A 288,358-nucleotide genomic window follows, 5' to 3' on the forward strand; every position below is an offset into this window, starting at 1 on the left:
ATGAGCCACTGCGCCCCACCAGGAGCTTGGATTTTATCCTAAGTGCAGTGGGAGGGTGTATAAATAGGGACATATTTTGATACTACATCCTAAAAAGATCACCCGTCCTGTTTGGGGAATGTTCTATAAGAGGACAAGAGCAGAAGCAGGAAGCCCACTGAGGAGGCTTTGGCGACAGTTCAGGAGGTCATGGGAGTTTGAGCGAGGGCAGTGGCAGCTCAGGGGGTGAGAGGTCATCCAGTTCAGCACATATTCCTGAGACAGAACAGACAAGGTCTGCTGGCAGACGGGATGTGGGGTGTGAAAAGAGCAATTAAAAATGACTCCTATGGGTTTGGCCTGATAGCAGGGTGGATTAAAATGCTATTAACTGAGATAGGGGAAAGTTAAGGAGAAGCTGGTGGGGGAAGAGTCAGGAGTTCTTTAGGACATTTTATCTTTGAAATGCCTATTATGGACTAGAGCTATCCAGTAGACAGCCTGATGTATGAGACTGGAACTCAAGGGGGAGGTCAAGACTTGAACTATGAGTTTAGGAGACTTCAAGCTAGACATGCCATTTAAACAGGTAAAACTGGACAAGTTGGAAAAGCTGGTTAGAAGATTGAAGTGTGAAGCCATTTACCAAAAAGGCTGTAGAGTGGAGGAGGAGCTGGGAAGCAGTGCTTAGGCGCACGCGCGCACACACACACACACCCTGCTGAGGAGTGGCCAGTGAGGAAGAAGGAAACCCAGAGCATGTGGAATCTTAGAAGTTATTTCAAGAAGAAAGTTGTGAAGCAGATCAAATGTAGGTTGTTCTAAGATGATAAGGACAGATAATGGATTATTTTCCTTGGTTTCTCTGGCACTAATTTTAAAAATATAACATTTGTAAAAATGGGCTGGGTGTAGTGGCTCACGCCTGTAATCTAGCACTTTAGGAGGCCAAGGCAGGTGGATCACTTGAGGTCAGGAGTTTGAGACCAGCCTGGCCAACATGGTGAAACCCCATCTCTACTAAAAATACAAACATTAGCTGGGCGTGGTGGCGAGATCCTGTAATCCCAGCTAGTCGGGAGGCTGAGGCAGGAGAATCACTTGAACCCAGGAGGCAGAGGTTGCAGTGAGCCGAGATCGTGCCATTGCACTCTGGCCTGGGGGACAAGAGCGAAACTCTGTCTCAAAAAAACAAAAAAATTTGTAAAAATGATCCCACAATTCCCTACATTTGTAACTTTTAAAATTCAGAGGTAATTACATTTTTATTTGAGGAGGAATAATTCTTCAGAGCAAAATAATCTGAATATCACCTGGAATAGAGATTGGACAGAAAAAAATGTGAACAGGAAAAACTAGGACAAGTCATATATGTGAGTGAGAATAAAGAGAATACATGAGAGTGGTCACAGCTCACTGCAGCTTAACTTATCAGATAGTTAAGAAGTTGCAGGCGTAAAGTTAAAAAGCAAGTAATAAATTGAGGAAAATACAAATATTTACAAAATTTTTACAAAAGCTATCCATAAAAGGGCAAGTAGTAATATATAGAAAAGTAATATATAGAAAGTAATATATAGAAAAGATCTACCAGATTAGTAACAAACTACCCCCATTAGAAAAATGAGTAAATGATATGAATAGGAAATTCAAAAAAAGAAGAATTACAGATTTCCATTAAGCATAACTTAAGATATACACTGATATTGTAAGGAAACACAATCACCACAACCTTGCTAATCAAAGAAACTAATGATATTTATTGGAAAATAATGGGAATTTTTAATAGACTGGGTTAGAAGACTAGAAGTGTATGTCCCAAAATATTAATAATAGTTCAGCTGTAGGGTGAGATCACTGATTGATTTTCTCCTTTTATACATTTTTCCAGAATTCTCTACAGCAACTACGTATCATTTTGTAACAAATTTTAATTTTTCGATGCACAAAGCAATTGCCTGGAATTGCAGTTCGATATGAACCCAGGAGTTACGCTTGTAAAATAAACTATTGCTGATGTCACATTTCCATTTCTCAAGCAGATTGTAAATTTCTCAGATGTAGGTCATGTTATAATTAGGGTTCCATTGCTCATGATCTAGATAAAACACTTCTCCCTTTCTTGTGGTCTCTTCATTAATTTGGTCCCTACCGCAAAGGCAGGGGGATTAAAAATAAAATATCTTTTGACACTGGTTGGCAGGTGTACTAACACGTTGTGTGCGGGAGGATTCCGGCATGGTTCACGCCGGGCTCCGGCAGCGCCCTACTACGTAAGGGGCTGCACTGGAGTGTGGACTGCCCGGTATCCTTAGAGAAAGTTTGGACAGTGTGACGCCAGTGTCGCCTCTGACCACGTACAAAACGCGCCATGCATTGGGTCGCTATTACAGTGCACATTTTTGTGCAGGAAGCTACCCAACCAGCCCAAGTATTTCAGAATCAAGATCGCACTCCTGTTTCCCCTTCTAGGGAAAGGATTCCAGATAAACACTGAGAAAACAGATTTAATATCTTAGGTCAAAACTCCAGGTCTTCCCATAGGAAGGCCCCTGGGCTGTCATTCTGAGGTGCCCATTTCCCCCGCGCCGTGTCCACGTCCACGAGTCCACGAACCCTCCGGGTTCTCTCTCCTCACCTGCCGAGGGCTCGCCCCTCTAGCCCCGCCCCGCCCCGCCTTGTCCCGTCCCGCCCCGCCCAGGACGCGTGACGTCACAAGAAGCGCCGTGCGCCCCGCCCCCTGTCGGGGGTAGCCATTGTTCCGCCGGTCGCGCGGGTCGCGCCGGAGCAGGGCTGCTCTTGCGTCGGTCTCCAGGTCCTGGTACCTCCTTCAAGCTGGGAGAGGGCTCTAGTCCCTGGTTCTGAACACTCTGGGGATCTCGGGTGCAGGCCACCATGAGCAAACGGAAGGCGCCGCAGGAGACTCTCAATGGGGGAATCACGGACATGCTCACAGGTTAGCACCGGACCGGGCCCCGCTGGCTTTCTTCTTTCCTTCCAGCCCCTTCCCCTGCCTTCCTTCTCTCCCACCCCGACAGTCCAGTGGGTGGGGTCGGCTCCTTGCAGCGGGTCGTCTTCCATGGGGATCTCCCTCCGGCGCCCCTGGCTGGTTGTCAGTCCTGCCGGCTACACCTGGGCCATCGCTTGGGCTGCTTTTGGTCTGGCCCTTGGAGGAAACGGGTGGTCACTGTCTCTTAGAGGCTGCCACATCCCCTTCCAGAAAACAGTTCTCGTTTGTTTACTCGTGGTTCTTGTTCACCCGAGCCTTCTGTTGCCTTTCAGAACTCGCAAACTTTGAGAAGAACGTGAGCCAAGCTATCCACAAGTACAATGCTTACAGGTGGGACAGTGCAGCATTCTCGGGTAGCATACGCTCTGGGATACCCTGTTTAGTGTGGCAATTAACAGGACTGAGGGCCCAGTGGATATTTGGTCCATCTGCAAGAGCGGGAAAAAAAGCAAGAATCGAGGGTGGTACCTTACTCAGTATTTCTTGAAAAATGTGGGCAGTGCTTTATAGGATCAGTTCAGATAAGTTCCCAGTTCTGATTGCAGATAGCTGTAGCCTGATATATATTTTTCTCATCATCAAACATGAATTACTAGAAATGCAGTGTAATTTTAACCGTAATGAAAGACAGCGGATGAAGTCCATACTGTGAAATATATGTGGTTCAAGGAATCACATTTTTTCTTTTGGTCTGAAGCTGATCCTGTGGGATCCTGATCTCACCTTCATGGGATCCTGTCCTTGTCCTTGTCTATCTCACCAGGGGCCTTATCCTATTCATTCTTTCCACATCCACCTGCTTCTACTCCTTAGCCTATATTTATTTATTTATTTATTTATTTTTATTTGAGACAGGGTCTCGCTGTGGCGTGATCATGGCTCACTGCATCTTCAACCTTCCAGCCTCAAGTGATCTTCCCACCTCAGCCTCTTCAGTGGCTGGGACTACAGGTGGACGCCACCACACCCAGCTAATTTTTTTTTCTTTCTTTCTTTCTTTTTCATTTTTTTTTTTTTTTTTTTTTGTAGAGACAGGGTTTTGCTATGTTGCCCAAGCTGGTCTCCAACTCCTAAGCTCAAATGGTCCACCCACCTCAGTCTCCCAGAGTGCTGGGATTCCAGGCATCAGCCTCGGTGCCAGCTCTCCTTAGCCCATAGATATGCCCAAGTCCCTAAGCTCTTAAAAGCAAAACCAAAACAATCTTAACTTCCCTCTAGCTAGCACCTTACCTCTTTTCTCACTTTACGGTGAATCTTCTTGAAAAATCTTCATTCCTTGCCTGGGCTTCTTAATACCTAATCATTTACTCATTAAGAAGTCCCAGTCCTTGCCTGGACCTAGCACTGCTCTGAAAATCCTCTCACCTACGTCTCATCTTATTGGACTTTCAGTGGCATTCACCCCTAGCTCATGCTGTGAAAATCTCTTGACTTCTGTAATGGCACTCTTTCTGGTCTTTCATCTCCTCTTCTGTCTTACCTTTTTATGTTGGTATAGGTTGAGCATCCTTAATCTGAAAATTTGAAATGCTGTAAAATCTGGATGATTGCCGACATGATGACACAAGTGGAAAATTCCACATCCGATCTCATGTAGTAGGGGGCAGTCAAAATGGTCAAAACTTTGTTTCATGCACAAAATTATTAAAACGACTATATAAGATTACCTTCAGGGTATGTGCATAAGGTGTATGAGAAATATGACTGAATTTTGTGTTTAGACTTGGATCTCACCTATCCCTAGGATATCTTATTATGTATATGCAGATATTCCAAACCCTGAAAAAAATTCAAAATCTGAAACAATGCTGGTCCTGGGCATTTCTGATAAGGGATAGTTAACCTGTGGTTCCGGGAAGTCTGTCTGCCCTTAGCCCTCTTTTCTTACTTCTGTAGTTTCCCTGGCAATCTTGCCATTCGTGACTTTGAAAGGCCACTTATGTCAGTGACTCCAAATCTGTGTATCACTGGACTTTTTTCCACATTTTTAGCCCTATACTGTCTTTATCCCAAGTCAGCTCCCTTCTTCCATTCCCACTCCACACAGTTCAGAGCTGATTGTGCTCCCTCCTTTCCTTACTTCTGTGACTTCCTATGTAAAGTAAAATAATTGTATTATCATCCATACATTTGATGATTCAAAATTATAGAGATATTCAACTTTGTATTCTATTTGGATCACAGCAGGCCTCAGAAAGGAGGTGTTTAGTTTGAAGAAGCTCATCAAGGGATAAGTGAGAGGGCCAGCAGTCTAGACAAATAAAATGTGCCAAAGCATTGAGACATGAAGGGTATAACGTTTTCTAGAAGTCAGATACTCAGTTTGCTTAAGGGGTATGGTATGAGTGGGAAATAAGTCTGGAAAAGCAGGTGATTCCCTACCACTCCTGCATGCTCCTCCCTACCCCAGTAGACATTTCTCTTGATTGTGGCCAAAGTATTCTTTTGAAAATAGTTATCTGATCTTGTCATTCAAATAATTAAATAATATTTTCTCTTTACCTTGATAAAACCCAAATACATCATAGCATACAAAAGGCCTTTGATCTGATTCTTCTTCCCTTTTAGGCTTTGCCTCACAGTGCCAATGACCTGGAACTACTTGCCTTTCCTGAAATGATCCCCTCCATAAACTGTGCTTGCCTGCTCCTTTGCTTACAAATATGTCTTTTCAGATTCATCATCAGTCATGTGCTTAGAGAGAAGTTCGAATCCAAATATAAAGGGTTATTTGTGCTATAACAGAATGAAAATCCAAGGTTCCAAAGACTATCCAGTGTTTATGCTTTTGCCTTAGCTGTACTGTCACTTCTCATCAGCATCAACTCTGAATTACATTTTGCATTGAAATTATAGACAGAATACCATCAGCAAGCTCCCAGAGTGTATCCAGTCTGTCACCAGATTAACAAACTGGATATGTGTGGAGGTGGGCAAGAATTACAGGTCACCGCTTTATGCTGAACTGCAGTGGGAACAATTTTTTTTTTCCTGTCCATAAGTTTATTGTCTTTATCTGAAAAATCCTCATAGAAAATTGTTTGGTTTAGCTCCCAGCAGCCTGCTCCTGAGCCCTGAGGAAGCTTGCCTTCTTTTGAGCTATGTGATCTTTCTTCTGAGCAAGGGACATTTTGGGACGGTTCCACCTCTTCTTTTTAACGTCTTTCTTGGGCTTCTTTTCGTAGACCGGATTCTCTCCTATAGCAGCATGAGCTTTCATCTCCTTCATCATGTCTGAAGTTATGCTATTCTTTATGTATTGACAGAACTGTTTCTTGTAAGCGTCTTTATCTTCTTCCATTAAGTAGTGCATGTAATCTGCAACATTCTGACCTATGATGTGCTTCTGGTGTACTTCTGCATTGAATTCCTTGCTTTCAGAATCATAACCAGGGAATCATTTGGTACTGTGAGGGATAGACAAGCCTCCATCCAGGTCGCCAAAAACTTAATTGCCAGTGGTAGTTCTGGCAAGGCCTGCATCCAAATAGCAGGTGAAGGCACCTGGCTGACCATCAATGCTTTCTACATTGTATTCATCGCCAGTCACCTCCACTTGGCCTTCATAGATCTTGTCCATGCCAAACCTATTGAGAAGCCTGTGAGCTAGCAGCAGGCCAGTACAATATGCTGCAGCATAATTTGTCAGGCCAACCTTCACACCATATTTTGGCAGTTCGTGTGCATATGCTGCGCAGACTGTCATATCCCCCTCTATACGGGCATAAGCAATCTGACAATTGATATCTCTGTTTGTTACATGAACTATCATCCTGTATTTGGGTGTGTTGTATTTATTTTTATCCTGTATTACCAAGCGTTTCTGAGCATAGTAATCAGTTTTACCATCTTGTCATCTTTAAGTTTCATTTGGTATCTCTTAAAGTAGGCCTTATTCTTAACAACTTTAACAAACTCCATCCTGTGGAACAGAGACCTGCAGGCCCAGCAGCACTAGGGGGTGGAAAGGCGGGAACAAGTTTTAAAAACTGATATAGGGGCCAGGCGCAGTGGCTCACGTCTGTAATCCTAACACTTTGGGAGGCCAAGGCGGGTGGATGGCATGAACCCAGGAGTTCAAGACCAACCTGGGCAACATAGCAACACCTCATTTGCATTAAAAAAATAAATAAATTGATATAGGGACATAAGGGAATGCAGTTTGAAACTATGAATTTTAAAATAGCTATCCAAGGGCTGCATGTGGTGGCTCATGCCTGTAATCCTAGCACTTTGGGAGACTGAGGCAGGTGGATCATTTGAGGTCAGGAGTTGGAAACCAGCCTGGCCAGCATGGTGAAGACCTGTCTCTACTAAAAATGCAAAATTGGCTGGGCCCGGTGGCTCATGCCTGTAATCCCAGCACTTTGGTCGGCCAAGGCAGGAAGATCACCAGGTCAGGAAATCGAGACCATCCTGGCTAACATGGTGAAACCCCATCTCTACTAAAAATGCAAAAAATTAGCCAGGCGTGGTGGCGGGTGCCTGTAGTCCCAGCTACTCGGGAGGCTGAGGCAGGAGAGTGGCATGAACCCGGGAGGCAGAGCTTGCAGTGAGCTGAGATTGCGCCACTACACTCCAGTCTGGGTGACAGAGCAAGACTGCGTCTCAAAAAAAAAAAAAAAATATATATATATATATATACACACACACAAAATTAGCCAGGTGTGGTAGCATACACCTGTAATCCCAGCTACTCGGGAGGCTAAGGCAGGATAATCGCTTGAACCTGGGAGGCAGAGGCTACAGTGAGTCAAGATGGTGCCACTGCCCTCCAGCCTGGGTGACTCCATCTCAAAAAGAAAAAATAAAATACGTATCCATAAGCAGATCTGGTGTCTAATAATTCAAATGTGGCACATTTTTATGAGGAAGTTATGAACAATTTCTAAAAACTGGCTATTTTAAAAAAGGGGGCCCAATGATAATTTCCACTTACTCCCAAAGAAAGAAAGACAGCTGGTCTCCCCATCCCTTGAGTATTATGTATATAGTTTAAATCACTTTGTTACTCAGCACAAATCAAAACAAGTCACTTTGTTCCTCAGTACAAATCATACTCTTTGACTTACAGAGTTTAAATTCAGTTATTCTCAAATATGTAGCTTTTCAAGACACTTTAAAAGTTAGACATAGGCCAGGCGTGGTGGCTGACGCCTGTAATCCCAGCACTTTTGGAGGCCAAGGTGGGCAGATCACAAGGTCAGGAGTTTGAGATGAGCCTGGCCAACATGGTGAAACCCTGTCTCTACTAAAAATACAAAAAAAATAGCCAGGCGTGGTGGCGCATGCCTGTAATCCCAGCTACTCAGTAGGCTGAGGTAGGAGAATTGCTTAAACCCGGGAAGTGGAGGTGAGCTGAGATCACGCCACTGCACTCCACACTGGGCGACAGAGTGGGCGAGACTCCGTCTCAGAAAAAAAAAAAAAAAAGTGGCCAGGAGCGGTGGTTCACGCCTATAATCCTAGCTGGTTCACGCCTGTAATCCTAGCCTCCTTTGGGAGGCCGAGGCGGGTGGATCACCTGAGGTCAGAGTTCATGACCAGCCTGGCCAACATGGAGAAACCCCATCTCTACTAAAAATACAAAAAATTAGCCGGGCATGGTGGCGGGCACCTATAATCCCAGCAACTTGGGAAGCTGAGGCGGGAGAATCGCTTGAACCCGGGAGGCGGAGGTTGTGGTGAGCCGAGATCGCACCATTGCACTCCAGCCTGGGCAACAAGAGCAAAACTCCATCTCAAAAAAAAAAAAGTTAGACATATAGTAGGTGGTCTGTCAGCTCATCTGAGTTTTAAGTTCCATATGGAGGTAGAAAATTAGGCCAGGCACAGTGGCTCACTCCTGTAATCCCAGCACTTTGGGAGGCCAAGGCGGGTGGATCACGAGGTCAGGAGATCGAGACCATCCTGGCCAACATGGTGAAACATCGTCTCCACTAAAATACAGGAAGGCGCCAGGCGCGGTGGTTCACGCTTGTAATCCACCGAGCGGACCACGGTGAAACCCCGTCTCTGCTAAAAAAAAAAAATACAAAAAAAAATTAGCCGGGCGTGGTGGCGGGCGCCTGTAGCCCCAGCTATTCGGAGAGGCTGAGGCAGGAAAATGGCATGAACCCGGGAGGCGGAGCTTGCAGTGAGCCGAGATTGCGCCACTGCACTCCAGCCTGGGTGACAGAGTGAGACTCCGTCTCAAAAAAATAAAAAAATAAATAAATAAATAAAAAATACAAGAAGGTCCGGGTGTGGTGGTGCGCTTGTAGTCCCGGCTACTCGGCAGGCTGAGGCAAGGGAATCACTTGAACCCGGGAGGTGGAGGTTCCAGTGAGCTGAGATTGCGCTGCTGCACTGCAGCCTGGCAACAGAGGGAGACTCCGTCTCAAAAAAACAATAAAAAGAAAATTAGTTATCTTGGTGAAAGCATAAGCATAGATATTTGCTTGTATATGTATTCCAGTTTAAGAAAAATTATAAGACCTTGCTGGATTTCTAATTGGTTTTCCTTTTTTTCTTTCCTTACAGAAAAGCAGCATCTGTTATAGCAAAATACCCACACAAAATAAAGAGTGGAGCTGAAGCTAAGAAATTGGTAAGTTTAGTTAGCCTGTTGATCGAAGAGTTCACACGTGTCCAAATTTGGTGGGTTCCCACCAAACCAAACTTGCCGTCTGAAGCAGCCTTGACCCACACAGGCTGATTTCACTACTCCTGATTTCTTGGAATAACATTCATGCTGTTTCATACACACTTTTTCAAGCTCAAAATGTTTTCATTCGGGGGAAGATGGGTTAAAATGTTTAAAAATATATGTAATTATAGTTTTCTTTCTCTCCGTTACAATATATACATGTACTCACGTTGAATTTCAACTTGAGTGTTGTTTTTTAAGAAGAGTGACCAAGTGGCACTAGCATATCTGGTCCCACCTATTTTTCTCTGATCCCCAGGTGTAGGAACCTATGTGAGTTAGTGAGTGCGTGTTCCCCAGAGAGATCTTACTAATAAGCACATGATTAAGACTCTTATTTTATGGCATTTAGCCCTGTTCTCTGTAATTTCCACGAAGCCTTGTGTACTGTGTCACAGTTTCTAGAGGGTCACATCCCTTGTTAATTTGTAATATAATACCCCTTATCTGAAATGCTTGGGAAGAGAAGTATTTTAGATTTTGGATTTTTTTTTTTTGGGAGTACTTGTATTTGGTTGAATATTCCTAACCCGAAAATCCGAAATCCAAAATGCTCCAATGAGCATTTCCTTTGAGTGTCATGTCGGCACTCAAAATGCTTCAGATTTTGGACATTCTGGAATGTGGATTTTTGGATTAGGGTTACTCAACCTGTAATATCACTAAGAATATCCTGAGATGGTCTGTCTATTGATAATCAGATTGTTGTCTCATCTAAATCTTACTAAATGATTCAAAGTTCCTTAAATTTAAGGACCATATCTTATTCATCTTTTGTGAAAGATGTCAAATTATCATGGCTTTTTTGTTTGTTTTGAGACAGAGTCTCACTCTGTTGCTCAGGCTAGAGTGCAGTGGCACAATCTTGGGTCACTGCAGCCTCCGTCTCCAGGGTTCAAGTGATTCTCCTGCCTCAGCCTCCCGAGTAGCTGGGACTACAGGCATGCGCCACCATGCCCAGCTGATTTTTGTATTTTTGGTAGAGACAGGGTTTCACTATGTTGGCCAGGCTGGTCTCAAACTCCTGACTTCAGGTGATGCACCGCCTTGAGCCTCCCAAAGTGCTGGGATTATAGTCGTGAGCCACTGCACCCGGCCTGAGATGCCTTTTGAGTAGTCCAGGTCCTGATAGTTATCACATCCTTTTGTTCTTTACCTGTTAATGTTTCACAAACGTCCTCTGGAATTTAAGAATTAACATTTGATTATCTTTAACCTTCTCAGGAGATGAGCCATAATTGCCCTTTTTTTTTTCTTTTTTTTGAGACAGGATCTTGCCCTGTCACTCAGGCTGGAGTGCAGTGGTGGTATGATCACAGCTCACTGCTTCAGCCTTCACCCCCCAGCCAAGCAGTCCTCCCACCTCAGCCTCCTGAGTAGCTGGGACTACAGGCATGCACCACCACACTCAGATTTTTTTTTTTTAATTTATTTCTTTTGTAGAGATTGGATCTCATTATGTTGCCCAGGCTAGTCTTGAACTCTTGGGCTCAAGTGATCCTCCTGCCTCAGCCTCCCAAAGTGCTGGGATTATAAGTGTGAGCCACCATGCCTGGCCCATAACTGCCATTGTATTTTTGCCTTTCGAAGTCATAACATTACCATAAATCTTGGACATCTTGTGATTTAGTAACAGATTGTCCTCATTCGACATGTGTCACATCTTAACCTTGACTTCATTACTCAGTACAGATCATGCTCTGATATATAGGCTTTAAATCCTTGTGGCATAGACAGTTCTCAGCATCAGTATATATCCTCCTTAAATAGACTAGCCAAGTAAGTTATAAATACATTAGACTTTAATTCTGAGTTTCTGTCTTGGTGAACTGACCCATTGATAGTCTCAGGAACTACTCCTGCTTCCATTCACTTCCTCTTTTATCCCTACAGTACTTCCTTTTTTATGTTTATTGCAAATTGCCTGCTCATTTCTTGGAGAAAAACTGAAAAGCTCTGATACACTTCATCTCAAATCTGCGCTTATGGTATATTCCTAAAAAGAATACAGAGGTATCCAAAATTCCTTTTGCATAAGACTGGATGTAAAAATCTCATCATTATTCCTTTTCACAATTATTTAAGAATCACAGAGCTGCTATCTAGCCTATTTCTAGAATTACTTCTCAGTAATTCTAGAAATTATTCTAGAATTACTTCTCAGTAATTCTAGAAATTATTCTAGAATTACTTCTCAGTAATTCTAGAAATTATTCTAGAATTACTTCTCAGTAATTCTAGAAATTATTCTAGATTTACTTCTCAGTAATTCTAGAAATTATTCTAGATTATCTAATCTACTCCTTCTTAGTAATGGAAGTCATAGATTCTTCTTAGATTATCTAATCTATTACTTCTCAGTAATTCTAGAAATCTGAAATTTCCAGAATGAGTAGTTTGTCTTTTATTCCTTAATGTTTGGTATAGAAAGTAGCTTGGGTCTAAATTGCTTGAGGTCAGTATGTTATTGAGTAAAATTATTGTAGCACTATGTGTAAAGGGAAAAATAATTACCCTTTAAAAAAATCTTCTGATACAGGAAATGAGCCTGAACAGTTTCCTTTTTCTAATCTATTCTGCTTCCTAAATCTTTTGTTCATTTCTATCTGGTAATTGCTATTTGCCAAGCTTGAATATGCTTTCAGTAATTTGGGGACGTTTATTAAACATTAAATAAATCAAGAATATTGATGAGTGAACCTAGGCGTAAGTGGCAGTAGGAAATAACTGGCACACCTGTTATTAAGCATGCTGAATGTTTAACTAAAAAGGACCAATACACATGAAAAAAAGTTCAGTTTTACTGATACCAAAGTTGCAAATTAAACAAGACACTATATTGTGTCCATCAAATACATGCAGTGTGGAGAAAGATGTGAAAAAAAGGACCCTCATTTACTGCCCATGAAAGTGTTGGTTGTTACAGCCTTTCTGAAGGCTGCTTTGTCAGAATGTATATATCCTTTGACCTAGCAATTCCACTTTGATGTATGTTTCCTAAGGAAACTAATGGAGATATGTATCTACTAGGATTCATTAATTCATAATTTTGATCACCTGTATGCCAGTCACTAGGGATAACAAAATGAAAAGACAGGATCTCTGCTCCCCCAAAACTTAGATTCTAGAGAAGTGCTGCCCAATACAACAACCACGAGCCACATTTGGCCATTGAGTTCTTGAAACGTGGATGTTGTGACTGAAGAATGGAATTTTAAATTGTAATTAATCTAAACTTAAATTGTCATATGTGGCTAGTGTACCATGTTGGAATGTGCAGTTCCAGAGCAGCGCTTCTTAGAACAAGGTGTCTAGGCCAGCAGCATCAGCGTCCCCTGAGAACTTAGGCATATTCTTGGCCCTACCCCAGACATGGTGAATGAGAAACTCTAGGGTGGGACTTGGCATTCTGTGTTTTAACTAGTGCCCCTTTGTGATGCTGATGTATGCAGAAGCTTGACAACCTCTGTTCTAAAGGAAGTTTATGAATATTATTATACTGTCAAATAATTGGAAACAATCTACATGTTTACCTGTAGGGTATTTGCTAATTATTATGCATTTATACAGTGATATACTGTGTAGCCATAAAACAAAAGTTAATTTTAAATAAGATATAATTATTTTCTCAGAGTTTCCCTTTTGTCATTCATGTAAGCATTCTGTCTTTGGGAGAATTTATTTTCACTGGGGTTCAATTTTCTGTGCCCTTTATTTCAAACCTTATCACGTGGTATTCATTTGTTTTTCATTTTCTGCTTTTTACTTTATCTTTTAGTGATTTGGTAAGCATTATATTCATATGACTTTTATATTTCTAATTTTCCATGTAGCCTGGAGTAGGAACAAAAATTGCTGAAAAGATTGATGAGTTTTTAGCAACTGGAAAATTACGTAAACTGGAAAAGGTAAAATTTTAACTTGTTTACTTCATTAATTATAGTATCTGCCTTTATGGCCACTGTGTAGCGTCATTGCAGGGTGACCGATGCCATTCACTGTAGTGAGACTCACAGGAAATGAGGTGAGTGGAGTTGATGGCTTTAACTATTCTATCTTTAAAATTTTGAATGTTGTTTCCATAAAATGTTCACTTGTTTTATGTGGCATTTAAGAGACTATTAACACCCGTAATAGAGTTGTCTCATCGTTTTCAGTACTATTCAGAAAAGAGATTATAAACTTTGACTAATAGATCATTATCTTTTAGAATTTCTTTCTTTATTTTTTTGAGATGGAGTCTTGCTCTGTCGCCCAGGCTGGAGTGCAGTGGCGTGATCTCGGCTCACTGCAATCTCCGCCTCCTGGGTTCACACCATTCTCCTGCCTCAGACTCCTGAGTAGCTGGGACTACAGGCGCCCACCACCACACCCAGCTAATTTTTTGCATTTTTAGTAGAGACGGGGTTTCACCGTGTTAGCCAGGATGGTCTCGATCTCCTGACCTTGTGATCTGCCCGCCTCAGCCTCCCAAAGTGCTAGGATTACAGGCATGAGCCACCCCACCCGGCCATCTTTTACAATTGCTATGTTTACACTCTCCCAAGCATTTTTATGGTTTTATTTCACCCCTATGATAGTAATTATATCACTTCTGATCTGTTAAGAATAGACCTTTTAAAAGTATTGGATAACTTAGAGATGAGACATCTTCAGTTACTCTGTTATTCACCTATTACTCCCTAGGTTACTTGTGAATAATTTTGTGTGGGTCACCCAGGCAAATGTAAATAGCTCTTCATGTCTTTTAGCAGACTGGTATGTTTCCAATAAGATCATTTAAGTCCTCAAAGCATTCCTAAATCATTGTTAGACTTTTGTTTTTCTTAAAGATTCGGCAGGATGATACGAGTTCATCCATCAATTTCCTGACTCGAGTTAGTGGCATTGGGTAAGAACTATTTTTTAAGCAGACACAGTCGTCAGTTAGTTTATTTTTCCTGTTAGCCAACGTAAATTACGTGCTGTTTCTCAAAACCTGTACTTCACCACCTCTGTACCTTAGCCATACAGTTCATCCTTCCATAGCTTATGATCTGAGGCCGATTCTTCAGGTAGTGTCTCTACTGTAAGGTCCCCATCCACGGTAGATGTTACCTCCTTCGTGAAACCAGTTTGGTTACCCAGCCAGAAAGAACCTCTCCTTCCTCTGAACTCCACTACCACTTGCTCTGTGTGCATCTATTTCCTGCTCCAGCTTGGCCTCTTTTGTTTCTCTGAGCATGATATTTATCATAGCACCTCATGAATTTGGAACAAGCCCTCAAGCTTTTTTTAAATTATTTTTTATTGAGACAGGGTCGCTATGTTGCCCATGCTGCTCTTGAACTCCTGGGCTCAGGTGATTCTTCCTCCTCAGCCTCCCGAGTAGCTTGGATTATAGGTGCATGCCCCCTTGCCCAGCTTCAAGCATTTTTAAATGAAGGGATTATTATCTTAAAATTTGAGCTAGTACCAAGGGTGGCTTTTTTGACACTGGCTGAAGTAAAGATTAACATTGAAATATTAAGGGTTTAGTGCTCTCATCTTTATGGCATGGGGCATTCCTTTAAATATAATGATTTGTTCTTTAAATGGCAGCATTTTCAGTGAAAGTTATTCTAAAACATATTAAATTCTTAAACCTAGTATATTGAAAATGAAAATGACTCCTTGGGGACTCAAGGCCATTATAAAATTTTCATTAGAAGAATTACAAAAATTTTTTTTTTTAGAGATAGGGTCTTACTCTGCCATCCAGGCTGGAGTGCAGTGGTGCTATTATAGCTCACTGTAACTTTGAACTCTTGGGGTAAAGTGACTCTCCTGCCTTAGTACTCATTTTGAGTAGCTGAGACTACAGGCTTGCGCCACCATGTGTGGCCAATTTTTGTATTTTTTGTAAAGAAGAGGTCTCCCTATGTTGCCTAGGCTGGTCTCGAACTCCTGGCCTCAAGCCTTCCTCCCACTTCAGCCTCCTAGAGTGCTAGGATTATAGGTGTGAACCACAAGGTGTTTTAGAGAGCATCTATTACCCTTTTTTTCTAGGCAAGAGAACTGAAAGTTGAATATAGAACATGAGTAACCATGGCAGAGCCGGATTTGAACCCATATCTTCTGACTCTGAGTTCAGTTCTGTTTCTTCTATGCTGTATTGCCTTCCTAACTAACATCAGTATCAGTTTCTGTATCACAATGTAATGTGATGATATTTGCATAGCTTACTGAATGATACAGGTTTATTTGTCCCGAAACACTGTGGCCCCAGACTATTGTGCTTGTATGTTTATATGTGTGTATGCATTTCTTTCTGTTGCCTGCTCCTGCTTTATTATGCTGTAAACTGGTACGGTGAGAAGAGAGTCAGGAAATCTGGATAATGGTCTAGCTAGCACCAGCTAGATTTGTGACCTTAGCAAATCGCTTCATCTTTCTAGGTTTCAGTGTCCTTCCTTATGAAATAAGAGAGAAGTTGGGTTAATCAGTAAGGTTCCTTCTGTCCCCATCCTATAAGAGCATCTTCAGTCATTTCTGACATTCTGATTTATTTATATGAATAAAGTGATATTTTAGAAACCTAAATCAGATTTTATCATTGCTTTGTGCAGTGTCCTCTAATAGCTTTCCATTGCACTCAGAATAAAATCCAAACCTATCACCATGGCTCTAAACGCACAGTAGAGTGTAATACCTGTGTATTGTTCCATAGCACCTCATACCGTCACTTACATCACTCTATGCATCCTAGTTTTTCTCTTCTCTTGAACAGGCCAAGCTCATGCCAGCCTTAGGGCTTTGCACTAATTGTTTCTTTTCCTGAAACGTTTTTCTCTTTGATCCCCTCAATAGCTGGTTCTTTAGTCATTCAAACCTCAGCTTAGATATCATCTCAGAGACCTTCTACCACTCAGTCTAAAGTAGGACCCAGCCATTCTGTCATATCATTCTATTTTAATTTATCCACCTGATATTTTTCTTGTTTATGTAACTATCTATTGTCTCTATCTACCCACTTATATTCTTATTCCTGCTACATTTGCAGCACCCAGGAGAGTATCTGACACATAATGGCCCTCAGTAAATCTTAGTTCAATGAATGAACAGTTGTCAAGTGCCATCTGTACATGGGCACTATGACAGCAGCTGCTTAGACATCTTTTTTATGTCTGAGTTCATAGTTGTCTTCCCAATGATTGAAGCTTCAATAATTCGTACTTCGGATACAGCTGAACATCACCAAAGTAGCCATGCAACATTTTAGCAGGCCTTGTTTAGCTTAATAGCAACTCTTCTTACTATTAAGACATGGTTGTTACAAGGATCCCAAGTTTCACCCAATATTGAGATAATGCTTTTCTTTTTGTAGTCCATCTGCTGCAAGGAAGTTTGTAGATGAAGGAATTAAAACATTAGAAGGTGAGTATGACTGTAGGTCACTAATTCCAGATTAAATATGGTCCCGAAGGACCAATAGTGCTCTAACAGACTTCAACTTGAAAAACCCATTCTCAATCAGTAGATACGAATGATAAGATTTTCTTTTTAACTCTGTAGTAGAGTAGATATAGGGTATAGTTTGTATTACCATCATAAACATTTTTAGGTTTGTAACTAACTCAGAGAAAACTAAGAAGACCAAGAAGCAGGGCTAGGCGCGGTGGCTCATGCCTGTAGTCCCAGCACTTTGGGAAGCGGGTGGATCACTTGAGGTTAGGGGTTCGAGACCAGTCTGGCCAACATGGTGAAACCCCATCTCTACCAAAAATACAAAATTAGCTGGGTGTGGTGGCAGGCACCTGTAATCCCAGCTACTCAGGAGGCTAAGGCAGGAGAATTGCTTGAACCCAGGAGGCAGAGGTTGCATTGAGCTGAGGTGGTGCCACTGCACTCCAGCCTGGGTGACAGAATGAGACTCTGTCTCAAAAAAAAAAAAAAAAAGAAAAAAAAGAAGACCAAGAACCAACCTCTTGACTTAAAAGCAATGAAATAGTTATCATTTGTAGATTTTTCAAATATCTAAATTGCCTTTATTTATTTCTTTTTTTTTTTTTTTGAGATAGAATCTCGCTGTCACCCAGACTGGAGTGCAGTGGCATGATCTAGGCTCACTGCAAGCTCTGCATCTCGGGTTCACGCCATTCTCCTGCCTCAGCCTCCCAAGTAGCTGGGACTACAGGCTCCCACCATCACACCTGGCTAATTTTTTTTTTGTATTTTTAGTAGAGACAGGGTTTCACTGTGTTAGCCAGGATGGTCTCGATCTGACTTCGTGATCTGCCCACCTCGGCCTCCCAAAGTGCTGGGATTACAGGCGTGAGCCACCGCGCCTGGCCCCCTTTATTTCTTTAATAAAATTTTAGGCAATAAAATCTTAGATTAAAAGCTAAGTTATATATTATTGAAAAAGATTCTGTAAGGGATTTGTAATGGTTATTAAAGGAATTTTTGCTTTCAAAGAAAAGATAAAAATACAGCCTAACAAGTAATTATAAAACGTTTTCCTTAAATATAGTAATCCTTTACATGTAATTTATCTCTTTATACTGTTCATGGGTCTATGTATACATATGGATTATTACAGCATATCCATGGCATTTGGGATTTAGTATTTGTGAGTATTTGCAAGCAGCCCATTGGTTAGGTAGGCAGGTTTTGGAGACTGACCTGGCTTTGAATCCCACCTCCACTACTTTATTAGAGTGGGATGACCTTATTGCTTCCGTTTCACACCTACAAAATGGGTATTTCCGCTTCATACAATTAAATGCAATAATATATGTAAAGCACTTAGCAGAGTGCTTGGTACATAGTAAGTACTACTTAAAAATGGTAACCAACTCTTATGAGGCATGATTAGTAATATTACTAAGTTAAGAATTTGTGTGAGCCACATTGCTAGAGAATGAACTCTGCATGTGCATCTCATACAAGGTTTATGCTTTGATGCTTGTGGTATAGACAGCTTATATGAGAGAAATGATTGGCTAAAGGGGTCAAGAATCTATGGGTTTCTTGGAGGTATTGAATTGCATCTCTTGGGAGTGTCAAGGATCTACTGTTCTGGTTTTTATATTATTTCACAATTCACACATAAGGAATACAATTATTGAGATCTGTAACTATATATATCTATATAACACACTCAATATTGCCACTTCTTCAGTTTTAGTCATATACTTCAGTGTTTTCTGTGTGCACGTAACCATAGGAAATATTAAGTGCTCTATATTTCGTAAAGATGCTTATTTTTCTCCATTTTATATCTCCAGAGGGAATGTGTATATTTGTGACTATAAGGGGGCATGTAGGAATTGCTTTTGAAGCATGCTTATCTTGCTGTTTCTTTAACAAGGCTCACAGCTGGACTCATGCCCAGTAAAGGGACATCTGAATGGAACTGAGTCACTTTTAGACTTAATATGGGATGTTATGACAATTTTTAAGTTAAAAAATGCAGGTACAGTAATAATTTTCCTTTCAATGGAATTTTTTTTTTTTTTTTTTTTTTGAGACATAGTCTTGCTCTGTCTGTCCAGAAGTGCAGTGGTGCAATCTTGGTTCACTGTAACCTCCGCTGCCTGGATTCAAGTGATTCTCCTGCCTCAGCCTCCTGAGTAGCTGGGATTACAGGCGCGCACCACCACGCCTGGCTAATTTTTGAAGTTTTAGTAGAGTTGGGGTTTCACCATGTTGGTCAGGCTGGTCTCGAACTCCTGACCTCATGATCCTCCCACCTCAGCCTCCCAAAGTGCTGGGATTATAGTCATGAGCCACTGCACCCGGCTTAACAGGATTTTTAGCACCATGACTGCCCAAATCTACTACTCAGTACTAATGGAATGAAAGAGTGAAAGAACAAATGAACAATATGAATAAACCTAGTTAATCAGAAAACATTCAGAAGTTATGGTTACTACGGCTGCTCTTAAACGTAAATTAAACCGTATTGATTCTTATAAAGTTGATTTTTGCTGTAGTCAGTAAAATTTGGTGTGATTCTGTTTGTTTTTTTTTTTCCGTGACGGGGTCTTGCTCTGTTGCCCAGGCTGGATTGCAGTGGCGCAATCTCGGCTCACTGCAGCTTCCGCCTCCCAGGTTCAAGCAATTCTCTTGCCTCAGCCTCCCAAGTGGCTGGGATTACAGGGGCACACCACCATGCCTCGCTAATTTTTTGCATTTTTAGTAGAGATGGGGTTTCACCATGTTGGCCAGGCTGGTCTCGAACTCCTGACCTCATGATCCGCCCGCCTCAGCCTCCCAAAGTGCTGGGATTACAGGTGTGAGCCACCGCGCCTGGCCCTGAAGAGTCACTTTTATCTAGCTCTTCATATCTGAAATTTTTATGTCATTTTGTTTTCAGTCATTTCAATGTATTTTTTTCCCCAGGTGGTTCTTTATAAAAAGGGTCATTGAGTTTAGCATTTTCCCCCCAAAAAGCATTTAAATTAACATGTCAACTTTATTTATCTTCTATACAGATCTCAGAAAAAATGAAGATAAATTGAACCATCATCAGCGAATTGGGCTGAAGTAAGATGGCAAATTTTCTTTTGACACTTGAGATGTAAAAGTAAAATTTTTATAGACATTCTTTTATACACCACAAGGACTCTTCAAACTTAGCTAAACCACAACCATTTTCCTATTCAGAAGTGCTAAGATTTGTGGACTCTTACAGAGTATCTGCCTGTGTTCATACAGTGCTTTCACTTTTGCTTTCTAGTTTACTTGTTTTGAGGATTTCCCTTATTCTTTTGACTTTAGCAGGGAACTTCCTCTTAAAATACCTAGGACTGAGTGTATCAGGCAGTCAGCAGGTGTTTATTTCATGCTCACATTGTACAAAGCACTGCACTAGGTCTGGAGTAAAGATACAGAGAGGTTGAGTGTAGCTTTTAACGAGTTTATAGTCTACCCGAGAAGATAGGACATGAATATGAAAAACTAAATTAAAAAAAAGGACAAACCTCATACCTAAATAACCATATAGGAATAACTACTAGGCTCTGTATCAGCATCAGTAATTATTTTGTGTGCCAGATATAGTCTGGGAACCCCTTTTCTAATTATTTACAATTACAGTGCATAAGCACTATATGTATCTCTTCTGGCATTATATAGTGTGAGTGATTCACTCCTAATAACCTTTTGAATTTTCCTGTTGATGCTTTACCATAATATTTTAAACTTATACTCCCATTCCAAAATCTTGAGCCAGTAAGAGACCTGGATGGTATGATTCTTGCTTTCCTGGCATTTCTGTAGTAAATGGAGGTCTTCTGAAGAACTGGTTTGGTGAGAATTGGCTGTGAACAGGTGCTTCATCATGCTGAAGCGTATGCCTAGTTGCTGTTTCACACTGAATTTCCTAACAGCCTTATTGAGATGTAATTCATATGTCCTGTAATTCATCCATTTAAAATATACAATTCAGTGACTTTTAGTGTATTCACAGAGTTGTGCAACCATCACTACAGTCAGTTTTAGGACATTTTTGTTAGAAAGAACCCTGTACCTATTACTAATCATTCCCCAATTGCCTCCCCTTACCCCCACCTCAGACCTAGGCAGCTGCTCATCTACTTTCTGTTTCTACGGATTTGCCTATTCTGGACACTTAATGTAAATGAAGTCATACAGTATGTGGTCTTTTGTGACTGACTTCTTTCACTTAGCATATTGTTGTCGGAGTTTATATTGCAGGATAGTATTTAAAAATATAATTTTGCAGGATATAAGAGCGGTAAACTGTAACCCCTTGCCTTGTCAGTAGACAGCAGTCTACTTTGAAAATATGCCCTAACTTAAATATATTTATTTACTCTTGTTACATGAATATGTAGTTTATTTACAAATAAGTTTAGATGGAGCCTTTGAAATATTACTTAAGGATTTTGATCCAATTTAGGAATAAACCTCCCCCCATTCACCCCACCCCCAATTTTGCTGTTGTCATCTCAATGAATTCATTCTAGCCTTGATTTGTGAGAATGATCTGCTGGTATGGCACGGACAATTGTCATAAAAGGCAATTTAATTTTTAAGGAGATTTAAATTTTACGAAAATATTTTTTCTACTTATTCTGTCTTTATAGATATTTTGGGGACTTTGAAAAAAGAATTCCTCGTGAGGAGATGTTACAAATGCAAGTAAGATGTGTCAAATTATATTATTTGATTAGAATTGAGAGTGTCACTTGGTGAAAAGCCATTTTGGGAATACTGACTTAATTTTTCTTCTATTAGGATATTGTACTAAATGAAGTTAAAAAAGTGGATTCTGAATACATTGCTACGGTCTGTGGCAGTTTCAGAAGAGGTAACATACTTCCTAATCTTGGGTTATTTTTGCCCTGATGTTAAAATTGCCTAATATATGGGAAGAATTTGGATTAAAAAGATGTAATTTGTGGTACTTCATAGACTTACTAAGACCTAGTAGTATTAGTTAAGGGTATTTGTTTATAGATGGGAATATGTAACTAGGGGAAATTCATCCTGATGTTATTATAGGATGATATTTTAATGACTAGTTTTAATGACATATATTAAATGACTTTAAGTGTATTGAAATGCTAGTAATGGTTGTCTTTGGCTGTTTGGCTAGATGGTAGTGAAGTTGTGGGTAGTTTTGTTAATTTACCTTTCTTTTAACTTTTTTTTTTTTTTTTTTGAGACAGAGTCTCACTCTCTCGCCACGCTGGAGTGCAGTGGCACCATCTCGGCTCACTGCAACCTCCACCTCCCGGGTTGAAGTGATTCTCCTGCCTCAGCCTCCTGAGTAGCTGGGACTACAGGCGCGTGCCACCATGCTCAGCTAATTTTTGTATTTTTAGTAGAAACGGGGTTTCACCATGTTTGCCGGGATGGTCTCAATCTCTTGGCCTCGTGATCCATCCGCCTCGACCTCCCAAAGTGCTGGGATTACAGGCGTGAGTCACCGTGCCTGACTGCCCAAGTTTTCTGTAAGAGAGCTAAGAATAATGTCTTAGAAGTACCAGTTGAAAACCAATTCTTACAACAACTGGGTTCATCAGAAGAGTTCTGCTTAGTATGTGAATGTGAGCAAAGTAAGAACCATACAATCCTGGCGTCTTACTGGTTTAAAATTTTGAAAATCTCATACATGCTTAAAAATATTAACTTTTGGCTGGGCGTGGTGGCTCATGCCTATAATCCCAGCAATTTGGAAGGCCGAGCTGGGCGGATCACAAGGTCAGGAGATCGAGACCATCTTGGCTAACACGGTGAAACCCCATCTCTACTGAAAATACAAAAAATTAGCCAGGCATGGTGGTGGGCGCCTGTAGTCCCAGCTACTCAGGAGGCTGAGGCAGGAGAATGGCATGAATCTGGGAGGCGGAGCTTGCAGTGAGCTGAGATCGAGCCACTGCACTCCAGCCTGGGCGACAGAGCGAGACTCCATCTCAAAAAAAAAAATTAACTTTTAAAATTGGAATAGAAAAACCTTATTTAAAACATTTTAGAGTATGTTAGAGTAGATAGATACCTGAACTGAATCTCTGGCCACCTATAGAGTTTTGTCTAGGAAGTAGGTGAAGGCCTGTCAGGAATACTCTGGGTAGCTGCTGTAAGAATCTAGAGTTGGAGAGAGAAAATTAAATCCATACTCACTGATCAGTAGAAAGAACGTTGGACTGAGGTCAAAAGACCTGGGGTCTGAGGCCACATCTACCAGTATTATGGTGTCTCCTGATCTTAGATTCCGTACTCGCAAAATGAGAGAACTGAAGTTAACCAGTTTTTCAAGTATGTCTGCATCAGAAATACCTAGCACTTAAAAAAAAATACATATTGTTGTACCCTCCTACAAATAAGAATCTCCTTAGGTGGGAACTGGGATTCTGTATTTTCAAAATGTAGATTTGGAGGCACAGCAAGCCAAATGCATGCTATGTTGGCTATGACAGCCTTCCTGGATTTATTTATTTCTATTTTATTTTTACTTTTTTGGGGTATGTTGTATGGTTATATGCTTTCACATAAAAAGGTATACTGTAAGACGTCTCACTTCCACAGTCCCTGTGTACTCCTTTCTACTCCTTCCTACTAAGTCCCATTAAGAACCACTTCCCTATGGATTCTTACAATGTTTCTTCATGAAAATACCACTAAATATTAGTATACCATCTGTATTTCTTTCTTCTCCCTTTCTTTCATAAAGTTACATAATATATATACAATACTATACCTTGCTTTCTTCACTTACAAATACATCCTAGAGATTTTTCCATATCAATATATAGAAAACTTCCTTATTTATTTAGTTTTTGAGATGGGGTGCCTCTCTGTCACCCAGGCTGGAGTGTGGTGACGTGATCTTGGCTCACTGCAACCTCCGCCTCCTGGACTGAAGTGCTCCTCCCACTTCAGCCTTCAGAGTAGCTGGGACCACAGGCACGTGCCACCACACCCGGCTAATTTTTTTTTTATTTTTGGTAGAGACATGGTTTTACTATGTTGCCTGGGCTGGTCTCAAACTCTTGGCTCAAGTGATCTACCCACCTTAGCCTCCCAAAGTGCTGATATTACAGGCATGAACCACCGTGCCTGGCCCCTTATTCTTTTTTGTAGCTGCATAACATTCAGTTGTATGCATGTATCATACTTCATTTATTTATCCAGTCCCCTATTAACGGACCCTTGGGTTGTTTCTCTTTCTTTGCTCGTACAGTTTGTTTTTGTTTTCTTTAAATAAAGTGAAACATTTTTGTTGGTAGGCGGACGGTGAAAGACATCCAGCTTTTAGGAGAAGGAAATGAGAAGAAGAGAAGGCAATAGAATTTTCTTGATTAAAATAGCTTCCATGGATGTCCAGTACACATTCAGTCTAGTCTTTTTTTTTTCTTTTTTTTTTTTTTGAGGCAGTCTCGCTGTGTTGCCCAGGCTGGAGTGCAGTAGTGTGATCTCGGCTCACTGCAAGCTCCACTTCCCAGGTTCAAGCAATTCTCCTGCCTCAACTCCCGAGTAGCTGAGGTTACAGGCACACACCACCATGCCCGGCTAATTTTTGTATTTTTTTTTTAGTAGAAAAGGGGTTTCACCATGTTGGACAGGCTGGTCTTGAACTTCTGACCTCAAGTGATCCGCCCACCGTGGCCTCCCAAAGTGCTAGGATTACACGTGTGAGCCACCATGCCCGGCCTGGCCTTCTTTGTATTTAAATATTTGGTTAAGGCACTGTGGCTCATGCTTGTAATCCCAGCACTTGGGGAGGCTGAAGTGGGAGGATCGCAAAGACACTGCAAGATCTTTAGTCACCAAAAGTGTGTTTGGCCTCCATTGTACTTATCAAAATGAAAGGGAGGAGATAGATTGGATTCTTTTATGCTGTATACCAGGCACTGTAGTGGATGCTTTTACATATGTTCTTACTTACTTACACAATAGCATATGAAGTAGTTTTTAGTAGTTTACATATAAGAAAACTGAGGTCTAGAGGAATGAAGAGTCCTCACTTGCAACACTGAAAAAAAAGTAAAATGAAAAAATTCCATGTAAGTGGAGACAGAATTTCATAGAATATAGGAAAAGAAAGGTTTAAATAGCTGTATATAACTTGCCTGAAGCTGTGTGGTTGTAGAGTATAGATCTATTAATTGAGTCCAATCATAAGAATTGAAGTGAGTTTTCTTTTAAAAAAAAAAAAAAAAAAAAGAGCCTGGGTCTCTCTATGTTGACTGGGTTGGTCTCGAACTCCTGGGCTCAGCGATCCTCTGGCCTCAGCCTCTCAAAGTGCTGGGATTACAGGCATGAGCCACCGTGCCTGGCTGAAATGAGTTTTCTGATTAACCTTTATAGAGTTAGAGTATATTGTTTAATTTGAGATTTTTACATATAGAGTTGTTCGTAGGTGTATTTTAAAGCTATTTTAAAATATTGTTTTTATTCATTATTGAGTAGTTACTTAGGTGCATTTTTAATACATTAAATTAACTCGTTGTATGCAATGTATATCTAATGCCGATTACTGTTGTCATCACAGATTCTGCTGTCTACATCAATACACCTGAATAGTTGGACAGAAAATTGAAATCTTTTAACTAATTCTGACTATGAAGCACAGTGAAATAGAAAGTTAGGCTATAAGAAGTAAGGCTCTTCTGTGTGTCATCAGCTTGGTTCCATTTGCCCAACTGATACATTTACGTGAACAATCTCATATGTGTCTTCTGTCATCACAGGTGCAGAGTCCAGTGGTGACATGGATGTTCTTCTGACCCATCCCAGCTTCACTTCAGAATCAACCAAACAGGTGCCTCAGAGTTTATAATCAATGGTGATCAGTCTTACACAACAGTGAATTTCACTTTTTAAGTGATAGTTGGATATTTTCAGAATAAGTTTTGTTTTCACCTTCCTGAAAAGTCTGCTGAAGAGCTTTGTACTGATTGAATTCTGCAAAAGGCAAATTTCTCGAAAGGGATACCTATTATTATTCCATGAGTTGCTGGGAGGACAGTCTACCATTTGAAAGAGATGACATTGAATACAATAGTTTTAGAACGATTTACTGTCTGTGATAAATACTTTAGAAATACTATAATCAGATTTTCATTAAAGGAATATTTTATCTTAAGAAATGAAATATTGAGAAACCTTACTTCTATTAGAAAACCTGTGAAGGCAAAACATTTTTTATTTTAGAATATATGCCTTTGGAAGATGAAACAGCTGACTCTTTGATTGTTTTTTTTCTCATGAGCCATTTCAAGAACAGGAAAACTCTTTGATTTAAGGAAACAGATAAATACAACTGATCATTGTTTTTACAATCATAATACCTTAAACAGTGGTTTCTAAAAATATGTTTCATTTGATAAGATGGATTTTCTATTAGAGGGAAAAAGTACGTACTCAGAACATTAGAAAACATAGAGATGGCCGGGCATGATGGCTCACGCCTGTAATCCCAACTCTTTGGGAGGCCAAGGTGGGTGGATCACGAGGTCAGGAGATCAAGACCATCCTGCCCAACATGGTGAAGCCCTATTTCCACTAAAAATACAAAAATTAACCAGGCATGGTGGTGCGTGCCTGTAGTCCCAGCTACTCGGGAGGCTGAGGCAGGAGAATTGCTTGAACCCGGGAGGCAAAGGTTGCAGTGAGCCGACATCGTGCCCCTGCACTCCAGCCTGGCAACAGAGTGAGACTCCGTCTAAAAAAAAAAACAAAATAGAGATTTCTCCATAAATAATTAGAAAACTCATGTTAAAAATGTTTTCTTCCTGGGCTCGATTCCCTGCCAAAAAAAAAAAAAGTTTTCTTATTCAGGCATGATGTTGTTCCTGGTACTCTGGATGCTGAGGTGTGAGGATCACTTGAGTCCAGGAGTTCAAGGCTATAGTTTGCCATGATTGTACCTGTGAATAGCACAGTCTCCAGCCTGTGCAATATAGCAAGACTCTGTCTCTAAAAATATTGTTAAATATTTTCTTGCCATTATAAAGTAATTACTCTTTTTCTAATTCCCTAATTATGATTCTACAGCCAAAACTGTTACATCAGGTTGTGGAGCAGTTACAAAAGGTTCATTTTATCACAGATACCCTGTCGAAGGGTGAGACAAAGTTCATGGTAAGTACTTGTTAGAGTTAGCACATCTAAAAAAAACTTGGAGACTGTTCAGTAACCATTCTGAGTGTGTGACTTCATGGTAGCTTTGAATTACAGTCAACAAATAGAGTATCCATGAGACTTTAAAGAAAAATAATCAGCAGGGGCCGGGTGCGGTGGCTCACGCCTGTGATCCCAGCCCTTTGGGAGGCCGAGGCAGGCGGATCACCTGAGGTCGGGAGCTCAAGACCATGCTGACCCACATGGAGAAACCCTGTCTGTACTAAAAACACAAAAGTGGCTGGTCGTGGTGGCGCATGCCTGTAATCCCAGCTACTCAGGAGGATGAGGTGGGAAAATCACTTGAACCCAGGAGGCGGAGGTTGCGCTGAGCAACTGCACTTCAGTCTGGGCCACAAGAGAGAAACTCCGCCAAAAAAAAAAAAGAAAGAAAAATAATCAGCAGGTTGCCTGATTCTCATAGTTACTCTCAGAATATTTTAGGAAAGAATTTTCTTTTAAATTCTCCACTTGTAAATAACACGTGTCATCAGAATAGTTAATTAGGCCTGGGCACGGTGGCGTAATCCCAGCTCTTCGGGAGGCCGAGTGGGCGGATTACAAGGTCAGGTGATCAAGACCATCCTGCCTAACACGGTGAAACCCCGTCTCTACTAAAAATACAAAAAATTAGCCGGGCGTGGTGGTGTGCACCTGTAGTCCCAGCTATTCGGGAGGCTGAGGCAGGAGAATCACTTGAACCTGGGAGGCAGAGGTTTCATTGAGCCGAGATCGCACCACTGCACTCCAGCCTGGGTGACAGACCGAGACTCTGTCTCAAAAAAAAAAAAAAAAAAAGGAATAGTTAATCAGGCATAATCTGCTTTTTGAAAATATCAGTAATGACTTTGACACACAGTAAGTTTTTCCCTAAAATAGCAAATGGTTCTCATCTTCTCTGACTCAGAATTCTTCAGTTAAGTAAAGTTAGAATTGATTGAAAAATATTAAGCTATTTCAACACCAAAGAAAGAAAAGTCATCAGGGTCTGTGATAGAACACTCAGGGGAAGAAACGTGTTACATGGAATGATAACGAGGAAAGTTGATGGGGGGGGAATTAAGACTTAATAATTCAAGATGAATGGCTAGTGGATTAAAAGCAGATTAATAAATGATTCTGTATAAACACCAACAGGAAGGCAGATAGAAATCTAGAATTAAGATTTTTTTTTTTTGAAACGGAGTTTCACTCTTGTCACCCAGGCTGGAGTGCAGTGGGGTGATCTTGGCTTACTGTAACCTCCACCTCCCGGGTTCAAGCGGTTCTCCTGCCTCACCCTCCCGAGTAGCTGGGATTTCAGGCGCCTGCCACCACGCCCAGCTAATTTTTGTATTTTAGTAGAGACCGGGTTTCACCATGTTAGCTGGGCTGGTCTCAAACAACTGACCTCAGGTGATCCGCCTGCCTCGGCCTCCCAAAGTACTGGGATTACAGGCATGAGCCACTGTGCCCAGCCTAGAATTAAGATTCTTAGTTCCTTTTTTTTTTTGAAACAGCATCTTGCTCTGTCACCCAGGCTGTAGTGCAGTGGCGAAACATGGCTCACTGCAGCCTCAACCCTCCAGGGTTCAAGCAATCCTCCCACCTAGTAGCTGGGACTACAGGTGTGCACCACCATACCTGGCTAATTTTTGTATTTTTTGTAGAGATGGGGTTTCACCATGTTGCTCAGACTGGTCTCGAACTCCTCAGCTCAAGTGATCCACCCTCCTTGGCCTCCCAAAGTACTGGGATTACATGTATGAGCCACTGTGCCCGGGCCTCTTACTACTTTCTTAAGGTGACGTTTAGTGTTCTGTCACTTATATACATCATTTGAGTCCATTTTCTCCACACCCCACTTTTCCCGGGTGATACAACTGAAAGGAAAGAGACTGTGCTTTTGGAGAGTGGACGTGCTAAAATTAGTAAGAGTCTCAGCGCATAGATTTGACAAGAGTTTTAGCCAAAACTAGAAGATAGTTGAGAAAGATAAATTGTCATATCATTCAGAAAGTAGAGTAGTGTTTGCCAGGGCCTGGAAGGAGGGGGGAATAGGGAGTTGCTGTTAAAATGGCACAGTTTCAGTTGGGGAAGATGAAAACATTCTGGAGATGGATGGTGGTGATGGTTGCACAACAATGTGAATGTACTTAGTACCACAGAGTGGTACACTTAAAAATGGTTAAAATAGTAGTCAGGCACAGTGGCTCATGTCTATAATCCCAGTGACTTGGGAGGCTAAGGTGGGAGAACGGCTTGAGCCCAGGAGTTTGAGGGTATAGTGAGCCATGATCGCACTACTGCACTCCAGCCTGGATGACAGAGCAAGACCCCATCTCAAAAAAGAAAAAAAAAATAGATGGCCAATAGATGGTAAATTGTATGTTGTGTATATTTAACCCACACACATACAAAAAATCATGTCATTAAGTTCAGCATGGTGATATTAGCGGGCTGTGAAAGTGTATTTTCTAAGCTGGTCACATTTTAACAATGCTTCCAAACGAACTTTGGAAAGATAAAAATAAAGGTTCTAGTCAGTCTTGGAAATTAAATCTCTGATTTGTTCTCTTCACTCTGTCAAGTTTTGAAGTCTTACTCTGTTCCCAAAAGTATATACATACATGAGATGGTATTAAAAATAGGGCTTGTGTATGCCCCATGAACAGCCTTTTCAAATTTAGGTGGATTTTAATTCACTCAAAATGAATGTGCATGAATCTTACATTTAAGAATATTCAGTCAGATAAAATCCTAAAAACAGTATCTGCTAGACAAGTTGGATGTTTTGCACAGTAGAAAAGTGTCTTGCTATGTCTGGGCATATTCTGGGGACCTCTCTGGCCTAAATCTCTTCCTCAAGTATCATCCCTGTGAAGGTCACTAGAAATCCTTACTGAGAAGTGTGCCAACTATTTTCAGAGTTAAAGACCAGGAAAGTATTTCCACACTACCAAGGCAGAAGCCGTTTTTTTATAATCTTAATGGTGTTCTGCTGTGCTCGAAGAGAGATCCAGAGGAAAAACCAACAGAAGCTATAGAAATCCAGCTAGCAAGAATACAAGGTAAAAGGGCCAGGCATGGTGGCTCACGCCTGTAATCCCAGCACTTTGGGAGGCTGAGGCAGGTGAATCACCTGAGGTCAAGGAGTTCGAGACCAGCCTGCAACATGGCGAAACTCCATCTCTACTAAAAATACAAAAATTAGCCGGGCGTGGTGGCAGGTGCCTGTAGTCGCAGCTACTGGGGAGGCTGAGGTGGAAGGATCGCTCGAACCCTGAAGGCAGTGGTTGCAGTGAGCTGAGATTGTGCCACTGCATTCCAGCCCTGGCGACAGAGCAAGACTCCCTCCCAAAGAAAAAAAAAAAAAAAGGAAAAAGTATAATCTAGTGGGCTGGATGTAACCTGAAAAGGAAAGGTGGGTAGCCAAGTCTTTCTGATCTTGTTGATAGTGTTGGACTTGGGTTATCCCAGTACATGTGCCACAGGAAAGAATACTAAGGCCAGTCACCCATCCTAGGATAGATCCTATCTCGACTTCCTAGTCTTTCAATCATTCCTCTGGCAGCACATCTAGCGGTATTGCCAGGAAAGGCATCCCCCAGACATATTTCCAGAAGAAAACAGGCTAAAAAACAAGAAGACTGGGTCTGTATAGAAGATTCAGGTGACAATAAGAACAAGAAACTAAGGCCTTTATGTTGCGACATAGGAATCCATCTCAGTGGGTGGTTTTTGACAAAGTTTGGATGTTATACCTGTGGTTCATAGTCCCTGGAACTTAAAAAAATACGATAGTTGAGCATGCTGTTTTGACATTTGTAATCATTGTTAGGAAGAGAAGCACTCGAGGTCAACTTTCAAATCAATTTTAGAGACAGATAAGAGGTGGTTTGTATCTTTCATTATAGAAGAATAGACTTGGATACAGAAGATAGAGGGTCTTATATCTGGCTCCGTTACTAATACTCTGTGTGGCATTGGGAAGGTGGATTTACTTCTAAAAGGCCTGAGTTTTATCTTTAAAATTGATATTTGCCCTACGTCAGAAGACCGTTATGCAGATCAAAATTAAATAATATATGTGGAAACTTTGAAGAGTTTGTACAAATATTTGATGTACAAATAAGAATTTGCACAACTTCAAAGATAATGGATCTTCCAAGAGTTGTACAAAGAGAGCTGCACAAATATAAGATGTCATCTCTGTGGAAATGGGTCAGTAGAGGAAGGTGACCTGGTAAGGGTTAGATTGGGGGAACAAAAGAAGGGATAGAAGGAGAGAGGATGGTGCCATGAAAGGAGAACAGAATGAGGAGAGTGAGCACCCCCAGGGCAGAAGTTGTATTCAGTCAATTCAGCAAATACGTACAAGCATGTCCTCCATTCCAGGCACTGTTCTCGAAGCTTGGGATGTATCCATGAATTTAAGTAAAACTCATATTTGAGGATTGTGGGAAGGGACTGATAGTTAACAATGAACATAATAAATACGTGAATTATATAATAGGTTGGGTAGTAAGTGTTATTTTTTAAAAAGGAAGAACAGGGTGTAGGGGAGAGGAGAGTGCAGGAGGCAGTATTAAATAGTGTGGTTGGAGGCAGCCTCATTGAGAACATGAGACTTAGGGAAAGACATAGGGAGTTAGCTAAGCAGGTATCTGAGGGAAGAGATAGCCAGGCAGGAGTCCGAGCAGCAAGCCTGTGGGAATGAGCATGAGCAAGATATCCGAAGAAGCTAAGAGCTCTAGGCTTCTAAAAGGAAATTGGCTGCAAAATGAATTCAACTTAGGTAGGGAAATAAACCATTCTCATTCCATATCCCCTTTTTTTGCAAAACCTCTTCTTGCTATCACCACTTACTAGTCTTAAAGGTATGCCTCTCCATGTGTTTTCCAAGTTATCTTCAAGACACAAATTCCTTTAAGCTAATAGTAATCAAACCGTAGGAAAGCCATGGTTATTCCAGATCATCTTGTACAATCATAGTCTTCAGATAATTGAGCTGTTCTTCCTGTGAATATAGTAACACTCAGAAGAAAAAGACAGTTTCCTCTGCATTTAACTATTGGTTTTATATAAGGTGAGTGCCATTCAAATTTCAGTATTTTGTGCAAGTTTGGCCTTGGGTGATTTTCTGTGAAATATCTGCAGTAAGAATTCAAGGGACAATAGGAGATACCATGGCTACCCCGAGGAAATGAAAGAGGCTTTATTTCAGACACTCAGTATGAAGCTACCCAAATGAAATGCGAAACAAAGCTAATCCACTCAATCTAATACAGAATTTACAGCAAAACAGAGAAATTCTTTAACATTAGCACTTCAGAAAAAGTGCAGGAAATAAAATTAGCCTTGAGGAAAGGAACAAAGCCATGAGATAAAATCCTATTACTGATGGGACAAACAGCAACATCATTCCCTGTGGCATCTAGACATCCACATCCGCAAGGTAATACCTCCTGGTAATTCCAGGTGGAAATGACTTCTGATCCACTTGAAGGTGGAAGTTGAGTTGGAACTTGTTAGTGTCTAAGAAGGTAGGTTTCATATTTTGAAGGTAAACATGTTTCATTAATCTTTCTTCCATAGGAACAGCTAAAGAACTAGTTTAGATTTTAATTTTTCTATTTTGCTGAGTGAAAAAGTATGGCTTTTAGTGGCATGTGTTAACTTGACCACTCTTGAGGACCAGAAGCTTGTGACTTGTGTATTTTTCTTAGAATGTAGCATTTGATACTTTTTAAGTGGAAATTTGGTGGTGCTTATAGCTTGTTTTACATATGTATGGGTTGTTGACCAGTCCAGATTTTTTGTCCATTTTTCGGGAAAGGGAAAAGATAAAACAGACTTGGATAACTTTTGTTTGGAAGCTGTAAAAGTATAATGAAAAATTATGTGGAGAAGAAAGAAAGTGATCCTCTGATTTTCTGATCTCATGTTTTTCTTATTTTCCGTGTCTTTCTCCCTTCTAGTGTCTGAGAGATTTCTTCAATTCCAAATTCTTTTACTTCTGCTACCTATCATTTTAAATTTTGATTTAAACCTTTCCCTGAGGGTTTTCTGTAGTATTCTGTTCTTACTTCATGGAGAGAAAATCTTCCGTTATTACTGGAAGCTTTTTTGTTTGAGACTATACTGGTAGCTTTTTTCTTTGTTTTCTTCTTCCTGCATAATCATCGTTTCTTCCATGTTGCTCTCTTCTGTTTATTTTGACGTCTGTGTTTCGTGTTCAGTGTTTTCTTTGATTAGTTTCTTGCTTAGAATCACGCAAAGGCCAAATCCTCATAATGAGAACCCTTATTTGCAGTTTCGTGTAGTTCTGTAAGTATCATGAAGTGTAATAGAAAGGTGGGGATAGTGTATTGCTCACAGAAGCTGCCGAGTTAAAAGTGCTCAGAATTCTAGAGCTGCTAACATTAAAAACAAAAATGGCCTTGTGTTTTACTTGATTAAAATTAAGCCTTAAGTTTAGAACAGCTTTAAACTTGGTTTAAAATATTCATTTTAGGGTGTTTGCCAGCTTCCCAGTAAAAATGATGAAAAAGAATATCCACACAGAAGAATTGATATCAGGTATTGTTCAGACTTTGTTGCTGACCTGTTAACTTTTCCAGACTTGTCTCGTTTTCTCCCTCCCTGTTTGTATCTTGGAGTTCACATTCATATCCAGAGCCTCTTTTTACTCCCGAGAGCCATATGTTCTTGCCAAATGCAATGTTTAGCTCCAAAGTGTGTAAAGAATAATGACTGTCTACAGACTCCGATTTATTTTCTCTAGATTTGCACCTCACCATGATGCCTTCCACAGCTCAAAAGTCATTTCCTGCTTGGGCTAAGTTAGTTGTAATAAGTGATAATGCAATTTCATTTCCCCACACCTCTTTCAGAACAAAGTTCACAGAAACCTAAACAAATTACAAGCTTGGGGTGATTTGAGCAGTCTACGTCATGATAGTCTTCTCTTCAAATTATTAGACCACTTAGGCTTATCTTCGGTATTTTGTTCCTTATTGATTTTAGGAGTCCTGTATTTGCTAAACTTGAAATGCATGGTAAATGTATCTACTGTCCATTTTTTTTAGGTTGATACCCAAAGATCAGTATTACTGTGGTGTTCTCTATTTCACTGGGAGTGATATTTTCAATAAGAATATGAGGGCTCATGCCCTAGAAAAGGGTTTCACAATCAATGAATACACCATCCGTCCCTTGGGAGTCACTGGTGAGTGTCCATGTGTGTATTAGAGATCATCTCTCATCTGGAGAGAAGGTTATTTTCAAAGATACTTTGGTTTAGCAAACCTTCTAATAACTATGCCAGTTAGTGTAGTTTCTTTGTATATTTAGTCCTTCAGGCAACGAGAGGATTTAATGCATAACATGCTCCTAGGCTCTCAGTTGAAGGCCATCAAGGCAAGCGTTATTTCCAGCTTTGTTAAAATGGATTAAACACTTGCATGCTCAGTAAAAAAATGTTATTCATCTAAAAGGGTTTTTTTTTGTTTTTTTTTTTTTTTTTTTTTTTTTTTTTGCTATTGTTTAATGTACCTCTAGGACCCCTGAAAAACTCAAATATCATTGTTTTCAGTGCCACATACTTTGCTTTTAGTGCCATGGTATCTTTGGCCCCATGCTTTTAAAGTTTAAAGAATAAGGATTGCTGAATCTATGCTTAGTGGGTCCTGTTAACATTTCACAGTATATTATGTGGTTTACTGTTCTCTACTAGGAGAATGAATTTTTGTCATTTTGTCCTCAAAGTATAAAATAAGGCTTTCATCCCTGGTAGACTAGGGCAGTGCTTCTCACAATTCAGTGTGCATACCAGCAACATGGGGGCCTCACTAAATTCAGATTCTAATTCCTTGGGCTTGCAGTAGGGCTCAGGATTCTGCATTTCTAGTAAGCTTCTAGATCAGAGGTTACCAATCTTTTAGCTTCCCTAGGCCACATTGGAAGAAGAATAATTGTCTTGGGCCACACATAAAATACACTAACACTCACGATAGCTGATGAGCTTTAAAGAAAAAAATCACAAAAACATCTCATGTTTTAAGAAAGTTTACGAATTTGTGCTGGGCCCCATTCAAAGTCGTGCTGGGCCCATGCAGCAGGCGGGCCATGGGTTGGATAAGCTTGTTCTAGATAATGCCAGTGCTGCTAGTCCAAGAACCAAGTTGCAAAGGAACTCACTAGAGTATTTTATATAATACATAGTGGCTTCAGCAGAAAGGACAGTCATGAGTGAGGATGACTTGAGTGGCCCTAGCTGGGATCCGCAGGTTCCCTTTGTGGCACTGATGACTCACAAGATGAAGCTCCAGCACAGGCTCCTGGGAGAGGATAGAGGTGGTCAGTGTCTTTTTTTTTTTTTTTGAAATGAAGTTTCGCTCTTGTTGCCCAGGCTGGAGTGCAATGGCACATTCTCGGCTCACTGCAACCTCTGCCTCCCAGGTTCGAGCGATTCTCCTGCCTCAGCATCCCGAGTAGCTGGGATTACAGGCATGCGCCACCACACCCGGCTAATTTTGTATTCTTAGTAGAGATGGGGTTTCTCCATGTTGGTCAGGCTGGTCTCAAACTCCTGACCTCAGGTGATCTGCCTGTCTCGGCCTCCCAAAGTGCTGGGATTACAGGCGTGAGCTACCGCGTCCGCCGGTGTCTTTTTTTTTTCAGTGACTTGGTTACCATTTTCTTTTTTCTTCTGAAAGCAAGTCCCACACAGCTCTTAATCTTGAACCCTCTATAACTAAACTATAAAACTGGTTCTTACAATAAGTTTTTTCTCTCTGTACTTGCAGGAGTTGCAGGAGAACCCCTGCCAGTGGATAGTGAAAAAGACATCTTTGATTACATCCAGTGGAAATACCGGGAACCCAAGGACCGGAGCGAATGAGGCCTGTATCCTCCCTGGCATACACAACCCAATAGGAGTCTTAATTTATTTCTTAACCTTTGCTATGTAAGGGTCTTTGGTGTTTTTAAATGATTGTTTCTTCTTCATGCTTTTGCTTGCAATGTAGTCAATAAAACCTCATGTACTATTATTGGATGATGATGATCTTATTTTCTTAGCAAATATGTTTTGTTTAAATTTTCATATTATGTTCATGATCATACTTTACTATGGGTTTTGTAGAGAGAAATAGGAGATGATAGCAGATCTTTAATGGGAGTTTTTATTTTCTCATATTCTGCTCTATGCTATAAAACCACATTACCCCTACTTACTGATCACAAATTAGTTAATTAAGGTACACCCAGAGACTAGCCTCTGGAAGACTGTTCAATATTTTCTAGAAACTAGGTGGGGGCGGGCACGGTGGTTCATGCCTGTAATCCCAGTACTTTGGGAGGCTGGGCAGGTGGATCGCCTGAGGTCAGCAGTTGGAGACCAGCCTGGCCAACATGGTGAAACCCCGTCTCTACCAAAAATACAAAAATTAGCTGAGGGTGTTGGCATATGCCTGTAATCCCAGCTTCTTAGGAGGCTGAGGTGGGAAAAATTGCTTGAACCCGGGAGGCGGAGGTTGCTGTGAGCCAAGATCACACAAGTGTGCTCTAGTCTGGGTGACAGAGTGAGACTCCATCTCAAAAAAATAAACTAGGGACCTTCATAAATTTAGTTTTTTGTTGGGCCCATATTTGATAGTGTCAGTCCATTCTTGCATTGCTCTAAAAGAATACTGGAGACTGGGTAGTTTATGAAGGAAAAAGATTTAATTGGCTCATGGTTCTGCAGACTGTATAGGAAGCATGGCACCGGCATCTGCTAAGCTTCTTGGGAGGCCTCAGGAAGGTTTTACTCATGGTGGGAGATGAAGTGGGAGCAGGCACTTCATATGGCGAAAGCAGGAGTGAGAGAGAGAGGAGAGGTGCCACACTTTGAAACAACCAGATCTTGTGTCAACTAACATAACTCACTCATCACCAGGGGGATGGTGCTGAGCCATTCATGAGGAATCCGCCCCCATGGTCCAGTTACTTCCCACCAGGCCCCACCTCCAATACTGGAGGTCACATTTCAGCCATGAGATACGGAGGGGATAAACGTCCAAACCGTATCATTGAATCTTGTAATATATACTTATAACCTGAACAGAAAAACAGGTGTATGATTTATCTCTTAAATCTGTAGCACTTGCTTGAAATCCACTAGAAAGAGCTCCCCTAAGCACAACCACTTCTATGCACAAAATACAGCCCTTTTAAACTTCAAACAAACAAAAATTTCACTTTTTTACCCGAGTTTTCCTCTGGGCTTTTAAGTGCAAGTAGTCAAAATGTGTAAGTAAAAACACTCCTTGAAAGCCCTGCTTTTCAAATATTAAAATTATGTAAATATAAAATATACAAAGTTATCAAATGGTAAGTAAAGCTACTGAAAACGTGAAAATGCTTTATAACTTGCAAAGGACTATACAAACATAAGATATCTTTTGAAACTTCTTTATTAACCAAATTATTTTGTAGCGAAATGCCATTTCCCTTCTAAGAAATGAATGGAAATAAACAATAGAGTTATTAAGGAAAAATATAGTATTTGCTGTGATAATTTTCCCTGGTAAGATGTAAGAATTAATTTACTTTTAACTTCAGATGCTATCATTTTTTACCCCCTAGGATACTGTCAGGCAGCAGCCCTTCACCAGAAATTGTTTAAAGATTTATTTGGAGAGAGAGATGTGGCTCGGTTATAGTATGTGTATTTCAAAACATCACACAGTACACTTTAAATAGATACAATTTTAATTCTTTTTTGTTGTTTTGAGACGGAGTCTCGTACTGTCACCCGGGCTGGACTGCAATGGCGTGATCTTGGCTCATTGCAACCTCCGCCTCCCAGGTTCAAGCAATTCTCCTGCCTCTGCCTCCCGAGTAGCTGGGATTACAGGCATCTGCCACCATGCCCAGCTAATTTTTTGTATTTTTTAGTAGAGACAGGGTTTTACTATGTTGGCCAGTCTGGTCTCAAACTCTTGACCTCGTGATCCACCCGCCGCAGCCTCCCAAAGTGCTGGGATTACAGGCGTGAGCCACCGCTCCTGGCTTCAATTTAGTCCCTAGATTAGAAATATTTTTTTTTGTTACAGAGTCCCATCAGTTTTCTGGAAAAACGGACAAAAGGCTAAAGCTAGTTTCATTCATCACAAGGTCGCCATGTCTTAGTTCGCTAGTTTCAGGCTATTTCACTTGCTACAAGATTTGATTTTAAGAGAGATCTGTATGGAAGCATTTTAAAGTTAATGTCCAAGATTGAGCTCAAATGCAATGTGGATTCTTCTTTATTTTGAAATATTTAGAGCTTTTCTATTTTTTGGCATACTCTTAACCGAGCATGCTGCTGATTGCTGGTCAGTTGGCTTCGACACAGTAGTCCAGGGCCACAGTCGCAACGCTGGAAGATTTCTGGAGCTTGAGCAGTGTCTTTATGCCCTCTCCTGGAGCAGACCTGTCCCTCCAAAAGGACTGGCTTACAAATTTTCGTCCAAAAATGACGAGCACAGCAAAGTCCAGGGCCACAGTCAAAAGTTCTCAGACAACTTTCTCCCTCTTGTCCTGTAACAAGGTTAAATGTGCGCTTTAGTGATAAATAAGGAAAGTGGCCTGCTGGGGGTTTGCTACTGGGATAAGGGAATGGGACCTATGACTGACAGCCACAAAGTAAAAACAGACACAGCACGCGGGTCTCACAGAGCTAGGTCTTAGGCTAAAAGCAGTAATGCCATGGCGACTCCACCCCTACCCATCGGAATTGATTGTTTGTTGTTACTGGCTGCAGACTACCTTAGGCTACTCTCTACATGACCCCCACAGCTTCTTATAGAAAGAGGTAACAAACAGCCCATGCTTTCTAAGTGTTTCTGGGATGGAGAAGAATAAAGTCAGTCTCACCCTATCCTTAAGAGGCTGGGAGGAGAAAATGCATTTCTGAAATAAAATATGCTCCGAATGCTGTTCTTACCCTTCCTGCCTTGTGATTTCTTAATACTTGGCCTCCTCTTGGGTTGGTTTTCCTGGACTGGGTGCCCAGTTGTTCCTTCTGCACGTGTGCCATCTTGCTCATCAAGCTGCCTTTCTAATATTAGGGTTGCATCTTCCATCGTATTACAAACATCTGAGGGACAACCAGGTGTAACTAGAATTATTAACTTCAAGGGGGAGAACCACAGACACACTAATTATCCTACTGTTGCATAGTTTGGCAGCACCTCTGCCTTCAGTTTATATATAACTTTCTAGATTTCTGGAACATGCGCTAAATACTTAACATGCTTGCATATGGCAGAGAAAGTAGCTAAGTGGAAATTGGATTCCATTAAAGGTAGTTAATAGTATCCAAGTGGAAATGGAATTATTTGAATGATTCCAACTTGAGTCTTTCCTTTAAAATCCATTATCTCCAAGTCATTGGCAAGAGCTGTTGCCAGGAAATAAATTATTTTGTTTCATTAAGAAAAAGGCAGGCCAGGCCTGGTGGCTTACGCTTGTAATCCCAGCACTTTGGGAGGCCGAGGTAGGTGGATCACCTGAGGTCAGGAGTTCGAGACTAGCCTGACCAACATGGTGAAACCCTGTCTCCACTAAAAATACAAAAAGTAGCCGGGCGTGGTGGTGCACGCCTGTAGTCCCAGTTACTCCAGAGGCTGAGGCAGGAGAACCGCCTGAACCCGGAAGGCCGAGGCTGCAGTGAGCTGTGGACAACAAGGGCGAAACTCCGTCTCAGGAAAAAAAAAAGGAAAAGAAAAGGCAGCTGCATACATTTACTTCAAGCATGAATCTAGGAAGCACCATTAGAGAGTGCCTACCCTGGAATATTCTAGTCTATGGGTCTTAGACACTACCTTCGGTTTAAAAACCACTGTTGGCATTGTGTCGCTCACCGTTCACACAGAGTGTCCCAGGGCAGCACATGGCATCTCGCTGGCACCTCCTCCGCAACCCACGACACGTAGCACAGAACGGCTTCTCATCGCGGGGCTGGAGGCAGAACTTTCTGGTATTGCAGTCCATGTCAGACAGGCACTGTGAGCCCTGTGGAGGGAATCTGTTATCACAAGGCTAGGAAACCCAACACGATGGACGATGACTTATTGAAGGCAGGAGGCGGAGGGAGCCAAAAGACAGTGGCGCTGTGACAAATCCTGGGTGCATCTTATTTTCCAGTGGAAATGGTTTTCTCCCACAAAGGGAAGCTCAGGTCACCCGGGGAGAGACCTAGGCACTGTAAAGGGTATTTGAGTTTGAAAAATTGACTTAACTCAGAATTTAGTTTTCCTGTGCTCTTTGTGAAAATGGGAAAAAATGTTTTCCTATGTGTGTCTTAACAGGTGAGTATGAGATTTTCAATATATCAACTCTAGAAGCTGGCTGCAGTTTAATTAAATATACTATTGATGTTTGTGGCATTCCTATTTGATTTTTTACTCTAGTGAATCACATTTAGCTTAGAGACCCTTCCCTAAGTGAACTGTCCTTTGATTTTCAATGGTGCCCCATTGACATAGAGAAAGAGATACCGAAGATCAATTGTTCTCATACACAGCTGATGCTTTTACATAGACATGTAACGTAGGTATAGTATATATATGTAATAATATATAAGATATGTAATAACATATACACATATATAAAGCGATTCCTAAAACAACTCTCTCTGTGAAGTTAGACGGTGACAAGGCAATGCATCATGGCCCTCTGTTTAAATTCTCATTCCCATGTTTGCTGGCTGTGTGAGCTTGGGTAAGCTCTTCAACATCTCTGAGTTTTATTTCCTCATCTGGAATTAGGGGATGTTTCACCTATCTCAAATTGTGAGGAAGAGTACAATGAGGTATTACATGTAAAAGCGCTGGCACATAGTAGAGCTTCCAAAGTGTTCGTTTATTCCCTGATTTATAGACAAACGTATGGCCAAATGATGTGAAAAGCCACTGTGTTTATTTCATACATTTCATACGTTTCAGCTAAGGTCACCAATCCTACCAGGATGCCCTCCCAAATCCGAAACCAATTCAATTTACCTGCTAGGTAAGACATTTCACACATGAATCAGAAGGACTTACGAAAGCCTAAACAGAACACCCCAGCTGTCAGCAGTCCCGTACCTCGCCCCCCGCCGAGCAGCCTTACCTTCCAGGCCCCATGCAGGTCGGCAGAGCTCCTGATGTTGTTGAAGTCCAGGACCAGAGCTCCCAGGGGAGAGCAGAGCCAGCTCAGCCCCAGTAGGATGGCCGCCACCATCCTTCAATCCCCGGGCTCCTGGAGGGGTCCCAGCACTGTGCGTCACCGAAGCGAGGCTGCTCTCCACCCAGAGCAGAGCTTCCACTAAGCTGGCAGCTCAGCACGGCGTCTGTCACTGCTTTTTCTGAAAGGGAAGCAAACCTTTGAGTAAGGTGCGTGAAATTGGCTGAGCAAAGTCTGACCAGCAGGTTCCTCCTGAAACTATTTATAACCAGATGTACCTCCTCCCTGCTCTGTTCCTTTCTCCTGCCCCACACAGGCTTCAACAAATCCCTTCAAATCTGTTTGATCAATAGTTCAAAACAAGGACTCAATAGAAGGAGAGAAGAGGCAGGGCCATGCGGCTTCTCCTCCAGGGGTTGAATCCCTCTTAATTATTGCATATCAAAGTTAGTTCAAAGGGCCACAGCAGAGCAGGATGTCTGTATCAAAGGCAAACTCTGATAATCACCTGCATTTCCTACCTTCAGTAATCCTTTGGGGGTAGGGAGGGAGTCTGTCCTAAGATCTGTTTTCACAGCTAATTGTGCTCAAAGAAAGGATGAATCATACTGGCCAATATGCTATAAAGGATGCCAAAAACTAATGAGGTACAAAATACACTGAGAAGCTGTAAACTGGGCTTCAGATAGTGAGGACAGATAGAAAAAAGAGAAAACGCCCCCTGATTAGTTCTGGCATCCAGATGTCAAAATCCCAACCGCTTAAAAGTTGTGAATGTAACAGCACCTGTTCTGACTAAATGCCATTTGGGAAATTACTTTCCTTTAAATGAAAACTGAACTGTTTGAAGTTAGAGTTATTAGGAAAATAATGTAATTTATGAAAATCTCATTTTTCAACGGTGGGAACAATGATAGAAAGCCCATTTTACACAATTCAGTACGAAGCTTTGGGTCCATTTTATCAGCAACATATTTAATTTGTGTTGCGTTATGTAAAACTCACTTAAGCAGAACAAGGATCCAAGTCTCTGGCTGATTTCAGATGAAATTTCATGTATTTCCAATTTTCCTAATATGAATTTTTTAAAACTTCTGCTTCATCCCTTTCCTGTCTGATTTTTCTCCATTTGGACTATTAGGTAATTTAGACATGTGCTTATCACTGTCTTAAATACTTTAAGGGTAGAACAATCTAGATCTGGGTCAAAAAATCATTTTTTCTCTTCATTGTTTCATTGCTCTTAGCATAGAGTCATCTGAAAATGCATTTTTTTCTATACCATAAATGATAATCTTATTATTTACTACATCTTCCTGCAGAACAACCTAACATCAATTCATTGACATGAATCTCGGCATTCTGTGCATGGGAACATTCTCAGTTTTGAGTAATGCAGTGCCATTCCGAAGGTGATGCAGGTGACTCGAGCCTTCCCACTACCTGGCTCTTGTCCTTGGGTTGGTGTCGCTTGTCTACCTCTCGTACGGAAGTTACTTATTTTAATCCCTTAAACTGACAACATCAAACACCCTTTGATAGCATGATAACCCTGGTGACTAGCGGTGTTACAGAATTTATTTTGAAGTTGGACAATTATGACCAAGGATAAAGGAGAGAGCCCCAGGGTTCTGTCTCTGCTGGGTTTCTCTGCTTCCTGCTGCCTCACTGTAAGGGAATTTCAGGTTACCAAAGGCCCCCGGCAATATACACAGGCGAAAGAACTGACGGGAACTCCTGTAACATGGCACAAACAGCCACTGAGCACTTAGAGCACTTAGCATGGAGCAGAGCCTCGGATTACATGTTAGGAATAAAATTTGAAACTCCGGTGGCCAGGCACAGTGGCTCACACCTATAATCCCAGCACTTTGGGAGGCCAAGGTGGGAAGATCTCCTGAGCTCAGGAGTTCAAGACCAGCCTGGGCAACATATTGAGATCCCGTCTCCACAAAAAAAATTAAAAAAAAAAAAAGTAGGCCAGGTGCGGTGGCTGACACCTGTAATCCCACCACTTTGGGAGGCTGAGGTGGGTGGATCACCTGAGGTCAGAAGTTCGAGACCAGCCTGGCCAATATGGTGAAACCCTGTCTCTACTAAAAATATAAAAACTAGCCAGGCGTGGTGGTGGGCACCTGTAATCCCAGCTACTTGGGAGGCTGAGGCAGGAGAATTGATTGAACCCAGGAGACAGAGGTTGCAGTGAGCCAAGATCGCGCCATTGCACTCCAGCCTCAGCAATAGAGTGAGACTCCATCTCAAACAAAAAAAAAAAATTAGCCAGTCATAGTGGTGTCCACCTGTAGTTTCAGCAACTCAGGAAGCTGAGGTGGGAGAATCATTTAAGCCCAGGAGATTGAGGCTATATATATATATATATATATATATATAGAGAGAGAGAGAGAGAGAGAAAGATCCAGACCGAAAACTTGTATGTATGGATGACAGAGCCTGGATGACACAGAGAGAGAGAGATCCAGGTAGAAGACATGTACATATGGATGATTTCAATATATTATGACAAGCACTAAAATAAAGGTATAAATGTAAGGGTGGAGGACTTATAAAGATATAAATACAGAGGAAGGCATGATTTAGACTTTCTAGAGAAATAAAGCAATGTGTTTACAGATGAGGTAATATTTGAGCTGAATTTTGTGGGTTGCATAGGAGCTTCCTAGGTTGGGAAGTCAGAGATGTCCTCACCTGGGCTCAGGTGTGTGCAAGGGGGAGGAGGTGCACTCAGGTGCTAGTGAGAGATTGTGTGGCTGCGGCAGATGATGGAAGGATGAGATGAAGCAAGATGCAGACCCTGATATGCTGTGCTAAGAAAATCAGATTCTATTCTCTGCACAATGTAAAGTCATTGGAGATATATCAGACTGAGAATGGCATGGTCCGCTGGGTGCAGTGGCTCATGCTTGTACCCAGCACTTCGTGAGGAGGATAAGGCAAGAGGACCACTTGCGGCCAGGGAGCAGCCTGAACAACATAGCAAGACCCTGTCTCCACAAAAAATAAAAAACCTGGGCATGCCAGCATGTGCCTGTAGTCTCTGTTACTTGGGAGGCTGAGGTGGGAGGATCACTTGAAGCCAGGAGTTCAAGAGCAGCCTGGGCAACATAACAAGAACCCATCTCTACAAAAAATACAAAAATTACCCTGGTGTGGTGGCACGTGTCTGCAGTCCTAGCTATTCAGGAGGCTGAGGTAAGAGGATTGCTTGAGCCTAGGAGGTCAAGGCTGCATGATCCTATCACTGCACTCAAGCCTGGGTGACAGAGTGAGACCCTGTCTTCCCACCAACAAGAAGGAAGGAAGGAAGGAAGGGAAAGAGAGAGAGAGAGAGAGACAGACAGACAGAAAGAAAGAAAGGAAAGAGAGAGAGAGGGAAAGAGAGAGAGAGAGAAAGAAAGAGAAAAAGGAAGGAAGTTAGGAAGAAAAAAAGAAGACAAAAGAAAGAAGGGAAAGAAAGGAGAGAGAGGAAAGAAGGAAGGAAGGAAGGAAGGGAGTGAAGGAGAGAGGGAGGGAGGGAGAGAGAGAGAAGAAAAGAAAAGAAAAGAAAAAAGAAAAGAGGAAGGAAGGAAGGGTGAAAGGAAGGAAGGAAGAAAAAAATGAAAGGAAGAAAAATGAAAGGAAAGAAGGAGAGTGAAGGGAAGGAGAAAGACAAAGAGAAAGAGGAAAGAAAGTGAGAGAAAGGAAGGAAGGAAGAAAGAAAGAAAAAGAAAAAAGAAGAAAGGAAGGAAGGGAGGGAGGAAGGGAGGAAAAAGGAAGGAAGGAGAAAGAGAGAGAGAGAACGTGAGAGAAAGAAAGGAAGCAAGAAAAAGGAAAGAAATAAAAGAAAAAGGGAAGGAAGGGAGGAAGGGAGGAAAAAATAAATGAAGAAAAAAGGAAGGAAGGAGAGAGAAAGGAAAGAGAAAGAAAGTGAAAGAGAAAGTGAGAAAGAAAGGAAGAAAGAAAAAGAAGGAAAGAAAGAAAGAACGAACAAACGAAAGAAAGAAAGAGGAAGAAAGAGAGAAAGAAAAAGAAAGACACTGGTGTGATCTAATTTGCTTTCAGGGCACAATGCTGGTGGCAGTGTGGTGCTTAGGTTGCACTGGGAGAGAGGGGAGGCTGGGGGCCACTTAGGACTCAGTTGTCATTGCCCCGATGACAATGAAGACGTCCAATTTGAGGCAGTGACACAGTGACAATGGGAACCAAGCAAAGGATGGGAGTCTGAAGTTCAAGCTGCATCACTGGATGTGGGAGTGGGGAGGGAGGGGAGGGAGGAGCCGGGATGATCCTGCCTTCTCCGATTTGGTGCACTGGGTGGGTAGACGTGGGCCTAGAGACAGAGAATTCAGGATGAAATTCAGGTTGGGGGAGCAGGATAAGAGGGTGCCTTGAGAAAAGCTGTCCGCACAATCAACTTTTTGCAGGATATCTACTGTGGAGACATAAGAGTAGCCACCGTGTCTTCCACGAAGCAGGCTCTCCGTTTTGCCTCTGAGAGACAGAGAGGAGTCGGTGCAGGCACCAGATGCCAGAGGATCACCAACAGGGGGTGAACAACACCGAAAAGCGACCTTGTGTCTGTCCATCTCTGTCTCTGTCTCAGCACTGACAGAATGTGGGCTTTGGGGCTGGGCCTGACTCTATTACCAGCTGGGCCTCCCCTCCCCTGTCTGCCCTGATCTGTGCATACGCCAGCCCGTCACAGCGCTTCTAAAACCCCACTGCAATCGCCTACTTCTTTGTCTCTACAACTAGACCATGAGCTCAAGCCAGGCGCAGTGGCTCACGTCTGTAATCCGAGCACTTTGGGAGTCCGAGGATGGTGGATCACTTGAGGTCAGGAGTTCGAGATCAACCTGGCCAACATGGTGAAACTCCATCTCTACTAAAATACAAAAATTAGCTGGGCATGATGGCACACACCTGTAATCCCAGTTACTTAGGAGGCTGAGGCAGGAGAGTTGCTTGAATCCAGCAGGCAGAGGTTGCAGTGAGCCAAGGCTACACTACTGCACTCCAGCCTGGGCGACAGAGCAAGACTCCATCTAGAAAACAAAAACACAACAAAAAAAACCTCTAAACAAATGCCTCTCATCCATTTTCCAGGCCAGAACTTTCCATCTTCCACCGACTTTAGTGCCTAGCATCTCCCATGGCCCTACCTTGGCAGGCTGTCAATGGATATGTGTTCGATACAACTCATCAAAGAAAAACCTCCCTTAATCTGAGGCCTCATTTTGCAATAAGACTAGGGTTACGGTCTCTAAAAAGCCAGAGCAATTTTAGAGGAAAGTAGGTATGTGAAGTAGTTTCGGGAAAATGACTTTCGATATATTTTCAGATTTCCCAAGGCTGCTTGCCTGCTACTAATCAGCAGTGTCCCTCAGTGAGAATGCCAACAACCGAAATGAGATGCCCCCCTGTGGCAGCATCTACTGCCAGGAGCCCGCATCTCCATGATTTGGGGACTAGAGATGATGCGGCAGTGAGGAGAGGATGCACGGAGAAGTAAGTGGGAGAGGAAAACTTAAAAAATGTTTCTGCTTAAAGGGCATCCTCTCTGCTCTTAGGTCAGGCCACAAGCTTCACGGCACAGGCCACAGCAGCAATGACCTCGCAGAATTCATTCCACAAGCCCTCCTGAGCGGTACCTGGAGCCCTGGCTGTCTTTTGAAAAGTGGCACCACAAGACACTCCTTTAGCCACAGAACAAAGGAAGCCATCGTGCGAAGTTCTGGCCAAGGCGCTGCCATACTGATGCCCCCTGGCAAGGATTATGGGTTAACTGAAAAATCTCAGGCTGATGCTTCAAGTTTGGCAGTGAGCACCTAGCCCACAGGAACACTAAAATCGAGTAATACTGACTAAGCTTAGAGGAAATGAAATTTCTCAAAAAGAAATTTCCACAGGTCCCAGTTTCTGCACTGATTCCACTCTTTGGGTAAAAACTGCAGACTCGTGTTTGAGACCTGCCACCTGTGTCCTCCCGCGTGACAGCTGCTGTGGTTCACGTCAAAGGCTGGGTGTCAGAACCGATTATTTATACTCACTTGGGAATGGAAATTTTTATTTGTTATGCCTCCTGTGTCAAAACCAGTTTGATTTCCATAAATTTTGCTTTCCTTAAAACAAAATCAAAGTAACGGAAGCGAGCAGGTCTTTGGCAGAATCTCACAGGAAATGTTCCATCAAATAAAAGATGAGAAGGGGCATGTCGATGGGGCAGGCAGACAGACCGCAGGATGTGATCACAAAGATGACAGAAACGTTGCCATTTGGTTCCCTGAGGTCAGAAGGTAAGGCCCGCTCTCCACAAGGCTGGGGAGTGAAGGGCAGCACCCAGGGACAGCACAGGGGGGACGCCAGGGTGGCTGGTGCCAGCCACTTTTGCAGACGGTATAGCCTGTGGCAGGTCATGTCATGCTCAGCCTCAGTTCCCTCTGGTCTTGAGGGCCTTTTACACACCAGTGTTCTGGGAGATTGGGCTGGCATCTGCCATGGCCCCCAAGTTGCTCAGCTCCAGGAGGTACCTTTGGGCCGTGTTCCATGCACGTGGCCCACGCCTTTGGAGCTGTGCAATGTGCTGGTGCAGGGAACCTCCCTTTCCAGCAGCAACAGCCTTGGAGTTGTCCTGACTCCACATCAGGCATCTGGCTGGGAATAGCACCAGGGTCCCCGGACCCTCCTTCCTCAAAGATAGGCTCTGCCATTGTTTTGTTTTAAAATAAAATCAGGTTGGCCGGGCACGGTGGCTCACACCTGTAATCCCAGCACTTCGCGAGACCGAGGCGGGCAGGTCACTTGAAGTCAGGAGTTCGAGGCCAGACTGGCCAACATGGCGAAACCCCGTCTCTACTAAAAATACAAAAATTAGCCAGGCATGGTGGTGAGCGCCTGTAATCCCTGCTACTCAGGAGGCTGAGGCAGAAGAATCTCTTGAATCTGGGAGGCAGAGGTTGCAGTGAGCCAAGATCACGCCTCTGCACTCCAGCCTGGGGAACAGAGCAAGACTCTGTCTCAAAAAAGAAAAAAAAAAATCAAGTTGTGTCCATTAGTGCCTTCCTAGGTCTTAAGTGCCTCACCCCCCGCACCTCCCCCAACCCTGTTCCTGGGCACTATCCCGCTTTCCTTCCTCTGTGCCATGCTGCGGCTGACATGTTCATGGGACACAAAACATGGTGGGGGAGGTCTGCCATCTCTGGATCTGGGCCCTAAGATGCAGACCAAACTGGGTCTCATTCTTCAATTCTTTATTTTTAGGGACAGGGTCTCATTTTGTCACCTGGGCTGGAGTGCAGTGGTGCAATCACAGCTCACTGTAGCCTCAAACTCCTGGGCTCAGCTCCCCGAGTAGCTGGGACTATAGGTGCATGCCACCACAACAGCTAATTTTTGTATTTTTTGTAGAGATGGGATCTTGCTATGTTGCCCAGGCTGGTCTTGAACTCTTGGGCTCAAGTGATCCTCCCACCTTGGCCTCCCAAATTGCTAGGATTACAGTCATGAGCCACAGTGCCCAGCTACATCTGATTCTTTTCCTTAGATTTAAGTGGTGAATCCTGTTGCATTAGGAAACCCAGTCTTTCTAGGTGTTGAGGTCTATCTGGCTCAGCGGGTGTGATCTTGGCCCCTCTGTCCCAGGCTCCTACCTTGAGTGTCGTCCAGGCCTTCCCAGGACTTTGGCCAAAGAAAGCTGCCTGCAGCTGAAGCCTCCCTCTTGGGCGGCCTTACCCAGCCAGGACTTTCCCTCTGGGCTTCTCCATGTTAAAAATGAAGACACGGAGACTTGGAGGGACCACTAATCCGCCACAGGTCAACAACGAGGGGGCTGCAGACCTGGGATCTGGACATAAGAATTCTGGTTTCAAAGTTCATTCTTTCCTCTATGCCTGCTACACAGCTCACTAACTGACGTCTATTTCCAAACACCAAGTTGATGGAAACAACATAAAATCACAAGAATTACTGCCTGGGCTGTTTTCCAATTACGACTCCTGGTGTATGTCACCTCCTTCTTTCCCAAACGGTCTCTGATTAAATGGAAGCTAGAGCTTCACTAGGAAGTGACTGAGACTAAATGACTTGTAGGTGGTGTCATCAGGGCTGTAACGTAGCTGTGTGTGGTACGGTGACAACATTGGTTTCTCCATAAAACAACTTAGCAATTACTTGCTGCCCTTCTGACATTCAAATGAGACTTGTGGCCAGGCACTCTAATTCCAGCACTTTGGGAGGACAAGGCAGGGGGATTGCTTGAGCCCAGTAGTTTAAGACCAGTCTGGGCAACATAGTGAGACCCCATTTCTACAAAAAATAGAAAAATTAGCCTGGTGTGGTGGTTCACACCTGTAGTCCCAGCTACTCGGGAGGCTGAGGTGGGAGGATCGCTTGAGCCTAGGAGGTTGAGGCTGCAGTGAGCTGAGATGGCGCTGCTGCACTCCAGCCTGGGCAACAGAGTGACACCCCGTCTCAAAAAAAGAGAAAAAAAAAACAAAACTAAAAACAATACACAAATTAGATTCTGACTTTGGTAGAAAGTCCTCAGATATAGCTCTGATCCTAATTCATAGCTGTGTTCATAACCTCATGAAGATCTTGGGTGAGGCTCTGGGGACACAGGGGGAGTGGGAGGGGAGGTTGTCACCTTGGCCCCTCCATACCGCCCCCGCCCCCACAGGTCTGGCTTCTCTTTTACCTTGTCTCCTTGCTCCCCCTTGTGGCAAAGAGTGAGGTGCACATTCAGAAGGCCCAGCACAAAGTCCAGGCTCGTGATTCCAGGAGCATTTCCCAATTTCTGGTGGAAATTTCCCATGGAATAGCACTGTCCTTCTCATACATCCAGGTTCTTCCCCATCTTACGCAAGTGAGCCTCACTTTTTCAATTATAAAAGAAATACATTCCCAAATCTTAGAAATGTTGGAAAATACAGAAAAGTATGAAGAAGAAAATTAAAATCAGATATCTAGAAATTTTGGTAAAATTTTCCCAATTTTTTTCTATGCAGTCATGTATACATATGTACATGCAGCATTTATTTATTTAATATGCAATATAATTAATCTACCATCAGCTCCAAAACTAGCCATTACTAATGCCTACATCTGCTCATGTGCGCCTCTTCTTCCCAATCCCTCTGTCTGCCTCCCCAGATTGGAGGTATACACTGAGGTTGTTGTTTTCAGAGATGAGGTCTCACTATGTTGCCCAGGCTGGAGTGCAGTGCCCATTCACAGGCAGGATCAGAGTGCGCTATAGCCTGGAACTTCTGGGCTCAAGTGATCCTCCCGCCTCAGCCTCCCAAGTAGCTGGGAATATAGGTGTGCACCACTGCACCCAACTTGATGTTTATGTTTATTGCTCCCTTGCTTCTTAAAATTACAACACACACACACACACACACACAATTGGGATTACACTGTACATACACTTTTGTTCCCTCCTTTTTCTTTTTTCATTGAGCCTTTCTTCAAGATCATCAAATATTATCAGAACCCATGGCTATACCATGTATTATAGTTTATTTAATGTCCTCTAGATGTTGGCCATTTGGGTTGTCTTTTGGCTTTGCTTTGTTTTTGTTTTGAGATGGTGTCTCACTGTGTCACCCAGGCTGGAGTGCAGTGGTGCCATCTCGGCTCACTATAGCCTCAACCTCCTGGTCTCAAGCGATCCTCCCAGCCCCTCCTGAGTAGCTGGGAACACAGGCGTGCGCCACCACGCTCAGCTAATTTTTTATTTTTTATAGAGATGGGGGTCTCGCTATGTTTTTCAGGCTGATCTTGAACTCCTGGCCTCAAGCGATCTTCTTGCTTCAACTTCCTAAGGTGCTGGGATTACTGGCGTGAGCCACCATGCCAGGCCAGCCGTTTTTCTTTAAAGAAACGGAATTGAATTACACAGCTGGCTTCAGAATCTTATATCCTACACTCAGGGTAATTGAGCTATGAAATCGTTACAGAATAGCTTCTGTTCTCAGCTGTTTTTTCAATCTTTGAGAGTAAAACTATACTAACCTTCCAAGATTTTTCTCTGAACAAGGCCACAGGGGGAGACCAGCAGGTTACCTTGGCTCAGCGGGTGACCTGTGCTGGGAGCCTGCTCCCTTGGGGACAGCATCTCCCTGGGCCTCTGCACTCAGATGCTCTGGATATTTCCCTGCATGGCAGCTCTGAGCACTGTCATTGTGCCCTGGACATGAAAGGCGCTTAGCAAACATCCCTCAAAGGAAGGCATTGAGAGTCCCTTCCCAGCTCTAAAATTCTGATTCTATTGATTTGACAGGAGAATGCCATGGTATTGGTATCAGGATTCGGACTGAGAAAGCCCTTTCCACACACACTTCCCAAGAGTTTAGATCGCAGCGTGGACGGAGAATGAGAATGTGAGAACGAGTGCATTATTTGGCTGTAGTTCTGAGGTGGTGAAGGCCAGTCGTTTTTTTTTTTTTTTGAGATGGAGTTTCACTCTTGTTGCCCAGGCTGCAGTGCAATGGCACAATCTCTGCTCAATGCAATCACCACCTCCCGGGTTCAAGGGATTCTCCTGCCTCAGCCTCTTGAGTAGCTGGGATTACAGGTGCCCTCCACCATGCCCAGCTAATGTTTTTGTATTTTTAGTAGAGACAGGGTTTCACCATGTTGGCCAGGTTGGTCTCAAACTCCTGACCTCAGGTGATCCACCCGCCTCAGCCTCCCAAAGTGTTGGGATTACAGATGTGAGCCACTGCACCCGGCCAATGAAGGCCAGTCTTGATAAGGACATTAAGTGTGAATTTAGACCTAGCTAACTGGACAAGACTAGAGGGACAGGAAGCAAAGGATGGATCCTTCCTGCGGCAGCTGACTTACTCCACGGTTTTCTCATCACCTTCTTGCTTCAGGTCTTTCTGGATTACCTGGGGCGGGTGTTGTCAGGTCCTTTCAGAAGAAAGACCTTCAGATAACAGAATGTTGTGAAATTTCCATTAAAATTTTTTTTTTTTAACAGACAAGGATCTTGGTCTGTCACTCAGGCTGTGGTACAGTGTATGATCATAGCTCACTATAGCCTTGACCTCCCAGGCTCAAGCCATCCATCCTCCCACCTCTGCCTGCTCAGTGGTCAGGACTACAGGAGGCCACCATCACCCTCAGCTAATTAAAAATGTTTTTTTTAGAGACAGGGTCTCACTATATTGCTCAGCCTACACTTGTACTCCTGGCCTCACAGCATAGGCTGAAGTTGTGGCTCTAATATTCATATGTATATGAATAAATGTGAGTTTTGCCTGTATAGCTTTTAAACTCCTTTCTTTTCTTTCTTCTTTTTGTTTTGTTTTGTTTGAGAGGGAGTTTTGCTCTGTCGCCCAGGCTAGAGTGAAGTGGGGCAATCTCAGCTCACTGCAACCTCCACCTCCCAGGTTCAAGCAATTCTCCTGCCTCAGTCTCCTGAGTAGCTGGTACTACAGGCATGTGCCACCACGCCCGGCTAATTTTTATATTTTTAGTAGAGATGGGTTTTCACCATGTTGGCTAGGCTGGTCTCGAACTCCTTATCTCGGGTGATCCACCCGCCTGAGCCTCCCAAAATGCTAGGATTACAGGTGTGAGCCACCGCACCTGGTCTAAACTCCTTTCTTTTCTTTTCTTCTTTTATTTTATTTTATTTATTTATTTATTTATTTATTTATTTATTTATTTATATTTATTTATTTAGTTTTGAGACGGAGTCTCACTCTGTCGCCAGGCTGGAGTGCAGTGGCATGATCTTGGCTCAGTGCGACCTCCGCCTCCCAGGTTCAAGCGATTCTGTTCCCTCAGCCTCCCGAGTAGCTGGGACTATAGGCATGCACCACCACGCCCAGCTAATTTTTATATTTTTAGTAGAGACGGGGTTTCACCATGTTGGCCAGGATGGTCTCGATCTCTTGGCCTCGTGATCTGCCCGCCTTGACCTCCCAAAGTGCTGGGATTACAGGCGTAAGCCACTGCGCCCAGCCAACTCCTTTAATTTCATGTGTTATTTACTGATGAACATTTTCTATATGCCAGGTAAATTATGCACTGTGGATACATTGTTTGTTTGTTTTTGGAGATGGTGTCTCCCTCTGTTGTCCAGGCTGTAGTGCAGTGCCACAATCACAGCTCACAGCAGCCTTGACCTCCCTGGGCTCAAGTGATCTTCCCACTTCAGCCTCCCAAGTAGCTGGGACTACAGGCACATGCCACCCATGCCTGGCTAATTTTTGTATTTTTTGTAGAGATAGGGTTCAACATATTGCCTAGGCTTGTCTCAAACTCCTGGGCTCAAGCAATCCACTGCCTCAGTCTTCCAAACTGCTAGGATTACAGGAGTGAGCCATGGCACCCGGCCTGGATACATTATTTGATTTAATATCCACTACAATCCTCTGAGTAGATATTAAGTTAGTTCTGTTTCACAGATGTGAAAACTGAGGCAGAGAGAGGTTAATGCTTGCCTAAGACCACAGAGTTGGCAGAGCTGAGGCACAAATTCAGCTCTTTAGACTCCTAAGCTCACTTTATTTCAGCTACTAGGTTATACTACTTTGCTTATGACATTGACCATATTTGGCCTCATTCAGCAGATATTTGTCCAAGTCTTAAATTATGAGTCTCTTGGGGACATGTATCTTACTTATTTCCTATTAACTTCAAATACCTTTCACACAGCGGTCAAATCTGATATTTACCTTTTGATTCAAGCAGCAACTTAGTATTGTGTACTGTGGAGCATCACAGACTTTGTGGGGGCTTTTTTGTCTCTTTTATTTCAAAAAAATTTAAAACTCAGTGGAAAATTTCAAGAATAGTGCAATGAACACACATATACGTTCCACCTCGATTAACCAATTGTTAACATTTTATCATATTTGCTTTTTCTTTTTTCTGGACCATTTGAGGGTTAGTTGCAGATACATATTTCACTTCTAAATACTTCAGCATGCATCTCCTAAAATCAAGGCCATTTCTGCATAACCAACGTACACTATCCTTAGAATTTTTTTTTTTTTTTTTTTTTTTTTTCTAGACGGAGTCTTGCCCTGTCACGCAGGCTGGAGTGCAATGGCAACATCTTGGCTCACTGCAACGTCCACCTCCTGGGTTCAAGTGATTCTCCTGCTTCAGCCTCCCCAGTAGCTGGGATTACAGGCACCCGCCACCATGCCCAGCTAATTTTCTGTATTTTTACTAGAGACAGAGTTTCACCATGTTGGCCAGGCTGGTCTCGAACTCCTGACCTCAAGTGATCCGCCCAACCTCGGCCTCCCAAAGTGCTAGGATTACAGGCGCAAGCCACCGCCCCCGGGGCCCCCTCAGAAAATTTTACATTGTTGCCATACTAATCTACTCTCCATTCAAATTTCCCCGATTGTCCCAATAAAGTTCCTCAGTAGCTGGTTTTGTTTGTTTGGTTTTTATTCAGGGTCTAATTTAGGATCACACATTGCTTTTAGTGTCATATCTTTTGCTTCCTTTAACCTAGAGCAGTTCACTAGCCTTTTTCCTAATCTTTCATGAAACTGACATTTTTGAAGACTGGGCAGTTGTCTTGCAGGTCTCTCAGTTTGGATTTGCCTGATTGTTTTGTCCTGAAGAGACGCAAATTACACACTTTCACAAGAATATCATCTCTGTGTCCCTCTCTGTGCCTCACACCGGGGGCATATGTCAGTCCCTACCATCCCCCGTTTGATCAATCTCTTTGATGTGAAGGTACCCTTTTCTCTTTAGTGCGTAATCTATGGGGGTGATACTTTGAAACCATATGAACATCCTCAACAGTCCATTGATCATTTCGGCCTGAATCAATTATTATTACGGTGGTTCCAAAACGATGATTTTCTATTTCTGTCATCTATTCTACCTTTATTAGTTGGTCTTCTCCTCTACAGAAGAGCTTTTTCTCCTCCACATCCTCTGCCCCTTTGAATTATCATCTCTCACTACTTGTGGGATCTTGAATCAATCACTTACTCCCTGGGGACCCTATGTATTCTCATCCCTAAGACGAGATGACCTAAGAGTGACACTCTTGAAGTCTGGTCAGTCTGAAATGAAATTCCCATAAGGGGCTGGGCGTGGGCTCGGGCCTGTGATCTCAGCACTCTGGGAGGCGCAGGCGGGCGGATCACTTATGCCGTGGAGTTCGAGACCAGCCTGGGAAACATAGGGAGATCCCGTCTTTACCAAAAAAAAAAAAAAAAAAAAAAATTAAATTAGCCGGGCGTGGTGGTGCGCGCCTGTGGACCCTCCTACTCAGGAGGCTGAGGCAAGAGGACGGCTTGAGCCCTGGAGGTCGAGGCTCCAGTGAGCCAAGATCGCACCACTACACTCCGGCCTGCGGCATGCCTCAAACCTGGGGTCCGGCACCCCGCGGCCTTTTCGCGGCCGCGCCCATGGCAACAGTAACTAGCAACCTCGCGCATTCTCGCGAGAATGAATCCCCTCGAGGGCACAGGTGCGGTCCCCGGCCTCTTGGGTCCCCCAGTCAACCCCACTGTGCACACCAAGCCCTCCTGTGCACGCGCGCTGCGGAGCCGGACAGTTGGTGGTGCTGGCTCGGCCCGACTGTTCGTCTCCGCGCCTTGCTCCGAAGCGCGCGACCGTGGCGCAACACGCCGGCGCACAGGCGCTCTCGGGGACGCGCGGCGCGCAGGCGCGGCTGGGGGTGCGAGGCTGCGCAGGCGCGGACGGCGTTGGTTTGAAGACCTTCAGCGTTGCCCTGGCGGAGCGGAGAGAGGCCCTCGGGGTGGAGGTGAGGAGAGCTGAGGCCGCGCGGGCTCCAGGCCCGGAGAGCGGTGGGCCGCGGCCGAGCAGAGCGCCAGGCGGGAGGCAGGCCTAACGGAGGCTCTGTGGGCAGGGAGCAGGCTACCGGGGCGCGGGGGGCCGGGGCCGCTCGCTCCTGCCGGGACCCGCCCGGGCCACTTCAGGCGATGGAGCCGCAGCACGGCGGGGCAAGTGGCCTCCGGGCGCGGGCCGCGACCTGTCCCGCCGGCGTGTGGACCGCACTTTCCTCCCAGGGGTCGGCTAGAAAGGAGATCGGTTCTAGGGAAGTTGGATCCTCGAACCCCACACCCGTCCCCCGTCCGCACCTGCCCCCTCCTTACGGCCGAGGGAGGGTGCCCTGCGTGCAATTCAAAACGGAGAAGCGAGGAACGAAACGGGCTCTGTACTGGCCGTCAAGTTAGTGGCTTTGTAAAGCAGTAGCACCCGGCTAACGCCTTTCCCCGTCTGCGTCTCCTGCAGCCTCTGTGCAGTGTGCACATCTATGGGCAGGTGCATTCTGTAGAGCTGGTGGAGACGTATGGTTGTAGCCTTACTCTCGAGGAACGTGAAGTTTCTGTTGTTCTCGATTTTTGCTTGATCATACTAGCAGTGCATTTCCCATCAGAGTTATAGGCCTGAAAAAGTCAGCTTGAACTAGGCAGAATTGAGGTCAGTTAGTATGTGACTTTTGCGTAGTATCTGGTACTGGTTTTGAAAAATAACAAAACAAAATGATGAAATATTGTAAATAGTCCCTAGATGTATATATGGTGCTTCTAAACATTTAAGTGTATCTTTTCTCGGCAGTGTGAAAAACCAGACTGTAAAGCTTTAACATTTCTATTTCAATATATACTGCCAGCATTTCTATACTTACCTCCCAAATTACAGACTTCTGGCAAAATTTCAACAAATATCAACATCAGTTGCAGTCATAAAGAGTAATAGCAAATTGCAATTGGGATAATATAAAAAGCCTAGAATTGATCACTTTAGTACAAGGGATTGAATTGTAAAATAATCGTTCTGTAAGTGAATTATGAAAACTTGTAGCTTAGAGCAAAGTTTTACTATGGAATGAGTCCGTACATTTATACTACCGTTTCCTCTTTAATTTTTTTTCTTTTTAGTTTTTTATACTAGTCTCTTTATATCATAGTGTCTGTCATATTTGACAGGTTTATGTTAAGGAACAAAACTTAAATGCATTCCCATTTAAGTGCATCATATGTATATGTTTGGTATGATGGGGTAGGCAGAAGCTTAGCAGAAGTCTAGATTAAGAGCTGGGCTATATATAAATAAATATGAGCTTAAGTGTGTAGATCATTCAGGCGTAGCAATTGCAAGGGCTAGCTGATACTCTGGATTTTTCTGACATAGAGGCTAATGGCACTGCTAGAGGTGGCTCTGTAATTGGTTAGACATAGCTTTTGAGTCTGCAAGAGGAATACAGAAGAACCTGCTGCAGGAAGATTTCCCATGATACAAAGAGGGCAAAGGAATGAGATAATCAGCAGTGTTGATAGCTCTGAGAATTTGATGTGAGGGTCATATTACCAGTAGCAAAGCTGGGCAAATTTTTAGTAGGCAAGATGAAAAATCAAGGCACCTGAGGTTTTTGAAGGCTTTAACTTCAGACTTTACACTAACTTTTGGTAAGCAGGTTGCTGCAGGTAGAATCTGTCATATTTCTGGTTAATGGGTAAAATTATAGCACTTTAAGTAGAGCTTTGAGAGAAGATATATTCTAGATGAATACACGTCAATTCGTATGGTAAATTCTTATTTTAAGAACTGAATTTCAGAGGAGAAAAATGTTAACCTTGAGGATTTTGATTGCATCTTTTAACAGTTTCTTTAAAAATTTCCATTGTTGTCTTATACAGGTCTTTGGTTTCATAAAAGCCTGAGGGAGATTTTTCTAAGGTAAATTTTGCATATATTTTTAAAAGAAGTCCAGTTTAACATATAGCATCTTTTTCATCCTGTAAGAACTTACTTTTCTTTGAAATGCAATCAGAAAGATAACCTCTGAATCTCACGGGAAAGCTGTTTTATTCTCAGTATTCTGGAAAGGTCTATTTTTTAAGGAGCAGATTGCTGTCTCATACCTTTGATTGCATTAAAGCATTAATGATACACAGGAAGAGAAAACTGTATACCCCTTCTCACAGGATGAAACAGCAGAAGAACTGTGGGTGAATAAATACTAAATGGTTATTTTTATTCCTTTGCCCTGTTTTTCTTTATAAGATATGTGTAACACACCAACTTACTGTGACCTAGGAAAGGCTGCTAAGGATGTCTTCAACAAAGGGTATGGTAAGTATGCTATTGTAACTTTCCAATTTGGGGTAAACGTTAGTGTTGAATGCCTACTGTGTGTAAATACTGTGTTAGTAAAATAAGGGTAAGTCGGCATTATTCCACTTCACAAGATTTAAGGGGATAACTATTAACAGACTATTAGACTTCATTCTGTAGAGGCAGAACCCCTTACAAGCGTTAAAAGCAATTATATACATATACAGATGCATATACATGTCCATGTTTAATGTTATCTGTAATGTAGAATAATATATATAACATTTATGTCTCTTTGTCTAGCCCTGGGGACAATTAAAGTAGGGGGTAGAAATTTTCCTCCCTCCAAGCAATGGCATTGTTTTTATGAAAGTGACAACATAACTTTTGACTTCTTTGGAGTAATGTATATTCTGATCCTAAATAAACATTTTTTAGGTTTTAAAATTTAACTTAAATTTTTGTGCTGTACATATTTGATTTTTTCTTATTAACTAGTAATGCTAACTGTATATTTTAAGCGATATATACAGCAGCACACTATTTTCAGCAATTTTGATTCTTGGAATAGTGCATATTCCTTTCATTTATTTTTTTCTTTAACTTACATTTTAAAAGTATATCTTTGTTGATTTTGAGTGCTTGAAAATTATACTGAATTTATTTGGTTATAATTCAGTTTCTTGAGGAATTCTCACCCAATGAAAATACTATGCATTTTTCATATAGAAGGTACTATAGGCTATTTCATAATTTCTGAGTTGCAAAAACTAGTGAATGTCACATTTTGTACATTACCGTGTTTTTGTGTGTGTGTGTATAGGCTTTGGCATGGTCAAGATAGACCTGAAAACCAAGTCTTGTAGTGGAGTGGTGAGTATCTAATATATTTTTAATGGATGTAACAATTAACTTAAAGGAATCTGTTTAAAATGATGACAGTCTAGTTACTTGAACCAGCACCATGCCGTCTTCCCCACAGCTTTGTCCTCTCAGATTCTAAACAGCATTCTTGGCCAATTAAACAACCAAGTTGAATTTCTGAAGAGACCTTTTGTGTTTCTCAGAGTATACTACAGCTTTCACTCAGAAGATGTAGAATATATATTTTTTGACCCATGTCATATGTTTATACTTTCATGAATATGTATATGGGCACCAAAAACCTTACTTCCATGATTATGGGTTCATGGAAATTTTATTACCCTTTTACAAAAACAAATTAACTTTACTCTGCCCCTTCATGATTAGTTGAAACAAAATATGTAAATAAAATGTATTTCTGCACGTATGCATGTACATTATTCTACAGTTTTTAACTGATGTTTATAAAGTATTTTTTTATTGGAAGTAAAGACTACAGTGAAGGCTATGTTGGCATATTTTCAAAGTATCATTAACAGTAGCTTTTGGCTGGGCGTGGTGGCTCACACCTGTAATCCCAGCACTTTGGGAGGCCAAGGTGGGCGGGTCACGAGGTCAGGAGTTCGAGACCAGCCTGGCCAACATAGTGAAACCCCATCTCTACTAAATATATAAAAATTAGCTGGGTGTGGTGGCACGCGCATAGTCCCAGCTACTCAGGAGGCTGAGACGGGAGAATCGCTTGAACCTGGGAGGCGGAGGTTGCAGTGAGCCGAGACCAAGCCATTGCATTCCAGCCTGGGTGACAGTGAGACTTTGTCTTAAAAAAAAGGGCCAGGCACGGTGGCTCATGCCTGTGATCCCAGCACTTTGGGAGGCCGAGGCGGGCAGATCACGAGGTCAGGAGATCGAGACCACCCTGGCTAATATGGTGAAACCCCGTCTCTACTAAAAAATACAAAAAAATTAGCTGGACTATATGCCTGTAGTCCTGGCTACTCGGGAGGCTGAGGCAGGAGAATGGCATGAACCCAGAAGGCAGAGGTTGCAGTGAGCAGAGATCGCGCCACTGCACTCCATCCAGCCTGGGCAACAGTGCGAGACTCCGTCTCAAAAAAAAAAAAAAAATTGCTAAATCTCAGCAAGTAGGTTAAGTTTTAATTCACCTTACTCTGATTTCTCCTCATTGGCTGCATCGTTTTTGGTATTTATCCATTCAAACTCATGCAAATTTTATTTCTGGATGTATAATTAGAAGGACAAAGGCATGTGGAATTCTAATGATACTGTGTATAATCATGGTTTGTGACCATCATTCTTTCCCTGGGTTTCTCTAGAGTAAATAAATATATATGCACCTCCCTTACTAAGATGGGCACGCTATGTATATAGTACTGTTAAAATAGAAGAATCATTCTCATTTTGTGTGGGTTCCAGAATTTGCTCATTAGTTTTGTGTTGCAAAAATTATCAACTAAAATTTTATCTCCCTTTCATGCTGCTGTTGTGTGGTAATATTCATTCAGATGGTAAGAAAAAAAAACTTATTCATATGCTTGTTTTTATGGCTGCTTTTGGTTTCTGGTATTGATTTAGGATAAGTTTCAATCATTGTTCCAAATTTCTTATCTTGTGTCTTGATATTTTTCTCATATGCCATCTACTTAACAGTAACATTTTTGTTTGTTTTGTTGCTTACTAAGCATTTAATGTAGAGCTATATGCATGTTATATGCATGTTGTAAATGTGTTTTGCACTTGTTTGACCAAATTATGAAATTAGACACAAACTGAACTGTGAATCGTGAGCCTGAAACTCAACTTAGAACAATTCTAGCCTTTTTTTCTGAGATTTGTACCTGTGGCATTTTAGATTCGTGACAGACATTCGAACTAAGAATTGATGCTGACAAGGGAGAAATGTAGACTACCCCTCTACCTTAATTTTGTGCGTGAAGTTTTTCTAACACCAAAATTAAGATTTGCATTTGTTATACTTGTCAAATTTGTGAAAAGTAAATGTAAAAAATAAAACACTAGATAGTTGGATCTACTAAAAGAAAAATGATTTGTCGCATTAAAATACTTATGTGAACAGTTAAACATGATTAACATGTTATCATTTTTTTACTAAGGCCTTCCCCTAAATGTGCAGCATGATACTCTCTTTGAAACCATTCTGTGTGGTGTTGATAAACAGGACATAGCTTCCCAGTTGTCTCATCTGCCTGTAGAACTAGAGTTAGGGGTCAGGGTATTTGTTAAGGAGAAGATTCATGTTGCAGGCAGTGAAAAAGACTGGTCAGGGTTGGCAGCATCTCATTACTGTTGGCAGGATTTCAGAAATGCTCCCTAAAACAGGACCAATCAGAATGTTTTTTCTTGACAGTTCATAGATTGTCAGTGACAGGTGCTGACTGCTTTCCCCAGAAGGAGGTCTATTTCTAATTGCTTATTGTCATATGACTTAAAGGGCACTAACTAGGGCAAAGGATGTATTTTATTTTATTTTATTTTTTTGAGACAGAGTCTCATTCATAGTAACTGTTTGATAGAAAGCACTCTTAAAGGTAGACAGGATAGAAAGGGGGAAAGAAGGATAAATTATAGCATTCTACTTTATTTTGAAAAATGGGTAGTACTTTCAAATATTGAAATTGTCTAAGCAGAAGTTTTGCAGTTTTGCACACAAAAGCATTAAAGTTTTCACAGCAGTGTGACTGTACTTAATGCCACTTCACTGTACGCTTAAAACATTATTAAAATGGTAAAATGTATGTTAAATGTATTTACTACAATAAAAAAAATACCTGTTTTTAAAAGGAAGTAGTAAAGTGTTGACCCTATTAAAAAGGAGGAGGGCAGTATTTTGGGATTTTTAAGAACCTTGAAATTAACTGATAGTTTGAAACATATAGCAGAGAACTGATAATCTTTTTTTAGGTCATGAAAGTAAAATGTTTAAAATACAATATTTTTGGTCTTTTTAGTAAAGGCATTTGTTTTCAGTAAAGATACTTCTTTTTTAAAGGAGAGAATTTAGGATTCCCATTTAGTAAGAGAGTATATGGAACAAGAAATATCAGTAAGAGAAGTAGAATAATGGAAAGATCTGAAACTGGTATTGAGCTGTCTCACTCTGTTGCCCAGGCTAGGGTTAAGTGGCATGATCTCGGCTCACTGCAACCTCTGCCTCCTGGCCTCAGGCTGGGACTACAGTCGCGTGCCATCATGCCCGGCTAATTTTTTGTATTTTTTGTAGAGATGGGGTTTCGCCATGTTGCGCAGGCTGGTCTTGAGCTCCTGGACTCAAGGGATCCACTCGCCTTGGCCTCCTAACATGCTGGGATTACAGGCATGAGCCACTGCTCCTGGCGGAACTGGTTAAAATATTTAGGGACTGGAAAAGCAAGGGGAAAGGAGGAAAGAAGTTGCTCTAGAGTAGAACTGTGGCAAACAGTAAATGATATTGTTTCTGATGCATTGAACACTGCTTTCCAAAGTGAATATTTTCTATTTGATGAGCTAATTTTAAAGTAATTATTTTTTCTTGCTTACCAGGAATTTTCTACTTCTGGTCATGCTTACACTGATACAGGGAAAGCATCAGGCAACCTAGAAACCAAATATAAGGTCTGTAACTATGGACTTACCTTCACCCAAAAATGGAACACAGACAATACTCTAGGGACAGAAATCTCTTGGGAGAATAAGGTAAGAGAAAGCATTAGAAGTTATTCATAGGTTCAATTTATCTTGTAGATTGAATGATGAACCTACCCCAAATATAATCAAAAGAGATCTTAAAATCTATCTAGTAGCCATATTTTTTCTCTGCATGTGGCCTTTTTTGATGTCTTATGTTTCTAGAAAATAAGGCTTTGTTTGTGAGTACTCTAATTATTATATTACATCTTTGTTCTGACTGGTTCTCTGTTACACAGCTGAGCTTCTCCTGGGTAGAACAAACTATTTGCAGAAATTTGGTTTAGTTTTGTAATTGTTGCAAAATTGGCTTGACAGAAAAATTTTTCTAAAATGTTCTCACGTTTTCAAGGAGAAAATCTATTAGATATTTGTCAAGTGCCCACTGTGTACAGGGCACTGTTTTTGATATAGATACCATGTATAGATAATGTACATGCAAAGCTGAGGAGAATGACTTAGCTTGCTTGTTAAATGTCAGGGTATCTCATTACCGCTCTTTCAAGAGAGTATCAAGATGATTTTGTTGTATGGGAATTCTGTTTGGTTTTGAACTGTATTTTATGTAACTTGCTAAAATAGGATTTGCCCCATTTTTTGGTGGGAGAACCATGATGAAGGCTGGGGTGAGGGGACAGGAGGATGGAGAACTCACTTATTACATAATTTAATATTTCGCTTTCTTGAATGACTTTTTTGTTAAAGAACTTAGAGGAAACTTTAGAATTGGTTTCTTGAGTTGGATAAATGATTGAAAATTACTAATTATTTATTTTAAATCTTTGTTTTTCAGTTGGCTGAAGGGTTGAAACTGACTCTTGATACCATATTTGTACCGAACACAGGGTAATTATTCAAATCCCATTTCCTGAAATGTTTTTGGAGCCTGAAAGGGTAGAGAGCTTTAGAATAAGGAGATACAGTGCAAAGTTCAGAGGCAGGAAGAACTTAGAAGGTTGCTATAAGGAATATTGGAGACCTTGTATATGTAGTACAGATAAAGGAAGATCCCTCCTCACCAAGGCAGGATGAACAATTTGAAAACTGAATAGATGAACAAAAATGTATAAATATATTTCAGAGAGACACATAGTAGAAAGACCATAGATGAATCTTAAGCAATTCTGAAGATTGATGGACCTGGTATTCTGCTGAGAAAGTTCATTCCTTTTGGCTGGGTGTGGTGGCCTATGCCTGTAATCCCAGCACTTTCGGAGGCTGAGATAGGTGGATCATGAGGTCAGGAGATTGAGACCATCCTGGCTAATATGGTGAAACCCCGTCTCTACTAAAAAATAAAAAAAATTAGCCAGGCGTGGTGGTGGGCGCCTGTAGTCCCAGCTACTCAGGAGGCTGAGGCAGGAAATTGGCATGAACCCAGGAGGCGGAGCTTGCAGTGAGGTGAGATGCACTCCAGGCTGGGCAACAGAGCAAGAGTCTGTCTCAAAAAAAAAAAAAAAAAAAAAGAAAGTTAATTCCTTTTTTTTTTCCCCTCACTCTATCTTATGGTGCTGAAAAGTTAATTTCTTAAGCAGGTGATCTTCTGGCTCTCAGATGCTATAATGATTAGTTCTGCTGCCTACTTGATTTCTTAGCCTCCGTAAATCCCCCAACTTCTTGACCTCGATTTCCTCATGTGAAAAAAAGGGGGATTGTGTCATTTCCTATCTGCTTAATGTGGGTCCATGCTATCTGAAGGACGGAGGTTGCTAGATGAATGCAAAGTGACATTTGTCTCAGCGGTAACAACAGCTGTGTTCTTTTTGCCACACACTTCAGTTATCTTTAGGACAAATATTCTTTTCTTTCTTTTTTTTTTTGAGATGGAGTCTTGCTCTGTCGTCCCGGCTGGAGTACAGTGGCACTATCTCAGTTCACTGCAACCTCTGCTTCCTGGGTTCAAGCAGTTCTCCTGCCTCAGCCTAGCCTCCCAAATAGCTGGGACTACAGGCATGCACCACCACGCCCAGCTAATTTTTGTATTTTTAGGAGAGACAGAGTTTTACCGTGTTGGCCAGGATGGTTTCTGTCTTGACCTCGTGTTCCGCCTGGCTCGGCCTCCCAAAGTGCTGGGATTACTGGCGTGAGCCACTGTGCCCGGCCAGGACAAATATTCCTACAAGAGGCTTGATTGAAATAGGGTTATTAAGAACTAATTTCATTTTTTCAGTATTGTCCTTCAAAAAAGCACACTTCTCTCCATAGGTTAATAATGCATATTGGGGGTTAATTCTTCGTGGCATTTGGCATTTGGAAACATTTAAAGAGATTTGGCTTCTTGTACGTCTGTATACATACACCTTCAGATTATTAATTTGGCACAGAAATATCTTATTCCTTCTTTTTTTTTTCTTTTGAGACGAGTCTCGCTCTGTCACCAGGCTGGAGTACAGTGGCATGATCTTGGCTCACTGCAACCTCCGCCTCCCAGGTTCAAGTGATTCTCCTGCCTCAGCCTCGCGAGTAGCTGGGACTACAGGCGTGTGCCACCACGCCCAGCTAATTTTTGTATTTTTAGTAGAGACGGGGTTTCACCATGTTGGCCAGGATGGTCTCAATCTCCTGACCTCGTCATCCGCCCACCTCGGCCTCCGAAAGTGCTGGGATTACAGGTGTGAGCCACCGTGCCCAGCCTCTTATTCATTCTTATACTTGTTCATGCTTTTATGAAATAAATCATGAAGTATCCTATCATTTGAACTTATAATGAGTAATAGATGATAGTAGTCTATACATGTCTAATCCTAACAAAATTATATTTGTAGAACTAGGTCATTTGAAACGTTTTTTACTAAATATGTGGCATGTACCAAAATAATATTTACATTGGGAGATGAGAGACAGGATCTTACTCTAAAAATTCCTAGACAGTAGTAAAAACTCACGTTGTTTTCATCATTTGCTTTTGTTTCTTTGTTGCAGAAAGAAGAGTGGGAAATTGAAGGCCTCCTATAAACGGGATTGTTTTAGTGTTGGCAGTAATGTTGATATAGATTTTTCTGGACCAACCATCTATGGCTGGGCCGTGTTGGCCTTCGAAGGGTGGCTTGCTGGTTATCAGATGAGTTTTGATACAGCCAAATCCAAACTGTCACAGAATAATTTCGCCCTGGGTTACAAGGCTGCGGACTTCCAGCTGCACACACATGTGTGAGTGTTTATAATTTATTCCTTAGTGTCAGTGCAGTTGCCCAAAATATTGTAGCCATTAGCATGCTGAGAAGTGATGGTACTTAGATTTAGCATGCCTTGGTGAATATCCATCTTTGCAGTGCTATCCTCATAGCAAAACCTTGCCAGGAGGCTGGTGCACGTGGTGTGCAGGCTGTGCTGCTGGTGGTCACTGGCCCCTCAGCCTTCACCCCAAACTTTAGGAAGCTCCAGCCTCTGTAGAAGAACCACTGGGATAGAGGGAGCCCAGAGCATGGCTTACCTCATGGTAAGATGACCCTTTGGAGATGTTACTGCTTCCTCTGCTGCCCTCTCATCTTGACAGTATCTGGAAACAGGTCTGTTTGGGTCACCAACAACAACCACCAAATTGATTTGAGCATCCTGGGACATCCTGGTAATTCTGTGGAGGTTTCAGGTATTGGTATTCTCGGTTGGAACCCAGGTACCACTAATGCATTCAGAAGTAACAGGTGCTCTGAAAGAGTCCTGGGATTCAGTTATGTAGGCTGCACCATGTTGGTGGGATGAATTGGAACTTTTACATAGTATTTTATGTTGAGTCTACTGGACACTGCTACTATACCAGGAAGAAAAAGCAAAGGGCAAACTATGTGTTTTTAAACTGTTGCAGATTCCTCTCTGCTAGATGCTCTAATTTACTTATGATGGCTAAAACAAAGGCAAGCAGTGGTATAGACAGTTACTGAAACTGATGAAACAGTATTATCAGGAAAACCATGAAAACCCAAGGTCTCACCTCTGGCATGCTTGGAAGCAATAACTAAGGTGGTTTTCTGGAGCAGTGCACCCTAGGTATCGTAGGAGGGTGCTTTCTAACTGTAGGATTGTGTTTTAAAGGAAATCTAGAATTGGTTTTATTTCTGTACCTCGACCTTTTAATTTTTTTGCAGAATCTTTATTGAACTCTACTTTGAAGTTTCTAAGTTCTATGAACTTCTCAGAGACCTATAGATTATACTTACCCGAGGTGTCTGCCTTTGTGCTTAATTGAATTGTCTTAAGAAACTCACATCATGTGGAGGAGCCAAGTAAATGGATCAAGTGTTAACGTTTTAATTAAGCAGTCATTACTGGCATAGCTGGATTTAGTTCCATGTTTTGTTTAGTAGTCGTTTATGCTAGAAATTTGCTGAAATCTATAGTTACAAAATGGGATCCTTGTTTAGATAGTCTTAGAATTTGTTTTCATACCATAATAACAATGGTACAAACTACATATTTATGACGTTTTCTTATCTATGAAAACAGGAACGATGGCACTGAATTTGGAGGTTCTATCTACCAGAAGGTGAATGAGAAGATTGAAACATCCATAAACCTTGCTTGGACAGCTGGGAGTAACAACACCCGTTTTGGCATTGCTGCTAAGTACAAGCTGGATTGTAGAACTTCTCTCTCTGTAAGAATGTGCTGCCAGATTGGATCTGCTCTTATGTTTGTATCTAAGTTTTCAGTGAATGTTGTGATATGAGCATAGTTTGCTTGTCTTTATTAGCTTTAATAAGCCAGCTCATTGTGTAGTGAAAAGAATATAATGTGGCCAGGCTCACGCCTGTAATCCCAGCACTTTGGGAGGCCGAGGTGCATGGTTCACCTGAGGTCAGGAGTTCAAGACCAGCCTAGCCAACATGGTGAAACCCTGTCTTTACTAAAAATACAAAAATTAGTTGGGCGTGGTAGGTGACACCTGTAGTCCCAGCTACTAGGGAGGCCGAAGCAGGAGAATTGCTTGAACCCGGCAGATGCAGAGGTTGCAGTGAGCCAAGATCACACCATTGCACTCCAGCTGGGCAACAGAGCGAGAGTCTATCTCAAAAAAAAAAAAAAAAAATTATGCTTGAAGTCAGGAAATAGGGATTCTTCTAGTCCTAGCTCTTCCTGTATATCTGTTGTCTGACTTTGTCAAATCACTTTATCACTTTGGCCTCAGAATTTTCTTATTTGGAAATTCATGGGATTAGATGACTATTTCTGTTGCTATAGTAACTCTTATTAAAAATAACACTGAGCTCTTAAATTTCATGTACTGTGCTAAGGGCTTTATGTATATTATGTCATTTAACCCTCACAACCACTCCATGTGGCGAGTAGTGTTATCCTCATCCCTGTTTTACAGATGAGAAAACTGAGCCTTAGAAGGGTCAGCTAACTTGCCTAAGGTCACATAGTAACTGGCAGAGCCACAATTGAACCTAGGTCTGTTTTTCTGTCACCTGAGTTCATGCTGTAACCACTGTGAGAGATTGTCAGCTGGTATCTCAGAGAATTCAGGGTGTTTGGTTGTGTAGTGTTTAAAAATTTTGCTTGAGGCCTTGAAGCATGCATTCTCAAGGTACGTTCCACTCCTACAAGTCCTACTGACTTCTTAAAAGATCAGTAATTACGGCTGGGCATGGTGGGTCACACCTGTAATCCCAGCACTTTGGGAGGCTGAGGCAGGGGATCACCTGAGGTCAGGAGTTTGAGACCAGCCTGGCCAACATGGTGAAACCCCGTCTCTACTAAAAATACAAAATTAGCCGGGCATGGGGGCGCATGCCTGTAATCCCAGCTACTTGGGAGGCTGAGGCAGGAGAATGGCTTGGACCCGGGAAGCGGAGGTTGCAGTGAGCCGAGATCGTGCCATCGCACTCTAGCCTGGGTGACAAGAACGAAACTTCATCTCAAAAAAAAAAAAAAATCAGTAATTCTAGATTGGTCCTAGGGTGCTTTTAGCATTGGAAATATGATGCACAAAGTGATGGTTATATTGGACTGATCTGTAATTCACTGTTTTCTGTTATTATTCTATCTCTTAATCTTAGGCTAAAGTAAATAATGCCAGCCTGATTGGACTGGGTTATACTCAAACCCTTCGACCAGGTAAGTAAAGGAATTAGTAACAGAGGGGTTGAGGTGGAAGGTGATAGAGAAAAAAATGAAAATAACCTGCAGAACAACCTGTAGTCACTGTAAGTTGATTCGGACCATTTTGTAACATTTGGTTGTTCAGACAGAAAACAAAACAGATCAAATACTTTTGCATTAAAAAAGTATGTATTTGTGACTATAATGTGGTCACTTTGGCCTTTGAGTTTGGTTGATCACTCATTGCCCTTAACCCTGAACTTCAGAGAAAGTTTGCCATGATCATACGTTCCTCATTACACATCAGATGGTTATAAATAACCGGTTGAGTAATAGCTGTTTGCTTATAGCTCGTATACCCAGCGACAATCCACACCAATGATTCCATCTGTTGTTTCTAGAAAATTCAGATCTAATTGTAATACTTGTTTCAAGTGATTGTGGTGTTTTCTTCTTCCTAGGAGTCAAATTGACTTTATCAGCTTTAATCGATGGGAAGAACTTCAGTGCAGGAGGTCACAAGGTTGGCTTGGGATTTGAACTGGAAGCTTAATGTGGTTTGAGGAAAGCATCAGATTTGTCCCTGGAAGTGAAGAGAAATGAACCCACTATGTTTTGGCCTTAAAATTCTTCTGTGAAATTTCAAAAGTGTGAACTTTTTATTCTTCCAAAGAATTGTAATCCTCCCCACACTGAAGTCTAGGGGTTGCGAATCCCTCCTGAGGGAGACGCTTGAAGGCATGCCTGGAAGTTGTCATGTTTGTGCCACGTTTCAGTTCAGTTCTGAAGTGTTATTAAATGTGTTCCTCAGCGACAGTGTAGCGTCATGTTAGAGGAGACGATCTGACCCACCAGTTCGTACATCACGTCCTGCATGTCCCACACCATTTTTTCATGACCTTGTAATATATTGATCTCTGTGCTATAGTGGAATCTTTGGTTTTGCATCAGAGTAAAATAAAATAAACCCATCACATTTGGAACATAACTGCTCATCTGACTTGCTGGTGGTGGTTTTCTTACCTTTGATGTGATTTGTTTTAAGAAGCACTTTCACAGCAAGATTTGTGTCTAAGGTGTCAGGGCTGCCGTCTGTCCCTTTCACTTCACTGACCCCTGCTCTTCTCTTGCTCTCACAGGGCAGGCTGAGGAAGGAAGCAGTGAACATGGTTGTGCTGGGGATTGGCACATCTGTTGTGCTTGTGGTGTGATAGGGTCGCATCACCCTGGGAGTTGTGTGCAGCTGCTGAGAAAGTGTGGATGTGAGCAGGTGAAAAGACGGTTGAGGGACGAATGCATTTGGGGAAGCATGGGGAGGAGAGACGGTGGGAGGAGGCCAGAGCTGGGTGGATACTTCTGGGGCTCCTCCTGGGCTTCAGAAACATGATTTTTGATTACTAGTGTAGAAAAATGATAACCAAGGAATGAAGTGCCAGTTTAGAGAAGAAATGAGCAGACTATAATATCCTCAGGGCTCACTGGTAAATCATCTTCCTAAAAGTGGAACTCCTTTTGAAAATCTTTTTTTTTTTTTTTTTTTTTTTTGAGTTTAAGAGCAGAGGTTTAATAGGTGAGAGAAGAGAAAAGCTGTCTCTTGCAGAGAGAGGGGTTCCTGAGTGGGTCTTCGGTTTTGTGATGAAACGCACAGGGTTTTATAGGCTAGCTTGAGGAGGTGGTGTCTGATTTACATCGGGTCTGAGAGATTGATAGGACCAGGTGTGCTGTTTGTACAAAGAAGCTGGCCATCCCACCGTCATCTTTTATTATGCTGATGGGGTCTCTACCTGGCTGGTGCCATGTTGCCTGCCTTTTTACTGTACATATGACAAAAAGGAAGAGGGAGCCTCCATGGTGAACATGCCTGGCCCCCAGATAGCCTTTTCCTATTGGCACAGCTGCTGGCATGCACCCGTGCAAGCTTCCAGCTTGCTTATCTATGCTTGCAGCTTGATTTTTCTCAGGCTGCTTTTTGTTAGAAATGATTTGGGGGCTGCTTTTTATGAAAAGGAAACCTCACCAACGACTCTCTTACCCTCACTATCTGCCTGAATAATTTCTTTCTACCTCTGGTATCATTTCCCCTGTAAGGAGTGGTAGCTCACTGCTGTTAGGGGGTGTTGGATGATGACTCTTTCTGGCTACTTCCTGCTGAAGAGGGGTATCGTGGGGAACAGCAGTTAAGGCTCCTCCTGGGGTTGATTTAAGGGTCCTCGGAAGAAAGGTGTGTCCATGCATGGCTCCATCTGTAGCACCATTTGGATGTTCCATCTTCAACATTCTTTCCGATGAATGTACTTTCCAGTCCTGGACGGGGCCCCAGAATGAAGTGGCATTGTTGTCCGGGGTAAATACCCGAGGTTTGTTGTCTCATGCCAAGGAGATCGAGGACATGGACACGCAAGAAGTGAGTTTAAGAGTGGAGGTTTAATAGGCAAGAGAAAAGAGGAAAGAAAAGCTCTCTCCTGCAGAGAGGGGCTCCTGAGTGGGTCTTCCCTGCATATCTCTTTTTAAAAATTACAGCAATGCAGTTTGCTATTTGAATTTGTTTCTAAACCAGTTCAATTTAGAAGTAAATAAAAGTGAAAATTTAGAAGTAAATAAAAGTGAAAATTCTCATTCTTCTCTCTAATTCCTGTTTCTTCTGCCACTGACAGTTTGATAGATATGTCCTTGAAGATATGTTTCAGTATTACGTAAATATCTATTTATATATACAAAATGTTAAAATGGATACCTTGGCTGGGTGCAGTGGCTCACTCCTGTAATTCCAGCACTTTGGGAGGCCGAGGCGGGTGGATCACCTGAGGTCAGAAGTTCGAGACAAGTCTGGCCACATGGTGAAACCCCATCTCTACTAAAAATACAAAAATTAGCTGGGCGTGGTCGTGGGTGCCTGTAATCCCAGCTACTCAGGAGGCTGAGGCATAAGAATCACTTGAACCCAGGAGACAGAGGTGGCAGGGAGCCGAGATTGCGCCATTGCACTCCAGCCTGGGTGACAAGAGTGAGACTCCATCTAAAAAAAAAAATGGATATCTTGTTTTGCAGTATACTGTTTGTTCACGTCTGCTTCATATTTTTGTTATTTGCATGCTTTAGTATAAATGTGACATTAACTATTCCCCTTTTTTGCTTATATTCAGTTTTTTGCTTTATAGACAGTGCTGCATTGAATGTCCTTGTCTTTTTTTTTTTTTTTTCCTTTCTCTTTTTCGACATTGAGGCTCACTCTGTCTCCCAGGCCGGAGTACAGTGGCACAATCTTGGCTCTCTGCAACCTCTGCCTCCTGGGTTCAGGCAATTATCCTGCCTCAGCCTCCTGAGTAGCTGGGACTACAGGTGTCTGCCATGATGCCTGGCTAATTTTTTTAGTAGAGATGGGGTTTCACCATGTGAAATTTTTTAGTAGAGATGGGGTTTCACCACACCAGGCTGGTCTTGAACTCCTGACCTCAAGGAATCTGCCTGCCTTGGCCTCCCAAAGTGCTGGGACTATAGGTGTGTGCCACCCCGCCCGGCCCCTTGTCTATTTCTGTGACTGTTCCTGTGCCAGCACTGCCCAGCAGAGCTTTCTGGGTGATGAAGGTAATCTGTTTCTGCACTCTCCTGTGTGGGAGGCACTAGCCACATAGGACTATGGAGCACTTGAAATGCAGCTAGGGGAACTGAAGAACTAAAATTTTAATTTAAATTAAGTTTCTGAGACAGTCTTGCTGTGTTGCCTAGGCTGGAATGCAGTGGTGTGATCATGGCTCACTGCAGCCTCAACCTCCCCAGGTTCAGGTGATCCTCCCATCTCAGCCTCCTGAGTAGCTGGGACTACAGGCTCATGCCAGCACACTTGGCTAATTTTTGTATTTTTTTTTTGTAGAGATTGGGTTTCACCATGTTGCCCAGGCTTAATTTAGTTTTAATTAAATTTAAATAACATGTGGCCAGTGGCTACTATATTGGATATTGGACAGTGTAGTTCTGTAGGATAGATTTCTAGAATTGAAATTGCTGAGCCGTAGGGCTTATGCATTTGCTAAGTAGTACAGACTTGCCCTCCAAAAATTTTGTACCAATTTCTATTTATACCAATGGTGTTTGAGTGTCCATTTCCCCACATTCTCAGTTTTTTTTTTAAATTTTAATTTTTATTTATTTTTTGAGATGGAGTCTTGCTCCAGTCACCCAGGTTGGAGTGCAATGGGGTGATCTTGGCTCACTGCAACCTCCGCCTCCCAGGTTCAAGCAATTCTGCCTCAGCCTCCTGAGTAGCTGGGATTATAGACGCGTGCCACCACGCCGGGCTAATTTTTCTATTTTTAGTAGAGATGGGGTTTCAACATGTTGCCCAGGCTGCTCTCGAACTCCTGACCTCATGATCCTCCCGCCTCAGTCTCCTAAAGTGCTGGGATTACAGGCGTGAGCCACAGCGCCCGGCCCATCCTCAGTAATATTTTGACTGTTGCCTAAGTTTGAAGTTTTTACGTTTTATGGGTGAGAATGATAGCTTGTTTTATTTTGCTTTCCCTCCATTGCCAGTGAGATGGAACTGTGTTGACTGGTTATTTACAGTTCTCCTTTGCCCGTTCAGATTCCTTGCTACATTTCCAGATGAGTTGTCTTACAACTAGACACATTTGCTTTTTGAAAAATGTCAGTGCAAGGTATCCCCCCCAAAGATGATCTTAACTAGACAATATCCTTTACCCAAATTAGGGGTAACTGGGTAGGAACTAGATGGCATGTATGTCAGAAAACATCTATGATACCAACCACATGACAGTTTTATTTCTCTGATGTTATCTTTGTGAGTTGAACCACCATTACCAGAGATAAAGTAAAACAAATGGAAAAGGGGTGAGAAGGGGTGAACTGTAACTTAGTATGAGTCCAATTCACCTTGTGTCTTACTGGAAAGCCCTTCCCTGCAGCGCCAGTGTGGAGGAAGCCCCATGGGCTGACCGTGGCTGCAGGCATCCCTCTGGGGTGTGGGGGATGAATGAGGTGCCCAGGACCCCGGCTCTGTGTCAGAGGCAGGACTGTTCCACCTGCACGTAAGGGACAGAGAAGAAGGGGCAGCAGGGGAACCCTGAGGCCTCTTTGTTTCTTGAGCAGAAGTTATTTGTATTGATGGCCTGAAGTGGATGAAAGGGATATGCCTCTAGGTTCGTATTAATATTTTATTTTTAAAAATGTGAGTGCAAATATAGAAGAAAATGCTCCAAAATATTAATATTCATTATCTCAGGAAGGTGGAATTATAAATATCCTTATTTACTGTATTCTTTTCCAGTTTTCTAAAGCAAGTTTCGCATTATTTCTGTAATCAGGAAAAAGCTCTTAGGACTGTTACAGTTTGGAGGAGGCGGAGGCCCAGCGGCTGCACGGGCGGGCGGGCGTCCCACGTGGAGCACGGTTCCGGCCTAGGCGAGACGCCCTGGCTTCCGCTCGCCGCCCTTAGCGAGGCTACCCCGATGGAGGGTGACGCAGGAGGACGAGTGTTTCTTGTGGTAAGAGACTAATAAGCATGGGGTTTTTCTTTTCTTTTCTTTTTTCTTTCTTTTTTTTTTGAGACGGGGTCTCAGTCTCAGTCTGTCACCCAGGCCGCACGATTTCGGTCCCTGCAACCTCTGCCTCCTGTGTTCAAGCGATTCTCCTGCCTCAGCCTCCTGAGTAGCTGGGATTACAGGTGCCTGCCACCACGCCCAGCTTATTTTTTGTATTTTTAGTAGAGGTGGGGGGGGGGGTATCGCCATGCTGGCCAGGCTGGTCTCGAACTCCTGACCTCGGGTGATCCGCCCGCCTCGGCCTCCCAAAGTGCTGGGATTACGGGCGTGAGCCGAATGTTAAGGGAACACATCCTATTTTACATACCAATTTTCCCGAAAGTCACCGGGACGATGTCACGGTGCATCGCTGACCGTCGTCCTATGCCGAGGGTCTGCTCAAGGGACAGAGGAGGACGGTGCTGTCCTGGGGTTCCGTCTGGCTTCCTGTGCCTGTCCTCGCAGGCTCGCTGTTACCGTTCTGAGCCTCAGCTTCTAGCGCGGGGGCTGGGAAGGGAGCTCGGAAGGGGCCGGAGCCGCGCGGCCCCCTGAGCGTTCTCTGTAAACGCTCGGGGTCCCCACGCCAAGCCCGGCCTTCCGCATGCCGCTTCCTCGGCTACCCTTGAAAAGCAAAGCCCCCTTTTCCCTTGCCCACCACGCCAGTGCTGGGTTCAGGTGCTGCCTCCCCTGTGACCCACAGCCCGGTTCTGGGTGCAGGCGTGTGTGTTAGCGCGAGGGGCGTTTTCAGATCCTGCTCGCCCTTAATCGTGGCCTAGCGGCCTCTCAGGTAAGGGTGGTCGGATACTAGCGCCACTGGCCTCGCCCAGCTTTGAACAAATCGTGGCCGCGCGGTGGTTCACGCCGGGAATCCTAAAACTTTCGGAGCCAGAGGAGCCCTTAAGCCTAGGGATTCGAGACCAGCCTGGGCAACATAATGAGAACCCTGTCTCTTAAAAAACAAAACGAATTGTAAATTAGGACAGGTGCCATTGGATAGACCTCCATGAATGTCGCTTTTCCTACTGAGAAAGGCCTGGTGAGGCTGTGGCTTAGGGTGAGTCACCAGCAATGTCGGGCTGGGCAGGCCGAGATTGGGTGGCCCGGAGGAGACGGGGGCGCCTCCCGAGGGGGGCTGACTCCAACACGCCCAGTTCCTTCTTCCCCAACGTAGTTACCAAATACACTCCTTTCCTCTGGCGGAGTGGATTAAAGGGAGTAGGAAGCACAAGTGGATTCCAAATGGGGTCCAGTCACGTGGAAGGAAGGTTAAGGACGGGGCTCAGCATTCCCGTGCAGTGTAGGCACAGTCAGCTCTGCCCCTCTCCGGGATCTGGCGGCCCACCTGGGGTGGGCGTCCAGGCCTGGGGCAGGGGAGTGGAGCGTGTGCTTCCCGCCTTCCGACGGGGCTCATAACCCGCCCTGCTCCGTAAACTGCCACTCCCACCTGCCTCCTGGACGGCTGCCTCCTGAAGCCCTTTCCCGAAGCATTTCTCCATCGCAGAACTCCCTCTTGAACTCCAAACCTTTATTTCAAGCTGCCTGGCAGATGTCTATTCTCGGAGATTCTGCAGGCATCCAGAAGTCACCGTTCCCCAGGCGGAACCTGTGCGCTGGGTGCCCTTCGCACGTGGGGTCTCGGCCACATTGCCGCTTCTGCTCTGACAATTCCTCCCGACCTCTCCCAGCTCCAGTGAACACAGCCTCGGCGGCAAGCGTTGTGGTGCAGCTGCGTGCCTGTCTCCCTTCTGCCCATGAGCGCTGGAGGCCTCTCTGTCTTCATTCCAGCAGCGGCCAGGCCGGCGCGTACCAGGTGATAGGTACTGGTGGATGATGTTTGCTGAACAGGAGCCCTCAGGCAAGGCGGGCCTGGTCGGGCTTCCCAGGCAAGGGGATTTCTGCTTAGGGACCGAGGTTCTCCTTCAGCAGGCGCTCATAGTTCCCTGTGACCACGAAAGAAACACATACCATTCCTGGCACTTCTGAGCATTTCTTGCAACTCTGAATTATGGTATAAATAACACTCAGGTGACTTCACTGCTGCAATTGAAAGGGCCAGAGATAGTCATAGTTGCAATTAAACTCGACCCCACCAGGTGCCGCTGTTGTTGCTGCCAAACAGATGCCCACAGCTTCCTCCTCCGTGCTTTCTGCCTGGAGCCGTTTGAGTCTCTCTTACTTTTGACCTTCTTGCCCCACTCCCTACCACTCATTGCAGTCTCTAATCAGGGTCAGGTTTAACCTCTAAATGGCAAGTCTTGGGAAAAGCAAGGAAATTCTCCATTTTACTCTGGCCCAAATCCCTTTTGCTGTGTAAGTAGATTTTGTTCTAGCCACACGGAGAGCAGATGGTCATCCTCACTGAGTCTGAAACCCTTCACTTAAGATCATATTGAATTCTCGTGTTTCCTTTATAGAAACAGGCGGAATGAGCCCTCACCCTCTCTTCCTAGGCTTCCTTTCCAAGCTCCTAATCACCTCTCGCAGTGCTCCTTCCTGGAACTTCCTCCCGGGCCTACCCACAGTTCCCTTTTATGGAGACCACAGCTGTGGACGGGCCTGGCCGCTGCTGAACCGGAAGACTCCAGATAAGGTCAGGAAGCCTGGGGCCTGCCCTGGCCCCGGACGAGTTGGCCCTGAAACTTTTTCTCATTCTGGGCTTTCGTGCCTGCAGTGGCCGGCCACCTCCACGTGTTTCAAAGATCCAGTAAAATAAGGGAAATGAAAATGTTTCAGAAGGGTGGTGGCAGGATGATGGGATATAGGTGACTTTTTTTTTCTTTCATAATATTAGTCATGCTTTTTTTTTTTTTTTTTTTTTGAGACAGAGTTTCTCTCTTGTTGCCCAGGCTGGAGTGCAATGGCATGATCTCGGCTCACTGCAACCTCTGCCTCCTGGGTTCAAGCGATTCTCCTGCCTCAGCCTCCGGAGTAGCTGGGGTTATAGGTGTGCGCCACCACACCTGGCTAATTTTTTTGTATTTTTAGTAGTTTCACCATTTTGTCCAGGCTGGTCTTGAACTTCTGACCTCAAGTGATCCACCCGCCTCGGCCTCCCAAAGTGTTGGGATGACAGTTGTGAGCCACTGTGGCTGGCCTATTGTTTTTTCAATATAATAAAGGATAAAAATATTTAAGAGGGTGACAGTTAATCCAAGAGCAGAGCTCCACTGCCCGCTTATGTAACCACATTCTATGGGTTTCCCCAGTCTCCCATCATGCAGGGAACTGATTTGCTAGCGTCCTTGTTTCTAGTGGTTTTGTTTAACTGTGGTCTCTTTTCTATTCCTTTTCTTCATCATCCCATTAATGCTCTCCTGAGAGCCGTCCTCCTGAGGGGAATCACCCATAAAAATAAAGGATTCACCCACAAGAGAGGGACAAATGCTTGCCCGGGGAGCCCCTGTTTGGTGCCAGGCCCTGGGGTGATCTCTTTTTCATGCCGATGCCCCGATTCCTTGCACTCCCAGGGAAGGGTCCCTTGGCCCATTTTGTACACAAGAAAACTGGCTCTAATAGGAGCGATGGAAGTGGCCCAGGGTTAGTGAAGCAGGAGCTGAACTCTGAGCCCGGTTCTGCCAGACTCCAGGAGCCTTCAAGGCACCAGCAAGTGTGATCCCCCACAGGCAAGCACAGTCCAGCAACAGCCTCGTCCTGGGACGCCTCAAAACTCACTGCGCCAGCTACACAGAGGGCCTTTTCGCCACCTTACTTTGTCATCAAATAAACCCAGAGGCCAGAGATCTTTACATGTCATCCTGAACGATGCTGATTTTAAATGTTTATTCTGCAGCTTGAGATCTCTACTGCTTAAAAATTCAGCTTCTTTTAAGAAGGCGAGGTGGAGAGGGCTTATTTAAAAAATTGTCTTGTTGAAAATGAATCCGTTGTGTTTAGATATTTGCTCAAAAGTTCATTCCTGGCCTGAAGTGGTGGCTCACACCTGTAATCCCAGCACTTTGGGAGGCTGAGGCGGGTGGATCATGAGGTCAGGAGTTCAAGACCAGCCTGACCAAGACAGTGAAACCCCGCCTCTACTAAAAACACAAAAAATTTAGCCGGGTGCAGTGGCAGGCACCTGTAGTCCCCACTACTCAAGAGGCTGAGGCAGGAGAATTGCTTGAACCTGGGTGGCAGAGGTTGCAGTGAGCCAAAATTGTGCCATTGCACTCCAGCCTGGGCGACAGAGTGAGACTCCGTCTCGAAAACAAAACCAAAAAACAAAAACAAAAAAATACAAAAAAAATTTAGCTGGGTGTCGTGGCAGGTGCCTGTAGTCCCAGCTACTCGGGAGGCTGAGGCACAAGAATCGCTTGAGCACCGGAGGCAGAGGTTGCAGTGAGCTGAGATCATGCCATTGTATTCCAGCGTGGGCTACAGAGACTGTCTCAAAAAACAAAACAAAACAAAAAAAGAAGTTCATTCCCTTTGGAAAAGCAATAATGAAGTAAAAGAGCATTGTCTCAGAACTCAAGCTCCTCTGACAGCATCCAGACTTTCCCCCCTCAGAGGAGCCCAGAGAGCAGGAAAGAGAGGTGTCTCTAGGCCTCCCCACAGTTCTGTCAGGTGGAGTAAAGGGATCCCATGGAAAGAATCGCAGTGAGCAGCAGGCCAGGGTTCCCTCTGTCTGAGGACTCTGCATTATTAGAGGAAGAAGCTGGTGAACTCAGGAAAGATTCTCTGGTTAGAACTGTGGGCTGGTGGCCCAAGACAGGGAGCCTCTGCCAGCGTCCCCTCCAGCTTGGAGATGGTCCATGCTCAGCCTCAGCTGACCAAACCCTCCCAACCACCTCGCTTGCCTCCCTGAGCACTCTGCTTTCCCGCCCTTGGCTGGCAGCACCCCCAGCCACCCACAGGAGCCACCTGGCAGAGGGAGGGTTCCCAGGTGGAGTGACTTCCCTCCCTCACAGGGGATCGGCTGGCCAGGTGGCCCTGTGTGTCAGATGACAGCGAGGCCGGGCAGGGGTGTGGGTAGGCGAGGCTTCTCCCAGAACTGCCACTGAGGCGCCTGTGCTCGGTCAGGAGAATGCTCAACATGGTTGAGTGTGGCCTGTTCCCCTCTCACCCCAAGATGCTGTCCTGCCTGCCAGGCCAGGCCGGGGCTCCCAGGTGGCAGCCTTCATCCCTGGACAGGCGTGGCTAGCGCGTCTCTGCCTGAATCCTGCAGACTGCTTGGACTGCACAAGGTTCACCTGCATTGTGTGGTGCTGTTACTTACATAGATTTGGGAGGTAAATCAGTTTTTCTTGAAGTAGGGAAATGAAGGGCTTAAGGTGCCATTTTAAACACCAGAAAGGGCAGGGCTCTTAGTGGAGATGCATTTTTTTTTTTTTTTTTTTTTGAGATGGAGTCTTTCTCTGTCACCAGGCTAGCGTGCAGTGGCGCGATCTTGGCTCACTGCAACCTCCGCCTCCCGGGTTCAAGCAATTCCCCTGCCTCAGCCTCCCAAGTAGCTGGGACTACCGGTGCACGCCACCACGCCCGGCTAATTTTTTTGTATTTTAGTAGAGACGGGATTTCACAATGTTGGCCAGGAAGGTCTCCATCTCCTGACCTCATGATCCACCCACCTCAGCCTCACAAAGTGCTGGGATTACAGGCGTGAGCTATCGTGTCCGGCCACAAGATACATTTTTTACACCTGCCACTTTGCCTCATCTGTCACCTTCACAGCTCCTAAGGGAGTCGGGGCTTGTGCTGCCACTGCTGCAGAGGATTAAGGGGTTTCCCTCTGGGGGCTCCAGAAACTGCAAGTCAGGGTGTTTTTGGCTGCTTGAGCAAAGGATAAGACCTGCACTTCCCTGCTCGGTCCTCAGCCCTGAACATGGCAACCGACTGCTCCATGAGCTGCTGACTGCGGGATTCTGAATGTAGGGTGGGGACGCCGTGCCTCCCTTTCCTGCTCACCTGTGTTTTCTGTACAAGCCCGTAACAGTAGTCAAATAAGGGAAACCAACAAAGGGTATGTGAAAAATACAAGGACCAAATTATATAGCTTTGGTTTTTGTGGAAACTCTGAAAGAAAAATTGTCAATATTGAGAAAAAGGCTTCAGAGGCAAACTTCTGAGGGGCATTTTTTATTATAAATTTAATATGGTTGATTAATGAAAAATCACAATGAAGTACCAAGAAAATGTTTGTCGATATAAAAATTTTAGCAGCATTTCCATAGTTTCAGGCTCCAACATTAGTCGTACTTCCTCCCTCCTGCTATCAAAAAAGAAGAGACTCCAATGGGATGGAGTAGAGCCTGGGGGTGTCCAGCTTTGTGTGGGCCTCAGAGAAATACTCCATCCAGCGTCCAGGAGTCCCCCTCCCTCTCATCTCTGAACTGCTAGAATGTCAAAGCACAGAAAAACCCTCCTTTGTGCTGACACTGGAGACAAGGATCCGTTCTTCAGGCTGCAGGGAGAATTGGGATGGAAACTGACCTTGGACTTGACAAGCAGTGCTCAGCCGCTCACCCTCACCAACACCTGTGCATTCTCTACTCTGATGACAAGGAAAGGCCACTGCAGGGTGGGCGGGATCTGGGGTGTGGCAGCGGCGGCACTGCTGGTGGGAGCCACGGCGTGGCGCATGCTGGGTGACGGTGTCACCGCCACACGCTGCTCCGGGGCAGGCGTGATCAGCGAGGGTGGGAGACAGACAATGTGAAAATGTAACACTGGCCAATGATTCCCCTGCTTCTTTGGTACTTTCCAAAATTCTCTGATCAAAAAAGTATAAGGGAAGCACACCATTAAAAAATTACATTTTTACGTATTTACAAAAGCAATGATGATATATTACACAAGAATCAATACACAGTATATGAACAAATCTTCAGTGAAAGCACTTGTGAGCTCCCGTCCCGCTGTCATCCCACAGCACGCGACCTCTGCAGGGTCATGTCGCCTGTCCTGAGGCTCATTACCTTATAGTATATTAGAAGGGAAAAACATCATTTGGAAAAAAATCATTTTCCAATCTACGCTTTCCTTTTAAAAGGCTTAACATTTGCCATCGAAATAGTTATGTACAAGATTTATTGAATATTGACTTATAGGCAATGATCTCCACTCCCAATTTGAATATGTTTGAAATAACGCTGCCTATTCTATGGATACAATAGATATTTAATATATAAGTAACTGCACCACATTATATCACCACGATACCAGTTTAATACATATTATTATGTACAGTAGTTAAGTTAGCTCGGGAAGGTGAGTCCCCGCAGCCTGGGTGAACAGTGTGGGATGGAGCCTCCTGGAAGGGAGGCAGAGAGCTGGTCATGAGAGAGCCGTGCACAGCCAGGATGTGTATATGCGGCATGAGGGCACATGTCTCCCACACGCCAACACCAGACCATCCCTTTAGCTGTTTGCAGCTGGAAGAAGACAAATCACACATATGGAAGGATCCCATACATGAGAAGAGCCATGACAGCAGCACTGAACAGCCCAGCCACGGGGACGGTCACGAACCAGGCCACGAAGATGTTCCGAAAGAGGCGCCAGTCCACAGCCTTGCGGGAGCGGATCCAGCCCACGGCCACCACCGAGCCCACCTGTGGGAGCACAGACATTGCAAAGTAAAAAAGGTGAGCCGCAAAGGCTACACTCAACCAATGTACACGGGCTAATCTCAGAAACAAGCTCTAGTACAACATTACCCAGTCCCCTACATTTGTTAAAGCTTTTAAAATAGCTTAGATTTTAGGTAGAATTGTTTGGGGATTCTTCTCTTCAGCATATAGCTCTTTATATAGCTGTTTTATATAGTTGTTTTGAGACAGAGTCTCACTCTGTCGCACGGGCTGGAGTGCAGTGGTGTGATCTCAGCTTACTGCAACCTCCATCTCCCAGGTTGAAGCAATTCTCCTGCCTCAGCCTCCTGAGCAGCTGAGATTACAGGCACGAGCCACTACCCTTGGCTAATTTTCATATTTTTAGTAGAGATGGGGTTTCACCATGTTGGCCAGGCTGATCTCGAACTCCTCACCTCAAGTGACCCTCCCTCCTCGGCCTCCCAAAGTGCTGGAGTGCAGTGGTGCAATCTCAGCTCACTGCAAGCTATGTCTCCCAGGTTCAAGTGATTCTCCTGTCTCAGCCTCCTGAGTAGCTGGGATTACAGGCAAGCGCCACCACATCCAGCTAATTTTCATATTTTTTAGTAGAGATGGGGTTTCACCATGTTGGTCAGGCTGGTCTCAAACTCCTGGCCTCAAGTGATCGGTCTGCCTTGGCCTCCCAAAGTGCTGGGATTACAGGCGTGAGCTACTGTGCCCAGGCTGGATTTTGGCTTTAAAAATAATATTCCCGGCCGGGCGCAGTGGCTCATGCCTGTAATCCCAGCACTTTGGGAGGCTGAGGCGGGTGGATCACGAGGTCAGCAGATGGAGACCATCTTGGCTAACACGGTGAAACCCCGTCTCTACTAAAAATACAAAAAATGAGCTGGGCATGGTGGCGGGCGCCTGTAGTCCCACCTATTCGGGAGGCTGAGGCAGGAGAATGGGGTGAACCCGGGAGGCGGAGCTTGCAGTGAGCGGAGATTGCGCCACTGCACTCCAGCCTGGGTGACAGAGCAAGACTCTGTCTCAAAAAAAAAAAAAAAAAATTCCCTGAAATCGACTGTAGTTAACAGGGAACATTTAAAATGTATCTTGAAATAATTTGAAACTTAGAGAAAAGCTCCAAGAACTCCCGTTTTCTCTTTACCCAAATTCACCAATTTTTGACATTTGCCACAATCTGTGAAGAGACATTTTAATATGATTAAAATATCCTGCATCTTATCAAACCTCACTTTCCCCTTCTGCTAAAGATTTCACAATCCAATGTTTATGATGATGGCTATAAAATGGTGATTTACCAGGCCGGGCGTGGTGGCTTATGCCTGTAATCTCAGCACTTTAGGAGGCCGAGGTGGGTGGATCACCTGAGGTCAGGAGTTCGAGACCAGCCTGACCAACATGGTGAAACCCCGTCTCTACTAAAAATACAAAAATTAGCCAGGTGTGGTGGTGCACACCTGGAATTCCAGCTACTCGCTTGAACCTGGGAGGTGGAGGTTGCAGTGAGCCAAGATCGCGATACTGAACTCCAGCCTGGGCAACAGCATGAGACTCAGTCTCAAAAAATAAATAAATAAATAAATAAATAAATAAATAAATAAATAAAATAAAATGGTGATTTACCAAACTCCATTCCAATTTCTCACATGGAGTTCTACTTTAAGGAAGAGCTCTTTCCTCTCCCAACGTGTTTTAGGACCTTAATACATAATGACAAATAGTTTTATAAACAGCTGTTAATGTAGTGTCATCCATAATCTGTGAATATCAGCACATGATATCATGTAAGTTGCTCTTTTTTTGGCTAATTAACTGGCAAAAAGATGCACTGTGGCTGCTTTAATTTGCGTATCTTTAATTACAATTAAGGCTGAACTTTAAAAAATATATTTACTGAATTTCACTCTCTCTAGCTTTCACATATACAAATTGTCGGCCGGGTGCAGTGGCTCACGCCTGTAATCCCAGCACTTTGGGAGGCCAAGGCGGGCGGATACGAGGTCAGGAGATCGAGACCATGCTGGCTAACATGGCGAAACCCTGTTTCTACTAAAAATACAAAAAATTAGCTGGGCATAGTGGTGCACACCTGTAGTCCCAGCTATCTGGGTGGCTGAGGCAGGAGAATCGCTTGAAACGGGGAGGCAGAGGTTGCAGTGAGCCGAGATCGCACCACTGCACTCCAGCCTGGGCGACAGAGTGAAACTCTGTCTCAAAAAAAAAAAAAAAAAAAAAAAAAAAAAAAAAAAAAAAAAAAAAAATTGTCTCTTCATGTATTTGGTCCATTTACATACTAAAATCTAATGTGTTCCTTATTTATCTGTGTAGTCTTCACTGAATAATATTAACTGTGATATCGAATACACATATTTTCTCGAGGTAGTATTTTGCTTTGTTTCACTTTCAAGTTTCTAACTTCATGCAATAAAATATGCTATAATTTCTTCTGTGATTTATCCTTGGCTTGAATATTTGATAAATATCTAATTTTAGAAAAATGGAATTTTTCTAAAATAAAATTCCATTTTACTCTAAATTTAAGAATATTTTAAAAATATTATTTAAGCCATCAGATTTATGTCCATGTATTTTGAGAGTGGTCTAATTTTGTTTTTCTAGACTGACAGCTATTCAACCTTTCAAACACTTACTGGTTAAATTTTCCCTTTTTTGAAATATATGCTCATATAGAACAGGTTCCATCCATTGCTATCTACTCTGTTCTTGTCCAGGTATCTACTTTTAAAAATTATCGTGGTAAGATATACATAACATAAAACTTACAGTTTTAGTAATTTTTCAGCATACCATTTAGAGGCATTAAGTACAATCACATTGTTTTGCAAACCATCACCACAATCCGTCTCCAGAACTTTTTCATCATCCCACATGGAAACTGCTCCATAAAACACTAACACCCAGTTCCCAACCCCTCCTCCCAGGACCTACTCTTGACTTTTGTTTCCTTATATGACATTATACGTCAGGTAAGGCTAGTTCCTCCTTTCAGTTTTCTTGTTAGATCATTTTATATTGCTGATAATTTATTTCATCAAAATGTATTCTTTAGTCTCATTTTGTAAAATTCCAAGTAAAATCCTGTTTCAGGTTGTATTTAGGGAGAAGTGACTTCATTACAACATTCTGGTTTTCCCATCCAATAGCACATTATGTCTCATATTCAGATTATCTTTTTATACCTCTGAGCAGTTTTATGCCTCTTCCATATCTATCACTCACATTTCTTTTTTAAAAAACTATTTATTTAGTTATTTAGAGATGGGGTCTTACTATGTTGCCTAGACTGGTCTTGAACTCCTGGGTTCAGGCTGTCCTCGTACCTTCAGCCTCCTGAGTAGCTGGGACTATAGGAACACACCATGTGCCTGGTGCCACTCACAGTTCTTATTAGGATTATTCTGAGGTAACTTTTATTTTTGCTGCAATTATGATGGCAGTTCTTTTCCCCTCCCGTTACATTTTCTAATTGGCTATTGCTGATGAACAAGTGCTGGATTTTTCTATTTTTATCTTGGACTTGGTCACTCTTATAAACTCTAGTAGTGTTTTAGAAATACTGAGTATTGGCCGGGCGTGGTGGCTCAGGCCTGTAATCCTAGCACTTTGGGAGGCGGAGGTGGGTGGATCACCTGAGGTCAGGAGTTCGAGACTAGCCTGACCAACATGGAGAACCCCTGTCTCTACTAAAAATACAAAATTAGCTGGGTGTGGTGCCGCACACCTGTAATCCCAGCTACTCGGGAGGCTGAGGCAGGAGAATCGCTTGAACCCGGGAGGTGGAGGTTGCGGTGAGCCGAGATCATGCCATTATGGCACTCCAGCCTGGGCAACAAGAGTGAAACTGTCTCAAAAAAAAGAAAAAAAAAAAAAAAAGAAATACTGAATATCATCAAATGTCTTTTTGGCTTATATCTCAACAGAGATCTTTTTTTTTTGTTTTTAAGTGGATTGCTAAGGCATATTATACTGAAGCTGCCTATATACCCAACTTGAGCCCCTGCAGGGGCCTAGCCCTGCACAGCCTGCTGGTGGTGGGTGATGCAGCCCTGCCCTGTCACAAAGGGAGCCCACTTTCTGGTAATCTTGATCAATTTGGTCCTGCTGAAAGGTTCTTGTATAGTATTGTTTTGTTTTGAGATGGAGTCTTGCTCTGTCACCCAGGCTGGAGTGCAACGGCACGATCTCAGCTCACTGCAACTTCCACCTCCTGGGTTCGAGCGATTCTCCTGCCTCAGCCTCCCGAGTAGCTGGGATTACAGGGGCCCACCACCACACTTGGCTAATTTTTCTATTTTTAGTAGAGATGGGGTTTTGCTATGTTGGCCAGGCTGGTCTCAAACTCCTGATCTCAGATGATCTGCCCACCTCAGCCTCCCAAAGTGCTAGGATTACAGGCATGAGCCACCACGCCCAGCCAAATACTGTAGATATCATTTTTCAGCATCTTGCTTAAAGTTTTTACAATCAATATTCATCGGTAAACATAGATTTCATTGTTTGTGATATTTTAAATTAGGTTTGGTATTAGAGTTATTCAGTGTACGCCACAGCACAAATGGGAGAGGTTTTTTTAGTTTTATTTTTCCTCCTACATTGTGGGAAAGTTGAGATATCGTGAGAGCTGGTTTTTTTTTTGTTTAAACGGAAAAGATTCTAATGAATTCATCTAGTCAGCAGTATCCTCACCTGCCCCACCCCAGCCCCTTTTTGCTTTTTTAGGTGAGAACAATTATTTTTGGAGAACTCCCTTAATTTCATCCTATTGTTCTGGGTCAGATTTTCCACTTTTTTCTACTTCATAGGCCAATATTTCTTTGTCATGTATATTGTTGCAGAAAATAATTCACAGGGGTTTTCAAATTCTTAGCATATAGCTGTGTGGTTTATTTAATAATGGAAACAATTCTCTTCTCTGTCTGTTGTTACAATGTCTTCCTCCTTCCCCAACTTAATTCCCTCCCTCTTTTCCTTGATGTGATCTGATATTTTATTAGTAGCCACTTTCCTCTCCCCTTCTTATTTTGTTTTTAATTAATTTTGCTTCTATATTTCGTACCACCTGTTTCCTCAATGTTTATTGTCCTGGACTTTTTACAAAATCCTAATTTTAATACTTGGTTATTTTATTTTCTCTTTGATCAATTAAACCATTTAAAGATATGAATTTTCATCTTAGCATAACTTGGTTGCCACAGGTTTTGCTATTTGTATCCACCCACGGACACACACATTTGGTTTTTATTATTTTTCAAGAAAGCTATCATTGTATTTTTCTAAACTCCTTAATTCAATTGTTACCTTAAAAAGCATTAAAAAGTCTCCATTGGAGGACGGGCGCGGTGGCTCACGCTTGTAATCCCAGCACTTTGGGAGGCCGAGGCGGGCGGATCACGAGGTCAGGAGATCGAGACCACGGTGAAACCCCGTCTCTACTAAAAATACAAAAAAAAAAAATTAGCCGGGCGTGGTGGCGGGCACCTGTAGTCCCAGCTACTCGGAGAGGCTGAGGCAGGAGAATGGCGTGAACCCGGGAGGCGGAGCTTGCAGTGAGCCGAGATTGCGCCACTGCACTCCAGCCTGGGTGACAGAGCGAGACTCCGTCTCAAAAAAAAAAAAAAGTCTCCATTGGGATACATTCTTATTTCAATATATAATTAATTTCTAGTTTAATTTTATTGTAATTAGAGATCACGGTTAGCACAACTTATGTTTAAAATTTTTTTTAATTTAAATTTTAATTTTTATAAAATAGAGACAGGGTCTCACTATGTTGCCCAGGCTGGTTTCAAACTTCCGGGCTCAAGCGATCCTCCTACCTCAGCCTCCCAAAGTGCTGGGATTACAGGTGTGAGCCACCATGCCAGGTCTGTTTTTAAAATTTTATAGAGATTTTTATCATGGTCTTCTGATTTTAGGATATTTATAAATGTTTCATGATGCTTGACAGGAAGGCATATGATCAGTAGGGTAAAAACTTGTACATATTTATTAATTATGCTGTTCTAAATAAATGTTCAAATTCTTCATAGTCCCACATACTTTTCCTACACTTCATTTATCATAGGCTAAGACAGTAATTTCTGAGTTCTTAACAATTTTATGTATTTAGTTATATGTTATTTGATTCATAAAAGATCCAGAGTACAATGTCTTTGCTACTGATCATGTCTTCTGTGAATGTAAAATGGCATTTTTTTGCTGTGTTCTAACTTCCTTTTTAATAAATCGAGTGTGTTTCCAGTTTAAGGACATCATCAGGTACGTATAGCAAAAAATTGTCGAGAAGAAGGGAGACCAGAGAGCAAGAATTAGAAATTAAACTAGAAATTATAATCCTACATTTGAAATCAGTAGTGTTCCCTATGTGCTGTTCCAAATTGAAATGGTGGTTGAATCATCATCTACGTCATCAGTGAGGAATGACAATGTGGGTGATCCACAAACAGGAATAATCTCAATCCACCCAGTATGGAATTAAAACGTTCTGCAGAACATGACTCCCAAATTCCTATTAAAGAGCACACACACGAGCAACTGTGCTCAGTAGTGGCACTGTGTGTTATCTGCTAGGGCTAAAGACCAAAGGTGATTAAGGGTCACAGAAGGGAAGAACGATGAACGAATTGCTGAAACATAATGTCTTAGGATTCTTTTATTTTCAAAACCGGTTTCTATGTCTTCAATTAAGGCTTTTTTGGGGGGGGGCGGGCGGGGGGGTAGTTTTGCTCTTGTTGCCCAGGCTGGAATGCAATGGTGCAATCTCCACTCACCACAACCTCCGCCTCCTGGGTTCAAGCGATTCTCCGGCCTCAGCCTCCCGAGTAGCTGGGATTACAGGCATGAGCCACCGTGCCTGGCCAATTAAGGCTTTTGATCCTACTCAAAGGTATTATTCCAGGAAAATATCTGATAAACTGAGTCCTCTGATATGAAATACAAAATGTATAAAACCAGAATACATACAGAGGGTGAAACTCATCAAACAGACTGTCTTATATATGCCTTCTGGAATAAAATGTGATAACAGGACTTTTCTAACTGTTTTTTTCCCAAGTTATACATTCAGCTCATGTATCACATAATATAGTATGGTTTCATAAATGTTTTGAAATGGGCTACGACAAAATTTAAACTATGCACTTAGGCTGGGTGCAGTGGCTCATGCCTGTAATTCCAGCACTTTGGGAGGCCGAGGCAGGCGGATCACTTGAGGTCAGGAGTTCAAGACCAGCCTGGCTAACATGGAGAAACCCCATTTCTACTAAAAATACAAAAATTAGCCAAGCATGGTGGTGCATGCCTGTAATCTCAGCTACTGAGGAGGCTGAGGCAGGAAAAATGCTTGAACCCAGGAGGCGGAGGTCGCAGTGAGCCAAGATCAAGCCACTGCACTCCAGTCTGGATGACAAAGCAAGACTCTGTCTCAAACAAAACAAAACAAAATAAAACAAATCTATGCATTTAGCCATGTACACTTAGAAGGAAGCATAAATCAATAACATCTACCTACATACATTAAAAAACTCATTTTAAATAATAGTTTCCGTGGCCGGGCGCAGTGGCTCATGCTTGTAATCCCAGCACTTTGGGAGGCCGAGGCGGGCGGATCACGAGGTCAGGAGATCGAGACCACGGTGAAACCCCGTCTCTACTAAAAAAAATACAAAAAATTAGCTGGGCGTGGTGGCGGGCGCCTGTAGTCCCAGCTACTCGGAGAGGCTGAGGCAGGAGAATGGCGTGAACCCGGGAGGCGGAGCTTGCAGTGAGCCGAGATTGCGCCACTGCACTCCAGCCTGGGTGACAGAGCAAGACTCCGTCTCAAAAAAAAAAAAAAAAAAAAAAAAAAAAAAAAAAAAAAAAAAATAGTTTCCATCTTATTTCCTGCCAAGTCTCCAACTTTTCCCTACTTTCTATTAGATGGCTCTAAGCAAGAAACTTAAAAATCAAACACAGGATAATTATCCTGAAAACTGATGCAATTCAACTATGACTCTATGTGGACATCAATACCCTTTGAATGTTTCCAGATTCACAGCCTCACTCACAGAGGGCCCCATTCTTCACGCCATCCCACGGCTCTCATAGTTCATCCCACATTTGCCATTTGGGGACTGTTGTGTGCAGGGGAAATATGTGATATGAGAGAATAAGTGTTATGGGGTAATGACAACTGTGAACTCTTCTCAGGACTTCTATTATTTGGACTCTGATGAGAACCATTTGCTCTCCAACTACACTGCAAGTTCCTGAGAGCTGAGACTCTGTCCTTAGTGCTCACGGGGAATAGCTCTGGGCTTTGTCCAGAAGTCCACGATCAATGGTATCAGACAAACTGACTCAAATCCAAGTTGTGAGCTGTCTTGTCTATTTTACAGATGGCACCCCGCTGCAGTCCCATTCAGGGAGACCTGCTTTAAGTGCCAACAAGCTATCCTAATACTACTCATCACCAGCTCAAAGGAAACAAAACTGGCTGGGCACGGTGGCTCATGTCTGTAATCCCAGCACTTTGGGAGGCTGAGGCAGGCGCATCACGAGGTCAGGAGATCGGGACCATCCTGGCTAACATGGTGAAACCCCGTCTCTACTAAAAATATAAAAAAGTAGCGTGGTGGTGGGCGCCTGTAGTCCCAGCTACTCAGGAGGCTGAGGCAGGAGAATGGCGTGAACCCAGGAGGCAGAGCTTGCAGTGAGCCGAGATCACGCCACTGCACTCCAGCCTGGGCGACAGAGCGAGACTCCATCTCAAAAAAAAAAACCTTATCATGTACTTTGTACAGGTATTTTAGGATAATGATAACATATACATCTGTTCACTAAGGTCCTGTACAAACTGGATGTAAATCTCTTAGTCACACATCATTATAGTATATATATCGATACAGTATTGGGGAAATCACACATATAGATAATTTAAGAGTTTGGCTTTTTAAATAAGCATTTTATACTTTTCATCTATTCCTATAAACTGTATTCTAGAGTTTAGTGTTATTAGCAAAATCAGTACTATCCGTTCCAACACTGTATACAGTATACATCCAAACGGATTAGACTGCTCATACAGTTAGCTAAGTGGCACCAACCTGGAAGAACCAAACCTGTGCTGGTTTTTTCAAAAGCTCTTGGAGCGGGGTGGAGCCAAGATGGCCGAATAGGAACAGCTCCGGTCTCCAGCTCCCAGCCCCAGCGACACAGAAGACGGGTGATTTCTGCATTTCTGCTTGAGGTACCGGTTTCATCTCACTAGGGAGTGCCTAACAGTGGGTGCAGGACAGTCGGTGAAGCGCACTGTGCGCGAGCCGAAGCAGGGCGAGGCATTGCCTCACTCGGGAAGCGCAAGGGATCAGGGAGTTCCCTTTCCTAGTCAAAGAAAGGGAAAACAGACGGCACCTGGAATATCGGGTCAGTCCCGTCCTAATACTGCGCTTTTCGAACGGGCCTGGAAAACGGCACACTAGGAGATTGTGTCCCGCACCTGGCTCGGAGGGTCCTATGCCCACAGAGTCTCGCTGATTGCTAGCACAGCAGTCTGAGATCACGCTGCAAGGCGGCAACGAGGCTGGGGGAGGGGCGCCCGCCATTGCCCAGGCTTGCTTAGGTAAACAAAGCAGCCAGGAAGCTCTAACTGGGTGGAGCCCACCACAGCTCAAGGAGGCCCGCCTGCCTCTGTAGGCTCCACCTCTGGGGGCAGGGCACAGACAACCAAAAACTCAGCGAGAACCTCCACAGCCTTAAATGTCCCTGTCTGACTGACAGCTTTGAAGAGAGTAGTGGTTCTCCCAGCACGCAGCTGGAGATCTGAGAACGGACAGACTGCCTCCTAAAGTGGGTCCCTCACCCCTGAGCCGCCTAACTGGGAGGCACCCCCCCAGTGGGACAGACTGACACCTCATTCAACCGGGTACTCCTCTGAGACAAAACTTTCAGAGGAACTATCAGACAGCTGAATTTGTGGTCTCACGAAAATCCGCCGTTCTGCAGCCACCAGTGCTGACACCCAGCCAAACAGGGTCTGGAGTGGACCTCTAGTAAACTCCAACAGACCTGCAGCTGAGGGTCTTGTCTGGTAGAAGGAAAATTAACAAACAGAAAGGACATCCACACCAAAAACCCATCTGTACATCATCATCATCGAAGACAAAAAGTAGACAAAACCACAAAGATGGGGAAAAAACAGACCAAAAAAACTGGAAACTCTAAAAAACAGAGCACCTCTCCTCCTCCAAAGGAACGCAGTTCCTCACCAGCAACGGAACAAAGCTGGATGGAGGATGACTTTGATGAGTTGAGAGAAGAAGGCTTCAGACGATCAAACTACTCTGAGCTACGAGAGGAAATTCAGAACAATAGCAAAGAAGTTAAAAACTTTGAAAAAAAATTAGAAGAATGGATAACTAGAATAACCAATGGAGAGAAGGGCTTAAAGGAGATGATGGAGCCGAAAGCCAAGTTTCGAGAACTACGCGAAGAATGCAGAAGCCTCAGTAGCAGATGCGATCAACTGGAAGAAAGGGTATCGCTGATAGAAGATGAAATGAATGAAATGAAGAGAGAAGGGAAGTTTAGAGAAAAAAGAATAAAAAGAAATGAACAAAGCCTCCAAGAAATTTGGGACTATGTGAAAAGACCAAACCTACGTCTGATTGGTGTACCTGAAAATGATGGGGAGAATGGAACCAAGTTGGAAAACACTCTGCAAGATATTATCCAGGAGAACTTCCCCAATCTAGCAAGGCAGGCCAGCATTCAGATTCAGGAAATACAGAGAACGCCACAAAGATACTCCTCGAGAAGGGCAACTCTAAGACACATAATTGTCAGATTCACCAAAGTGGAAATGAAGGAAAAAATGTTAAGGGCAGCCAGAGAGAAAGGTCGGGTTACCCACAAAGGGAAGCCCATCAGACTAACAGCTGATCTCTCAGCAGAAACTCTACAAGCCAGAAGAGAGTGGGGGCCGATATTCAACATTCTTAAAGAAAAGAATTTTCAACCCAGAATTTTCTATCCCGCCAAACTAAGCTTCATAAGTGAAGGAGAAATAAAATACTTTACAGACAAGCAAACGCTGAGAGATTTTGTCACCACCAGGCCTGCCCTAAAAGAGCTCCTGAAGGAAGCACTAAACATGGAAAGGAACAACCGGTACCAGCCCCTGCAAAAACATGCCAAATTGTAAAGACCATCGAGGCTAGGAAGAAACTATAGCAACTAACGAGCAAAATAACCAACTAACATCATAATGACAGGATCAGATTCACACATAACAATATTCACGTTAAATGTAAATGGGCTAAATGCTCCAATCAAAAGACACAGACTGGCAAACTGGATAAGGAGTCAGGACCCATCAGTGTGCTGTATTCAGGAAACTCATCTCACGTGCAGAGACACACATAGACTCAAAATAAAGGGATGGAGGAAGATCTATCAAGCAACTGGAAAACAAAAAAAGGCAGGGGTTGCAATCCTAGTCTCTGATAAAATAGACTTTAAACCAACAAAGATCAAAAGAGACAAAGAAGGCCATTACATAATGGTAAAGGGATCAATTCAACAAGAAGAGCTAACTATCCTAAATATATATGCACCCAACACAGGAGCACCCAGATTCATAAAGCAAGTCCTCAGTGACCTACAAAGGGACTTAAACTCCCACACAATAATAATGGGAGATTTTAACACCCCACTGTCAACATTAGACAGATCAACGAGACAGAAAGTTAACAAGGATATCCAGGAATTGAACTCAGCTCTACACAAAGTGGACCTAATAGACATCTACAGAACTCTCCACCCCAAATCAACAGAATATACATTTTTTTCAGCACCACACCACACCTATTCCAAAATTGACCACATAGTTGGAAGTAAAGCTCTTCTCAGCAAATGTAAAAGAACAGAGATTATAACAAACTGTCTCTCAGACCACAGTGCAATCAAACTAGAACTCAGGATTAAGAAACTCAGTCAAAACCGCTCAACTACATGGAAACTGAACAACCTGCTCCTGAATGACTATTGGGTACATAATGAAATGAAGGCAGAAATAAAGATGTTCTTTGAAACCAACGAGAACAAAGACACAACATACCAGAATCTCTGGGACACATTCAAAGCAGTGTGTAGAGGAAAATTTATAGCACTAAATGCCCACAAGAGAAAGCAGGAAAGATCCAAAATTGACACCCTAACATCACAATTAAAAGAACTAGAAAAGCAAGAGCAAACACATTCAAAAGCTAGCAGAAGGCTAGAAATAACTAAAATCAGAGCAGAACTGAAGGAAATAGAGACACAAAAAACCCTTCAAAAAATTAATGAATCCAGGAGCTGGTTTTTTGAAAAGATCAACAAAATTGATGGACCGCTAGCAAGACTAATAAAGAAGAAAAGAGAGAAGAATCAAATAGATGCAATAAAAAACGAAAAAGGGGATATCACCACCGATCCCACAGAAATACAATCTACCATCAGAGAATACTACAAACACCTCTATGCAAATAAACTAGAAAATCTGGAAGAAATGGATAAATTCCTCGACAAATACACCCTCCCAAGACTAAACCAGGAAGAAGTTGAATCTCTGAATAGACCAATAACAGGTTCTGAAATTGTGGCAATAATCAATAGCTTACCAACCAAAAAGAGTCCAGGACCTGATGGATTCACAGCTGAATTCTACCAGAGGTACAAGGAGGAACTGGTACCATTCCTTCTGAAACTATTCCAATCGATAGAAAAAGAGGGAATCCTCCCTAACACATTTTACGAAGCCAGCATCATCCTGATACCAAAGCCTGGCAGAGACATAACCAAAAAAGAGAATTTCAGACCAATATCCTTGATGAACATTGATGCAAAAATCCTCAATAAAATACTGGCAAACCGAATCCAGCAGCACATCAAAAAGCTTATCCACCATGATCAAGTGGGCTTCATCCCTGGGATGCAAGGCTGGTTCAACATACGCAAATCAATAAATGTAATCCAGCATATAAACAGAACCAAAGACAAAAACCACATGATTATCTCAATAGATGCAGAAAAGGCCTTTGACAAAATTCAACAACCCTTCATGCTAAAAACTCTCAATAAATTAGGTATTGATGGGACGTATCTCAAAATAATAAGAGCTATCTACAACAAACCCACAGCCAATATCATACTGAATGGGCAAAAACTGGAAGCATTCCCTCTGAAAACTGGCACAAGACAGGGATGCCCTCTCTCACCGCTCCTATTCAACATAGTGCTGGAAGTTCTGGCCAGAGCAATCAGGCAGGAGAAGGAAATAAAGGGTATTCAATTAGGAAAAGAGGAAGTCAAATTGTCCCTGTTTGCAGATGACATGATTGTATATCTAGAAAACCCCATTGTCTCAGCCCAAAATCTCCTTAAGCTGATTAGCAACTTCAGCAAAGTCTCAGGATACAAAATTAATGTACAAAAATCACAAGCATTCTTGTACACCAATAACAGACAAACAGAGAGCCAAATCATGAGTGAACTCCCATTCACAATTGCTTCAAAGAGAATAAAATACCTAGGAATCCAACTTACAAGGGATGTGAAGGACCTCTTCAAGGAGAACTACAAACCACTGCTCAATGAAATAAAAGAGGATACAAACAAATGGAAGAACATTCCATGCTCATGGGTTGGAAGAATCAATATCGTGAAAATGGCCATACTGCCCAAGGTAATTTATAGATTCAATGCCATCCCCATCAAGCTACCAATGACGTTCTTCACAGAATTGGAAAAAACTACTTTAAAGTTCATATGGAACCAAAAAAGAGCCCGCATCGCCAAGTCAATCCTAAGCCAAAAGAACAAAGCTGGAGGCATCACGCTACCTGACTTTAAACTATACTACAAGGCTACAGTAACCAAAACAGCATGGTACTGGTACCACAACAGAGACATAGATCAATGGAACAGAACAGAGCCCTCAGAAATGATGCCGCATAGCTACAACTATCTGATCTTTGACAAACCTGACAAAAACAAGAAATGGGGAAAGGATTCCCTATTCAATAAATGGTGCTGGGAAAACTGGCTAGCCATATGTAGAAAGCTGCAACTGGATCCCTTCCTTACACCTTATACAAAAATTAATTCAAGATGGATTAAAGACTTATATGTTAGACCTAAAACCATTAAAATCCTACAAGAAAACCTAGGCAATACCATTCAGGACATAGGCGTGGGCAAGGACTTCATGTCTAAAACACCAAAAGCAATGGCAACCAAAGCCAAAATCGACAAATGGGATCTCATTAAACTAAAGAGCTTCTGCACAGCAAAAGAAACTATCATCAGAGTGAACAGGCAACCTACACAATGGGAGAAAATTTTTGCAACCTACTCATCTGACAAAGGGCTAATATCCAGAATCTACAATGAACTCAAACAAATTTACAAGAAAAAAACAAACAACCCCATCAAAAAGTGGGCAGAGGACATGAACAGACACTTCTCAAAAGAAGACATTTATGCAGCCAAAAAACACATGAAGAAATGCTCCTCATCACTGGCCATCAGAGAAATGCAAATCAAAACCACAGTGAGATACCATCTCACACCAGTTAGAATGGCCATCATTAAAAAATCAGGAAACAACAGGTGCTGGAGAGGATGTGGAGAAATAGGAACACTTTTACACTGTTGGTGGGACTGTAAACTAGTTCAACCATTGTGGAAGTCAGTGTGGCGATTCCTCAGGGATCTAGAACTAGAAATACCATTTGACCCAGCCATCCCATTACTGGGTATATACCCAAAGGACTATAAATCATGCTGCTATAAAGACACATGCACACGTATGTTTATTGCGGCACTATTCACAATAGCAAAGAGTTGGAACCAACCCAAATGTCCAACAACGATAGACTGGATTAAGAAAATGTGGCACATATACACCATGGAATACTATGCAGCCATAAAAAATGATGAGTTCGTGTCCTTTGTAGGGACATGGATGAAACTGGAAAACATCATTCTCAGTAAACTATCGCAAGGACAAAAAACCAAACACCGCATGTTCTCACTCATAGGTGGGAATTGAACAATGAGAACTCATGGACACAGGAAGGGGAACATCACGCTCCGGGGACTGTTGTGGGGTGGGGGGAGGGGGGAGGGACAGCATTAGGAGATACACCTAATGCTAAATGACGAATTAATGGGTGCAGGAAATCAACATGGCACATGGATACATATGTAACAAACCTGCACATTGTGCATATGTACCCTAAAACCCTAAAGTATAATAAAAAAAAATAAATAAATAAAAATAAAAATAAAAATAAAAAAAATAAATAAAAAAAAAAAAAAATAAAAAAAAAAAAAAAAAAATAAAAAAAAAAAAAAAATAAAAAAAAAAAAAGCTCTTTCAGGCCAGGCGCGGTGGTTCACGCCTGTAATCCCAGCACTTTGAGAGGCCAAGGCAGGCAGATCACCTGAGGTCAGGAGTTCGAGACCAGCCTTGCCAACACGGTGAAGCCACGTCTCTACTAAAAATACAAAAATTAGCTGGGTGTGGTGGCGCACGCCTGTAATTTCAGCTACCCGGAGGCTGAGGCAGGAGAACTGCTTGAACTCAGGAGGCGGAGGCTGTGGTGAGCTGGCACCATGCCATTGCACTCCAGCCTGGATGAGAGTGAGACTCCATCTCAAAAAAAAAAAAACAAAAAAAAACAAGAAAAGCTATTTCAACTGGTGTAGAAGAGTCTGCCTTCAGCAGTCTTGCTTAAGTGTAGGTTAATCATTAAAAAGATGGCATTACCTCTGTTTAAAAGCATTCCAAAAGACAACTGATGCCTATAGAAAAGTCACAAGCCCGTGTCCTTGGAAAAGAATGTATTTAGCGACACGCGTCTCCTCCACGCTCCACACACCACAGTGAATGGAAGTGACGTGGAGTCCGGGGAAGATGTCACTTTTCATTCCTTATAGTCTTGCATTGTTTGAAATATTTCAATGAATATGTGCTTCTCTGGTAAGTTTTAAATAACCCACATTAGGAAACTCACAATGAATGGGTGGCGGGCGCACCTGCATCTCTTCCTGCCTTCCTCCCTCATGCTTGCCAGGCGGAGCCGGGGAGGAGGACACTGGCCATGCCGTCCATGTGGGCGCCTCAGCTGGGCTGCTCCCTGGCTGTGTAATCTCGGGCACGTTACTTAACTTTCCTCTGCCTCAGTTTCCTCAGCTATGAAGCTGGGGAAGGTTCTTGGGGAGACTGCCAGTGGAGTGCTTGCCCCAGGCACCTTGGCCATGGTCGGGCACCACGATGGTGCTGATGGGGACCTGAATGAGGTGTGTGGCCTGAGGCGAAGATCTGAATCCTGGATCTATCACATGTGGCCGTGTGCACGTGGGAAGTGGCCCAGCTCTGAGGGAACCCAGTCTCCTCACCTGTGGACTGGGAGTGACATTTCCGCCCCCACAGGCTTGCTGTGGAGAGGGAACGGTGCGCCATGCGTGTGGTGTTGAGCACGGTGATGATCAGTAAGTGGGGGGATTTGTATACAGAAACTTTGTGGAAATTGAAGTATTTCTGTATATGGTAGCAAAAAAGAAAAAAACAAACTCTTTCCACTGAGGCTGATTCTTCATGCGCGGAGCCCCAGCTTTGAAACACGCTGCTGGGCCACTCCAGATACTCTTGTGAGGGCCACCTGACCTGGGTGTTTGAAGCATGAAGCCACTTGCCTTTGCGTGGAGTTTTCTTTTAAACATACTGGCTGGAATCTTAAAATTGTGAGTAAATATGAACGTGGGTGGCTGTGTCTGTTATGAGGGCTCATATATTCCTCCTGGTGCCGAGAGCTCTGCCCCCAAGCAGCAAATGCCAATTAGTTTTTCTTGAATAATACAAATGAATGAACCTAGGAAAAATCTCAAAGTGACTTTTGCTTTGTTGAGACTGGTGAGTTTGTCTGTATACAGAGACTTGCCGGAGCTATTTTAGAAGTATCTGCAGATACTGGGCAGAGTTGGGTGATGAGACGGGGCTCTGGTCCTCCCCACCTGGGTTCTGGTCCTCCCCACCCTGGCCACCTGTGGATCACTCCCTGGAATTCCCGGAGCCTGTTTCCTCTTCACTGGTCTTCAGGGCTCCTCTCTGCAGCTCCAACTTTCCACACCATGACCAGGAGCCCTCTCTTGTCCAGCTGCAGGTTTCAGAGCACTCCGCAGCGGTCAGTATCAGCAATTACCCCTCGTGGGGAATTTATGGCAATATAGTCACTTTGAACATCATATAAGGAACAAAACCAGAAACAACCGTGTCCTACAATTCCACAGAGATGATTTTTGTTAATTTCTAACACTGTCAACCCCCAGTCCCCTCAATGGCTGGACCAAGTGGCAGGCTCCCAAGTGAGCCTGCAGGTATGCTCAGCGCACACAGGACGCCAATCGAACTCCACCATGGAAACAGTGGGAGGATAGCAGGCCAGTCCCAGGCAGGCCATTCCCAGGCAGGCCAGCCCTAGCATTCTGCCTTGGAAAAGCCAGGTCTGAATGACAGATAGTGTCATCCTGCCGAGAGGCGGACGGTGGAGGGGGCAGATGGAGGAATACAAGGTCCCGGATAACCTGGAGCTGCATTTTGCACAACCATCTACAGAGCCCTACAGCTTCCCCTGCATGCGCTCCGGTGGCCCTGGAACCGCCCCAGCGGCCTGGGGAAGGGCTCCCGGCTAGAAGGGGCCTACCTTACAGTGCGTGGTGCTGACTGGAAGCCCGATGTTGGAGGCGATGACCACTGTGAAGGCTGAGGCCAGCTCGATCGTGAAGCCGCTGCAGGGGGAGCATGAGACACGTCACGGGTGCTCTCTGTATCAGCCTCCCTGACACCCCGTGGGTGCTAGAGGCTCGCCAGAACATTCTCTGGGGTGACTGCCGACTGCTGACTGGGCAAGATCAATTTTAACAGAACAAGAGGCCGCTGCTCAACACAGCGATTCCCACCAAGGCTGCATTTTCCTGTGCACGGGCCCCCAGCAGCCTGGCCTTCTGATACGTTTTCAAAGACCACACACTGCAGTAACTGGGCCAGACATTCCTGCTGTGCAATAAGATAGTAAATCAGTCATTTCTAAAATGCAAAGGAAAAACTATGCTCTCATTTAAAAAATATGCACTAATTACAAGAGTGTATTTTTCTCGGATTACGAATTTTTCTTCAAATCAATCTTCTAGACTATCTTTTATTGAAATGAATTTCAAGTGAGAACTTAAAATTAGAAATTTTAAGTCTGTGTGTATATAGGAGGCTCACTGGAGCTATTTTAGCTTTCTCTGCAGATGCGGGGCAGAGCTGCGTGATGAAACCTGGGTTCTGGTCCTCCCCACCCCGGCTGCCTTTGGATCACTTCCTGAAACTCCCAGAGCCTGTAGGAAAAGGAAACCTCCCACATGTTTTAAAAAGACAGATTTCCTACCACAGGTGGCTCCAAATTTTGGTCATGTTCTGAAAGTTCTAGAAGTTCCTTTAACCCCTGATGCAGCTGGAGGCTATGCAGTTGAGAGACCACATTTAAAGCCTTCAGAGCTCACCCACAATGGCAGGGGGTGCCTCCCTGTCTGCAGAGCAAGAGGAAAGTAACCCCAGCAGGGTGGTTGCTGAGAGGTAGGGTGGCCAGAGAACTTTCAGGAAGGGCCAGCCCAGGGACCTGTTTAAGTCTGTGCCCTCCCTGCCCACCTGCCTTTGGTCCCCGTGCTGGCTGAGGGTGAGCTCCTCTCCTCCCTGCCTGCTCTGCTCCACTACCCCTGCTTGTCTGCCCTTCCCACTCCTCATCTCAGGGACCCTGTGGCTGGGGGCCGGGCACAGTGAGGGAGGGCAAGGATAGGTGGCATGCTAGGTGGGGCCATTCTTGCCCACTGTCTCCTCCTCCCTGTGACCCGCTGCCGACTGCTGGTGCTGAGCAGGCCGTTCAGACACAGCCGGGAAGCTCTACCCAGGCCTCGGATGACAAGACCTGCCCTGCCCGTCCACCAGCCCAGGCTTACCTGGACGGCGTGATGGGAGTGAGGTCCTTCCCCATGGTCTGGATCACTCTTCTCCCCCAGACCCAGAGGCCTGTGCAGATTCCAACTCCTCCATAAAACAGCAGCCAGACGGGTGTAGCTGCTTCTTGCATTACCCCGCCTTGTTTGTAAATCAGCCACAAGGCTACCAGGGGACCGATGGCATTACTGGGAAAAATAAAGAGAGAAAAGATTAACTATGTATGCAAGTAGCACTGTACATGATACAGGTGACTTTATTTTATTGTGCTTCACTTTATCACACTCTACAGATATGATGTTTTTTCTTTTTTCTTTTTTTTTTTGAGACGGAGTCTTGCTCTGTTGCCCAGGCTTGAGTGCAGTGGTGTGATCTCGGCTCACTGCAACCTCCGCCTCCCCAGTTCAAGCGATTCTCCTGCCTCAGCCTCCTGAGTAATTGAGACTACAGCCGCGGGCCACCACACCCAGCTAATTTTTATATTTTTAGTAGAGATGGGGTTTCACCATGTTGGCCAGGCTGGTCTCGAACCCCTGACCTTGTGATCTGCCCACCTTGGCCTCCCAAAGTGTTGGGATTACAGGCATGAGCCACTGCACCCGGCCTTCAGATATGATGTTTTTTATGAATTTGAGGCTTGTGGCACCCCCGCACCAAGCAAGTCCGCTGGTGCAATTTTCCAGCAGTATGTGCTCACGTCATGGTCTCTGTGTCACATTTTGGTAATTCTCATAGTATTTCCAAATTTTTCATTATTACCATATCTGTTATGGTGATCTGTGATAAGTGATCTTCTATGTTACTATTATAATTGTTTTGGGGTGCCATGAACTGTTCCCATATGAGACGGTGAGCTTCACTGATAAATGCTGTGTGTGTTCTCCCTGCTCCACTGACCGGCCACTCCCTTGTCTTTCTCCCTCTCCTCCAGCCTATTTCCTGAGATATTGCTATATTGAAATTAAGCCGATAAATTACCCTACAGTACCCTCTAAGTGTTCAACTGAAAGGAAGAGTTGCATGTCTCTCAGTTTAAATCAAAAACTAGAAATGATTAAGCTTAGTGAGGAAGGCAGGTCAAAATTGGAGATAGGCCAAAAACTAGGCCTCTTGGGCCAAACAGTTAGCCAAGCTGTGAATGCAAAGGGAAAACTTCTTGAAGAAAATTTAAAGTGCTACTCCAATGAACACATGAATAATAAAAAGCAAAATAGCCTTAGTGCCGATATGGAGAGTTTGAGTGGTCTGGATAGAAGACCAAACCAGCCACAACATTCCCTTAAGTCAAAGCCTAATCCAGAGCAAGGCCCTAGTTCTCTTCAATTCTGTGAAGGCTGAGAGAAGTCAGGAAGCTAAAGAAGTGCTGGAAGCTAGCAGAGGTTGGTTCTGGAGGTTTAAGAAGCCATCCTCATAGCATACAAGGTGAAGCAGCAAGTGCTGATGGAGAAGCTGCAGCGAGTTCTCCAGAAGATCCAGCTAAGATCATTGATGAAGGTGGCTACACTAACAATAGATCTTCAATGTAGAACAGTCTTCTATTGGAAGGAGATGCCAGCTAGGACTTCCATAGCCAGAGAAAAGGCAATGCCTGGCTTGAAAGCTTCAAAGGACAGGCTGATTCTCTTCTCAGAGGCTAATGCAGCTGGTAACTTTAGCTGAAGCCAATGTTCACTTACCATTCCAAAACTCCTATTGCTCTTAGGAATGATGCTAAATCTACTCTGCCTGTGCTCTAGAAATGGAACAACAAAGCACATCTGTTTACAGCATGGTTTACTGAATATTTTCAGCCCACTGTTGAGACCTACTGCTCAGAAAAAAATGTTAATATTTCAAAATATTACTGCTCATTGACAATGCACTTGGTCACCAGAGAGCTCTGATGGAGATATGCAAGGAGATGAATGTTGTTTTCCTGTCTGCAAACAACAGCATCCGTTCTGCAGCCCATGGATCAAAGAGCAATTTGACTTTCAAGTCTTATTACTTAAGAAATAACTTGTAGGGCTAGAGCTGCTATAGATAGTGATTCCTCTGATGGGTCTAGGGAGTCCACTGAAACCTTCTGGAAAGGATCCCCCATTCTAGATGCCATTAGAACATTTGTGATTCATGGGAGGAAGTGCAAATACCAACATTAACAGGAGTTTGGAAGAAGTTGATACCAACTCTCACAGATGAGGGATTCAAAACTTAAATGAAGGAAGCCACTGCAGATGTGGTGGAAATAGCAAGAGAACTAGAAGTGGAGCCTGGCGATGTGACTGAACTGCTGCAATCTCATGACAGAACTTGGACAGATGAGGAGGTGCTTCTTATGGATGAGCAAAGAAAGTTTCTTGAGATGAAATCTACTTCTGGTGAAGATGTTGTGAACATTGTTGAGATGACAACAAAGGATTTAGAATATTCCACAAACTTAGTTGTCAGAGCAGAGGCTGGGTGTGAGGGGATTGACTCCAATTTTGAAAGAAATTCTACGGTGGGTAAAATGTTATCAAACTGCATTACATGCTACAAAGAAATCTTTTGTGGAAGGAAGAGTTAATTGATGCAGCAAATTTCATTGTTATCTTAATTTAAGAAATGGCCACAGCCACCCCAACCTTTAATCACCACCACCCTGATGAGTCAGCAGACATCAACATCAAGGCCCAGACCTTCCATCAGCAAAATAATGATTGGCTGAATGTTCACAGGGTTGCTAGCATTATTTTTTAGCAATAAAGTTATTTTCAAATTAAGGTATGTACACTGTTTTTTAGACACATTTAATAGACTATGGTATACTATTACAGAAACATAACTTTCTATGTACTGGGACACCAAAAACTTCATGGATATTGTGAAACTTGTTTTATTGTAGTGGTCTGGAACGGAACCCACAGTGCCTCCCAGGTATTCCTGTACATGGTGACTTTTGTCTTGAGCATAGCTCAACTTGGTGTATTTGAGGTTCACCTATATAATCTATTCATGGTCAAAATGATTTTTTAAAAAATTTTGGTAAAAAGCATAACATAAAATTTACCATCGTAATCATTCTTATTTATAGTTCAGCAGTGGTAAGTATATTTACATTGTTGTGAAACAGATCTCCAGAACTTGTTCATCTTGCAAATGTGAAACTCTGCACTCTTTAAACAAATTCCCACTGCCCCGCCCCGCAGCTAATGGCAACCACCATCCTACTTTCTAGTTCTAGGAATTTGACTGCTGTAGACAGCACATAGAAGTGGGATCATAGAGTATTTATCTTTTTTTTTGAGACAGAGTCTTGCTTGGTCACCCAGGCTGAAGTGCAGTGACGTGACCTCGGCTCACTGCAATATCCACCTCCTGGGTTTAAGCGATTCTCCTGCCTCAGCCTCCTGAGTAGCTGGAACTACAGGCACGTGCCACCACGCCTGGCTAATTCTTTGTATTTTTAGTACAGATGGGGTTTCACTGTGTTAGTCAGGATGGTCTCGATCTCCTGACCTCATGATCCACCCGCCTCAGCCTCCCAAAGTGCTGGGATTACAGGCATGAGTAGTATTTATCTTTCTGTGATGGTTTATTTCACTTAGCCTAATGTCCTCCAGGTTCATCCGTGTTACAGCAGGTGACAGGACTTCCTTTTTTAAGGCTAAATAATATTCCACTGTATGCATGGACATAATTTGTTTCCATTCACCTGTCAGTGGACATCTGAATTGCTCTCCCCTTTTGCCTATTGCAAATGGCAGTGCTTTGAACATGGGGTACAAATATCTCTTTGAGACTCTGCTTTCAATTCTTCTGTATGTATACCCAGAAGCAAGAGTGCTGGGTCATAGGGGAGGTCTGTTTAACTTTTTGAGGAGCCTCCATCCTGTTTTCCATAGTGGTTACACCATTTTACACCCCCCATTAACAGTGCACAGGGTTACAATTTCTCTACATCCTTGACAACACGTTACTATTTTTTTTTTAAGTGGTAGCCATCCTAATAGGTGTGTAATTTATTATTATTATTTTTGAGACAGAGTCTCCCTCTGTTGCCCAGGCTGGAGTGCAGTGGCACAATCTCACCAGGCTGGAGTGCAGTGGTACAGTCTCAGCTCACTGCAACCTCTGCCTCCTGGGTTCAAGTGATTCTCGTGCCTCAGCTTCCTGAGTAGCTGGGACCACAAGTGCCCACCACCAGGCCCAGCTAATTTTTGTATTTTTAGTAGAGGTGGGGTTTCACCATGTTGTCCAGGCTGGTCTTGAATGCCCGATCTCAGGTGATCCACCCGCCTCGGCCTCCCGACGTGTTGAGATTATAGGCGTGAGCCACCGCGCCTGGCCTATTAAATTTTTTTTGAGACAGAGTCTCACTCTGTCACCTAGGCTGGAGTGCAGCGGCATGGTCCCAGCTCACTGCAAGCTCTTGTCTCCTCCTTGAGCCAGCTGTGTAGACTGGGTGTCACTGAGTCACTGAAACTGGATTCCAATTTGGCTTTGGTCTCGCTGTGTGACCCTAAGCATCAGATCCCATCTCTGAGAGATACCTGCCCCTGGCTCAGAGGGGTGTTAGAGACAGGGTGGGATAGGCCACGGCAGCTCAGTGCTGAGGCCTCGGGGCTCAACCTCGTGCTGAATGCTGGATGCCTCTTCTCACTCAGATGACTTCTAGAATGGTGCTTTCACCAGACGCCCTCCCTGCTCCGAAGCCCCAGGATAGTCCCCAGGCTGCAAGCAACTGCTCGTAATTCTACGGTCATCCCAAGCAGCCACTGCCTAGATGCTTCCTTTGAAATGAAACACGGTATGTGTGTGTGTGTGAATGTGCATGAGTCCATGTGTGAGTGTGCGTGTGTGAGTGCACATGTAGTGTGTGTGCATGTGTGTGTGTGCATCTGAGTGTGTGAATGTGAGAGAGTGTGTTGTTACTTTTCCATGGATATGTTTTTCTCATCTCCCTAACTGGCGTTTAAACTTCTAATGGACGAGGACCCAGTTCCTAGCGCTCTGCCAGTACCAGGCCTTCCGTAAAGAATGCTTGATGAGGAGGAGGAAGTGGGACGGTGTGGGGGCAGACAAAAAGTTACTAACATAGGACAGAGCATGCTGTCTCCAAGAAAATATCAAATAAAATACCACAGAAACGCCCATGTGATGCTGAGCAGAACATAAGATGCCCAGGTTCGCCTGCAGCGAGACTTCTTTTACGAAGAGCAGAGATGCAGCTGCATGTGGGGAGGCGGTGTGCGTAGCCCACGGGGAGTCACTGACTGTGACAGAAGATGACAACGGCAAAGTCCCCTGAAACGTCAGTGGGCTCACCATGACCGTGATGGCATGAGCAGAAATGGACAGAATCCGAGCGAGTGGGGAGCACCATCCTGAGCACGTTACAGGGGAAGCCTGGGAGGTTGGGACTCATTTTTCCCCATTTTACAGATTGGGAAATGGGGACTTCAGAAAAGCACATGCCTTGTTTAGGGGTTACACAGCTGGACGACGACAGCAGAGACCCAAACTTGGGGCTCCCGGGCCCCAGGAGGCCGCCCTGCTTCCTACACACCAGGCTTGGGCGTGGGGTGGGGCAGGTGGGGTGGGTGGGGTGAAGGTTGGAGGGTCATATCCGCCCGTCCCTACACACTCATTGGCAGGATGCCTGCGACATTACCATGTGAAGTGACCTGCAGGCTCGGGCGGCAGCTCCAGTGGCTGCATCATGCAGTGGGGAGAACTAGGGCCCACGAGTGGGACGGAGCCTTCTCACTGGGGTTGAAGATGTCACTGAAGGATGGCCGGGTGTGGTGGCTCACACCTGTAATCCCAACACTTTGGGAAGCTGAGGTGGGCGGATCACCTGAGGTCAGAAGTTTGAGACCAGCCTGGCCAACATGGGAAACCCCATCTCTACTAGAAATAGAAAAATTAGCCGGGCCGGGTGGCGGGAGCCTGTAGTCCCAGCTGCTTGGGAAGGCTGAGACAAGAGAATCACTTGAACTTGGGAGGAGGAGGTTGCAGTGAGCTGAGATCGCGCCACTGCACTCCAGCCTGGGGAACAGAGTGAGACTCCGTCTTAAAAAAAAATTAAAATTAAATCACCTCCTAGGAAGTTCTCCTAGCGTCCTGGTTCATCACACCTTCTGGCTGTTTCCTCGGTCCGTGCACTCTGCCTCCCACCTGCCTGCCTCGCTGCCCCAGCGCTCCTCCACCCATGTTACCTGCTCTGCACCCAGCCTGGCCTGTCCTGAACTCGGGCGTACACCGCCGCTGCCTGCTCAGCCTGAACAGCAGCATCGCGCCCTGGCTGCATCCAGGGCCTCGGTCATCCCTAACAGACGGCCGCTCCACTCTCGCCTTTGCCAAGCCCACAGCTCCAATCTTGGTAGCTGCCTCTTTCCTTCTTCTCTCACATCTGCATCCAGGCTGTCGTCCAAAGCCAGTGCCCCTGTCAAAAGTGCCCTGTGTGGCCCCTGTCAAATGTGCCCTGTGTGGACCCTGCTCACAGCTCCACGGCTCCCCTCGCGAGGTGAGGCCTTCCTTCCTGTGTCCATTGGACAAGTGCTCTACATCCACGACCTGCAGACCGGCGACCTCCTAGCTCGTCCCGGAGAACACAGGTGCGTGCCCGCCTCAAGACTGCACCCGCCGTTTTCCTTCCTGCTGACGCCACATGGCCGCCCCCGCACCTCCGTCACCGGCCAGCCCTTCCCTGGGCAGCCCAGGTCACACTGCCATCCAGGCGGCTCCTGCCCCGTGTCTATCTGCCTTACTTTCCTGTTAACACTGTTCGCTGTCCCGCACGCAATGCTGACTTATGGGTCTGTCCACTGGCTGCGCACCCCTATCCCAGGCAGGGGCTTCCATCGGTGCCGTTCACTGCTGGATCCCAGCACCCGCACAGCGCTGGCCCCTGGCGGAGCCTCAAGGACCCTTGTTGAATGAATGAATGAAAGCACCCACCTCACGTCATTGCCGCCGTGAGCAAAGGACCCGAAACAGGCAGTGAGGACCTGCAGGAAATGGAACAGGAGGTGAACCTCGGGCGCGTCCTTCTCCTCCTTCTCCTCCTCCGCAGGATCCTCTCGTGGCTGGTCAGGGTCGGCCAGCTCCGATGCCAGCTTCATCTCCACGCCGCCCTCCTCCGCCTCGATCTCCGCCTCTGCCACCGCGTTACAGTAGCTCGAGTAGCTGTCGTAGCGCAGCCTCTTCTTGGAGTAGGACACGGTGTCGCCCACCAGCTTCTCACTGTCCTCTGGGGCCGATGAGTCCGCTGCTCGGAAGGTGGCGTGCACTGGCAGCCCACAGATGGCTGCGGTGTAGCAGGTGTAACTGTTGTTACGGCGCAGCAGCCGGTAGTTGCTTTCCTGGGCCGGCTTCTCCTCGGGGCCCCTGTCGATGTGGATTTTGTGCAGCAAGTCTTTGTAGAGCCCCGAGTCTTTGTGCACGGTGTGGTACACATGACCATCGCTCCTGGTGTGGCCATCGAAGCCGAAGGTGCCGTTGGAGACGGGCGATTTCACGGAGCCATGGGTCATGGACAGTGCTCTTCCTGAAAAGGGTTAGAGAAGGTCTCATTTTCCAGTCTTTTTTTTTGAGACGGAGCCTCGCTCTGTCCTCAGGGTGGAGTACAATGGCGCGATCTCGGCTCACTGCAACCTTCGCCTCCCGGGTTCAAGCGATTCTCCTCCCTCAGCCTCCTGAGTAGCTGGGACTACAAGTGCGACACCATGCCCAGCTAACTTTTTTTGTATTTTTAGTAGAGACGGGGTTTCATCACGTTGGCCAGGATGGTCTCAAGCTCCTAATCTCGTGATCTGCCTGCCTTGGCCTCCTAAAGTGCTCTGATTACAGGTGAGCCAACGTGCCCAGCCCCAGCCTTTCGAATACAAGCGAAGGAAACACTCCCTACTATTTCATGGCACTTATCTCTGGAAGGCTAGGGATGACTTATTAACATATACTTTCTTAAGTTGGCCATAAAGGACATGTAATATGGTTACCACTAAAAAAAAAACAGAAACAAAAAAAAAAACGTGGAAACATACAACAAAAGGGCAAAACTAATAATGTGGTATTTTCAAAACATCTTAAGTTCTGCTAAAAAGTGTCTTCCAGAAATTACTGTGGCACTTGGCACATTTTTTATTTCTAGAAACCAACACAAGGAGAATCTTTTTAAGAAACTCATCTTAGAGAAATTTCATACATGAGACAAAACCCACTTCATGTGAGGTCGATATTCCAAGTGCTTCTGTTTTGTTTTGGTTTTTAGAGACAGGGTCTCAGCTCTGTCACCCAGGCTGGAGTGCAGTGGTGCAATCATAGCTCACTCCACCTCCTGGGCTCAAGTCATTCTCCGGCCTGAGCCTCCCAAGCATCTGGGACTACAGGTGTGCACCATCATCCAGGCTAATTTTTTAGGTGCATCTTAAAAGGTCAGCCATGAATGTCAAAGGCAGTATCTGAGAAAGTCAGGCAAAATGAATTTGCTTTCTCTGGGCCACATCTGAGACTGCACCTGTGGCAGGCAGGTGCCAGAACCCACCTTGCAGAGGTGGCAGCCACCAGGGCAGGCTTCGGTGAAGCTGTGCTCCCCTAGCACTGCCCACAAACATGAGAGTCTAAAGGACACAGAATGGTCTGGATGTTTTCTTTTCTTTTTTGAGATGGAGTCTCGCTCTGTTGCCCAGGCTGGAGTGCAATGGCGCAATCTCGCTCACTGCAATCTCTGCCTCCCAGGTTCAAGTGATTCTCCTGCCTCAGCCTCCTGAGTAGCAGGGATTACAGGCACCCGCCACCATGCCCAGCTAATTTTTGTATTTTTAGTCGAGACAGGGTTTCACCATGTTGGTCAGGCTGGTCTTGAACTCCTGACCTCAGGTGATCCACCCACCTCGGCCTCCCAAAGTGCTGGGATTTATAGGCGTGAGCCACTGCACCTGGCCGGTCTGGACATTTTCTAAGGTTTCTGTGATTCTGTGACCACCTCCTTGGTTACAAATTTAGCTTTCTCTTTGCATCTTCCATAGTAAGCTGGGTTAACCAACGTTCAGCAATTCGGTAACTCCTGGGGCATGGAGATCTGCATATGTAGCTGAGTGGGTGCAGCACAGACATACAGTGAGTGGCCCCAGCACCTCTGGTGAGACTATAAACAGCTCTTAGAAGAAATCACAGGACAAGAGTGAGCCTGCTCTGCTGACTATAGAATGGTTTCCTGAGGCCTCCCTAGCTTCTGGGTTTTCTCAAATTATAAAACCAGGGGATCCTTTTGTGCATTAAAACCAGATTGCCCACAGCCAGGCTCAGCTGGTCCTCCCCAGGGAAATTCTCTGTGCTGCCACGGAACCCAGGCTCTCCAGGCACATCTTACCGTATGCAGCCCGAGGGTGGCTGCCCGCAGAAGTGCCTTCTGAGGTCCCCGATGTCTCCCCTGCCGCTCCCGTGAGCGGGATGGTGCTGTCATCATTAGTTTTGGCACCTGGTAGCTCTTTAAATACTGGGGACTCTGCTTCCTGAACTTTACTGAGGCTTTCGTCAGATACTCGTGATAAAGCACCTTCTTTTTGTAATTTGCCTAAAGAAAACAAAGTCATACTGAACATTCTGGAAGAGAGTTCTTATTATTGAAACATGAATATTAAAAAGTGAATCTATATCTTTATGCTTTAGCACTGATTTTGGAAACAAAAAAAAAAGTTATAGCTAGATAGAGAAAATGAAGTTGAGGCCAGGTGTGGTGCCTCACACCTGTAATCCCAGCACTTTGGGAGGCCGAAGCAGGTGGATCACCAGGTCAGGAGTTTGAGACGAGCCTGGATAATATGGTGAAACCCCGTCTCTACTAAAAATATAAAAATTAGCCGGGTGTGGTGGCGGGCGCCTGTAATTCCAGCTACTCGGGAGGCTGAGGCAGGAGAATCTCTTAAACCCGGGAGGCAGAGTTAGCAGTGAGACAAGATTGTGCCACTGCACTCCAGCCTGGGTGACAGAGTGAAATGCTGTCTCAAAAAAAAAAAAAAAAAAAAAAAGAAAGAAAAGAAAGTCAAAAGTTCAATTAATTACCTGGAAAACTCTAGCTAGAAAATTCAGCAATTGAGGAAAGATGGAAATTTAGGGCCTGAGTTATCATATCCAAAAACAACAACCAAAAAAGGGTTAGCTCCGAATACCACAGTTCCCTCCAGCGCTAACGTTCTGTAAATCTATAGCCATCCAGACTGGCCTTCTGTTTTCTTGAAGCTAACCTCAAAATCAGAAATTTCAATTTCTGAAAAATTGCCTTTTTCAGAAAGTCACATAAATAAAATAATAAAATATGCGATTTTTGAGACTGGCTTTTTCTACTCAGCATAATGCCTTTGAAATCCATCCACATTGTTACATGGATCAATAATTTGTTCCTTTTAATTGCTGAGTAGTATTCAAATGTACAAAGGCACCACAGTTTATTTATTCTGTGGATAATGTGGGTTTTTGGAGATTGCATATAAAGGTGCTATAAACATTCATGTGCAGATTTCTGTGTGAATTTAAGTTTTCATTTTTCTAGGGAAATATCTAGGAGTGGTTAAGAGTATATTTATGGCAAGTGTTAGCCATATAAGAAGCTGCCAGTTTCCCTGTATCATTTGACATTCCCACCAGCAATGTATGAGGTTCCAGTTGCTCTTCATTCTTCTAAATACTGACAACATTTAGTACTGTCAGTATTTTTCTTTCTCTTTCTTTCTCTTTCTTTCTTTCTTCTCTTTCTTTCTTTCTTTCTTTCTTTCTTTCTTTCTTTCTTTCTTTCCTTCCTTTTCTTTTCTTTCTTTTCTTTCTTTCTTTCTTTCTTTTTGAGATGGAATCTCCCTCTGTCGCCCAGGCTGGAGTGCAGTGGTGCTATCTCAGCTCACTGCAACCTCCGCCTCATGCGTTCAAGCGATTCTCCTGCCTCAGCCTCCCAAGTACCTGGGACTACAGGTGCATGCCACCATGCCCGGCTAATTTTTGTATTTTTAGTAGAGATAGGGTTTCACCATGTTGGCCAGGATGGTCTCGATTTCTTGACCTCGTGAACTGCTCGCCTCGGCCTCCCAAAGTGTTGGGATTACAGGCATGAGCCACTGTGTCTGGCCCCATCTATCTTCTTTGGTGAAGTGTCTATTCAAATATTTTGCTCTTTTTTTTTCTTTTGAGATGGAGTTTCACTCTTTTTGCCCAGGCTAGAGTGCGCTGGAGTGCACTAGCGTGATCTCCACTCACTGCAACCTCCGCCTCCCGGGTTCAAGTGATTCACCTGCCTCAGCCTCCCGAGTAGCTGGGATTAGAGGCGCCTGCCACCATACCTGACTAATTTTGTATATTTAGTAGAGATGGGGTTTCGCCATGTTGGCCAGGCTTGTCTCGAAATCCTGACCTCGTGATCCGCCCACCTCGGCCTCCCAAAGTGCTGGGATTACAGGCACGAGCCACCGTGCCCGGCCTATTTTGGTTTTTTGTTTGTTTTTTTTGAGACAGAGTCTTACTCTGTCACCAGGCTGAAGTGCTTCCGCGCAATCTCGAATCACTGCAACCTCTGACTCCACGGTTCAAGCGATTCTCCTGCCTCAGCCTCCTGAGTAGCTGGGATTACAAGCATGTGCCACTGCGTCCAGCTAATTTTTGTATTTTTAGTAGAGACAGCGTTTCACCATGTTGGCCAAGATGGTCTCAATCTCCTGACCTTGTGATCCACCCGCCTCGGCCTCCCATACTGCTGGGATTATAGTTGTGTGCCACTGCGCCTGGCCTATTTGCTCATTTTTTAATTGAGTTATTTGTTTTCTAAAATTTATTTTTATTTTTTGAATACAAGTCCTTTGTAGTTACGGGATTTGCAAACATTTTCTCCCATTCTGTTCCCGGTGCTTCTCACAGAGAGATAGTTTCAAATTTTGATGAAGTACAATTTATCAAGTTGTCCTTTTTTTTTTTTTTTTTGAGATGGAGTTTTGCTCTTGTTGCCCAAGGTAGAGTGCAATGGCACAATCTCGGCTCACCGCAACCTCTGCCACCCAGGTTCAAGCAATTCTCCTGCCTCAGCCTCCCAAGTAGCTGGGATTACAGGCATGAGCCACCACACTTGGCTAATTTTGTATTTTTAATAGAGACAGGGTTTCTCCATGTTGGCCAGGCTGGTCTCGAACTCCTGACCTCAGGTGATCTGCCTGCCTCAGCCTCCCAAAGTTCTGGGATTACAGGCATGAGCCACCATGCCTGGCCCAACTTGTTCTTTTATAGAACATGTTTTTGGTGTCATATCTAAAAACTCTTTCTCAACCCAAGGTCACAAAAGTTTTCCCTTATTTTTTTTTTTTCTAAAAGTCTTATTGTTTTTTAAATTTTATATTTAGATCTTTGATGCATTTTAAGTTAATTTTTAAAATAAGGTTTAGGTTAAGGTTCTCATTTTGGCATATGGATGTCAAGTGTTCCAAAACCATTTGTTGAAAGACTGTCCTTTCTCCATTGAACTGTTTCTGTACCTTTGTTTAAAATCCATTTGCCACATTAGTGTGGGTCTATTTCTAGACTCTATTCTTGTTCCATTAATCTATGTGTCTCTCTCTTCCCTAATTCCACACTGCCTCGTGGCTTCATAATAAGTCGTGAAGTCAGATTAATATGAATCCTCCAACTTTTTTCTTTTCCAAAATTGCTCCAGCTCATCTAGTTTCTTTGACTTTCTACATGAACTTTAAAAGTGGCTTGTCTAAATCTACAAAATATCCCGCTGGGATTTCTATTTAAATGGTCTAAAGTCTAGAGATGAATCTAAGAACTGGCATCTCTACTATACTGTCTTCCAATTCAGGAGCATGCTTTGTCTCATGTATTTTGGTCTTCTTCGAAAAGTGAATTTCCAAATGCAGATATATCCATACCGAAATGTGACCCTATGGTACATGCTGAGACCAAATGTAAATACCTGTTTTTTGAGAGTTCTGTAAAAAGCATGTGGCTTCAAGGCTTGAAATTCAAATATAGGGAATTGGGAATAGGAAAACAGCCCTGGCTGACTTCCTAAGCCATATTCTTCTTCCTTTTAAAAACTGTTTTCCTTTTAATAACATGTGTTTTCTTTTTATTGTTTCGTTTATTTATGTTGTTATAATTACTATAACTATAATAATACAATTATTATAGTACTATAGAGTACTATATTGTATATTACACTATACGGTTATCATATAGTATAATAATTGTATTATACCACAGTATAATTATTACAGTACTATAATAATACAATTATTATTATAGGTTATATATATATATATATAATAAAACGCATACTTTTTTTTTTTTTTTGAGACGGAGTCTCGCTCTGTCGCCCAGGCTGGAGTGCAGTGGTGTGATCTTGGCTCACTGCAACCTCCGCCTTCTGGGTTCAAGCAATTCTCCTGTCTCAGCCTCCTGAGTAGCTGGGACTACAGGCACCTGCCACCAGGGCCCGGCTAATTTTTGTATTTTTAGTAGAGACAGGGTTTTATTTACCTTGTTGGTCAGGCTGGTCTCCTGACCAATGAACTCCTGACCTCAGGTGATCCACCTGCCTCGGCCTCCCAAAGTGCTGGGATTACAGGTGTAAGCCACCATGCCCGGCCAAAAATGCATACATTTTAAGCATCCAGGTGATGACCTGCTGCAAGTGGGCACACCCTAAACCCCTTCCCCGATGAAAACAAAGACATTTCATATCCCTGATAAGTTCCTGAGCTGCCTTCTCCAACCCCCACCCATCCCAGGCGATCAGTGCTTTCTGTTGCTATAGATGAATTTTCCCTATTCTTAAATTTAATGGAAAGATCCATAAAACTTTTAAATGAAAATTTATGGAAATGTTATGAAAAATGCCAGCATGCAGAATAGGTGCTCTTCCGGATCATGGGCTTCTTCTCAGTATCACGGCTGTAGGATGCCTTCGGCCATCAGGTCCCCAGCAGTTCATTCTCTCTATTGCTGTGTGGTCATCCATCACATGAATTTACTCAATTTGGTTACCCATTTGCCTGCTGACCAACACATGGGTTGTTTCCACTTTGGGCTATTATGACGAAAAGATTTGTATACAAGTCTTTTTATGAACACGTTTTCATTTCTTTGGATAAATAGCTAGGAGTGAAATTACTGGCCCACATGGTAAGTGTAAGGTTAACTTTATAAAGAAATTGCAAACCTAACTTCCAAAGTGGTTGCACCATTTTACATTTCAGCATAAACCTGGGAGAGTTCCAATTATTTCACTTCTTCACCCACATATGGAATTGTGGGAACTTTGTACTGTTAGCCATTCTTGTGAGTGGGAAACAAAATCTCCTTGTGGAGTTAATTTGCATTTCTATGAAGGCTAATGTTTTTCCACAGGCTGGCAGAACTGGACTGCACAGTTAACTGCCAGTTACTCATGGCAACTGGGACCTTGCTGCCCACCTGGGTTACAACTTATCAAGAAAACGTCTGAGCCAGAAAGCACTCAGGAATGCAGAGACAGAGGATGGGGTATGTTCTGGAGTCACCCACACTTCTGTTTCCTCCATTAGTAAGGATCATGGCATGTTACATGTGACGTTTTGGGAATCAGGAGCATTTCTGTAAATCAGAAGAATCAAAAAGCCCATACCTGTTATTTTCCTCCGCATCCACGGACACACGAAGAGCCACACAAAAAAAGCGAACAGGAGGGCGACACCAAAGGAAATGAGGGCTATGGCCCACATGGGGAGAACGAGGCCGAGCACTGGGAAGGAAAATGAGAAGCAGTGTCATTACTGGAAACTTCTGCAAAGTCAAGCCTCAGGGCGGTGGACTTCCCACTCTCCAAATCGAGAACGAATCACCTGGATTTTGTAGTGAATAAAACTCTCAACCAAAAAAACATGCTATACTTTTGAGAAAGCTGTATGTCCAAGACGTCTTATATCTTGCGAATATGTGCTTAAACTAGTTAGTAAGCTAATTATTAAAATTTTACCAACTGGGGGCCGGGCATGGCGGCTCACGCCTGTAATCCCAGCACTTTGGGAGGCCAAGGTGGGAGGATCACCTGAGGTCAGGAGTTCAAGATCAGCCTGGCCAATATAGTAAAACCCCATCTCTACTAAAAATTCAAAAATTAGCTGGGCGTGGTGATGCATGCCTGTAATCCCAGCTACTCAGGAGGCTGAGGCGGGAGATTCGTTTGAACCCGGGAGGGGGATGTTGCAGTGAGCTGAGATTGCACCACTGCACTCTAGCCTGGGCAACAGAGCGAGACTCCATCTCAAAAATAAATAAATAAATTAAATAAAATAAATAAGTAAATAAAATCTTTTTTTTTTTTTTTTTTTTTTTTGAGACGGAGTCTCACTCTGTCACCCAGGCTGGAGTGCAGTGGCGCGATTTCAGCTCACTGCTAGCTCCGCCTCCCGGGTTCACGCCATTCTCCTGCCTCAGCCTCTCTGAGTAGCTGGGACTACAGGCGCCCGCCACCATGCCTGGCTAATTTTTTGTATTTTTAGTAGAGACGGGGTTTCACAGTGGTCTTGATCTCCTGACCTCATGATCCGCCCGCCTCAGCCTCCCAAAGTGCTGGGATTACAAGCGTGAGCCACTGCGCCTGGCCAATAAATAAAATTCTAACAACTGGGCACAAACAGCATATTTAAGTTGGGATGAAATCCATGTTACATATTATTTCAATATCTAAATGGCTGCACACACAAATGTGGCTGAGAAGGGAGTCAGCTGAGGTCGGGCACAATGGCTCCCACCTGTAATCCCAGCACTTTGGGAGGCTGAGGTGGGAGGATCACCTGAGGTCAGGAGTTCGACACCAGCCTGCCCAACATGGTGAAACCCTATCTCCACTAAAAATACAAAAAGTTAGCCGGGTGTGGTGACAGGTGCCTGTAATCACAGCTACTCAGGAGGCTGAGGCAGGAGAATCACTTGAACTTGGGAGGTGGAGGTTGCAGTGAGCCGAGATCGCGCCATTGCACTCTAGTCTGGGCAACAAGAGTAAAACTCCATCTCAAAAAAGAAAGGAGTCAGCTGTCTTCCATCCTGATGCCCACCCCAGCCCAGCCCACCTGCGGCAGGAAGCTGCCATCTGGACACTGCCTGGCTCCGCAACTGACGCCTCTCCTAGTTCCTCAGCAGCCAGTAGCCCTACTTTAAATGGACATGCGCCCTAACCACATACACAGAACTTCTTTGAAATCAGTCGAGAAATAAAAGGATTTTTGTTATTTATTTTTATTTTTATTTTTTTAAGAGACAAGGTCTTGCGACGTTGCCTAGGCTGGTCTCAAACTCCTAGCCTCGTGGGATGTTCCTGCTTTGGCCTCCCAAAGAGCTGGGATTACAAGCATGAGCCACCTGGCCCAAGGAATAAGAGTTTTTTAAAAGGACACTAACCTTCAAATTTAACTCTTCTTTGAAGCATCAACTTACAGAATTACAGTGCAGAAAAACTTTTCACTCAAATCCCATAATGCACACTAAGCAATAACAACATTAGCCAATCCAAGGGTGGAAGTGCGCATGGTTTGAGAACATCATCTTTTCATAGCACTGTCATGTCTCCAGCACTCATCACCCTGAATTTTGTCCCATCTGCTGTCAAGGGTGACGATAGGCACATTCACACACATTCATGCATGCACAACTTAAACACTTACGCTCATATTCATACATGCACAACTTAAACACTTACGCTCATATTCATACATGCACAACTTAAACACTTACGCTCATATTCATACATGCACAACTTAAACACTTACACTCACATTCATACATGCACAACTTAAACACTTACGCTCACATTCATACATGCACAACTTAAACACTTACGCTCATATTCATACATGCACAACTTAAACACTTACGCTCATATTCATACATGCACAACTTAAACACTTACGCTCATACATAAACTCACAGGCAGATATGCAAGAATACTCACCACAGCATTATTTGTAACAGTAACAATTTGTAGAACAACTAATATATGCATCATTATGAAAATGTGAAATAATTATTGTAGACAGTCTTATGAATTAGGCAGGCCTATACGTACTGATAAGGAAAGAGGCCCAAGATCCAATGAGTAATGCAGGCTAGTTGTATGATATACACATGGCATGATGCAATTTATGTTTGAAAAATAAAACATCCACCTTTCCACATTCCCGCTATATCTGTGAATTTACAGAAAAAGTTCTGGGAAGATACAGTGGTTTCCAATTTCTTTACAGAGAGATGGGAGACTGGAGTGGGAATTTCACTTTTTATTACACATACCTTTATATTGGTAACTTAAAACATATATACAATAAGAACAGGATCTGGGAGAATTTACTTAAAAAAGTAAAAAAAAAATAAAGAAAAAGAAATAAAAATATATATACAAGAATGTCACTTTTGTAAATTGTTAAAAAATTTAATTCAAAGGGGTTAACTATTTAACACTTTGCTCTTAAATAAATTTGCAGTCTTTGTTTTATTGTTAACCATTTTATACATACAAAGCAGCACAAAGTTACTCAACTGAGGTACTATTAGGCTGGGCAGGGTGCCTCATGCCTGTAATCCCAGCACTTTGGGAAGCTGAGGTGAGAGGATCACTTGAAGCCCGGAGTTCAAGACCATCCTGAGCAACATAGTGAGTACCTGTCTCTACAAAATAAAAATAAAAAGATTAGCTGCGGGTAGTGGTGCACGTCTGTAGTCCCAACTACTTGGGAGGCTGAGGTGGGAAGATTTCTTGAGCCCAGGAGTTTGAGGCTGCAGTGAGCTATGATAGCGCCATTGAACTCCTGCCTGGGCAACAGAGTGAGATCCTGCCTCAAGAAAAAAAAAAAATTAACATACTATTAACATACATTTGGGCTGGGCGCGGTGGCTTATGCCTGTAATCCCAGCACTTTGGGAGGCTGAGGAGGGCGGATCACAAGGTCAGGAGATCGAGATCGTCCTGGCTAACACGGTGAAACCCCGTCTCTACTAAAAATATAAAAAAATTAGCCGGACGTGGTGGTGGGCACCTGTAGTCCCAGCTACTCCAGAGGCTGAGGCAGGAGAACGGCATGAACCTGGGAGGTGGGGTTGCAGTGAGCCAAGATCGCGCCACTGCACTCCAGCCTCAGCGACAGAGCGAGATTCTATCTCAGAAGAAAAAAAAATTTTTTTATAATTGTAAGAGATAGTATTAATAGAATAGGTAGTTAATACTATATATAGTCAGAATTAATGTATATAAGTATTAAAAACAAAAATCCAGAATCACCTAGCTCAGTGATAGCTAAGGTCACTGGGGGAGGACAGGCACTTAACTGCTCAGCTCCCATCCCCCTGACTACATCAGAAGGCTATGGACTCAGCTCTGCCACACGGCTGCACTGACACCAGCAGGCCCCATCCAACTCAGGCTCTGCCCCTGCACCCAAAGCTGAGAGCTGCTTGTGCGACCCCTTGGTTGGTTGCACTGGGCTGTGTCTGGGGCCAAGGCTTCCCAGCGTCTGCTGTCCACCTTCATGTAGGGGTTCATACACGCAGCAAAGGTTGCACCAAAGCTGGTTCTTGCCAACTCGAATGGTACCTGCTCTTCACCAACCTCAAACTAACAACTGACGCCAACACCGATCCCACGCATGGCTTCAAAGCATGGTTCCTGAAGAGGTTTCCCTGCTTCTTCTGTGGTTTTGCTGATGATAAAATTGCTAATTGTGCTACTTTCGGCTTAGTGCTGCTGCGCCAAACTGATGTAAGAGAGGCAAACCCTGCAGACCACAGGGAGAGAGAAACAATCTGGGATACATATTTTAAAAATGAGTGAACACTTTTGCTATCAGGCCCTATTTTTACCATTCATGCTGAGCAGGGCCCGGAAGAGAAGTCAAGAAGGGCTACTTGATGGGCTCCTTCTAGGACCACGCCAGGCTCCCAGCAGGGTCACATGGGGTCCCAGATGGTGTCAGGACCAACACCAAAAGGGTGAACCTGAGGTCAGGGGCAAGACTTCTCACGCTGTGCATAGATTTAAGATAATATCACCTGCCCTTTGCACCTTTGCCGTCACACCTGCCTCTACCACTGATGTGGCCTGGGAAATAGCCAGAAAACTCTGAAATCACCTCCCAGTCATGAGAAACCGGCAGGGGAAGCAGGAGAGAAACGCATCACCCAAGGGGAGTGGTGGGGAGACAAGAGTAACACGTCACGGAGGAGGAAGAAGAGAGAAGGAACCTGGGAAAACAGGGGAAGCTGTTCACAGTAGGTGAGAAGGGGAGCAGAATGGGGAAAGGATCTTACTGAAGTATTCCAGCAGTTTCATGATTTAGCAGAGAATCAGACGAGCACAAGGATTTACTTTTAAGGCCTGCATGTGAAAAAAGTAAACTGACAGTTATCTGTGTCACACAGCTCCAAATTGTACTAAGTATATAAAATCCAGTTTCGTGGATAAAAAACAATTCAATACAAAGATTCAGCACAGGACAGCGCCTGAATCAATGCACACCCAAGGCAAACGGTTTTTCTCCTAAAAACTCAAGACTGGCTTCTACACAACAACATTTTTGACAAAAATACTTTCTATTAAATTGTCTTTCTGGTATGGATCTCAAATTGTTTCCAAACAATTATGGCTACATCAGGCAGTAAGATACGGCCGTCATTTCCCCCTGCGGATGGACATACTGGGGCACAGCCTCAGCGGCTCGTGTTCACTCAGCCAAAAGTAGCTGCCAGGAACCAGCGCAAGGAGCTCTGGGTCTCTGTTCTCGGCTCTAGCCACTAAATGGCCTTTCATGTCAAGCGCCTTTCATTTGCGGAGCAGCAAAGATACGATGAATAGTGATTTAGCTCTAACCTCAAGCATCTTTACAATTCTATTCCAAATTCCCAAAAGATTAGACGAATATTCAAGCCATTTAGGGAGAAATACATAGAACTTTTTATACAAGGGCAGTCTCCGCTGTTACTGTCTTGTTGTACTTCTTGTTTTTCGCATCTAACACTCATGACTAAGGATCTATAAACAAATAAAACTTACACGAGACCAATAAGGCTTTAGTCCATATCAGTTTCCGTATATCATGACCCATCATCTCCTCCCTACAACCTTTCTTCTTATTGACTCAATGCAGATTCTTTGTCTTCATTATATAAATAATCCATGCTCATCGTAAAACTATCAGCAGTACCTACAAAATTGTATAATGTACAAATATGAACCTTCCTCATCATCCTCCCCTCTTCAACTTACTTCCCAGGGAGACAGTAAGAACTATTTGGTGTGTATGTTTCCAGGCATTTTCTAGGTAGACACGGACACCGTGTTGAACATTTATTTTTCTTTTTTCCTTTTATTAAACAGAAGCAGAATTCCACTATATACTATTCTATGCTTTTGTTTGTCACATAACAATATGCTGCAGATATCTTCTCATAGTAAACATTCACACTCATGTGTGCACACACACGCACATACACAGAGATTACCTCCTTTGCAGAATTGCTCTAACATCTTGCCTTATAAATTGAGCTTTGTCTTTTGCTCTACATCAATATGTTCAAAGCATTAGAGGGGCTACGTATGTAACAGGAATTCTGAAACAACTTAGTTGAGAAAATAAAATTTAAAAAAATGTGATTTCCTAATTTGCTCTATAAGTAAAAAATATATATATATTTTTTGCACATGGTACCAAGTATTTTTCTCTTTATTTCTTTCTTTTCTCTCTCTCCCTTCCTTCCTTCCTTCTCTTTCTTTCTTTCTCTCTCTCTCTCTTTCTCTTTCCTTTCTTTCCTTCTTTGCTCTCTCTCTCTCTCCTCTCTCTCTCCCTTCCTTCCTTCTCTTTCTTTCTTCTTTCTTTCTTTCTCTTTCTTTCTTTTCTTTCTTTTTTTTTTTCCTTTTGAGACAGAGTCTCGCTCTGTCGCCCAGGCTGGATTGCGGTGGCGTAATCTCGGCTCACTGCAAGCTCCGCCTCCCGGGTTCACGCCATTCTCCTGCCTCAGCCTCTCCGAGTAGCTGGGACTACAGGCGCCCGCCACCACACCCGGCTAATTTTTTTGTATTTTTAGTAGAAACGGGGTTTCACCATGGTCTTGATCTCCTGACCTCGTGATCCGCCCGCCTTGGCCTCCCAAAGTGCTGGGATTACAAGCGTGAGCCACTGCGCCCGGCCCTTCTTTCTTTCTTTTTTGAGACAGAGTCTTACTGTATTGCCCAGGCTGGAGTAAAGTGGTGCCATCTCGGCTCACTACAACCTCCACCTCCCAGGTTCAAGCGATTCTCCTGCCTCAGCCTCCCAAGTAGCTGGGATTACAGGCACATGCCACCATGCCCAGCTAATTTTTGTATTTTTAGTAGAGATGGGGTTTCACCATGTTGGCCAACCTGGTCTCGAACTCCTGACCTCAGGTGATCCACCCGCCTCAGCTCCCCAAAAGTGCTGGGATTACAGGCATGAGCCACCGTGCCTGGCCTCTTTTTTTTTTTTTTTTTGAGATGGAGTCTCGCTCTGTTGCCCAGGCTGGAATGCAGTGGCTCAATCTCCACTCACTGCAGCCTCTGCCTCCCAGGTTCAAGCAATTCTCCTGCCTCAGCCTCCCAAGTAGCTGGGATTACAGGAACTCACCACCACACCCAGCTAATTTTTGTATTTTTAGTAGAGACACAGTTTCTCCATGTTGGCTAGGCTGGTCTGTAACTCCTGACCTCAGGTGATCTGCCTGCCTCTGCCTCCCATAAGTGCTGGGATTACAGGTGTGAGCCACTGAGCCTGGCTGGTACCAACTTTGTCAAACCAGGGTACATTTGTAATAATTTTGAAAACGAGGTGAATTTAAATGACCCTGTTTTGAATCCAGCTCTTGGTGATAACTGGAGACTCTTCCCACCCCAGGGCTTCCCCAGTCCAAGACTAGGAATCACTGTAACAGCAATTTCTGGCTTCTCCACAGCCTGCACTTCACAATCACAGCATGGAAGAAAAAGGCCCTCTGAGTGCAGGGCTCCTTCTCACAAAGCCAACTGGTGGCCTGAGAGGTTTCTGATGTCCTGGTTTCCTAGAAACTGGATCAGAAGCAGCTGCAACTGGAGGAGGAACAGGGGGAGGAGGAAGAGATGGAAGAAGAGAAGGAGGAGGAAGATGAGAAGGAAGAGGAGAAACCAGAGGAGGGGGATGAGGAGGAGAAAGAGGGGGCAAAGGAGGAGAAACAGGAAGAAGAGGAGGAGGACAGGGAAGAGAAGAGATGGAGGAGGAGGAAGAGATAAGGAGGAGGAGGAAGAGATAAGGAGGAGGAGGAAGAGATGGAGAGGAGGAGGAGGAAGAGATAGAGGAGCAGGAGGAGGAAGAGATGAAAGAGGAGGAGGAAAAGATGGAGGAGGAAGAGATAAAGAGGAGGAGGAAAAGATGGAGTAGGAGAAGGAAGAGATGAGGAGGAGGAGGAAGAGATGAAAGAGGAGGAAAAGATGGAGAAGGAAGAGGAAGAGATGAAGAGGAGGAGGAAGAGATGAAGAGGAGGAGGAGGAAGAGATGAAGAGGAGGAGGAAGAGATGAAAGAGGAGGAGGAAGAGACGGAGGAGGAGGAGGAAGAGATGAAGAGGAGGAGGAAGAGATGAAGAGGAAGAGGAGGAAGAGATAGAGGAAGAGGAGGAAGAGATGAAGAGGAGGAGGAAGAGATGGAGGAGGAGGAAGAGAGAAAGAGAAGGAGGAGGAGGAAGAGAGAAAGAGAAGGAGGAGGAAGAGATAAAGAGGAGGAAGAGGAAGAGATGGAGGAGGGGGAGGAGGAAGAGAGGAGGAAGAGATGAAGAGGAGGAGGACGAGGAGGAAGAAATGAGGAGGAGGAGGAGGGATAAAAAGGAGGAGACAGAGATGGAAGAGCAGAAGGAGGAAAAGATGGAGGAGGGGAGGAAGAGATGAAGAGGAGGAGGAAGAGATGAAGAGGAGGAGGAAGGGGAGGAGGCCGCAGAAGCAGGGGCAGGCATGTCTCAGGTACAGACATGCTCTGGGGAAGTCAGGAACCAGACCTGGTTAAGTTGGGAATTCCTTTGCTAGTGGAAAAGAGTGAGCAAAGGTTGGGTTAGGGTTAGAATTTTTGGGAGTACCCATTACATTAGAACGGTAATGAGGAAGCCATGTTTCTGGTAAGAGACGTGCCTAGAGCAGTGGTTCTCAAACTGTAACGTGCTTCCAAATCACTGAGGCTCCCCTATTAAACCACAGGTCACTGGGCTGCATTCAGTGGGTCCAGGGCTGGGCCTTGGAATCTGCATCTTGACAAGTTCCTGTATGCTATTGCTGGCCAGGGACCACACATTGCCTTAGAAGATGCCTACCAGAGGCTTAACTGGGTGACCTGCTTTGACTGTTCAAATGGGCATGCCATGGACTTTAGCATTCACTGTTTAAACACTGAACAAAAAAAAGGCCCCACACAACTGAAGACTTTTTCATTAAAAATGAAGCTTAGGCTTGTATCCAACCCAAGTAAGCATTTTATTTCCTAAAGTTATTTTTTAGTCCTTGCAAGTCATTTTTTTAAGAACAAAAATGCAAAGACAATTTTTTTAAAGTGCGAACTTAGTCTTTGAAGTATAAGAATGACTTTTGAGAAAAGTCATGTCAAATGTAAAGTAACACAAGTCAAACTAAGCCTAAGAAATAATCAACTTCACAATAATTTAGAGAAGCAGAGGAAATCAAAACAAAACACCAAAAACATGAACTAGGACACCATGGCTATTGATGACACAGCTGGACTCGCAGAGATACCCAATATGAGGAAACAGTATGTAATGAAAGTCTACGTTGAAGGGCCAAAGACCTTCAAGGCTTACATAAAAATAAGATTTTGACTCACTCACTGGACATTCTAGAAACGTTCCCCTGGAATCAAAATATTAGCAAAGTCCTTTTTTGACTCATTGGAGGAACAAAATGGTGGGACCTTCAGAGCCATGACCTTCTTCTCTTCTAGGCAAGCCCCTTGAGAAACTTCAAGTAAGAATTTTTCCACACAAAGACGTGTGGAAAAACAGAAGGACAGGAAGACTCAGGAGTTTCTGGCAAGTTAAGGCCAAAAGACTGGGTTAGGTTAATTATGACTGATGGTAACAAAACAGCCTCTAACAGGCACGGTTGGCCTTCTCCGTCCGTGGTTCAGCAGATACTGGCGGCCAACTTAAGGGACTTGAGTATCCATGGATTTTGGTATCTTTTTGTTTGTTTTTGAGACAGAGTCTCACTCTGTCTCCCAGGCTGGAGTGCAGTGGTGCGATCTCAGGTCACTGCAAGCTTCCCCTCCCAGGTTCATGCCATTCTCCTGCCTCAGCCTCCCGAGTAGCTGGGATTACAGGTGCCTGCCACCACGCTGGGCAAATTTTTTTATTTTTAGTAGAAACAGGGTTTCACCATGTTAGCGAGGATGGTCTCGATCTCCTGACGTCATGATCTGCCCGTCTCGGCCTCCTGAAGTGCTGAGATTACAGGCGTGAGCCACCACGCCTGGCTGAATTTTGGTATCTATGGAGGTCCTAGAGCCAATCTCTGAGGAGAAGGAGGGACCAGTGACTGTATGAAGCATTGATTATGTGCCGGGCACTGTGCCAGGTACCCCGCCTGCATTATCTCAGGGACTATAGTGTCCCTTGAACGGAGATGCTACTCCTGGCCTTACTTTAAAATCAGGAAGAAGACTTAGGGAGGGGAGGCGATGTCCCATTCCTGACAGAACAGCCACCCAACTACAGAACCTAACGCTAACTTCAGGACTGGGAATAAATACTGCTTGTGGTTTGAGGGAATAATGAACTTCAAGATCCTTACACAGATTTTTTTTTTTTTTTTGAGACAGGGCCTCGCTTTGTCATCTGGCTTGAGTGCAGGGCCAGATCATAGTTTACGACAGCCTTTACTCCCTTATACAGATTTTACAATTATTATTATTGTTATTATTGTTATTTTGGTAGAGATGGGGTCTTGCTATGTTGCCAAGGCTGGTCTTGAACACCTGGCCTCAAGTGATGCTCCTCCTCAACCTTCTTAAGTTCTGGGATTACAGGTGTTAACCACCATGAGCAGCCCAAATTTTTTATATTCCTAATTAAGGAGGTGGCTGCTTCTTCACACTAACTAGTATATTAAATATATACAAAAATAGCTGGGCGTGGTGGCTCATGCCTATAATCCCAGCACTTTGGGAGGCCGAGGTGGGCGGATCACCTGAGGTCAGGGGTTTGAGACTAGCTTGGCCAACATGGTGAAACCCTGTCTCTACTAAAAATTAAAAATTAGCCAGGTGTGGTGGCGTGCGTCTGTAGTCCCAGCCACTTGGGAGGCTAAGGCAGGAGAATCCCTGAACCCAGGAGATGGAGCTTGCAGTGAGCTAGTGAGCTGAGATCACACTACTGCACTCCAGCCTAGGAGACAGAGCAAGACTCCGTCTGAAAAAAAAAAAAAAAAAAAAAAAAAAATATATATATATATATATATATAGAGAGAGAGAGAGAGAGAGAGAGAGAGCGCGCATGCACTCCAGGTTCCCAAATATACCAGAAGACATTTTAAAGAGAGTTAAGAGAAGAGAAAGAATTTGTTAAGGTTGGGGCTGGGGGCAGTGGCTCACGCCTGTAATCCCAGCACTTTGGGAAGCCAAGGTGGGCGGATCATGAGGTCAGGAGATCGAGACCACGCCGGCTAACATGGTGAAACCCCCGTCTCTACTAAAAATACAAAAAAATTAGCCGGGCGAGGAGGCGGGCGCCTGTAGTCCCAGCTACTCGGGAGGCTGAGGCAGGAGAATGGCATGAACCCGGGAGGCAGAGCTTGCAGTGAGCCAAGATAGCACCACTGCACTCCAGCCTGGGCAACAGAGAGAGCCTCTGTCTCAAAAATAAAATAAAGAAATAATTTTTAATCCCCTCCATAAAAAACCTCTGAAACTTTATACAAAAGAACAAAAGCGGCCAGGCGCAGTGGCTCACGCCTGTAATCCCAGCACTTTAGGAGGTCGAGGCGGGCGGATCACAAGGTCAGGAGTTCGAGACCAGCCTGGCCAACATAGTGAAACCCTGTAGTGTGCGCCTGTAATCCCAGCTACTAAGGAGGCTAAGGCAGGAGAATCGCTTGAACCTGGGAGGCGGAGGTTGCAGTGTTCCAAGATTGTGCCATTGCACTCCAGCCTGGGTGACAGAGTGAGACTCTGTCTCAAAAAAAAAACAAACAAAAAAAACCATAAAAAACAACAACAAAATCCATGAGAATGACAAGGAAAGGAGTAATTCAGCAAAGAAAATCATCATTGGCTTCAGTATCTAAAAAAACAAAGCATGGCTTCTAGTCTCTGGATTAACTGGTCTGATATTTCCAGGGGTCTGTACTCTGTGCTGTGAACGGTTTTAGAGCTCCGCTGGGCATTGCTGATGTGTGGACTGTCCCACTCACCGGGTGCCAGGCATGGCCCCAGGTGTTCCACACCGTCTCCTGACCCCTGCACAACCCTGTAGGCATGTGGGATTAGATCACGTTCTGAGGCTCAGAGCTATGGTGGCAACACAGCTGCGTAAACGGCAGAGTGGGGATTTAATTTTTTTTTCTAACTTGAAAGTCTGCTGCCTTTGTACTCTACATATCGCTTGGGTATTTAATTAAGACAAATAAATGCATTTACCACTCTTTTTACTATTCTATAATGACCATGAGTAATGCATTTTACTATCAGCCAACAACTCCAGCACCTATTCCATAATGACCATGAGTAATGCTTTTTACTGTCAGCCAACAATACCAGCACCAAATAAACCGATACTGTTAGCATACAATGTACTTTGCCCCTGGAGTATGCTTCCAAGGGATCCTTACCTGGCGCTCCTGTGTACATGATGGAAAAGACATTGATTGCTATGGTAGCAGCATAGAATACTGGGAGTGCCCGGAGGCCATTGGGAACAGGGTCTTCCTGTGGGACAAGGAGACAGAGTGGGAGGTCAGGATCCCAGCAGCATTTGGAGCCAACACAGACAAAATGATACAAAATCCTGTTACAAGAAACTCTTCCCAAACCCCAGTGTGGCCAAATGGATGGGCGTTGTCACTGCCTGTGATCTGCTCCACTTCTACAGAAATGGCATTGGCTGGGGCCATCTCTCCCACACAAATGCAATGTCAAAGAGCCCACTGTTGTGGCCAGCAGACGCATTAAAGCCCTGGAATCACATGAGCTGATGTCAGACTTGGAAGCAGAAAAGAACTGTTGGGTCAAGCCGGTTCTGGAGGACCAAAGCCCAGAGCTCAGCATCTCCTTCCTCAAAACCCGTAGCCTCACTACAGCCAAGTCCAGGTTTGGCCCTAACTGGCTACATTCAAAAATAATTTGAGATTCCAACCTCCAAGCATCCTCTAAGAGAGTCAGATGACTTCAGCATCACTGCATTACCATGAGATTTTATAACATTCTATTACACAATGCATCTTAGCTATGTTACCATGTGCTATGAATTTCTGAATCTTTTCACAAGGTATAGTATTTAACCTTCAACTATTAGAAGTTAAAAAGAACTGCGGTTCCTTGTTGAATAATTTATTTGCCATTCGACATTTATTAACTACTTTAGGCTTCTGCTACAACACTCCCTAAATCTAGTAAGTTCAACAAGAATGGTACTGCACATGTTTTCAGTTAAATAACATCTGAGAGAATATCAGGTATTTAGAGTTTTTAGCAGATCTACAGAGAATTTTGAAGTAAAAATATGGGCCAGGAACTCCCATCAATGTAACACTGGCACACAGATGTGGCTCAAATAATTCAAAAAGGGACCAACTTCTAATAACCACGGAGGCCACATTCACATGAACATGCTATCTGCCATGATAAAAGGAAAATTAGGTCTAAAAATCGATGAGAGCAGCAGAAGTATGGATAAGCATCTCAAAGACTGCTACTGCCAAAGGCAAACGCGCCTGGAAGTCAAGTATGTTTGCAGAACAGTACAGCCCATCAAGGAGCTGTTCTGGAATGTCTCAAGGAGCCAAGAAAACTTGTCAAGAGGCTCGAGTTGAATGCAGTGAGGCGTGATGCAGCAAGAGCAGGGCAGAATGAGACTCAAGTGTGGGAGTGTCACATCAGACCAGGCAGGGGAGGCTGCCATGTGGCAAACACCAAGATTAATGGGCTGGAGCCTGGCATGAGTGACACAGCCAGTTATGATCATCTGTGATGTATCACGTGAAAAGAACCCAGGATGAACTGAAAACAAAATGCTGGGAGGCTCAACACCTATGACCTCTGGTTTCCACAGCATTGTTTTCTTAGGGATAAGAGTTGCTAAAGAGAGATTCCCAACCAATAACTTCTGCAGGTGGACAGTCCCGAGTCTATGTTTTCAATTAAATCACCGTATGTTTTTTCAAATATCTTTTTTTTTTAGACGGAGACCCACTCTGTCGCCCAGGCTGGAGTGTAGTGGTGCAATCTTGGCTCACTGCAACCTCTGCCTCCAGCGTTCAAGCGATTCTTGTGCCTCCGCCTCCAAAGTAGCTGTGACTACAGGCATGCACCACCACGCTGGGCTAACTTTTTGTATTTTTAGTAGAGATGGGGTTTTGCTATGTTTGCCAGGCTGGTCTCGAACTCCTGACCTCAAGTGATCCACCGCGCCTGGCCTAAAATAACTTATTCTTGAAACTCATTGACCGACTTCTTGTTTGACCTGTCTCCTTTCTTCCCTCCACTTCCTTTCTCTCTCTCCCTCCCTCCTTTCCATCTATCCATCCCTCCATCATCTGCCACTCATCCAAGCATCTGTTATTCCCTCCTAAATATTTACCAAGTGTCTTGTAAGTGCTAAGCACAGTGCTGGGCCCTAGAATACAGAAGTGGCCAGGGCAGTCATGGTTTCTGCTCTCACAGATGTTACAGTCAAATAGTGAACAGGCAACTAAGCAAGAAATGCAGCACCATATGACATGCTAAGTGCCGTGATGGCAAGGTGGACTGTGGTCAGACCTCAAAAGAGAGGGGACCAGGCGAACGTGGGGGAGGGGAGGAGAGGAGCAGCTTCCTAGGAAGTGACACCTAAGGGCTGAGTAGGGCTTGCCAGGTGAGCATGGATTCCAGAGACAGGAGGGGAGGGGTGAAGGCTGGCAGGCTAGAGAGGGGTGTGCCTTCCAAGATGTGAATATGAGTGTGCCTGGTCCCAGGAGAAGGAAGGGTGAGAAACGAGGAGGGCAAGTTGGTGCTCTCCGAGAGAATGGACCCTTCAACAGACGGCCAAGCAAGGCTGCAAGAAAAGGGTTGTGCTAGCTTCCAAGCAAGGTACAGCCTGGAGGGTACGTCCCTGCCTGCAGAGGAAGGGTGCACTCGATGTTTATCAAACACTGCAGCAACCCCGTGACCGCCAAACAAAAGAAGATAGCCACGTTTTGTGTCTAGAACACTGATCTTAGTAAGCACTAATTTTTTTTTAGACAAGATGTACCCAATAGGTATATTTCCTTCTTTTTATCCTTTTCTCAAATTGAGTCAGTGTTTCAAGCTTGCTCTCTCCATTAAAAAAAAAAAAAAGGAAAACACCTTCACATTTAGGTAAGGAAATTCTCCAGCTGTTTTTTAATGACAGTTTCAAAATCTTAACACTATCTCATTCTATTCTGCTTAACATTCAGGAAATAATTACCTTTTCTTTTTGAGGTCTCAGCACAACTCCTGGGAGTGCTGATTAATGAACTAAAGTACAGAGCCAAGAAACACTATTTGCAGTGCTTGTTTCTGGGGAATCTCTGGGTGATTTACCTTGGCTCTTTCTGGCTATTTATAATAACATCTGATGCTAACTGCAGGGTGCTGTGCCTCAACAATGTATGAATACAATTATTCCTCCAACCCCTCTCATTATTAATTTCTACTGAGTAGAGCCAAAATTAGTTCTTAAGATTTAATTAAAGGTAGCAGCCCCACTTACCTTTTTTAAGATGAAAATTCTGATGAGTACAAACAGCAGGCCAGACATGAAACCAGACAACAGTGGAGATATAAACCAAGAAGCAACTGAATAATTAAAAAAAAAAATCAAATGAATGTTAAAATTCATTCATAATTATGGTCCTATTTGTAGAACACAATGATAAGCAAAATGTATTACATACATTCATAAGTATTTCCAGAATTATTTACTTTGACTTCAGAACCTAACAGCCGTGTGACTTGGCAGAGCTGACCTTCACACATCTGTGGCCACACTCAGACATTAATACACAGTTACGCACCACTGACCACACTGCCGATGCAGGGTCAAGAAACCCCTGCCCCAAGCTCGGGCCTCAGAAGACAGCATCCTGAGTCCTGCCTCCCACAGAGTCCTTCTGCCTGCCCTTCTTATCAACACATATGGAGACTCGGTCGCTGTTCCAACAGTAAGGGTTATTTAAAAGCTGGGCCAACTTCCATTTCCTTTGCCAAGGCCAGCCGGGTACTTTCATTCCTGCCATCTAACTGTTGGAACTCTGAAACTTTTAGCCTCTAGCCAAGTAGTTCCCGCTTCTGGCTGCACAGTGGAACCATCTGGGGCGTTTTCAAACACTCGTTTGGCCCTGGCTGGACCCCCAGAATTCTGATTTAAAAGGTTGGAAATGGGGTACGAGCATTGGTATTTTTAAATCACTTCCCCGGGTCATTCTAAAGTACAGCCGGAGTTGAGAACCACTGTTCTAGAAGCCTGGGATGGAAGGTGGGTTTCCTTGTGGTTTCTGCCCCTGCCTGGCAGCTCAGGGATCCCGTTTGACCCAGGACTCCTAAGGCCATCATGATTCTTGTAAAAAATTGAGTAACCCAGAATATGGAAATGGAGTGAAAGAGTACCGTTCACGATGGGTGGGTTGGTATTTGTGGAGGTGAATGGATTTACCTCTTGCTAAAAGCAGAGCCAGGCACTAACTTGTTAGACACCTGAGAATGGGTGCAGGCTTACAAGGTAGAGAGGACACTTGGCAGAGTGTTTCTTTCCAAAGGGCAGGCTGGATGACCTTTTTTTTTTTTTTTTTTTTTTTTAAAGACAGAGTCTTGCTCTGTCACCCAGGGGCTGGAGTGCAGTGGCATAATCATGGCTCACTGCAGCCTCAACCTCTGAGGCACAAGTGATCCTCCCACCTCAGCCTCCTCAGTAACTGGGACTACAAGTGCACACCATCACACCAGGCTAATTTTCTTTATTTTATTTTTTTTTGTAAAGATGGGGTCTTGCTATGTTGCTCAGGATGGTCTCGAACTCCTGGGCTAAAGCAATCCTCCTGCCTTGGCCTCCCAAAGTGTTGGAATTATAGGCCTGAGCCACTGTGCCTGGCCTGGATGATCTGTTGAATGCAGGGACATAACACGTGGCTCACTCTGAGGCTTCCCCAAGACTATGAACTCCTGGATTCCAGGCATCTTCCTCACTTGTGCTCAGTCTTTCTCTAACCTACAGACTGACTTCAGTCTAGTACATTTCTTACCTGCCTGGGAATAACAGAGGGTGATTTCCAAAGCTGGATGACAAGGTAACATTTCCAAAGAATAGAGTTAAACAACTGTCTAGCACATAATAGTTCACTATCTCTATTAACAGGAACTTTGGCCAGGCCGGTGGCTCACGCCTGTAATCCTGGCACTTTTGCAGGCTGAGGCAGGCGGATTGCCTGAGGTCAGGAGTTCGAGACCAGCCTGGGCAACATGGTGAAACCCCGTCTGTACTAAAATACAAAAGAAATTAGCTGGGCGTGGTGGCATGTGCCTGTAATCCTAGCTACTCGGGAGGCTGAGGCAAGAGAACTGCTTGAACTCGGGAGGCGGAGGATGCAGTGAGCCGAGATTGCGCCACTGCACTCTAGCACTCCAGCCTGGGTGACAGAGCGAGACTCCATCTCTACAAAACAAAACAACAAAACAAAAAACAGGAATTTTTAAGGGAAAATGCATTACTCATACCATCTACGTCTTTTTTTTGAGACGGAGTCTTGCTTTGTTGCCCAGGCTGGAGTGCACTGACTCAATCCGGGCTCACTGCAAACTCTACCTCCCAGGTTGAAGTGATTCTCCTGCCTCAGCCTCCCGAGTAGCTGGGATTACAGGCACCTGCCATCATGCCTGGCTAATTTTTGTATTTTTGTAGAGACGGGGTTGAACCATGTTGGCCAGGCTGGTCTTGAACTCCTGACCTCAGGTGATCTGACTGCCTTGACCTCCCAAAGTGCTGTGATTACAGGCGTGAGCCACCGCGTCTGGCCCATCTAGGTCTTTTAAACCTTAACATTTGAAGAAAAAGATATAAAATTAACTTGTGGCTGGGCATGGTGGCTCATGCCTCTGATCCCAGCTCTTTGGGAGGCTAAGGCCAGCCGATCATGAGGTCAAGAGATTAAGATCATCCAGGCCAACACGGTGAAACCTCGTCTCTACTAAAAATACAAAAATTAGCAGGCATGGTGGCGTGCGCCTGTAGTCCCAGGTACTCGGGAGGTTGAGGCAGGAGAATGGCTTGAACCCGGGAGGTGGAGGTTGCAGTGAGCCGAGATTGTGCCACTGCACTCCAGCCTGGCAACAGAGTGACACTCTGGGTCAAAAAATAAAAAATAACTTGTAATAAAACTTATTCTAGAAAATGTAAACTTTCCTTCTTATAGGTAAAAGAAAATGCCAATTACCAATCTTGACAAGCTCCATCCACTGCACACCCTTGGTACCGATTGCGACCAGCGAGAATCCTATAGTAGAACCCACAATGCAGTGCGTTCCTGAGATTGGAAGCCTCAGGAAGGAAGCGATCAGCTGCCACACAGCGGAACCTACAGATCGAAGGACAAAAAACCATCAGATACAGAGTACAGAGGTGCAGACACCAAGGGAAGAAATCCAAATGTTTTCCATAACATCTCCCAGAGTTTAATTTTCTGTGAATCGTTTCTTTACAAAGCGCTACAGCCTGGACAAAAATCACTCAATTAACTTCAGTTAAGGGAACGCTTCTGCCTTCCTCAACACAGAGGGGACAGGGATGATGGTTATTTATTTATTTTTTGAAGCCAGTCCCGCTCTGTTGCCAAGGCTGAAGTGCGGTGGCCTGATCTCAGCTCACTGCAACCTCTGCCTCCTGGGTTCAAGCGAGCCCTCTGGCTAATTTTTGTATTTTTAGTAAAGATGGAGTTTCACTATGTTAGCCAGGCTGGTCTCGAACTCCTAACCTCAAGTGATCTACCCGCCTTGGCCTCCCAAATGCTGGGATTACAGGCGTGAGGCATCGTGTCCGGCCAGATTATGCATTTAAAGGAAAGTCTCCTGGTGCTACACACTGACTGCCCTTGTCACTTTTCAGTGAGGGTGCTGTGGATGAACTTGTTCTGGGGTGAAGTTTGGCCAAAACTAAGCAAGAGATTAAAGTCTCGAATGAACACAGAAAAATAAGAAAGGCAATATATTGGGAAAAGATTTTTTTGTAGTTCTGCCTTACAGTCACATAATGAAAAGGACCAGATATTGGCTAGGTCATATTATCTTTATAAGAGAGTATAATACCATGTTGCTTTTTTCTTTGCTTTCCTTTTCTTCTTTTGTAGAGACAGGGTCTCACTCTTGCCCAGGCTGGAGTACAGCGGCACAATCATGGCTCACTGCAGCCTTAAACTCCTGGACTCAAATGATCCTCCTGTCTCAGCCTCCCAAGTAGCTGAGATTACAAGTGTGCACCACCACACCTGGTTAATTTTTAATTTTTTTGGCAGAGACAGGATCTTGCTATGTTACCCAGGCTGGTTTTGAACTGGCCTTAAGCAATCCTCCTGCTTCAGCCTCCCAAAGCCCTGGATTACAGGCATGAGCTGCCACACTCAGCTAATTATTAAAATTTTTTTGCAGAGACGGGGGACTTGCTATGTTGCCCTGGCTGGTCTTGAACTCCCGGGCTCAAGCCATTCTCCCACCACGGCCTCCCAAAGCGCTGGGATGACAGGCTCACTGGGGGCAGTGAGCCACTGACCCAGCCCATACTGCTTTTTGATGGTGCCTCTCCTATGAGAAATAACTATGATATTTAACCCAAATTTGGGCATCTGCTCTCAGATCCTACCCAGAATGTTGGACCTTTCATTTGTGTGTCTGATTCCTCGTTGTTAAGAGGTTCTCATTAGTATTGGCTTTGTGTCCTTTTACCTCAATTTCACCAACTCTTTTCTAGGTTTAATGTTTTTCTAGGCTACAGTTCACTTCAAATATTTTCATAAGCAGATCAGATTTTGTAGTGAGTATTAAAAGCATCAACCGGGAGAGATCACTTTCAGAAGCAGTTGTTGAAAAGCTCCCATGGAACTGTAGGGGAACAAAGGGCCTGGCTGATAAGCTGGGCACGTTATTAATCCCAAACGTTAATTCTGGAAACCTGGTTGCCTGGCAGCAGCAGCACTTTTCAGGGGACCCCTGGCATTTCCTTCAAAGGCATCTGAGTTGCAGGAGTATCATTTATGGCTGTGCAGGACCCAGTCTACGAAGCAACACACACAGCTGCTCCCATGAGTGCTAGGCGTGCTGACCTTTGAGCTGAGGCCGGCTGTGATCCTGTGTCAATCCTTAAGGCGTGTGTTGGGAGGAGAAGGGGCCAGCCTTGTGCTGCCAAACCTGTATCAGGCTCCATGGCAGCGCCAGGCCTACCCGTGGACACGTCCTTAAGCCTCCACATCTGAGCCCTGGGCTCCTCGGGGACTAGTGGTTTTAAAACAAAAGCCAGGGTTTGGAGCACGTTTCCTAGCACGGATTCATAGCTTAGAAAATACATGATATGGTTTATATTCTTTTTTTTTTTTTTTTTTAGACGGAGTCTTGCTCTGTCACCCAGGCGCAATCTCAGCTCACTGCAAGCTCTGCCTCCCGGTTTCACGGCATTCTCCCACCTCAGCCTCCTGAATAGCTGGGACTACAGGTGCCCACTACTACGCCCAGCTAATTTTTTGTATTTTTAGTAGAGATGGGGTTTCACCGCGTCAGCCAAGATGGTCTCAATCTCCTGACCTCATGATCCGCCTGCCTTGGCCTCCCAAAGTGCTGGGATTACAGGCGTGAGCCACTGCTCCCGGCCTATATTCTTACAATGAAAATAATCTCATGATGTGAGACAATGATATCAACCCACCCAACTGAATTCAGACCATAAGATTTGTCCTTCCTGAAAGCTGCTATATTTTCTGTGGCTGACTTTACAAAATACATCCTGGAGGAGGAGAGTTTGTAAAGAAAGGTAGGGGGTAATGGGACCACCTGTGAGAGGGAAGAAGGAGGAGAGAGGATAGCAGGGAGGGGAGGAGAGAGGGGACAGCTGAGGGAGGGCCTGGTGGGGCCAGGAAATACCTGCAAGAGGGCCTGGGAGTAGATGATAGCACCTCAGCCTCAGGGGTGTCTGAAGACAAACGGGATCACATTAGTGTCAGGAAGAACAGAGGGAAAAAGACATACTTTAATGTAAGATAATGGCATCTGACAGAGGGAAGAGATGAAGCATGGGATAAGAGTGCAAGACACGACCTAGGCAAAGTGGGTTGATGGGCATCTCAGAGGCGGCCATTCCTGTGCAGGTGAAAGAAACGGCAGAGCAAAGCTCAGGCTCCAGGGAGGCTGCCGGGCAGGGGTGGGGTGGCAGAGTGTGGCTGGGCAGAGGGAGCTGGAAGGGGGCTGTGCGCTTCTTGAGGGGTTCGAGGAGCTGGCTCGTTTGTGCTAGTGTGGGTCTTTCCACAAAAAAAGATGCAGAGTTTTGAATTCTCAGATTTTTGGAACCATTGGTGGTTTCCTATAAAATGGACAGACTACTGCTTTAGGGCTGAGCCAGTCCCACAAGATGACTTGTTCAGGACGTTTCACTGGCAGCAATAATTTCTACCCAACCACCTTAACTCTAACCAACTCTGTCAGGAAGCACAGACGCCCAGGTGCTTGGGGAGAAGTGACTAACAGAGAAAACAAAAGAAGCAAACAGAATAGAATTAAGGACAGAGGGAGAGAGGGAGAAGAAAAAAGGACTGTTGGATTTAGAAGAGGAAGACTGGAGAATTCAGGCATCTGGACAGAATCAGCTGTGGTTTTCGCCAATGGTAATTACACTACCATCTTAAATTTATAGCTCCCAGGGCAAAGAACCCGATTTTACGAATCTAGGTAACTCATACAAATTCCCAACAAAATAAGCTTTGAGATTCATTTAACCACATACCAAAAAAAAAAAAGTTCAAAAACCAAAGCAAACAAAATCAAGTTATTCAAGCAAAACCCCAAATTGCTTTGGTAAACCCAAATTCTAGTTGAGGTAAGTATCCTTCATTCTTTCAGTAAAGAGCCAAACACCAGGGGTGGGGAACGGAGAAATGAAACAAGTTATCCCGTCTGCAGGAAGAGTGAGCAGATGAGGCCCCTGTTCATGAACCCTCCTGTCACACGGAGGTCTTCAGCGTGGCTTCCCTAACAAATTTCTTTAATAAGCAGAACCATGCCTCTAAAGTTTATCCATCAAAACGAAAAACTTCAGTTAAGATTTAACTTTGTGGTCGGGTGTGGTGGCTCACGCCTATAATCCCAGCACTTTGGGAGGCCAAGATGGGAGGATCACCAGGTCAGGAGTTGGAGACCAGCCTGACTAACATGGTGAAACCCCATCTCTACCAAAAATACAAAAATTAGCTGGGTGTGGTGTTGGTGCCTGTAATCCCAACTACTCAGGAGGCTGAGGCAGGAGAATCGCTTGAACCTGGGAGGCAGAGGTTGCAGTGAGCCAAGATTATGCCACTGCACTCCAGCCTGGGCAACAGAGCGAGATTCTGTCTCAAAAAAAAAAAAAAAAGATTTAATTTTGTCAGTGTTTTTCTTGATTTGTCCCATACTTTCAACACATCTAGTCAGATTTTCCTGACTAGAAAAATCTTAATTTCCACTTGATGGAATTAAATCTTGGATATCTATCACAACTAAAAAGGTGAATTTTACAAAGAACGGTTATTTTTCTAAGGGAAATTTCCATTATCTCTGACTATGCTGAGATATACATATGTTCCATGATTCATTCAATAATGACTATAGTTGTTGGAATAAAAGTGATCTTGAACCTGATTTTTTTTTTTTTTTTTGAGACAGCGTCTGGCTATGTCGCCCACGCTGGAGGGCAGTGGCACAATCACAACTCACTGCAGCCTCAACCTCCTGGGCTCAAGCAATCCTCCCACTTCAGCCTTCCAAGCAGCTAGGACTACAGGCATGTGCCACCATGCCCAGCTAATTTTTAAATTTTTTTGTAGAGACAGGGTCTCCCTATGTTGCCCAGACTGGTCTCAAACTCCTGGGATCAAGTGGTCCGCCCGTCTCGGGGGCCTCCCAAAGTTGAACCTGACATCTTTACAACACAAAGCGTCAAGCTGAGAAGTAGGAGCTCCCTGGTGTGTGTTACTGGCCTGCAGTGCTTGGTGAATATGCAATTCCTTAGTACAACATGCTGCTTCTTATCAGACACCTCGTAACAACATGAGATTGGGCCATTGTGAACTTGGTCAATAATCTCTAAATTCCGGGTGTTTTAGAAATGCAAGTGACAGGCCAGGTGTGGTGGCTCACATCTGTAATCCCAGCACTTTTTGGGAGGCGATGGCGGGTGGATTGCTTGAGGTCAGGAGTTCAAGACTAGCCTGGCCAACATGGTGAAACCCTGTCTCTACTAAAAATACAAAAATTAGCCGGGTGTGGTGGCACATGCCTTTAGTCTCAGCTACTCCGGAGGGTGAGGTGAGAGAATAGCTTGAACCCAGGAGGTGGAGGTTGCAGTGAGTGGAGATCACGCCATTGCACTCTAGCCTGGGCCACAGAGCAAGACTCTGTCTCAAAAAAAAAAAGAAAAGAAAAAATGTAAGTGACAAAATAAAGAACTCGGGGGAATGTGGCTGTATTCTTAGTACACCAGCATCTTACCTCCTGCTGCAGGACTCTTCCTACAAGAGGATATGTCCTGTTGAAAGCAGAAGGTGGTAGAATTCCTCTCTAACCCTCTTCTCCCTAACCAAATTACCCGTATACATCAGCTGTCTGTTGTGTCGTCATCTCTACCTAGAGGCAAGCAGAAAAAGAATCCTGTCAGCTGCACTTAACACACGCCTGCCCGGAAGGTTCTTTTCTGTCGTAGCGAGGGTGGTGATGGGAAGACCCATAGGGCCGGGATCTGTGTCCGCCTAGGCCATGGGGACATCACTGTGTCCAACCAGCCACTCTGCTTATTCACACAGTTCACACACCTCCACACTTCATCTAGACAACTTGAAACTTCAGTAAAAGGTCATGCTATCACCAGGCAACACGCACATTATTTTTTGGCCGGAAAACAAAACAAACATACCAAATGGAGCTCCCAGAGGTAGAACAGAAAATCAAAACAAAAGCCAACAAAAGGATGACAAATAATGTAAGAGACCAGAATTCCTTGAAAGACACGCACTTAAGATTTGGTAACTTCTTTAGAACTTAAACTGTGAATATAAAAGTTAGACTAATAAATATTATTTTTGACATCCAAGTTTTCAAAACATTGTCTCCTAATTGATGAAAAACCTTAAGAAAAAAATCTAAATCAACCTTCCTGGAAATTTCATACGTCAACCTTGAAAACACATTCACTTAGACAACCTTCAAACAACTCTAAAATAATAAAGCGCTGTTCTACAAAGGTCTTTTTCTGTACTTTCTGAAAAGTATTCACTTAGCTGAAATCTATTTTAGCAACCAAGTTTGCTCAAAAGTTCAGAAAATAAATGGTTGCCTGATATTTAAACACTTTAAAAATCATAAATTAATATGCAGAAAGCAAAAATAAGAGAGTAAATATGAAACATCCAACCAGTTTTTGAAAAGCCAAAGCAAAAATCACATTTATGGATATGGGCAAAGTACTGCAGGGAAGCGGGTCCGTGGGTGGATGTCCCATCGGTGTAGAGAAGGGGCTACTCACCAACCATGGCACTAACTTCCCCAGCCATGAGCATCTCCACCGTCTCGTTGTACAGGTTCACGTCAATGATACCTTTGCGAATGGTTTCTCCTACTTTGGCTCCTAATAACACGGAGCCGGTGGTTTCAAATATTGAAGCTAAAATGCAAGCCTGCCTCAAGGTCACCACACCAGAGCCCACGGCTGTACCAAAGGAGTTGGCAACATCGTTTGCACCAACAGAAAAGGCCAAGATGAAAGCTATGATGAAACCCAAAATGACCATCCACAAATACTCATCCATGGCCATTTTGGAAAGTGGGTGCCGAGTACTTTTCTTTTGCAGGAATATTTTAAATAAACAAATCTTGAGGTTATAAACTTCGTAAGGCCAAGAGTTCTTGTAAACAGTGAGTTTGCTCTGGAAAGTGCTGGACAATGTTAGAGGCTGGACAAACTGCTAGCTGCTGGTTTGCAAACTACTGTCAGGACAGTTCATTTGGTTGTGTTCAGTCAGCGGTAAAACACATTCCATATTTTTCCTCCCGATCTGGGAAAGCTGTGATGTCTCCTCCTGTAGCAGAAAGGAAACAAAAGAAATCAATTATACTCAGCAACCTGTTAACAGTTTGTTCTTTCAGAAATAAATGTTTTAAGCCTGCTAATGGGCTCTAACTTTGGCATGTGACAGACCTAACCATAAAGCAATTCAAGGAAGATTATAATTAGGATAACCACCCCCAACCAAAAGCAACAAAAAAACCTGGTTTCTAGAATTGTCAGGAGTTGAAGCATGCTTAATAATTACAGACTAATAGTAATCCTTACTAGGTTACATTTTTCATGCAATCAGAAAAACATATTTGGTCATTATTTTCAGACAGGAACAATTGCCTCAAATGAGCAAAAGATTAAGAAATGAGAAATTTAGTTGCATGGTTTTTCAAATATGGGGAATGTGCCCAGTTTCCTGGAACAGCAATAACCAAATCTGAGTCTGTGACACCGCTGGGTGTGACCAACGACCCACCTCCACATTTACGCATAAGCAATGAGCACAGTATATTATCATGCATGTGTCTGGGAGAGTTTACAGGCCTGGCGAGAGAGGTCACTCATCTGGAGGGTGACCAAGGCAGGAACTGACAGGCCCCAGAGAGGAACAGAGAAGCCTAGAGAATGAGGCAATTCTATCACGACGCCACTATCCCATCTCACTAGGAGGAAAAGCTAGAGGCCCCAGCAGGGTCAGGAAGACCCTTCAGGCCTCCTCACAGCTCACTGGCCTCAGCTCCTCTCCCCTCCCTCACAATGCCCTTGTGTCACTGTCCCCTTGCAATCCCTTGGAAAGACCAGGCACACTCTCACCTCAGGGCTTTTGTACCCAAGGATCCCTCTGCAGGAAGAATCTCCCCCCACAGCTGCACAGCTCCCTCCTCCCTGCATTCAGGTCCCTGCTCAAATGTCACCGTTAAGAGAGGCCTTCCTTGACCCCAGAAGGAGCAGCCCCTCCCCCATGCCACTGTTCCTGCTTCTGGGAGGGAGAGGAGATGCCACCAGATACATCCATGAAATAAAAATGTCACTGCAAGCTTCGTAATTATGGTATTCTATTATTGGAAAGACAAGGCACTGTATATTTTCTTTGAATGGTATCAAGCATATAAATGCTTATTGAGTTGAACTGAATAAATACCACACCATATACAATATAATAATTTGACCCACCAATAAGGTTATTTAAAGGGAAAAATCAGGACACACAATTTTATGTACACTGTGATTATGGCAATGTTGAAAATGCATATAAAAGGCCGGGTGTACTGGCTCATGCCTATAATCTCAGAACTTTGGGAGGCCGAGGTGGGTGAATCACTTGAGGTCAGGAGTTCAAGACCAGCCTGGCCAACATGGTGAACCCCCATCTCTACTAAAACTACAAAAATTAGCTGGGCCTGGTGGCAGATGCTTGTAATCCCAGCCAGAGAATCGCTTGAACCTGGGAGGCAGAGGTTGCAGTGAGCCAAGATCATGCCACTGCACTCTAGCCTGGGTGACACAGCGAGACTCCATCTCAAAAATAAAAAATAATAATGCATATAAAAATACCAAGGGATATATACTAAAATTATAACAGAGGTTGAACAGTAAGGTTATAGACAATTTTTTCCCTTTCTTCCCCAAACTGTATACTGTTACATGCTTTTCAAATGAAAATATTAATAAACAAATCTACAAACATATTGAGCATCGTTGACGTGCAATGCTATAGGCACACAATGAAACAGAAAATATACACTGATAGTTGTTATCATTTCTAAGATTTTTCAGCCTTTGCAATTTTGGAGATTCAGATCTCAAGTGAGACAAATGAAAAGACCACTCTAAGGGCAAAAGACAACATTCCATTGAAAGAGTATTTTATTAATATGACAGGCACACTAAATCAATGCATGAAAATCAAAACTTTAAAAACTTGGGGCCAGTATGATCTATCTCAAGATATAAACAAATTATTGATAAAATCTTGTTTGCTGGGCTACCTTGCCAATAGGGCAAACATGAACAATATTCAATTATTGATTGAGAAATACAGCAATGAACAAAAATGGATGTGGTCCTGGCACATCTGGGAAGTCCAGTGAAGGAAACAGACACTAATCATAGCAACACATAAATGTCTATAAACTGGTGACAAGAACTATGCAGGCAGGAGACGGTGCCACACAGTGTCGTGAGAGCACAGCCGGTAGGACGTGGTGTAGCAGGCAGCAAAGGCTCACCTGAGACCTCACACGGCCAGAGTCACACTGGGCCTGGTGTGGGGGGTGGGGGGGACACTCATTCCAGATGGTTCTCATGGTGGGAAGGAGGGGCCTGGAGGCAGGCCAGGGTGAGGGGAACCAGGATGAAGGTCGGGAGGGTCTGGTTAAAGACTGGCCACCATGTGGACAGTGGGGTGCCACCGAAGGGTTTTAATCAGAGAAGGGTATTGGCATGACCAGACTTGGCTTTTCTTTTTTTTTGCTCTGTCACCCAGGCCGGAATGCAGTGGCACAAGCATGGCTCACTGCAGCCTTAACCTCCCAGGCTCAAGCAATCCTCCTGCCTCAGCCTTCTCAGTAGTTGGGACTACAGGCGTGCACCACCATACCCTACTAATTTTTAAATTTTTTGTAGAGACTGGGTCGCCCTATGCTGCCCAGGCTGGTCTCAAACTCCTGTCCTCAAGTGATTCTCCTACCTCGGCCTCCCAAAGTGCTGGGATCACGGGTGTGAGATACCATGTCTGGCCCAGACTTAGGAATTTTTCTGTTGTGTTTGAGACAAAGTCTCACTCTGTCACCCAGGCTGGAGTGCAGTGGCATGATCTTGGCTCACTACAACCTCTGCCTCCCGGGTTCAAGAGATTCTCCCGCCTCGGCCTCCCGAGTAGCTGGGATTACAGGCACCCGCCTTCATGCCTGGCTAATTTTTTTGTATTTCTGTAGAGATGGGGTTTCACCACGTTGGCCAGGCTGGTCTTGAACTCCTGACCTCAGGTGATCCACTCCACTTGACCTCCCAAAGTGCTGGGATTACAGGCGTGAGCCACCACACCACGGCCCAGAAGATCGTTCTGGCTGCAGTGTGGCGACCACATTGGATAGAAGGCAAGCAAAAACACGGAGGATGAGTCTGCACGGCTTAGGCATGAGATGAGGCATCCGGGACCAGGCTGTGGACAGTGGTGGGTGGGAGAGAATACGATGATTTAAGAGAACTGCAGCGGCAAAATCCAACAGGACCAGATGGTGGATTAAACATGGGGGTGGAGAGAGGATAGATGGTTTATGGAACAGAACTGAAAAATAACCGAGTGGGTTTTTCTTCTCTTTTGCATTGTTTTTAGTTTTACTTTTTGGGGCTAGGATGGGGTCTGACCACAGGTGCGCTTTTGATTGGGTGAACTAGCCGGGTTTACTGTGTCTTTTTTTTTTTTTTTGACACGAAATCTCGCTCTGTCACCCAGGCTGGAGTGCAGTGGCGTGATCTCGGCTCACTGCAAGCTCCGCCTCCTGGGTTCACGCCATTCTCCTGCCTCAGCCTCCCGAGTAGCTGGGACTAAACAGGCGCCCGCCACCATGCCCGGCTATTTTTTTTTTTTTTTTTTTTTAATTTTTAGTAGAGACGGGGTTTCACCGTGTTAGCCAGGATGATCTCAATCTCCTGACCTCGTGATCCGCCCGCCTCAGCCTCCCAAAGTGCTGGGATTACAGGCTTGAGCCACCGTGCCCGGCCGGTTTAGTGTGTCTCAATGGAGGACTCCCTTGCTGTGCACCTTGAATATGGCAGTGGCTGTACTACTGTACATGCTGTCAAAACTCATGAAACTCACAGGTGAACCACAGGAGCGCCTTGGGTGGGAAGAGCGGCTGGCACAAGCCCCGAGCAGCTTCGCCCTAGCCTGGTTTTGCTTGGGGACGTTGTTAATCACCTTGATGTTCCCCTTGGCACTGTGTCAGCCCGGAGATCCCCTCTCCTACTTAAACAGTCTTAGACAACTCATTTCCACAATTGTGCCTATGCTCTTTAACGCGGCTTTTCTTCTTCACACTCACACCCTCAGCCCACCAGCCTAAGCCCAGCAAGCACCTGCCTGAGGAGAAAGGCTTGCCACCTTCTTTCCTCTCTGTGGTTACAAAAGGAACATTCATTTCTCCTGCGTGGAGAAGGGCAATGAGCACAGGACCTGCAGTCGGGGACTCTAGGTCCATTCCCGTCCAGCCAGCTCCTGGCTATGCAACCCCGGGCAAGTCACCTCAATGACTCACCTGAACCGTGGGGACTGTGGCAGATGCCTCGCCACCGGTTACACGCAAACGAGAAGGCCAAAGCTCAATGCCAGCAATCAATATGTGGTGACGATTACCATTCTTAGCAGATAAAGCCCTGGGGCAAAGGTTGGGAAGCATAAGGCCCCGTCGCAGTTCTGTTCCTCTCTAGCGGCTGACCCTGGGTACCTCAACACACTTTTTGAATTGCGGCATCTATAAAACGGGGATAGTGATGGCGCATGCACTTTACAGAATTATTGTGAGGATCAAACTTAATTGGGTAGAAGTGTTTCGCCTCAAGCAACTTGAAATTACTGGCATCACTGTAGTCACAGGAAGAACAACAAACGAGAGGTTCCAGAATCCTTCTGCAAAGATCTTTCTCAGGCAGCCCTGTGCCCCACTCTCTTCCCAGTCCTGTGGGTTTCCCCAGCCTCCTCCCTTAGACCTGCTCTTCTTCCTCAACACGCAGACACTGACCTTGTTTTTGGTTAAAGACTGACACATGTTGTGAGGGACAGGGACTTTTTTTTTTTTTTTTTTTTTGAGACCGAGTCTTGCTCTGTAGCCCAGGCTGGAGTGCAGTGGCGCAATCTCGGCTCACTGCAACCTCTGCCTCCCGGGTTCAAACAATTCTGCCTCAGCCTCTCAAGTAGCTGGCATTAAAGGCACGCACCACCATGCCCAGCTAATTTTTGTATTTTTAGTAGAGATAGGGCTTATCACCATGTTGGCCAGGCTGGTCTTGAACTCCTGACCTTGTGAACTGCCCGCCTTGGCCTCCCAAAGTGCTGCAATTACAGGCATGAGCTACCGCGCCCGGCCTGGACAGGGACTTTTTAAGGGAAGAAGGGAGGCAAAGAGGTAGAGAAGAGAAACACTAAAAAGGGCGCTAAGAAAAAAACCACTCAACATGGTAAAGACACTTTGGAAAACTATTGGCAATTTCTTTTTTTTTTTTTGAGACAGAGCCTCACTCTATCACCAGACTGAAGTGCAGTGGTGTGATCTCGACTCACTGCAACCTCCATCTCCTGGGTTCAAGCGATTCTCCTGCCTCAGCCTCCCGAGTAGCTGGGACTACAGGTGTGCACCACCATGCCCAGATAATTTTTGTATTTTTAGTAGAGACATGGTTTCACTATGCTGGCCAGGATGGTCTCGATCTCGACCTCGTGATCAACCCGCCTCAGCCTCTCAAAGTGCTGGGATCACAGGTGTGAGCCACCGTCCCTGGCCAATTGGCAATTTCTTTTCTTTTCTTTTTTTTTTTGAGATGTAGTCTCACTCTGTCACCCAGGCTAGAGTGCAATGGTTCGATCTCTGCTCACTACAACCTCTGCCTCCCAGGTTCAAGCAATTTTCCTTTCTCAGCCTCCCCAGTAGCCAGCATTACAGGCATGCACTACCTCCTCCAGCTAATTTTTGTATTTTTAGTAGAGACAGGGTTTCACCATGTTGGCCAGGCTGGTCTTGAACTCCTGACCTCAAGTGATCCACCCGCCATGGCTCCCAAAGTGCTGGGATTACAGGCATGAGCCACCGTGCCCAGCCAACTATTGGCAATTTCTTAAAAGTGAAGTGTACACTCGCCACACGACCCAGCAGCCCCAATCTGGAGTGTATTTACCCAAGAGAAACAACAACTCATGTCTATACAGGGAGAGCTCTGCTGTGCACCTTGAGTATGGTGGTGGCTGTATTACTGCACGTGTTGTCAAAACTCACGAAACTGTTCACTCACAACTGCTGAGCTTTATTTATTGAGTTATATACAGTCTACCTCAATAAAAGTGATCAGAAAAAATGCTGGTCATAAAAGGTAATGTTCGCTTTTGATATTTTCCATTATCTATATTGCAAGCATTGCCCCCCACCTCCACCAAGTCCCCTAGGATGGTGTATAGATTACACAGTGAAAAAAAGAAAGAAAGAAAAAAAACAGTTCTCTTTTCAGTGAGAAAGGGAATCTTCCGCTGAGACACAGAAAACCCAGCCAGTTCACTTAGTCGAGCAAGGATTCAGGGGCGGTTGACATCACAGCACATTTAAAACAATGGCAGCGAGGAGACGGATCGAGGAGGGGCTGGGGACGTGACTCTTCGGGGCCAGGGAAGAGAGGAAAGGCCTGCTCCAGGGCCAGCCTACAGACCTCCCTTCAAATTCACAAGGAAAAGAAAAGCCGGCTTTCTGCAGACAAGCCTTCCAGATGGCTTCTAGAGGATCTCACAGTAGAAACCCATTCATTAGTATTAAGTTTACGCAAATATAAACATTTCAGCTGAAAATCATTCCCATGGGGAACCACAGACTGAAGATCCTTTAAATCTGAAGGTCTGGGCACTTCATAGACCAAGAGCTGCAAGGACGTCACTCAGAGAAAGTCTGAGTGTGGGCAAGCTATAATCACAGGGTCACTCTGATCTGTGACCCCAAAGTCAACTCTGAAATCAGTTCTGCAAGGGTAACTGTTATGTATCTGTGATGAAAGTTTCTGTAACGGTATCCACCTAAGTACAGTTAGAAATGGTTTACACAGCTCTTAAAAAAAAAAAAAGTAGTTATCTTCTTATTGAAATGGTTCTTAGCTGGACGCAGTGGCTCATGCCTGTACTCCCAGCACTTTGGGAGGCCCGAGGCGGGACCATCACTTGAGGTCAGGAGTTCAAGACCAGACTGGCCAACATAGCAAAACCCCGTCTCTACTAAAAATACAAAAATTAGCTGGCATGGCAGTGTGCATCTGTAATCCCAGCCACTCAGGAGGCTGAGGCAGGAGCATCACTTGAACCTGGGAGGCAGAGGTTGCAGTGACCTGAGATTGAGCCACTGCACTCCAGCCTGGGTGACGGAGTGAGACCTTGTCTGAAAAAAACGGAAAAGAAAATGGTTCTTGTCAACTCACCAGGCCAGGTCAGATGCACGGCAACTCCAGGGCTCTAGATTGTGAATGAGGAGCACTCAGGGGGTATGGGTGCTCTTTACGACATCAGCCTCAGCCGCTCAAGCAAACAGGCAAAGACTTTGAAATGTGGGCAAATAATGCACAGATGTGGACTGTAGTGTCATTTATTATGATCATAAAAAAGAAGAAACATCTACATGTTCCCAGTCAGGGGTGTCGCTAAGGCAACTTCTTTTAAAAGATGAAATATTAGGTAGCCACTACAATGATGTAACTTGAGAGATTTTCATGACACTGGAACATAGTGATCCTAGGTGAAACATGGGAACACACAATGACATTAGCCATATGACCTCCGCTATATTTAAGAGAGTACCGGCTAAGACTTTCAGGAAATAAGCCCAAAGGTTAATTGCACTTCTCTCTAGGTCTCTTTTTATTTTTTTTGACGTTATCCAAAATTTTCTACGATGTGCAATGACCACTTTTATCACTGGAAGATGCTTCAAAACACTACAAAGTACATTTTTTAAAAAAAGTTAGGAACATATAATAAAAATAGGCTTAGTTTTCTTAAATAAACAAAATGAATTTACCATGAATCTATTTATGTTTTCAGCCGGGGCCTCAATTTTTCTCCAGGCTTACTACCTACGATGTAAAACATAAAACACATTTTATATTTCCTTTATTTATCTTTTTCACTGTCAAGAATATCCTTTTGTCTAGTATTGGAGCGCTTGGTAAAAAGGTCTCTGCATGGTGTGGAGTCTTCTACTATATTCCAGTTATTTATTTATTCCTTTATTTTTATTTTTATTTTTTTTATTTTTTTTATTTTTTTTTGAGACGGAGTCTTGCTCTGTCGCCCAGGCTGGAGTGCAGTGGCGCAGTCTCGGCTCACTGCAAGCTCCGCCTCCCGGGTTCACGCCATTCTCCTGCCTCAGCCTCTCCGAGTAGCTGGGACTACAGGCGCCCGCCACCGCGCCCGGCTTATTTTTTTTTTTATACATTTAGTAGAGACAGGGTTTCACCATGGTCTCGATCTCCTGACCTCGTGATCCGCCCGCCTCGGCCTCCCAAAGTGCTGGGATTACAAGCGTGAGCCACCGCGCCCGGCCCCTTTATTTTTATTTTTGAGACAGAGTCTCAGTCTGTTGCCTAGGCTGGAGTGCGGTGGCGTGATCATGGTTCACTGCAGCCTTAAGCTCCTGGGCTCAAGCCATCCTCCCGTCTCAGCCTCCTGAGTAGCTGGGACTAGAGGCCAGCGCCACCACACCCAGCTAATTTTTATTTTATTTTTTTACAGGTTGGGGAGGGGTCTCCCTATGTTGCCCAGGCTGGTCTCAAACTCCTGGGCTCAAGCGATCCTCCTACCTCAGCCTCTCCAGTAGCTGGGATTATAGGCACACGCCATCATGCTTGGCTAATTTTGTTTTGTTTTTGGTAGAGACAAGTCTCACTATGTTGCCCAGGCTGGTCTCAAACTCCTGGGCTCAACTGATTCTCCCACCTCAGCCTCCCAAAGTGCTGGGATTACAGACGTGAGCCACTGTGCCCAGGCCTATATTCAATTTATATTCCAAAGGGCCCATGCTCAGTCACAAAAAGTCTTTCTCAGTTCTTCCCTCATCTTCCTTATCCTTCTCTTGAGGTTTGGCCCTCCAGACTGAACTGAACAGAAAATATCTCGATGGTGCCAAGGACTCTGCTGGCCTCTTTTCTCCTGAAACTGTTTGAAGCTAATGCTTACAAGAAGCAACCTATAATTAAGCTTTTATTCCTGTTTTGGTTTACAGAGTTAGAAGATCATAGAACATTAGGGTCTGAAGGGACTTTAGCAGTAATCGAGTCCAATTTTGGTCATTTTAAAGATGTGGCTGCGTCACTGAAAGTAGATTTAAACAATGAGTCCCTAAATGCACTGTCTCCTTCCCATGAGTCCACACCACACCACACCAGGGTAGGAGGCACTGAAATGAAAGCAATGCCGAGAAACTAGGAAGTGATGCTCCTGGCTGACACTTGCCAGGCCCTGATGATACGAGGTCCAACTCTGGGCACTGAGGTTCCCTGGGTTCCTGGCTTAAGCTGGGGGTGGGCAGGGAGAGACATGGGAAGGAGGGCGGCTAATAAAGAGAATGGACTCACAAGAATGCTGCCGGGCCCTCACTCTTCAAAATTGTCAAGATCAGATGACATCTTCTGGTCCTGTCCAACTCTATTATTCTACATCAATCAGGGACCACAGGGCCAGGAAGAGGCCGTTTAGCCTGGAACTGTGAGCCACAGGATTGTCCTGTAGGGAGGGGTGGAAAATTCTGACCCTGTCTTGAGCAGTGCAGTCAATGGCCTTCGTGGACTTATGGAACATGAACAGACTTACTTTGGCGTTTGGCTCTCTAGCTAAGATTCCTGCTTCGGACCCTGAGGGTTCAGCCTTCCCTGCCCTTTTTCCTTCCAGGTCTCGTTCCTGCTCTGTTCACGCTCCATCCACATTCTTCTCATTCCCACAGGGAAGTTTCTTCCCAGCCGTAAAGCTTCTGTGATATTTAGATGTTTTCCACACAGCCTCTTACTCTCTGGGAAGGCATTGCATAAATCTACAATAAATAAATCTAAGTGCATATATTTTTAAAGGAAAAGGAAATAAACAGCAAAAAATAATTAAAATGAGAAAAAGTTAGAGGAGTTAGGATGATTTGGCCTGAAGAAGAAAAGATTTCGAAGGTACGACATGACTTACATGGAAAATATTTTTTTAGTGGAAAGGCTGCCTCAGGATATATAAGTGCCATCCTTGGTGACATTCAAATGGAATCTGAATGACCGTATGACAGGTAATTGTAAGATTTTGTTATTTTCCTCTTACATTTACAATTCAATGAGTCCATGAAAAAGTTATTATTAGGAAATATATCAGCCTCTCTTTATCTAATTTGAGGACACAGCACAAGGAAACAGGCTTTCATGTAAGAAAAAAGACTGTTATTTAGGCTGGGCGAGGTGGTTAATGCCTGCAATCCCAGCAGTTTGGACACAGCACAAGGAAACAGTCTTTCATGTAAGAAAAAAGACTATTATTTAGGCTGGGCGAGGTGGTTCATCCCTGCAATCCCGTCAAGGTGGGCGGATCACTTGAGCCCAGGAGTTTGAGACCAGCCTAGGCATCATGGCAAAACCCCATCCCTACTAAAAATACAAAAATTACCCAGCTACCCTGGAGGCTGAGGTGGGAAGATCACCTGAGCCTGGGAGGTCAAGGCTACAGTGAGACTGGAGTGTTACCACTGCACTCCAGCCTATACAACAGAGTAGGACCCTGTCTTAAAAAAAAACAAAACTGTATTTGGCCGGGCACAGTGGCTCATGCCTGTAATCCCAGCACTTTGGGAGGCCAAGGCAGGTGGATCACCTGAGGTCAGGGGTTTCAGACCAGCCTGGCCAACATGGTGAAAACCTCTCTACATGGTGAAAATCCGTCTCTACTAAAAATACAAAAAATTAGCCAGGCGTGGTGGCAGGTCCCTGTAATCCCAGCTACTCAGGGGGCTGAGGCAGGAGAATCGCTTGAACCCGGGAGGCAGAGGTTGCAGTGAACCGAGATTGTGCCATTGCACTCCAGCCTGGGCAACAAGAGCAAAACTCAGTCTCCTGGAAAAAAAAAAAAAAAAAAAACACTGGGCCGGGCGCGGTGGCTCACGCCTGTAATCCCAGCACTTTGGGAGGCCAAGGTGGGTGGATCACTTGAGGTCAGGAGTTCGAGACCACCCTGGCCAACATGGTGAGACTCCGTCTCTACTAAAAATACAAAAATTAGCTGGGCATGGTGGTGGGTGCCTATAATCCCAGCTACCAGGGAGACTGAGGCAGAGGCATTGGTTGAACCCAGGAGGCAGAGGTTGCAGTAAGGCGAGATCGTGCCATTGCACTCCAACCTGGGTGACAGGAGCAAAACTCCGTCTTAAAAACAAACAAACAAACAAACTGTATTTGGATAGGGGAAACACATTTATAACGGAATAGGTTGCAGCCCACCGAAGTGAGCTCCCACTGGAAATGTTGACTCCCCAGCAGTAGAGACTTTTAAAGTAGATCACCGCCTTGCTGGAGAGTCTGAGGCACACTACTGTCTGGAAGCAAGGGACGAGAATAGCCAAGCTTTATGAATTTATTTCCACTCTCTAACATAGAAAAGACTCTTCAACATTTTCTCCTTTCTTCCTTTCTGTATGCACTATAGATGGATTCCCCGCCCTCCCAGATATTCTAGGTATTTTCTTCACTCATAACCAAAAATAGGTAGATATTCGTGAGCAAATCGCTTAACATATGAAACTTCTATCAAATGACAAACCTAGGATCACTTGTTCCAATTCTGTGCCCTGAAATGTTGGACTGTTTGGCTAAGTTCCAAGGGCTATATTAGGAAAATACTTTCCCTTCAGAGACAGTTTAAAATGGAACCATGTATGAAAATAGATATGGCTCTTACATGTTTATTTGCTAACTTTGTTTTGATTCTATTGGCGATTCAATAAAAATATGGATGGTACTTATAAAACTTTTTGTTCCTGGTACAACTGCATATTCTTTCCATTAATGCAACATTAATATAAACAGAGGAGCTGACAAATGAAACTATCTTAACTCCTTTCCATGCTCAACTTACAGCCCCATATTTCTTGTTATCATTCCAGAGATTCTTAAGCAATTGTTCCTACCCAGCAGAAAAAGCAACAGAGGACAAATGATTATTAAGTTGATCTAGGCAGCCTCTTCCTCTTTGCCATGTGGGGGAATCTGTTCAAGTCTCTGAAGTGCTTCATCAGAAATCTGAAAACCTGATTCCACTCCACTAATAACTTGCTAAATTGGCAGTATAAACAGGCTAAACAAGACAATATAGTCCCAAGCGCGTTCATTTGATTGGTAAGTCAGATAGAAATTTAGCAGTTCCTCTCATCTTCTATGAAGACTGACAGTGAAATCTTTTTACTAAATTAAGAAACCATGAGCACTGGCTTGATATTATTAATACCTTCACAAAACCATGGGATGGCAGTAAAAAACACAAAAGAGAAAAGACATTCTATAAGATTTCTTTGAAAACTATTTCCTCACTCTGAGAATGCTTATGGCTCTTAATTCCCTATGCATGATAAAGATCATCTTTCTTGCACTTTGTGCTTTCAAACCTATCTTCAAGCTTTGCAGGAGAGGCCATGGGGGCAGAATGGGGTGCAGCCCCACAGTGTCCCCTGACAGATCCAGTGTGCAGTCTGATGAAGTGTGGGTGGGTGTGCTCTATGGCTGGCAGCCACCATGATCCAAGAGAGCCTGACTTGGGAGGGCAGCCAGGCAGCTAAAGGCTGCTCCCATATCATGCGGGAGCGCCTGGGCCTGGCCTTCCAGACCCCGAGGGCATCCAGCCAGCCGGGTGTTCTGCTTGCTGGTCTACACGCAGCCACTGAGCACCTCGGCCATGCAGCTGGCCCTGAGACAGCAGCAGCACAAAAAGGCCTCCAGGCCAAGACATGGAACAGGGCACACGACTAAGCACAAGGCCTGCATTTGGACCAAAGGGCACCCTGGCAAACCTAAGCCCAGAGTGAGCCCTCGAAACTGCGGGAGGGAGGTGCTAACAGCCCAGCCTCCAGCCCACCTTTCCTCCTTCCCAGAGGTCAGGACAATCACAGCCCTTCCCTTCTCCCACCCACTGTGCCTGTAAAGGGGGGCTGAGATGACCAGGCATCAGAGTCATTCATTTATTTCCTCACCGCTTCTCTCACTGCATGGAATGTTCAGGGAGGTCAGCTGATTTCCCTGGGTACACTCATGGGGTGATGGACACAATGCGTACAAATAAAAGACCCAGAAAGCACCCCCTCCAAAAAAGGGGAGCTTGTTAAGCTCCCCGTACCTGCATTTTTCCTGTAGAAAACTTGGGGCTAGGCCGAATGCGGTGGTTCATGCCTGTAATTCAAGCACTTTGGGAGGTCAAGGCGAGTGAATCGCCTGAGGTCAGGAGTTTGAGACCAGCCTGGCCAACATGGTGAAACCTCATCTCTACTAAAAATAAAAAAATTAGCCGGTGTAGTGGCGGGGGCCTGTAATCCCAGCTACTCAGAAGGCTGAGGCAGGAGAATCGCTTGAACCCAGGAAGCAGAGGTTGCAGTGAGCCGAGACCGTGTTATTGCATTCCAGCCTGGGCGACAAGAACAAAACTCCGTCTCAAAAAAAAAAAAAAAAAAAGCCAGATGCGGTGGCTCACACCTGTAATCCCAGCTCTTTGGGAGGCTGAGGCAGGCGGATCACAAGGTCAAGAGATCAAGACCATCCTGCCCAACATGGTAAAACCCCATCTCTACTAAAAATACAAAAATTGGCTGGGCATGGTGGCACATGCCTGTAATCCCAGCTACTCGAGAGGCTGAGGCAGGAGAATCATTTGAACCCGGGAGGCGGAGCTTGCAGTGAGCCGAGATCGCGCTGCTGCACTCCACCCTGGTGACAGAGCGAGACTCCGTCTCAAAAAAAAAAAAAAGAAAACTTGGGGCTAGAGAGATTGTTTCAAGGTCAGCATAGAGCTTTCTTATAAACTGGAGGGCAACCAGATAGAAGCTGCTCTTTCATATTTTAAATTAGTTAAAAAAGAAAAACAAATATGTAATTATATCATCTTTTATCATTAACTACTTATCTTTAGCAGAGCTGTGTGTGTGTGTGTGTGTGTGTGTGTGGACTCAAATCACTGCCTAGTGTCACTTCCTTTCAGCCTAAAGAATCTCCTTTAGTATTTTTTTATTTAATTTTTTTTGACACCCAGGTTGAAGTGCAGTGGCATGATCATGGCTCACTGCAGCCTTGATCCTCCTGCCTCAGCCTCCCAACTAGCTGGAACTACAGGTGTGCGCCACTGAGCCTGGCTAGCTTTTTTGGTAGAGATGGAGTTTTACTATGTTGCCCAGGCTGGCCTAGAACTCCTGGGCTCAAGTGATCCTCTGGCCTCAGCCTCCCGCAATACTGGGATTCCAGGCGTGAGCTGCTGCATCTGCCTTCCTCTAGTGAGGTAGTTCTGCTAGCAATGGATGGAATCTCTGTTATTTATGTAGCAGTGTTTTTATTTTGTCTTCACTTTTCAAAGACAGCTTTGCTAGATGAAGGATTTTTTCGGCACTTTAATATGCCATCCGCTGCCTCCCAGACTCACTGCCTCTGATGGAAGTCAGCTGTCCATCTTACTTGAGTTCCACTGGACTTGACAGTCACTTCTCTCTTGCGGGTTCCAAGAGTTTCTCTTTGTCTCTTAAACTTCTTGACTGCGGTATGTCTGTGTTTATCCTAACTGAATTTGGCTAAGCTGTCTGGATGTGTACATTAGTGTTCTTTATCAAACTTGGGAAGTTAAAATAAATTACTACAGATTATTTTTATTTTTTATTTTTTTGAGACAGAGTCTCGCTCTGTTGCCCAGGCTGGAATGCAATGGTGTGATCTCAGCCCACCACAACCTCCACCTCCTGGGTTCAAGCGATTCTCCTGTCTCAGCCTCCCAGGTAGCTGGGATTACAGACATGTGCCACAATGCCTGGCTAATTTTTGTATTTCTGTAGAAGCATGGTTTCACTATGTTGGCCAGGCTGGTCTGGAACTCCTGACCTCAAGTGATCCACCCACCTTGGCCTCCCAAAGTGTTGGGATTACAGGTGTGAGCCACCACGCTCGGCCATGACTTTTTTTTTTTTTGAGACGGAGTTTCAAAAAAAGATCGCAGTGGTGCGATCTTGGCTCACTGCAAGCTCCGCCTCCCGGGTTCACGCCATTCTCCTGCCTCAGCCTCCCAAGCAGCTGGGACTACAGGTGCCCGCGACCACACCTGGCTAATTTTTTGTGTTTTTAGTAGAGACGGGGTTTCACCCTGTTAGCCAGGATGGTCTTGATCTCCTGACCTCGTGATCCGCCCGCCTCAGCCTCCCAAAGTGCTGGGATTACAGGCGTGAGCCACTGCGCCTGGCCATAACACTGCTATTAAAATGGGTACACAAATATCTCTCCAAGACCACACTTTCAGTCCTTTTGGAATATATACCCAGAAGTGGGATTGCTAGATGTGGTAATTCTAAGTTTCTGAGGAACTGTCATACTGTTTTTGACAGCAGCCTCACCATTTAGTATTCTCACCAATAGTGCACAAGGGTTCCTATTTCTCATTACCCTCATCAACACCTGTTATCTTCTGTTGGTTTTATATTTTTATATGATAGCCATCCCAATGGGTGGAGGTGGTAGCTCATTGTGGTATAATTTTTCATTTCCTGAATAATTTGTGATATTGGGCATCTTTTTATATGCTTGTTGGCCATGTGTATTGTCTTCTTTGGGGAAATGTCTATTAAAGTCCTGTGCCCATTTAAAAAATCAGGTCATTTGCTTTTTGTTTTTGAGTTATAGGAGTTCTTTTTTTTTTTTTTTTTTTTTTGAGATGGAGTCTTGCTCTGTCTCCCAGGCTGGAATGCAATGGTGCAGTCTCGGCTCACTGCAACCTCCGCCTCCTAGGTTCAAGCGATTCTCCTGCCTCAGCCTCCCCAGTAGCTGGGATTACAGATGCCTGCTACCACGCCCAGCTAACTTTGTATTTTTAGTAGAGACAGGGTTTTGCCATGTTGGCCAGGCTGGTCTCGAACTCCTGACCTCAGGTGATCCACCCACTTCGGCCTCCCAAAGTGCTGGGATTACAGGCATGAGCCACTGCGCTTGGCCAGGTTCTTTTTTTATTTTATAATTTCTATCTCTTCATGAATATTCTCTATTTGATGAGTCTGCCAGCGTACCTTCTTTCCATTATTTAAACACGGTTTCCTTTAGTCTCTGAACGTATGTGTAATAGCTTCTCTGAAGACTGTCTGCTGAGTTCAGTATCTGGGCCCCCTCAAAAGCAGTCTCCACTGTCTGACCCCCACCCCGCCCCATGTGTGTTTCACACGAGCTAGTTTCTTTACATGTCTTATAATTTTTCATTGAAAACTGGATCTTTTAAATAATAAACCGTAACAATTCTGCTCACTGATACTCCCGCTTCCCAGAAGCCTGCAGCTGTCACTTAATTGTGTGGGTACTTGGTTGAACTATTAATGATTCTCTGAAGTCTACTCCCCTACAGTGTACAGCTGCCAGCCCCGCTCAGATTTTCCCCTTGTTTTTATATTTTAGTCTAACTTGCTAGGGATCACTTGTGGGACAGCACAAGCCACTTAGTGGCCAGAGGTTGTGCTTAAGCCCCCGTAGCCTGCGAAGTTTCACCCTTGACGATGGCTGTGTGTGGCTCGAAGACTCCTTCCACAGTTCAGGGAGTAAGGGTTGAAGGCAGGGTCTGAATAAAGGGGCAGCTCAAGAGTGGCCTTGGGGGAGTTGGAGTTATTCTGTTTCTGTTTGTGGTGGTGGTCACAAAAATCTGTGCATGTGTACAAACTCACAAAACTGTATACCAGAAAAAGCAAATTTTACCATATGCAAATAAAAAAATAACCAGGATTTGCTGTTAGAAAAATATACTTTTATATCTGTATTGGTCTTACAAAGCTGGATTCAATCTGATTGCTTGAGTTCTTAGAAGTTCACTGCTTACTAGTTAGTGGGGAGATAGAAAATAAAAGCTTTCTTATACCATTGGTCACTGAGGATAATTTCTTCTCAGAATACAATAAAAATATAAACTTAAAAAAATTATCATTATAATAGTTAATAGTATGATACTGTCAGGCTTTTATATCTGACCAGGAGACATTTCTTCTGGATGAGGCTTTTGAGTCTTTTCAAATAAAAACTCTGGATTTTGGCTGGGTGTGGTGGCTCACGCCTGTAATCCCAACACTTTGAGAGGCCAAGGCGGGTGGGTCACTTGAGGCCAGGAGTTCAAGACCAGCCTGGCCAAAATGGTAAACCCTGTCTCTACTGAAAATACAAAAATTAGCCAGGCATGGTGGCATGCACCTGTAATCCCACCTTCTCAGGAGGCTGAGGCGGGAGAATTGTTTGAACCCAGGAGGTGGAGGTTGCAGTGAGCCAAGATCCTGCCACTGCACTCCACCCTGAGAGACAAGTAAGACTCCGTTTCAAAAACAAAAACAAAAAACCCCCAAACTCTGGATTTATTTAATTGTTGCTGACATGCCTCACAGGCCTGAAGACACTATGACTTAAAGATGAGGTGGAAACCAAACAAATGTAAACAAAAGCAGAGATGGCAAAAATCAGGCCCGAGAGGAGGTGCGTTGCCGGGCACGCTGCCTTCTAAGTCCCTAGGGACACTTAACCGCACAGCAGCGGAGGCAGAAAGTCAGTGATTCCCTCTTCCTGTGACAGCTGCCACTTTAATTTCAAGTCAGGTCTAAGGCAATCACTCTTTTAAAAACCTTTATAACAGATGAGCTCTTTTATAACTCCTAACACCTATGTTAACTACATTCATCTCTCTTACTTTTGCTTTTAGTTTTCAGAGTAAAGATAAAAACAAACAAGCAAACAAAACAACAACAACAACAACAAAAAAGACAGAGGAAAATAAATGCAATTCAAGTTTTTACGCTGAGATCCACTCTCTTCTTCCTCTTATAAAAGTCACCCTCTTTCAGGCCGGTGTGGTGGCTCATGCCTATAATCCCAGCACTTTGGGAGGCCGAGGCAGGCAGATCACCTGAGGTCAGGGGTTAGAGACCAGCCTGGCCAACATGGCAAAACCCTGTCTCTATCAAAAATACAAAAATTGCCCAGGCACGGTGACTCACGCCTGTAATCCTAGAACTTTGGGAGGCTGAGGTGGGCGGATCACGAGGTCAGGAGTTCAAGACCAGCCTGGCCAACAGTGAAACCCCGTTTCTAATAAAAAAAAATTTGCTGGGCATGGTGGCACATGCCTGTAATCCCAGGTACTCAGGAGGCTAAGGCAGGAGAATCGCTTAAACCAGGGAGGTGTAGATTGCAGTGAGCCAAGATCACGCCACTGCACTGCAGCTTGGGCAACAGAGTGAGACTTCGTCTACAAAAAAAAAAAAAAAAAAAAAAATTAGCTGGGCATGGTGGTGGGCACCTGTAATCCCACCTACTTGTGAGGCTGAGGCAAGAGAATCGCTTGAACGTGGAAGGCAGAGGTTGCAGTGAGCCGAGACTGCGCCACTGCACTCCAGCCTGGGTGACAGAGTGAGGCTCCATCTCAAAAAAAAAAAAAAAAAAAAAGTCATTCTATTTCTCTTGATGACCACCAGTTTTCCTGCCTTGTCCAACATAGTCTACAGTCTCAGAAAACCCTTTTTATCTGCTCTATCCCTTCTAAGGAAGTAAAAAGACATTTTCTTTCTTCTTTTAAGGCATTCAACTTGCCAAGTAACCAAATTTTAACACCTACTATTCCATCTTGACGTGGCATTATGCACATCTATACTCACATGGTGTGCAGGAGAGCTTTGGGACTCAACTCAGTTGGAACTACTTGGCAGCCAGGACATGCTGATGTCCTGGGAATTGTCCCCCCACAATCTCACTGGGAACAGTACTCGATTCATTGAATATCTGACTATTGAGTGAAGGTGTTCACCCACACCTCTTTCTTCCCCCCAAAGAAAATGAAGATGCACTGGGCTGGGCGCGGTGGCTCACGCCTGTAATCCCAGCACTTTGGGAGGCCGAGGCGGGCGGATCATGAGGTCAGGAGTTAGAGACCAGCCTGGCCAACATGGTGAAACTCTGTCTCTTCTAAAGATACAAAAAATTAGCTGGGCGTGGTAGTGGGCACCTGTAATCCCAGCTACACAGCAGGCTGAGGCAAGAGAATTGCTTGAACCCAGGAGGCAGAGGTTGCAGTGAGCTGAGATCGTGCCATTGCACTCCAGCCTGGGCAACAGAGCGAGACTGTCTCAAAAAAAAAAAGAAAACGAAGATCCACCCACGCAAGGCGTGTCTTCACTTCCTAAGGAAGTAATACTGCAGAGAGGAATGTCATGACTACTCCTCTCGTATAATTGCAGTAGAAAGACACGAGATGATGAAGAAAGGAAGGTGAGCATAAAAAGAAGAGCATTCCTTATATGGATGACAAATGTAAAGAGGAAACTTGAAAAACCAGCTTTCTCAGTTCTGAGCATTCCAGGAAACACTCTTCTATGAGTAACAAATGTTCTAAACCAAAGGCTAGGCCAAAACATGGTAGCACATGATTCCAGATTCCTTTTAGTTTATCAAGGCACTTGGTTTTCCTTTTTTTTTTTTTTTAAACGGAGTTTCGCTCTGTCACCCAGGCTGGAGTGCAGTGGCGCCATCTCGGCTCACTGCAAGCTCCGCCTCCCATTCTCCTGCCTCAGCCTCCCAAGTAGCTGGAACTACAGGTGCCCGTCACCACGTGCCCAGCTAATTTTTTGTATTTTTAGTAGAGACGGGGTTTCACAGTGTTAGCCAGGATGGCCTGGATCTCCTGACCTCGTGATCCACCCACCTCGGCCTCCCAAAGTGCTGGGATTACAGGCGTGAGCCACCGCGCCTGGCCTTGGTTTTCAATTAAGTTTAAGGTCTTAGTCCTGTTGAAAGCAGATTCAATTCAGTCTGAATTTCAGCCTCAATGCCCAAAGGAAACCTAGTGACAAATGCCATTTTGCTCCAGGCCCAGGCTTAGGAGAGACTCTCTCAATGACCATCAAAAGTACTTATTCTCATGTGGCACCGTATAAAGCAGGTGGAAAGGGGGGCCTGCTTTAGTGGGAAGTCCCACTTTGTTCAAGACTTTCTTAAATCAAGTGCCACAAGCACCAAAACAGTTACCCAAAATAACCTTCTGATTAAGGCCATGAGGACATCCTGGCAGCATCTGGCAGAAGTGACTGAGGGAGCCAGTACTTTCTTAAAGTGCTCTCACATGTAGTGAACACTGGTGAGATACACCGTGATACTACACAGATAAGTGCCCTGGAAACACCGGCTAGGGGATTCGTTCTTTCCACCATCCCTCATCACTGTCACTCAAAATATTACCTGAGGCCTACTGCACATGGTTCCACCGTTCACTGCCTTGACTTTAACATTCTGAACTCCGGGCCCTTCCGAAATTTTAATGGATAATCATAACACCAGAAGTGTTATTTTAATTGACTTAAAAATCTGCTAAAGTCCCCAGCTTGCTGCCATTGCTCTTCAAATAATACTGAGTCTGAGATCCTGGCCAAAAATGAGATCAGATTATAGAGTTTGTTAAGATCCAGTGTGGTAGTGAAAGCAAACACTTCCTGGATACCTCTAATACTCCAGAATTAACAGAATTAACCTTTTTCAATGACCAGTACACATCAGTTTATGTGGGTGTCTTTCCGAAAGCCATGACCCCAAGTCTCTGCCTTAAAAATGAATCAGATTTTTCCAGTGTAAAAATAATATTGGCTGGGCATGGTGGCTCATCTCTGTAATCCCAGCACTTTGGGAAAGCAAGGCAGGACTGCTTTAGTTCAGGAGTTCAAGACCAGCCTGGGCAACATAGTGAGACCCTGTCTCTATAAAACATTTAAAAAATTAGCCAGGTGTGGTGGTGTGTGCCGGTAGTCCCAGCTGCTTGGCAGGCTGAGGTGGGAGGATCGCTCAAGCTGGGGAAGTCAAGGCTGCTGTGAGCCCTGATGGCACCTCTCACTCCAGCCTGGATGACAGAGTGAGACCCTGTCTCAAAACTAATAATAATATGTGCTCATAACAAATTTGATAAATATAGAAAATGAGAAAGTAAAACAAGGAAAAATGCTACTGGCCCAGTACTGCAAAACAACCATAATTAACATATTGGTGTACTAGCTTTATCAACTGGACTAGGCACTACTTATATGAGCCAACTGAGAGTCCACTGCCGAATTAAATACAATATAAAATCAAAATAAAAATGAATTAAAATAGCTATTTTTTAAAAAGAAAGTTTTCTATTATTACATAAGTAATCTATGCTCATTGAAGAAAAAAATTAACATACAGGTAACCAAAAAGAAGGGGTGAAAATCACATATAAGCTCACCTCCTAGAGATACTTATTGCTCATAATAAATGCAGCATTCTTTTCTCAGGTACATACATACGTGTGCCTTGCTTTTGTAAAAATGGGGTCATAAACACACAATGTTTTGTAACCTGCTAGTTTTTACTTGATATACATCTAACGCCATCATTTCAAATGGCTGCAGAGTGTTCTATGCTGTGGAAATATCATATATTATTTAATCAGTAACTTATTAGGTTGTTTCTGGGGATATTTTATTCAATTATTAGGTCCATAAATCTTGTATAGTCTAATAATAAGTAAAATTTTTTACCTTTTCTTCAAGTTTAATTTTTTTTGACTGGACAGCTATAATGAGACAAAGTTTATTCTCAACCACTTAACCACTCTTGTTTTTTTGAGATGGGGTCTCGCTCTGTCACCCAGGCTGGAGTGCAACGGTGCGATCTCGGCTCCCTGCAACCTCTGCCTCCCAGGTTCAAGCAATTCTCCTGCCTCAGCCTCCCGAGTAGCTGGGACTACAGGCATGTGCCACCACACTTGGCTAATTTTTTTGCATTTTTTTTTTTTTAGTAGAGATGGGGTTTCACTGTGTTAGCCAGAATGGTCTCGATCTCCTGACCTCGTGGTCTGCCCACCTTGGCCTCCCGAAGTGCTGGGATTAAAGCCATGAGCCCCTGTGCCCGGCCACCTCTGTTATTTTAAATGGCACATTTGTGAACTAGCTACAGATTGATTTTAGAAACGTGATTTTTCCAAGGAAGAAATACCAAGAAAAGAATGACTATTTAGTAATTCCTCTTTGTACAGAAATGAAAATAGCTTTTTGGCTGCCATTATTAAGAACCAAATTAAACAGACACTCGGAATGTTCCCTACATACTTATTGGAAGTTCATGGGTTTCACAGACTCTACTTATATTGAAAGGCTCATTCAGGGTTAAGATCAGCTCCCTGTGCCCTCTGGAGTGGGGAGACATGTCGATCTTATCTCTGTACAGCCACCATGTTCATTGGGCCTCATATGTTCTGAAAACAGACACAGACGTAGAAAATAATAGTGCACGCAGCCTCATGTCTGAGAGGTCAGTTTTTTGAAACACAATGAGGTTGAAAGATTGAAAGACTGAATAGTAACATCAATATCTTATGACCAGGCAAACTAGAGTTTGACTCAAATGTCCTCACCAGTCTTTTCTCACCTCAAGCAATTTTTAATACTCTGCAAACATGTAATTAACTATGCTATAAAAGCCAAGGATTCTACAGATCCCTCCCCTTTTTTTTTTTTTTCCAAACGGAGTCTTGTTCTGTTGCCTAGGCTGGAGTACAGTGGTGTGATCTTGGCTCACTGCAACCTCCACCTCCCAGGTTCAGGCAATTCTCCTGCCTCAGCCTCCCAAGTAGCTGGGATTACAGGTGTGTGCCACCACACCTGGCTAATTTTTGTATTTTGGGTAGAGAGGGGGTTTCACCATGTTGGTCAGGCTGGTCTCAAACTCCTGATCCCGAGTGATCCACCCGCCTTGGCCTCCCAAAGTGCTGGGAATACAGGCATAAGCCACCGCACCCAGCCAGATCCCATTTTCAAGTGCTGAAATATTAGGGCCACAATTTCCTGGCTAAGGTAGGGTGGGTCTTTTTCAGACATGGCAGTGCATTACTTGTGTGACAGTTTTTATTTTTATCTTTATAATTATTTTTAAAAACCTACCTCCTGCAGGAAGTATGACACTTTTTAAACGGCACTGGCAAAACATGTCCTCAGAGAGCCCTTTCTTCATTATGAGCACAAAAAGGTTTTATTGTCCTAAATGCTATATAAAGTATAACAAATAGACACTCTCAGCAGCCTGTGTTTTCAACCGGAGACACTTCTGTCAAGCGAAAGCACACAGGAAAATATACAAAAGGGCACAGGCATAACTAAATTCAGACGCATTTCTATTATGTGCAAATAAAGGTGGGTGGAAGAGAGAGCACAGAGATGAATAGGGGACTCCTAGGAGTAACTGTTTTGATTGGGAAAGGTGAGAATGGCCACCTTCCTGACTCTAGAGAACTCATTACAGAGGAGAAGGCAGAGCACTTACTTGTGGCCTTAGCCATTCCAATGGAATTAGAATTTATTTGTATTAAGTCCATACTATATGTGCCCCTGGGCTATTTGTTGTAGATACAAAAATGTTGAGATAAAATGTGTCCCTCTCCTCTATCTCTAGTGAGAACTGACACACAGATAATACATTCCACTGTGCTTGGATTCGTTAGAGCCTTCTACATTGCTTCCTGCTCCTAGGGTGTAGTGGGTAGGGTCCAACTTTCCCTGCAGCCCCCTCTCTTCTGAAATGGGCTGTGTGAAGACAGGGACCAACCTGGCCACAGTCTGTGATGTAAAGTGCTCATGAGCCAACATTAAGCTCCCCACCCTCAATATGGGCTACACGCTACCTCTGCCCAGATCCCCTGCAGGTGGCTGTGAGGTCAGATGGGGAGGAGAGTCTGGTAACACTGATAAAATACAGTAGATCCATATGCTAACACAATATTATTCTCACATTATCTCAGGTGAGCCTCATTTGAGAGGAACACTGTCTTAGCTCAGAAAAGTAATTGCAAAATTTTCCTGGTTAATTATTAATCTTCTCTAAGTGACAAAAGGAAATCCAGAGCAAAGTCAGGGCTGGAAGGGACTTTGAGAGGTCATTCATCTCCTGACTTTAGAGAGTACATTGAAAACACTGCAAACAAATATAATCCCATGTTTAGATGACTTCAGGAAAAAGGGTTACATTTTTTGGCATCCAGTCTCCCCATTTTATAATACCCTCCATCTTTCCATCTCATCCAGCAGACCTCAAATGTCAACGTGCACCAGAATCACTTGGGAGATTTTTGTGCACCAGAATCACTTGGGAGATTTTTTAAACACAGGCTGCCGGCCTCACCCCATGGTTTCTGATTCAGCAGGGCCTGGGTGGGGCCTGAGAATCTGCATTTCTCACGTTTCCAGGCAGTGCTGATGCTGAAGAAACAGGGTCCCCACTGTCAGCACCTCCGTTCCAGCCCAGCCCTTGCTGGACCTGACCCTTTTATTCTAGATGGAAATAGGCACCAGTGGGTCACCATTCTTTGCCACTGAGACACACATATACTTGAAGAACAATTCAAGAGTCTCCCAGTCATTTGTTTCCTCTTCCAGGCTAAATAATAGAAGTTCCCTACCCTCTTATCATAGGTATCATTTTCCAACCCTCAATCGGTTTTTTTTTTTTTTTTTTTGAGGTTCTTTGTGGAGCCCTTTCCAAGTCTCTTTTCGTTGTGGAGCCATGAACTAGACCCAGAACCTTAGAGATTGGCTGAGGTTGGGCACGGCGGGGAGGGACTCACAGACTCACAGAACCACACAGACCGCTGATGTTATTACTCTCCAGTACCCAAGCCTGCCTATCAGCCCTTCTTCTGATTCATGTGCTTCTAACTCCTTTACAAGCTGCAGTAATGCTCAGTAGACCTTCATAATGCCTTTCTTCTGAGAAGCTGAAGGCATTTCCCTAACTAATATTACAGTTGACTCAATATCCTAAACCAGTGCAGGGTTAAGTAACTTGTTGAATTGCAAACCAGTTCAGGAAGGGGGAATCTGGAACTCCAGATTTCTATCTAAGTATCATTTTATGGAGAAAGATGCTTTGATATTTATTGGACTTCATAGCAAGTTTACCCCCTCCACATAACAATAATAGTTTCAGGTGCAAGTGAAACTGTGAAGCTTCTCCTCTTTGCAGGAGGATTGCAACGGAGGACTGAGAGTGGGGGGCAAGGCTTCTGGGGTCAGTCTTGTCACTTGTCCCCATCACTTCCCAGCTATGGAAGAGAAAGGGAAGGCACAGCCCAGGTGGCACAGCTGTCTGTCCTAATCGTCTTTGGCAAAAGCTCAGAGGAGCTGAATGCTGAAGTATCCTCAACCCACCCCACTCATCTTGTTTCCCTTTTCTTCATTTTCACATTTTCTTCTGCCAGTGTAGTTACTGAATGTCAGGGGGCCCAGTTTCTGTGTCCTGCCTTGTTGTAGCATGTGGGTTGGAACTATGCTTTCCTTGTGCACTGCATGTGCTGTGGGGTGCTTAATACATGCTAAATAATGACAGCAGTCCCCTGTATGCCCGAGAAATCAGCCTTCCTCTGAGGGCCATATCTTAAACACTTGTGTTTAAGACGGGCGGAAGCTGAAGGCATCCCTCCCGCTCACTGCTCCTTCCACTTTAGATGAACAGCTGGAACTCACATAACAGCGTCTTCCGACAAGATTTCCTTTAGAGAGAGAACATTCTAGGGATGTGATCACTGAGCATCCAGGCTCCAAGCCGAAAGGCAACCTGTTACATAGTGCAGTTCCCATTTAGCCATGCAGGCAAGGGACCCATTAAAACCTCATGTGAGGGAAGGGGTCCCAGAGAAAAGGTTCCTCTCTGCGTCCCTGAGAAACCCCTCAAAGCTTCCAAGCAGAAGGCTATCCCTCTAGGCAGAAAGTAACAGTGAAATAAATCTCCTGCGACCGGCAGCAATTCTGTCAGAGCCTCTGGGTCTGTAACTATTTTAAGACGTGGAGGAGTAGGATGAGAGCACGGGCAGCTGGACAAAGTGGCTCCAACAGGACTGCAGGGGAGACGTGCGGTCACCTGCGGCGTGGGGACAGCAGGGCAAGGGCAGGCGGGCTCGGCTTCTGGACTCCTCCTGCGGCCACAAGGCTGCCCTGTTTCTCGGCACCTGGGCCCCCCGTGTGTGACTCTGCATAGAGCTCATCATGATTTGTCGCCCAAGGTCATAACCAGTCACAGCCAGCATCATTTCACCAGGCACACGGGGTAGAAGCAGCTAAGAGAATCGCAGCACCGGCAAACACGAGGAATTCCGGCACTAACACTTATACAATGAAAACCATCTCCGCTCTCACTCACCGCTGCCACTCTCCCACAGCACGTAAATCATTAAAATGAACACTCTGCAAGTGTTTATGCGCATTTTAGCAACTCATCATAAAGCACATGCTTCCTAGTAGTAGAAAAACCTACAGAAACGTCTGTGAAATTAAACAATGAATAAATTCAAATCAGCTTTTCTCTTTTGCAGGACTAAAAACTACAATAAGTCAAGTGAATACTGGCTTGAAAACTAATACCCAACTACAGTGTACCTTTAAAAATGCTCCACTGAGATTCTGATGGTGCCTTATTAACAATTAGAGGTAAGAAGTAATAGCAATAAGTCAGAATTTTTTGAATAAAAATACATATTATGAAGGATTACTGGAACAAAACCCCTTTTACTGCTGAAGATGACATTAGAGGCTTCTGTTATCGTTACAATTCATCTGGACAGCAAATTTCTCTTCAGCTCAATAAAAAAGAAGTATGAAGTAAGTTTCTTTCTAAAAATAGCCCAAGAACTCAGTACTACTTTCCTTTCTTACATTCTTTTCCTACTAAATGGAACACTGAAGCATTTCCTTTCATTGTTGACACTTTATGTCATTTGCATTTAAAATCAGACAATATAGAATAACAAAGAAGTCTTTAACTAAATCTTTTCAAAATGGGAAAATGGCTTTCACAATACTAACTGAGGACCTGCCTCCTTCCTTGCTCTAGAGATGACAGGCACAGATAGCTGGTAAGCACCTATCCTATCGCCTAGGAGAACTGTTTCATTAACATCAATATTCCTGAAGCTGATACATTTACTTGCTAATTGATAAAGAAATTCCTGCCTGGTTCTCTGCTGTAAGCAAACTGTTTGGCTTGAAGTCAGTCCACACTGAAAACACACTTCTAAATAAGCAAGGTGATTCAAATTTAATTTAAAATATTCAATATTAAAATCTTTTGTTTTCTTTAGTACAAATTTAAGTTGGCAATAACGTGTTAGATGAACTGCAGTTAAGGTTACAGAATCCCATGGCCTTTGGTTACTTTTGATAACTAACTCTGTCTAAAAGAGGATGCTTTAAATTATTCTCTAAAACCTTCTTCCTAAATTAATTTTTTAAAGTGCTTCTCTTTAGGCATATATGGGTTTATTTTTTAAGCACAAAATCCCCCTTAAAAAGATAAAAAACTGTCCATCTATACATTCAAGAAAATTACATTTGACACTCCATTATTTCTACAAAATAAACTTGTAGCACAGAGTATAACAGGAATTAACTTTCAACATCTTTTTCTCAAGAGTTAGGTTAGCATAGTAGAAAATAAAGCTCAGTGACACAATACAATGTTTCTGTATTTACAGAAACCATATCCATTAATCAAATATTTTAACATAAAATAATAATCTACAGATTGCTTTTGCAAAAATAAGAATTGAAAACTTTTTCTTGGGAAAATTGAATAAGGCAGATTTATTGTAGTAGGAGACATTTAAAGAAAAACCTTTTGCCACCTTTCTTAGCTTTCTCTAACTTACCAACCTCAAAGCTTCCAGTTTTCCCGAGAGATAAACATTACTATGATGGTAACATTAGGAAGATTTAAGGAGAAAAGAACAAAGAGAAGTCTTAAAATTCCACCCAGTACTTACAAGTAGTTTCCAAGAAAACTGAGCCACAATTCTTCAGAAGACTGCTCTCCTGATCACAAACACAATCTGAAGTCTAAAATAGATATCCTACCACATTAGGCCGAGAAGTCACATTTCAGCTTGCTAACTTCTACTTTTACAACTCATAGAACTAACCCCGGCTAAAATTAACCGCAGCCAAGCGGCAGGCAGGAACACGCTGATTTGCATCATGTGTGCCGGGATTTATTCACTAGGACAACATCGGTGTCCTCTTAATGGGAAATGCGGCCAAGGGGCGTGCCCTGGTGAACAATACATAGCATCATGATTATGCTAATTACTGAATTCAGTCCAATAATACTAACTTCTTTTAAGTTGTTTTTGCAAGTACTGACAAAGAGAAGGAGTAAGCTTTTTCCCAACAGGCATTCACTTGATTTTTAAGCACATTCAAATCAGACCAAACTTTGGCAACAAGGTGGCAGTGCTGTGTGCTCTTCACAAGCAAAAGCAAAGCAAAAAGACATTCTGTCCGATTATTTAAACAGCGTGATTAGATGCAGCACTACGTGAAATTAAATAGACACAGAATATACATATCAGTATGTCTATCCACCAGAATCCTGAAATAAAAGGTTTTTCTTTCTCTATAATGAACTGATTGCAAGGGACTTGCTTTCTGGCTCTGCCTCCTCCTGCACCTCCCAAGGAGTCGCTATGAAGACACAGATTCAGTAATAAATCACAACTGAGAATAAACATCTCAAATATTTGCAAAGGCATTGTCCTTGGCAAGAAGCATTTTAAGGTGGATTTAACTCCTTGGCTAGAAAAATTGTCCTCTGTAGGTGACTGACCATCTACAAAGCATATTGGAACTCAAGTTAACAGGTAAAGACCCCAAGCATACAGCTGATACTTAAAAGAAAATCAGAACATGAAAAACTTTCTCTCGAAAATATAAGTACAACTTATAACAAAGACACAAAACCACTTAGTATCTACTCGAGATGGTTTGGACTAGTTTGCTTTAGACTAAGTTCTGATGACATATTTTGCTCTTATTGAACACTCTATGAAAGATATCAAAGCACTTTACAAACGTCAATCAAATCTCCAAGCATCTTTGGGAGATGTCATTTTCCTCTTTTTTTTTTCCACAGACAGGTAAAAGACAGGGTAATTCAATTTCAATGACTTCAACCAACCCTGGATCACCCCATCACCTCCTGGGTCCTTTATAACATCTTCCATATTAACCACTTACCTACAATCCTACAGACCTTTTCAGAGCCATTTGTTTTCCTCATTTTAAAATGTCATATGTTAGTTTGGACTTCAGGAGGTTCACTCTACTTAACACCCAGATGCCAGGCCTGAACTCCAGGGGCTTAAAAAGCACTCCTTGACTCTCTCTTGCAGGCAGGTATCCTGCAACACGGATCCCTAAAACATGACGATGCCGTCAGGAGGCAATGTCCATCTGCAGCCTGCTGCCCAAAGCACAAACCGGTTGATCTTCATTGGTGTGAGCTGGACATCACCAGCACAATCTCCCTCCTGTTGTTTACAAACACTGCCGGCCGCTGATATGAGATTGCATCCCCTCGGCCTAACCTGAGGCTCTGTGCCAGCACCTGCCCCACCTCTGCAAGAGGGTGGCTGGTATGCATTCCCCTTCACTCCAACCCAGAGTCATCGGAGGCAGGCATTTCCCGCTTTGTGCTGAAAGGAGAGAAGTCAGCACTCATCAAAGATGGCTAGCTGCTAATGAACAGAATTATTCTCAATAATCCACCGCAAACTCACTCCAGAAGTCTTAATGCCAAAAAGGACCTTGTAAGGCTATTTTTGACAGAATATTCTTATCCTATTATGTCACAGTTCAGGACAAAAGTCTCTAAGCCAAAATATTATTTCTGCCCTAAACCAGAAAGTAAGAAAAAGCAAATACACCAAGTGCATTTCTGCATCAGAGTTTGTATTGGAAAGGAGCAATCTGAAGTATGATGGATCCTACATCCATTCATCGGAAGGCAGTGGCCCCTGAGCAATGCTCCGGTTCCTCACGTCAGATATGCCTAGTATGACTCTGCTGTTTCAACAGCAGCCACACCTGTTCCACAGTGGAATAACCAAAGCATTCCAAATAAAACAGTGTCTCCTCCAATTTACATTAGTCATTCTTCTGCTTCCTTTTCATTAGTGAAACTACTTGAGTCAACAGTGCTTTTGTTCTAGGTATACTTATGACAGTAGAGAAAAATCTGTATCAGAGTACCTTTAAAAGCAGAGTAAATTCTTCCCATTTGTTCTCATTAATTTTTGGTGGTAGAGGAGGGACAGGAAAGGCGGTGACCTATGGGATCTTTAGTTCAACGAATCCATGAAATTAAAGAAAATTACTGTGTTTATGAATCTACACTAATGAATTAACCCGGATACCAACCTTCTATGAGCAGTTACATGTATAATTTAAAATTTTCTAGTAGCTGCTTTTAGAAAAGTAACAATAAAGAGGTAAAATTAATTTAATAATATATTTTATTTAACTCAATATATCCAAGATATGATCATTTCAATGTGTAATAATCATAAAAACTATTAATGAGATATCTTCATTCTTTTGTTTGTACTGCCCCAAGCCTGTGCAATCCAGTGCATATTTTACAATTAGTACATTCCAATCTGGACAATCCACATTTCCAATGCTCAGTACCCACATGTGCCTGGTGACTATCATAGTGGAAAGCCAGAGTGTACAAATATCTTCCTGACAACAGCTTTTCTACAACATGTACTAATATTTACGTGTTTGTGGGCATCTGCACACTTATATACACTCAAGAAACATCGACTAAGATACTGGGCATATAGGATGAAAAACGCCTAGTTTTTGTCCTCAAGGAGGTCAAAGTTTAGACACTTGGCATCCTTTGTTTTTTAGAGCTAGGGTCTCATTCTGTCACCCAGGCGGGAGTGCAGTGGCACAATCATGGCTCACTGCAGCCTTGACCTCCTGAGCTCAAGCAATCCACCCACCTCAGCCTCCTGAGTAGCTGGGACTACAGGCATGTGCCAGCACACCTGGCTAATTTTTAAATTTTTTTTGTAGAGACGAGGTCTCACCATGTTGCCCAGGCCAGCCTCGAACTCCTGGGCTCAGGTGATTCTTCCACCTCAGCATCCCAAAGTGCTGGGATCACAGGCATGAACTACTGCCCCTGGCTTCTTGGCATTCTTTACCTTTGAAATAATATGCAAAATATTCTGTGTTCTCTGTGTGTATTCTTCTGGGGAGGTAACTTTCTTCATCACTTTATTAAAGGAGTCTGTGTCTCAAAAAGGTTAAGAGCCAGGAGACTAGACTAGCAGCAGATGCTGGGAGAAATGGAGAGCTACGGAAAATGAAGGAACTGAGACAGATAGAAGGGGAAAGATCCGAGGAGAAAGAAAGGACTAAAAGGAAGATAAATAAAAAAGAAGAATTTCACTGCTAGACATGAAATTTTAGTTATAAAATCATATAATAAAAATTGGTGGCCAGGCGTGGTGGCTCACGCCTATAATCCCAGCACTCTGGGAGGCCGAGGTGGGTGGATCACAAGGTCAGGAGTTCAAGACCAGCCCGACCAACATGGTGAAACCCTGTCTCTACTAAAAATACAAAAAAAATTAGCCAGGCGTGGTGGCGCACGCCTGCAGTCCCAGCTACTCAGGAGACTGAGGCAGGAGAATCTGCTTGAACCCGGGAGGCAGAGGCTGCAGTGAGCCAAGATCATGCCACTGCCAAGATCACACCAGCCTGGGCAACAAAGTGAGACTCCATCTCAAAAAAAAAAAAAAAAAAAAAAAGGCAGGTTCCAGTTACTATACCAGGCACTGGGGACAGATACAGAGATCAAAGACAAGGTCTCTATGTCCAAGGAGTTCACATTTTAGCGACAGGAACAGACTCACCCAGGCAGATACAATACTTGGGTAAGTATGAAGACGCAGTTTATGTGCAATGTGCTATGGCTGCAGCGGGGAGAGGAGGGAGGGTGCCACACAAGAGGGACGCACTACTCCCCCCGCTTTTTTTAATTGAGATGTCTCACTCTGCCACCCAGGCTGGAGTGCAGTGGCGCGATCTTGGCTCACTGCAACCTCCACCTCCCAGGCTCAAGCGATCCTCCCACCTTAGCCTCCCAAGTAGCTGGGACTGCAGGTGTGCACCACCACACCTGGCTAATTTTTATATTTTTTGTAGAGATGGAGTTTTACTATGTTGCCCCGGCTAGTCTCAAGCTCATAATAGGATAATAAATAAATAGGCTGGGCTCAAATGATCCACCTAACTCGGCCTCCCAAAGTGCTGGGATTACAGGTGTAAGCCACCATGCCTGACCCCTCATTTCTTAAATGAAGGTTATTTTCTGATCAAATTTTAAATCTATGTTCTGGAATAACTCAAGATTCTGCATTTTAGTTTGGAACCTTAGAAAAGCATGGATAGGTCATGGAGAAATCAGGTATTCTAAAATATTTTAAAATGACATCTGGAAATAGCAGTGAAGTTTCTATTCTGAGCTATTTACCATCAAATTGAACCTGGTTATTTGATCCAACTATTTAAGGTTGAGGCAGGCGGATCACTTGAGGTCAGGAGTTTGAGACCAGCCTGGCTAACGTAGCGAAACGCCGTCTATACAAAAAACTTAGCCGGGCACGGTGGCAGGCACCTGTAGTCCCAGCTACTTGGGAGGCTGAGGCATGAGAATCTGTTGAACCTGGGAGGCGAGGGTTGCAGTGAGCTGAGATCATGCCACCACTCCAGCCTGGATGACAGAGTGAGACTCTGTCTCAAAGAAAAAAAAAGCCATCAAAAAATGAACATTGAAGAAAAAAACTCTTCAACTCGTTAGGAATTCTCTGTATTTTATTTATTATTTATTTATTTTGATAAATAAAATATATTTTGTCTCACTCTGTCACAGTAGTGCAATCTCGGCCCACTGCAACCTCTGCCTCCTATGTTCAAGGATTCTCCTGCCTCAGCGTCCTGAGTAGCTGGGATTATAGGTGCGTGCCACCACGACCGGCTGATTTTTGTATTTTTAGTAGAGACACGGGGTTTCGCCATGTTGGCCAGGCTGGTCTCAAACTCCTGACCTCAAGCAATCCATCCACCTTAGCCTCCCAAAGTGCTGGGATAACAGGCGTGAACCACTGTGCCTGGCCCACGTTAGGAATTCTTTGGATTGTAGCTGTGGACTCAGAAAGACCTGGGTTCAAAATGTACCCCACCACCTACTAGCTGTCTGACCTCGAGCAATTGAGCTCACCTCTGTGACTCAGCTTCCTTGCCTGTAAAATGGGAATAATGATGCTGACATCAAGGGTTGGTGTTGGAAGGAAGTGAGATGTATCTAGCACAGGCACACAAAGAGTCTCAATAAACGGCCGGGGCCACTATGCTCACAGCAGGTCTAGCAGCAGTATGGGACTTGCTGAAGGGCAATTTGGGATATTTATTGAGTGCAGATTAAAGGCTCCCTGTTTTTATAGCATGAAGCTTCTTCAAAAAATAAAATGTTGAAAGGAACTTCAAACGGTTGTTAAGTATTTCAGGAAAACCAGGGTCTGTAAACTCCTTTCGAAAACTCTGTAGCCGTACCAGCCTGTTTAATTTTCTCTATGATATGGCCTCATGTCCCCAGCCAGAGGTTAGCACAGGATTCAGGGTCACTGACTGAAGAACACAGGCAAATCATGTGTCTGGGCAGATGGCTGCTGTAAAGTCCCCCTATTCCTTCCTTACCCTAGGGAGTCCCTTCCCGCACTGACTCTGGGCTTGGCCAGTAGGACAACAGCAAACATGCTGGGCCCTGGAAAGTGCTGGGGCATGGGGGCTCACCCTCTCTTGAGACTTCGAAATGCCCCGCCCTGGCTTGCCTACTGCAAATGAGAAGGCCACATGGAGTGGGGATGCGTCATCACCGTTGAGTCCCTGCCGCCGGTCAGCCTGCTGAGTGCCTGATGGGTGGGTCAGGCCATCCTAAACCACATAGCCAGCTAGCTGCCAGCTGACTGCAAAGTCCAGCTAGGCTCGCTCAAGCCAGAACCACTCCAGTGCCCTACAGAACTGTGAGGTACAGAAAGAAATGTTTGTTTTTTTGAGCCACTAGTATCAGGTGGTTTGTTATACAGCAAAAGCTGACTAATACACATTCCTCCAAAAAGGCTGCATGCTCAGGAGGGCTACACCAGTGTGATCCACGGCGATGCAGTCTTCACACTTCAGAAACGGACTCAATTCACATACATATGAACAGAGAGCTCTAACTCTACACAGAAGAAATTGTTATCCTCTTCAGCTAAAAAAAAAAAAAAAAAAAACACGCAAACTCTTCAAGACAGTTCTTTAAAAAACCTTGATAAATAGCTAATTCAGCATAATTTTATGACAGTTTTTATCAGGATTGTGAAAGTAAACGCAGCATTATGACTGCTGTTGTTTGAATACTCATTTTAACATAGTTGATTTTTAAAATTATATTGGCATTCTCTTGGGGCTTTCATATTGCTCTACGTTCAAAACAGCCATCTATTTAACAAACATCTGTTAAAGCACCATCAGGAAACTCCCAAGCATTTGCAAGATTTGTGTAAGTGGCAGGATGCTCATGACCACAGCAGAAAGTGGTGTCAATGACAATTCTGCCTTTAAGAGGCTCATAATGTGATAAGAGTCATGACACTGTCCACAAACTTATCATATAAGGAAGTAATTAGTAAGCATTCCAAAAGTTAAAAGTTCATTCCAACAGGAACATAAGCAAAGAAGAGGCTTCCAGTTGTGTTAATCAAGAAAGGTTGGCCGGGCGCAGTGGCTCACGCCTGTAATCCCAGCACTTTGGGAGGCCGAGGCAGGTGGATCACCTGAGGTCAGGAGTTCGAGACCAGCCTGGCCAACATGGTGAAACCCTGTCTCGACTAAAAATACAAAAAAATTTAGCTAGGCGTGGTGGTGCATGCCTGTAGTCCCAGCTACTCAGGAGACTGAGGCAGGAGAATCTGCTTGAACCCAGGAGGTAGAGGCTGCAGTGAGCCAAGATCATGCCACTGTACTCCACCCTGAGCAACAGAGCAAGGCTCTGTCTCAAAAAAAAAAAAAAAAAGAAAAAAGAAAGAAAGGCATCTTCAGCCAGGTGCAGTGGCTCACACCTGTAATATAATCCCAGCACTTTGGGAGGCTGAGGTGGGAGGATCGCCTGAGGCCAGAAGTCCCAGACCAGCCTCAGCACCATATCGAGACCCCATCTCCATTTTCAAAACAGGGATCTTGGAGGGAGTGGTATTTGTTTTTGTTTGTTTTGAGACGGAGTCTCGCTCTGTAACCCCAGGCTGGAGTGCAGTGGCATGATCTCAGCTCACTGCAGCCTCTGCCTCCCAGGTTCAAGTGATTGTCCTGCCTCAGCCTCCCATGTAGCTGGGATTACAGGCACCTGCCACCACGCCTGGCTAATTTTTGTATTTTTAGTAGAGATGGGGTTTCACCATGTTAGCCAGGCTGGTCTTGAACTCCTGACCTCAGGTGATCCGTCTGCTTCGGCCTCCCAAAGTGCTGGGATTACAGGCGTGAGCCACCACACCCAGCCTGGGAGTGGCATTTGAATGGAGTCTCCTCCTAAGCTCTCAACAGTAGCAGGAGTAGAAAGAACACTATACAGAAGCAACACACAAGCAAAGATGGAGAAAAAGGAAAGCTATAACGTTTGTCTAGGGGACAGCTTGGATTGAGATTCAAGCTCCATCAAGTAATAGCTGCTTTGATGACTAAATTACTTAATTTTTCCAAATCTAGGCTATAAAGTATCCAATGAAAGTGGCATCTGCAGTAAGGCTGCCTGGTTCAAATGCCAGCTTCACCACTTTGTAGTTGTCTTGAGCAATTACTTTCTCACTGTGCCTTCATCACTTTTAAAATGGGAATAATAATTATACGTGCTTCATGGGGTTATTATGAAGACTAAATGAGTTTTTTATTTGTAAAGTATGTAGAATAGTGCCTGGTATAAAGTTTTGTTAAATAAACTTATATGTTTATGCATACACAGCAAACAGATAGCTATATAGATATAGATAGGCATGTATGAATGTAGTTATATAAATACAGCTTTATCACCAAGAACAGTACCTGGTATGTAGAAAATGCTAAACACATTTAAATGTTTCCCTTCCTCCTCCATTGTCTGGAATCCACAGAGATCTAGAGCACAAGGTCAGACACGTTTTATGCACCCCAACATCAGCCTCCACTCAGTTAAAAGAACATAGGCTGTCCTTCCTCTACTTTCACACTGGAAGCTTTCTCCTTTCTTTTGGGGGCAATAATTCTGCACTTGCTGATACAAGATGCTAGGCTTAGCCAGGCAAAGTGTCACGCCTATAATCCCAGTACTTTGGGAGGCCAAGGACATAGCATTGCTTGAACCCAGGAATTTGAAACCAGTCTGGGCAACATAGATTTTGTCTCTAAAAATTAAAAAAAAAAAAAAAAATTAAAAATTAAAAAAAATTAGCGGGTGCAGTGGTACCCGCCTGTAGTCCCAGGCACTTGGGAGGCTGAGGTGGTAGGATGTAGGATATCTTGGGTCCAAGAGTTTGAGGCTGCAGTGAGTTATGATTGTGCCAATGCATTCCAGCCTGGGCAACAGAGTGAGACCTTGTCTCAACAAAACAATACAAAACAAAACAAAACAAAATAAAACAAAACAAAACAAAACAAAAAGATGCTAGGCTTGAAACCACTAGAGACAGATACAACACGGCCACTAGTTTCAAAACACAAAGAGCACTAATACCACCTTATGTGATATATGCACCTCAAGTGGGAAAATAAGCACAGGCTTATTAAGTGCAAACTTCACTTCTATAATTTATTACCATGCAAGCTAATCTAAAACGAGAAACCCTGAATGCAGTAAGATTTGGGGGGAAAAGTCAAAGATTAGATTTAAAGCCACAGTAATTCGAAAGTTAGGTTAACAAAAACCTTACTAATCCCAGACTAATTTGGCTTGAAATAGATATATATCTAAACTGAAAATACTTTTAAATGCAGTTTTATTACTTGAATCAACACAATGTTAAACTGAGTTTCCTCTGTTTTTAAAAGGAAAGTACTAAGGATAGTTACTGGATTATACTAAAAACAAAAACAAAAAACCCACTAAAAGTGCTTGAAAATATTCAACTATGTTGAAATAAGTAACATTTTCCTGCAACCTTATAGTATTTATTTGTTTAGAAACCACTTTTTCATAGGTATCACCAAGGTAAACTCCATCCATCACAAACAAAACCTTATTGTCAATTCTGTATTGGATAGAATGTGAAATAATGAGTTGTGCTCAACTGCTAATCATAAACATCCACTTCTCAGTTTACTCCCTCCAATAATAGGAAAACTATTAAAGTATCAGGCAAGGAACTGCTGATTGCCCAAATCTTTTGATACACAGTATAAAATACTAATTTTTGTGATTTCAATCTATACTGTTTCACAATCATTCAGGTCTGTTTCAAGAGCACTTAGACTTTAGGTAAGGATTACCCTACTTTTAACTTGAAATTTAAGACTTTCTGAGGAAAAGAGGGCTGTAGGAGTCTTTTAATAGAGCCATATTCCTGGGTTCAATCAAACTGAACCAATTGCTAGCTTTGAGACAGTAGGCAAGTTATTTAACAGAGTTCTATCTGCCCACCTGTAAAATGAGGATAAGGATCCATCCACCTTCTAGGAATGTTGCAAAAATGACTTAATGCACATAAAGCACTTACAACAGAGCTTGGCATGGGTTTTTGAAAAAAAAAATTGATACGTGGATTTAAAAAAAAAATATATATATATACGTATATATATTTTATATGTAAGCTATATAAAGTAACAAGGAAGGAGAATTCCTAGTTAAACCACCTGGCCGTGGTAGGTAGAAAATCCGTTCTGGGGCTCCGGGACTTTAGTCCCCTTGCTACCTATTTCAGGGAACTTGCAGCGTATGCCTGAAAGGACCCTCATAATGACAGCGGAGAGCCGCCAGCTTCACTCTAAGTAATTTCAAGTCCATTCTCAAGGCTCCTTCCTTTTCACTATCAGGTCTCTGAGCATCTATGAGGCACTTGAAGGGCAGATGCCCACGTGTGTGGTGGAAGACAACACTTGATACCAATTTTCCAAGAGACATGGAAATCAAGAATTTGTTTTCTAATTTGTCATAGTTTTGCTGTAAATGGGTACGATCTGTTTCCAAACAGATAAACTAAGAAGTGGTCACTTTTGGCCAGGCGCAGTGGCTCACACCTGTAATCCCAGCACTTTGGGAGGCCAAGGCAGGCGGATCACGAGGTCAGAAGTTCAAGACCAGAAGTTTCAACACAGTGAAACCCCATCTCTACTAAAAATACAAAAATTAGCCGGGCGTGGTAGCAGGCGCCTGTAATCCCAGCTACTCAGGAGGCTGAGGCAGGAGAATTGCTTGAACCTGGGAGGCAAAGGCTGCAGTGAGCCGAGATTGCGCCACTGCACTCCAGCCTAGGTGACAGAGCAAGACTCCATCTCAAAAAAAAAAAAAAAAAAAAAAAAAAGAAGTAGTCACCGTTAGGGTAAGCAGTTCAAAGTCAAGCTCAAATTAAGAGATAAAATATTTATAAGAGGATCTAGTTGCACTTGGCTATAAGAATCCAGCAGGTGACTACAGGTCTCTTGATAAACATATGTGATTGTATCCTTAGCTACTAAGTCTTTCATTTAAAAAGTACTAAAAAAAATGAGTGCTGGTTTTCAAAGTAGCTGTGATAAGCAAAAACCAAACATAAAAATCCCACCAAAAAAACCATAAAACCAAACCCAGAAGGACCAACAACTCAGCTCTCAGAACTATAATAGCCCCATAATTATAATAATCCAAGAGACCATTCTGAGAAACACCAGAGACCAGAGACCAGTTCCTTTATAATACAGGGGGATGGTTCATACATAGCAGATCAGAACTATGCATTCCCAAATCACAACATCAGATTAGTAGTCACTGTTCTTTGTACCAGCTTTAAATACACCATCTCTTATTTCTCATAAGAGTTTTGTGGTGGTCAGTGCTCAGGAAAAATAATTAAGATAAGGAATGAATAACACAAAACACCCCTCAAACAACATCCAACAGAGTATCTCTGAGATAATTTACTAAAGTAATCTCTCTCAAAACCACTTTTATGCTTAAACTAATCCTAGGCACTGAAAAAAACAGGAAGAATAAATCACATTTAACTTGCTATTCTTTAGAATGCTGGACAATTCTGAGATGCATGGAGGAAAAAAAGTATTAAAAATAGCCAAGAGAAGGATTAGACAGCAGCTAAAACACAAAGGCCAGGGGTGAGATCAAAATTAGAAACATATAACGTCTGGAGAACTGTCCATATAAGGGCATCTTCTTATCAGTAACTCAGTTGGAATAAGCCACTGGGCAGAATTAACAGCTGCCACCATCACAGTGGCTGCCTCTCCACCTCTCATTCAGAAACCGCTGGAGTCTTGGTAGACACAGATGACATGACTTTATACTGTTACATTCAGACATTCAATGTTTGGGGGTATTTTAAAAGCTGGTCTTAACTTTCCTCGTCCTAGATGATAAACTTCATATATTTTGATCTTGCCTTTTTATACAAGTATGAAAACGCAATAGAAGAGGATAAAACTTTGCTGAGCACTTTTAACCACTCCTATACCACACTGACTTGCATTCCCCAACCCCATAGATTTCCCGACTCCCCTGAGCAGGCGGCTGGTTGTACATTCTCATGTGTTCATTTATCCATCAGGCTCTCAGGGAGCTTCCTAACCTCGTGACAAGTGCTTGAGAAAAGAATAGGATCTTATCTTCCAGGAGTTCAGTGTACCCTGGAAGACAGGTACATAAATAATTATAATACAGGTAAATCCTGTAACGGAAGTAAGGGATGCAATTCTCTCTGGGGCTTGGGGGAGATTTTGCGATGGAAATACCCAGGCAGAGAAACAGTGAAAGGCATTCTAGGAAGAGCAATCAGTACAGGCAAAGGCTCAGGGGTAGGAAACCATGTAGCATGTTCTGGGAATAGCAAGAAGTATGTGTTTTGAATACAAGTGATGGGATATGAATGGGAGAAGAGGTAGAAGATTAGGTTGCAAAAATAGATTGGTGCTAGATTGCTGGGGCCTACAAGCACCATGCTAAGGAGTGGGTCCATTATCCTGTAGCTCTGAGGTTCTCAACTCTGGATACACATTAAAATCTCCTGAGAAGCTTTAAAACAAAATGCTGATGGGCTGTTATTTGTTGGCAATAATAATTGGGTCCAGGCATCAGCAGTTTTTAAAAACTTCCCATGTAGCAATTCTAACCTGTGGGCAAGAATCACTCCTGTGGGCAACAGGGAGTCAACACCACTGCATCAGCTTAGGATAGCAATAGAAAAACATTAAAACAATAGTTAACTGGGGAACAGTGTGAAGAGCAGATTAGAAACAGAGACTAGGGGAGAACTGTCAGTTAGTTTATAGGCTACTGGAAACAGGCAAGACATAAGAGTAATTATTAGCCTTTTTTGGGTTACTGACTTGCATGAATGCCAACGATAAAAGCTAAAAAGCCCACCCCTGGCTGGGCGCGGTGGCTCATGCCTGGAATCCCGGCACTTTGGGAGGCCGAGGCAGGTGGATCAGTTGAGGTCAGGAGTTAGAGACCAGCCTGGCCAACATGGTGAAATCCCATCTCTACTAAAAATACAAGAACTACCCGGACATGGTGGTACACACCTGTAATCCCAGCTACTTGGGAGGCTGAGGCAGGAAAATTGCTTGAACTCAGAAGGTAGAGGTTGCAGTGAGCTGAGACCACACCACTGTACTCCAGACTAGGCAATGGAATAATACTCTGTTTAAAAAAAAAAAAAAGCCCTCTTCCTAAGAAACATGCAGGTGTGTCAAAAAACGTACATGTAATTTCTGGGGCTGATGAAGCTCTGTGAGTGATGGATTCAGCTTAGGGAAGCCTAGTGTAAAGGCAGTGATGGAAAAAGAGAGACTTTGGAGATAGAATCATAGCACTGATGACTTCAGTGGGGAAAAGAAGAGGAATTAAGGATGACATCACTTCTAGTGTGAGAAGTATAAACAATAAACATGTACTGTGCACCTAAGTGTCAGGAACTGTACTAAGCACTTAATATGTATTGATCTCACTGATTTTTCCCAATTCTTTAAGACAGATTGATATCACATCTGTTTCATAGCTGAAGAACCTGAGATTTACAGACATTAAAATTAGCTTGTCCAAGGTCACATGGAGATAAGTAGCAGGGCAGGAATTGAATCCCAGACAGTTTTGACTCCGGAGCTTGTGGTATTAACCTCTCCCCATGCTATCTCTGATGAATGGTACCTGTGCATTAAACAGGGGTGACAGGAGAGTATGGCAGGAGTAGGTTTAGGATGAGCAAGGTGGGGTGGGGATATAAAAAATTAGTTTTAAACATGCTGTGTTCAAGATAATACAACACATACAGATGACAGTATCTGTTAAATCAGAAAAAATAGGAAAGAGATCAAGAGGTGAGAGAAGAAGGTATAGTAACAGAATATAGTATTTCTGAGTTCTCTCTAGGTGCCGGCGCTGTGCTGAGTGCTTACTCACAGTGGCAAAAGTCTATCACTATCTTTCTTTCTTCTGCAAGTGAGAGAACAGACCTGGGAAACCAGGGTCACACAGCCACTAAGTGCTGAAGCCAGATTTGAATCCACGAGGCTACCTTCCTAACCTCTAACCCACCCCCCGCCACTCTAAAAAGTAGAAATCCTGGGGTCATAAGTGGCTGTACCCCCCCCACAACTGTTCAAAGACTGCTAGTGTGTCTTAGAACAGGGGTCTAACATACACGTTTTAAAAAAAGTTTTATATAAAAAATGTTTGACAATATTTATGTATTTCCACAGCCTCAAGGATTTTTATATTGTTTTAATTATCAAAGAGTCATAAGGGATAGCTTAGTCTCAACCAACCAATATTGGCAGTGCACTTCCACAGGTCGGTATGCAAGCTTGGGTGCAAACCATGGGCACGACACAGCATGAGACCAGTGCCACACAGAGCTGCTATGCAAGTTAGATGCCAGGACAACTAGTCTAGTGGAGACTGTGCTTCCTGAAGCCATAGTGAGGGCAGAAGTGATGAAATTTCCCTTTTTAATCATTTTTGTAATTTGGAAAACTGTGATTCTTCTCCTCTCTAAAGTAACCAAAATGAAATCTTAAACACTATCCTACAAATCCAGACTAGTTACTTCAGGTGGAACAGCGGAGTAACTTACGCACTGCAGTTTCAGATAAAAATCGGTTATATTTCAATTCTCAGCACCTTTGAAATATCTGTACTGACAATCACGTAGCCTTTGAGTCAGAAGCACTCCTTCCATAAAAGTCCTTTTAAAGGGAATACAATATTACCCTAGAATTTTTTCCTGTTTTAGAATTAAGGTACCTAAGAGAAGAAATATACAACTCCAGTTAAGAACTTCTGAAGTCCTGTTGTGTAACCTCTGGAGCTCAGACTTGTCCACGGTTGGGCTTGAAGGGTTCCCTGACCTGGGAGGTCATTGCTCTCTAAGGCAGCGCATCCTATTACTGGAGAGCTCTCACCACCACAAGATTCTGTCTTAGACCAAGTCAAAATCCTTTGCCTTATAATCTCCACTCATTCATTCAGTTACTGAGCACAGAAGAGCTACATACCACCCTCTGGTCTTCCTATTCCCTGATCTATAAGGGCTGCTACCACTTTCCTTTTATACCATCCTTCAGATCCAACAACCAAACTCCTTTAGCAGCAGTTCCTGATATGACTTCCTTTCTCCATCCACCACTAGTCCTGCCTCCCTCGTTTGCCAATGTCTCACCTAAACTGTGGTTCAGAGACTTAAACACAATTCATCAACGGTGCTCTAACTAACCCACAAAACAGGACAACAGACTCGATGTAATCTAGGCACGCATCAGTGCAACTTGAGCTTGCTGTTTTTAGCAGCCACATCACAGAGATGCCTCACATAAGCCTGTGCCCCAATAAACTCTGAGCTATTTTTCATCTCGTGCACTTGAGACCGTCCACCACCCCCAAGCATTTCTCAACTCCTGCAGATGATTTATCCTTAGTATCTCATGTTGCTGATTTTAGAACATTATTACAACCTATTCAGATTATTCTGAAACTAGAATCTGCTATCTATAGTATTAGTCATCTCTCCCAATTTTATGTGACCTGGAAATTAGATAAACTAACTTTGATCCAGGTCTTTACAGAAAGAGGATACTGTGATTTAAAATGTGCTATTCAGGCTGGGCGAGGTGGCTCATGCCTGCAATCCCAGCACTTTGGGAGGGCGAGGTGGGAGGACCACCTGAACCTAGGAAGTTGAGGCTGCAGTGGGCCGTGTTCGTGCCACTGCACTCCAGCCTTGGCAACCATAGTGAGATCCTGTCTCAAAAAATAATAATAATAATAATGAAATAAATAAATAAATAATAAATAAAAATGCCCTACTGATGGGAACTTAAGAGTATCTTACAGGTTTTTTAGGCTTAGTAATATTCTCTAATTGACAATATAAATATATTATCAATTTTTAACCATATCTGCAGCAAGAGCCCCTATGAAAATCTGATGAAAGCCATAAAATGTACAAGTGTACACAATTTTGCCATCAATACCATGTGGTTCATGGACCTCCACAAAGCCCATCATGGGCCTTCTGTTGAGGAGTCCCATCCTAGGGATTCTAGGGCCTCTGGAAAACATTCTGGTTGCCAGGATTCATTAGTATCCAAATATTCCTAAAATAGTTGATTATCCTATTAATGCCCAACTTAATATCCAGAAAGAGTCAATTAACTGGAAATCAACTGACACTAATTCATTTATTCTAACAGAGAAGACATCCAGAAACTAAGAAATCCGACCAAAACCAAATCATGGATTATAAGAATACTTTAGGAAAAAAGCACAAGTCCCTAAGGTTGTTATGTACAAAAACATTGTTTGTAGTGGCAAACTTTTTTAAAAGAATTATTTATTTTTGAGACAGAGTCTTGTTCTGTCACCCAGGCTGGAGTGCAGTGGCTCAATCTCAGCTCACCGCAACCTCCGCCTCCTGGGTTCAAGCGATTCTCCTGCCTCAGCCTCCACAGTAGCTGGGACTACAGGTGCATGTCACCATGCCCAGCTAATTTTTGGTATTTTTAGTAGAGATGGGGTTTCACTGTGTTAGCCAGGATGGTCTCGATCTCCTGACCTCATGATCCGTACACCTCAGCCTCCCAAAGTGCTGGGGTTACAGCCATGAGCCACCGTGCCCAGACAAGTTTTTTTAAAGAAAGGAAACATCCTGAATGTCCATTCAATGTCCATTCACAAGGAAATGGTTGACTATATTATTTTACATAAAGCCATACCAAATGGCTATTCATATTTTATTCATAATGGTTATCAAATTTTATTCACATTTTTGAAACAAGAGTTAAATCTATATCTATTGACCTGGAGGCATATCTATGATATATTGAGGAGGAAAATCCGGCTTCAGAATCATGTTCAGAGTTTGAGCCTATTTAAAAAACAAAAATCTCACAAACCCTATGTCATTATACATACTTTGGAGTACAGAAACAGGTGGGGAGGAATTTACATCAGGCTACGAACACGGGTGGGACATTAACTCTGGTTTTTTATTCATCCGTGTATACTTTCACTTGTTACAAGTAAATATTGTTTTACAAAGTAAAGAATTAAGCTAGAAAAAGAGGAGAATGTGGCCCACAATAGGCTCTGCCAGTATTCAGATGGCTCAGCCCCACACTCCACACAGGTTTTCTAAATGCTCAATTTCCCAAAAAGTTTCCCACCCATGGTATATCCTAGATGAAAACCACTTTCCTTTTTGACTACTCAGTGATTCTGAATTTCTCACTGTTTTGGGTATTTGATTCCACTGCATAAGCACTATTCTGCTGTATATATTAAAGCTGTGATCTGAAGTTTAAATGTGTCCACCATTCACAAGTGTGATTTTCCCCACCCTCAGGAAAATACTAATCTCAGCAGAGCCATAAATAAAAGCTATGTGGAACGCACAGTAGTCTAATGCATAGAGGACAGATGCAGGCAGTGTACTCAAACTGTAAGGCGCTGAAATTTGAGCACAGACGCTGTTCCTATTAGTTCAGTTGTTCTCAGTCTGGGCTTAACAGAAGTATCACATTGGCAGCATTTTTAAAAAATACTGGCCAGGTGCGGTGGCTCACACCTGTAATCCCAGCACTCTGGGAGGCCGAGACAGACGGATAACGAGGTCAAGGGATTGAGACCATCCTGGCCAACATGGTGAAACTCTGTCTCTACTAAAAATACAAAAATTAGCTGGGCATGGTGGCATGCGCCTGTAGTCCCAGCTACTCGGGAAGCTGAGGCAGGAGAATCGCTTGAACCCGGGAGGCAGAGGTTGCAGCGAGCCAAGATCGCGCCACTGCACTCCAGCCTGGGCGACAAAGCGAGACTCCATCTTAAAAAAAAAAAAATACAACCAACACCTGGGCGCCACTTTCGGAGATTTTAATTGAATTGGCCCAGCATAGACACTTGCTTTGTTTTTAAAGCTACCTAGATATTTCGAATATGCAGCTGGGGTCAAGAACTACTGATTTTTATATTTCACTCTTTTCCTCCTGTTTTTCTAACTTCTTACAAAGAGCAGTTCCTTTATCAGTTATGTAAAGGCTAGCCAGATACATCTGGGAAGGCCAAAACCTATGGACCAGCCCCTGCCTGTCTCCTATCCATAACCTGGAATGTCCTTATGTTGGCTTTTGATGCCCAACTTAAAGTGACTTAAATTTATGGCTGTCATAGTTAGGAGCCCCTCACATGTCAAAAGAATATTTGTAGTCTCACTCTGATAATTTATCATGTATTATTAGCCTGGAAGACAATGATTTTATAAAACATATTAGGACCCCAAACATTTTGGAAAACAAAAGTGCCAGTGCTGCTCTACCAATCAGTTGAAATGTTGTTGGACATTAGTCAATTAATGAGCTTCCCAATTTCCCAACTCTTTATGCTAATCTTTTTTTTTTTTTTTTTTTTTTTTTTTAAGACAGAGCCTCACTCTGTTGCCCAGGCTGGAGTGTAGTGACATGATCTCGGCTCACTACAACCTCCATCTCCCGAGTTCAAGCAATTCTCCTGCCTCAGCCTCCCAAGCAGCTGGGATTACAGGCACCCACCACCACACCTAGCTAATTTTTATATTTTTAGTAGAAATGGGGTTTCACCATGTTGGCCAGGCTGGTCTCAAACTCCTGACCTCAAGTGACCAGCCCACCTCAGCCTCCCAAAGTGCTGGGATTACAGGCATGAGCCACTGCACCCAGCCTCTTTATGCCAATCTTTATAAGTATTTTAAAAATTCTTCATGTCCACCCAGGAACACCAAAAAAATAAATAAGTAAAAATTAACCTCTATCACATTACAAAGAATTGGTTTTTTAAAAGCCCGTTACTTGAGGCCAGGGGCAGTGGCTCACGCCTGTAATCCCAGCACTTTGGGAGGCCGAAGTGGGCGGATCACGGGGTCAGGAGATTGAGACCATCCTGGCTAACATGTGAAACCCCGTCTCTACTAAAAATATACAAAATTAGCCCGGCATGGTGGCGGGCGCCTGTAGTCCCAGCTACTCGGGAGGCTGAGGCAGGAGGAGAATGGCATGAACCTGGGAGGCGGAGGTTGCAGTGAGCTGAGATCGCGCCACTGCACCCCAGCCTGGGTGACAGAGCGAGACTCTGCCTCAAAAAAAAAAAAAGGAAAAACATAAAACAAACAAACAAACAAACAAAAAACCCCATTACTTGAAATATTTTCCCCATCCAAATGTACTATCTGAGAATGGTAATTATTCCCCACAAGAAAAAGCTCAATAAAACATTAAAAGGGATTCATTAAGAAAAGAAAATAATATTTGAGTACATGTTGTCTTACAGTATACATAAGACAGGGTTCTATATGTTAGACTCAGCTGCAAATTATACAGAAAGATATTTTAAAACGAGGTGCAATGTATATTATTTATAATGGTTGCCATTAAGAAATGACTGTAAGTGCTGACTACATTAGCATGTATATTCAAAAAAGCCTAACGTTCCATTTTAAAAAATTTGATCTAGCAATCACACTCTTCAGCATTTTTCCCACAGAAATGAAAACTTAGGTCCACAGAAAAACCTGTACACAAATGTTCACAGCAACACTATTTGTAAAAACTGAAAATAACCCAAATGTCCTTCAATGGACAAATGGCTAGGCTGTGGTATATCTGCATCATGGAATACTACTCAGCAATAAAAAGTAACAAACTGCTGATACTCAGGACTCAATGTATACTCAATACCCAATGGATCTCAAGGGCATTATGCTGAGTGAAAAAAGCCAATCTCAAAAGGTTGCATATTGCATGATTCCATTTACACAGTATTCTCAAAATGATAAAATTACAGAGATGAGAACAGATTAGTGGCTACCAGAAGTTAGGGGCTTGCTATAAAGGGGTAGCAAAGGGAAAGCCTTGGGGTGATGAATCAATTCTGTATTTTTTTTCTTCTTAAGACAGGGGCTCCCTCTGTTGCCCAGGCTAGAGTACAATGGCACCATCATCGCTCACTGCAGCCTCAACCTCCTGGGCTCAAGTGATGCTCTCACCTCAGCCTCCTGAGTAGCTGGGACTACACAGGTGCATGCCATCACACCTGGCTGATTTTTGTACTTTTTGTAGAGATGGGGTTTTGCCATGTTGCTCAGGCTGGTCTCAAACTCCTGGGCTCAAGAGATCCTCCTGCCTCAGCCTCCCAAAAGGCTGGGATTACAGGTGTGAACCACCATGAACAGCTAATTCCGTATCTTGATTGTGGTAGTGGTAACACAAATCTACACGTGATCACATTGTACAGAACTATGCACACACTTCACCAATGAGTGTATGTAAAACAGGGAAATCTGAATACGCTCTGTGGGTTACTCAGATTTATGGCAATTTTCTGGGTTTTTGGGGAAAACTGAGTAGAGGGTAAACAGGACCTCTCCGTACTACTTTTGTAACTTCCTGTGAGTCTGTAATCATTTAAAAACAAAAAGTTTTTTAAAAGTTTGTGAAGAGGGTTGCCTATTTAGGAGATATAAACCATTTTTCCTAACCTAAGTGAAGGTACAAACACGTAAAGGGGAAAGATGCAAATGGATGGCTAGAGAGGAAAGGACTGCCGGAATAATAGTGAGCAAGCAGTTATCACGTCCCAGGTACTAGAGCCTATCTCATTTAACTCAACAGACAATCCAATGAGGTGGTTGCTGATAAATATCCTTACTTTTCAGATGAGGACACTGAAGGACGGAGAAGACAAGAAATTCATTCAACTTCAGCTGGTAAATAGCCAAGGTGTCAAAGAAAAGTAATACAATTTCAAAGCAAAAAGGGTTAAGAAAAAGCACTACTGGCCAGGCATGGTGGCTCACGCCTGTAGTCCTACCACTTTGGGGGGCAGAGGTGGCAGATCACTTTAGGTCAGGAGTTCGAGACCAGCCCGGCCAACATAGTGAAACCCTGTCTCCACTAAAAATACAAAAACCAGCTGAGTGTGGCAGCAGGTGCCTGTAATCCCAGCTACTTGGGAGGCTGAGGCAGGAGCATCACTTGAACCCAGGAGGTGGAGGTTGCAGTGAGCTGAGATCATGCCACTGCACTCCAGCCTGGGTGACAGAGCGGGACTCCATCTCAAAAAAAAAAAAAAAAAAAAGAGTATTATTGTAGCAAAAAGGGTTCTTTTCTCTTCTTTAGAGACTTGTTCTGTCACCCAGGCTGGAGTGTGGTGGTGCGAGCATAGCTCACTACACCCTTGAATTCCTGGGCCCAGGCGAGCCTCCTGCCTCAACCTCCTAAGTTGCTATGACTATAGGTATGCACCACCACACCTGGCTAATAATTAAAAAAAAAAATTTGTAGACATGGGGGTCTATGTTGCCCAGGTTAGTCTTGAACTGCTGGCCTCAAGCAATTCTCCCACTTTGGCCTCCCAAAGTGCTGGGATTGTGGGCATGCACCTCTGCTCCTAGCAAAAATGGGTCTTAAAAGTAGCTTACAGACCAGGCGCAGTGGCTCATGCCTGCAATCCCAGCACTTTGAGAGGCCAAGGCAGGTGGATCACGAGGTCAGGAGTTCGAGACCAGCCTGGCCAATATGGTGAAACCCCGTCTCTACTAAAAATAGAAAAATTAGCTGGGCGTAGTGGCACATGCCTGTAGTCCCAGCTGCTTCATAGGCTGAGGCAGGAGAATTGCTTGAACCCGGGAGGCAGAGGTTGCAGTGAGCTGAGATCACGCCACTGCACTCCAGCCTGGGCGACAGAGGGAGACTGCATCTCAAAAAAAAAAAAAAGTAGCTTAGAACAGACAGAGTAGGTAAAAATGCTATAGAACTGAATCTTAAATATGCCAAGAATTCACATACAGCATACAGGCTGAACACTGTCTCCCAAGAACCTCAAATCAGTAATACACTTCAGCCTATAATAACTGAATACGCTTGACCTGGGATATATTTGAAACTGTGGTTATTTTTATTAATCTTTCAAATTTTACTCAAAAACAAAAAGAAAACTAACATTGATTTCTCCTTTTCAAAAGCTATTCACTGAATGGAAATAAGTAGATAAAAGCTAAAATTCAGAAATAATACAAAGAGAGTGCTCAAAATGGGAGGGGAAAAAAGCTAATCCAGTATAGCAAAGCCTGTTCAAGAAAGAAAATAGGGAAAAGGAAAGTCAGCAATGTTGTCAAAAGCAAAAGGCAGAAAAGTCCAACCTTAGGTTAGAGTAAAACACAAATCTGTATATAATGAACAATACTGGCTAGCAAATGAATATTTCCAATAAAAGTTTCAAACAAAATCATGCAGTTAAGATTGGTTTCATCTTGCTTAGAAAAAGCAAGAGGAAAATTTCTGCCTTTTCCACCTCATCTCCAATTTAGACATTTAAATTTCATATTTTGGCCGGGCGCGGTGGCTCACGCCTGTAATTCCAGCACTTTGGGAGGCTGAGGCGGGTGGATCACCTGAGTTCAGGAGTTCGAGACCAGCCTGACCAACGTGGAGAAACCCCATCTCTACTAAAAATACAAAATTAGCTGGGCGTGGTGGCACATGCCTGTAGTCCCAGCTACTAGGGAGGGTGAGGCAGGAGAATCGCTTGAACCTGGGAGGTGGAGGATGCGGTGAGCCGAGATTGTGCCATTGCACTCCAGCCTGGGCAACAAAAGCGAATTCTGTCTCAAAAAAAAAATTAAATAAATAAAATGAATAAATAAATAAATTGCATATTTTAACAGTATGTGAACAAACAGGCTATTATAGCATAAATTCAATGCAAGTAAATGGGTATTTAAAAGGAAACTTGCTGTTCTGGTTATAAAGTTTTTGAGACAGGGCTAGTATCTCACTTAATTTTAAAGATCAAGTGAAACCCCAGGAAAAGACAATATTTAAAACATCAAGAGTATTAATCATCCTTTTAAGTCATAAACAGTCAAGTAATCCACTTAATGTGCTGCTTAAAGAAAACAGAAAAATCACTGTCCATTCTGCCTTTAGGTTCATCTCTGATATCAGGGGTATTCTTTCCTATGAAGTCATCTTCTTAAAAACAAATGCAAAATCAACATGTTGGTTTTCTTAGAAGCTTTGTAAAGTCCCAATGCAGGAAATTACACGTAAGAATCTTACTTGACCTTCAGAAATCCCTCACAGAAGATCTGAGTGGAACAGCTCCACCACCACATTCCCATCCGTGGCTTTGGCTAGTGGCGAAATCTGAAAAATAATTCTTCTTGTGATATGTCCTTGGAATTTCTTCCTCGCGTACAAAGCTTAAGAGTTAATTAAGGTAAAAAAGCAACAATATGTAGTTAGGAGAGATCGGCCATACAGTCATTATCAATCTTTCGGCCTCGAAGAACTCAAATAGGAGATTATTTCTTCCAGCTAAGACCCTCAGACAGCAGATTTTGATAAAAGCTGTAACCCAGGCCATTCTGCTGGTGGACAGAATCTCTCCCTAATTGCTGGGAGAGTATACCAAGGAACTGTATTTTCGCTAAAGCCACATTTTAATTCATGATAAACACAACTTCTGGAAATTTTTACAACTAAATATTCTTAAGTAGAAATGCTTTTAAGATATGAAAATGGTATTAGGGTTATGCTTCGAAAAAAGTTTTTTCCTTTTGAATATACTGAAATATTTATAGTGATTTAATATGTGGGATTTACTTCAAAATAACATGGTGGTGGGGGGAGTGGGTAGAAGTTTTAACATGATTGGCCACAAATTGATAAAGTTGGGTGGTGGGGACATGATTAATTACACTATTTTGTCTTCTTTATGCTTAAAAATTTCCAACATAAAAAATTGTGCATATCCTTGCATGAGATATAAAATATACCCATGCAGGCTGGGCACTGTGGCTCACCCCTGTAATCCCAGCATTTTAGGAGGCCGCGTAGGGCAGATCACAAGGTCAGGAGTTTGAGACCAGCCTGGCCAACATGGTGAAACCCCGTCTCTACTAAAAATACAAAAATGAGCCAGTTGTAGTGGCGAGCGCCTGTAATCCCAGCTGCTTGGGAGGCTGAGGCAGGAGAATCGCTTGAACCGGGGAGGCGGAGGTTACAGTGAGCCAAGATTGTGCCATTGCACTCCAGCCTAAGCAACAAGAGCAAAACTCTGTCTCAAATAAATAAATAAATATAAAAATAAAATAAAATATACCCATGTAACAAGAAATTCTGAGACTTAGGCAGAAATCCAGATTCTTAAATGCTTTTGCTACTGCATAATTCCAGGCAAACCATCTCACCTAATAAAAAGTTTCCTATTTCTAAAATCCACCACTAAAGCATGATGATTTCTAAGGTTGCTTCCAGGTCTAATATTTTTACTCTAAGAATGCTGTTTTGTTTTTTTCTGAATTGAGTTTTAGTTCATCTTTTGTTAGCTGTCTACAGTAGCTGACTCTATATTGAAAAGGCACAGGTGTCTCAGACAAGTGTCATCTCAAAGCAGCTCTTTAGGACTGCTGGTGCCACACCCACCATCATCCCTTGCTAAAGGAAATGCAGAAAAAGGAACGGAGGCAACTCTGGTGACAGATACACCTCTATTTTTCGTGAGAATGCTCACGCCTCTGAAATCTGCTTACGTATTGTTAAGAGTCACATATCGCATAAATATAAAATGGCTGGGCATGGTGGCTCACCCCTGTAATCCCAGCACTTTGGGAGGCCGAGGTGGGTGGATCACTTGAGGTTGGGAGTTTGAGACCAGCCTGACCAACATGGTGAAATCCCGTCTCTACCACAAATACAAAAATTAGCTGGGTGTGGTGGAAAGCGCCTGTAATCCCAGGTACTCAAGAGGCTGAGGCAGGAGAATTCCTTACACCTGGGAGGTAGAGGTTGCGGTGAGCTGAGATCGCACCACTGCACTCCAGCCTGGGCAACAGAGCAAGACTCTGTCTCAAAAAAAAAAAATAAATAAATAAAATGGGCAGACCTTTCTGAATACATGATCGACAATTTTCATAAATGTCTTCTGAAGACTGCTTATCACAGTATTGTTTACAACTGATCTGATACCTCAACTGCCATCAATAAGGGATTGGTTAAATTATAGTAGAGTACATTCTTACAATGGAATACCATGCAGATATTTAAAAAATTAAGATATAAACCCACGATGATAGGGATATGGCAAGGGGGCACAGGAACCAACCGAAATAGCTCCCAACAACAAAAGCTAGAATAATCTGAGCAATAAATAAAGTAGCATTGGATTATAACCCAGGGTATATTCATGAGTATATACCGACATAAATATTGAATAAAGAAATGGAGGAGATAGATACAGCTCCTGTACAGAACTCCAAATCATCTACATAGGTATTCTGCCCTCAAGGAGGTAGGCATAACTTCCCACTCCTGAAGCGTGGGCTGCCTTCCCAAGAGGGAAGCACAGAAACAGGTAAGAAGGAGGAACTCTGCAGTGGTGAAGCTGGGCAAACACGACCCCAGCAGAGTGACTAAGGTCAACATCAACACTGATGAGTCATGTTGACTGTATATACCTCTGAAATGGTATGATGAAAATGGCCTGCTGCCTCTGTGATCTCCCTCCCTGAAACTCCTAACCCCAGCATAACCATGAGAAAAACAACAGACGAATCTCAACTGAGCAACATTCTATAAAATATCTGACTGAACTGAAAACTGTCAAGGTCATTGAAAAAAAAAAAAGAAGTCTTAGAAACTGTCACAGCCAGCTGGGCACAGTGGCTCACGCCTGTAATCCCAGGACTTTGGGAGGCCAAGATGGGCGGATCATGAGGTCAGGAGATCGAGACCCTCCTGGCTAACACGGTGAAACCCCGTCTCTACTAAAAATACAAAAAATTAGCCAGGCGTGGTGGCGGGCACCTGTAGTCCCAGCTATTCGGGAGGCTGAGGCAGGAGAATGGCATGAACCCGGGAGGCAGAGGTTGCAATGAGCCAAGACCGCACCACTGCACTCCAGCCTGGGCGACAGAGTGAGACTCTCTATCAAAAAAAAAAAAAACTGTCACAGCTGATGACTGAAATCTGAATAAAGTATGAAATTTTGGTAATAATAATGTATTGATGTTAGTTCATTAATTTTAGCAAATGTATGACATGAATGTAAAATGTTAACAATAGGAGAAACTGGCAACAGGTGCACTGGCTTCCACCTGTAGTCTCAGCACTTTGAGGGGTCACGGTGGGTGGATCACTTAAGTCCAGGAGTTTGAGAACTGCCTGAGCAACATAGCAGGACCCCGCCTTTACGAAAAAATAGAAAAATTTGCCATGCATGGTGGCGTGCACCTGTAGTACCAGCTACTTGGGAGGCTGAGGTGGAAGGACTGCTTGAGCCTGAGAAACGAGGCTGCAATGAGCTGAGTTCGCACCATTGCACTCCAGCCTGAGTAACAGAGCAAGAGCCTGTCTCAAAAAAAAAAAAAAAAAAGTGGGCAGGGTGTGGTGGCTCACGCCTGTAACCCCAGGACTTTGGGAGGCGGAGGCAGGCAGATCACCAGGTCAGGAGTGCGAGACCAGGCTGGCCAACATAGTGAAACCCCGTCTCTACTAAAAATACAAAAATTAGCCGAGTGTGGTGGGGTGTGCCTGTAATCTGCTATTGGGGAGGCTGAGGTTGCGGTGAGCCAAGATCACACCATTGCACTCCAGCCTGGGCGACAGAGCAAGCCTCCATTTCAAAATTAAAAAAAAAAAAAAAAAAAAAAGAAACTAGATGTGGAATATACAGGAGCTCTTAATCTTTGCAACTTTTCTGTAAATCTAAAACTTTTCTTAAAAAGTTTATTTTTAAAAATGGGGAAAAGGCCAGATGCAGTGGCTCACACCTGTAACCCTAGCACTTTGGGGGGCCGAGGAGGGCGGATCACCTGAGGTCGGGAGTTCAAGACCAGCCTGACCAACATGGAAAAACCCCATCTCTACTAAAAATACAAAATTATCCAGGCGTGGTGGCGCACGCCTGTAGTCCCAGCTACTCGGGAGGTTGAAACAGGAGAATCACTTGAACCCAGGAGGTGGAGGTTGCGGTGAGCTGAGATCGTGCCACTGCACTCCAGCTTGGGCAACAAGAGCAAAACTCTGTCTCAAAAAGAAAAAAAAAAAAAAGGAAAGGAAAAAATGTTAAATGAAGATATAAATGTATAATGACATAGAATAATAGCCAAAATATAGTAAATGAAATTAGAATTATAAACAACATGCCTGTTATAAATCTATTTGTATTTTAAAAACGTGTATGTGTTTATACACCAAAAAGTCAGTGAGACTATACTAATCAAAATGTTAACCTCTGGGTGGTAGAATTACTAGTCATTTTCACCACTCTCTTCTTTATACCTTTCTGTATTACCTGATTTTCTATTACCACTAAGCACTGATTGCTCTTAACACTGAACCTCATTACTTCTACAACCAGGAACAAAGATATGTTATTTTGGAAAAGGTGTATACCACAGGATATTGATAGAGTACTCCTTAGCTCAAAAGAATGTGCATTTATATGGCGGGGCGCGGTGGCTCACGCCTGTAATCCCAGAACTTTGGGAGGCCGAGGCAGGCGGATCACGAGGTCAGGAGATCGAGACCATGCTGGCTAAAACGGTGAAACCCCGTCTCTACTAAAAATACAAAAAAATTAGCCGGGTGTAGTGGCAGGCACCTTTAGTTCCAGCTACTCAGGAGGCTGAGGCAGGACAATGGCGTGAACCCGGCAGGCAGGGCTTGCATTGAGCAGAGATCACGCCACTGCACTCCAGCCTGGGCGACAAAGCAAGACTCCATCTCAAAAAAAAAAAAAAAAAAGAAAAGAAAAGAAAAGAAAAAAAAAGTATGCATTTATAAAACAGCCAAATTTTACTTTTTCAAGGGGAAATATTTGAAAAGGCAGTACAGAAAAGTGGTTGAAAGCACAGGATTTAATTGGACTTAGATTAAAATCCTGGCTTAATCACTTACTTTCTGCACGATCTTGGGCAATTCCATCATATCCTCCCTCAATGTCCTCTTTATTTTATTTTTTAAATTTTTTTTGAGCTGGAGTTTCACTCATCGCCCAGGCTGGAATGCAATGGTGCGATCTTGGCTTACCGCAACCTCTGCCTCCCGGGGTCAAACAATTCTCCTGCCTCAGCCTCCCGAGTAGCCGGGATTACAGGCATGCACCACCATGCCTGACTAATTTTTGTATTTTTAGTAGAGACCAGGTTTCTTCATGTTGGTCAGGCTGGTCTTGAACTCCTGATCTCAGGTGATCCCCCCGCCTTGGCCTCCCAAAGTGCTGGGATTACAGGTGTGAGCCACCGAGCCTGGCTTATTATTATTTTGAGAGAGGGTCTTACCCTGTCACACAGGCTGGAGTGCAGTGGCGTGATCGTACCTCACCATAACCTCAAACTCTTTGGCTCAAGCAATCCTTCCACTTCACCTTCCCAAGTAGATGGGACTACGGGCACATGCTACCACACCCAGCTAATTTTTTTCGAAGAGATGGAGTCTTGCTATGTTAACTAGGCTGCTCTCAAACTCCAAGGCTCAAGTGATCCTCCTGCCTTGGCCTCTTAAAGCACTGTAATTACATGTGTGAGCTACCTTACCTGGCCCAGTTCCTCATTTTTTTAAATGTAATAAATAAGAAATTTTAAAATTAAAAGAATTAAAAAAAAATAAAATGTAATACAACCAATCTGGAGGACTACCCCAACATCTATTAATTTACTTATAACCACATATTCTATGAGTATATTACAGAAAACGTTTTATCACATCGTTTTATTAGAAAATTACATAATAGCAATGGGTTAATGTATGTCAAGAATCTACTGAGGCTCCATAATGGAAACTGTTACTATTAATAGCATTAATAAATATCCAAGAAAAACTAAACACTGTCAGGAAAAGCTCAGTTTCTCAAAAAACATAATAGGGAGCCATGAAAGACAAAACCGGTACCTCAGCTCATTCTACATCTCAGCAATGCCTCAGACATTTCTGCTAACAAGACATACATACATCATGGAGATTACACATGCTGTTGTTCACACGCTCACAGGACTACTGAGAATCTTCCAGAGAACACAAATGAAAGCCACTTTTCTAATCATCACCAGCTTAAACTAAGCTTTGGAATATTAATGCACCAAGTCTCCCTTTCTATGGGAAGGCAGTTTTCCTCTCTCTGAATCGATACAAAATAATACTAATAATAAAATATACACTAAACTTATTTAAACCTTTTGATTATAAGTGAAATAACTTTTAAAAAAGAAACTCTAGATACAATATATATTTTGATCTTTATCAAAATCCTGGGCTGGCAGTTCTATCCAAATACCAACATTTTAAAATTACCCCAGCTACAATCCTTATAACGCACAAAATCATAATCTGATGGACAAGTTTAATCGTGCAATGAGTATGTGATTTTTTTTTTTCCAGGCCAAACAACCTGGGTCAGAAGAATGAATTTTTTCAGGTGAAAAATTTACCCAACCTAATTTATCAGATGGTATACAGGCCAGAGACCCATATTTTAAAGAGCTGATAATTTAGGAAGATAATAAACCATAAACAAAATCAAATTACTGTGCCATATTTTTTCCACATTATAAATGCAGATTGTTTAGTCTGGTTCTGTTAAAGGAAGTTAATTTAAACAGCACCTTTTAAAAAAGCAAAAAAGTTAACTTTGTCCAAGTCTCCAAAACAGATATTATTCAGGAAATATACTCAGGTTGGTATTAAATATATATAACCCAGTGTTGGGATTACAACTATAAAAAGACTTAGTAATTTTCTAACATACTCCAAAACTTCTGTATCCACAAATTTTACTCTGATCTTCCCAAAAACAGTCATTGCGAAGACCTACTCCAATAATGTTGACATGCTTCTTCTTGAATAGGCTTCAGAAGCCTGTGGCACATTTTGGTCAAATATGCTCAACTGTTGCAAATTTTGAGAATGGATTTATGGAAGAGACAAAAGCCACTGAAAAAGACATCTGGTAAACTGATCAGGCTAAATAAACTTCTTTCAACTAAAAAAAGGGTGAGGTGACTGACTATAAAGTAATATGGTTAGTATTTTTGGTTTTGTTTTTGAGACAGTCTTACTCTGTCGTCCAGGCTGGAGCGCAGTGGCATGATCTCAGCTCACTGCAACCTCCACCTCCCGGGTTCAAGGGATTCTCCTGCCTCAGCCTCCCCAGTAGCTGGGATTACAGATGCCCGCCACCATGCCTGGCTAATTTTCTTTGTATTTTTAGTAGAGACGAGGTTTTACCATGTTGGCCAAGCTGGTCTCGAACTCCTGACCTCAAGTTATCTGCCCGCCTTGGCCTCCCAAAGTGCTAGGATTACAGGGGTGAGCCACTGAGCCCAGCCAGACTCTCCCTATTAATCAGTTCTCCTGTAATAGCTGCTACACACATATATTTTAGCATTTGCCACACTGTACTGTAATCATTCACATATTAATATTCCCTATTCAATTGTGAGCCTCCAGAGAGAAAGGACCATACCTTATCCATCTCTATATCCAGAACACAGGCCGGACCTGGCACATTTACGTAAGTTCCTTGTTAGCAGCCTAACTGTGGCTTTGCGGCCATTCTTTACTAACTGCTCAGGGATGGTGAATATTACAGGACCATTAGTGGACTCTTAGCCATTCTTTTAGCTCCAAGATACCCAGACAACCACCCTCACAATTAAGGCAGGCTCAGCAGAAAGAATATTCAATACAATCATCCCCTCTTTGTAGGGCTGTTCTTATATCTTAAACACCACGTATGTGATATAGAAGGGTTTTTAAGTTGAAAAGCTGCACTCACATCAGTCTACCTCCAGCAGTTCACATACATTATAATAATTAAATGACAGGACAGCACCATATTCATAAAATATAGAAGAATAAAGGAAAAATATGAGACAATGTGAGTTAACAGCATAATACAAAGTTTTGCCAAAAGCTCCATTTTCATGATGCTACAACTACAGGGTCCAGAGGTGCAAGACCACACAATTTATGAGCTTTCCCATACAAGAAACGAAAAGGGTTGGTTGTTAATGGCATTCTGACACTATTACAGTATAATTACAAAATGACACAGGTTAATATTTAAGGAGATATCAAGCCTCTCAAAAATAAAATGAATATTTACAAGATTAAGTCTCTGCTTTTTTTTTTTTTTTGAGACAGAGTCTCACTGTCACCCAGGCTGGAGTGCAATGGCACAATCTCAGCTCACTGCAACCTCGGCCTCCCAGGTTCAAGCAATTCTCCTGCCTCAGCCTCCCGAGTAGCTGGGACTACAGGTGCCTGCCACTACGCCTGGCTATTTTTTTTTTTCTATTTTTAGTAGAGACAGGGTTTCACCATGTTGGCCAGGATGATTTCAATCTCCCGATCTTGTGATCCACCCAACTCGGCCTCCCAAAGTGCTGGGATTACAGGTGTGAGCCACTGCGCCCGGCCAGTCTCTGTCTACTTTGTTAACCACTGAAGGTCTTAAAACTTAAAGGAGAACGTAAACTACAAATGACCCAATAGTAAAGCTAGTTAACAGAAGTACTGATGCTTTTTATTCTTTTCAGGGACCTTTTATCTAAAAAATGTTAAGGCATATGCTTTCAGATCTCAGTCCAATTTCTAGAAATTAAAGATAAGTCCTTTTACGGCACTTACCTTTCTCTTCCTGCCCTTCCCCACCTCCACCCTAACTTGCTTTGGGTCTTCTTTAATCTTTCAAGGGAGTGATAAATGTCACAGACTCTTGAATAAAGGGCTGAAATGGCAGCGTATGACTGTCTTGACTGTTTTTAAAGTAGTATTAGTCTTCTAGAACACTAATCTAATTCTTAGAAACAGAAAACACAGGAAGCTCAATGTTCGAAGGAAAGTTAATAATAATTGATTCATCCTGGCTACCCAGGAAATGCACAGTAAGGATGTGTGTTCTATGTAAAGGCAGACAACAAATCCATCTAGTAATACCTATTAATAGAAAAAGAGCTCAAGGACCAAGTGCACAAAGACTAACAAGCACAGGAAGAAAACAAAATAAATGTGGAGACGAGAAGGAACTAGAGCTAGATAAAACACACGGGAGACAGAGGCGGTGGAGAAGAACAAAGCAGGACTGACCGGGCTGAGTGGAACGCCGAGTGGACCACAGGCGGGCAGGTGCGCAGGCAGGAGGGCTAACAGCAGCAAAAGACGAGGTGGCCCACAGGAAGGAGGCACACCCAAGTCCAGAGAGGGCAGAAAGACTAGGCTGAATCATGGAGAAGGGAGGGAGTAGGCAAAATACAAGAAACTAAATAAGAAATTCTGGACCGAAGAGGAAAAATATGAAAGTGGGACCAAGTGATAAACAGGGCAGAAGGAAGCTAAAAGAATGATGAAGAAGAGGCCTATCAGGGAAAGAAACACTATTTTCAGAATGATGTATGGAATTTTGCTTCATTAAATTAAAAATATGTTCCTTTGTTTATATTTCTCCCGCTGGGTAAGACTTCATTCATAAAAACAAAAATTGTCCTCAATTTACAGAAGAAAAAATTGTTGATGAAGTTAACTGACTTAGCCATAACAGCTGAAAACAACGACATGCACTTATGGCAAGTGCTCTTCATTCTAATTAACAAACTACTTATTTAAAAATGTGTCTATTAGGCCAGGTGCAGTGGCTCACACCTGTAATCCCAGCACTTTGGGGGGCCCAGGCAGGCACATCACTTGAGGCCAGGAGTTCAAGACCAGCCTGGCCAACATGGTGAAACCCCGTCTCTACTAAAAATCCAAAAATTAGCTGGGCTTAGTGGTGCATGCCTGTGATCCCAGCTACTCGGGAGGCTGAAGCACGAGAATTGCTTGAGCCCGGGAGGTGGAGGTTACAGAGTAGGTTTGTATTTACCGAGATTGCGTCATCACACTCCAACCTGGGCAATAAAGACTCCATCTCAAAAAAACTGTCCATGCACATTAATGGCCTTAATGATCAACTGTTATTTTTTCTTTCTTTCTTTTTTTTTTTTTTTTTTTTTTGAGACGGAGTCTTACTCTGTCGCCCAGGCTGGAGTGCTGTGGCGTTATCTCAGCTCCCTGCAACCTCCACCTCCCAGTGATTCTCCTGCCTCAGCCTCCTGACTAGCTGGGATTACAGGCGTGCACCACCATGCCCGGCTAATTTTTCTATTTCTAGTAGAGACGGGGTTTCACCATGTTGGTCAGGCTGGTCTTGAACTCCTGACCTCGTGATCCGCCCACCTCGGCCTCTCACGCCACCATGCCCGGCCCTGTTCGTTAATTACAAAAACTTCTTCCTCTCTCTCTTTGTGCTTACTAGCATTTGAAGAAATCCCTGCGCCTTACTGCCTGCCCCTCAAAACAACAAAAGGGGCCAGGCATGGTGGCTCACGCCTGTAATTCCAACACTTTCGGGAGGCTGAGGTGGGTGGATCACCGGAGGTTGGGAGTTCAAGACCAGCCTGGCCAATATGGTGAAACCTGGTCTCTACTAAAAATCCCAGCTACTTGGGAGCCCAAGGCACGAGAATTACTTGTACCTGGGAGGCAGAGGTTGCAGTGAGCCGCGATCGCTTCATCGCACTCCAACCAGTCTGGGCAACAGAATGAGACTCTGTCTCAAAAGAAAATAAAGAAATAATAAATAAATAAAAAGGAAAGAAGAGGTAACACTGACATTGATGTTGCTAAAAAAGAAGCTTAATGCAAGTTTAACACAATGGTTAAGAGACCTCGTAAATTTTCTATACATTTCTACTACCCATGTTTTTCTGGTCTCCCAGAAAACTGAAAATAGAACATAGAGATTACCCTTCATTTCCACCTAGAATATGAGAACAACAACAAAACACTGAACAAGAACATATGAATAGTAAAGAGTAATGCTGGAAAGAATAGAAATTGTTCTATTCTTGATCCTAGAAAATAACCTAGGGTAGACTGCAACTATACCAAAGTTCTATTTGTGAAGATACAATTTTTAAACTGAAAAAATATGGTAATCAGATTTTCAGTGCCAAAAATTATTTTTTAAAAAGTAGGCATATACAGAGGCTGGGAGTAGATAAAGGTGAAATTAAAGTCATAAGAGTATGAACAAGAAGCAGCACATCACTATGAAAAAGCAATTCAGCACACCACACCCTTTAGGAATTATTCGATGAAAGCCAATTTCTGGGGACCAACATCCCAGTGAACTGTTCCTATTTGTTCTCCCACTGTTGTTACCTCCTGTTTCTCTGTCCATACAGAGTAAAACTCTGAGCCTAAGTAAATTACTAGCCATTGCAGTAGTGGAAAATAACTCAACACTGTACACCAAAGCGGATGGGTTAACAAAGATAATGTAAGAAACAACTAAAAAAATGTGCTGGAGTCCTGTCACTCATATTTTCAGAACTTTCTTCTTCAGCTGCTCAAAAATCCTCGATGGAATTGAAGGTGCTTCTAGAATATGCCTTTTCTTTGGTTTTTGACTATTCTTCCATGAATATCTTCATGAGTCATTTGGCCAGGCAGTCCACTCACAGGCATCTGACACATTATTTAGTCCTGGAAATGGTTGCCGTGCCACAGGCTTTAGGAGGCTTCCTGTGGGAATAAGCCTGATGCACTGGTCTCTGCTGCAGACATGCTGAAACTAGGTTTATCTCTCACATTCAAAGATGGCATTGTTTCCAAGGAGATGCCTTTAAAAAAGAAAAGTTGAAAATCAACTAGATTAAAAAAAAAAGCTAATAATGCAGTGCAAATTTTCATACAATATTATATTTCAGCTAAGACTGAAAAATAATTCTAATAAGAAATTTTAATGTTTCACTTCAGTTTTAAGTATACAGTATTTTCAAAAAAACTTAAAAGGGCATCACAGGGTATACAATAAAAGTACCGCAAATACTTGAAAAGCATGGTTTACACTCCGCTGTAAGATGAACTACTGAATTGATGACTTGGTAAACTTCTTCCAGCCATAGGGTTCTGAAACTGTATTATCTGGTGATTAAATCTTCGTACCACTGAACCAAATCTAGGCAAGTCATTTGTTTGCCCAGGTTTTCTTAAATATAAAATACAGGGCTGGTTCTTCTTACTGGAGAAAAGGCACCAGAATCACTTAAGGATGGTTTAATACTGATGTCTGGGGCCTGTGGCAACAGCTCTACCAAATCTGCATCTCAGGAGTTAAGTGAAGACATCTGTTACTTTCAGGATAAACCCTGGGTCATTCTGCTGTACTTTCCTAGTTAAAGAATAGATCACGTCCAGAATCCAGCTCTCCAACCCTAAAATTCATAACATGGGACTAGTAGAGATTTCACTAAATTATCCTAGCTTCGTAGGCTGAAAATAAATTAATCAGTGTATCATTCTCTCTTTCCCTAAAAGTTTCCCATTCAGGGAAAAGCCTGAAATGAAGATTAGGGCTAATGTGCAAATTGGATAAAAACTTCAATATAGATTATTTTAACTCAAGTTTTCCAAATTACTTCCTCAGATACTTAAACAGAACACAAGGTGTAGGTCAATATTCATTATTACAAGTTTCTTTTATGCAGGCCATCCCAAAATATGTAATGTTCTTCTTACGGGAGCATAACAAAAGCAGCAAGTCATTTCATCACTGACTCAAATTCTGAAGCTACCCCCAAGATAAATGACATGATATCCTTCCCAGTGGAAACCATCTGTGTAATACAGAATACTGTACCTGCAACGTGTGTGTGTCCTCCCTGGCTACTAACCAGGCTTGCAGCCCAGGCTTCATTCAAGGGCACTTCCTCCTGATTCCTGGACAGCTGGTGTGGTGATGTATACATTCCCCTATCTGTGGAGCCATTTAGATTCAGTGACTGTTGATGCCCGATGTCCCCAAAATCATACTGTCGGCTCCCAACAAAAGGGAGACATACTGGGGCTTTCAGAGAAATACCACTGTTCTTCATCTTGCTGAAATTTATAGGCCCTCATCTAATTCTAAACAGCTTCAAACTGACTTTATTCCAGGTGTGTCACCAAATCAATCACACAATTTTATATTTTTTTTCCACCAAAAAAGTATTACTTGGTTTGAAGGGACCTCCTGACCTCAACAGTGTTCTCTATTGCTCAATACAACCTGAAAAAGTGAATCAAGATTCTACAAAAAGGCTGGGCACGGTGGTTCACACCTGTAATCACTGCTTTTTAGGAGGCCAAGGTGCGTGGATCACCTGAGGTCACGAGTTAGAGACCAGCCTGGCCAACATGGCGAAACCCCGTCTCCTACTAAAAATAGAAAAATTAGCTGGGTGTGGTGGCAAGCGCCTGTAATCACAACTATTCGGGAGGCTGAGGCAGGAGAATCGCTTGAACCTGGGAGGCGGAGGCTGCAGTGAGGCAAGATCGTGCTGCTGCACCCCGGCCTGGGCGACAGAGCCAGATTCTGTCTAAAAAACAAACATTCTACAAAAAGGCCAGGCACAATGGCTCACTGACGTACCCAGCACTTTGGGAGGCTGAGGCAGGAGGAGGGTTGTTTGAGCCCAGGAGTTCAAGACCAGCCTGGGCAGTATAGTGAGACCTCAACTTTACACAAAATTTAAAAATTAGCTGAACACAGTGGTGCATGCCTGTAGTCCCAGCTACTCTGGAGGCTGAGGTGGGAGGATTGCTTGAGGCAGAGGCTGCAGTGAGATCACACTACTGCACTCTAACCCGGGCGACAGAGTGAGACCCTGTCTCAAAAAAAAAAAAAAAAAAATTCCACAAAAAGATAAAGCAAATGGACAGAAGTGTATAGGAAACCTTCAGTAATACCCACATTAAGGTAAATTACTACCACTAGGGCTTCAAATCTGGTAAGCGTTTAAAAAAAATGCAGTAAGATATCCACTGTCATTCAATGTTATTTTATTTGGCATAAGTTTTTTTGACACATTTTGATACTGTTCTAGAATTCAGTATCTATAAAAAAATCATAATCCTCAGCTTTGAGATTCAAACTTCAGTTTCTCTCCATCTTTAGTTATTTCAATATATAATGTCCCCTTAACCATTCCATTATCAATGTCCTCTATATAGAAAATCCAGCACTCCTTCTGCAGTTTAGAGCCACTGCAATCTCTTAGGCTACTTTGAAATTTTTAAAAGAGCATCTCTTACAGCTGCAAAAGTAGTGCTTAGATGTCCCTTCGAAGTATAAAGTAAAGCTCCCCAGAGAAACCACACCACCTCTGCCTACTTATGATTTCCGGTACGATCTTGAGCAACAAACTTAACTACTTTGCTGTGTCTCCATTTCTTTCTCTGAAAAATGAGGAAATAACTGTACCTACTTCAAAGGATTGTTGAGGTTCCCATTTTAAGCACGACATAGTATTAACTCTTATTTAGCTCCAAATTCTAGTACTGTTTCACATGGGTACACTAGGTTTGCCTAACTAAAATATTACCTACCATTTTGAATATCTTTGATGTTTCCCCATGGTATGTAACATTCATTTAATAGGTAAATATAAACCTACTCTGTATATATACATGTATACTATATATGTAATATATTACATATATTACAATTATAGGTATTATATATTATATCGGATACCAAGGCAATTCTCAAAAATAGGACATCCTGTAGCCTTGAAGAGCTTGTATTTTGGGTGAGGAAACAAAATACATGAAACACTCATGTATCAATATAAAGCTATAAAAGATTCACTGTCACAGAGTGTGGTATACACAGTTAATGTTCAAAGAGTCATTGTGGGCTGCAGACTGCAGAGAAAGTCAGGCTGGAGTGGCCCTCCACCTAAAGGCAGGTGGGATCTTCACTAGTGGAAAGTGGAGAGAGGATTCCCCAGGGAAAGTGCTCATTCTGCAAAGGTTTACGTAGCACTCTCAGTTTGCCAGGTTCTGTTCTAGGCCCCAGGGAAAAGACAATGAGTGAAACAGAAGAAGTCCCTGCATTCAGGGAGCTTAAAGGGCACTCCATCTGAGAGCCAAATTTTGAAGGAATGAGAAAGGCTTGTCTTCCTGTCATAGGAAACACATCATTTAAATACCTTATGAACAGGAGCCAATGCTGTTATTACACTCACTATGGCTTTCCAACAGTGACAAACATACAGAAATTCCAAAATTTTTTCATGTACTGTAATATACTGCATTCTAAATCAGTTCCATCTTTAAAAAGTACATAGGCCAGGCACAGTGGCTCACACCTATAATCCCAGCACTTTGGGAGGCTGAGGAGGGCGGATAACGAGGTCAGGAGATCGAGACCATCCTGGCTAACGCAGTGAAACCCCATCTCCAGTAACAAATTCACTCCAAAGGAAAACATGTATACATCTTTTTTATTCTAAGATCCTTCTATTAATGACAACTCTCAACTCCTCCCCTCCCCAAAGAGAAAATGCCTTTAAGTAAAGAAACCCTCTTGTAAATACTGACTAGCAAAGCATTCTTAATCTTTTCCTCTTCCCAAAGATGGACCACCAGAACCTTCTGATAGCTAAGTTCCAGTATGCTTTTTTAATCACAAAGAAGACACACATCCAACTCTCCAGTCCTTTCAACTCCCAAGAAAATGTGAACTGTTAAGTTAAACCCTACGCTCATCTCGGAATCATTGTTAATTGGAACTGTTATGCCTACACAAATCATTAAATTCTATCTTCAAAATAGAATTAATGAAGCCAGAACTATTCAGTTAAATCCAATCAAAAACTTACTATTAATGCATAAAGTACTGGACTCAATACTAAGCATATGTTCAAGACATTTAAAGGCAAACTAAAAACTTAAGACACACAAATCTTTCACAACTACCTACAATGTAAATAACATCCTTAACATTCAAATGCCCAGTAAAACTGTGCTAGACTCATCAACAAAGTAATAGCCAGTCCACTGTTCTTTATTTTTTTAGTTTGGTATTGGAAAATTAGCCTTGTTTCATTATGTTTGTTTACCCTTAATTAGGAATGTCACTTAGAAATTAAATATGGAAAGAGGGGGCCATTTAAGAAAGGACCATTAGGGCTTTTTCAATATTTACCTTTTTCCAATGTCCTAGCATAGCCTGTTCACTGGGTGACAATGTTATATAATGGAAACTTTGATAAATAAGAGAAACGGGGCTTTGGAAACTATTCAGCACCTAAATAAAGGGACTAATTGTACTTCTATGAATTTTTAAAGCCATCTTCCAACTTGAAAAACACATTTACTCTATGGGTAACATTTTATATTGCCAACACTCTTATTTTACAAAGGCATAAACAAGCATTTAATGTACACGTTTGCCGGGCGCGGTGGCTCACGCCTGTAATCCCAGCACTTTGGGAGGCCGAGGCGGGCGGATCACCTGAGGTCTGGAGTTCGAGACCAGCCTAGCCAACACGGTGAAACTCCGTCTCTACTAAAAATACAAAACTTAGCTGGGCGTGGTGGCGGGCGCCTGTAATCCCAGCTACCTGGGAGGCTAAGGAAGGAGAATCGCTTGAACCCGGGAGGCGGAGGTTGCAGTGAGCCAAGACAGCGCCATTGCACTCCAGCCTGAACAACGAGAGCAAAACCCCATCTCAAAAAAAAAAACAAAACAATAACAATAATGTACACGTTTCACATTTGGACACACTGAAATCAAACTAACGTATTCAAATTTTTTTAGATTAAGTTACATAAAGCATGCACACCATTTGGCACAGGCCCGGCAAACAATCAGTACTCAACATCACCTGTTATTTTCCTAATTTTCCAACTTTAGAGTCAAACTAAATGTTATACAATTATATATATGATTATGTATATACAATATATAAATACATATAAATACCGTAAATTAAGCTAGTATGTTATTGCGTAAAGTAATGGTCTTACCCTAGACAAAGGTGAGTTTAATTCCAACAGATGAAACAAAGAATAGAAAACTTGTTAAGAAGTGTTCAATGTTAGCTCTCATCTCTGCAGGGTTTCAGGTGACTTATAGTTACCAGTCAGCCGGTCCTAGAGAACTTGCTCAAAATGTATAGTAAAGACGAACTACGTGGACCAGTGGCCATTTATTTGCAAAGTGGCACCAACCACTGACATCCGATCACTTCCATACTGATGCTGAAATCCTATGCAAATTCATTACCTATGTCAAGCTGGTTAACACTTCTGTCAAGTCACCACACAATTAAATAAAAATACCCAAAAGGCACTTACACTGACAATGCTATAGCATCCTGGCCATATCCAGTTTTGAAAACACTACGGTGTCAGCCACGCACCATTTAGGACCGGGAGAATGGAAAGCCAGTTTGGAGAACAGACGCTTTCTTAAGAGTACACGTGAATATGAAAAGGGACTCTCTGCCCTCAAGGCCAAAAAAGAAATCCTCTGCGCTGCCCGGCTTCATCGCGCCTGGTGGGACAACGTACACGACCCCTCCCCCGCCGAGTCCCGCCCCACGCGCGCACAGCGGAGCCGGAGGCGCCCGGCACTCGCAGGTAATGCCCGGTCCCTGCCACTTCCGTCGAGTTTTCGCAAAGGCGCCGCACGGCAAGCGACGGCCAGGTCCACGTGGGCCAGCAGGCGCGGGGGACGCAACCCGCCGCCGCCGCCGCGAGCCCCGCCGGCTCCCGCCAGCCCGGCCCCCACCCGCCGGAGCCCGGGAGTCGGGCCGGGGGCTCGCGGGGGGCGGCGCGCGCAGCCCGGGCGGGGTTCGCGGCGCGGGAGGGGAAAGGAGCCCGGCTCCACTCACGCGCCCGGGGGCGGCACTGGGGCCGCCGCTGCGTCTCTGCGGCTCAAAAAACTGAAAAGGGGAAAGGGAAAAAAAAAAAAAAAAAAAGACCTGGTTCCTCGTTTCATCCGGAAACCGACCGGCCGGCAGGAAATGACGAAGGCAGAGGGCGTCCAGGTCCGCTCGGTAACCGGTTCCCGCGCGCCCGGCCCCGACTCCGGGGGAAAGAGCCCCGGAGCGAAGCAGCGCTGGCCGCGTGCCGCCTCCGGAGCCGGCAGCGTGAGTGGCCCCGCGTCCCCGCGTCTCCCGGTCCCCGGCGGGGCCGCGTCACCCGGCCCCGCCCCGCGCCGCCCGCCCCACCCCGGACGCGGGGGTAAGGGGGGGTCGCCGCCCGCCTGCCCCCGGTCCCGTGCGGTCCCCGAAGCTCCGAGCACCTGCCCGGTCCCGGCGCGGAGCCCCTCGGCGTCGCGTGGACCTGCGAGTCGCCCGCTTCCGGAAGCGCACACGGCCCAGTTGCGGCGGCCCATCTGCCAGGGCGGCGGGGGCTTAGCGGGAGGGTTGAGGCTGAATCACGCGCAGCCTGCGGGCGGCGGAAACGTCCCTAGAGCCTCGCCGCCCCGGGACCCGGGCCGCTTCCTGGGAGAGGATTACATTTTCTCCCTGCTCCACTTGACTTTCTTCCGGAAGGAGAAGGTCTCGCAGGATCGGGGCCAAGGCTGGAAGAACTCAGGTTTGGGAGTCGTGTGTGTAACAGCCCCGCGCCTCCACACCCTGGCCTGTGGGGCTTTGGGCAAGTTATATAACCACCGCCGCCACCCCAGTTTCTTCTCCTGTAAAGTGGAGCTTTAGTGCCGCCCAGCAGAGTTGTTGGGATAATTCAGTGACTCTGTGGACTGCCCAGCACCTGTGAATTGCTTTCCTCGATGTTGGGTGAAGGCCTGTGAGCTCGTATGTACCCTTCGGCTTCAGGATCCCAAGCCTTCAGTGTTTCAGAGGGATGAGAGAAAGAAATCCCATTTTTTGATGCAGAGGATTTTGTTGTAAGGGACTCTAGGAACTAAGTGGTTCCAATGTGAATTTGTACCAAAATAACAAAGTTCTAAGAGACAAAAATGATAACATGCAAGGCACGATGACAAGCGGTGGTCAATTTTAGAACCACCTAGACATGACATCAGGAACCCAAAATCACGACACAGATTTTAAAGCTTGTGATACAGTGACCTAGTCCCTTGAAAAAGTAGTTCTCGGCTGGGCACGGTGGCTCACGCCTGTAATCCCAGCACTTTGGGAGGCTGAGGCGGGCGGATTGCCTGAGCTCAGCAGTTTTGAGACCAGCCTGGGCAGTATAGTGAGACGGCCCCCACCACCTGGTCTTTAAAAAAATAAAATAAAAATTACCCAGGCATGGTGGCACTTGCGTGTATTCCCAACTACTTGGAAGCCTGAGGCAGGAGAATCCCTCGATTCTGGGAGGTCGAGGCTGCAGTGAGCCGGGATCGCACCACTGCCCTCCAGCCTGGGTGACAGAGCGAGACCCTGTTTTTGTAAAAAAAAAAAATGAAAGAAAGAAAAAAGAAAAAGTAGTTCTCATCCTAAAAGTTTGTCAATCTAAAACCAACCCCTAGTTGTCATATATTGGCAACTTTATATACTCATGTTTACTTGAGACTTAATTCAGCCCATCCTAGCCTCTCCTTACTGAAATAGTTCAAGTATTACATTACAGGAAAATGTGAAAAAAGGTGTCTTGCTTTAGATTCCAGAGGAAGGCTGTGGTGGTATGCAGTAAGCACGCAGCAGGTGTATGTGTGTACACTTGGTTACACTGTGGCATGCCAGGGAGGAGGGGACGGGGTCATAGTTCAGGCTGCCTGTGGGCTGTGGGTCTGTACTGTGACTCAGGACCAGAGCACTCCTTACTCCTGGCAGCCTTACAGAGTCATGCCATTGATCATGATTGAGGACTGGGCGGCAAAGGCCTCCCCTCTGCAAATCTTTCACAACTACACTCCTAAAAATAACTCAAGTGCATGTCCCTGGAAGCGCAGAAGAGTGACCTCATGACATACCAATCATGTTGTATAATATAGGTTGTATAATTCACGTTAAAATTTTACCATTCTGTGTCAGCAGTAATTAGAAATTTTTTCCTAAGTGTAATTAAAGACTGCGTATTTGGGGCAGGAGGAAGTAGCGCTTTGAGGAGGAATATACCATTTACTGAGTGGCGCATGAACAGAATCTTGTGAAAAATTAAAGCAAGAAATTAACCTGCTTCTGATCCATTTTGTCATTAGAAAATAGGAAACATTTTGTAATTTGTCAGATAAATGACACCCGTGAAATGTTCTAGTAGCCAGTGCTGTATGGCTCCCCGTTTCTTGCCTAATTTGATAATAACTCTCAATCCTGAAAGCTGCCTCCCTTGCTGCATAATTGTCCTGGGCCTTCTGCAGCATCTCAAATCAGACACATAAAGTCATCTTTTTTTTGCCAAACACGGTGGTGGTTGTTGCTATTTTACACTTTGGCACCAACGAAGTTTGAGATTCCATAAATTATAAAGACAGTTATAGTGTCTGGGCTTCCAAAAGTTTCCATGTCTAAAGTAGGCTGATTACTTACTATAAATTATAAAGTTACATTCAGAGGAACTCTGGAATTTAGTTTTGAGGAGTAAGAATTGAAAAACTCAGTATGTCAAATACCGGCCGGGCGCGGTGGCTCACGCTTGTAATCCCAGCACTTCGGGAGGCCGAGGCAGGTGGATCACGAGGTCAGGAGATCGAGACCATCCTGGCTTACACGGTGAAACCCCATCTCTGCTAAAAATACAAAAAATTAGCTGGGCACGGTGGCAGGCTCCTGTAGTCCCAGCTACTCGGGAGGCTGAGGCAGGAGAATGTCGTGAACCCGGGAGGCAGAGCTTGCAGTGAGCCGAGATCGTGCCACTGCCCTCCAGCCTGGGTGACAGAGCAAGACTCTGTCTCAAAAAAAAAAAAAAAAAAACCAAATACTTCTGTACCTCTCACTCAAAAAAATCCAGAGCCAGTCTTCAGTATCTAGGAATTGGATATAGTCTAGTGTTTAAACAATATTTAGATAGTGCATCTGCAAATTTTTACAATTTAAGTTCTGTTTTTATTGTTCCCTGGCTAATTTTCACGAGACCAATCTTTATATTCAGCAGACACCCATAGTTATTTTAGTCAAATCACTCCTGCCCTCAGTGTGAAGAGTTGAAGTTAAATGGCTGTTCATGATACTCACTTTATTCTAAAGGAGTACAGTATGTCCCCAAACATCTGACAAAGACAAGTTGTCAGAAAGGCAGAAACATGCCATGTGGCTTAGGAACAGACCTCTCCTGAAATTTCATTTTTCTCATATAGAGGCAAGCTAAAAGAAAGAACTCTGCCCTCAAAACTATTATGTATATTAACTAGCTGGCCAAATCTACACTAATGAACACTTTGGAGGCTTACAGTATGGATCCTGCAAGACATTTTAATGAAAGAATTTTTGCAATGCCTTCATTGTTGTAGGCAGCGTAGAAAAAAAATCACCAAACAACTTTTTAGACTCTTTTTCTTGGTATTGGAAAATGACTGATTCTCAGAAACTACAGTGCAACTGTCACCTATATTTGTCCATTTTTCTCCTGTATATAGAGTGTCTAAAACAACACTTCTGGATTTTCTTTACATATTAGGTCATTTTACTTAGACTTACCTTTTATGTCCCAACACAAGGGAGGAACTCTCTAAGGAAAAATTCAGTTAGCTTCTCAAACACAAAGAAGTCATTACTTTTACTTGCTGTTTGATGCACTTGCTGTGACCACTCTAACTTTCTGTGGGAATGTCCAAAGAATGCATTTCCTAGGGTAGATGTCACAGCTGTGTCAATAGCAAAATGTATCTTTTCATCCCATAGCTTCTTTCAACCAAATTTGTCCAGCAGGCCAAAACTAGATAAAGCTCTAAATGTTTCCCAGTGTGGGAGGCATGCAGGGTGAGAGAGCCATGTTCTGACTGTCACATCCTTGCTAGGCTGCTGTGCAACACTTTTGTAGCAGCACAGCCAGGTGTTGAGTCTCTGTGGTTTTTGTTTTTTGAGATGGAGTCCTGCTCTGTCACCCAGGCTGCAGTGCAACGGCCTGACCTCGGCTCACTGTAACCTCCGTCTCCCAGGTTCAAGCAATTCTTCTGCCTCATCTTCCCAAGTAGCTGGGATTACAGTCACCTGCCATCATGCCCAGCTAATTTTTTGTATTTTTAGTAGAAACAGGGTTTCACCATGTTAGACAGGCTGGTCTTGAACTCCTGACCTTAGGTGATCGCCCACCTCGGCCTCCCAGAGTGCTGGGATTACAGGCCTGAGCCACCGTGCCCAGCGGAGTCTCTGTTTTAAAGTATTCTGTTACTTTCCTCTGGGTGTTACAATTTGGAAACTGCAATAACATTTCAAGCTCAGTCCTTTTAGTAATATTATTTTTTATCCCAAGTTTCTTAAAGGGCCAGATTGTAAATATTTTAGGTTTTGTGGGCTTTGAAACAAAATCAATACTGTGTAGGTGCAGTGCTTGGTATTTGGGAGATTGGTGCCAGGACCCCCTCAGATATCAAAATCTGTATATGCCCAAGTCCTGATATAAAATGGCATAGTATTTGCATATAACTTAAGCACATCCTCTATGTACTTTAAATCATCTCTAAGCACTTACAATACCTAATACAATGTAAATGCTATGTAAATAGTTGGTATAATGTATTTTTTAAAATTTGTATTTTTTTCCAAATATTTTCCATTCACAGTTGGTTGATTATGCGGATACAGAACCGTCAGATAGAGAGGGCCAACTGCACCATTTAAAATGTGCCACTTAGAAATGTAAATCCCATTCTTGGCTCACGGGCCGCACACAAACAGGCGGTGGACTGGATTTGGCCAGCAGGCCATATGTTTGCCAACCCTTCTCCAGACAGTGCTACCATCATTAATTAAAAGAAACCCTGCTTTCTTTTCTCTCTTACAGCTCCATGGCTGGGGGTTATGGAGTGATGGGTGACGATGGTTCTATTGATTATACTGTTCACGAAGCCTGGAATGAAGCCACCAATGTTTACTTGATAGTTATCCTTGTTAGCTTTGGTCTCTTCATGTATGCCAAAAGGTAAGTTTTTGTTTCTCAGGGTAGATAAAAACTGTGCATTTACAAGTTTTGCAAGTTTAAGAAATATGAAATGAATGCATAAAAGTAATTTCATCAGGCTGGGCACAGTGGCTCACACCTGTAATCCCAGCACTTTGGGAGGCCGAGGTGGGCGGATCACGAGGTCAGGAAATTGAGACCATCCTGGCCAACATGGTGAAACCCTGTCTCTACTAAAAATACAAAAATTAGCTGGGCGTGGTGGCGTGTGCTTGTAATCCCTGTTACTTGGGAGGCTGAGGCAGAAGAATCACTTGAACCAGGGAGCTGGAGGTTGCAGTGAGCCGAGATCGCACCACTGTACTCCAGCCTGGTGACAGAGCGAGACTCCGCCTCAAAAAAAAAAGAAATACATTTCATTATAATTTTTGTTCTAGTGCTGAAAGACACAAACTCTGGTCTCAAGCATTGGTGGCCAAGGTTTGGCTCTGAAAACCCCATTGCTGGCCAGACAGGGTGGCTCACACCCGTAATCCCAGCACTTTGGGAGGCTGAGGCTGGTGGATCTCCTGAGGTCAGGAGTTCAAGACCAGCTTGGCCAACATGGTGAAACCCTGTCTCTACTAAAAATAAAAAAATTAGCTGGGCGTGATGGCGCGATCCTGTAATCCCAGCTACTCAGGAGGCTGAGGCAGGAGAATCACTTGAACCTGGGAGGAGGATGCAGTGAGCCAAGATCATGGCACCGCACTCCAGCCTGGGCGACAAAGTGAGACTCCGTCTCAAAAAAAAAAGAAAACCCCATCGCTTTAAGAAATGAAGTGTTAAGTACTACTCTCAGCCTCAGCCCCCAGGCCAGCTGCAGTAAACTCTCAATTCTGCAATTTCTAATATAGCCCAATTTTATCATCCAGCCTAGGTTCATTGTCACCCTTCATTGAGCACATTTTTTTGGCTTAAGTCCCTGAATGCAGAAACACTGACTCCTATGTATTCAGCAAATCTCCCTTCAGCCAGTTTAAGCTTTTCCTTGTTTTTTTGTGCGTGACTATATCATAGCACTTATTAAACAGTGTTAGTCTTACCTGATTACTTGTCTGTCCATTCCACATCATGTCTTTTTTGTCTTTTACTTTTGGGTCCTTGGTGTGCCACATAGTGTAAATCTTCAATAAGTATTTCCTGCTTTAATTCCAGATGTTGTAGCTTAATTTAACTGCTTTTCCACATTCCCTGGCTCCTTTCCCAGAAGTACAGTAAAAAGCAGGAGGTGCAGGGATGCTTTAAAAAGAGGAAGAGCAGTGTTAGATTGGGATGCTTCTGCAGACGCATGCTTTACAGGTATCCTGTCCCAAGGTAAAAAGGCATTCGAGAGTTCAAGGTAATTAGTAATCCAGAAATAATTTACGTTTGGCCTGAAGAATCATTCAGAGCCCGCACTTGCGCCCAGATCTCAGCTGAACCCTCCTGGAGCAGCTGGCCTGTTGGCTGCTGAACTCTAGGGGTGGTGAGAAGAGGCTCCGTGACCATCACTGATCACCTGGCAGGTGACCGCTTTCCTCCAAAAACAGCCACCGCTGCCTCCCCATGTTTCTTTTAAAAGCAGAGGCACGCTGTTCTTAATTTTAAAAAGATGTCTCCACTAAGGCCATCCTATTGTATTTAAGAAATATGTTTATTCATTACTTTCCAAAATTAAGGTCTGCTCACATTCAGTTTATTCTCCAGCCCAGTCATTTAGCTTTGTCTGGATGTCATGAAAGGGAGGAAAAATCAGCTGTTTTCTTGTTTGTGATTTTCTCATAGATATTTGGCTTTTGGAGGATTGAGGAGAATCACAATGGAGGAACTTCACTTTGTTGTGTTAAGTGGATGTGTTCAGCTACTTACTTTTCTCACAGCCTCATACTTTTTAGTGAAAGAAAGAATACTTTGAGCCAAGGAAGCAGCTCTCAAAGACAAAATAGAAAGTAAAATGGTCTTGTCATTTAAGTCCTTTTACCACAGCTTCTGATGACCAGGATCATGAGCATATTACAACTCTATAGACACTAATACAAACATCTCTTCTGCATGGATTTTGCGTTTAGGAACAAAAGGAGAATTATGAGGATATTCAGCGTGCCACCTACAGAGGAAACTTTGTCAGAGCCCAACTTTTATGACACGATAAGCAAGATTCGTTTAAGACAACAACTGGAAATGTATTCCATTTGTAAGTATATTCAGCGCTGAAAGATACACATATGCACGTTTAAAATAGATTTTCTGGAATTGAGTTCATTTAGCAAAATCTTATTGGAAATCGTAAGTAATGAAAACTTAGTACTTTTTTCAGATGTTTAATATGTTTTTCAAATACTTATCCTTTGTTCCTTTTGTATTTTATACCATTTGCATGTGTTACTGGCTCAAAATAAGACATATAACTTAATTCAACATAGCAGCATTATTCACAATAGCCAAAAGGTGGAATCACCCATAAGTCCTCAGCAGACGAATGAATAAACAAAGTGTGGTGCATACAATAGAATGTTATTCAGCCCGGCCGGGCGCGGTGGCTCACGCCTGTAATCCCAGCACTTTGGGAGGCCGAGGCGGGCGGATCACAAGGTCAGGAGATCGAGACCATCCTGGCTAACACGGTGAAACCCTGTCTCTACTAAAAATACAAAAAATTAGCCGGGTGAGGTGGCAGGCGCCTGTAGTCCCAGCTACGTGGGAGGCTGAGGCAGGAGAATGGTGTGAACCCCGGGGGGCGGAGCCTGCAGTGAGCCGAGATCGCGCCACTGCACTCCAGCCTGGGTGAAAGAGCGAGACTCCGTCTCAAAAAAAAAAAAAAAAAAGAATGTTATTCAGCCCTTAAAAGGAAGGACATTCTGGTCGGGAGTGGTGGCTCACACCTACAATCCCAGCACTTTGGGAGGCTGAGGTGGGTGGATCACAAGGTCAGGAGTTCAAGACCAGGCTGGCCAAGATGGTGAAACCCTGCCTCTACCAAAAATACAAAAATTAGCTGGGCGCACTGGTGGGTGCCTGTAATCCCAGCTACTCGGGAGGCAGAGGCAGGAGAATCGCTCGAACCCGGGAGGCAGAGGTTTCAGTGGCCTGAGATCACACCACTGGACTCTAGCCTGGGTGACAGAGCAAGACTCTGTCTCAAAAGAAAAAAAAAAAGAAGTACATTCTGACATGCTACACATGGATGAACCTTGAAGACAGTATACTAAGTGAAATAAGCCAGTCACAACAGGACAAATATTGGATTATTTCGCTTACGTGAGGCAAATCATAGAGACACAAAGTAGAATGGTGGTTTCCTGGGGCTATGGAAGAGGGGAATAGGGAGTTTAATGGGTCCAGAGTTCAGTTGGGGATGATGAGAAGAGCTCTGTGGACGGATGGTGGTGATGGTCCCAGCAGTGTGAATATATGTAATGCCACTGAACTGTACACTTAAAAATGGTTAAAATGGTGAAGTTTATGTTATGTATATTTTACCACGTTAAAAATATCCTTTTAAAGAAACGTAAGTATTGTTTAAAAAAAAAAGTACGGAGCCTGGGGGCCAGGTGTGATGGCTCACGCCTGTAATCCTAGCTCTTTGGGAGTCTGAGACGGGTGGATCACTTGAGGTCAGGGGTTTGAGACCAGCCTGCCAACATGGTGAAATCCCATCTTTACTAAAAGTACAAAAATTAGCTGGGTGTGGTGGTGTTTGCCTGTAATCCCAGCTACTCAGGAGGCTGAGGCAAGAGAATTGCTTGAACCCAGGAGGCAGAGGTTGCAGTGAGCAGAGATCACACCATTACACTCCAGCCTGGGGGACAAGAGTGAAACTTCGTCTCAAAAAAAAAAAAAAAAAAAAGAAAAGTACAGAGCCAGGAGCTCTGTATGAAAAATTCTAAGTAAAGAACTAAGTTTTTACTGACATGTACACAAAACAAGTTATCTGCTGTCAGTAATATGCTCAGTAACACAGCAGATACATTATAAACCCACAGTTTATTTCTTTTTTGATGGAAATGATATAAAATAAAATTGATCCGAATTTCTGTTTGCAAGGTGTATTAGTTTTCTATTGCTGCTGTAACAAATTACCACAAATGTAGTGGCTTAAACCACACGAACATGTTGTCTTACAGTTCGGTGGGTTAGAAGCTCCACAGCAGCTGCACTGTGCTAACTTCAGGGTGCCTGCACGGTTCTGTTTTCCTAGAACCTCCAAGGAAAATCCCTGTCTTTGCCTCCTCCAGCTTCTCAGGGCCATCCACACTTCTTGGGTCACAGTCCCTTCCTCCATCTGCAAAGCCAGGAGCATTGCATCTTTCTGACTATTCTTTCATGTCCACATCTCCTTCTCTCAGAACTTAGGCAGGAAAAAAGCTCTGTAATTTTAAAGGCCCGTCTGATTATGTTGGGCAGATAATCCAGAGTCATCTTCCCATGTCAAGGTCCCTACCTTAATCACATCTTCAGAGTCCCTTTTGTCCTGTGAGGTAACATAGGCACAGATTATGGGATAAGATGTGGACATCTTTGGGGGCCATTATGCTTATAAGCAGTGAGCACATTGTGGATTTGCACATTTAATGAATCCCAGCATAATGGGTCCTTAGTGTTCGTGATGTATTTTGTCCTGACAGAATCTGGTGGTTCCAGAAGAAACAGGCAACAGAATTCTTTTTTTAATAGAAGACTCCCGAAGTTGTAAGCTTTGGGCTACAAAAATCTGGATCTACCCTGAGTAGCATAAACAAATGGTATCTCTTTCTTGGCTAATAAAAAACTTAGAAGAGATTGGCTGGGCGCGGTGGCTCACGCCTGTAATCCCAGCGCTTTGGGAGGCTGAGGTGGGTGGATCACCAGGTCAGGAGATCGAGACCATTCGGGCTAACACAGTGAAAAAGTCTCTACTAAAAATACAAAAAATTAGCAGGGCATAGTGGGGGGCATCTGTAGTCCCAGCTACTCGGGAGGCTGAGGCAGGAGAATGGTGTGAACCCAGGAGGCAGAGCTTGCAGGGAGCTGAGATCACACCACTGCACTGCAGCCTGGGCGACAGAGCGAGACTCAAAAAAAAAAAAAAAAAAAAAAAAAAAAAAAAAAAAAACTTAGAAGAGCTTGAAAGTTTTAAAGCTAAGCCGTGGATGACACAAAGATTTTTAGCCCTGTATTTTCTCTAGTTTCAAGTTAAGACAGTTTTTCTTCAATAAACGTTTCTTAGAAGTACAAAAAGAAGACAGAATTGCATATCTATTTTTTCTTCTAGTTTATAGTGAAGACGTTTATTATATGTTTAATCAACAATAAGCCTGTTAGGTTTATAAGTTAAAATGTAGTCAAATTCCTTATGTGTGGACAAAAGCATTATTATTAACTTTAAGATGGAAATGACAGGTAATAAAGGAAGAAATTACTAAACATTAATTTTAATACTTAGGTCAGGCATGATGGCTCACACCTGTAATCCCAGCACTTTGGGAGGCCAAGGCAGGATGACTGTTTGAGCCCAGGAGTTCAAGACCAGCCTGGGCAACATGGTGAAACCCTGTCTCTACTAAAAATAAAAAAAATTAGCTGGGTGTGGTGATGTCCACCAGTAGTCCCAGCTACATGGGAGGCTGAGGTGGCAGGATTGTTTGAGCCTGGGAGGTCAAAGCGGCAGTGAGCCATGATTGTGCTACTGCACTCCAACCTGGGTGACAGAGTGAGACACTGTCTCAAAAATAAATACAGTTTTGAAATTTTAATAGCTTAATGTTTACATTTTAAAGCTATGAATAATCCTGATACATGAATAATAATAATAAACATATAAAAATGGGCATGAGCAGTGTTGAGAAATTAGAGGATCATGAAGTGTAATACATCTTTTCCAAAGAAACAAAATTGTTTTAATTCTAGACTAATTACTTAGTGGGGCGCAGTGGCTCACATCTGTAATCCCAGCACTTTAAGAGGCCGAAGTGAGAGGATCACTTGAGGCCAGGAGTTCAAGACCAGCCTGGGCAACATGGCGAGACCCTATCTCTGCAAAAAAATAAAAAATTAGCCAGGTGTGGTGGTGTCTGTCTTTGGTCTCAGCTATCTGGGAAGCTGAGGTGGGAGTATTGCTTGAGCCCAAGAGGTTGAAGCTGCAGTGAGCTGTGATTGTGCCACTACACTGCAGCCTGGGCATCAGAGGGAGACTCTATCTCTGAAACAAACAAACAAAAACTAATTCTTTATTGAGAATCATGACTTGACTGTAATTTAATGTTGTTAAGTAGTAATCATTTTGCAGTTTTATTAATTTTATCTCTTCTTTTTCTTGTTGTGAATAGCAAGAAAGTACGACTATCAGCAGCCACAAAACCAGGCTGACAGTGTGCAACTCTCATTGGAATGAAACCTCAGAAAATGAGCAACAGAAGTAATTGTTGCAAGCTCCTGATTCTTTCTACTAAATCTTGAACAGCTTTAAAAACATTTCTGTCTGCATAAAATTATTTTACTTGTGACTTTTCCCCAATTGTTTTGTGCATTGTTTTGCCTTTTTAAATTACATCTTCAAGTGGCTCAAAAGGCCTTGACACAGGGAACCTGCACATATCCAGGATATATATAACCAGCGATGGTGACTTGACCATGCAAAGACCTGTGATTCCTTCAGGATACAATCAGTGAGAAATAAAAACACATCTTGGGAAGTGGGAATCCTGGAGTTTATGCCATTTGCAATATTAAAAAATAAAAATGCAAGTTATTATTCCAACAATAATTTCCTGTTTGATTGTATTCTGTGAGTGATAAGTGTCAGATCAATAACAGATTAATTTGTTGTTAACAGCTCTTTTTTTTTTTGAGACAGAGTCTGTCACCCAGACTGGAGTGCAGTGGCACGATCTCTGCTCACTGCAACTTTCACCTCCCGGGTTTAAACAATTCTCCTGCCACAGCCTCCTGAATATTCTGTTAACAGCTCTTTAATTAATGATCTTTGCTTCTTCAGAGCTTGTATGGTAGACCGCCCTTTCTACATCATGATGCATACTCCTGTGCTAATTTTAGAAGCTTTCCATAACTAGATTTTTTCCTCATTATGCTCCCAGGAGCGAGTTTGTTTTTATCCCCGTTTCATTTCTACCAGGTAGCTCTACTTTAGGCCATACTGGGGCCCTGCTGTTGAATAAATGGATACCTCTATATTGGTGTTGGCAACTCTGCGGTAGTAGTGCTACCACTGGCGAGGCAGTATTACTACCACTGGTGAATGTTGCTGTCTGGTTACTGCTGCATTTTTGGCATGCTAAGCTTTCCTGAAGAGCCTCATATCTTTTCCCATTCTGTACTGTACAATGAAATGTTTTTACCTAATTTTTCACGTTTATTTAAATAAAAGCTGACTGAGTAGTAGTGGGGAAGTTTAATTGTCCACATAAGTCAAAAGAATCCGTTTTTGAACTAGAGCTATTTTCAATTATAAGAGTGAGCTGGCTGGGCACGGTGGCTCATGACTGAAATCCCAGCACTTTGGGAGGCCAAGGTGGGAGGATCACGAGGTCAGGAGTTCGAGACCAGCCTGGCCAACGTGGTTAAACCCAATCTCTACTAAAAATACAAAAATTAACTGGGTGTGGTGGCATGCGCCTGTAATCCCAGCTACTCAGGAGGCTAAGGCAGGAGAATTGCTTGAATCTGGGAGGTGGAGGTTGCAATGAGCCAAGATCATGCCACTGCATTCCAGCCTAGGCGACAGAGCAAGACTTCGTCTCAGGAAAAAAAAAAAGTTAATAATGGCGTCAAGTATTTCCTTTTCCCCTTATTGTGAAATAAAATATATACATTTTAAATGGAAATTAAGGTTTAGACCAAATAAAATCAGGGAAATTGCATTTACTTTTAAAAATGTGTTGTTCAAAAATGTATATATTGTACAAAGTGAATTGACCAAACAGAATAATTCTTAACTCACAAAGGAGTTTGAGTGCACTTCCTACATGTTGAATTTAAATCTGACTAAAGGATTGTGAACAGTTGTAATTATGGGTTGTAGTAACAGCAACAAGGGGACAATCTTCTAAACTTGCCTTTGCCTAGGAGAACTACTGTATATTTCCACAAGTGAATTTAATCAGCAGTAGGAGTGGTTTACTTGTCACTGACGTGGCACAATCTGGACAAATTACACAAACTGGCTATCTCAGATGTGTAAAATTAATGTACATAAATAAACATAAGTCACAATGAAATGAATTTTCTTTGTGTCCACTAGATAGAGATGGTCATAACTACAAACTAGTAGATTATTTGATGAGCGTCGAACCCTGCCAAGTGACAGGAGATGAATTCCTCTCCGTTTTTTCGTTAAAGCAAACTGATGGGAATTGCACACACCCCACTGGCAGGAACAACAGCAAGCCGGCTTTGAAGTCTCTTCCCTGCTTCAACAGCTGAATTGGGGAGAAAGCAAGCCCTGCAGCCACACTTCAAAGCAGCGCTGCCTGGCTCTCCTGCTTCTGCTCAACATCCACCTGAGACTCAATGGAACTGTTTTCTTTGGAAGAAAAATGGAACGACTAATAAGCTAGTAATTAACCCTTGTGTTCTTTTTCTGGTTTCATCTCGCCTTTTTAATGCGTAAGATATTCAGCAGTAAGCACTGGTCAGCCTGCCCTGGTGCACAGCTTGAGTGTGTTAAATAACTGGCTGTTTAGCTGATGCCAGCCAGCTGCATGAAGGGGAGAAGGCCGCCTCCAAGGGCACAGATGTTTGCTGTTGACCTCACGCTGTGTCTGGTTGAGTTATTCATGATTCATCGGAAAATGACATGCAAGGTTTATGGTAAAACTGCTGTACAATCAAATATTTTAAGTATGCATTAGGAGCAAGATAAAATAGTAATAAAAAATAGCTTCAGATGTTAAGATGATATAAGAATAAATTTAACCTAGAAAATAAAGGGAGAAGGAATCAAAGAATGTTGTATAGAGCCAAGTAATTCATTCAGTGATTGATTGGTTCTGGAGTGTTTCCCCTGTGCTTGCTGTATGTGATCCTCTTCCATAGGCTATTCTAATAGCAGAACTAGAATAAGAGGTGCCAGAAAACCAACGGAAATAGGAAGGGCACTGAGCTAACCTCCAACATGTTCACAATAGGGAGGGCCAGAGGGCAGGGGCTGGAGCTCAGTGAGTGTATTTCCCACTTGGCTCCTTAATGAAGCCAGAGCCAAACTTAGACAAAGCTATAAAGTGGGGAAAATGTCCCATCTCTCCCTTTTACATCCTCTTTATCCTCCCATAAGCCTGTGAGTGAGACAGGTCTTGAATGAGGATTTAAGAATGGGAATGAGGAACTCAGAACTAAGGTGGTGAACCCTACACACCATAGCAGACATGCAAACTTTCTTTGACCTCTAACCCCAAATAAGTGGCATTCAGCACTGGACCTTATACAAATGAAACCGCTACTTTTATTTTATTTTATTTTATTTTATTTTATTTTATTTATTTATTTGAGACGGAGTCTCACCCTGTCACCCAGAATGGAGTGCAGTGGCACCATCTCGGCTCACTGCAACCTCTGCCTCCTGGGTTCAAGTGATTCTCCTGCCTCAGCCTCCTGAGTAGCTGGGATTACTGGCATGTACCACCACGCTGGGCTAATTTTTGTAGTGTTCATAGAGACGGGGTTTTGCCATGTTGGCCAGGCTGGTCTCAAATTCCCGACCTCAGGTGATCCACCCACCTCGGCCTCCCAAAGTGATGAGATTACAGGCATGAGCCACTGCATCCAGCCTTACCTTGATTTTATTTAAATATAGTAAAAAACGAAGACCATTTGTGGAGGTTAGTAACACTCCACAATCCAGGTAGGAAGGTGGGGTAAGTCAAAGGGAGGCCCCTCCCTGGCCCCAGTTTTGATGCTGAAGGAACACTGTGCTTTCACCTCCTTCAGGGTGATGTTTCTAGCGCCAGAGTTTCTTTTCTTCCAAATGGAGAAGTGACCGAGGTCTCACTGTTAGGAAAGAGTGGCTCTATCTCTGTGGCTTTTATTAATATATATTTTGACAAATTTCAAACTAGCCAAAGAAAATTGAGAATTTTTAACTACAACTGATTTGGTGGTGTTAACTGCAAATGCTTTTGGGCTCAGCAATCAGAATTTATTGAGAAAATGAACCACAAAAGTGTAAAATGTCTATGAGAAAACAAGTAAATGTACATGGTATTCCTTTAGTGGATAGGGAGAAGGGATTGTAATGTCCCTGAATAACATCTTTATTTTGAGGTCTAAAGAACCAGGCCCGTTCAAGTTGACTTTAGTTTTATATAATTCTTTATATCTGAAAGGATTTCTAGCACCTAATAGTGGCATAGTAACTAGCCCAAAGTAAATGCTCAGTAACTACTTGTTGAATTAATTAATTTACTTGTAACAGTTTATAGAGGTGATATTTTTTATGTGTGTTTTTAAAAAGTGTAGTCTCTGCTTCTGGTAATGGCAGAGTAATTGTGTCAGGCTAACTCTTGGAGATAGTGACAATAAGGTCAGGACAAAGTGTTTAAAAAACAACTATTTGGGCTGTGTGCAGTGGCTCAAGCCTGTGATCCCAGCACTTTGGGAGGCCAAGGCAGGTGGATCACGAGGTCAGGAGTTCGAGACCAGCCTGGCCAATATGGTGAAACCTCATCTCTACTAATAATACAAAAATTAGCCAGGCGTGGTGGCACAAGCCTGTAGTCCCAGCTACTCAGGACGCTGAGGTAGGAGAATTGCTTGAACCCGGGAGGAAGAGGTTGCAGTGAGCTGAGATCGCACCACTGCACTCCAGCCTGGGCATTAGAGCACGACTCCACCTCAGAGAAACAAAATGAAACAAACAACACCCCCCAACTGTTTGGAGGTAACCCTATGCAGACAAACAAACCAGAAGAAAGATGAGCCTTGAGAGAAGGGCACCTGTTGAGATTCTCATTTCTATGGTTTTTTGCCTGAAGGCATTTCCCAGTCCACAGCTCAGGACTATGGGGGAACACAGGCAGAAGGCCACAGTCTCTGAGGACAGAGCTCAGGGACTCTGGAGAGATGACAGTGACAGGGACATCCCAGAAAGAAGTGAACCACAGAAGAACTGCATGTAAATTTGGGCAAGTCTTTGGCTGATCCTTGAACTATGCGTCTATAATCTCTCAGGAGCCTAGCAGGAAGCAAATCGCTAAAAAGGCTGAAAGAGGCTGAGGTGGTAGTGAGCCAAGATTGTGCCACTGCACTCCAGCAGCCTGGGCAACAGAGCAAAACTCCATCTCAAAAAGAAAAAAAAAAAAAAAAAAGCTGAAAGAACTGAGCAGTTTTCAGCTGCTGCCACCACAAGAATTGCCATTCGAGCCTTGCCAAATTAATTTTGCTTGCTAGAACAAAAATCAGCACTTTTCAGAGAAAGCTAACAGAATCTAGAGACTTTGTATCACTCACAATGTCCAACATGCAATAGAAAATTACAGGAATGTGAGAAGAACAGGAAAATGAGAACAGAAAGAACAGGAAAATGAGGCTACAGTCAAAGAGAAAAAAATGGGGCGATGCAGTCTGTAGCCGAGAAAAAGCAGTCAATAGAAACTGACTTCAAAATTACCCAGATATTGGATTAGCAGATAAGAAGTTTATTTAATTTTTATTGATTTTTTTTATTTTTTTGAGTCAGGGTCTCACTCTGTCACCCAGGCTGGGGTGCAGTGGCACAATCACAGCTCACCGCAGCCTTGACCTCCTGGGCTCTGGTGATCCTCCCAACTCTGCCTCTTGAGTAGCTGGGACTAAAGTCACACACCACCATGCTGAGCTAATTTTTTGTATTTTTAGTAGAGACGGGGTTTTGCCCTGTTGCCCAGGCTGGTCTCGAACTCCTGGACTCAAGCCATCCACCCACCTCAGCCTCCCAAAGTGCTAGGATTACAGGCACAAATGCTACCGTGCCTGGCCAACAGATAAGAACTTTAAAGCAACTATTACAAATATGTTTAGAGAAATGAAATACTTTCAGATAAACGATCATTGAAAGGATTTATCAGTAGCAGATCTGTCGTACAAGAAATACTAAAGGAAACTATTTGGCCTAAAGAGAAGTGACAGCAGATAGAAACTCGGTTCTCAGCAAACTACAGGCATATGAATGAACAGATGAGGAGAGACACGGATGGAGCAAGTGGGGCTTTTACCAAGTGGGGATCAAAAGCATGTAGGAGTTTCTTGCACTGGAATAACTTTTTCTATAAGCTTGAAGTTTGTAAATTTATAGAAAAAGCGTTTATGAATCTATTTCTTATTAAACCAGGTTTTGTTTTTCCTCTCATACCAATCATCAGTAAAATTGAAAAACAGGCGAGGTGTCTAAGGTGTCTTAGACAAGCTTAAGCTTCTTTCTTCTCTACTTAGTCCCATAGTATCCAATATCCTCCTGTTCCCTATCAAAATCTACTTCCACAAAGGAATCTAAAACACACTTCCACAAAAGTCTGCATGACTGATAACAGTCAAAGCGTTACACCTATAGGGCGTTTGGTCTGCATTTTAACAGAGAGAGGTTTCAACAGGAGGGAAATGAAGTTTTTAGACATTAGAGAGCAGTGGTAATTCTTAGAGATGAGAAAGTGTTTATGGCCTCTGAAATCACATCATGTAAGCAATTAACTAAACTCCGCCTTCTTGTTTGGCCACCACTTCCAATTCTGCTCTCCTCTATCATCTTTTTTTGTTTTTTTTCTCCCCACCGCCCCAAGACAGAGTTTCACTCTTGTTGCTCAGACTGGAGTGCAGTGGCGCAATCTCGGCTTACTGCAACCTCCACATCCTAGGTTCAGGCGATTCTCCTGCCTTAGTCTCCTGTGTAGCTGGGATTACAGATGTTTGCCACCACACCCTTTTTCGCATTTTTAGTAGAGATGGGGTTTCACCATGTTGGTCAGGCTGGTCTCGATTGACCTCAGGTGATCCACCTGCCCCAGCCTCCCAAGGTGCTGGGATTACAGGCGTGACCCACTGCGCCCGACCCTCCTCTATCATCTTAAACATTAGTAATCAGAGTGTCAACTGTTCCCCATCAAAATTATTAAATGCACTGGAACTCCTAAAAAAAAAAAAAGAAGTTATTCTGGCCGGTCACAGTGGCTCATGCCTGTAATCCCAGAACTTTGGGAGGCCGAGGTGGGTGGATCACCTAAGGTCGAGAGTTTGAGACCAGCCTGACCAACATGGAGAAACCCCCTCTGTACTAAAAATACAAAATTAACTGGGCGTGGTGGCACAGGCCTGTAATCCCAGCTACTCAGGAAGCTGAGGTAGGAGGATCACTTGAACCTGGGAGGCAGAGGTTGTGGTGAGCCAAGATCGCCCCATTGCACTCCAGCCTGGGCAATAAGAGCAAAACTCCGTCTCAAAAAAAAAAGTGATTTTACAGTTTTGAATCCATTTAAAACAGGGCTGTCAACTCTATTGTCTTATCCCCTTGAGACAGGAAGACAGAGTGTGTCCGGAATTGGTTCCTTCTGGTGGGTTCTTGGTCTCGCTGACTTCAAGAATGAAGCCGCGGACGCTTATGGTAAGTATTACAGTTCTTAAAGGTGGTGTGTCTGGAGTTTGTTCCTTCAGATGTTCAGATGTGTCCAGAGTTTCTTCCTTCCAGTGGGTTCGTGGTCTCACTGACTTCAGGAGTGAAGCCGCAGACCTTTGCAGTGAGTATTAGAGCTCTTAAAGGTAGTGCGGACCCAAAGAGTGAGCAGCAGCAAGATTTATTGTAAAGAGCGAAAGAACAAAGCTTCCACAGTATGGAAGGGGACCAGAGCAGGTTGCTCCTGCTGGCTCAGGTGGCCAGCTTTTAGTCCCTTATTTGGCCCCGCCCATGTGCTGCTGATTGGTCCATTTTACAGAGTGCTGACTGGTGTGTTTACAAACCTTTAGCTAGACACAGAGCATTGATTGGCATGTTTACAATACTTTAGCTAGACAGAAAAGTTCTCCAAGTCCCCACCCAACCCATAAGCCCAGCTGGCTTCACCTCTCAATCCCCCCTCTAAACAGGACACCCCAACTGCTGTTGGGAATTGGCCGATGACTGCTCTAGCTACTTCCTGCTGGATAGTGGCAAAGAAGGGGCCCTGCAGTTGGAGTGTCCTCCAGAGGGGAATTCTCTAGGCCAGTGAAAGGGCCAGTGGGTCAGTCCAGGGGTCCTCAGTAGAAGTTGTTAGTTGAGCTCATTTGGGGTTCCATTTGTAAGACCATCTGTAGCTTGATGGCCTTGATCCTAGAGGAAATAAATTTGAAAAGGAGGTTAAAAATACAGGGCCTGAAGGCAAGTAATAGCAAGATGGCTGCCACGGGACCTAGAAAGGGGAAAAGCCATGTTGCCCAACTCCAGAGGTTAGTATGAGTTTGAAAGGCATTGTCTGATTTCAGAAGCCTTTTCCTGTAAACGCTGGGCAGCATCTCATGTTATCCTTGACTGGTTAGTGTAAAAACAACACTCTTCCCCTAAGAGGTGCAGAGTCCTCCTTTCTCAGCAGTGAGGAGGTCTAGGCCTCGGTGGTTTTGGAGAGTTACTGCTACCAAAGAGTCTATTTGGGATCATAGAGTAAGGATAGATTTTGTTATTTCTTGCAAACTGTCTGAGAAATCCTTCGAGAGTGTGTGGTAGTAGGATAATGAAGTAGATAAACTGGCTATTCCGGTTCCTGTAGCAGTAGCCATTACTAACTGTATAAGTAGGGGTATTAGTTGTATGGCTCTGCGCTGATGGACTTGAGCTTTGAGGGGCACTGATAGGGTGTGATTTCCTGGGGCAACGTTAATGTTGGGATTTAGAAAGACTAAGGTGCAGGTGCCTGTCCAGTTAGTGGGAGGCAGATATAGGTCGATGTTCCACATAAGAAGAATATACCTTGGCTGGGTAGACAGAACTGGTTGTATATGTTAAAAAGGTGTGTGAGTTTGTTGTGTTCATTTTCCCATACTCCTAGAGTACTTGCCAAGGTAGCCCCGGTGAGTGGCTGGAAAGGGGTGTTGGGAGCAAACTGAGTGGCTCCCTGTGTTCTATTTTATTTTCATCCCGGCAGGAGCTACAGTATATAGTCCTATCACAAAGAGTATGGTTAGTATGCTGCTTAATAATATAATGAAATGGTAAAAGGATTCCATTAAAGGGTCAAGGAGAGGTGGTAAAGATAAAGATTATGTAGGTTTTCACTTATCTTTTTTAAGGAGGATGGGGTTTTTCTTCAGGATCAGTGGTAGGAGCCTTTTTAGTCTGGGATGTTTCCTTCTGAAATAGGAGATGCAAGTCCTCCAACGGGTCACAGGTGTATCGAGGCTGGTCTGGCTGATCTTGGGACTCCTGAGCTGACGATCCTGCAGGTTCCTCAGGGGGTGTCAAAAATTCGACTCGGGTGTGGTGAATCCAAGATTCCACTCCTGCCACCTTAACTGCGGTGGGGGTAGAGAGGATTACCGAGTATGGTCCTTCCCACAAAGAGGCCATAGATGGGGAGGTAGAGGGGAGAGATTTGACGAACACTAGATCTCGTGGTTGAAACAACTCTGTTCCCTTTTCTCTGTGATATCCTTCAGGGAAGTTCTTAAAGTTTTGTTGATATTTTGCCAAAGAAGTTATATCTTTGACCAAATTGGCAGTTTCCTGATCAAGTAGGAGGTCATTTGTGAGAAAAGGTCATCCATACAGCATTTCATATGGACTGAGCCCCATTTTGTGGGGAGAATTTCCGATTCTCAACAAGGCCACGGGCAAAAGAGTAGGCCATGGGAGATGAGTTTCTTGTGTTAGTTTCCTTAAGTGCCTCTTGAGTGTTTCATTGGCCTTCTCAACCTTCCCTGAGGATTGTGGCCTCCAGGCGCAGTGAAGGTGATATTGTATCCCTAGTGCCCTGGAAATTCCCTGAGTTATCGTGGCTTTAATAGCTGGACCATTGTCACTCTGTAAGCTTTGGGGAAGCCCAAATCTAGAAATTATTTCATGAATTAGGACTTTAATCACTTCCCGATCCTTCTCTGTCTTGCAGGGGACATCTTCTATCCAATTTGTAAAGGTATCAACACAGACCAACAAGTATTGAAGTCCCTTTGACTTAGGCATATGGGTGAAGTCTAACTGCCAGTCCTCTCCAGGATAGTGACCTATTCTTTGTTCCCCCAAAGGGGCCTTATGATGGACAAAGGGATTATTCATTTGGCACACCTCACAGGCTTTGACTACCTGTCGGATGGTCCAGAGGAGAATTGGCCCTGTAAATAGGGATTCGGCTATTTGATGAGTGTTTTCAATACCCATATGAAAAGTTTGGTGGAGGGTTTTAAGTATTTTCCACTGGCTGGCTTCGGGTATAAGTACCTTTCCTTCTTCTGTCATTAACCACCCCGAGGGGAGAAAACTATGCCCCCGTGAAAGTCCCCATTCTGTTTCAGTCAGGGAACACTGGGGCTTAATCTTTTGGAGAGGGTTGTTCCATACCAAGGGTCCTTCCTTAGGTATTTCTAATGGGAGGTTCCACCTGGCAGCAATTTTGGTCTCAGCATCTGCCTGACAGTTTCCTTCTGCCTTTTCTCCTTCACCTTTCTGATGGCTTTGGCAGTGTAAGACTGCCACCTCCTTGAGTTTTTGCACTGCGTGCAATAACTCCATAATTTCCTTGTGGTATTTAATGGGGGGTTTCCCCCAGAGGTTAGGAGCTCCCTTTCTTTCCATATTGCAGCATGGACATGTAGGATTAGATAAGCATACTTGCTATCTGTATACACATTTATTCTTTTTCCCTTTCCCACTGCAAAGGCTTGGGTAAGTGCCACTAGTTCTGCTAACTGGGTGCTGGTCCCTGGGGGAAGAGGCTTACTTTCAAGTATGGTTACATCACTAGCTATGGCATAACCTGTCCTTCATATCCCATTCTCCACAAATGAACTTCCATCTGTATATAGGTTAAGGTCAGGATTAGCTAAGGGGACTTCTAAGAGATCATCTCGGGTGGCATAAGTCTGGACTATAATTTGTTGGCACTCATGCTCGATGGATTCCCCATCCTCTGGGAGAAAAGTGGCAGGGTTGATGGCCACACACATATGTATTTGAAGCACCGGTCCCTCAAGGAGTAATGCCAGGTATCTAAGTAGGCAGTTGTCTGATAGCCATAAACTTCCTTTGGCACCTAGTATGCCATTTACATCATGAGTAGTCCAGACAGTGAGATCCTTTCCTTGTATTATTTTGATAGCCTCTGACACTAAGACGGCCACTGCTGAAACTACCCTTAAATAGTGAGGCCAGCCTTTTGCTACTACATCAATTTCCTTACTTAGGTATGCCACTGGTTGTGGGGTTGTCCCACAAGTCTGAGTAAGGACTCCAAGAGCTATCCCTGCCCTCTCTGTGATATATAAAGAGAAGTTTTGTCCTGTGGGAAGGCTTAAAGCTGGAGCTTGTACTAGGGCCTGCTTTAGGGTTTTGAAGGCTGTTTCTGCCCCTGGTTCCCATTCTACTAGATTACTAGAGTATTTGCCCCCTGGGTCTCCTTGATAAGAGTATAGAGTGGTCTGGCCATCTTGTTGTATCTGGGGATACATAGTTGGCAAAAGCTGGTGATTCCAAGGAACACCTGCAACTGTTTTAATGTCTTAGGGCAAGGATAAGCCAGTATAGGCTGTATTCGTTCCTTGCTGAGGGTCCTGGTCCCTCTGGCTAAGATTAGACCTAGATATTAGACCTGCTATAGGCAAAGCTGGGCCTTCAACCTAGATGCCTTGTACCCTTGATTAGCTAGAAAGTTCAAGAGATCTAGAGTAGCCTGCTGGCATGAGGCTTCTGAACTGGTAGCCAAAAGTAAATCATCCACATACTGAAGGACCAGACTGCCTGGACTTGAGAAGTGGCCTAGATCTTGGGTCAGTGCCTGACCAGATGAGGGCTATCCCTAAACCCTTGGGGCAAGAAGGTCCATGTAAGTTGGGACGCGTGGTCTGTGGGATCCTCAAAGGCAAAGAGAAACTGCGAGTCAGAGTGCAGAGGAATACAGAAAAAGGCATCCTTGAGGTCCAGAATAGTGAACCATTCTTCTTCCTCTGGTATTTGAGAGAGCAGGGTATAGGGGTTGGGTACAACTGGATATAGAGGAATTACTGCCTCATTGATGAGTCTAAGATCTTGCACTAGTCTCCACTGACCATTCAGTTTTTGTACTCCTAGAATTGAGGTGTTGCAGGGACTGCTGCATTTCCTTACTAAGTCTTGAGCTTTTAAATGTTCAACAATATCCTGTAATCCTTTATGAGCTTCAGGCCTTAAGGGATATTGCCTTTGATAAGGAAAACTGATGGGGTCTTTTAGCCTGATTTGGACTGGGCAGGCATTTTTTGCCCTTCCAAATTGTCCTTCCAATGCCCAGATTTCAGGGTTGATTCCCTCCTCAAGTAGAGGACAACAAATGGTTAACTTGTTCCCCATACACATATAGATAATAGCTCCAGCTTTGGCTAATATATCCCTCCCTAATAAGGGTGTGGGACTTTCAGGTATAACAAGAAAGGCATGTGAAAAGAGCAAAGTCTCCCAATTACAACTGAGGAGGTTTGAGAAATACCTGGTTATAGGCTGTCCTAGGATTCCTCGGATGGTAATGGACCTTGAGGACAGTCATCCGAGACAGGAGATTAATACTGAGAAGGCCGTGCCAGTGTCCAGGAAGAAGTCAATTTCCTGGCCCTCAATGGTTAAACATACCCGGGGCTCAGTGAGGGTGATGACATGAGCTGGCGCTTGCCCCAGGCACTCTCAGTCCTGTTGTTGGATCATCTGGTTGAGGACTTCTGGCCCAGAGAACCATTGCACTCTGGGGCAGTGTGCCTTCCAGTGATTGCCTCAGAGTAGCGGACATGGACGAGGGCGTGGCTTGTTTCTTGTTGGACAATCTTTTTAAAGTGTCCTTGGAAATCACACTGATAACAAGCCCTACCAGGTGATTGGCCTGATCCATTTTCTGTCGTCGCTGAACCACCAAGGTTTGTTTGTCTGAGGGCCATGACTAAGGCTGTGGCCTTTCTCTGATCTCACTTTTCCTTTTGGGCCTGTTCCTCTCGTACCCTATTATAGAACACTGAGGTTGCCAGGTTTAATAATGCCTCCAGATTTTGTTCAGGGCCCAGGGCTTGCTTTTGGAGCTTTCTCCTGATATCTGCAGCTGAAAGAGTAATAAACTTATCTTTTAGAATCAATTGACCCTCAAGAGAGTCGGGTGACAAGAGAGTATATTTTCTTAAGGCCTCCTGTAGCCCCTTGAGGAAGGCAGAAGGATTTTCTTTCTTTCCCTGAGTTATGGTGGACATCATTGAATAATTCATGGGCGTTTTCCTAATTCTTCTTATTCCTTCTAGAACACAGGTCAACAGATGTTTGTGACTCCAGTCCCTATGATCTGAGTCGAGGTCCAAGGAGGGATCCATAGTGGGTACAGCTTGCTGACTGGTAGGGAATTTGTCCCTTTCCTTGGCTGTCATTCTGTCATTTACTTGACTGAGATACCAGGTATCTCCAAACTCTTGGGATGCAGCTAAAACCGCATTCTTTTCATTAAAGGCCAGGGTTTGATCTAACAATAGCATGACATCTCTCCAAGTGCGATTGAAGGTTTGCCCTAGACCCTGCAGGACATCTATATACCTATCAGGATCATCTGAAAGCTTCCCCAGGTGTGCCTTGATCTGCTTTAAATCAGAGAGGGAGAAGGGGAAATGTACCCGGGTTGGTCCAAATTCCCCTCCCCCTACAGCTTGAAGGGGACATAACTGATAGCCCAGGGGTTTTTGTGGTCCTTTGGAGATTTCTTTACTTGTTTCCTTTTGGGTGGGGGAGATTACAGGAGGCTTATTAATAGGAAGGGGAGGTATAGGGAGGCTAGGATATGGGGGTAAGCTGAGGGGTCCTCCTGTTGGATGTAAATTGCAAGCTTTGCATAGTTGTGGATTCTCCTTCAATGAAAAGAAAGCTCAGACATAAAGTATTTCACTCCATTTGCCTTCCTTCTTACAGGAAATGTCAAGCTGCAGGATAGTATTGTAATTTATACTTCCCTCAGGTGGCCATTTTTCCCCATCAGAGAGAGAATATTGGGGCCAGGCCATAGTGCAGAAAAGTATGAGCCATCTCTTTTTCAGGGTTTGCAGATCAAATTGGTCCCAATGGCTTAGGATGCATTTCAAGGGTGAGCCTGTTGATGCCTGAGTGTTGCCCATCTGAAAGACAAAACTGCCCATGGTTTTGGTTTGTTTGTTTCTCCCCCTGCCCAAGAACCCACAACGGTCCCTGGATCCTGCTGATTGGAATAATTGCACTCTGATGCAGCAGCAGAAACACCCCTTGCCCAAGAACCTGCAATGGTCCCTGGACCCTGGACCCTGCTGATTGGAATAGTTGTGCTAACCAATGCAGCAGCAGAAACACCTCTTGCCCAAGAACCTGCAATGGTCCCTGGACCCTCCTGATCAGAATAGTTGCACTCACTGACACAGCAGCAGAAACACTAGTTTTCCTCCTAGACCATAAGGAGGATGGAGGAATGTCAGATTTAGTGGCTCTTACTGATGCATTCTTGAAAGCCTGCACCCTTGCCTGTCCTCCTAGGCCACAAAGAGGACCGAGAAAAATCAGATTTAGTGGCCCTTACCAACGCATTCTTGAAAACCTGTTAGAGTCCTAAGCATTCTCCTGTTAGTATTGGGACTTTACCTGTGTCCTATAAAGATGTTATGCCCCAAAAATGAAGTGGAGGACCACACCCTGAGAGAGGGAAGTGATCTCCAGAGTTGGAAGGGTGATGCATTTTGTGCTCACTTATATGAATAGGAAGGATAGAATTTCTGAGGCTCCCCACATCCTAGCTTCAGGAATAGTTTTTTTTAGGCCTGCTAGTCTGAGGAGGGATCCTAAAATTCCAGATAAGATAGTCGCCCCCTGCCAATGGGGCTTTCAGGAAAAATTATGTCTTTCTGATTGGTGAGCCCAAGTGCCTAAAGAAGGTAACAGAGTCCTGGAGTTTATACTAAAAAAATTCTTATAGGAGAAACTAGAAAAGCACCAGAGACAGGGAGTGGTTTTTAGAAGCGGGGCTAGCCTCGGAGAAGAGAGGTGAGAGGAAGTTTGTCTGACAGGCATTAGGACCCGGGAGGCAAGGGTCAGGATATGTAGGATAGATGGGTGAGTCTCGCTTGGGCGACGTGACTTTAGAGTTCCGCTCATGGCCACAGGGTCAAACAACTTGCTCTCGGGACCCTAGAGCTGAATGGCTTTCCTCTCTGTTGACCCTAGGCTCAGCCCAGAAGTACAGGAAAAGTGGAAGCTGGTTCCAGGCAAACCAACACTCCCAACTCGGAAGAACCAGGTGTTGTTAGAGAGCCCTTTCCCAGAAAGCCTGACACCTGTGTCTTTAGTCTGGTGGTCACACCAGCCACTTTTAACTGTCCAACAGGTGCCCGGTATTTAGCCCCTGAATTCTAAGGAAAATAGGACAGAATAGCAAGTGAAAGGGGTCTGATGGTACTCACCGCTTGGCGATAGGCAATAGTCCCTTCGTGATCACCAAAATGTGTCCAGAATTGGTTCCTTCTGGTGGGTTCTTGGTCTTGCTGACTTCAAGAATGAAGCCACGGACCCTCATGGTGAGTGTTACAGTTCTTAAAGATGGTGTGTCTGGAGTTTGTTCCTTCAGTTGTTCAGATGTGTCTGGAGTTTATTCCTTCCAGTGGGTTTGTGGTCTCGCTGACTTCAGGAGTGAAGCCACAGACCTTCGCAGTGAGTGTTACAGCTTTTAAAGGTGGCACATCCAGAGTTGTTTGTTCCTCCTGGTGGTTTTGTGGTCTCACTGACTTCAGGAGTGAAGCTGCAGACCTTTGCAATGAGTGTTACAGCTCTTAAAGGTAGTGCGGACCCAAAGAATGAGCAGCAGCAAGATTTATTGTGAAGAGCAAAAGAACAAAGCTTCCACAGCATGGAAGGGGACCCGAGCAGGTTGCCACTGCTGGCTTGGGTGTCCAGCTTTTATTCCCTTATTTGGCCCCACCCACATCCTACTGATTGGCCCATTTTACGGAGCGCTGATTGGTCTATTTTACAGAGTGCTGATTGGTGCATTTACAAACCTTTAGCTAGACACAGGGCACTGATTGGTGTGTTTTTACAGAGTGCTGATTGGTGCATTTACAAACCTTTAGCTAGACACAGAGCGCTGATTGGTGTATTTACAATCCTTTAGCTAGACAGAAAAGTTCTCCAAGTCCCCACCTGACCCAGAAGCCCAGCTGGCTTCACCTCTCAAGAGCACAGCAGAAAATAATCTTTTTTTTTTTTTTTTTTTTTTGATGGAGTCTTGCTGTCTCACCCAGGTTGGAGTGCAATGGTGCAATCTCGGCTAACTGCAACCTCTGCCTCCCAGGTTCAAGCAGTTCTCTGCCTCAGCCTCCTGAGTAGCTGGGATTACCGGCACCTGCCAGCATGCCCAGCTAATTTTTGTGTTTTTAGTAGAGATGGGGGTTCAGGCTGGTCCTGAACTCCTGACCTTGTGATCCACCTGCCTTGGCCTCCTAAAGTGCTGGTATTACAGTTGTGAGCCACCGCACCCAGCCAGCAGATAATAATCTTTTGGTCACCACCTTAGACATGAATAAAAGTGAACGTGTTAATGACCCTTCCAGTCCTGAACTTTTGCAGTGTTGAGAAATGTGAAGATTAGATAGGGAAAAAATGTTTGCCCAGGGGCAAATGGGAGTGTTACAAAGGCAGGTATATAGAAAGATGGTTTCTGACAAACATATGGTAAAATACTATATATATGAATGTTTTTAACTTAGAACTGGTTTTAGAAAAACACACACACAAACAAAACTTTATTTCCTTTCTTCTCATGTCAAGTTTTTCCTTGATCCACTGTAGTACCTTGAGATAGTGAGAGGTGAAGCCAGCTGTACTTCCTGGGTTGAGTGGGGACTTGGAGAACTTTTCTGTCTAGCTAGAGGATTGTAAATGCACCAATCAGTGCTCTGTGTCTAGGTAAAGGATTGTAAATGGACCAATCAGCACTCTGTAAAATGGACCAATCAGCACTCTGTAAAATGGACCAATCAGCAGGTTGTGGGCGGGGCCAAGTAAGGGAAGAAAAGCTGGCCACCCAAGCCATCAGTGGCAACCCACTTGGGTCCCCTTCCACGCTGTGAAAGCTTTGTTCTTTTGCTCTTCACAATAAATCTTGCTGCTGCTCACTCTTTGGCTCCGCACCATCTTTAAGAGCTGTAACACCACGAAGGTCTGCAGCTTCATTCTTTAAGTCAGCGAGACCTAGAACCCACCAGAAGGAATAAATTCCAGACACAATAGTAGGTGTTTAACAAATATTTACTTAATCAAATCAGGTTGAATCCAGTGCCATGCTGTCTCAGAAAGCAGCAGGTCTATGGAATAACCTCATCCTCATACTTTTTTCCCCCTAGCACAAAAGAGAGGAACAGGGATTCTACCATTCTTGCAGCTCTTTGTTGGCAGTCCAGTGCATGTTGTGAAAGTTAGTAAATCCCCACAACTTATGCTATTAATACCCTCCAAAAAGCAGAATGGATTTTCCCCTCAAAAAGGAAGAATGGATTTTTCCCTCAAAACACTCCAGAGCAGAGTGTTCTAGATATTTTTTAGGAGGTTTTGTTTTTGTTTTTGTTTTGAGATAGAGTCTTGCCATGTTGCCCAGGCTGGAGTGCAGTGGCATGATCTCGGCTCACTACAACCTCCGCTTCCTGAGTTCAAGCGATTCTCCTGCCTCAGCCTCCCTAGTAGCTGGGATCACAGGCGCCTTCCACCATGCCTGGCTAGTTTTTTGTATTTTTAGTAGAGATGGGTTTTCATCATGTTGGCCAGGCTGGTCTCGAACTGTCAACCTCAGGTAATCCACCTGCCTCGGCCTCCCAAAGTGCAGGGATTACAGGTGTGAGTCACTGTGCCCAGCCAGGAGTTAAAATTTTTAAAACATATATATAATTATTCTTTAAAAGTGTTCAGTAACAAACTTTCCATTTATTATGCCAATGAAAGTGGTTACGTGGAAAACCTGAAAAAGCAAACAATCCAAGTTATACATTTGCCTTTCCAAATTAGTTTGCTATACCAGTATTTTAATTGATTTGCCATCTCTAAGCTCTTACAATTAATGATCATTCCAGCAAACACAAATCCATTTGCATTGCAAATGCAACTATAAAGGGGTTGCAGGTGATCTACAAACTTCCTAGTTGGTATTTGGGCAACCTTGGGTGGACCAATCACAAGTTTAACCCTATCTTATGTCCCATTTTAAGACTGACGAAAACCAGGGCCTCGCACAGTGGCTCATGCCTGTAATCCCAGCACTTTGGGAGGCTGAGGTGGGTGGATCACAAGGTCAGGAGATTGAGACCAGCCTGGCCAACATGGTGAAACCCCATCTCCACTAAAAATACAAAAATTAGCTGGGCGTGGCAGGAGAGTCGCTTGAACCAGGGAGGCAGGGGTTGCAGTGAGCCAAGATCCTGCCACTGCACTCCAGCCTGGCGACAGAGCGAGACTCCATCTCCAAATTAAAAAAAGAAAAGAAAAGAAAAGGAAGAGTAGTCATGGTGCGGGTAATTTTATTAGACATTAACTTTTTCCATTTTTATATTCAGACTTAGCAAATTACCACAGTAGTCCAAGTGTCACGACATCATGTTTTGAATTTATTTGAGTCACCATCTTCCACAATTTATAGTTTTTATTTATTTATTTATTTATTTATTTATTTTTGAGACAGAGTCTCACTCTATCGCCTAGGCTAGAGTGCAGTGGCGTGATCTCGTCTCACTGCAACCTTCGCCTCCTGAGTTCAAGCAGTTCTCTGCCTCGGCCTCCTGAGTAGCTGAGATTACAGGTGCCCACCACCACGCCTGGCTAATTTTTGTATTTTTAGTACAGATGGGGTTTCACTATGTTCGCCGGGCTGGTCTTGAACTCCTGACCTTGTGATCCACCCACCTCAGCCTCCTAAAGTGCTGGTATTATAGGTGTGAACCACCACACCCGGCTCATTTTTGTATTTTTTTAAGATAAAGTCTGGCTCTGTCACCCAGGATGAAGTGCAGTGGCATGATCCTAGCTCACTGCAGCCTCGACCTCCTGGGCTCAAGCAGTCCTCCCACCTCAGCCTCCTTAGTAGCTGGAACTACAGATTTGTGCCATCATGCCTGTCTAATTTTTGTGTGTGTGTGTAATGGAGTCTTGCTCTGTTGCTCAGGCTGGTCTCCAACTCCTGGCCTCAAGTGATCCTCCAGCCTCCCAGAGTGTTGGGATTATAGGCATGCACCACCACACCCTGCCCACAGCTTATAGTTCTTAAGCAAAGTCTAACATCCCATTACTGTCTTACATACCAATAAAACATTGATAATCATACATTGTGTATTGGAAACTGACTGCTTGAGGAAATATGTCAACAGCCCAGATCACTGAAGAAGGTGCCAGCCTGGCTAATCTCAGATAAACTTTACACCCCCTTTTGAGCAGTCAAGGCTTTTATTAGCAAATCTTTCTGGGAAGTGATTTTCTCCCTTTCTTCTTGGAGACTTTTGATCATCAGAGTCAGCTCTCTCTTTTCATCTTTCAGACGTGTGATGTTTTCCACAGAGAACTGGAGACTGGGTTTTAGACATGCAAGTTCCAAGGACAGATTTTCATTTATCTACAAATTATAAATGAATGAAAAGTGGTTGAAAAGTTAATTACTCAGAATTTGCTTATTTAATTGCATTCTAACTTTGCTTAAAGTTCTGGATGTTTTTGGCCCCTTCTAAGCTGCCTTATTTAATGGCCTGTGGTCCGTTGCCATGGCGAAACAGAATTAACAATTCTTACTTATGCAAACTTAATATTTGTCAAATATACGCTTTCTTTGTTAAAAAAAAAAAAAAAAAGACCCTGGCAAATCTAGTAGGCTTCAAAAGGATTATAAATTTTTAGAAACCTACTCCTTAATTATAGTTGTTTAGAAATTTGAGATGAACACATTAACAACATATGACAAATGTAGACACAGTTCTGCTCACTAACAGCTTTGACTGAAGCTTGACATTTGCTTTTTCAAGCTGTTTGAGAGTAATTTTAGCTCCAAACTATTCTGAATGGAGGGAAGTCACTTCATGGTCCAAATAATCTTTTTCCTTCTGAACTCTATTATTACTTGTCTTTATTGGCCAATTGAAAGGATCAAGTTTATCTTTCTCCTAAGTAATAAAAATAAAATTTGACTTTTGTTCAATTTGTATTGTTATATTTAATGCAATCAAAGGCAACTCTGTGTTTCTATTATAGGACAAGTTTGAAAGCACCAATGTAGGTAGAAAATGAGTTAGGTAACGACTCAGTTAATAGAACACAGGACTAGAAACAGTTCCAGCATGTTCCAATCTATGCTGTATCTGTTTGAATTTGAGGATATTATTATTATTGTTGTTGTTGTTTTTGAGATGGAGTCTTGCTCTGTTGCCCAGGCTGGAGTGCAGTGGCGCGATCTCAGCTCACTGCGAGCTCCGCCTCCTGGGTTCAGGCTATTCTCCTGCCTCAGTCTCCCGAGTAGCTGGGACTACAGGCGCCCACCACCATGCCCGGCTAATTTTTTGTATTTTTAGTAGAGACGGAGTTTCAACGTGTTATCCAGGATAGTCTAGATCTCCTGACCTTGTGATCCGCCCACCTTGGCCTCCCAAAGTGCTGGGATTACAGGCATGAGCCACCGTGCCTGGCCGAATTTGAGCATATTATTAACTTTGGTAGGCTTCACTTTGTTCATCTGCTAAGAATAAGACTTCCTTTACCCTAGAATGTTCATCCTAATTAGTACACAATTTAAGCCCCTTGGAAGACAATGTAAAATCCTTTGTTGTTATTTAATATAGTTTTTAATAGGTTACCAATGTATATACTCAGGAGTCTGAGAGAGTAAAATCAGGTGTGCATGGAGTCTCTAATCCCTCCAGGCTATGAGAGTTTGTATTTTCTAGCTTTCCCTGCCGTCCCAGGTAAAGGTACTGGCGAATGAAATCTTCTGAAGTACACGAAGCAAGCCATCTCAACAAACTGCCATCTGTGAAAACATAGCTAGGTATCCCTCACTCTGAGTACGTTTTTAAAGCTTTCAGTCTTCTGTATCATCCTTCATATCTCTGTTTTTCAGATAGAAATATGGACACAGAGAAATTAGAGGAGAGGGAACATTCAAAACTAGAATTGTGTTATCTCTTAAGAGACTTTCCAGCCAGGCGCGGTGGCTCACGGCTGTAATCCCAACACTTTGGGAGACTGAGGTGGGCAGATCATGAGGTCAGGAGATCGAGACCATCCTGGCCAACATGGTGAAACCCTCGTCTCTACTAAAATACAAAAAAATTAGTCGGGCATGGTGGCACACACCTGTAGTCCCAGCTACTCGGGAGGCTGAGGCAAGGGAATTGCTTGAACCCGGGAGGCAGATGTTGCAGTGAGCCGAGATTGCGCCACTGCACTCCAGCCTGATGACAGAGCGAGACTCCGTCAAAAAAAAAAAAAAAAAAAAAGACTTTCCATTCTATGTTTCTATGATTCTCATAATAGAAACAGAAAGATTTGGAGATCCAAGCATTGTTTCCAGGAGAAAAATAATACAGATATTATTCCTGAGGAATAATGTAGCATGCCTAGTTTTTCAGATAACAAAGCGACCTTAATATTCAAGTCCCTTTAAGATAAAGAAAAGTCAAGCAAATGGCAGCAAGTAATTTTTTCTTACAATATTTTTAAAGTATCACTTTCAAAAACTCAAATATAAGGGATTCTTTTGTTTTTCCTTTGTGTTCACGTGATTACCCCACAGTTTATAAATCACAGGCCTATTTTGTACACTTTGTACCAGGCAAGTCTGGGCACGCAAAGATTGTAGCAAGTTCACAAAAGCCACTTCACATACTTGGTTGTCATTTAGGTTATGACTTTGAGAACAAAAGAAGACAAACTTTTATAATGATATGCAGGTTTACATAAATTGCTGCACAAACTAAATTCAGAATAACTTCCTGTTGAAAAAGTTATTCTTTTACTGACACTCTGCCATTATACTTTCTGATATTTTAAAAACTATCCTCAGTGGCCAGGCACAGTGGCTCACGCCAGTAATCCCAGCACTTTGGGAGGCTGGGGAGGGTGGATCACCTGCAGTTGAGAGTTCGAGACCAGCCTGACCAACATGGAGAAACCCCCGTCTCTACTAAAAATACAAAAAGATTAGCCAGGCATGGTGGCACGCGCCTATAATCCCAGCTACTTGGGAGGCTGAGGCAGGAGAATTGCTTGAACCCGGGAGACGGAGGTTGTGGTGAGCCGAGATCACACCATTGCACTCCAGCCTGGGCAGCAAGAGCAAAACTCCATCTCAAAAACAAAAAACAAAACAAATAACCAAAAAAACTATAACCTCAGTAATTTATAGTATGACATGAAGGTTTCAGTACCTTTTTCTCCTCTCTTGGAATCACTGAGTCTGCAGCCACCCAGGCTTCCAACTGATGACTGGATGAAGTCTAGCTTTTCCCCCAAAGCAGTTATCCTGACACTTTATAAATCACAGAAAGAGAGTCTAGAGTCATAGCCTCAGGAGCACAGATAAGACTTGAAGTTTGTTCATTTCCTTCCTCTAATGGCTCTTTTTGCTATAGTTTCAGTTCAGTCACTTAAGAATATCCAAGTTAAAAAAAGAAAAGAAAAAAAGAAGACCCCCCTGCAGTTCAGGTATATGCAGTAAAAAAAGCCAGAGCACAGAAGTCAGTAGCTACATCCCCCAGGCATATATTGGAGGGATTAGCAATGCTAACTATGACCAGAGACAGACCTGGGTGAGAGGTGACCACGTGCTGGCAGCCCTCGCTCGCTCTCGTCACCTCCTTGGCCTCAGTGCCCACTCTGGCCGAGCCCTTCAGCCCGTGGCTGCACTGTGGGAGCCCCTCTCTGGGCTGGCCGAAGCCAGAGCCGGCTCCCTCTGCTTGCAGGGAGGTGTGGAGGGAGAGGTGCGGGCGGGAACCGGGGCTTCGTGTGGAGCTCGTGGGCCAGCATGAGTTCTGGGTGGGCGTGGGCTCCACGGGCCCCGCACTCGGAGGAGCCGGTCAACACTGCCAGCCCGGGCAGTGAGGGGCTTAGCACCCGGGCCAGCAGCTGCGGAGGGTGTGCTGGGTCCCCCAGCAGCGCCAGCCCGCAGTCGAATTCTTGCGAGGCCTCAACTGCCTCCCTGTGGGGCAGGGCTCAGGACCTGCAATCCACCATGCCCAAGCCTCCCTCCTTCCATGGGCTCCTGCACTGCCCGATCCTCCCTGACAAGCACTGCCCATTGCTCCATGGGGCCCAGTCCTATCGACTGCCCAAGGGCTGAGGAGTGTGAGCGCACAGCACGGGACTGGCGGGCAGCTCTGCCTGTGGCCCCAGGGTGGGATCCACTAGGTGAAGCCAGCTGGGCTCCTGAGTCTAGTGGGGACTTGAAGAACCTTTATGTCTAGCTAAGGGATTGTAATTACACCAATCAGCACTCTGTGTCTAGCTCAAGGTTTGTAAACACACCAATCAGCACGCTGTGTCTAGCTCAAGGTTTGTAAATGCACTAATCAGCACTCTGTATCTAGCTAATCTGGTGGGGACTTGGAGAACCTTTATGTCCAGCTAAAGGATTGTAAATACACCAATCGGCACTCTGTGTCTAGCTCAAGGTTTGTAAATGCACCAATCAGTGCTCTGTGTCTAGCTAATCTAGTGGGGACTTGGATAACTTTTGTGTCTAGCTCAGGGATTGTAAACGCACCAATGAGCACCTGTCAAAACAGACCAATCAGCTTCTGTAAAACAGACCAATCAGCTCTCTGTATAATGGACCAGTCAGCAGGATGTGGGTGGGGCCAGATAAGGGAATAAAAGCAGGCTGCCTGAGCAAGCAGTGGCAACCCACTGGGGTCCCATTCCACACTGTGGAAGTTTTGTTCTTTGGCTCTTTGCAATAAATCTTGCTGCTGCTCATTCTTTGGGTCCGCACTGCCTTTATGAGCCGTAACACTCACGGCGAAGGTCTGCAGCTTCACTCCTGAGGCCAGCGAGCCCATGAACCAACCAGAAGGAAGAAACTCCAAACATCAGAAGCAACAAACTCCGGACACGCCTCCTATAAGAACTGTAACACTCATCGCGAGATTCCGCAGCTTCATTCTTGAAGTCAGTGAGACCAAGAACCCACCAATTGTGGACACCTGGGGACCTGGGTTTAAATCACAGCTTTTTTTCTTTCTTTGTTCTTCTTCTTCTTCTTCTTTTTTTTTTTTTTTTGAGTCACAGTCTTACTCTGTCACCCAGGCTCAAGTGCGGTGGCATGATCTCGGCTCGCTGCAACCTCTGCCTCCCGGTTTCAAGCAATTCTTGAGCCTCAGCCTCTGGAGTAACTGGGATTACAGGTGCCTGCCACCACACCCGGCTAATTTTTGTATTTTTAGTAGTGACAGAGTTTCACCATGTTGGCCAGGTTAGTCTTGAACTCCTGACTTCAAGTGATCTGCCCACCTCAGCCTCCCAAAGTGCTGGGATTACAGGCATGAGCCACCGCACCTGGCCTCAGCTCTTTTTCTTACCAGCAGTGCCCTGTGCCCTCATTTATAAAATGGAGATGGTATCTCCCCCATAAAGAATTATTTTCAGGATTAAATGAAATGTCCAGTGTTAACTGCTTGGCACAGTATCTGACAGAATATGTATTCCATTAGAGTTGTTATTATTGGTGTTGTGCTTGCTTTGAGCCACTCTATATAAGTGATGCTAAAAATAAGGTGAGAGGTGGGCATGGTAGCTCATGCCTGTAATCCCAGCACTTTGGGAGGCGAAGGCAGGAGAACCACTTAATGCCAGGAGTTTGAGACCAGACTGGGCAACATAGCGACACTCCATCTTAAAAAATAATAATAATAAATTAGCCAGATGTGGTGGTGCTTGCCTGTAGTTCCAGCTACTCAGGAGGCTGAGTTGGGGGCATCACTTGAGCCCAGGAGTTTGAAGCTGCAGTAAGCTATGATCATACCACTGCACTCCAGCCTGGATAACAGAGCAAGACACTGTCTCTAAAATAAGTAAATAAGGAAATAAGTAAGTAAATAAATAAATACATTACTAGGATAAATCAGGAAAAAATACATTATTAGCAAAATATTTGTATTATATAATTTTTCAAATAATGAAGTTTCATACTTTCAGTAACATACAGTAACAGAACTACATGCATATGTTACGCCAAAGCTACTTGAATGAATAGATAAGAACCCTTCAGAATTACCGTAGCAAGATTAAAGGGGTAAGGGGTGTTAGACTTTGATTTCTTTTCTTTTTTTTTTTTTGAGATGGAATCTCATTCTGTTGCCCAGGCTGGAGTGCAGTGGCGTAATCTTGGCTCACTGCAACCTCTGCCACCTGGGTTCAAGCGATTCTCCTGCCTTAGCCTCCCGAGTAACTGGGATTACAGGTGACTGCCACCATGCCCAGTTAATTTTTGTATTTTTAGTAGAGACGGGGTTTTGCCACCTTGGACTGGCTTGTCTTGAACTCCTGACCGTGTGATCCACCTGCTTCAGCTTCCCAAAGTGCTGGGATTACTGGTGTGAGCCACCACACCCAGCCAATTTACTTCTTTCATTATTTTTATTTTTATCTTAAAATGGGGTCTTGCTCTATTGCCCAGACTGGAGTGCAGTGGCACAATTGTAGCTCACTGCAGCCTTGAACTCCTGGGCTCAAGTGATTCTCCCACTTCAGCCTCCCAAGTAGCTAGGACTACAGGCATGCACCACCACTCTCAGCTAATTTAAAATTTTTGTTTTGTAGAGACGTTGTCTCCCTATGTTGTCCAGGCTGATCTTGGACTCCAGTCCTTAGGCGATACTCCTGTCTTGGCCTCCCAAAGGATTGGGATTACAAGTATGAGAGCTACCATGCCTGGCAGTTTTGTTAATTTCAAAAGATGAATCAAATTGTATGAGGCCTCATGCTTTCAGTAGTGGTAAGCATAGTCATGCCCACTTCGAGAATAAAATGTGTACAGTCTGGCCAACATGGTGAAACTCCATCTCTACTAAAAATACAAAAATTAGCTCGGCCTGGTGTGCCTGTAATCCCAGCTACTCAGGAGGGCGAGGCAGGAGAATCACTTGAACCCAGGAGGCAGAGGTTGTGGTGAGCTGAGATCATAGCACTGCACTCCATCCTGGGTGACAGAGCCAAAAAAAAAAAAAAAAAAGAATAGAAAGTGTAGTTAAAAAAGAGCTCAGTAGGCTGGGCACAGTGGCTCATGCCTGTAATCCCAGCACTTTGGGAGGCCAAGGCGGGTAGATCACCTGAGGTCAGGAGTTCGAGACCAGCCTGGCCAACATGGTGAAACCCAGTCTCTACTAAAAATACAAAAATTAGCCGGGCATGGTGGCGGGCAACTGTAATCCCAGCTATTCGGGAGGCTGAGGCAGGAGAATCGCTTGAACTCAGGAGGCGGAGGTTGCAGTGAGCTGAGATTGCGCCATTGCACTGCAGCCTGGGGCACAAGAGTGAGGCTTTGTCTCAAAAAAAAAAAAAAAATCAGCTGGGCTTGGTGGTGGGTGCCTGTAATCCTAGCTACTTGGGAGGCTGAGACAGGAGAATTGCTTGAACTCGGGAGGTAGAGGCTGCAATGAGCCTCGCAATGAGATCGCACCACTGCACTCCAGCCTGGGCAACGAGAGCGAAACTCTATCTCAAAAAAAAAAAAAAAAGAGCTCAGCTAATGACAAGTTGAATGTCTAAGTCCACTTGTGTGGCTGTAAGAGTTGAGAAAATGCCTTACCTATAATAAATATATATATTGAACAAGTTAATACTATCTCCAGTGAACAATGTGAAAATAACAATTATTCTTTATGTAGAAAATATATGAATCACTACTGTAGAGATTCTATGCTTATAAAGAAAAAGGACTTACTAAAGCTTTCTCAAGCTCAAAGAAGACAGAGATATGAACTCCAAGTCTTCATAAGGAATCAGAACCAGGAACTGGAAACCTGTTGGGAACCAAGGAAGATCCAGTCTCTCTCCCCTTCCCAGCTCTTGCTCTGTTTTGCTCTGCAGGACAGCTTTCTCCCTGCATACCACCTCTCAGTCTCAATCCCTGATCATCGGCACAGCTTTCCTTTCATGGCTGCTTAATGCCAAATGACCCCTTGGGGCCAGCATCAGATGCGAACTGACTCAGTCTGTCTGAGCCCCAGTTCTATATTCTTAGGAAAGAGATTCTGATTCACTCAGTGTGAGCCAAGTGTCCACAAATGGTCCAAATTACTGTGAGCAAGAGACCATGGGAGTGGAAAGTTCTTGGCTAAGGCATTGTAGGGGTGAGAGGAAATGACTTCCTAGAATTCAACGTAGACAATGACATGGCCACTAAAATGGGTCATTCCTTCCTTCCACCAGCACTGACTATCAAGAGTCAGGCTGTGCTGGGGACTCAAGGATGAATAATTCCCAGTCCCTAGCCTTGAGGAGGTCAGACTTCAGAAAACAAGACAGGACAACGAAAGAAACGCTTTAACGATGACAAAATGCAAGAAGTATTAATTCATTCAGGACTCTAGGGGAGTTGATGACTAATTTGATAGAGGGTGTAACAGCAGAAAGATCTGGAAGAATGCATTAAACACTCACAAAGCACATGCATTAGGCTAAACATGAGTTATCTTACATGAATTTTAGAATTTCTCTTCATTGAAGGACACTATGAACAAAGTGAACACAAATGACAGGTCCAAGAAAAGACTTTCTCAATCATGAAAACTGACAGGGATTTAATGCAAATCAGTAAGAAAATGATGGTTGCTCCACTGGGAGATGCGCACGCATTATACACAAGTAGTGCTCATACCAGAGGAGAGAACCAAAAGCGTCAGGTGTCTGAGGAGATGATAACACTCATCCATGATCACTTTACACCAACAAGACCAGCAAAACCAGTAAGTTGCAGGTGCCCAGTGTGGGCAGAGCTTGAGCTCTGGGCTGGGAGAGCTGACCCATGCATCCGTCCTAGAAGGGCTTCTCAAGGAAGATGAGAATAGAGTGAGGAACCAGCTCGGAAGGGTGTTCTGACTCCCAAGCTTGTTTTTTTTTATTCTAAAGACAATGGAGAATCAAGAGAAGATTCTAAGCAGAACCGCGACACAGCCAGAACAAAACTGACACAACGTGGAGTTAAAAACAGACTGGAGACAGGGGTGGCTGCTTAGGAGATGAATTGAGGGATGTGTCTATATAAAATTACATACAATGATTAAAGAAGAATGCAAAATAGTGTTCAGAAACTAGCGATTATTGTTAAGATTGGCAGAGTATGTTTACAAAGATCAGAAGTGAATCTGTAATTGAGCATATCATGTTTAACATTCAAAGGGTTCTTTTTTCCCAGGCAGCAGCCTGTTTATGTTTTTTTTTTTAATTCTACAAAATACTGTTTAGAATCCTAGGACCTAAACATTAAGAATGTTACTTAAACAAACAAGAAGTACACAGAGATTAAGTCTAGAGTCATTATTCTTTGATCCTGTCTGACAGGTGAAGGCTCAGCAGACTTTGGTGGTTTCTGACAGTTATTTTTTATATGACAGTTATGAAAATTTAAGCCAGGTACAGTGGCTTATGCCTGTAATACTAGTGCTTTGGAAGGCCAAGGTGGGAGGATTGCCTGAGGCTAGGAGTTCGAGACCAGCCTGGGCAGCATAGTGGGAACCTGTCTCTACAAAAATTTTTTAAAATTAGCTGAGAGTGGTGGCATGTGCCTGCAGTCCTAGCTACTCAGAAAGCTGGAGTGGGAGGACTGCTTGAGCTCAGGAGATTGAGGCTGCAGTGAGCTATGATCTCACCATTGCATTCCAGCCTGAGCAACAGAGTGAGACCCTATCTCTACAAAAAATTAAAAAATTAGCTGGGCATGGTGGCATACGTGTGATCCTAGCTCCTTGGGAGGCTGAGGCCAGAGGATCACTTGAGCCCTGGAGTTTGAGGCTGCAGTGAGCCATAATCATACCACTGCATTCTATCCTAAGTGTCATAGCAAGACTTTGTCTCAAAAAAAAAAAAAAAAGTAAAGAAAAGAAAAGAAAATGTAAAGCCTAGTTATACATAAATCACTTTTTACAGAATGTAACTGCTCTGAGTTTATGAGATTATGGGTAATTTTTCAAAATGTCTTTTGAAAAAGTTCCTATGGTGTCTACAATGAGGTTATACCTCCACCCTTAATCTGTACCCAGGTTCTCTGTGACACTAATTGGTTATCCAGCTGGCAGCTAATGTCACTGGTGCCCAATCATGGGGTAGGCAGAGCGGCCGGCTCCCTGAGGAGGGCAGGAAAGCAAGGCCCCGGCTACGGGCAGATTGTCTGCAATGATGGCACCTATGCAGTTCTTGTGATTTTAAAGGCATGAAGCTCACCAGTCCAATGAAGTAGACAGTCAATAAATGCTTGTTAGCTTCTGCTTTGTATGTGCAGAGATTTAATTACCTCTACTCTTAAAAAATGGTTCATTTTGGCTTCTGTAACCTGAATATTAATCAGCATGCCATTCTCTTTCCTGTAAATCTCCCCATCTCAGAGCAATGCCAGCACTGAGAAAACACAAAGTCCTTTTTCTTATTTGCTTCCAGTTTTCTAATTTCACTTTCTCCCTCTGCCTCGCTCCCTGTTTTGTCTCAGCCCGTCTCTCGTCTTTCCTTTTGTACCCCATGTCCTAGGCTGAATGGCTACGTTCTCACTCATCCATGAGCAGGCTGCATGGAGACCTAAACATAGTCCAGACAAATGAACCCTCAGAGTAAAATATCAAATCCAGCTCATTTGACAATCAAGTATTCGAGCGAACATCGAAGAAGCACGTACACATTATGTTACTTGGTAGGATGTTAAAAAAAAAAAATGAGATACTTTTTTTTTCTTTTGAGACAGAGTTTTGCTCTTTTCGTCCAGGCTGGAGCCCAGTGGCACGATCTCAACTCACTGCAACCTCCGTCTCCCGGGTTCAAGCAATTCTCTTGCCTAAGCCTCCAGCATAGTTGGGATTACAGGTGTTGGTCACCACGCCTGGCTAATTTTTGTTTTTTTTTGTTTTTTTTTTTTTTGAGACGGAGTCTCGCTCTGTCGCCCAGGCTGGAGTGCAGTGGCGTGATTTCGGCTCACTGCAATCTCCGCCTCCCGGGTTCAAGAGATTCTCCTGCCTCAGCCTTCCGAGTAACTGGGACTACAGGTGCGTGCCACCATGCCCGGCTAATTTTTTGTGTTTTTAGTAGAGACGAGGTTTCATCATGTTAGCCAGGATGGTTTTGATCTCCTGACCTCGTGATCCATCTGCCTCGGCCTCCCAAAGTGCTGGGATTACAGGCGTGAGCCACCTTGCCTGGACTAATTTTTGTATTTTTAATAGAGATGAGATGGGGTTTCACCATGTTGGCCAGGCTGGTCTCAAACTCCTGACCTCAGGTGATCTGCCTGCTTCAGCCTCCCAAAATGCTGGGATTACAGGTGTGAGCTATCATGCCAGGCAAAAAAATTAGATACTTAGTATGTAGGCTTTTTTTTTTTTTTTTTTTTTGAGACGGAGTTTTGCTCTGTTGCCCAGGCTGGAGTGCAGTGGCGTGATCTCGGTTCACTGCAACCTCCACCTCTCAGGTTCACGCAATTCTCCTGCCTCAGCTTCCCGAGTAGCTGGGACTACAGGTGCATGCTGCCACGTCCGGCTAATTTTTTCTATTTTAGTAGAGATGGGGTTTCACTGTGTTGCCCAGGCTGGTCGCAAACTTCTGAGCTCAGGCAATCTGCCCACCTCAACCTCTCAAAGTGCTGGGATTACAGGCGTGAGCCACCGCGCCCAGCCAGGGTAGCTTTTGATTTGGTAATCAGTGGTGCCAGGGATCATGATATGTGCCAGATTGTGTCAAGCCTAATTTTCTCTTTTTTCTTTTTCTTTCTTTTTTTTTTTTTTATTTGTAAGAGACAGGGTCCTTGGCCAGGCACAGTGGCTCATGCCTGTAATCCCAGCACTTTGGGAGGCCGAGACGGGCAGATCACGAGGTCAGGATTTCAAGACCAGCCTGGCCAACATAGTGGAACCCCATCTCTACTAAAGATACAAAAAATTAGCCGGGCATGGTAGTGCATGCCTGTAATCCCAGCTACTCGGGAGGCTGAGGCAGGAGAATCGCTTGAACCCAGAGGCAGAGGTTGCAATGAGCCGAGACTGGACCATTGCACTCCAGCCTGGGCGACAGAGTGAGACTCCGTCTCAAAAAAAAAAAAAAAGAAAAAAAAAGAGACAGAGTCCAGGCTGGAGTGCAGTGGTGCCATCTCGGCTCACTGCAACCTCCACCTCCCGAGTTCAAGTGATTCTCATGCTTCAGCCTCCTGAGTAGCTGGAATTACAGGTGTGTGCCACTATGCTCAGCTAATTTTTGTGTTTTTAGAAGAGACAGGGTTTCATCATGTTGGCCAGGCTTGTCTCCTACTCCTGACCTCAGGTGATCTGCCCACCTCAGCCTCCCAAAGTGGTGGGATTAGAGGCACAAGCCACCATGCCCAGCCTCAGGCCTAATTTTCTTATTGGTTTTAATTTAAGCACCTTTAAAGATTTGCTTCATACTTTTCAGCCGTTATATATAGTTTAAAATATTTAAGTAGGCCTGGCGTGGTGGCTCATGAGGTCTGTAATCCCAGCACTTTGGGAGGCCAAGGTGGGTGGATCACGAGGTCAAGAGATTGAGACCATCCTGGCCAACATAGTGAACTCCTGTCCCTACTAAAAACACAAAAATTAGCTGGGCGTGGTGGAGTGCACCTGTAGTCCCAGCTACTCGGGAGGCTGAGGCAGGAGAATCGCTTGAACCCGGGAGGTGGAGGTTGCAGTGAGCTGAGATTGTGCCACTGCACTCTAGCTTGGCAACAGAGCGAGACTCTGTCTCAAAAAAAAAGAGAAAGAAAAAATTTAAGTAATAAATGAACAATAAATAATGAACATAGCTGCATTCTACTTAATGTAATAGGTGAGTTCCAGAAAAGAAGTATATGAATAAAATTATGTATAGAAAGACTAGAACTTCAAGTGACTAAGTTCTGTGAAGGAATTCTGCTTTTAATTATTTAATAATTAAAGAATGATCTTGTAAAACAAGGTGGCAGCTTGATAAAGTGGGGTAATAATGGGATTTGGAGAAGTAAGAGCCAAGCTTCAGCCCTGACTTTGCAAAGGTGAGCTGGATTATATCCAAACACTCTTAGCCACAGTTTTCATCTGTAAAACCAGAATTATTTCACAATGTTATTGCACTTTGCAAATGATAAAGTACTATACAAGCATAAGCTGCTGCCATAATTATCTGCAGAGACTTTTTTTTTTTTTTTTTTTTTTTTTTTTTTTGAGACGGAGTTTCACTCTTGTCACCCAGGCTGGAGTGCAATGGTGCGATCTCAGCTCCTGGGAGAAAAGAACCAAATACATCTAACGTGGCTTGGGAATAGCCAGTAATTCTGCCTGTCCTCACGCCTTAAGGAGCTGTTTTGCAAATGAGGAGAAGAAAGACATTCTCAGCTTCCACGAATTTCCTCAACTCTAGTCATTCCAGCCATCAAAATGGCCTGTGATTCAAAATATCCTTTCTTTTATTCCTGAGAAACCACAGTGAAATTATTTCTTGATTACTAAAGGAAATGGAAGATTTTCCGTTTCAGATGGCAGACTGAGTACATAAATTTAGAAACTCTATTACAATGCTAATCACTAATATTTTAAAAACTCCAACAATAAAGAGAATATAAAAGGGTATCATCAACAAACAGGAGAATTCAACAAATTTCTGTAAACACAAAGTGCACAGAAGTGGCAGTGAGAGATGAGATCGGTGGAAAGCCAAGTTACTGCTGGCCAGGGCTGCAACTGCAGGGCTGGGGCTGAGCACGACCCAGAGAGCAGAGCCTAGAAAGCCTTTGGACTCCTAGGCAGGTACAAAGTGGGTCGGAACACAGGGGGATTTATCATAGGTTTCTTCATTTCTTTGTTTATTTAGAGACGGTCTTGCTCTGTCACCCAGGTTGGAATGCAGTGGTGCCATCATAGCTCACTGTAGCTTCAGCCTCCCAGGCTCAAGTAATCCTTCCACCTCAGCCTCCCAAGTAGCTAGGACCAGAGGTGTGCACCACCACACCCAGCCAATTTTTAAACTTTTTGTAGAGATGGGGGCTCCCTCCCTATGTTGGCCAGGCTGGTCTTAAATTCCTGGGCTCAAGTGATCCTCCCTCTTTATCCTCCTAAAATGTTGGCTTACAGGCAAGAGCCACCATGCCCCAGCCCAAAGATTTATAACTTATATTAAAACCAATCCTACCCCTAGAGTCCCCAGCTTCCCTAAACAAAATGTCTTGTAGCCAGGTGTTTAAACCCCAAGCAAGAAAAGGCATCTTTTCTTTCTTTTCTCCTTTCTTTTTCTTTCTTTTCTTTCTTTCTTTCTTTCTTTCTTTCTTTCTTTCTTTCTTTCTTTCTTTCTTTCTTTCTTTCTTTCTTCTCTTTCTTTCTTTCTTTCTTCTTTCTTCTTTCTTTCTTTCTTCTTTCTTCTTTCTTTCTTTCTTTCTTTCTTCTTTCTTTCTTTTTCTTCTTTCTTTTCCTTCCTTCCTTCCTTCCTTCCTTCCTTCCTTCCTTCCTTCCTTCTTTCTTTCTCTCTCTCTCTCTCTTTCTTTCTTTCTTTCTTTTTTTGTGACAGTCTTGCTCTATTGCCCAGGCTGGAGTGCAATGGTGCCATCTTGGCTCACTGCAACCTCTGCCTCCCAGGTTCAAGTGATTCTTCTGCCTCAGCCTCCCGAGTAGCTGGGATTACAGGTGCATGCCACCGTGCCTGGCTAATTTTTGTAGTTTTAGTAGAGATGGAGTTTCAGCATGTTGGCCAGGCTGGTTTCTAACTCCTGACCTCAGGTGATCCACCCCCTGAGCCTCTGAAACTGCTGGGATTACAGGCATGAGCCACTGCGCCCTGCCTTGGCTTGGAATTTTTTTTTTTTTTTTTTTGCATTCCCACCAGCAATGAATGAGTTCCTGTTACTACACATTCTCACCAGCATGTAATGTTGTCAGTATTCTGAACTAATGCCATTCTAATGGGTGTGTAGTGGTACTTCGTTATTTTAATTTGCATTTCCACGATGACCTATGATGTGGAGCATCTTTGCATTTGCTTATTTGCTTTCTGTATAGAGAGATCTGTTGAAGTCCTTGGCCCATTTTTAAATTTGGCTGTTTGTTTCCTTATTGCGGTATTTGAAGAGTTTTTTTTTTTTTTGCATGTTTCACGTAATATTCCTTTATGTCTTTTGCAAAAGACATATTCCAGATATGTCTTTTGCAAATATTTTCTCCCAGTCTCTGCTTATCTTTTCACTCTCTTGAAAGTGTCTTCTACAGAGAGAAAATTTCAATTTCAGTGAAGTCCAGCTTACCAATTCTTTCACAGATCATGCCAAGTCATCTCTAAGGCTGGGCGTGGTGGCTCATGCTGTAATCTCAGCATGTTGGGAGGCTGAGGCAGGGGGATCACTTGAAGTGAGGATTCAAGACCAGCTGACCAATATAGTGAAACCCTGTCTCTACTAAAAATACAAAAAAAAAAAAAAAAAATTAGCTGGGCATGGTGGCGTGCACCTGTAGTCGCAGCTACTCGGGAGGCTGAGGCAGGAGAATTGCTTGAACCCAGGAGGTCGAGGTTACAGTGAGTCGAGATCATGCCACTGCACTTCAGCCTGGGCAACAAAATGAGATTGTCTCAAAAATAAATAAATAAATATAAAGTCATCTCCAAATCCAAAGTTATCTAGGTTTTCTCTTATGTTATCTTCTAGGAGTTTCATAGTTTTGCATTTTACATTTAGTTCTATGATCCATTTTGAGTTAATTTTTGTGAAGCGCGTAAAGGCTGTGTATAGATTCATCTTTTTTTTTCCATGTAGATGCCCAATTGTTCCAGCACCAACGTTGAAAAGACTTTCTCCATTCCATTGCCTTTGAGCCTTTATCAAATATCAGTTGATTATATTTATGTGGGTCTATTTCTGAGCTTTCTATTGTGTTCCACTGACTTATTTGTCTATTCTGTCACCAATACCACACTGTCTGGCTTACGGTAGCATTGTAGTATGTCTTGAAGGCAGGTTGTGTCAGTCCTCTGACTGTCTTCTCCTTCAATGTGGAAAGTGAAAACACAGTAACAAAATATATAATCTATAGAGTTGATTCTGCAGAATATCAATAAATAAAACAAAGAAGGCCAGGCGCGGTGGCTCATTCCTGTAATCCCAGCACTTTGAGAGGCCGAGGCAGGCAGATCACCTGAGGTCAGGAGTTTGAGACCAGCGGGGCCCACATGGTGAAACCCCATCTCTACTAAAAATACAAAAATTAGCCAGGCGTAGTGGCAGTCACCTGTAATCCCAGCTACTCGGGAGGCTAAGGCAGGAGAATCGCTCTAACCCAGGAGGCAGAGGTTGTAGTGAGCCGAGATTACAACACTGCACTCCAGCCTTGGGGACAAGAGTGAGACTTCGTCTCAAAAAAAAAAAATGTGGTAGACTGATCACATTAATGGCACTAATTAATAGTCTTCCTCTATCCATGCCCTTTGCCCTGTTACTTTGAAGTCCCTTCCACCTTGATTTTGGTCGTAGCCATGTGACTTATCAAAGAGACATTTGCATACTTGACCTACACAGAGGCTTGAAGAGTTTCGATCTTTACTGCTCCTCTGTCTTTGACATGAGATCTTATGCAGGCTTGCCTTCAGGAGGATGAGTTACCACTTGAAGTAGAACCGAGTCATTTCAACATCAGCTATGCTAGACAGCCACCTGCTAGTCAGCCCTCCAGCTGACCACAGACACAAGAGCAAGCCAAGCCGAGATTAGCTGAGTCCAGCCCAGATTTACAGAACCACCTAGCTGACCTACAGATTTGTGAGAAATTCAGCCTGGGCAACATGGCAAAACCCCGTCTACCTACAAAACATACAAAAATTAGCTGTGCATGGTGGCAAACCTGTAGTCCTAGCCACTTGGAAGGCTGAGGTGGGAGGATTGCCTGAGCCCAGGAGGTCAAGGCTACAGTGAGCCATGATTGTGCCACTGCACTCCAGCCTGGGCAGAGACCCTGTCTCAAAAAAAAAAAAAAGATTTGTGACAAATAGTTTTAAGCCATTACATTTTGAGATGGTTTGTCACAGCAGTAGCTGATAACACAAATTTGAGAAAGTATCCCAGAATTTAGAGAAAATAAAGAAACAGAGGCTGGGCATGGTGGTGTGCACCTATAGTCTCAGCTACTCAGGAAGCTGAGGCAGGAGGATTGCTTGAGCCCAGGAGTTCAAGGCTGCAGTGAGCTATGAATCACTCCACTGCACACCAGCCTGGGTGACACAGTGAGTTGCTGTCTCTTAAAAAAAGAAAGAAAAACAGAAAGCAAGAAAGAGAGAAAGAAAGAAAGAAAAACAGAGACGAAGAGAGAAAACATGGATGCAGAGGACAGAGAAAGGAAATCCAACATATAGATAACTAGTATTCCTGAAGAAAACATAAAAATAAATCAAACAGAAGTAATTTTCTTTTTCTTCTTTTTTTTTTTTTTGAGACAGAGTCTCACTCTGTCGCCCAGGCTGGAGTGCAGTGGCGCGATCTCCGCTCACTGCAACCTCTGCCTCCTGGGTTTGTGCCATTCTCCTGCCTCAGCCTCCAGAGTAGCTGGGACTACAGGCGCCTGCCACCACACCCTGCTAACTTTTTTTGTATTTTTAGTAGAGACAGGGTTTCACCGTGTTAGCCAGGATGGTCTCCATCTTCTGACCTCATGATCCGCCTGCCTTGGCCTCCAAAAGTGCTGGGATTACAGGAGTGAGCCACCACGCCAGGCCTAAACAGAAGTAATTTTCAAAAGCAAAAAGAAAACAAATCTTGGGCTGAAGTAAAGTTATGTATTCAGATTAAAATTGTTCATCGAATTTAAGACAAATGTTATGTTAAAAGGCTTGTACATAATATAGTCTAGCAAATTTTGAATTGCAAGAATATTTTCTTCTTTAATCAATTAATACAGCAAATTATGCTAATTTTTTTTTTTTTTTTTTGAGATGGAGTCTTGCTCTGTTGCCCAGGCTGGAGTGCAGTGGTACAATCTCGGCACACTACAACCTCTGCCTCCCAGGTTCAAGCATTTCTCCTGTCTCAGCCTCCCAAGTAGCTGGGATTACAGGTGCCCATCATCATGCGTGGTAAATTTTTCTATTTTTAGTAGAGCTGGGGTTTCACCATGTTGGCCGCTCCTGACCTCAACTGACCTGCCAGCCTCGGCCTCTGAAAGTGCTGGGATTATAGGTGTGAGCTACCGCGCCTGGCCAATGCTGATTAATTTTTTCATGTTGAGACAGCTTTGCATTCCTGGTATAAACCCCACTTAGTTATGATATATTATCATTCTTATATATTTCTGGGCTCAATTGGCTAACATATCTTGAGAATTTTGGTATTTGATGTTCCTGAGGGGTATTTGTCTGCAGTTTTCTTGTAATATACTTTGGTTTTGGTTTCAGAGAAATGTGGCTTTGCAAAATAGATTAGGAAATAGTCCCTCCTTTTCTGTTTTCTGGAAGATTGTATAGAATTGAAACCAACCCAATAGTCCCATAGATAGGTTGTTGTTACTGTTGTTGTTTTGCAAAAACATAGAAATTCTTTAAGCTCGAAACTTACATTTGTTTTATCTGAAGTTCTTCCTCAGGAAATGACCTTTAGGCCTCTCAAAAAAGTATCAAATAACTAAAATTCACCAGATCACCACATCCAATGAGATGTCAGACCCCTCATCACAATTGCTTCCTTGCTCCTCCCTAGTTCCTGTTTTCTTACACTTCATTACATTTTTTTCCCTGCTGTAGAAACCCCTAGTTTCAGCTTGTCAGGGAGATGGATTTGAGACTGAGCCCCCATCTCCTCAGCTGCAGCACCTGATTAAAGTCTTCTTCCTTCTTCCTTGACAATACCTATCATTTCAGTCATTGGCTTTCTATGCAGCAGGCAGCAGGACCTAGACCAAACCTCAGGTGTTTCCGTAACAGAATTGGTTATTTTTTCCTTAAATAGTTGGTAGAATTTGCCAGTGCAATTGCTGGGGTCTGCAATTTTCTTTGTAATAAAGACTTACTTTTGTTTTGTTTTGTTTTTTAATTATAAGTTCAATATAATCAATAGAAATATGACTATTAGGCTGGGCACAGTGGCTAATGCCTGTAATCCCAACACTTTGGGAGGCTGAGGTGGGTGGATCATGAGGTCAGGAGATTGAGACCATCCTGGCCAACATGGTGAAACCCCGTCTCTACTAAAAATACAAAAATTAGCCGGGCATGGTGGTGCACACCTGTAATCCTAGCTACTCAGGAGGCTGAGGCAGAAGAATGACTTGAACCCGGGAGGCGGAGGTTGCAGTGAGCCGAGATCACGCCACTGCACTCCAGCCTGGGCAACAGAGTGAGACTCCATTGCAAAAAAAAAAATAAATAAATAAAAATAAAAAATAATACAACTATTTTTGTTTATTTTTTCTTGGGTAAATTTTTGTTTTTGTCTTTCAAATCATTGTTGATTTTACCTCAGATGTTGAATATATGGGCATAGAACTGTTCATAGTATTCCCTTATTATCCTTTTAATGTCTATAGATTTTGTAATGATTTTGGTAATTTGTGACTTCTCTCTTTGTTTCTTGGTCAGTATGGCTAGGGATTTTTCAAGTTTTAAAAATCTTATCCAAGAAGTAGCTTTGGTTTTTATTGATTTTCATTGTTTTTGTTTCCAATTTTGTTGCTCTTGGCTCTTTATTATTTCTTCCCTCTGCTTGTTTGGCATTTAATTTGCTCTTTTTTTAGTTTCATAGGGCAGAAGCTTAGATTATTAATGTGAGGCCTTCCTTCTTTTCTAATAAAAGGATTTAGTACTGTAAGTTTCCCCTAAGCCCTGCTTTTGCTGCATTCTACAAATTTGGGTATGTTGAGTTTTTATTTTCATTCAGTTCAAGATATTTTCTAAATACTCTTTAGACTTCCTTCTTGATCCATGGGTTATATGCATTGTTTAATATTTTAAGATTTTCAGGTATCTTTCTATTATTGACTTTTGTTATTGTCACAGAACACATTTTATATGATTTCAATTTTTAAAAATTTGTTAAAGTTTGTTTTATGGCTCAGAATATGACAGATATTGATGAGATAATAGCTTTCCTTGTTGTTTAAGAAAGGGTAGGTTGAGCTAAGCCCATTGGTGCATGCCTGTACTTTCAGCTACATAGGAGGATTCCTTGAGTTGAAGAGTTTGAGTCCAGCCTGGGCAACATAGGGAGAACCAGTCTCAAAAAAGAAAAAGAAAGGGTAGGTTATTACTTGCAAACCATCTAGTTGATACAGCATTTCATTCCTAACTTTGACTGAAAGCAAGAAACAGGATAATGGCAGTAGCTCCAAATAAACCAATTACAGCAATAAATGTATAGGCTTTAATCTATTATATTCCTCCTTATAAGTCAGAGGTTTTCAGATTGAGTAAAAAACAAGATCAATCTTATTTCTTTATAAGCAGCAGCTTAAAACAAAAAGTTTCAAGATAAAGGATGGGCAAACATACTGGGCAAATACAAACAAAAATACAGTAAAAATTACATTATTATATGAAATAGAATTTGATGTGAAACCATTTAATGAAACCAAGAAGATATGCTCATTATAAATCTTTGTATTGAATGTATAAAGCAAAAACTGACCAGAACTTCACAGGAGTGTGAGTATTTAATAATATCTCTGGCCAGGCACGGTGGTGCGCGCTGGTAATCCCAGCACTTTGGGAGGGCACGGTAGGTGGATCACCTGAGGTCAGGAGTTCGCGACTAGCCTGACTAACATGGTGAAACCTGTCTCTACTAAATACAATAAAAATAGCCAGGCATGGTGGCCCATGCTTGTAATCTGAGCTACTTGGGAGGCTGAGACAGGAGAATTGCTTGTACCTGGGAGGCAGAGGTCGCAGTGAGCCGAGATCACACCATTGCACTCCAGCCTGGGCAACAAGAGCAAAACTGTCTCAGAAAAAAAAAAAAAATCCTGTAAATAATTGATAGAGCAATTAAACAAGAAATGTTGAGGATATACAGCAGGAGCCAGCAGACTATTTCTACAAAGGGCAAGACAACAAATTTCTGTTTTAAATAGAAATTTATATTAAAGAGTTTGCAAACACTGAATTCCTATGTACAACCACAACTGCACTCATCCCTCATCCCAAAGGAGGGAACCCCATATCCCTTTCAGCTGTGGACATGGAATCCATGGTTTCCAGGGAAAGACATTCCTTTTCTTGGTCAGTCTTGATTTGTACCTCCTTTCCATCCTGCACTGTATCAACTAAATCAGCAATAAACCCACATCTTCACCATGCACATCAAAAAAGGAGGTTGTCTTGAAGCATGAACCAGTTACACTGTGCTGTAATTATCCAATATTGTGACATTCTGATATTAAAGTTATGTTAGCTTGGTGAAATGAATGGGAGATTATTCATCTTTTTCTGTGTTCTGCATAATTTTAGGTAACATTAACATCTACTCAGAAGTTGGACCCAGCTATACAGTTACCTGCTGTATGTGCCTGCTTCATTGGCAGGTTTTTTTTTTTTTTCCCCAATGACAATTTCAAATCTTCCAAGTTTATTGTTCTGTTCAGTTTTGCTACTTATTTTTGCATTAATTTTGGTCATTGATATATTTCTATAAAATCATGTATTTTGTCCAGCTTTTCAAATAAATTTATTTGTAGAAGGTGTTCTTTTATATATAACTGTCTTCTGTATCTATATTTGTCTCCTTTCTAATGTTTAATGTTACATATTCATATTGTATGAATTATACTTGCCAGAGAAGTGTCTATTTTGTTTCAGAGAAACAGCTCCTGAATTTATTTAATACCATTTTTGCACTTAAAAATTTATTTTAGCTCTTATCTTTCTGAATTTCTTCCTTCTGCTTTCCTTAGACTTAATTTTTTTCTACTGTTTCTTTTCTACCTTCTTGAGAAAAATTCTTGATTTATTTATTTTAACTTTTTCTTAATAATAAAATCATTTCAGGTCATAAGTTTTCTTGAATAGTTTTTATCTTATTCCATAATTGGAGTGTTTTAAATGTTTATTGACTTTTTATTTACATTTTTATTTTTAATTTCTAATATTATTGTACTGTGATAACAGAATGTGGCCTAAATAATTTTTTTTTAATTAACTAAAGTGCTTATTTCTGATGAATAGAGAATGATCTTTGTAAATAGTTTCATAGACTCCTGGGGGTATCTGGCCAGCTTAGACCCCCTTTCTTTGAGAATTGTACTCTCTGTGTTCAGGGTGGGTTTCTGTAGCATGCCACCCCACTTTCCACTCCCACATCACAGCTGCCTCCACCTCCCCAGTGGCTAACTGGATTGGGAAATGCCTGACCCAAGCTGAGCCAGTCAGGTTTTTTACTCCCAGGACTTGGGAGTTGAGGTTTAGTGACTTGATACAGATCTCTACTAGTTGAGAAGAAGCCACGTTCTACCTCGTGCAGAGGAGAGAGAGAGAGAGAGAGAGCAACAGCACTGCTTCCTGGCAGCTTCCCAGCTTCCTGCTTTATTCTCTTCTTGAGGTCTCATTATACTTCCAAAATTTGAGTTCCAACATTGAGCTCTTGTATTCCACAGTAAACTTTCTTTATTGGCGTCAGGTAGTTTGAGTAGATTTCTATTACCTGTGTAAGTAAGATATGAAGGTTCAGTCTGTTTGGATGTAAAACCGAACTCTCTCTCTGTTTCATTAGAAGCAATTTGCCCCACTCTGTGGGGCAGAAAAAGCTCCACTGCAATAAAGCCAACAGTGACTCTCCCTTCCAGGAAGTGGAGATTAGAGAATGGTGGTATCTAAATACTGAGCCCTCTTTGTCCATGAGAAAGAGGAAAACTGCTCCATTTTTCTTGACAATCAGGGCTTTTCCTAATTTAGAATCAAGGGCTATTAGAAAAGAGGATAATAAGGCTTTCTGGTGTGGAAAGAGACTTGGGCTCAAAGTTAGAGGAGGCTGGGAAAGAAGTTGGAACTGGTGAGATTCTCAAATGGGGGTGTTTTCCAGGAAGCACCAGGCTAGCGGGAAAAGAGGGACCTCCACCGGTGGCAGGTTTGCTGCATCAGAGACTGACCTCACTGGCAACAACTCAGGTTTTTTTGGGTTTTTTTCGTTTGTTTGTTTTTGATTTAGTTTGTTTGTTTTTTGAGATGGAGTCTTGCTCTGTCGCCCAGGGTGGAGTGCAGTGGCACGATCTCGGCTTACTGCAACCTCCGCGCCCCCCATCTCTTGAGTAGCTGGGACTCCAGGCGCACGCTACCACACCCGGCTAATTTTTGTACTTTTTTAGTAGAGATGGGGGTTTCACCATGTTGGTCAGGCTGGTCTCAAACTCCTGACCTTAGGTGATTCGCCCACCTCAGCCTCCCAACATGCTGGGATTACAGGCGTGAGCCACCACACCCGGCCGACAACTCATGTTTTTAGTCACGGAGTTGCACAAAGCTTTATTCTTTTATTTATTTTTGCTTCTATTTTTACTCCCCTTTGCCTAACCCCCAAACTGTCCTAATGGATTTGAAGTTAAATATCTTTTTATTTGTTCTTATTAAACCATTTACTATTGTTTTATATACATGCATTTTTAAGTTGAGAAATGTAATTCACATACTATATAATTTACCATTTTAATGTGTACAACTCGGTGGTTTTTAGTATATTCATTATATTGTGCAACCATCACTGCTATCATGCATGTACTATTTATTTTACTTTGTTTTGTTTTATTTTCAGTAGAGACCTGGTTTCACCATATTGGTCAGGCTGGTCTCGAACTCCTGACCTCAGGTGATCCACCCACCTCAGCCTCCCAAAATGCTGGGATTACAGGCGTGAGCCACCATGCCCGGCCTATTTATTTATTTTTGAGACACCTAGAGGGTCTTGCCTATCACCCAGGCTGGAGTGTAGTGTTGGGATCACAGTTCACTGCAGCCTCGACCTCCCAGGCTCGAGTGATTCTCATACCTCAGCTTCCCAAGTAGCTGGGACTACAGGTGCGCACAACCATGCCTGGCTAATTTTTTTATTATTATTTTTGGTAGAGACAGGGTCTCATTATGTTGCCCAGGCTGACCTTATCTCCTGGAGTCAAGTGATCCTCCTGCCTCAGCCTCCTAAAATGCTTGGGATTACAGGCATGAGCCACCGTGCCAGCCCGTACACATATTACTGATTTACATACAGGTATTGTGCTGTATTGTCTGTTTCCTGTGATTGTCATCAATCGCTGTGTTTTTAAAGTCAGTATATGTTGCTGCATGTGCATGTGGCTCATTGCTTCTCACTGCTGTGGAATATTCCATAGTGTACATCTGCCACAATTTTTCTTACCCATTATCTCTGTGATGGACATGTAGGCTATCTTCACATTCCCACAGTAACAACCAACGTTGCAATGAACATCCTCTTTCATGTCCGCTGTGGGACAACTATATGGATAAGGTTTAACCTTAGTGTTGGAGTCTGGCAATTGTGATGGAGGGTCCATGGTGGGAACCTGAAAGATAAGGTAATTGCTCTTTTGGAGAGGAATTACTAGGCACAGGCTAATCCCTGACTTGACCAAGTTCCACCAGATAGCTTTCTAGACTAGCTGCCCCAGTCCACAATCCTGCTGCAGTACTTACTGGCATTCCCGGACACTCTCAGGATTATCAGCTTTCTTTTTCTTTTTTCTTTTTGAGACTGAGTTTCGCTCTTGTTGCCCAGACTAAAGTGCAATGGTGCGATCTAGGCTCACTGCAACATTTGCCTCCTGAGTTCAAGCAATTCTCCTCCCTCAGCCTCCCAAGTAGCTGGGATTACAGTCATGCGCCACCACACCAGCTAATTTTGCATTTTTAGTAGAGACAGGGTTTTGCCATGCTGATCAGGCTGGTCTCGAATTCCTGACCTCAAGTGATCCACCCGTCTTAGCCTCCCAAAGTGCTGGGATTACAGGTGTGAGCCACAGTGCCCAGCCATTATCGGCTTTCTTTTTTTTTTTTTTTTTTTTGAGAATGAGTCTCGCTCTGTCACCCAGGCTGGAGTGCAGTGACGCGATCTCCAGTCACTGCAAGCTCCGCCCCCCGGGTTCATGCCATCCTCCTGCGTCAGCCTCCCGAGTAGCTGGGACTACAGGTGCCCGTCACCACTTTCGTCTAATTTTTTTTTTTTTTTTTTTTTGCATTTTTAGTAGAGACGGGGTTTCACCGTGTTCGCCAGGATGGTCTCGATCTCCTGACCTCGTGATCCACCTGCCTCGGCCTCTGAAAGTGCTGGGATTACAGGCATGAGCCACCATGCCCGGCCTATTATTGGCTTTCTATGTCATGCCCTAGCAGGTCTGAAGGGCTATATTCCTGTTTTAGTTTAATTTCCCTGCATATCTTCATGGGTTTATTCGCCTTTTTGGCTTCCTCTTCTTTCATTGCCTGTTGTTGTTGTTGTTGCACTTGTTTGGGTTTGCACCCTTCTCTTTCTCTGTTTCAGCTGAAGTTCCTGTCTTTCTTTTCTTTCCCTGTATGCTCTAGATATTAGTCCATGTTTGGTTTAAGAAGCTACAGCTATCTTTTCCCATCTGATCTCTTATTTTTCCCCACGGTCTCTCCTTCTCCATGCAGTTAGAGAATTCAAATTGTCTGCACCCAGAGCCTGTGCCAGGGAGCTGCCAAGCACTCAAACAGGCAGAAACCTCACTCTACCTGCCACAAGCACCCTTACCAGCCAACCACAAGGTGGAGGAGACCCCTGGCCTCTTCCACAGGTCCCTGCTGCCGTCTGGCTTCCCAGTGATAACTTCCAAGAATACTCCCTCATCCTCTTACCCCTCCCTCCAAAACTATAAACCTATGGGTGACATTGACACCTCATGAGGTCATAGGGGAGGACAATCCTCATGTGGAGTTGGTGGTGAGGGGAGTGCAGAAGAGTGGGGAGCTAAGCCCACTGGAGAAATTAGAGATGATGCAGAGAGCACAAACACTCCACTAAGCTTCAGGAGGAAGGTCTTCATGAAGGCAGAAATTGGTACAGAAAGGCTGGACGCAGTGGCTCATGCCTGTATTCCCAGCACTTTGGGAGGCCAAAGTGGGTGGATCGGGAGTTCGAGACCAGTCTGGCCAACATGGTGAAACCCTATCTCTACTAAAAATACACAAATTAGCCAGGCGTCGTGGCATGCACCTGTAATTCCAGCTACTCAGGAGGCTGAGCAAGAGAATCCCACTTGAACCCGGGAGGCAAAGGCTGCAGTAAGCCGAGATTGCACCGCTGCACTCCAGCATGAGTGACAGAGGGAGACTCTGTCTCAAAAAAAGAGAGAGAGAAAATAAAATAAAATTGGTACAGAGACTGGGTTTCTAGTAAAAAGCTCTCAGGGAACATGTGGAGTTGGGGGCCACTGTAGATTCCCCCGTAGCAGGGAGGCAGCTGATGATCTATTCTGTCAGCAGACAAGGCCCTTGGCATGCTAGGGAGTTTTGCTGGATTACAGCCCCCTTAAACTGGAACTCTAATTCAGATATCAAAGCCTTTAGCAAAACGTATCATCAAAGTGACAGATTCCAGACCAAGGTGGCTTGGCTGGAAACAGAAAAAACAGAGCCAAATATTTGAAAATGCTGAGAACCAGTTTCATAATCACACCAAGCTGCAATAAATGAATTTTGTACTTCGCTCCTAACTGTATGGCTAAGGTTTAACCTTCAAGTTGAACTCTGGCAATTGCAATTGAGGGTCCATGGTAGGAACCTAAACAATGAGCAAACCCAAACTTCTGGGGCAGCCAGGCCCTGGGTCTTCCTGGGGCACTTCCCTCACGTACCACTGCTGAACAAATGCGGGGAGGAAACCTTAGGAAACCTCTTTGGATGATAGGGTTGAAACACAGCAAAAGTAGATGTTTATGCAAAGGCAAGACCCCTTCTGCAAACTACCCCATCAATTCTTCCTGTCCATATACTGAGACTCCAGGGTTTTAGTGGGAAGCAGAGCCCAGCCTACTCATTCTGTCAAGAAATTAGACAAGGTGTGGTCCAGCTCCAACTGTGTTCAAGTCACTGAGAGCTGCCTGGCCCAGCATGACAAGATGATAACGTCTGTATTGGATTTTGGTGAATAAAATGACCAAAAATAGCATTGCCAGGCAGCCTCCTTAGGCTCCAAGGAGTTATGTCACCAGGAAAAAGAGGCTGTTAAGTGGGACCTGTAGTTGGACTTAGACATCTTGCCTCTGTTTATGGTGTACCTGTCTGAAAATGCGAACCAGATAGGAAGAAGCAGAGCAGAGGGATGGCGAGGCAGATTAATTAAGATGTCATATGAATCCTCCAATTCAGCCATGACCAAAGCTACTTCTGTCCAATTGGTACTTTTGTTTCTTGCTTAAGACAGTGCATTAGGCCATTCTTGCATTGCTATAAAGAAATATCTGAGGCTGGGTAATTTATAAAGAAAAGAGGTTTAATTGGCTCACAGTTCTGCAGGCTTTACAGGAAGCATGGTGCTGGCATCTGCTTCTGGTGAGGAGGTCCCAGCCTCTTTTTTTTTTTTTTTTTTTTGAGTCTTGAGTCTCACTCTGTCCCGGGTTGGAGTGCAGTGGTGTAATCTCGGTTCACTGCAACCTCTGCCTCTCGGGTTCAAACAATTCTCCCGCTTCAGCCTCCTAAGTAGTTGGGACTACAAGTGCACGCTGCCACACCCGGCTAATTTTTTGTATTTTAGTAGAGACGGGGTTTCACTGTGTTGCCCAGACTGGTCTCGAACTCCTGAGCTCAGGCAATCTGCCCGCCTCGGCCTCTCAAAGTGCTGGGCTTACAGGCGTGAGCCACCACACCAGGCCTGGTCCCAGGCTCTTTTAAACAATCAGCTTTCACATGAACTAACTGAGAACCAACTTACCACAAAGAGGATGGTGCAAAACCATTCATGAGGGATCTGCCCCCATGATCCAGTCACCTCCCACCTCCAACTCTGAGGATTACATTTCAATATGCATGAGATTTGCAGGAGACAAATATCCAAATCATATCAGTGTTGGATTTCTGTGTGTATTTCTTTCTTTTTTTGTGACAAGGTCTCTGTTGTCCAGACTGGAGTGCAGTGGCGCAATCATAGCTCACTGCAGCCTGGAACTTTTGGGCTCAAGGGATCCTCCTGCCTCAGCCTTCCAAGTAGCTAGAACTACAGGCATGTACTACCACACCCGGCTAACACTTTTTGCTTTTATTTTTGGTAGAGACAGGTCTCACTATGTTGCCCACGCTGGTCTTGAGCTCCTGTGCTCAAGTGATCCTCCCACAGTGGCCTCCCAAAGTGCTGGGATTAGAGGTGTGAGCCACAGTGCCTGGCTCCGTTTCTATATTTCTATTGCTGCCAACCCAAAAGTCCTGATTAATATAAGTAGTATAAACATTGGAAAGTAAAGTGGAACTTTCATTAATTACATTTATTACTTGGAAAACTCCACAGAATGAGCTGAACACTAATTCAAACAAGTAGAAGAAAGGATGGATTTTTTTTTCAATAAATGGTATTAGAACATCAGATCCCTACCTCATACCAAAATAACTTTCAGCAAAATAAAAGATTTAATTAAACAGTAAAAGGAATAAATAAAACCATGAACAATTTTTTTTTCTGATTTGAGAGTAGGAGAGGCTTTCTTGGCATTTAGGCAAAAGCAGAAAACATGCAAAGACAGACTTGAAAATAAAATTAATCCTTCTCAGTTTCAATAATAGTAAATAATAATGAAGCACAGGATAAAAAATCCATTGAGATTAAGATAATTAGGGAGGAATATCAGGTTTGGGGCTTCTAAGGGGTATCCTTGCGGGTGGAGAAAGTGATGGATTTGATTTTAGACATGCTGATCCTTGTGGGACCACTGTGTAAAAATGAATTAGAGACATACACACGTATACAACCCATGACAAGGATTGAGACATACATGGTGGAGAACTCAGCATGCAGATGATAGTTATTAATAAATTTACTAGAGTGGATGGGATTACCTAGGAATGAGAAAAGCGGTCTTCAGAACCCTGCTGAACACTGACATTTAAGGAACATAGAGGAAGAAAAATCCAGGAGAGGCCAGAAGCAGCAGCTTATGCCTATAATCCCAGCACTTTGGGAGGCTGAGGCAGGCAGATCACCTGAGGTCATGAGTTCAAGACCAGCCTGGCTATAATGGCAAAACCCCATCTCTACTAGAAGATGCCAAGCTCCTTTAGGACAGGAGAGGTTCCAAGTTGGATTTGTCTCTGTGATGAGATAATATCTAGCACTGTGCCACGTACATTAGGATATCCAATACACACCCTTTTGATCGTTTCCTTTTTTCAAAAAACGTACACTTATGTGTCCAGAATTGGTGGATTCTTGATCTCACTGACTTCAAGAATAAAGCCGTGGACCCTCAGAGTGAGTGTTACAGTTCTTAAAGATGATGTGCCAGCAGTTTGTTCCTTCTGATGTTCAGACGTGTTTGGAGTTTCTTCCTTGGTGTGTTAGTTGTCTCTCTGGCTTCAGGAATGAAGCTGCAGACCTTCGTGGTGTTACAGCTCATAAAAGCAGTGCAGACCCAAACAATGAGCAGCAGCAAGATTTATTGCAAAGAGCAAAAGAACAAAGCTTCCACACCACTGAAGGGGACCCAAGTGGGTTGCAGCTGCTGACTCAGGCAGCCTGCTTTTATTCCTTTATCTGGCCCCACCCACATCCTGCTGATTGGTCCATTTTACAGAGAGCTGATTGGTCCATTTTACAGAGAGCTGATTGGTCCGCTTTACAGAGAGCTGATTGGTCTGTTTTTACAGGATGCTGATTGGTGCATTTATAATCCCTGAGCTAGACACAGGGTGCTGATTGGTGCATTTATAATCCTCTAGCTAGACATAAAAGATCTCCACGTCCCCAGTAGACTAGCTAGACACAGAGCAGTGATTGATGTGTTTACAAACCTTGAACTAGACACAGAGTGCTGATTGGTGCATTTACAATCCCTGAGCTAGACACAAAAGTTCTCCAAGTCCCCACTAGATTAGCTAGACACAGAGCACTGATTGGTGCATTTACAAACCTTGAGCTAGACACGGTGCTGATTGGTGTGTTTACAATCCTTGAGCTAGACACAGAGTGCTGATTGGTGTATTTACAATCCTTTAGCTAGACATAAAGGTTCTTCAAGTCCCCACCAGATTAGCTAGATAGAGTGCTGATTGGTGCATATACACTCCTCCAGCTAGACATAAAAGTTCTCCAAGTCCCCACCAGACTCTGGAGCCCAGCTGGCTTTGCCTAGTGGATCCCACACCAGGGCCGCGGGTGGAGCTGCCTGCCAGTCTCGTGCTGCGTGCCTGCACTCCTCAGCCTTTGGGCAGTCAATGGGACTGGCCACTGCAGAGTAGGGGGTAGGGCCCATCAGGGAGGCTCGGGCTGCACAGGAGCCCACCACAGGGTGGGGGGATTGGCTCAGGCATGACGGGCTGCAGGTCCTGAGCCCTGCCCCACAGGGAGGCAGCTGAGGCCTGGCGAGAATTTGAGCATGGTGGGGGCAGGCCAGCAGTGCTGGGGGACCCGGCACCCCCTTCGCAGCTGCTGGCCCAGGTACTAAGCCCCTCACTGCCCAGGCCAGCAGTGCCGGCTGCTCCAAGTGTGGGAACCGCCAAGCTCACTCCCACCTGGAACTTGTGCGCAGCCCTGGTTACCCCCCGGGCCTCTCCCTCCACACTTCCCCACAAGCAGAGGGAGCCAACTCCGGCCTCGGCCAACCCAGAGAGGGGCTCCCACAGTGCAGCAGCGAAGGGCTCCTCAAGCGTGGCCAGAGTGGGCGCCGAGGCCGAGAAGGCGCCAAGAGCAAGCGAGGGCTACCAGCATGCTGTCACCTCTCATGAATTTAAAAATAGGTCAATTTATGATTCAAAATTTAGTAGGAGTGAAAGGATATCTTCTTGCAGCCCCTCTTCTTCAGCTATTTTCCTCCCTGGAATCTATGAATATTATGCTTTCTGTGTATCCTTGCAGAGATATTTTATGCATATGGAAGTAAATCAGAATACATTTTCTTTTTTTTTTTTTTTTTGAGATGGAGTCTTGCTCAGTTGCCCAGGCTGGAGTGCACTGGCACAATCTCTGCTCACTGCAAGCTCTGCCTCCCTGGTTCATGCCATTCTCCTGCCTCAGCCTCCATAGTAGCTGGGACTACAGGCACCCACCACCATACTTGGCTAATTTTTTTTGTATTTTTAGTACAGACAGTGTTTCACCGTGTTAGCCAGGTTGGTCTCGATCTCCTGACCTCGTGATCCACCTGTCTCAGCCTCCCAAAGTGCTGGGATTACAGGCGTGAGCCACCACACTCGGCCACATTTTCTTCTTTTAAACCTACTGGTTTCAACTGCCTTTCTCAGTTGACACAGTTTTTTGGAAACTGTGTTAGGTCAATAAAACATTTTCATTCTTGTGATGATTGTATCGTATTTGTTTTAATACTAATCTATATGTTTTTACAGATTATCATCATTTGTTTAATCAGAAAATTGGTGATAGTTTATTTGGGTTATTGCTTTAACTAGCAATACTGGAATAAAAAGCCTTGATTGCTTATCATTTCAGGGTGATGGTTTTGAGACGTGTCGAGCTGATTATGTTGAACAGGCCTCAGAATTCCCTTTCCTGTGGGCCTCCTGAGAGAGTGGACCAAAGGAGACACTTTTTTCACAGGAGATTGGAGGACAAATGTGAAGAAACAGCCATATTATTTTTACCCCTGGAAGGTCAAAGCAGGATACAAGTGCTTTTCTATTAAATAGTTAATGGGAGTTGTTGCTTAACTCACCTCACTGGACAGGAGCTGCACCTCATCAGTACTCCCTCTAGGCTTATAATAAATTCTGCTATGATTTCTATATGCTTTTACAGCTTGCTTATATTTATTTATTTATTTTTTCGAGACAGAGTCTCACTCTGTCACCCAGGTTGGAGTACAGTGGTACGATCTTGGCTGACTGCAAGCTCCGCCTCCCAGGTTCACACCATTCTCCTGCCTCAGTCTCCCGAATAGCTGGGATTACAGGCACCTGCCACCACGCCTGGCTAATTTTTTGTATTTTTAGTAGAGATGGGGTTTCACTGTGTTAGCCAGGATGGTCTCGATCTCCTGAACTCGTGATCCGCCCACCTCCTTCTCCCAAAGTGCTGGGATTACAGGGGTGAGCCACAACGCCCGGCCTACAGCTTGCATTTTTCTGCTATGATTTCTGTATGCTTTTACAGCTTTTTTTTTTTTTCTTCTTCTGAGACAGAGTCTCGCTCTGTTGCCAGGCTGGAGTGCAGTGGGACAGTCTCGGCTCACTGTAACCTCCACCTCCTGGGTTCAAGCAATTCTCCTGCCTCAGCCTCCCGAGCAACTGGAATTACAGGCACACACCACCACACCCAGTTAATTTTGTATTTTTAGTAGAGACGGGGTTTCACCTGTTGGTCAGGCTGGTCTGGAACTCCTGACCCCAAGTGATCCACCCTCCTTGGCCTCCCAAAGTACAGCTTGCTTTTTTAAGTTTAAATATGTGGCCCCTTTGAAATGTATCCATGTGTTTGTTTACCCTGTAGTTCTAAGACCATTTATTGTAAATATTCTGTTCTTTCTCATTGATTTTAATGTACCTTCATTATGTTATCCATTTCTGTATGTATTCCAGTCTATTTATCAACTTTCTTTTTTTTTTTTTTCTTTGAGGCAGAGTTTCACTCTTGTTGCCCAAGCTAGAGTGCAGTGGCACAATCTCAGCTCACTGCATCCTCCAACTCCCTAGTTCAAGCGATTCTCCTGCCCCAGCCTCCTAAGTACCCGGGATTACAGGCATGTGCCACCACACCCAGCTAATTTTTGTATTTTTAGTAGAGGCAGGGTTTTTCCATGTTGGTCAGGCTGGTCTGGAACTCCGACCTCAGGTGATCCGCCCGCCTCGGCCTCCCAAAATGCTGGGATTACAGGCATGAGCCTATTTATCAACTTTCTAATCCTTTCTACTGATGTATGTGTAGCATTATTTTATTTCTTGAAGGTTTTAATATTTTAGAATATCTGGTTGGTTCAGTTCCAGTTCTCCTTAATTACTCTTTTTTCATAATTTTATTGGCAAATCATACTGATTTTTACATACAAGGTTTAGACTGTACTTCTGTGATTTAAAAATCCATTTAAAAATCTTATTGGAATTGTATTAAATTTATAGATCAACTTAGGGAGACATATCTTTCACATATGGAGTCTTCCAAGCTAAGAACATAGTGGATCTTTCTAGGTGATTAGTTTTGTGTCCAAGAGTAAATTATAAAATGTTCTTTATGGCAATTGCACATTTATTGATAAATTTATTTTTAGTTATTTTTATCTTTTTTTGAGACAAGATATGTCTTTTCTTCCATTATATTTTCCAATTGGCTATGATTAATACACAATTTTTTTCCATTAGATTCTTAAGTGGAACACATCTGAACTGAACCATTGGCAGGCCAACGTCGTACTATTATTGTTGCTATTTTTTTCTTTGTAGGGTTCCCAGGCAGTCTTAAAAACAGTAAATTCAGTACTGGAGCTCTTGCAAATTTCTCCCTTAGCCACTCAGTTCTAAAATTCCTTAGCAAGGTCACAGATGGTGTCCCTCTCTGCTGGTATTTTAGTCAAATCAAGGTTTTTGTTTATGCTTTTGTTCTGCAGGCCAAATAGTAGAGATATTTTTGGTGAAAATTGGAGTTTGATCTCATCAAGCCTCCAAACTGAGCACTCAGGATGCTGGGCAGCAGTGCTGTTATCTGTTCTGAGGACCCCACTGGAGCAGGGCATTGTGCAAGTCTATGGAAATTGCTAAGGCCATATTTTTGTACCCTCTTTTGAGCTGAGACAAGTTTGCAGTGCTCGGAGTATTCAAATCACTGCACTTTCATCACATTAATTAATTACAGGTGGTTAGAACAGCAACGGACTTTTGAGATCATGAATGTGGTCTAAAATTTTCATTTTGAAGAAGAAGGCCATGTTGAAGAGACATGTCACCTATAGTTAAAAAACGAGGAATGAAAACCGAAGACTTCAGGTGCTAGGGCTGGTGCTCTCTCTTCTAACTTAAACTCTCCTTTCTCCTTTAATTTATAATGTCAACATTTCGAAGGAGCCATCTCCAAACATTCATTGTTTCCCATTGCAAGTACCAGAGAGAAAAACGCCTGCTCAACCACAAACACCCACCTTGATAAGTCAGGGCAAGTGGCTGTGCTTGACTTCTGTTTGTCTGTCTCTGACTGTTTTGCTAATCTAGCAGTTCTCAAAATGTAGTCCAGGGATCCCTGTAAGACTGCAAGAACCTTTTAGGAAATTTGCAAGGTCAAAACTTTTTTTTTTTTTTTTTTTTTTGAGACGGAGTTTCACTCTTGTTGCCCAGGCTGGAGTGCAGTGGTGTGATCTCGGCTCACCACAACCTCCACCTTCCAGTTTCAAGTGATTCTCCTGCCTCAGCCTCCCAGTAGCTGGGATTACAGGTGCTCGCCACCAAGCCCGGCTAATTTTTGTATTTTTAGTGGAGACAAGGTTTCACCATGTTGGCCAGGCTGGTCTCGAACTCCTGACCTTGTGATCCTCCCTCTTCAGCCTCCGGAGGTAATAAGTGCTGGGATTACAGGCATGAGCCACTGTGCCCCGCTGTCAAAACTATTTTATAGTAATAGTAAAACACAATTTGCATTCTATACTCTCATTTCCTTAGGAATATTTTCTGGAATTTTCTGAGAAGGTTTAGGATATAAAGATGAACATTTTCAGAGATGAACTAAGACGGTCTTCACTACTCCTGAGCTCTCGCTACTTCCAGTTATACTTGCTATATTCCCTTCAACCTCATTATTGTTCAATTAATTATTACTTTGAAATCCTGAAGTTTGCATTAGGCCTACATCTCCCCATTTCCTCCACCTTCATCCATGGTAACCAGCATTTCAGTCTCTGTCTCTGTGTATTTGAGCCCTTTTTAAAAAAATTCCACATAAAAGTGAGCTCATGCAATATTATTTCTGTGTCTGGCTTATTTCACTGTCCTCCAGGTTCATCCATATTGTGGCATATCACAGCATCTCCTTTTTTTTTTTTTTGAGATGGAGTCTCGCCCTTTCACCCAGGCTGGAGTGCAGTGACGTGATCTCGGCTCACTGCAGGCTCCGCCCTGTAGGGTTCACGCCATTCTCCTGCCTCAGCCTCCCACGTAGCTGGGACTACAGGTGCCCGCGACCTCGCCCAGCTAATTTTTTGTATTTTTAGTAGAGACAGGGTTTCACCGTGTTAGCCAGGATGGTCTCGATCTCCTGACCTCATGATCCATCCGCCTTGGCCTCCCAAAGTGCTGGGATTACAGGCGTGAGCCACCGCGCCCAGCAGCATCTCCTTTTTTTAAGGCTGAATAATATTCCATTGTTTATATATACCACATTTTACTTATTCATTCACCTGTCAATGGGCATTTAAGTTGTTTGCATATCTTGGGATTGTGAATAACTCTGCAATGAACATGGGAGTGCAGAGATCTTTACAAGGTGGTAATTTCACTTCCTTTTTGGTATATGCCGAAAAGAGGGATTGCTGGGTCATATGTTAGTTCTATCTTTAATTGCTTTAGGAACCTCCATACTTTTGTCTATAATAGCTGTACCAATCTACCTTCCCACCAACAGTGTATTAAGGTTCCTTTTCTACACACCATTGCCAACATTTGTTATATCTTGGCTTTTTTTTTTTTGATAATACCAATCCCTATGGGTGTGAGATGATCTCATAGTGGTTTTATTATGCATTTCCCTTGTGATTAGTGATGTTTAGCACCTTTTCATGTACCTGTTGGCCATTTGTATATCTTCTTTGGAGAAATATCTGTTCAGGTCCTTTGCTTATTTTTTAATCTAGTTATTTATCTGCTATTGAGCTGTAAAGATTCTTAATAAATTTTGGATATTAACTCCTTATCAGATATGTGGTTTGCAATAATTTTTTCCCAGTCTGTAGGTTGCCTTTTCATTTTGTTGATTGTTTCCTTGTCTAAGCAGAAGCTGTTTAGTTTGATGTAGTCCCATTGATTTATTTTTGTTTTTGTAGCCTGGGCTTTTCGGTGACATCCAAAAAACCATTGCAGAGGCTAATGTCTGGGAGCTTCTCCCCTGTGTTCTCTTCTAGGAGTTTTATGGTTTCAGGTTTTACATTTAGGCCTTTTATTTATTTTGAGTTGATTTTTGTGTAAGGTTTAAGATAAGGATCCAATTTAATTCTATTCCATGTGGAAATCCAGTTTTCCCGGAAACGTTTCTTGAAGACTACCCATTCTGCATTGTGTCATCTTGGTGCCCTTGTCAAAAATTTGTTGACCATATATGTTTGGATTTAATTCTGGGCCCTATATTCTGTTCCATTGGTCTGTTTCTGTTTTTAATGCCTGTACCATACTATTTTGATGACTATAGCTTTCTGATGTAATTTAAAATCAGAAGTGTGATGACTCCAACTTTGTTTTTCTTTCTCTATATTGCTTTGGCTATTTTTTGTGGTTCCGTGCAAATTTTAGGATTGTGTTTTCTCTTTCTGTGAAGAATGCTATTGGAATTTTTATAGGGATTGCATTACATCTGTTTATTACTTTGGGTCATATGGACATTTTAACAATATTAATTCTTCCCATCCATGAACATGGGATATCATTCAATTTATTTGTGTCTTCTTCAGTTTCTTTAATTAATGTTTTATAATTTTCAGTATACAAATCTTTCACCTCCTTGGTTTATTCTTAGGGTTTTTTTTTTTTTTTTTGGATGCTACCATAAGTGGGGTTGTTTTCATGTTATTTTTTCAGCAAGGTCATTATTTCTGTATAGAAATGCTACTGGTTTTGTAAGTTGATTTTGCATTCTGTAACCTACTGAATTCATTTATTAGTTCTAACATCTTCTTGTGACATCCTTGAGGTTTTTCTACATATGGAATCATGTCGTCTGCAAATAAAGATAATTTTACTTCTTTTCCAATTTGGATGCTTTTTATTTATTTTTCTTGTCTGATTGCTCTTGCTGGTATTTGCAGTACTATCTTGAATAGAAGTGGTGAGGGTGGGCATCTCTGCCTTCTTCTGGATCTTAGTGGAAAAGCTTTCAGTTGTTCCCCATTTATTATAATTTTAGCAGTGAGGCCAGGCGTGGTGGTTCACACCTGTAATCCCAGCTCTTTGGGAGGCTGAGGCTGGCAGATCACTTGAGGCCAGGAGTTCGAGCAACATGGCAAAACCCTGTCTCTACTAAAAATACAAAAATTAGCCAGGCCTGGTGGTGCGTGCCTGTAATCCCAGCTACTTGGGAGGCTGAGGCACGAGAATCACTTGAACCTGGGGGGCAGAGGTTGCAGTGAGCCAAAATCACGCCACCGCACTCCAGCCTGGGTGACAGATCCAGACTCTGTCTCAAAAAAAAAAAAGCAGCGATTTTTTGTTGTTGTTGTTGTTGTTGTAATAAATGGCCTCTGTTATGCTGAGGAGCCTTCTTGCTCTACCTAAACTGTTAAGAGATTTTATCAAAGAAGGATGCTGAATTTTGTCAAATGCTTTTTCTGTGTCAATTGAGAAGATCATGTGATTTTATCCATTCTGTTAATGTTATGGATTGCATTGATTAACTTGTGAATGTTAAACTAGCCTTCAGGGATAAATCTCATTTGGTCAAATGTACAGTTGACCCTTGAACAACATGGGGGTTAGGGGTACTAATATCTAGCGTGGTGCTATAACTTTTTATTCTCCCCAAATTTACTAATAGCTTATAGTTGACTAGAAACCTTACTGATAACATAAACAGTCAATTAAAACATATTTTGTATATTTATTATATACTATATTCTTGTTGTTGTTTTTGTTGTTGTGAGATGGAGTCTCACTCTGATGCCAGGCTGGAGTGCTGTGGTGCAATCTTGGCTCACTGCAACCTTTGACTCCCTGGTTCAAGTGATTCTCCTGCCTCAGCCTCCTGAGTAGTTGGGATTACAGCTACTTAGTAAGTAGTAATCACTTAAAGTGTCAAGTCACATATAAGGGAATCTCCATTACACTATAAACAGATTTCACAGCAAAAACTTTTCAGGCCAGGAGAGAATGGAATAACATATTTAGGGAAGTGGTGGGGTGGGGTAGGGTGGGGTGGGGTGGGGGTGCTGTCAGCTAAGAATTCTATGTCCAGGAAGGCTGTCCTTCAGAAATGAAGGAGAAATAGTCTCTCCCCAACAACCAAACCCTGGAGAAATTAATCACCACTGGACCAGCCTTACAAGAAATGCTTAAGAGAGTGCTTCAACCAGAAGTAAAAGACAGTAATTACTATAATGAAAACACATACAAGTATATAACTCACTGGTAAAGATAAAATTATAGTCAAATTCAGAATACCCCATTGCTGTAATTGTGGTGGATAAATCTCAAATCTCTAAAAAGGTTAAAAGTCAAAATGGTCAAAAATACTACACCTACAATAAGTTGTTAAGGAATACACAATATAAAAAGATGTAGGCCGGGCATGGTGGCTAATGCCTGTAATCCCAGCACTTTGGGAGGCCGAGGCAGGTGTATCACAAGGTCAGATCAAGACCATCCTGGCCGACATGGGGAAACCCCATCTCTAATAAAAATACAAAAAATTAGCCGGACGTGGTGGTGTATGCCTGTAGTACCAGCTACTTGGGAGACTGAGGCAGGAGGATTGCTTGAATCCAGGAGGCAGAGGTTGCAGTGAGCCAAGATTGCACCATTGCATTCCAGCCTGGGAAACAGAGCAATACTCTGTATCCAAAAAAAAAAAAAAAATTTCTTCTGCCTGATCTAATCTTCTGTTGGAACTCTCACGTGTATTTTTTATTTCATTCTTTTAAATTCTTCAGCTCCAAGATTTCTATTTGGTTATTTTAAAATGATATCTATCTTTAAAAATTTTAAAATTTATATTGTGAATTGTTTTTCTGGTTTCATTAAATTGTCTATATTCTCGTCTCACTGAGTTTCTTTAAGATCATTACAGTAATGTGTCAATTAACGATGGGATATGTTCTGAGAAATGTGTTGTTAGGTGATTTTGTCATTGTATGAACATCATAGAATGTACTTACATAAACCTAGATGGTATAGCCAAGTATGTACCTAGGCTATATGATATAGCTTATTGCTTCTAGGATACAAACCTGTCCACCATATTACTGCACTGAATACCACAGGCAATTATAACACAATGTTAAGTATGTGTATCTAAACATAGAATAGATACAATAAAAATACAGTACAAAAGATAAAAAATGTTACACCTTTATAGGGCACTTACCATGAAGGAAGCTTGAAGGACTAGGAGTTGCTCTGGATGATTTAATGAATGAATGATGAGTGAATGTGAAGGTCTGCAGCATTACTGTATACTATTATTGAATTTTTAAACACTGTACACTTAGTCTACACTGTTTATTTAAAAATTATTTCTTTAATAGTAAATCAACCTTAGCTTAGTATAACATGTTCACTGTGTAATCTTTTAAATATTTCAAAATTTTGGACTCTTTTGAAATAACACTTAGCTTAAAACACAAACAGATTGTATAGTTATACAAAAACATTTTCTTTCTTTGTATCTTTAGTCTATAAGCTTTTATTTATTTATTTATTTATTTTTTTGAGACGGAGTCTCGCTCTGTCACCCAGGCTGGAGTGCAGTGGCGCAATCTCGGCTCACTGCAAGCTCCGCCTCCCGGGTTCACGCCATTCTCCTGCCTCAGCCTCTCAGAGTAGCTGGGACTACAGGCGCCCGCCACCACGCTCGGCTAATTTTTTTGTATTTTTAGTAGAAACAGGGTTTCACCATGGTCTCGATCTCCTGACCTCATGATCCGCCCGCCTCAGCCTCCCAAAGTGCTGGGATTACAAGCGTGAGCCACCGCGCCCGGCCAGTCTATAAGCTTTTAAATGTTTTAAAATTTTTTATTTTTTCACTTCTTAAATTTTTTTGTTAAAAACAAAGACACAAACACACACACTAGCCTAGGCCTATTGATTAAGATCATCAATATCATTGTCTTCCAATTCTACATTTTGTCTGGACTATCTCCTGAAGGACCTGCCTGAGGCTCTCCTTGAGGAAGTGTCACTCTTTTCAGAAATATGTCCATGGTGGTTTGCTTAGTTTCATTTCTTTCTTTCTTTTTCTTTTTCTTTTTTTTTTTTTTTTTTGAGATGAGATGTCACTCTGTTGTCCAGGCTGGAGTACAGTGATGCGATCTTGGCTCACTACAACCTCCGCCTCCCGGGTTCAAGTGATTCTCCTGCCTTAGCCTCCTGAGTAGCTGGGATTACAAGCACCTGCCACCAAGCCCAGCTAATTTTTGTATTTTTAGTCAAGATGGAGTTTCACCATGTTGGCCAGGCTGGTCTTGAACTCCTGACCTCAGGTGATCCACCTGCCTTGGCCTCCCAGAGTGCAAAGTGCTGGGATTACAGGTGTGAACCACTTTACCCGGCCTAGTTTCTTTTTTTAAATCATAGATTTGCTGGGTGACATCACTCCAAGAACCAAACAAGTTTCTTGATGCAGTCATAGATGTTGTAATCCTTCCAGGATTGATCAATGTCTTCTCCATGTCTTCCTCAGTTGCAATAGCCTGGGTAAAGGTCTTCTTAGGTAGTAACCCTAAAAGTGGCTGTAACTCCTTGACCCATTGTTTGGATAAAAGAGATGGTGTTTGGAGGGAGAAACACCACATTGATATTGGATGAAGGTGACAAATAGGAGGATGTGTGGGAACATTATAAACAATAAGCAAATTATTGAAAGGTATGTTATTCTCCAAAGAGTACTTCATTTTGCTGGGATAGCAACTGGGAGGGCATCTTGGAAGATAAGATGTGTCATAGGCAGGAAGATTGCTTGAGCCTGGGAGTTGAAGACCAGCCTGGGCAACAGAGCAAGACCTTGTCTCTAATTAAAAAAAAAAAAAAAAGAGGGTGGAGCCAAGATGGCCGAACAGAACAGCTCCAGTCTACAGCTCCCAGCCTGAGCGACACAGAAGATGGGTGATTTCTGCATTTCTGTTTGAGGTACCAGTTTCATCTCATTAGGGAGTGCCAAACAGTGGGTGCAGGACAGTTGGTGCAGTGCACTGTGCATGAGCCGAAGCAGGGCGAGGCGTTGCCTCTCTCGGGAAGCACAAGGGGTCAGGGAGTTCCCTTTCCTAGTCAAAGAAAGGGGAAACAGACGGCACCTGGAAAATCGGGTCAGTCCCACCCTAATACTGCGCTTTTCCAACGGCCCTGGAAAACGGCACACCAGGAGATTGTGTCCCGCACCTGGCTCGGAGGGTCCTATGCCCATGGAGTCTCGCTGATTGCTAGCACAGCAGTCTGAGATCAAACTGCAAGGTGGCAGCGAGGCTGGGGGAGGGGCACCCGCCATTGCCCAGGCTTGCTTAGGTAAACAAAGCAGCCAGGAAGCTCCAACTGGATGGATCCCACCACAGCTCAAGGAGGCCTGCCTGCCTCTGTAGGCTCCACCTCTGGGGGCAGGGCACAGACAAACAAAAATTCAGCAGGAACCTCTGCAGACTTAAATGTCCCTGTCTGACTGACAGCTTTGAAGAGAGTAGTGGTTCTCCCAGCATGCAGCTGGAGATCTGAGAATGGACAGACTGCCTCCTAAAGTGGGTCCCTGACCCCCGAGCAGCCTAACTGGGAGGCATCCCCCAAGTTAGGGACAGACTGACACCTCACTCGGCAGGGTACTCCTCTGAGACAAAACTTTCAGAGGAATTATCAGACAGCTGAATTTGTGGTCTCACAAAAATCTGCTGTTCTGCAGTCACCACTGCTGACACCCAGCCAAACAGGGTCTGGAGTGGACCTCTAGTAAACTCCAACAGACCTGCAGCTGAGGGTCCTGTCTGGCAGAAAGAAAACTGACAAACAGAAAGGACATCCACACCAAAAACCCATCTGTACATCACCATCATCAAAGACCAAAAGTAGATAAAACCACAAAGATGAGGAAAAAACAGAGCAGAAAAACTGGAAACTCTAAAAAGCAGAGCACCTCTCCTCCTCCAAAGGAACGCAGTTCCTCACCAGCAATGGAACAAAGCTGGACAGAGAATGACTTTGACGAGTTGAGAGAAGAAGGCTTCAGATGATCAAACTACTCTGAGCTACGGGAGGAAATTCAAAACAATAGCAAAGAAGTTAAAAACGTTGAAAAAAAATTTGACGAGTGGATAACTAGAATAACCAATGGAGAGAAGGGCTTAAAAGAGCTGATGGAGCTGAAAGCCAAGTATCGAGAACTATGTGAAGATTGCAGAAGCCTCGGTAGCCGATGCGATCAACTGGAAGAAAGGGTATCGCTGATGGAAGATGAAATGAATGAAATGAAGCGAGAAGGGAAGTTTAGAGAAAAAAGAATAAAAAGAAATGAACAAAGCCTCCAAGAAATTTGGGACTATGTGAAAAGACCAAACCTACGTCTGATTGGTGTACCTGAAAATGACGGGGAGAATGGAACCAAGTTGGAAAACACTCTGCAAGATATAATCCAGGAGAACTTCTCCAATCTAGCAAGGCAGGCCAACATTCAGATTCAGGAAATACAGAGAACACCACAAAGATACTCCTCGAGAAGAGCAACTCCAAGACACAGAATTGTCAGATTCACCAAAGTTGAAATGAAGGAAAAAATGTTAAGGGCAGCCAGAGAGAAAGGTCGGATTACCCACAAAGGGAAGCCCATCAGACTAACAGCTGATCTCTCAGCAGAAACTCTACAAGCCAGAAGAGAGTGGGGGCCGATATTCAACATTCTTAAAGAAAAGAATTTTCAACCCAGAATTTCATATCCAGCCAAACTAAGCTTCATAAGTGAAGGAGAAATAAAATACTTTACAGACAAGCAAACGCTGAGTGATTTTGTCACCACCAGGCCTGCCCTAAAAGAGCTCCTGAAGGAAGCACTAAACATGGAAAGGAACAACCAGTACCAGCCCTTGCAAAAACATGCCAAATTGTAAAGACCATCGAGGCTAGGAAGAAACTGCATCAACTAACGAGCAAAATAACCAACTAACATCATAATGACAGGATCAGATTCACACATAACAATATTAACTTTAAATGTAAATGGACTAAATGCTCCAATTAAAAGACACAGACTGGCAAACTGGATAAGGATTCAGGGCCCATCAGTGTGTTGTATTCAGGAAACCCATCTCACGTGCAGAGACACACATAGATTCAAAATAAAGGGATGGAGGAAGATCTACCAAACAAATGGAAAACAAAAAAAGGCAGGGGTTGCAATCCTAGTCTCTGATAAAATAGACTTTAAACCAACAAAGATCAAAAGAGACAAAGAAGGCCATTACATAATGGTAAAGGGATCAATTCAACAAGAAGAGCTAACTATCCTAAATATATATGCACCCAACACAGGAGCACCCAGATTCATAGAGCAAGTCCTGAGTGACCTACAAAGGGACTTAAACTCCCACACAATAATAATGGGAGATTTTAACACCCCACTGTCAACATTAGACAGATCAACGAGACAGAAAGTCAACAAGGATATCCAGGAATTGAACTCAGCTCCACACAAAGCGGACCTAATAGACATCTACAGAACTCTCCACCCCAAATCAACAGAATATACATTTTTTTCAGAACCACACCACACCTACTCAAAAATTGACCACATAGTTGGAAATAAAGCTCTCCTCAGCAAATGTAAAAGAACAGAAATTGTAACAAACTGTCTCTCAGACCACAGTGCAATCAAACTAGAACTCAGGATTAAGAAACTCACTCAAAACCACTCAACTACATGGAAACTGAACAACCTGCTCCTGAATGACTATTGGGTACATAATGAAATGAAGGCAGAAATAAAGATGTTCTTCGAAACCAACGAGAACAAAGACACAACATACCAGAATCTCTGGGACACATTCAAAGCAGTGTGTAGAGGGAAATTTATAGCACTAAATGCCCACAAGAGAAAGCAGGAAAGATCCAAAATTGACACCCTAACACCACAATTAAAAGAACTAGAAAAGCAAGAGCAAACACATTCAAAAGCTAGCAGAAGCTTAGAAATAACTAAAATCAGAGCAGAACTGCAGGAAATAGAGACACAAAAAACCCTTCAAAAAATTAATGAATCCAGGAGCTGGTTTTTTGAAAAGATCAACAAAATTGATAGACCGCTAGCAAGACTAATAAAGAAGAGAGAAGAATCAAATAGATGCAATAAAAAATGAAAAAGGGGATATCACCACCGATCCCATAGAAATACAATCTACCATCAGGGAATACTACAAACACCTCTATGCAAATAAACTAGAAAATCTAGAAGAAATGGATAAATTCCTTGACAAATACACCCTCCCAAGACTAAACCAGGAAGAAGTTGAATCTCTGAATAGACCAATAACAGGCTCTGAAATTGTGGCAATAATCAATAGCTTACCAACCAAAAAGAGTCCAGGACCTGATAGATTCACAGCCGATTTCTACCAGAGGTACAAAGAGGAACTGGTACCATTCCTTCTGAAACTATTCCAATCGATAGAAAAAGAGGGAATCCTCCCTAACAGATTTTATGAAGGCAGCATCGTCCTGATACCAAAGCCTGGTAGAGACATAACCAAAAAAGAGAATTTCAGACCAATATCCTTGATGAACATTGATGCAAAAAATCCTCAATAAAATACTGGCAAACCGAATCCAGCAGCACATCAAAAAGCTTATACACCATGATCAAGTGGGCTTCACCCCTGGGATGCAAGGCTGGTTCAACATATGCAAATCAATAAATGTAATCCAGCATATAAACAGAACCAAAGACAAAAACCACATGATTATCTCAATAGATGCAGAAAAGGCCTTTGACAAAATTCAACAACCCTTCATGCTAAAAACTCAATAAATTAGGTATTGATGGGACGTATCTCAAAATAATAAGAGCTATCTATGACAAACCCACAGCCAATATCATACTGAATGGGCAAAAACTGGAAGCATTCCCTTTGAAAACTGGCACAAGACAGGGATGCCCTCTCTCACCACTCCTATTCAACATAGTGCTGGAAGTTCTGGCCAGAGCAATCAGGCAGGAGAAGGAAATAAAGGGTATTCAATTAGGAAAAGAGGAAGTCAAATTGTCCCTGTTTGCAGATAACATGATTGTATACCTAGAAAACCCCATTGTCTCTGCCCAAAATCTCCTTAAGCTGATTAGCAACTTCAGCAAAGTCTCAGGATACAAAATCAATGTACAAAAATCACAAGCATTCTTGTACACCAATCAGACAAACAGAGAGCCAAATCGTGAGTGAACTCCCATTCCCAATTGCTTCAAAGAGAATAAAATACCTAGGAATCCAACTTACAAGGGATGTGAAGGACCTCTTCAAGGAGAACTACAAACCACTGCTCAACGAAATAAAAGAGGATACAAACAAATGGAAGAACATTCCATGCTCATGGGTTGGAAGAATCAGTATTGTGAAAATGGCCATACTGCCCAAGGTAATTTATAGATTCAATGCCATCCCCATCAAGCTACCAATGACTTTCTTCACAGAATTGGAAAAAACTACTTTAAAGTTCATATGGAACCAAAAAACAGCCCGCATCGCCAAGTCAATCCTAAGCGAAAAGAACAAAGCTGGAGGCATCACGCTACCTGACTTCAAACTATACTACAAGGCTACAGTAACCAAAACAGCATGGTACTGGTACCACAACAGAGACATAGATCAATGGAACAGAACAGACCCCTCAGAAATGATGCCACATATCTACAACTATCTGATCTTTGACAAACCTGACAAAAACAAGAAATGGGGAAAGGATTCCCTATTTAATAAATGGTGCTGGGAAAACTGGCTAGCCATATGTAGAAAGCTGAAACTGGATCCCTTCCTTACACCTTATACAAAAGTTAATTCAAGATGGATTAGAGACTTAAATGTTAGACCTAAAACCATTAAAATCCTGCAAGAAAACCTAGGCAATACCATTCAGGACATAGGCGTGGGCAAGGACTTCATGTCTAAAACACCAAAAGCAATGGCAACAAAAGCCAAAATTGACAAATTGGATCTGATTAAACTAAAGAGCTTCTGCACAGCAAAAGAAACTATCATCAGAGTGAACAGGCAACCTACAGAATGGGAGAAAATTTTTGCAACCTACTCATCTGACAAAGGGCTGATATCCAGAATCTACAATGAACTCAAACAAATTTACAAGAAAAATACAAACAACCCCATCAAAAAGTGGGCTAAGGACATGAACAAACAATTCTCCAAAGAAGACATTTATGCAGCCAAAAAACACATGAAAAAATGCTCATCATCACTGGCCATCAGAGAAATGCAAATCAAAACCACAGTGAGATACCATCTCACACCAGTTAGAATGGCCATCATTAAAAAATCAGGAAACAACAGGTGCTGGAGAGGATGTGGAGAAATAGGAACACTTTTACACTGTTGGTGGGACTGTAAACTAGTTCAACCATTGTGGAAGTCAGTGTGGCGATTCCTCAGGGATCTAGAACTAGAAATACCATTTGACCCAGCCATCCCATTACTGGGTATATACCCAAAGGACTATAAATCATGCTGCTCTAAAGACACATGCACACATATGTTTATTGCGGCACTATTCACAATAGCAAAGAGTTGGAACCAACCCAAATGTCCAACAACGATAGACTGGATTAAGAAAATGTGGCACATATACACCATGGAATACTATGCAGCCATAAAAAATGATGAGTTCATGTCCTTTGTAGGGATATGGATGAAATTGGAAAACATCATTCTCAGTAAACTATCACAAGGACAAAAAACCAAACACCGCATGTTCTCACTCATAGGTGGGAATTGAACAATGAGAACTCATGGACACAGGAAGGGGAACATCACACTCTGGGGACTGTTGTGGGGTGGGGGGAGGGGGGAGGGATAGCATTAGGAGATATACCTAATGCTAAATGATGAGTTAATGGGTGCAGCAAAACAACATGGCACATGGATACATATGTAACAAACCTGCACATTGTGCACGTATACCCTAAAACCTAAAGTATAAAAATAAAAATAAAAAAATAAAAATTAGCCAGGCATGATGGCTCACACTTGTAGTCCCAGCTACTTGGGAGGCTAAGGTGGGAGGATTGCTTGAGCCCAGAAGGTCAAGGCTGCAGTGAGCTATGATTGCTCCACTGAACCTCCAACTTGGGCAACAGAGTGAGACCCTGTGTCTAAACAAACAAAACCTCAAAAGTCAGAAAAAGAGTGGTGGACAAAAATAGGAAAAAAAGGCAAGGGCAACAAATAGAAAACATTGACAAATACAATATCTGCCATATCAGGAATCACTTTAAATGACAATTATCCGAAAACTCCAACTGAAAGAGATTGTCAGAATGGATCAATAACAAGATTCAACTATATGTTGTCTACAAGAAACTCACATTAAATATTAAGACACATAGAGATTGAGAGCAAAGAGAGGAGAAAGACAAGCCATGCTAACACTAATCTAAAGAAAGCTGGAACAGACCTCAGAGCAAGGAATTTTATCAGGAATATAAAGGTGGAGTACATAATGACCAAGGGATCAATTCTCCAAGAAGACATAATAATCCTTCATGTGTATGCATGTAACCACAGAGCATCAAAATATGTGAGGCACAAACTGATGGAACTACAAGGAGAAATAGATGACTCACCATTATACTCGGAGACTCTAGTGCTCCTCTATTAGAAATGGACAGATCCAGCAGGCAGAATATCAGTGTGGGCATCCTTGAAATAAACCATTAATCAACTGGATATATTTACATTTATAGATTGCTTTATCCAATAACAACAGATTACACTTTCTTCTCAAGCCCACATGGAACATTCATCAAGATAGAACCACATTCTGGGCCATAAAATGTGTCTTAATACCTTTAAAATAATAGAAATCTTGCAATATCTGCTGTAATACTCCAGTGGAATTAAACTAGAAATCAATAACAGAAAGAAAACTGGGAAATTACAAAATACATGGAGATTAAATAACACACTTCTACCTAACACATGGTTCAAGGGGAAATCTCAAGAAAAAATAAAAAATGGGCTGGGCACGGTGGCTCACGCTTGTAAACCCAGCACTTAGGGAGGCCGAGGTGGGTGGATCACCTGAGGTCAGGAGTTTGAGAACAGCCTGGCCAACATGGTGAAACCCTGTCTCTACTAAAAATACAAAAATTAGCCAGGCCTAGTGGCAGGCACCTGTAATCCCAGCCACTTGGGAGGCTGAGGCATGAGAATCACTTGAACCCAGGAGACAGGGGTTGCAGTGAGCCAAGATCCTGCCACTGCCCTCCAGCCTGGGCAACAGAGAGAGACTCCACCTTAAAAAAAAAAGAAAAAAAGAAAAAAGACGGCTGAGCATGGTGGCTTCTGCTTGTAATCCCAGCAATTTGGGAGGCTGAGGTGAGCAGATCACTTGAGGTCAGGAGTTCAAGACCAGCCTGGCAAAATGGTGAAACTCTGTCTTTACTAAAAATATAAAATAGCCAGGCGTGTTGGTGGGCATCTGTAATCCCAGCTACTCGGGAGGCTGAGGCAGGAGAATCATTTGAACCCGGGAGGCAGAGGTTGCTGAGGGCTGAGATTGCACTCTAGCCTGGGTGACAAGAACAAGACTCC

General features: G+C 43.6%; 5 protein-coding genes and 1 pseudogene across 29 annotated transcripts; 3 read left to right on the forward strand and 3 right to left on the reverse strand.

The window, feature by feature from the left end:
- The first annotated feature begins 2,690 nt into the window (after nt 1–2,690).
- On the forward strand, nt 2,691–36,328 carry POLB (DNA polymerase beta). Of its 3 annotated transcripts, XM_055296075.2 has the most exons (14): nt 2,691–2,935; nt 3,262–3,319; nt 9,512–9,578; nt 13,511–13,585; nt 14,510–14,568; nt 17,023–17,072; nt 20,135–20,186; nt 21,752–21,806; nt 21,903–21,975; nt 25,862–25,932; nt 27,168–27,254; nt 33,790–33,854; nt 34,364–34,503; nt 36,083–36,328. In XM_055296075.2, exons 1-14 carry the CDS (start codon nt 2,875–2,877, stop codon nt 36,175–36,177), a joined length of 1,008 nt encoding a protein of 335 aa, XP_055152050.1. In that variant the 5' UTR covers nt 2,691–2,874; the 3' UTR covers nt 36,178–36,328. The 3 variants fall into 3 exon arrangements, with proteins under 3 accessions (XP_055152050.1, XP_055152051.1, XP_063467058.1); XM_055296076.2 differs by lacking the exon at nt 27,168–27,254; XM_063610988.1 differs by lacking the exon at nt 3,262–3,319 and having other exon boundaries at nt 2,868–2,935.
- Nucleotides 6,036–6,922, reverse strand: LOC129491552 (large ribosomal subunit protein uL18-like; annotated as a pseudogene).
- Nucleotides 36,329–36,422: 94 nt separating the features above from the next.
- DKK4 (dickkopf WNT signaling pathway inhibitor 4) lies at nt 36,423–55,864 on the reverse strand. 3 transcript variants are annotated; one of them, XM_063610996.1, is made up of 5 exons: nt 55,825–55,864; nt 41,415–41,649; nt 40,166–40,316; nt 39,247–39,399; nt 36,423–38,840 (listed from the first exon to the last, which is right to left on the reverse strand). In XM_063610996.1, the coding sequence occupies exons 2-5, from the start codon at nt 41,523–41,525 to the stop codon at nt 38,581–38,583; spliced, it is 675 nt and encodes a 224-aa protein (XP_063467066.1). In that variant the 5' UTR covers nt 41,526–41,649; nt 55,825–55,864; the 3' UTR covers nt 36,423–38,580. The 3 variants fall into 3 exon arrangements, with proteins under 3 accessions (XP_063467066.1, XP_055152055.2, XP_055152054.2); XM_055296080.2 differs by lacking the exon at nt 55,825–55,864 and adding an exon at nt 49,115–49,253; XM_055296079.2 differs by lacking the exon at nt 55,825–55,864 and having other exon boundaries at nt 41,415–41,998.
- A 44-nt stretch (nt 55,865–55,908) lies between these two features.
- On the forward strand, nt 55,909–70,140 carry VDAC3 (voltage dependent anion channel 3). 9 transcript variants are annotated; one of them, XM_055296093.2, is made up of 11 exons: nt 55,946–56,223; nt 58,124–58,163; nt 58,491–58,559; nt 59,365–59,414; nt 60,932–60,934; nt 62,967–63,119; nt 63,904–63,956; nt 66,033–66,260; nt 67,554–67,704; nt 69,110–69,167; nt 69,614–70,140. In XM_055296093.2, exons 3-11 carry the CDS (start codon nt 58,493–58,495, stop codon nt 69,703–69,705), a joined length of 855 nt encoding a protein of 284 aa, XP_055152068.1. In that variant the 5' UTR covers nt 55,946–56,223; nt 58,124–58,163; nt 58,491–58,492; the 3' UTR covers nt 69,706–70,140. The 9 variants fall into 9 exon arrangements, with proteins under 9 accessions (XP_055152069.1, XP_055152068.1, XP_055152071.1 ...); XM_055296094.2 differs by lacking the exon at nt 60,932–60,934 and having other exon boundaries at nt 55,909–56,223; XM_055296096.2 differs by lacking the exon at nt 60,932–60,934 and having other exon boundaries at nt 69,110–69,171.
- A 10,608-nt stretch (nt 70,141–80,748) lies between these two features.
- Nucleotides 80,749–209,574, reverse strand: SLC20A2 (solute carrier family 20 member 2). 8 transcript variants are annotated; one of them, XM_055296085.2, is made up of 12 exons: nt 150,346–151,630; nt 148,556–148,610; nt 140,259–140,811; nt 133,945–134,085; nt 131,229–131,314; nt 128,128–128,224; nt 115,899–116,015; nt 110,628–110,831; nt 108,215–108,803; nt 101,293–101,478; nt 99,996–100,080; nt 80,749–82,239 (listed from the first exon to the last, which is right to left on the reverse strand). In XM_055296085.2, the coding sequence occupies exons 3-12, from the start codon at nt 140,545–140,547 to the stop codon at nt 82,075–82,077; spliced, it is 1,959 nt and encodes a 652-aa protein (XP_055152060.2). In that variant the 5' UTR covers nt 140,548–140,811; nt 148,556–148,610; nt 150,346–151,630; the 3' UTR covers nt 80,749–82,074. The 8 variants fall into 8 exon arrangements, with proteins under 8 accessions (XP_055152060.2, XP_055152062.2, XP_055152059.2 ...); XM_055296087.2 differs by lacking the exons at nt 148,556–148,610; nt 150,346–151,630 and adding an exon at nt 209,502–209,574; XM_055296084.2 differs by lacking the exons at nt 148,556–148,610; nt 150,346–151,630 and adding an exon at nt 209,179–209,358.
- Nucleotides 208,750–220,988, forward strand: SMIM19 (small integral membrane protein 19). Of its 6 annotated transcripts, none has more exons than XM_055296103.1 (4): nt 208,750–208,834; nt 214,109–214,246; nt 216,316–216,440; nt 220,552–220,988. In XM_055296103.1, exons 2-4 carry the CDS (start codon nt 214,113–214,115, stop codon nt 220,614–220,616), a joined length of 324 nt encoding a protein of 107 aa, XP_055152078.1. In that variant the 5' UTR covers nt 208,750–208,834; nt 214,109–214,112; the 3' UTR covers nt 220,617–220,988. The 6 variants fall into 6 exon arrangements, with proteins under 6 accessions (XP_055152078.1, XP_055152079.1, XP_063467074.1 ...); XM_055296104.1 differs by lacking the exon at nt 208,750–208,834 and adding an exon at nt 209,203–209,346; XM_063611004.1 differs by lacking the exon at nt 208,750–208,834 and adding an exon at nt 209,259–209,440.
- The last annotated feature ends 67,370 nt before the right edge of the window (nt 220,989–288,358 follow it).

The sequence above is a fragment of the Symphalangus syndactylus genome, chromosome 10 (genome assembly GCF_028878055.3).
Source record: "Symphalangus syndactylus isolate Jambi chromosome 10, NHGRI_mSymSyn1-v2.1_pri, whole genome shotgun sequence".
In the NCBI taxonomy this organism is placed as follows: domain Eukaryota; kingdom Metazoa; phylum Chordata; class Mammalia; order Primates; family Hylobatidae; genus Symphalangus; species Symphalangus syndactylus.

What these genes read in the sequence shown, in the direction of transcription:
- VDAC3 (XM_055296093.2), top strand. Translation starts at nt 58,493, where the DNA reads ATGTGTAACACACCAACTTACTGTGACCTAGGAAAGGCTGCTAAGGAT. An exon ending in ATATTTGTACCGAACACAGG is followed by an intron (nt 63,957 to 66,032) that starts GTAATTATTCAA and finishes TCTTTGTTGCAG; the next exon opens with AAAGAAGAGTGGGAAATTGA. An exon ending in ATTGTAGAACTTCTCTCTCT is followed by an intron (nt 67,705 to 69,109) that starts GTAAGAATGTGC and finishes TCTTAATCTTAG; the next exon opens with GCTAAAGTAAATAATGCCAG.
- DKK4 (XM_063610996.1), bottom strand. Translation starts at nt 41,525, where the DNA reads ATGGTGGCGGCCATCCTACTGGGGCTGAGCTGGCTCTGCTCTCCCCTG. An exon ending in ACCTGCATGGGGCCTGGAAG is followed by an intron (nt 40,317 to 41,414) that starts GTAAGGCTGCTC and finishes TTCCCTCCACAG; the next exon opens with GGCTCACAGTGCCTGTCTGA. An exon ending in TGGGACACTCTGTGTGAACG is followed by an intron (nt 39,400 to 40,165) that starts GTGAGCGACACA and finishes GTTGTCCCTCAG; the next exon opens with ATGTTTGTAATACGATGGAA.
- POLB (XM_055296075.2), top strand. Translation starts at nt 2,875, where the DNA reads ATGAGCAAACGGAAGGCGCCGCAGGAGACTCTCAATGGGGGAATCACG. An exon ending in CACAAGTACAATGCTTACAG is followed by an intron (nt 3,320 to 9,511) that starts GTGGGACAGTGC and finishes CTTTCCTTACAG; the next exon opens with AAAAGCAGCATCTGTTATAG. An exon ending in ACTCGAGTTAGTGGCATTGG is followed by an intron (nt 14,569 to 17,022) that starts GTAAGAACTATT and finishes TTCTTTTTGTAG; the next exon opens with TCCATCTGCTGCAAGGAAGT.
- SMIM19 (XM_055296101.2), top strand. An exon ending in CTCTTCATGTATGCCAAAAG is followed by an intron (nt 214,247 to 216,315) that starts GTAAGTTTTTGT and finishes TTTTGCGTTTAG; the next exon opens with GAACAAAAGGAGAATTATGA. An exon ending in ACTGGAAATGTATTCCATTT is followed by an intron (nt 216,441 to 220,551) that starts GTAAGTATATTC and finishes TGTTGTGAATAG; the next exon opens with CAAGAAAGTACGACTATCAG.
- SLC20A2 (XM_055296087.2), bottom strand. Translation starts at nt 140,547, where the DNA reads ATGGCCATGGATGAGTATTTGTGGATGGTCATTTTGGGTTTCATCATA. An exon ending in CACGGCGGCAATGACGTGAG is followed by an intron (nt 101,479 to 108,214) that starts GTGGGTGCTTTC and finishes TATTTTTCCCAG; the next exon opens with TAATGCCATCGGTCCCCTGG. An exon ending in TCAGCACCACGCACTGTAAG is followed by an intron (nt 82,240 to 99,995) that starts GTAGGCCCCTTC and finishes GTGCTCCCACAG; the next exon opens with GTGGGCTCGGTGGTGGCCGT.